The 288,358-nt window shown below is 39.0% G+C and overlaps 1 protein-coding gene across 1 annotated transcript; it reads left to right on the top strand.

Moving 5' to 3' along the window:
- Positions 1-50,587: 50,587 nt before the first annotated feature.
- Positions 50,588-284,340, top strand: FBN1 (fibrillin 1; the record flags this gene model as incomplete). Its single annotated transcript, XM_084240531.1, has 65 exons — positions 50,588-50,751; positions 82,918-83,000; positions 84,862-84,960; positions 93,083-93,178; positions 96,555-96,650; positions 163,825-164,022; positions 167,401-167,526; positions 175,851-175,976; positions 181,712-181,870; positions 187,182-187,361; positions 187,938-188,084; positions 189,670-189,789; positions 192,886-193,011; positions 194,671-194,793; positions 197,126-197,248; positions 198,327-198,479; positions 202,301-202,354; positions 203,909-204,034; positions 205,381-205,506; positions 206,065-206,184; positions 206,426-206,563; positions 207,402-207,452; positions 208,782-208,907; positions 210,801-211,028; positions 212,639-212,764; positions 212,877-213,005; positions 213,836-213,961; positions 214,061-214,186; positions 215,344-215,466; positions 216,563-216,688; positions 218,668-218,793; positions 226,080-226,202; positions 226,351-226,473; positions 227,923-228,048; positions 229,631-229,753; positions 231,541-231,663; positions 231,969-232,133; positions 233,243-233,311; positions 233,405-233,530; positions 234,692-234,814; positions 235,475-235,633; positions 238,068-238,139; positions 242,174-242,299; positions 245,168-245,290; positions 249,512-249,637; positions 251,582-251,698; positions 252,537-252,665; positions 253,339-253,458; positions 255,902-256,027; positions 260,104-260,253; positions 260,625-260,690; positions 261,090-261,206; positions 263,145-263,264; positions 264,751-264,873; positions 266,254-266,385; positions 266,884-267,009; positions 267,567-267,773; positions 270,003-270,128; positions 270,375-270,497; positions 272,929-273,045; positions 273,283-273,411; positions 274,593-274,712; positions 279,358-279,589; positions 282,282-282,456; positions 283,637-284,340. 65 exons carry the CDS (start codon positions 50,588-50,590, stop codon positions 284,024-284,026), a joined length of 8,622 nt encoding a protein of 2,873 aa, XP_084096657.1. The 3' UTR covers positions 284,027-284,340.
- Positions 284,341-288,358: the final 4,018 nt, after the last annotated feature.

Here is a 288,358-nt window from a genome sequence, read left to right as displayed (position 1 = left end):
ACTATTCATGGGTGAGGAAAATCACTGCTTCTACTTTTCAGTAAGAATTAGATGTCATCATGAAGTGTTTTTTCTGAATTAGGGATTAGGGGATCTCTTTAGTCACCACAACTCAGATGAGAATGAAAAGAAAACTAGAAATGAAATGGATTTACTTGTTCCACTGCACTTGTTCCACTAGTGAGTAACCTTAAAGAGAACAAAGAGTTCCTAGCCCCAGGCTTGGGTTTTTATGCCACAGAAGATTTCCACATGGAAATGGTGATTCCTTCAATCTCTGTTTTTTTTAATTAAGTTGAAATGTTTGAAAACAATAAACATTAGCCAACAGTTGCAAATGTAATTTATACAGGATACCCAAGTTGAGATGTGGTATGCTCTCATCTAATGTTTTACTCCCCTCTAGTGGATTTTTATATAGTACATGATATCCTGAGTATGGTATAGGATAGCAGAATGTAAGGGGGAAAAGAATTTTAAAAGATATTTAAAGCATATTCATGTTCTGTAGAATTTCTTTGCAAATCTACAAAATTTCAAGGGTAAAAATAAAATTCTGTTAGTTTACTTTCCTCATTTTGCAGGTGAAGAAACTAAGACCCAGAAAGGTGAAATGACTTACTCAAGATCACACAGTTGGTTTCTAATAGATCTTCTTATCACTGCTGGCAATATCGACTATATAAACCTGTGATTTCCATGGAAATAGAAAACCTGTCCACTCAGATGCTCATCAACTGAGGAAAGACTTAAGCCTTGGAAAAAATCAAATTTGGTAAGTATATTTATATGCTGCTGTGACCTCACCGCTTGCATTCCTGATACTTTTTTTTTGAGTGAGTTTTCCCTTTTTTTCTTAGTAAACCTACCTAAGAGTTTATTCATTTGGTTTATCCTTTCAAAGAACCGTGTCTTTATTTCTCTGATATTTTGTATTGTTATTTTGGTTCTATTTAATTTATTTTTGCTATAATTTTTATATCCTTTATACTCACTTTTGGTTTGTTTGTTTTTCTAGTTCCTTCAGATATAAACTTCGATTGTTTATCTGAGACTTTTCTTATTTATTGATGTGGGCCTCTAGTTCTATGAAATTCCCTCCTCATACTACTTTTGCTGCGTTTATAGGATGTAATAACTTAGCTTTTCATTTTTTTTGATCTCTAGATAATTTTTAAGTCTTTTTTATTTATTTGTTGATCCAAGAAATATTCAGAAGCATTCTGTTTTGTCTATATATGTTTGAATTTCTTCCATTTTTCCTTTTGTGGCTGACTTCTAGCTCGTAATATTGTGATCAGAAAAGATACTTGATAAGATTTCAATCTTTACTTATTTAATGAAGCTTGTGTTGTGTTCCAGCATCTGATCTATACTTCAGAATGTTCATATGCATTTGAGAAGAATGTGTATTCATTTCTTTTGAAATGGAGATATTGATAAAGATCTCTATTAAGCCCTTCTAATCAATTAGTTTATTTATTGAAGGCATTTTTTCCTTGTTTGTTTTCTGTCTGGATGATCTATCCATTGAAGTAAATAGTGTGTTGTCATCCCCTATTATTATTGTGTTTTCTCAATGTCTTGCTTTAGATCTGCTAATAATTATTTTGTGCATTTATGTACACCTGTCTGGATGTATAAATGTTAGTGAAAATTAATCTTCTTGATGGATTATTCCCTTGTTCATTATGTAGTGTCCATCTTTGTCACTTATTACCTTTTTGACTGAGCTTTTTCTCTTATGTCACCACAGATTGAGAGATGTTTTTTGTGTAATCTTTGGCTTCAGTTCTGGTCCATTCTGTTCAGTTCATGCTTTCTTTGTAGTTTTGGGCCTCTAAGGATTTTTCTAGTTTTCTTGCCATATTAATTATTCATTTAGTGACTTGAGTGTTAAAGAATATTGTACCAGGAGAAAATTTCTGCTGTTTAATTCAGTGTATTGAAGGAAGTGATTTTTAAAAAATTTCTCTCTCCTCTTTCTTCCTTGTAACCTTTCTTGTTTTTTTTTTAAATTCCTTTTTTATTCTATTTGTCAGTCTATTTTTCTCTTCACATGTCCTTAATATTTTTTTTCTTATTTTTCTTTCCCATCTATTCCCACCCTTCTTTTTTTTTTTTTTTTTTTTTTTATAAATTTTATTGTTATATTCCCCATACAATTGCAGCCCCCCATTCTGACCCCAATCCCTCCCCTCCCGCCCCCGCCCCCCTAAAAGTGTCTCTGGTTCATAGTTTTTTGTTGATTTTGATTTTCACTTTCTTATAGTTATTCATTTTCCTGGTCCCTTATTTAAGTTTTCTAGATTCCTGCTATGAGTGAGACCATCCGGTATTTTTCTTTTTCTTTTTGGCTTATTTCGCTGAGCATGATCCCTTCCAGCGCCATCCATGTTGCAGCAAATTGCATGTGTTTATCTTTTTTGAATGCTGAGTAATATTCCATGGTATATATGTACCACATCTTCTTGATCCAGTCATCTATTTTTGGGCATTTGGGTTGTTTCCAAAGCTTAGCTATTGTAAACAGTGCTGCTATAAACATAGGGGTGCAGGTGTTCTTTGGAATTGATGTTTCTGTGTCCTTTGGGTAAATACCTAGGAGTGGAATTGCTGGGTCATATGGAAGCTCTATGTTTAGTAGGTCCAGAAATCTCCACACAGCTTTCCACAGTGGTTGGACCAGTTTGCACTCCCACCAACAGTGCAGAAGAGTTCCTTTTTCTCCACACCCTCGCCAACATTTGTTGTTGCTAGTTTTTTTAATATGTGCCATTCTCACTGGTGTAAGATGGTATCTCATGGTAGTTTTGATTTGCATTTCCCTGATGACAAGTGATGTTGAACATTTTTTCATATGCCTGTTGGCCATTTGCATTTCCTCTTCAGAGAAGTTTCTTTTAAGCTCTTCTGCCCATTTTTTGACTGGATTATTTTCTTTGTTGTTGTTGAGACTCATCAGCTCTTTGCAGATTTTTGTGATCAGTCCTTTATCATTAGTGTTGGGTGCAAAAATGTTCTCCCAGTTGCCCACCCTTCTTTTTTTTTTTTTTTTTTTTCATTTGTTTTTTCTTTCTAACATAGAACAACAGTTTAAGAATCCATTTTTAGGAAATCATTTTAACCATCCTTAATTAGAACAGTGAGATTCATGTCATTGGAATGAGGCCAAATTTATATTGCCTTTCACATCAAAAGTGCTCAATAAGTGTTTTTTGTTTTTGAATGCAGCACCATTAAGGGTTCTAACTGTACTATGGTGAGGCACACTGTGAGATCAAAATATTGCTAGTAGACTGTACCTGTGACTCAGTCAGGCCTAACCTAAAGTGACAGAGAAGTTGATGGAATGTTAATTGATAACAGCTGGATGACTGGCATGTGTGCAGCCATAGGAAGGGGCCAAGGATCCCTCAGAGAGTATAAAACTTACATTTATCAAAGACCCCAGAGACTTTTTAATGAGAATGACCTATGGTTAAAGTAGAGTGAAGGGAAAATCAAGATAGTAATTTGGGGACTTTGGGCCTCAGTGTATTTTCCAGTTAATAGCCACTGACTTAGGAAATAAAACTCATAGTACTCATAATAGTAATGCCTTGGCCTTAATAATCTCAAAACCCCATTAGCTGGTTTTAGAAGTTGTTTGTTATCATCATTGGAAACTATTCTAAGAGAAAAATACAGGGTTAAGTCCCAGGTTTCAAAATACCCTTATCAGTGTTTTGGCTGATAGAAATGAGGCTGTGGGATTGCCTCAGATGGGATTTGTCTCTTAGAGTAGGCTGAGAGGGATTGCTTATTCATTTGGAATTGAAAGACACTCTAGATAGGTTTAAAGGGAATAAGATTAGAGTTTTGTGGATCACTAGCTGGCTTTAAATCTGTAACTACCTCTTACTATATGAAAAGTCCTGAGTTATACTGGAATAAAGTGACAAAGCTGAAACCCTACTACAGATATTTCGATGTCTTTTGGTGGTGGCCCCAGACAATCTTATTTTGGAACTTAGTATTACTCTGAGAGAAGTTAATAATAACCCTGTTCACTAAATGAGGCCTCTCTTCTATGAAAAGGCTGATGTAACTAGTTTGTCTTTGGGTATACGAAATGTTAAAGTATAAATAGTATTTAACTATATACTTTTTTTAAATGTCTTTTCCATCCTCATTATTTTCTTGAGTATTTTAAAACAAATTCCTGACATCATAGCATTTCACTTGTACTTTAGAATCCTGAGTATTTCTAAGAAGGGTTAAGGTTATATCCAATAGATAGAGGAGTCTACAAGGCATGAAGAACCTGGTCCATGATACTTTCTTCTCACCAGCTGATACAAATATTTATATAGCAATTTCTATCTATATGTCAGGAATATTTTAAGTGAATCATATTTTTTAACCCATTTAACACCCTTAACAAACTTGGAGGGAATCATTTTCCTTTGGGAGCCATGGACCAGCAGACCAATTCATCACCATATCTTCCGGCCATCACAGCCCACTCTGCAAGAAGTGGTGGGAAATGTGATCTTTGGATTTATATAGTGTTATTTAGACAGTGTTTCTATTTAGCTAGGCTTTACTTTTAGATAGGGTTTCTCTTTTTTTCTTCCCCAGTGAGCCTCAAAAGGATGGCGGTGAATTTACTGCTTGCTTTTGCTTTATCTATGCATGAAACTCTGTTTCTCTGAATAAAAGACCATTCATTCAGGAGACAAAGAACTATTTTCATTCTTGGGCCCTGAAAGGTATTCCTTCATCAAACTGATAGTCAAACTCATCTTTACATTTTTACCATTAAATAGTATCTATGAAGCAATGGAGGAAGGTATATTGCACAGACTTACTTTCTTTGGAATTACCCAGGTGCTGTCCCTCAGAAGGTACAAGGACAGGAAGTAAATTCAAGAAGTGTATTATTACATCCATCTGTTATAAGTTATTACCTACTATGGTAATATTCAGGTGAAGAAAAGGAATCTCCTCCAACACTGGAATCACTTGCATTCTGACTCAAAAATAAATCTTGAAAGTTACTTGGATAGTTTGAAGGAAACAGTTGAAGAAATTATATAATATTTTAAATATGCTATTTCATAGTTTTAAAATTATGAATGTAAATCTTTTCTCTGAGAATTAAGGTGTACAGAGGAAGAATTTTCATTAGCAAGAGGCTGTGAGTAGGGATCTTTCTCCAAGATTATGTAACTATTTTTGTATGTCACTGTGTGTATGTGTGTGTACTATTAGCGCTTTGAAGTGTTTTTTTTTTTTAATTTCATTAAAAACATATTTTTGGTCAATATAATATATTTCCAAAGGGTCAGGCAATGGTACCAATGCTTTATATTGTGTTACACATCCTTTGTCTAACAGTATAAAATCTGTTTGCTTCCAGAGTAGTTTCTTAAAAGTAAGTGTTTCCGAACATTGTATTTTGTTCCATTAGAGTTCATAGTTCAGTTACAGTATTATAATTCAGATAGTATTAAAATAAACTTTAAAGTCTGGTAGGGGAATTCTTCTGTATTAGAATTATTTTGTGTCAGAATTACCTAGAAAGTTTCAGAAAAAATTTAATTCCCAGGTACATTTCAGATTTACCAAATCAAACGTTCAGTGGATAAAGAACAAGAATATATATATTCTGATGCTGATCAGTTAATATAGAGCCATATCATGACATTTAATGACTGTATAATATCTTACTATATGTGCATGTATTTTATTGCTACTATAAACAATATTATGAAAAGCATTCTTGATCTATGGACATTTGCCCAACTATTTCTAGGAATAAATTTCTAGAAATATTGAGTCAAAAGGAGTACATTTTTTAAGAGTTATTTTATTCATTAATGCATTCAAGAGTTGGGGTATAGGCTTGGAGGAGTGGGGGTGGAGTATGAGAAGATTCACCAGTGGCAAAATGGGGAGCAGAACAGGTGGATTGACTGAAATACACTGCTGAAGGGAGCAATGAGCCAGACAGGAGAGGTCTCCTGTGTCATGTGGGTTAGCTCCCTGGCCTGGGATTGTACTTAGGCTGCAGTGGCTGGGGATAGCTTGCTAGTGCTGAGATTTAACTCCTTGCACCACCAGAGAGGCCCAAGGGAGTGCATATTTTTATGTATTTTGATACCTATGGTCTTTTAACCCTCTAGAATAGAACTACTTGATACTCCCCCTATTGTATGAGAGGCCCCATACTTCACATCCTTCTTAAGTATGGACATTAGATTTAACCTTTGCCAATTGTATAAGTAGTTTTTTGCATTTTTGTTATTATATATACTTATATAGATATGGACACCAAAAATAGTGTCCATGTAAGAGTCCAAAGAGATTGGACTCTGAAAATTATTTTTCCTTGGGAGAACAGTATTTGTGTATGAGTTGAAACAGCTAACACTGGTGTATAAATGCTGGAGGAGATAGGAATTAGAGCAGCATTTTCCTGAATCCTTCTGTACAGGGATCAGGTACTTTCGGAAATTATTAAGGCCTAGAGGTTATTATTCTGGGGTGGCTGGGGCTGAGGAAGGATTTCCTGTGTATATGAAGTGGAATTTTCTGTAATTATGTGAACATCAGACAGTTATACTGGAGAGAGGCCATCTAGAAAAGAGTAAGTATTTGGAGTGGAGTCAACAAGACCACACAAATAAATAAATCTTTTCTAAAAATTGCAAGAGATATTAAGTAGGAGACACGATTTCTTCCAACTGCTTATAGTTTCTTATAATTATGGAGGTTTAAATTATTTTGTTCATATTTTTAATATCTCACATATTATCCCATATATATATTATCCCATATATATATATCCCATATATATTATCCCATCTCTCTCTCTCTATATATATATATATATATACACATATCTATCTATCTATCTATCTATATATATATATATATACACACACACACACATATATATCAAATATTTTTCTCAATTTGTTTTGTACCTTTTTAATGTTTAGGGGTGATTTTTTTTTTTTTACATAAAGACTTTTTTTTTCTTTTATGATTTCTACTTTCAGTGCCTGACTATATTCTTTCATGCTTTTCTAGTGAAATTTTTAACCATTTGATTAATTTTTTAATGTCATAAAATTCTGTTGCATGTATTATTCTGTGGCATATGATTAATTTTGGTAAAATTGCCATTTTTGTATCTTGAATGTTTCCCATTTCCTTTTTCAATGATACATAATACCTATTCTTTTATTTGTTTTTTGCTTTGCATTAAGATATTTATTAATAGGCTTCTATGACTCAATGTACAGATTGACAAAGTTTTAAAAAATACACTGTTACATACTCCTTCCTATACATGTGCCCCAATTCTATTATTTTTACAATATAGAATGAATTAACACAATTGAGAATGATTTCCTTTAAAATGTTCCCATTTACTGATTTTTTAATTTTCAAAATTTTAGAGAATGCACATAATGTACAGGATCTAGTTAGGTTCCTGCCACTTAGAGTTTTAATAAGTTACTGTGCTCTAAAATAGAATATTATAATATTTAGAAAAAAATTGAAATACCCACATGAAATAATCCAAACCAATAATCTCTAATAAAATTTATCTTATTTGATATATAACTTACTCCATATTAGGAAAATTCATGATCACTAAATATTTAATTTCATGATTCCATTTAGTATCTTTCATTGCTCATGGAGTTAACATATACACCAAGGTTATGTAAGTGTGGCATTTTACTAGGTGTATTTTTAAAGACTATTATTTTATGAAAAGCATACTACTGTCATATATATATATTTTTTTTTAAAGATTCATCCATTTATGCATACAAGAGCTGGGGTACAGGCCAGAGATGCAGGGGGTGAGAGGATTCACCAGAGACAGAGCGGGGAACAGAACAGCAGACTAACTGAAATACACTGCTGAGGGGAGCAGCTGGCGAGACAGGAGAGGTTTGCCTCACCATGTGGGTTGCTCCCTGGCTGGTGGGGGATCGAATTCGTGCTGCAGAGGCTGCGGATTGCGGATTGCTTCATAGTACGGTGCTTAACCCCTTGTGCCACCAGTATCTATGGATTCTTTTCCCTTTCTGCTTATCCTGGAAATTCTACCAATACTTCTTAGGTTCATTTCCCATTACCTCTTTCTGATTTTATAGTTCTTCTTTGTAATATTAACTACTCAAAGTATTATCAAATACCCAACTTATAACAAGTCTCACATTTTACTAATCCAAAAGTAAATCAGGATGTTTAGTTGGGTTGAAAAACAAGGGGATAATTTTCAGAAATAATACTATCCCAAGCCACACACACACACACACACACACACACAATATCTCAAGTTCTCAAAATTTTAAAGACTGCATTCTCTGATCATAGTGTCATATGATCTAAAGTTTATAACTAAAGGATAAGTAGAAAAAGTCAAAAACACTTAAAAGCTTAAAGTTCATTTTGTATATAATTTTTGATGGAACAAGAAAATTACGAATTTATATATAATAAGAAGTGACTGGGATGACAATATCAGACCTTAAAACATGATATTCTACCAATGCTGAACTGAGAGGAAATTCATAATCTTGATGTATTTCTTATTAAATAAAAAATAAAATGAAATAATTATTTAACCTAAAATCTAAGAAAAAATAGCAAGAAAATTAATTCCAGAAAAATAGGAAGAAGAAAATATAAGAAGAGAGAATGGAATTAAGTACTAAGACAGCATTAAGGTTAAGTATATTTTGGAGAGGATTATTTGAAAAGACTGATAAAATAGATAAAACTTTGGCAAAACTAAGCACTCACATGTTTTGTTGCTTTTTTCTGAGTAGGCTTTTATGCAAAGAGCAAACACTCATAAGGAGTGTGTAAATCAAAGGCTTTGAATTTTGTCCCACCTGACTTTATGCTGTCATCCACCTCCACTCATTCCTACTCCATGGGAAAATAAGGAATATAATTTTTTTTGAAGATTTATTTATTTTTATACAAGAATGGGGTACAGGCCAGATGCGTGGGAGGGTGAAAGGATTTACCAGAGACAGGGCGGGGAACAGAACAGGCAGACTGATGAAATACACTGCTGAGGGGAGCAGCGGGCGCGACAGGAGAGGTCTGCTGCGCCATGTGGGACCCTCACCAGCTGGCCAGGATTGAACCAGCACTGCAGAGGTTGTGGACAGTTTCACAGCGCGGTGCTCAACTGCCTGCGCCACCAGGGGAGGCCCAGGAATATAAATTTTTATCACTTAGGGGGAGAGGGCAATTTTGCCAGGAGAGAATAGTATGTATAATAGTTTTGGAATGAACATATCTGTGACCTGGGCTACCCTGGGGAGAGAACTCTGAAGTTTTCCTAGGTAACAACTTACATCATGGTTTACAATGAGAACAGCCACGCAGTAACAATTTAAGATGCCTCAACACAAGTAACCTGCTAACATTTTCTAATGATTTTACTAATAAATATAATAGAGATATCCATGCCTAAATTCAAACAACTGCATTATATTCAAGTTACAGTCTTCACATATGCTATTAAGATCCCTGTTGATATTTTGGGCACTACTTACATGTTTTTAAGTAAAACAGTAGATAAGAATTTTCATCAGAAAATAAAAGAGGATTCGAGTTTTTGTTTTTTTTTTTTGAAGATTGATTTTTTTATGCATAGAAGAACTGGGGTACAGGCCAGAGTTATGGAAGGTGAGAGGACTCACCAGAGACAGAACGGGGAGCCGAACAGGCAGACTGACTGAAAACACTGCTTAGGGGAGCAGCAGGTGAGGCAGGCAAGGTCTGGGGCACCATGTGGGTATCTTCCTGGCCTGCAGGGGATTGGGGATTGAACTCGCACTGCAGAAGCTGCGATAGCTTAACAGCACTGCGCTTAACCCCTTGTGCCACCAGGGAGGGCCTCAAGTTTTTTTTTCATGATCAATAATACAATTATTTCTCTTTATCTCTGATATTTTTTGAATAAACCTTCTATCTAGTTTTGCTAGTTTTTAAAATTAAAGATTAGGAGAAGCAAATTAGTAATGGCTTGTTAGTCAGCTGAGGCAAATTATGCTTGTCTATTTGAAGATTTGAAGATGGTATAGTATTTTGTGAGAAATAAGTAATTGTACAACAGTGAACCTTCACCAGACTGAAATAGGTAGACAGAACGTAAAATTATTCATAAATTTTTTGGGGGAGAAATTCTTCTTGTACATTCACAAGGAAACCACCAGGGTTGTTAATGGTGTAAAGATGTGGTAAATTGGAGTTTGAGGTTAATATGGCTCTTAGTTATTCAGATTCCTTCATAACTGCAGATGTTAGATTTTTATTATTTTTTTCTTCCTAGATGTCTATGAATATGGGGGGCAGGGAAGTATATACATTCAACAAAATCCTGTATCTGAAGTAGAAAATTTGAAGTCCAAAGGGTTAAATCTAGGTACAAACCTATTTTGGTTGTGGGTTCAACTTCAGTAGCATTTTAAGACAACTAATATTAGTGTGCAACCAGTAACTTGTAAACTTTTTGCTGATAGTATCTATAAGGGTTTGGTACTGTAACCAAAATCATACTCTTCTCCACATTCCTTCTAGGTTCCCATGGATCCCTTTTAATGTTTCTATATGCCCTTTTCCCTATTCTGTAGGCCTTTGTTTTTTAACTACCCACACCTCTCCAGAGAACTATCCTTAGATTCCTGGGGCCACTTTGTCTATATGTCCAGGGCATACCTGTGCCCTTATCTGTGGTCCATAACCAGTGACAGTTGGTGTGAGAGTTTGAAAGTTCAGATGTCTTGCCTCAGCCTCTGAGGTATATATTATCCCTCAGAACACTTCTTATGGATCTAAAATTACATCCTCACTTGACTTCTCCCTTTATCAGTCCCATTTTTCCCACTCCCTTCATGGTTTTTCCTGGAAACATTCCTTAATAAGTCACTTGCATAGAGAGCCTGCTTCCAGGAAACCTGATCCAAGATCACAGCGTAAGTATTTTAAGAAGAAAGGAATTTAATACAGGGAACTAGGTGCTTATAGTCTGAAAGAGAGCGTGAATCAGAGGCCACCATTAAATTTAGGTATTGGGCCTCCCTGGTGGTGCAGTGGTTAAAGACAGTGCTATCAAGCTATTGACAGCCACTGTAGCACGAGTTCGCTCCCCAGCAGGCCAGGGAGCTACCCATATGTTGCAGCAGAACTCTCCTGTCTCCCTGCTGCTCCCCTCAGCAATGTATTTCAGTCAGTTTGCTTGTTCTGCTCCCCACTCTGTCTCTGGTGAATCCTCTCACCCCCACACCTCTGGCCTATACCGCAGTTCTTGTATGCATAAATAAATAAATCTTAAAAAAATTAAGAATTACTGCAATAGTCAAAATCTGAAAATCAGGAAGTTTCTGCCACTGTGGATGCAACTACTCAGCAGCCAAAGCTTGTGACTGGACTGTAAAACACTGTGCTAGGGCACTATTTTGTAGGCCATGTTTTTAAACCTTGTTTCCAGCTGGAACAATCTAAAATCTAGAACAAGTTGGGTCTGACTCAGTTACAACATCCTAATCATACTATTGCTAACTTGCAGAATCTATTTTAAATGTAGAACCTAGCTGCAAGGGAGTCTAGGAAATGTAGTTTTTATTTCCCAGCCATGGGAGATCAGGAAGGCTCTCTAGAAGGAAGTGGAAATGGCAGTTGGTTATCAATTGATCAAAAGCTCAATACCAAAGGTGAGAGGAAATAAATGAACATGCATTTTCTTCCAGGATCCTGTATGACACATAGTTTGCCTGGAACATGTGGCTGCTGCTCTTAATTTGTACTGTCCCCCATGGTTGGCTAATTGACACCCAATTCAATTTAGTATTCAATTTAGTTCAGTGTATTTAAAACTACAAGCTATTATTAATTAAGGGGTCCAAAACCAATGTATTTACTGGCAAGGGAGGCAAGAATAAAGTGAAATAGAATAGAAAAATTAAGTGTTGTTTCATGAAATGTCTATTTTGCTTTGTGTGAGTATATGTGTGTGTTGTGTTATGCTTTAAATTGTGTTTCTTAATAGATGTCAAGGTCAAAAGGCTTGAAAAACATTGCTTAAATGCAATTCCCTCAATTCCCTGGTATTTTAAGTCTAGGTATGGATTCTTCTCCTGTGTATTGTAGAGAATTCTCTAATTTGCTCATTATAGTACTTATCACACACACACACACACACACACACACACACACACATTTAGTGTCCATGCTCCTCATTAGACTCCAGCTCCCAGAAAGGAGGTCAAGTACTGTGGTTGTCTTATTTTCTGTTGCCATGACATGGTAACTTTTTATATATATATCTGTTAAATGAATAAAGGAAAAAGGACTGTTAGTAACCTTTTGTGTCACTTAGCTACTTCTTTTTATTTTTTTTTAAAGATTTATTTATTTATTTATTTTATACAAGCACTGGGTACAGTCAGAAGTGCAGGAGGGTGAGAGAATTCACCAGAGCCAGAGCAGGGAGCAAAGCAGGCATAAGGACCGAAGTACACTGCTGAGGGGAGCAGCGGGCGGCAGGAGAGGTCTGCGCGCCACATGGGTCCCTCCTCCAGTGGCCGGGGAGCAGCCGGGGATTGAACCGGCTCTGCAGAGGCTGCGGGCAGCTTGGCAACCCAGCGCTCAACCGCTGTGCCACCGGGGAGGCCCTTAGCTACTTCTGAGATAATAAATAACTCAAGATTTAGAGAAGACTTTGAGATGTCTAAGTTAGAAATCAGACCAGTAATAAGAACACTGAAGCAAAGTAAAAGATATCTAGCACAGAGTAAATATAGAACAAAGGCATCATAAATCCAGAGAGGAGATCTCTGACCAGATCCACATAATCTCCTCCCCTTACTGCAAAGGCTCCTCAGTGCAGAGGAATAGGAAGAGTGTATGAAACACAACCCAACGTGGATGTATACATATCATTGAATTGAGGTCTCAACTGTATGTGGGTTCACTTATTCTCAAGTCTTTTTGTGCTCCTCCCTATGTCCTTAATAGTACTATATATAGATATCTGTGCTGGGTGTACTACCTAACCCACAGTGTAAAGAATCTTGTGAGTAAAGCCCTTTGAGAATTCTCCTGAAGGATATATGTGTGTGTGTGTACAACTGTATTGTAGTGGTGGTAAATTGAGTTGTATTATAATAATATATTAAACCTAATACATTATAGTCAGCATTTGTTAAATGCTTGCTATGTGCCAGGGACTATGCTTAGAATATTATGTCATGTACTTCTTACACAAATTCTGGAAGGATTTAGCCACATTTACAAGTCAGAAAAGTCAGGCTCAGAGAGAAAGTAACTTGTTCAAGGTGATGAAACTGGTGCAAGGCAGTGAGGACTCAAATCTATTCTCACTTATCAGTGCTTGCTCTCAACCACTATGGCGAAGCAAGTGGTGACTAATTATCTAATCCTTCTTCGAGCCCTTAATTATTGCTTTCTGCTTCTTTGTGGCCTCAGATTTATTTAAAATTTTTCCTGTGGTTGATGGGCCATGACATAAAATTCCACAGTCATATGCTATAATTGCAAAAAGCTTTTGTGGATGGCCAAGAAAAACTTCCCCTTCAGATCATAATCATTTGGAAGCGTTTGCCTTTAATCTCTAAGCTTGCATTTATGGTTGGAATTTATAAGTAGTCCTACATATTCTACCCGATCATTTGTTTCAAAAAATTGTTGAATACTTATTTATGTGTTAGAGTTCTAGACATTGGGAATACTAAGAAAGTTCTCTGACAGTTTTAATTCTCTTTGGAGAAGATAAGCAATATGAACTCAACACATAATATGAAAAGTGGCAATAAGTGCAATATTAAAGCAATATAGTAGATTGTAGCAGCATAATATGAGTGTATAATATATATTTTGCAGTGTATCAAGTATTTTATAATAAAATGACATTTGATTAAGGGAATTAAAAAAAAAAACACTGAGGGAGAGATTCTTATAGGTCTGTGGGGTAGCACTTTCCAGGAAAAGGCCCTGGGGTAGGAGTGTGCTTGGCTTATTTGAGAAACAGCAAGAAGGCTGGTGTGAATGCAGTAAGTTGAGTGATGGAGAAATGGTAACAATAAGGGCCTTGGTAGCCAGGCAGTACAAGAAACTTTTTCTAGGTAGAAAATTTACAGAGAAGGGGAAAGGAGTTGGGGTGAATGTAAGGGAGTATTTATAATGACTCTTTATGGTCTGTAAGCTGGGCAAGAAGGGAATTAAGAGTCAACAGGACTGATGGACAGTATAAGGTGACAGGTGAAGGTCTTGATGAGGTTGATGAACTGACAGTTTTGTAGGCCCTGGTGAGGACTCTGGCTTTATTCAAAGTAAGACATTTTACAGCATTTATTGGAAGAGTAACATGATCTCAGTTACTTTTCAGAAGAATCACTGCAGTCCCTGGCCATAATAAATGGAGGTAAAAGTGGAAGTCAGAAGCCAAAACAAACAGGAGGTTATGACAGTACCCTAGGTATGACGGACTGGATTCAGATAGTAGTGGCGAAGCTGGAGAAAAGAGGTGGGGTCTGGATACAGTCTAAAGATATAGCTCAAAGAATATAATTCAGATGAGTGGATAGGGCTGGAGATATTTCAGAGGAATTGTCAGCATGGGACTAATGGAAAAGGAATTTGGATAGAAAAAAGATTTTCTATGATTGAACTCTGGGACACCATAGTTCCTGGAGATCATAAAATTAGAATAGGCAGTCCAAATGACTTAGGAGTTGACAGTGATGGACAACGGAACCCAAAAAGTGTGACACCCTGGCCAGAGCCAAATGAAAACAATATTTCATGAATGTCAAATGCTGCTGAGAGATTGATGGGTTAGGTGGTGGAGGATTGCCATTGGATTTGAAATATTGAAATTTTGACAATTTTTATACGTATAGCTTAGGAGAACAGTGGCATTGAATGCCTCAGAGAAGAGGGCATGGAGATAGCAGCTAGGCACAGCCCCTTTTGGGACATTTGCTGAGAAATAGGCATTAGAGTATTTGATGAAGACACATTTTTGATTCTTTAAAATGGAAGCAATGACAGCATGTTTGTTAATGAGAGTGAATCAGTAAAGAGAAAAATTAGATAAGAATGTGGATTGTTCACCATTTAAATGGTTGTGAAGGCATGGTCAGGAACATAGGGGCTGTCAGATGATAGAGTTACTGGAGGGTGGTGCATGTAGATTTAACCTCCTGATTTATTTTCTCAGTAAATAATGGCCAAGGTTAGCAACTAAAATTAAGGAAGAGGGCAGTTGTGGAGGTCTGAGAAGGGAAGAGAAAGGATGAAATTGAATTGAGCATGACAATGTAGGCATTCCAGGCAATATTGAGGGCCCACACAAGGTTTGCAACCATTAGTTTAAACTAAGACAAGTTTATGTGGTGGTGAGATTTTCTCCAGCCACACTCAGTTACACAGATGCAGGCCTAGGATTGGGGGTGTGGGGGTGTGGGAGGAGAACTGGATTTGCTAGAGTTGTGGTTAGCCAGCCAGCACAAGATCTTTCGTGGTAAGCTGGGTAAGAAGGAAAATAAGTCAACAGGGATTATGGATGGATAAAAGGTGAATGTTCGGGCCTCCCTTTGGGGCACAGGCTGTTGAGCACAGCACTGTGAAGCTGTCCGCAGCCTCTGCAGCGCCGTTCAATCCTGGCCAGCTGGTAAGGGTCCCACATGGCGAGGTAGACCTCTCCTGTCTCACCCGCTGCTCCCCTCAGCAGTGTATTTCGTCAGTCTGCCTGTTCTATTCCCCGCCCTGTCTCTGGTGAATCCTCTCACCCTGCCACGCATCTGGCCTGTACCCCGGTTCTTGTGTAAATAAAAAAAAAAGAGTTTAAAAAATAAATTAAAAAAAGGTGAAAGGTCAATAGTTTGGAGGACTTGATGGGGTCAAAGAACTGACAATTAAAATATTTCAAGAAAGGCAGCTGTGGATATGGGAATGTGGTCATCAGAGTTGAATACTGGAGACTGTAATTATAAAGGACTTATTGATAATGATCCACATTTGTGTAAATTGCAACCTAGTGATTTTTGAACAATAACCCTATAATGTAGTCTGATGTTACATGGTTGCAGATAATCTACCATTTGGTTATTAAAAAGTATTATTTTATAAAACATATTATTAAAAATAATGTTAAAAGAATATACATTTAATATTGTTTTACTTTTTTCCTGAGTATTTTTTATTTTATATTATTTTTAAAAATTTTTAATTTTTTTTGTGGGACCCTCGCTGCCGGCCAGGGAATGAACAGGTGCTGCAGAGGCAGCGCTCAACCGCTGCGCTACCGGGGGAGGCCCTCCTGAGTATTTTTTAATACTTTGAAAAGAAAACTGAAAACTTCCTTTCATTTCAGGAATTCTACTTCTAGCAGATAATTAGTGATGTGCACTAAGAGGTCTGGTCACACTTTACCACAAAATTATTTATAATAGTAACATTTTGGGACAAGTCTCTGGCATATATTGATTAAATATGACATGGGTTACTCATACAATGAAATACTATATAGACATTGAAATATGACATGAAAAATATTCTTTGGCATGGAAATATATTTACTACACATTACTATTAGGTATATTATGAGACTTTGTGGGTAAACAATATAGGTCTATTTACATAAAACATACTGGCTAGAAGAATAGCAGCAGTTAGCATTGGTTGATGGCATTTACATGTTATCTTTTTTCTCTTGAGAAAGAAGTTTTTTATGGTTTTTAAACAGAGCATGTACTGTTTTTGAAATTAGGAAATAAACAATAGTGGCTATTTCAAAAATTTTACCACTTCAAAGAAAAAGTGAGAAAACACAAATAAATAGAAACAAAAGGGATGCAGAGAACCACAAAAGATGACTATGAACATTTGCATGCTCATAAGTTAAATAACCTTGAGAGTTCAAACAAATTTTAAAGGTGTATGTAAAGTAAGAAATCATTTTTCTTCTTTTCTAGTCATAAAAGATGCTCTTCTTTCTTAAACATTTTTACTTTTCCTTTTTATCAGATCATCAGCTGATCAGTGTTCACTGATTAATTTCCAGATTGCCAATACAACTGGCATCTTTCCTAGTGGTGATTGCAAACTTCCAAAATGATCATTTCCAAATCAGACTATTTTAAGAGATCTGTCTCATTTTCTTTGCTGGAAACAAACGTTAAAAAATCATATGTGACAGAACAACTGTTAGTTTTATTTATTTTTTTTAAACAAAAATCTAACAATGTCTTCATAGTCTAGTTGGGTTGTCATAGGACCCACTGTTTTTCCTTAATGGCCTGGTTTGTTTCTGATTTCTCTGTTGCATAATCTCCTGGGTCAAACAGCCAAGTGGATGTTTTCAACATTCAGCTATTTTCTCTCCACCACAGGAAATGTGAAATGTATGTCAAATGCATTGAAAGATTGTGCCTCCACCAATAGTTTTCTTTATTTGAGCATCTGATTTTTGTTTATCAGTGTTAAAATCCTATCTGTCTACTTGCACAATTTAAGGCAGAGTAAGTAGTTTGTCTGAGAGTCTTAATGCTATATCGGACTTCCCAACTGAAATTCCTCTGAGCAGCGTACATTTTTAGATTAAATATGTCAAACTGTTATTGCCTGAGATTTGCTTTGAAATTTTTCCTATATTGAAAACAATGAAAAATGGATATATAGATAATGAATTTACTTCACATCAATGGCTCTCTTAGGGATAAAGTTACAGAGTCTTAGCCTACTTGGATGAAGGGCATTTCTCTGTCTTTGCTGTTTCCCTTAAGGGAGACTAAGGGAGATGGGGGAGGTAGGAAATACTGTGAAGGTTCTAGCCCAGGGACACAGGCCCACTAAAAGTCATATTTAATGATCTGGCTACCAGACCAGTGGGATTTTAATGGATTGTGGCTGGAAGAACTATAGATTTAGACTCTGAGTATGAGTTCTTAGGGAAACTCAAGCACATTGGGCAACTATTAACAAGGACTCCAGAGGAATTTGAAGACAATGGCACCTATAATTACCTCCAACATTAAACACAGCTCAAGTCCTAGCCAGATAAATATGTACCTCACATTAAGGTCCTATTTACTGCAGCTCCTATTACTCAGCAGTGTATGCTTTCAACAAAAAATTACAACATGTGGTAAAAGGCAAAAACCAAACAACACACTGAAAGGAGCCAGACTCAGATATGACATTGATTTAAAATAATCAATTAGGGTATTTAAAATAAGTATGAGTAGTATGTTAAGGACTCCAATGGTAAAAGTAAATAATGTGCAACAACTGATAGATAATGTAGAGACTTTAATAAAAATCAATTTAAATGTTATTTTTCCTGTTCTTAATTGTTCCAGAAGGTAGCTGTTTCTTTAAGTTAATTATAATGACAATGTACTGAGTGATTATATTATATGGATGAATGAAGTGAAGGACAATGATGTTATAATGGATGGTAGGAGAAGGTGGGATACTCTAGAAGGTACCTGTGCCACATGTGAAGTAGAATAGTGTTATTTGAAGGTGGACTTAGATTAATTATTTGGGTATTGCAAACTCTAGGCCAACCATTAAAATTTCTTTTAAAAGAAGTGTATATTTATATATTATATATTAATTTGTATATTAATAGAAATTATAAAATTGACTTACATAACATGTTAATTGCTACCAGAGAAGGCAAAAGAAAGGGGGAGAATGAAATAAAGAACAAATACAACAGCTAGAAAACAGTTTTAAACATGGAAATAAGTTTGATTCTTTGGTTAAAGTACAATGTTAGGACTTGTGCATACAGTTGTCTGTTTTAATAGACCTTTTCATTACCATCCAGCTCTCTCAGTTCCAAACAGGTCAGGTGTGAGGGTACTGCTGTGTTTGTGGGACATGGAAAAAAATAGTGCCCTCAGTTTGGGTTCTTTTGCCCACTCCTGGGCTTCTTTCTCCTTTGCGCAATTGACTTGAAAGGAGACCTTGGAACATTATTAGCAGAGGAAAATTCTGGGCCAATTTTGGGGAAGTTTTCCTGCCAGATGAAACCTGTGCTGACAGTTCTGCTCATTTCTCTACCCCATGGAGCCCTCAGGAAAGAGATATCACTAGAATTTTCTGAGGAGCTAATGTAGATAACAATGATAGTAAACCCTTGGGGGAAAAATCATATGATTTATACCCTGGAATTCCATGACACCATCAACTCATGAGAATAAGGAGCAAGCTATTCTGACTTCCCACCTACCCCAATAGAATAGTCTGATTTCCAGGTGCAGTTATCAAATGTTAGTTTTGCTATAGGGAATATACCATAAAGCTTCAAGTATTGACTATTGATCTAGTAAGCAGCCATTGGATGAATACCATCAGTTGACATAATGGTAAAATTTGGGATCTATATAACATATTTAAAAGGGCTTTCACTGACCCATTAACTTTAGAAAGATCTCCATGCTTTTTCTCTTTGAACATTTTTCCCATGATGCCTTTTCACTCATCTCCTTCTATTAAACTTCCATTTTAATGTTTATTTTTTACTCTTACATTAACATAAGCTCATTTTGTCACAATGAAAAATGTGTGAACTATTCACTCATATTTATTTGTCACTGAGTTGGTTCTATTTGCATGTCTTAAAAAGAATTAGCAGTTAACTTGATCACAACAAATGTGCTTTCTAGTACTGAAAAATTATTGCCTAGGGTTACAACATTCCTCAGTGACAAAATATCTGCTTCTTACCCTTCAGTTTTTCCTAAGGATTCTATGAATGTCTTCAGGCAAAAGATGGAGTCTGCCTATATTTTTCATACTGAACAAATACTGGTCAATTTATTTGCCTTTATATGGCCATCCAATATTTATCATTGTAGATTATCATTGTAAATCACAACTTTTAATTTCCCAAAAGGACATTTAAAATATTTTTCACATTTTAATACACTTAGATGTCTTCATATACTTAGACTAATATAAATCATATATGATTATTTCCCCCGGGGCTTATTGTCATTGTTACCTACATTAGCATATCAGAAAATTCTAGTAAGGTATATTTCCTGAGGACCCTATGGGGTAGAAAAAAAGGCAGAACTAACATATTCTATGGATGCTAATAGCTTGTTCTTGCTGAAATATTTTTGAGAAATTGTGTTAAAATGACTTTAAATCATTTTTAATATACTAATATGCACAATAAATTCTTAGAAAAGGTATATTGCTAAATACTTGGGCAGTGTTTAATAAAATACTTTTTAGAAGTCCCTGCATGATAAATTTAGCAGAAAACAGGCAATTTTATTAACTTTCAAGGGAAGCCATGATAATATATTAAAACCCAACACTGTACACACACAAAACAAACTACCTTAGTTACCTTGTTTGCATTGTGTTTGTTTTTATACATGGAGCAATCACTAATCATGTAGGGACTAAGCTTGAAGATAAGATAATAAGGTTTATGCTACAACCAATATTCTGACTTATTAGAAGAGATAAAGAGATTATTAGGAAAGATCAAATACTTAGAGAGGGAAGCCCTGGGGTTGGGAGGTTGGAATTCCTGATAAAGAAGTTGGAAATTGGAACCATCTCAAGGGATTGATAAAAGAAAGAAAAGAAATGGCATCCATGAAGCTATACAGAAGATCACAGAAACCAGATCTGTAGAGAGAAAATCAAGAAATGAAACAGTAACATCTACCCCTTGCTCTAAAATATTTTTTTTTTTTATAAATTTTATTGTTATATTCCCCATACAATTGCAGCCCCCCATTCTGACCCCAATCCCTCCCCTCCCGCCCCCGCCCCCCTAAAAGTGTCTCTGGTTCATAGTTTTTTGTTGATTTTGATTTTCACTTTCTTATAGTTATTCATTTTCCTGGTCCCTTATTTAAGTTTTCTAGATTCCTGCTATGAGTGAGACCATCCGGTATTTTTCTTTTTCTTTTTGGCTTATTTCGCTGAGCATGATCCCTTCCCCTTGCTCTAAAATATTAAGGAGCCTTCCCAGGTGATGGCAGTTTCAGGAATCCTATTCTCCCAGCTGAAGAAGGAAGAGACAGTTGGTGCAGACTCCTTGCTGAGAAGACTGGAGGCAGCCAGAGAGAGCCCACACACAGTGAATAGGGAAGAATGCATTTCTCTGCGACTATGTTTCTAAAGCAAGATGGCCAATCCTACCGCATGTTGCTCCTGTGCCCATCTTCAGATTCACGTGGAACAAATTACATTGCCTCAGGAGACAAGGACTGTTGATTCATTGAATGCAGTCCTGAAAGGAAGCTAAAGGACATGCAGCACAAAATATTTGCTTTAAGTAAAATATCTGGGTCTCAATTGTGACTGGTGCTCCTAAGTACAGAGTAATTGGGACAAATCACTTAGCCTTCCTAAACTTTAGTTCTGCATTTCTAAACAGGATAAATTCTGCTCCTTCAAAAGTTATTAAGCTATCTGGAATAGAAATTCACAGGTAGAAGTTACTTATAGAAATAATTTTTTAAATCTGCAAATATCTTTTATGCAGCATTGATTAAAATTTAAACAAGAGGCTCCTAAGTTATTTTATTTTATTTTTTTAAAGATTTATTTATATTTATTTATTTATTTATACAAGCACTGGGTACAGTCAGAAGCGCAGGAGGGTAAGAGAATTCACCAGAGCCAGAGCTGGGACCAGAGCAGGCAGAAGGACCGAAGTACACTGCTGAGGGGAGCAGCTGGCAGCAGGAGAGGTCTGCGCGCCATGTGGGACCCTCCTCTGGTGGCCGGGGAGCAGCGGGGGATTGAACCAGCACTGCAGAGGCTGCGGGCAGCTTGGCAACCCAGCGCTCAACCGCTGCACCACCGGGGAGGCCCTCCTAAGTTATTTTTAAATAAGACATTTTAGAGGGTAAGAAGCACATTTTTTTTTTTTTAATCAAAGCAATACCTTCTGGAAAAAAAGAAAACCAAAACTCGATACAGGTTTAAAAAAAGATCATTGAAATAAGCCAGAAAGAAAAAGAAAAATACCGGATGGTCTCACTCATAGCAGGAATCTAGAAAACCTAAATAAGGGACCAGGAAAAAGAATAGCTATAAGAAAGAAAAAATCAAAATCAACAAACAACTATGAACCAGAGACACACTGTGGGGGGGGGGGGGCGGGGAAAGGAGTGATTGGGATCAAAATAAGGGGGTTGCAATTGGGGTCAAAATAAGGGGGTTGCAATTGTATGGGGAATATAAAAATAAAATTAAAAAAAATTAAAAAAGATCATTGGTTGCCAGGGGTTAGGGTATGGGGATAAATAGGCAGAGCACAGAGGATATTTAAGTTAATGAAAATACTCTGTGTGGTACCATAATGATGACTACATGCCTTTATATATTTGTCCAAACTCCCAGAATGCACAGCCCCAAGAGTGAACTGTAATATAACCTATGAACCTGGGGTGATTATGATGTGTCAGTGTAGGTCTCTAATTGTAACAAACATACCACTGAAGTGGGATGGTGATCGTGCGGCCAGGCATACATGGATGGGGTAGGAGGGCTATGAGAAATCTGGCTTCCCTTCAGTTTGGCTCTGAACCTAAAAGTACTTTAAAAAAATGAGTCAATAGGGCCTCCCCCGTGGTGCAGTGGTTGAGCGCTGGGCTGTGAAGCTGCCTGCAGCCTTTCCAGTGCCAGTTGGATCCCTGGCCGCAGGTGAGGGTCCCACATGGCGCACAGACCTCTCCTGTCATACCCGCTGCTCCCCTCAGCAGTGTACTTCGTCAGTCTGCCTGTTCTGCTCCCCGCTCTGGCTCTGGTGAATTCTCTCACCCTCCTGTGCTTCTGACTGTACCCAGTGCTTGTATAAATAAATAAATAAACCTTTAAAAAAAAATGAGTCAATAAAAATATCAAAGCACTAGGTAAGTCATTAGACTTTGTTTAGATAGAGAAAAGATAGCAAATACTTCTATGCCAGTTATCTTACAGTTTAATTTATAACTTACCACCATAAAGTTGTTTTTATTTAAATTCACTTGCATAAATATTTTGTTTTTATACTTCAAGGATGACTGCATTGCAATGATAAGTATTTATTATAGGAAACTGCATTTGTTACAAAGTGTAGAGAACAACTCACTTAAAATGATAAACTTTGTCTTAAGAGGTTTATTTCACCCATCATCCATGTGAAAGTTAACTCACTGATTGTGCTTGATTGGTTTATTGTGTGAATTAACTCGAAAAAGACAGTACAAACTCTTTTAGAGTTATAAATAGATCTAAAGGAATTTCCTTCCTGAAAAATTTATCTTACATATAAAATAGAAGTGACCAAAATACATTAACTCTAAAAATACAATGTAGAAATTAAATTTTTCTTGACACATTTAAATATTTGTCATAATCAGTCTAGTCTGCCATCTCTTATTGCTTGAAAGCTCATATTCCACATAGTTCATGGTCTGGCCAAACCTCAAAAATTCCAAATTAAATATTTTAAATTTGAGATAGAGAAGGATAATCCTACCTCTCCTCATAATGTCCTTGCTTCCAAGGGGCTGCTGTCTACCTGGTGGATATGTTTGCTGATCTTTCAGTATCAGCATTGGTTAGTTCTGTGAAATCAGTTAGGGGTTTTGCCCTGTTTGGTCTTTTGTTTTTATTTTGGGCCACCTAAGAGGGCTATACTGATAGGTAAGGTTTCCCTTTCCCTTGTGGTGTCTGGCTCCAATCCTCTTGTGATACCTCGGGGTATATTCCCCTTAAATTTGTTCTGACCACCTAACTACCAGCTGGAGCCAAGACTTAGATATCCTGGGTGGCAAGATTTAATGGGTAGATTTTATTAATTCCTAGATAATAAAATTTAAAAATAAGTCTTAGGATGCATTTAAAAATGTGTCATGTATTATTTTAGGCATGTGAGCTATGAAATAATGGCAATAATGATGTGTTTAAACCCATTAAATCATGTAGCTGGCTGAAAGTGTTCCATAAAATAGAGTGGGAGTAATAACCGTAGGTCAAATTGAATTCTGAGAGATGACCACACAGGGACCAGGCAGAACACGAATAGATTCTGAGGCAGAAATCATTTTAATGGAATTTCCTGAGGTTCGTAGAGAACATATGTAGTATATAAGAAAAAGATAGTATGAGAGTCCAGGTATTCAATAATTGATGCAAAAGTCAAATAGGATGGCCTGCTGGGATAGGCCTTCCATAAGTCAAGCAGTGTTTGACAAGGTCTATGTGTAAAGGAATCTGATTCATTCAATGCACATCTTACTGGTCTTTATCTTTTGACAGCTGGCATGGAACTATGGAGAGGAATGGCTTTTGTTTTTTGAAATGGATACTTTGGGTTAAGAAGAGGTTGGATTTCCTCATAATTTTGACAATAGAATGGGTTTCCCTGATGGAGTGAGTGCCCTAATGCCACGGGTTCTTGAATTGGGTGGGCAACTGGAATAACTTAGGGATTCTCAACTTGTGTTTTACAGAGTTACTTCTGAGGTGACCTGACATAGGGTGGAGAAGAGGCCTATGGGCATGCTCTTGCTCCTCCATTTTTATCAGAGTAGCACTGTTTTATCTGATTTATATATTGGGGTTCTATGTAAATTTATGTTTGAGTAAAGGTCTCTGCTATGTGCTATCACACGTTCAGTCTTCAGATCAGTTGCTTTCTAAGACCTTGTCTAAAGTTCCCATTGTAAAAGGCGAAAGATTTATACGATCTGAAGAGAAACCAGAGTATAAAGTTCCCATTGTATAATTTGACTAAGGACTCTTGCCAGTGAGCGGCAGAACATGGTACCCCCTTCCTCTGACAACTCACTGACAAAGTTCCTGCTCTGAGGCCCAGTAGTTTAGGGAAGATAAGTGAAAGTTGACTTACATAGTACAAAGCCTGACTCTTCCACAAATTAGCTACAGAATCTTGATAATTATTTCTCCATCAAATAGTTATAGCCCGTTGTGAATGGGCTATACTGTTGAGCACTGGGAATATGATGGTGAAGGCAGATCTGCTATCATCAAAATCATATTTAAAGGGACTGATACAGAGAAAAAATAGTAGATAATTTCCTCTAATAAAGACTACCATATATACATACAAGAAAATGAAGAAAGGAGGTAGTAGTAACTGGTGGTTTAATAAGCCACTGGAGATAGGCAATCACCTGACTTTGGGAAGGAGACAGGAAAGATACTCAAAGTGTCTATCATGACCCGGGATGAATTTGATTTGTTTGAGAGATAGGATATTCCTGTCTAGCTGTGAAACTGTTTAAAAGGAGAGTTGTACTAAATAAGAGTGGGCAGGTAGGTGGGGGCCAGATTCTTAGGCAAAAACAAATACTGGCTTCACTGAGAGTAGCAACATACTCATGCGCACGTGCCTGCCTGATCCCTGTGTGAAGGGTAAGACCAGACAGTGGAAGGGAAAATCCTGCAGCAGAGACTCATGAATAACTCTTTAATTCCCACCCTCCAACAGGAGGAAAAATTCTCTCTCTTTAAAAAAAAAAAAAGAGCCAAATATAAAGCAAAACAGGGAGATCCACATCTCCTCTAAGTTGGCTCCACCCTTTTGGTATTGGTTCACCCATTCTCCTTGGTAAAAAGCAGACTTGCAGGGCCTCCCCTGGTGGTACAGCAGTTGAGCGTTGGGTTGCGAGGCTGCCCTCAGCCTCTGCAGTGCCAGTTTGATCCCCGGCCACCGGCGAGGGTCCCACAAAAAAAAAAAAAAAACAAAAAAACAGCCATGCTTGCAATGATCTGCAATCCCATCTTCAGAAGGCCCTGAGATGTTTGGTGTTCAAGGTGTTCAATATATGCTTGAGTGGGAATAACAAAGTGCCACATAGGGCTCCGAGGTGTTTCTCCCCCTCAATTTCACAGCATGCCCGAGCTGTGAGAAAATATCCTAGAAGTGAACATTGACTTGCAGGTATTTTTGCTGTTTTTGTCCTTCTGCTTCTATTTGGTCAGCAGTTCACTTGAATGAAAAGAACATTGCACCATGCGACCTGAGCTCCAGGTAGAGATCTCTCACTAGTTGGGTGATCTCTGAAAAGCCTAGAACTTTACATCAAAGAAAGATCTTAAGAAAATTCTTCATTTTACAGACATGGAAGTGAATTTCCAAGAAGTTGACTTTAACTGAAGGCCATCTGGTGTGTGCCAAGTCCGGTCTAGAGAGCCCCAGGTCTTAATATTTTCCAAGCAGTGTTCTTTGTATTGCAAAAGGCTCTCACTCCTCTGAGCTTCAGGTTCCTCATCTGTAAAATGAAGGGGTTGGCTTGGCTCAGGAGCCTCATCAGTATACAGATGTGCTTTGCCTGGCCAGCGCAAGGTTGTAAAGTCTCTCAATGTTTGAGTCCTGGTTTGTGTGTGTGTGTGTGTTTGTGTGTGTGTGTGTGATCATCAACTCTTTAGTTTAACAAAGACCCAGTCACTCTCATTCACCATCTGTGTCAACAGCCCTGTCCCCATGAGTGTAGCACCCTGAGCCCCAGGATCTCTAAGATTCTTTCTAACCTTGAAAGTAATCACGAGTCTTTTCCCTTCTGATTTTTAGACAGCAGACAGGATTTCTAATGGGAAAAGAGAATCCTTTGGACTGACTTTGTCCCTTTCTGGCAGAAACACTGCCCATCAAGTCAGAAGGGAGTAAGAAATCACAAAAGTTTAGTCATCTCAACCCAGAGAGGCCAAAATCTGACTAAAGACAGCCTCAGCTTATTAAATTTAACTCATAGAAAACCACCCGGCGAGATCAAGAGTGTGAACCCCTTTAGACTTAGGAATAAAGCATGCCTTGTAGCTAAAACTCCACCCTTTCAGGGAGTCTCCAGCATCACATATGCAGAAAGTATGTGGGGCTAGAACACCGTGTTTTCTGGGATGGTGGATTCCCAGTGGATCCAATCTGAAGCTCACTGCTGGGAGGAGCGATGTTGGCTGCAGATATTGGCCTGGAAAGAAACAATGACTATGCATGCTTCAGGGAATTTTACTGAGTATGAGCTCACCCCGGCTGTGCTAGGCTTTCTTCACATAGCTGCTATCTATAACAGGGGAGTTGGTAAAGGCAATGACTTTAAACACCCCAGAGAGCCTTTCCTCTACCCACATGCAAAGCTCCTTCTCCAGCTTTGCTGTACATCCTGCTCACAGAACCAGGGGGTGATTTTATGTTGTATCTGTCTGCAGTAGAAATGCAGTTTGCTGCATGGTTTGCTTTGCCAAAGACCTGTGTAGCAAAACATTGATTTCATTACCTCTCATCTTCATGGTCTCTTCATTTACTTATATATTCAGAAAGTATTTACTGAGTACTTACTATGTGCTAGACATGATTCTAGGACTTGAGATTCTAGTGCTTTCTCTACATGACTCTGCTCTTGTCTAGTGGGTCTCTTTAGGCCTCTCAAGCACACCATACTCATTATTCTAGTTCTTGATGAATGGCTGAATTAAGAAAAAAAAATTTCTCATTGAGCTTACATGATATTTATGTAAAATAGGTGATTATCTGGTAATGATCCTGGAAAGGCCTAAGTTTCATGAGTATCTTCTTAGCCTACTGTCACTCTCTTCAATGATATTTTAAGGGATATTAAGGTTCTAATGCTCTTTGCCTTCACTCACTTTTCTCCTCACATCCACAATGACTGTGAGGAGCAAAACTATGATTTTCCAGATTTTATGCCTCTTTTCTGTCTCCAATCCTACATCCATTAGACAGTCTCACGGCTTAGTTATCATAGTTTTCAGCTCTCACTCTTGGCTTTGAATGCCAAAAATGAGCTTTTTATAGGCCCCTTATTTATACTTAGGGTTTAAAAACACTTCTTGGTTGTCCACATGAAAAACTCAAGCTATCTATAAATGAACTTTTCATTCAACCAGTTATCCATCTTACTTTTAATATCTCTGTCATCAATACCATTTTTTTCCCTTCTCATTTTCCAGGTTTGAATCTTAGTCTCAAATCACTTCTGGAATTATTGATACTCAGTCCTTCTACTGGCTTCTTCCATGTCCTTCTCTTACCTCTTCCTTTCTCTTGTTACTGCCACACTCTGCCTATCTAGCTCATTCATGTGGCAGCACATCAGCCTCCCCCTCATCCAATCTATCCCAAATATGGACACCGATGAATGCTCCTTTCATCTCACATTGCTTTCATCTCACCACTGCTTACATCTAGCCTACATCAAATACCTTGCCAGGTGCTTTATGGTCTAAACCCCCAGTTCTGCTCCAACAGCATTTTCCATTTTCCTCTACACACACTCTCTGCTCTTACTCAGGTGGGTCCCTTGATGTCTTCCAAAAACACAAGGCTCATTTCATTTATGTTCACAATTTTTCTCCTCAGCCTTCTCTTATTCCCTTATCCTAAATAAATCATACATCTACCATTTGGAGTATAACTCAAGTATCATCTCCTTCACAGAACCTTCATTAACCAGCTTTGACCTTCAAAACCTCCCCCTCTGGTGAGCTTTCACAGGCCTACACCTTGCCCATAGTGCTTTTTGATCAACCCTTAATTGTCTTTAATGAAGGACATTAGTACTGAATGGTTTGTTCATTGTTTTACTTAATCGCATCTCCCATAAGCTTGTTGGGTCAGAAACTAAGGACTATATTGTAACATGCACACTCTTTTGTACTACACTTACCACACCACACTGCATTATACCACACTATACTATACTACATATGAATTTTGCACCTAAATTTTTTTTTTAATAGAGGCATGTTTTATTTATTTATTTATTTATTTATTTATTTATTTATTTATTTATTTATTTGCTTGTTTGTTTTGTTTATACATGCACTGGGTACAGTCAGAAGCGCGGGAGGGTGAGAGAATTCACCAGAGCCAGAGCGGGGAACAGAGCAGGCAGAAGGACCGAAGTTCACTGCTGAGGGGAGCAGTGGGCGGCAGGAGAGGTCTAAATTTTTGAGCCTAAGCTTTTTGGGGATTGTATTTAAGTGGACTCTACCTTGTACCACAATTCCCCATGAAACAGGATGTTATTGTACTTCATTGTCCTCTCATAACTCCATGTTTCAAACATTAAGTAGATTTTTATTAATATATACATATATATTCATGTTTATCCTATCTTTGAGAATCTTTATGCACATAGATACATTATACATTTTTAGGCACAATGTTTCATCTGGCATTCTTGGTCACATCATTTGCAGACATGTGAATATTAATTAAATAAAAACCTAACTCTTTTCTGAAATCCTATAGTCATGTGATTTCAAAGGAGAAAAATAATTCAAATAGACTCTTGGGGAGGTTCATTCATCGGCACAAAAGGTATTTTTCTGTCAATGAGCAAAGGCTTTATAATCACTTATATAGACAAAAAGTCATTTTATGCCTGTCAACATGAAAAATAATTTGCCTAGAAGAAATGGGAATATGGTTGTTTATACTTTGGCAATATATAAAACTTCAAACTCAATGAGCTAAAAATCTGTTCCTTTCAGAATATAAATTGACTGTCAAAAATCTGTGTACCAAATGATTATGTGCTGCATATTTCTCTCTTAATTCATGCACACCATGTATTGTATGACATTACCTCATATGCCGTAATCATCATATGTCACATGCAAGATGCATAAAATACATCATGAGTGTCCCTCTAGATATCAAAGCCATCCAAGGCTAATTAACCTATATTATAGAATGTTTCTAGTTCTTGTCCCAAAACATACAAACATCAGAAATCAGAAGTCAGTCTAAATGTTTGAATCCCCTATTGTAATAAATCATAATTTCTTAGTTTGCTTTCTCTATCTGTACATTTAGTCTGGATTTCTTTCAACTTACTTTGTGCTTCTTAACATCACTTTGGGGCAATTAGAGAAAGGATACAAGGCAGAACTCCTTTTTGTGTTTAATAGGTATATGAACGGTGAATTACTACATTTGGGCCTGTCACCATTTTAATCCATTCTAGGCTTTTGCAGAGTCAAAAGACTATCTTGCCTCACTGAGGAGCCATACTCATCTTACTACAGGAGAGTCCATAGATGATAGAAATATCTGCAATGAGATCTGAGCTGATTTCCTACACAAATATCATGACCATGTTGAAGATTCTAGCCATTTGGCATCAGCAGTACCTCAGAGACACATAAGACCCATAGCTGGCGGACACAGTGGGAACATGCAGGGTACAGCTTGGCTTCCATTGTCTCTTTAGTGCAGGGTGATTGTATCCATAGAACTCAGGTGGAAGAGACTATGAGCTGGGCCCAGGCTTTGTCTCTTACTCACCAAGGGAACAAACCTTATAGATACAGTCCTCCACCCTACATCCACTCACATTCCAGCTAACAGACGTTAGCTAATCTTCTGACACATGTCTATGTCCTCTACTTTCCCATATGCGTCAGGACCCACACAGGAGTAGTGTGGGTCAGGGAGGCTGGGGAGACTCTGTGTCAAGAACAACCATGTGCCCCTTACTAGCCTTAGAAGAAATAGATGACAGTGGGCCTCTCAAAAAAACTTGCCACATTAAAAAAAAATAAGATGTACTCCTTACTCCTTAAAGGCCCTCACCCATTCATATTTTAAAAATCAGGATCTTGAAACTTTAAAACCCTTTGCTTCTTGAAACAAAACCCTCAGGTGAAGAGTTAAAATCTATGGGTCCAAGAAGAATGAAGCTCAGGAGTTCACTCAGATACTTCTCACCTTCCAGCCAGTGGCTGAGTATTTGGGCTCATCAATTATCTTGCCCAAAGTAACCGGCTGCGTCCATATTCTTCCTGGTCAGCCCAGCTAGAAAGATCCTCACTCTTCGGGTGGAGGAAGCCCTGAGCCTGCATAAGAAAAGAAAGGAAAATCTGAGAAATCTTGCCAACTTGGATTGTAATTTCATCACTTTTATGACAAATTCTTGTGATGTTTATTCATTTTCCCTAATTTTTTCCCAGAAAAGGGCCTATCGCTACCTCCCAGGGTTTTGCAAGTAATACTGACACATTTTTTCAGCAACTGTCATGAGTGATGCTTACTTTTCTCCTAGTTTTCATCATGAAGTTAGAATTCATGGAAATGGGACATAGAAAGTTTTGTTCTGTGGTTTTGAGACTATTTTGAGGCAACAGCAATAAAGGAAATGGGTGGGGAATTGTTATTAACTTCATTGAACTTGTGCTTTCCTGAATTGAACATATTATCTCTCTAGAAAGTTATCCTGAACTCTCTTAACTTTGAAATTCCTTTTTTTGGTGATTTCTCCAACTTTATCTTCTCTCTTTTTAACTAATATGAAGTGTGAATTATTTTCTTCTAGTAAATAACATAGAATAGCTATGAAATAATGTTTTGTAAACCTAAGTAGTCAATAATGATTCTAGAATGAAACAAATTCAATTGTGGTTTTGTCATGTTGTCAGTTATATCACATTTATATGCTATATTATAAACACATATACTAAAATTCTTATAACATGTAATTAATATATAATAAATATAAAATAAATATTATATATTAATACTATATTAAAGCAATGTTTTGTAACATAACAATATATATACACATAAATCACAATATAATGGAAAGTTCAAAAAATAGGAAGCAAATCATGCATGTGTGCATACATACAAATATATATCATATAATATTATAGTATATAAAATATATAATAGATAATGTACCATTATAATATATAAATATAAAATATATCTGCATGTATATGGCTTGTTTCCTATGTTAATTTTCTGTTGTGAACATTTTCCCAAATCATTAATGTGATCTATAATAGTAATAGCACATAAAATCATAATAAATAATGAATATGTGCCAATATATTTAATTGTTGCTCTTTTGTAAGTCAACAAGATTATTTCTAAAATTTCAGCATTACAGAGAACACTGATGTGGCCATCCTCAGATAAAAATCTGTAATTTTGATTGTTTCTAGAATTGAAATTACTAGCTGAAGATGGATTCGCATCTTAGGACATTTTGATTTGAATAAAAAAACATATTGAAAAGTGACATGTACCCATGTACCTGTTATTCAGCTTCGACAAATGTGTTCTCCTGTGCAGTCTTGCTTCTTCTCCACCACCCATTCATGTTCCCATTCATGCTCTGATAGTATTTTGAAGCAGAGACCAGGTGTGTGACCAGTGCATCCTGGATCTCACCCTTGGTGTCTTCTCTAGCCCCGCAGAGCCAATCCATCAGCATAGACCACTGGTTTTTCCTTCAAAATATACCTTGACCATGTCCACTCCTCCCCATCTCCATTGAAGTCCCTCTAGTCCAGGCCATTATCATCTCTTGTCTGAGCCACTATGAGCATTTCTGCCTGATTTTCCTGCTTCTACTCTTGCTCACTTATCTGGAGGCTCTAATACTTCTAACAACTACTCTTAAGTCTATTTCCTGTAATGACTCATAATGCATTAATCTTACTTAATTCTTTAAGTTTTTCTGTTGTGTACATTCTTTTCTAAAAATTGTCCAACCTATTTCAAAGCGATGCTTCTAGTACAACACCAACAGGTAATGCTCTCTCTTTTCCCACCTCCATGTAGGCACAGATGTATATATATATAAAATGAAAAAGGAGCTATATTATTAAAATCAGTCACTAACTGGTATCTAAAATTAGTATATCTGAAGTTCTAGAATGATGGGTAAAATTATATATAGCATATATACTTATGGATATAGTTATCTATAGTTTAATATATAGATCTAGAATATGAAAACATATATATTGCTAAAATCAGTGATATCTAAAATTGGTAGATTTGGAAATATTTATGAGGTTTGGAAGGTTGGAGAGTTCTGCCTGAAGAGGGGAGATATATGGATTGACTCACTAAATTTTCTTCTATTATATTCTTAGAGTCTATGACATTTCTTGATGTAGTATAAATGTCCATATACAAATTGAGCAGAAAGAAACATACCGCTTTGAAGACAGGCTAAAGATGAGCTATCAGGTTAAAGTCAAGAAAAGTTTAAGTAAATGGTGGTGATGCTTACCTAGTTACTAATAAAATGTATAAATGTATAGATTTACATCTTGCTCATCTTGTGGTTATTGAAGGCACTGTTGTCATGGAAAATATGGAGAGACCAGGATGTGATTGTGGAACAAGGCATAAGTATTCTTAGCCATTGCTTTGTCATTTTGTGTGTAACTGCCATTTTAGAATTTTAAGTTTTGCTGTCCCAGGAATGATGACTGCATTCCAGAGATAGTTTCGACCCTCACTCTACCTTGCCCTCAGGTCACCAATGAGGGAAAACTTGCCGTAATTGGAGCTGCATCTCGACTGGGCCAGTCAGCTTAGAATAAACACATATACTAGCCAGGCAAAGTTGAAGAACGCATCCGTGTAGCCAATGAGTAACTGCCAGCATGATTTAACCCTGTTAAAAAACCCCTGCTTCCTTTGTTCGGGACTCTTGATATCTGCCGCTGTGTTGGTAGGTGCCGTGAGCCCGGACTCGAGTCTGTAATAAGCCCCCTTTTGTGTTTGCATCGGCTGTCTTTGGGTTCTCGGAGGCTATGCTCGCCGAGTCTGCTGATCTTGGGCACAATAGTGATCATTTTTAACAGTCTTAGGAAGTTTGATTGTGCTGACTCTTCAAATTAGAAGCCTTAGTTTCTAGCACCTCAATATTTAAAGTTCAGACAACATAAGTCATACAGCCCTTAAATATCACTTCTGATCTCTCCTTTTGGTCAATCTGAGTGAGATCTCTTACCTCCTTACAGAGACTGCCCAGGGAAGTCTGGGAAGCCTGAAATAATGAAAGAATTAAAGCCTGTGGGACAAAATGTTAATCAATGGAGTCTTCTTTCTTTTCCTGGATACAGTTCTGTGAAGCATTTCACAGTGCTTTTCAACCACTAGCTAAAACATCTTGTACAGAGCCCCCTTCTTTGCCCCAGGTTGTGTTTCCATCCCTCCTGCAGTAGGCAGACTCTAAATGGCCCTCACGGTATTCAAGCTCTTGGGTAATCCTATCTCCTTTTGTGTGCACGTGAAGAAGAACTTGTGTGTAGAGTGTGGATTGGAGCCAGTGATTCTTCGAAGGAGAATGCCACTTCTGAGACTATGTTATAAAATGGCTCCAACTTCCATCTTGTCTGCCCTTTCTTATACCCCCTCTGCCTTGGAGAGCTCTGGTTCTGGGGAAGGCAACCTGTTATGTTGTGAGCAGTCCTGTGGAGAGATGTCACTGACCAAAAGCCAGTGAAAGTGTAAACCACCGACAACCTTGTGAGTAAAGTTGCTTCTCCCACAGTCCAGCCTGAGGGGACTGCAGTGATGTGAGCGAATCTGGTAGCACTCAGCTAAGAGGCTCCTGGATTCCTGAGCCACGAAAACCATGAGATAACAAGTGCATTGTTTTGCACATTTAAGTTTTGGGATGCAGTGTGGTATTTGTCACACCAATAGATATCCTGTACCCTACCTCAGCACTGTCCTTCACCCTTATACTCTAGAACACTCTCCCCAATAAAGGGCTCACATGGATCATTTTGTCTCCTACTGTGCTTGCTGGGGAATCTCAGCTGACACAATTTCTTTATATTTTCTTTATTTATTTACTAGCACATTTTTTTATGGTATACACAAGCCTCCATTCATTCATTCATTCAGCCTAGAATAAAGTAAATCCTTCGGATCATCTCACTCCCTTTTCCTCAGCCCAGGGTAGTTTTCCTGAGTGGTATTTTTGACTGAACTCTCTGTATCAGCTTTTCTCAATTCTCTCTCAGGAATGTTTACAAATTTTGGCATGCATGTTCTTTCTCTTTCTCCTGTTTGTTATCTTCTCTGTTCCTGTCTGTCTGTCTCCATTCTCTTCCTCTCTCTCTATTTTTCCTGTGCACTCCGTCAGTTTTGCACACTTCTGATTCAGTCTTCAACTAAGTTATTTCCATTATCAGCTCTAAAGATGAATGACTTTAAGAGTTGTTAAAGATATGCTTTTTTAAAAAAAAACTATTAGATATTTCTAATTCAGTTTTACGTTGTTTTAGTTTAGTTGATAAATATTTGTTTTTTTTGAGGTAACACTGGCTTACAACATTGTATGTGATGATTCAGAAGCACAAGATCATACTTCCTCGGATGCGGGTCACCACACCACACCAACCACCAAGGCACTCACTCCCCTCCATCATAGTCCATCGTGCCCCTTCTCCTCTGCATTTCCCCCACTCCCTCAATGTGTAGCTTCAATGCCACAGCCAGATATCTAGGGTTTGTTGTTGGTTTGGTTTTGTCTGACCCTTTGTCTTATTTTTCTGCATTTCACATACAAGTGAAACCATTTAGTATCTTTCTTCTTTTCTAACTTTTTTTCTGAGCATTATAGCCTTGTTTCATCCATTTGGTTGCAAATGGCAAGCATTCATAGACATAGATATAGATATAGTTGAGTGGTATTCCATTGTGTATATGTACTACATCTTCTCAATCTATTCATTTGTCCTTGGGCACTTAGGTTATTTTCGTAACTTGACTATTATAAATAGCACTACAGTAAACATAGGAGTAAATATATCTCTTTTAATTAGTATTTTTGCATTCTCTAGATAGATACCTTGGAGTGTAATTGCTGCATCAGATGGTGCCTGTAATTTTAATATTTTGAGAAAACTCCATGCTGTTTTCCATAGGGGCTGGACCAGTCTATATTCCCAACTGTGTAGGAGGGTTTCTTTTTCTTCACATCCTCTCTAATACTTGTTTTTGGTCTTTTTGATATGAACCATTCTCACAAGTGTGAGGTGGTATCTCACTGTGGTTCTGATTTGCATTTCCCTGATGATCAGTGATGATGAGTAGTTTTTCATATGCCTGTTAGCCATCTGCATGTCTTCTTTGAATAAGTGTCTATTTTAACTCTTCTGCCTATTTTGTGATTGGGTCATTTTTTTTTTTTCTGTTGAGTTGTATGAGTTCTTTACTTATCTTAGATATCAGTCTTGTCAGCTAAATGATGTGCAAATATTTTCTCTCATTCAGTTGAGTATACTTTTGTTTTACTGGTAGCTTCATTCCACTGTGAAGCTTTTTAATTTGATGTAGTCCCATTTGTTTATATATATATATATATTTTTTTTTTTTTCTCTTGCTGTTGGAGACAAGTCCACAAGACATCACTGAAGCCAATGTTGTGGAATGTTTTTCCTATGTTTTCTTTCATGTGTTTGATGGTTTTGGGTCTTACATCCATGTCTTTAATTCATTTTGAGTTAATTTTTATATAGGGTATACATTAGTGATCTAGTTTCATTCTTTTGCATGTGGATCTACAGTTTTTACAGCAGCATTTGTTGAAGAGACTATCCTGTTCCTAGTTCATACTCTTGGTTCATTTTTCATAGATTAACCATCCATAGGTGTGCAGGCTTATTTCTGGGCTCTCAATTCAATTTCAATTCCATTGACCAGTGTGTGTGTTTTTGTTTCAGTTCCAAACTGTTTTGATGATGGTAGCTTTGTAGTATAGTTTGACATCTGGGAATATGATATCACTACTCCTTTTTGTTAGGATTATTTTGAGGTCTTTATGATTCCCTGTGAATTTCGGTAGATAAATCTATTTTTGAGATATGGAAGATTATGGTAAAAGCCTAATGCCCTGGGGAACTCAAAGAGGGACAAACCAATTCAGAAACAGAGTATGGGGATGATTTGAAGACAATGTAGAAAGAGTGAAGGACATGCTATTAGCTTACTTTAATAACAAGCATAGCTCTATTCTGATCAGCCTACATGGTCCCATGAGATATGTCCATGAGAATTGCCAGCTGGACAGCACCATCGTCTTATGTGTGCCCCTGAGGATGCAGGTTGCCTATCTGTGGTTTCCTGTTTCTTCCAAAGCTACAGTGGATATTAATTTGAATTTGCTTCATTTGTGTCAGAATATTAGGGTGGGGCCAGAGTTCTAAATTCATTCCAGATTCTACCCTTCCCTAGGAATGACCTTGGCATTAAAGAACCATTATTTTTATTTCACAGTGGGAAAAACTGGTTCACAGAGAAGTAATTTATCCAATATCAGAAATTTGGGTAATATGCAGTAAACTTTACAAGATTCTCCTATTTGGAGAAAATGTTCACTTTAACAATTACATTATTTTTGAAATCAGGTATTTATGAAATATTTTAAAATTTGGGGTTGGCTTTTGTGAAGTCTCACAACTTATCTTCAGTATTTTCAGTCTTCCATTTCTGTGGTCTTTCCCTCTTTTCCCATCTCTGTCTCTCTGTACTGTTTCAGTCAAGGATCCCGTATCACAAGTTGTTCACAGCAAGAAGCTGAATCTGTATCCTCAGACAAAGGTATTTATTGGGCCTCCCCAGTGGTGCAAGGGGTTAAGACGCAACCTATGAAGCTGTCTGCAGCCACTGCTGCACGAGTTTGATCCCCGGCGAGGAAGCAACCCACATGGCGCAGCAGACCTCCTCTGCCTCGCCTGCTGTTCCCCTCAGCAGTGTATTTCAGTCAGTCTGCCTGTTATGGTCTCCACTCTGTCTCTGGTTGATCCTCCCACCCCCCATGCCTTTGGCCTGTACCAGTTCTTGTATGCATAAAGAAATAAATCTTTAAGAAAGTATTTATTAATGTTTAAGATATTGCTTATTCTTAAGAATTACAAATAAATGAATCTTTAATTGTGGAATTTGAGGGCTCCAAAAGCTAGGTAGCCATGAAATATTTTAGTGCTGAATAATATTCCATTGTCAGTAGGTTATCTGTTAACCTACTGAAGGATATTTGACTGCTTCCAAGTTTGGGCAAATTACAAATAAAGTTGTTGTCAACATCATGTGAGGGTTTTTGTATTATATAAGCTTTTGAGTAGAGTGTGATGCTAGATTATACAAAACGTATATTTTCATTTGATGTTGTCAGTATTTTAGTTTTGGCCATTCTGACAGATGTGTAGTGGTAACTCATTTTGTTTTAACTCCCTCTATGCTTATGGTATATCATTTTAGCATCATTTCATATGCTTATTTGCCATCTGTATATCTTCTTTCATTAGATGTCTGTTCAGAGCTTCTGCCCATTTTTTATTTGGCCGTTTTTTTTCTTATTGTTGCATTTTAAGAAGTTCTTTGTAGATTTTGGATAACAATATTTTATCTGCTAAGTCTTCTGCAAGTGTTTTCTCCTGGTCTGTGACTTGTCTTCCCAGTCTTTTGTCTCAGACTTTTTTTTATATATGAAAAGTAGTTTCTTTTTCATGTCCATTTACTTTCTTCTTCCCGAGAAGGGGCTAAGAGAGCTGAGGTGATCCAAAAAGTATTTGTGTTTTTGTGTCCATGGGGCAGAGAGATCTGAAAATGCAGAGTTTATTTTTTGTCTGTTTTCAGCTGCTAGATTCCATACATCTCATCACTAGCAGCTTATACAGAGGAACCAAGGATGGAGTATGTGGCATCTCAGGAAGACATTATCCCTAGGGATTTCTGCTCTATTCCTTGAAACTTCAGGTTTCAAGGGTTGCTCTTGGAAGTTTCACATCCTCTTGGCTGCTGCTAGACCAGCCCTGTCTCTTGGGGCTAGTTATCAATACAATGCATTAATTCCTCTAGCATAGTATGTTCTGGTTGTGGTTTTAATTTGCATTTCCCCAATAACTAATAATGTTGGGCATCATTTCATGTGCAGTTTGTATGTCTTCTTTTGTGAAAATTAAGTATTCTGTACAGTAAAAAATGTTAATTACATATTCTGATATAGGTGCTGTGGCAGTCATATATGTTATGTGTGTGTACATAAGTAAATAGAGACATAGAATATATAGCTCTATATATCATTTCTCCTTTTGCCTTTGCATTTTCTTAACTGTGTCTTTGATAAGAGTTTTTAATGTTGATGACATTATGAATTTATGAATATTTTCTTTTCTTTATCTTTTCTTTTATATATCTTTTACATCATTCTTCATTTTTGTACAATGTATGCTTTCTCATTTCAGTCCCCATGAAATTCCCACCACCAATTCACCCGTGTACCATCACCATAGTCCCTTGTGCTCTTCCCTCCTCCCTGTTTTGATCCTATTCCCCATTCCCCCCACCCCTGTAGAATGTCTCTGGTTTATAGTTGCCTGTTAAATTTTGATATTTACTTTACTGTAATTACTATTTATTTTTTTGTTTGTTTATTTCCCTGATCCCTTATTTGGATCCTAAGCCAGAAAGAAAAGAAAAATACCAGATGGTCTCACTTTTAGGAGGAATGTAGAAGATCCAAATATTTTCTTTTAATGGTGAGTCTTTTGCTTCAAGACCCCCCTTGGGTGATACCAGGGCCAAGCGGGAAGCTCATCTTCCATTTCCTGCCCGAGGGAATCAAACAGAACTCTGATTTCCAAGCAGAGTTCAGTGGTGAGTAGAGACTTTGCACCTGCCTAGAAGCAAGAAGAAGCAAAAAGAACTAAGGAGGTAGTATGAGGCAGTCACTACTAGGTTGAAAGGAGAGAGACAAATTCATAGTGATAGCCAGGAACTTTAATTCCCCACTCTCAGCAATTGATGGAATTACTACGCGGGAAATTGTTTTTGGCTATTGTAGGTCTTTGGTATTTTTCCCTACAAATTTTAAGTTAGTCTTTTAATTTCTGCATAAAAGCCGACTGTACTGAGAATTTGGGGGGATTATATTTCCCTATAGGCTGCAGATCTGTAGGTCAGTTTAGAAGGAACTCGCTTGATATTCAAATTCTCAGACTCTCTTCTCTGTCATCTCAATTCTACTGCACTCATTCAGTGCATTTTTAATGTCAGATATTACATCTATCAGTTCTAGAATTTTCCTTTTTTTATATATTTCCTATTTCTCTGACTTTTCATTCATTATGGGTGGGCATATTTTCCTTTACTTCATTGATCAAAATTATAATACCTATTTTGAAAAATTTTTTTTTTCTGGTAGTTCCAATGTCTGGAATTCATCATCTCAGGAATTGTATCTATTAATTGTCTTTTCTTCTGAGTATTGCTTGCACTTTTCTGTTTCTTTTTATGTTGTGCATCTTGGATTGTATCCTGGACAATATGAATGTCAAGTTAAGAATAATTCTGATCTTGTTGTATTATTCAAAGAAAGTGTGGTTTTGTTTTAATTGCTTTGTTGGACTCAAACTATGAACTCTTTTGTACAGTTCAAGTCACTATTCATTTCTTACATTTTTAACTGGGTAGTTGCAGTCTGTTTACTTATGCAAATTCAAGGGTTAAGCAGATATTTGGGATGAGTATACAACAGGTCCTTGAATAATTGAATACCATTGATGCATTCAATAGCTTTTTTTTTTTAAACATTTATTTATTTATATATACAAGCACTGGGCACAGTCAGAAGTGTGGGAGGGTGAGAGAATTCACCAGAGCCAGAGCGGGGAACAGAACAGGCAGACCGGCGAAATACACTGCTGAGGGGAGCAGCGGGCAGGAGAGGTCCGCCGCGCCATGTGGGACCCTCGCCGGTGGCTGGGAATCAAACTGGTGCTGCAGAGGCCACGGGCAGCAGCCCAGCGCTCAACTGCTGTGCCACCAGGGGAGGCCCTCATTCAATAGTTTTTGTTGTAACATTGACACGAAGGAAAAAAATGGCCAATGTTAAAAAAGGATGTTATTGGAGAACCTGCTTTCGTTATATGTTGTTTCGCTTAAAATTTCAGATTCCAAGAATATATTAAGTAAGGACTTATTGGGAGCACAAAATCTGTGACTTGCGGGCTCTGTTGCTCTTCTATTTAGGATTTTATTAAAATTTTAAATGAGAGGTATTTCCTGAATAGCCCTCGACCTTCTGACCCCCACCCACTTTCTAATCTGCTCTCTCTTCCTTCCCTTTATGCAGTCTACCTGCTTTGTCCACCTTCAGTATAGGTTATATACTTCCCTGTCTTTCACCTTTCCCTGTCCAAGAGTTCTTTCTTCTTTTAAAAGGAAGGCTCACTGTTCACCCACAAAAAATTGTCCTGAGCTTTCAATCCTGGACTTTCGTGCCCCTCTTCACCCAATTCCAATAGATCTATCATGGATTCCAGTGAGTGTCCCAGGGAGGAGCCTGTGTCCCAGTGACCATGCATGGAATCCTCTAGGGTTTGGGAAGAAAGTGAAAAATATACATATACACACACAGAAAATCATTTTTTTAAGTTTTGATTTTTTTCCATGTTTTACAATGTACATGCAAACTAGAATTGGCATATAATAGAAACTGGTTGGCAATTACAGCATTAGGGTTATAAATATCTTTTGAGAGGATCTAGTTTAGGATTTCCATACCTGGATATACTTCAGGGAGCTGGTTACTTTAGAAATAGAGATTTCTAGGTTCCATGTCAGACCTACTGAATCGATACAAAGAACAGGAATCCAAAGTTTTACAAACTCTTAGTTCACCCAGAAGCAACCCACCAATGGATCAGCTTTCCACTGAAATCTAACTCCTTCGTTTTCTTGAAGAGGAAACTGAGGCCCCTGAAAGTAAAGTGACATGCTAAGGACATGGTAAGTTACGGCCAGGTCTTCTGTCTTCCCAGTCCAAGCTCCATCCATCTCTTATTTAATATGTGGCTGAATTTTATTCTTCAGGCATCATTTCAAGAGCTTTCCAAATCTCCCTACCTCCATTCTATCACTCTGAACCCTTCCTAAGGATTTATTATCTGTGGAAAGATATCCAGTATGAAGTCATTAATATTGTTGCTAGCAGAATCAAACAGAGATTGAGAAAGTTCAAGCTGTGGCATGCTATGTTGCAAAATGTCTCGATTTCCAGAGAGAACTCACAGGGCCCAAAATTTAAGCCGACTAAATCATGTCAATTGTGATTGGAAGATACAGAAGCATTTGAGCTTTTGCAGCTTCAAGACACACAAATGAAGCACCTCTAACAAGCATATTGTCAGCCTGGGTGATTGGATGCATGGTGACCCTAGCCACAGAGACAGAAAATTTAGGGGAAGGAACAGGTATAGGAGCTTGCTGATGTAATATTTATCTATTTTTGTGGAACAGATTAGCTCAACAACAAGTTGTTTTGATCACCATGCATTTCCCATCTCAATTTCTTTCTTTTTTTTTTTTTTTAAGATTTATTGGGGCCTCCCGGTTGGCACAGCGGTTGAGCGCTGGGTTGCGAAGCTGCCCGCAGCCTCTGCAGCGCCGGTTCGATCCCCGGCTGCTCCCCGGCCACCTGAGGAGGGTCCCACATGGCGAGCAGACCTCTCCTGCCGCCCGCTGCTCCCCTCAGCAGTGTACTTCGGTTCTTCTGCCTATTCTGCTCCCTGCTCTGGCTCTGGTGAATTCTCTCACCCTCCCGTGCTTCTGACTGTACCCAGTGCTTGCATAAATAAATAAATAAATAAATAAATAAATCTTAAAAAAAAAAAGATTTATTAATTTATTTATACAAGCACTGGGTACAGTCAGAAGCGCGGGAGGGTGAGAGAATTCACCAGAGCCAGAGCGGGGAGCAGAGCAGGCAGAAGGACCAAAGTACACTGCTGAGGGGAGCAGCGGGCGGCAGGAGAGGTCTGCGCGCCATGTGGGACCCTCCTCTGGTGGCCGGGGAGCAGCCGGGGATCAAACCGGCGCTGCAGAGGCTGCAGGCAGCTTCGCAACCCAGCGCTCAACCGCTGCGCCACTGGGGAGGCCCCCATCTCAATTTCTATGAGTCACTAATCAGGCACTACTTAGCTAGGGGCCTTGGGTCAGGGTCTCTGCCAGCTACAATCAAGCTGTTGGCTAGGGTGGTGGTCTCCATTAAAGCCAAAGCTCACTCAATGTTAGCTGAATTGAGTTCATCAAGGACTATTGGACTGAGTGTCTTAGGTCCTCATCAGCTATTGGTGGAGCTCTCACTCAGGTCCGTGCCTTGAGGCGTCTTCACAGAGCAGCTGAGTCCCAGGCCTCCAGCAGAGCGAACAAGTAGGAGAGCAGGGCAAGTAAGCTGGAATCCAGAGTCTCCTTGTAACTTTTCGTAAACGCTGACCCATCACCTCTGCCACAGCCTATCTACTAGAAGTGAGTCACTTGCTGTAGCCTGCACTCCAGGGGAGGGGATGACCCAAGGGTGTGGGTATCAAGAGGTAGGGATCCTCAGAGGCCATCCTGGAGGCTGCTGACCGCGCCTGTGGGAGACCAAGGAGGAGACACCAGCAGGGACTTGGATATCTGCATTTGAAGCTTGATTTTTTCTTTTTAATTTGAGTTGGAGATACAGATCTGGGATTTAGTAGTTTTATGAGCAGGAGGTGAAATCATGGGAATAGATAAAGTCAGCCAGGAAGAACATTTTTTGAAGGTATCCAAAATGACTTGTAGCCACTAGTTACTAAGAGAAAACGCAGATTGAAAGTTAAAAACAAAAACAGATGTAGGAAAAGATAAAGGTCACTGACCGACGGTGCTTGTCACTCCTAACTTGAATGAGACTTTCAGATTGCTCAGAAAATTTGGGTTAGGGCATGTGGCATTTCCTGGTAGAATTAGTATGTTACCAAGATGCTGAGAAAAACTCTTTTTCCATCAAAAATTCCTTAGAATAAAATGACCAATTGAAATTTGAAAAGTCTCCTGGTGAAGAAAAATAAAACCCAGTCTGTCCTTCATCCATTTTAAACTATACATCACATGAATCTCAGTGTTTCCAAGTTTTGGGTGATGAACATTATAAATATTCATATAATATGATTAATCATAGTCACTTAAAGGCCTACTCCCTTAGACTTACAATAGCCCCCTCTCCTCCCACCCCTTCCCCAACTTTACAAGCACCCAGCCCAGGGCGTGTCACAGAAACTGAGGAAAGCTTAAAGTGTGTCACAGTGAAGAATGGGAAACACCTCATATGTCTCCTTTGGCCCGCGATCTTTCCTCCCTCTGTGCCTTTGCCTCATGCTCACTGCTTCTGCCTGGAATGTTCTTCCCAGAATGTTCTGGGCAGCCAAATCCTACCCTCCCTTCATGCTTTACTGAAATCCCATCTCTTCTATTAAGTCTTCCTGACTGGACCAGCCCAGCCCACCCCGCCTCTCTCCTCCCTGGCCTCCTATCTTGGTACCGCCCATTTTTGGGACTAATCCCCAACCATTTTCTGTGCTTGTCTTTTTCTTACATGCTATGGATGGCAAACTGTAGCCTGAGGGGCTAATCTGATCCCACTGCCTGTTTTCATAAGGGTTGGAGGCTAAGAGTAGTTATTGCATTTTAAAATTGTTGAACCCCCCCAAACGAATAATATTTTGTTACATATGAAGGTTATATAAATGCAAATTCAATGTCCATAAATAAAGTTTTATTTTTGTCAAAAAAAAATGCTAGTGGAAATTCATCTCGGCCCCACAAAGCCTAATATACTTACTGTCTGCCATGATATCTCTGGTATATGCGCTGCTTTTCTCCCACCTGAAAGAGGGTGTGACCCTTCTGGGCAGGACACAGGACTGGCGCTTTCTGGTAGTTTCTGCAGGGCCTACTATAGTATGTAACACAGAACTGGTGTTTGGTCAATACTGTTGAATGGAGCTGCGAGAGAATGTGTTTCTAATTTGTGAGGGATACAATGCGATGTCCTTTCTTGCTGTCCAGGCCTTTTCTTTATTTCCTTCTGTTGTTGGGCTGGTATCTGTTATGTCTGGTAGAAAAAATGACAGGGAATACCAGGGTGGGTCACAGAACTCATGGAAAACACAAATGAAATGAAGCCTGGGAACCACGGCTTTTGTTTTGGGTGGAGAGGAACTGTTTGCTTTGGGGGATTGAGGTAATGAAAGTTATTTCAATAACCTAATTTAATAGTTATATGTGCGTTCTGCCAGAAGTACAGCTAGGCAAACCTCACCCAGAGACCCCATCTGCAAAATGTACAGGTTAAACATTGAAATGTTTAACCCCTCCTTAGTAGAACACTGAGCTATACACACTTTGGTTAATTTGCTTACACAGCCACATATCATCAGACTGGAGGGGAAGAGAAGGAAGTAAAAGAATTGTGTTGTAGTGGTAAGATTTGGGGAAATACTTTCTATGAAATTTTAAAGAGCTAAAATATTTGTATCATAAATAAAACTTTTGAAAAATGTTGAAAGTGAAAAAACTTTTATTCCTTTCTAACTTGGATTTTTTTTAAAAGATTTATTTATTTATGCATACAACAACCTGGGGTACAGGCCAGAGATGTGAGGGGTGAGAGGATTCACCAGAGAGACAGAGGAGGGAACGGAACAGGCAGACTGACTGAAAAACACTACTGAAGGGAGCAGTGGGCGAGACAGGAGAGGTCTGCTGCGCCATGTGGGTAGCTCCCTGGCAGGCCTGGGATCGAACTCATACTGCAGAGGCTGCAGACAGCCTCACAGTGCTGTGCTTAACCCCTTCTGCCACCAGGGAGGCTCTTGGATATGTTTCTCTCTCTCTCTCTCTCTCTCTCTTTTTTGTTTTCTTTTTTATCTTCCCCTCACAAAACCAGAATTTTACTTCAGGTGGGAATTGCTTAAGATCCTGAGTATAAATATAGACACAAAAACATAGAATTTTTCCCTAAAAGAAACAACATTTTTTTTTCATTTAAAACTATTCTTTCTTAAACCTTAACCTCTCTAAAACTGTAAAATGGGAAGATTACTAACTTCCTACTTTATACAGCATCTGCACAGCCATGGCTTGATAAATGGTAGTTGTCACTGGAAGGCCCTCTTCCAGTGTCCTTGACCTTATGACTATTAAAGGCAGAAGTGGGATCTCCTTCACAGCTGAAGCCTCATTCTCTGGCACAATGTCTAGTACATAGTACCTGGCTTTCAGTTAAACTTAATTAAGTGAAATAAACAACAACTAAAATAAATGGGACATACATACACAGAGACACTCCACTAGCAAGTAGGCAACTTAATTCTACCTCTAGTTCTTTTATTTTTTAACATTTATTTATTTATGCATATAAGAGCTTGGGTACAGGCCAGAGGTGCGGGGGGTGAGAGGATCCACCAGAGACAGAGTGGGGAACAGAACAGGCAGACTGACTGAAATACACTGCTGAGGGGAGCAGCGGGCGAGATAGGAGAGATCTACTGCGCCATGTGGGTAGCTCCCTGGCTGGCCGGGGATCGAACTCGTGCTGCAGAGGCTGTAGATTGCTTCATAGTGCGGTGATTAACCCCTTGCGCCACCTGGGAGGCCCCTACCTCTAGTTCTTTTTCAAAGTCAAGACATACTCATTTATCACCTCCCAAGAGGGAGTGATGCAACTGAGGCACGGCCAGACAACATGACATAGCATGGCTGAGAGTTAGGCCTTTCCTTAACACAGAGAATAAGAAGGAAGACTGAGTGAGGTTTTCAAGCTGCCATTATATCACCATCTTGAACGGAAGTTAATTCATGCATCTATTCATTCAACAAATATTTACGAAGCATACAAAGAATTGTCTTATGTGATTGAGATAAGACTGTGAATAGGGAAGGGAAGCAGAGAGGCAGGGGAGTTGACTACATACAGCAGCTGTTACTATCCCTTCATTTCTCAGGAGCATCTTATTGACTGTGGCATGGAAAAAATGAAGCTCTCAAATAGTATGCAGTGTAAATTCAGATTGCAATGAAGCTTGAGGATAAAATCTTAGCTTCCCAGAGGATACCAGAGAAGTAAAACTTTTCTGTTGAATAAGAATACTATCCACATTTCCTTGAATGAGGAATGCAACTTTGATCCATAAGCCAGCTAGAGAGATTAAGTGCTATGACTATAGAAAAAAGACATAGTTACTTATAACAATATAATAAATATTCTGATTGTCAGTGCGCAACATAATGCTTGGCACACAATAGGCATGCTATAATTATATATTACAAATAATATATATATATTATCAAATGGATGATTCAGTTAATTAGAACATTGAAGTTTGAACAAGAGATACCAGGAGCTCAAAATCCTCATGAACAAGGAGTAGGAATTTGAGTAGATGCTCAAAGGATGGAAAAAATTTTTTCAAATAAAGAGGGGGAATAAGGGAATTCTAGCCCATGGAATTATGTTGCAAATAGTGTTAAAAATCTATAAGTTGAAGGAGAGGTGGCTCTTGGATCCTGAATTTTGTTGCTGGTACCATGCTGCTGTACTCTGTGTTGATTGCCAAGATAATGGGAATATTTCTTATACATTTAAAATGTATTTTTCTTTATCATTCTTTTTTTCCTCTTTAGATCGTCCATCATTATGAGTAAGCCATGGACTTAATGGCCAAAGAGGGAGTGTATCACTTTGAACTCCCACCCAATATAAAAAGGAGGGAGGTTTTCCTTTACTGGGGGTCTTGAACTAAGTTAGGGAGGGATAATCATGGAAGGCTTCCCCGAGGAAGTGATGTTTAACATAAGTCCAACTACATGACTAGACTTTACTGAGTGTAGTGGTCCAAAGGAAAAAAAAAAAAAGAAGAAAGAGCAAAGTCCAGAAACTAGCATGTAAGTTAATCATCTCCCTTAGAGGTAAAACTCTGGAAAGAAGTTTAGGGTTGAGTTAAGAGTGAACCCAATCTGAACAGCCCACTTACCTTTCTCTGCTGGGAGCTTTCAAAATTGGCCACCCCAAAACTCCACCCAAGGGTATTTAAATCGGAACCTCTATGGGAGATTGTTTTTTTTTTTTTTTTGAAAACTCCCATGTCATTCTACTGTACAGCCAAGGTTGAGACCACTTACCCTCAGCAGAGTCTAGTCATATTTGGACTTACATTAAAAATGACTTCCTCAGGCCTCCCCTGGTGGCGCAGGGGTTGGGCGCTGGGTTGCGAGGCTGCAGCGCAAGTTCAATCCCCGGCCACCGGCGAGGGTCCCACGGAAAAAAAAAAAAAAAAAAAAGACTTCCTCAGGGATGCCTTCCATGATGAACCCTAACCCAGTTCAAGAGCCCCCGTTATGTAGCAAGAATGCAGTATTTCTCCCTCTTGGCATTGAACTGGGTCATTATATTTCAGGTCTGTCTGTCCCTATAGACTCCCTGGTGTGGGAGGGGAGAAACATCTTGCCTAGCTCACCAATCTGGCTCAATTGTGCACCAACTCTCCATGGCTGATGTTCAGTAAATGCATCAGAAGATCTTAACGCAACCAAGGGTGTGTGATCAAGGCTTCAGTTTCTGGAAAACAAATTTTGTAGATGAGACATTAAACTAGAACACATACTTAGTAGGTCAGTGACTCAATCAGCTCATGTATTTGACAACTTCAGTTTTCATCTTCAAGTTCATGTGTTGAGAGTGGATCATTAGACTCACTGTCATCAGTATAACCCTGTGTGGTCAACATTATTATTCCCATCTTGCAATCAGAAAGAAATAACTTATCCAGCTCCCCATATCCAATTATTAATAGCTGGGCTCCAACAGTTGCAAATAAGGAAAACCCCTTTACCCAGCGGGATGCTAGGGTTCCTGTTTGGAGTTTTTATTTTTGTGGCTGCTGCGTGGGAATTTCCCGGAGCAGGGGATGCCCCTATTCCAGCGTCCAGTGTCCAGGGTGCTTCTTCCTGCTCTCCTAAACCATCAGCACAGGGTCTTACCCAGATAAAGAGGCCATGAAAATTACACTGTCTGAAATCACTGTGCCTTGCTTCTCCTGGAAACCGTGTGTGCATGTGTGTGTGCGTGTGTGCATGTGTGCGTGCGCGCGCGCGTGTGTTTGGGGAGGTGAAATAGGGGTGTCCAGGAGAAGCCCAGTCTTAACAGTGGCTTGGGCAACAGGACCATTCCTTCACGCCCCATCCCAAATCACAGGATCCAACATCTACAGGCCTCTGGGTTGGACTCTTGGCACCCTGGATTCAGTCCGGTGACTTGAGCCAAGCCTTGGAAGAGTAGCGTCTCCAGTGGGCTCTAGACGCCCGGGCTGCAAGTGGCAACAGTGGAGCCCACTTTCCCAGCTCACCCACCAGCCCCGCCTCGAACGCGGCCCGCTGCGCAACCTGCCCAGCCTCCGGGCTCCAAGCCTCGGTGGAGAGCCCTGCCTGACAGGCGCAGGAGGCAGGCGCCGAGGAGGCGCGGGGCTCTTCCAGGGCTGGGGGCCTCCCGGGCTTTCGGGCCGCCGTCTCCAGCGCGCGTTCTTGGTGCAGGTGGCACAGCTTTCCGCTCCGGCCGGGCTCCCCAGATCACCCGAGCGGCTTATCTCGGGTGTAGACCGCCCAGCCGCAGAGTGACCTAAACCGCTACTCCCCTTGTTCCCATTCCCTCAACTCCCCACCCCAAAACGCAAACTCCCAGGCCAGCAGGCAGGACCCGATCACCTTTGCCTCCTCCCACCGCGCGAATCCTGCGAGCGAGCAGGGAGGCCCCCGCGCCGAGGCGGCCGCTGGCAAAGGGGAGTGGAAACGCAGGATGGATGGGGCCGAGGGGTGGGGTGGGGATGAGGGGGGTGTAGGAGGGGGTGTCATTTTCTTTTTCTTTCTTTTTTTAAAAAAGTATTTCTCTCGCGAGAAACCGCTGCGCAGACGATACTTGAAGAGGTGGGGAAAGGCGGGGGCCGGGGAGCCGCGGCAGAGACTGTGGGTGCCCCAGGCGGACAGGCGGCCACAGCTGGACAGCTGCGGGCGGAGCGGGGCAGCGGCCGGCGCGGCCAGGACCGAGGACCAGCTGCCGCCGCCCGAGGAGCCGGAGCCGCCGCGCCTCCCGTGGGTGCAGCCGGGTCCCCACCGGGGTCGGGCGGCCCCGGGGCTGGAGCTCCCGCCGCCGAGGCTTTCGCGTTTGCGCCGCGCTGCGGGCAGGGACAGGGACTGGGGTGAGGGGCCGAGCCGGAACGTCCACAGCTGGCGCTGGCCCTCCCCGGCCTGACAGCTTCCTGGCCCCGCGCTCCGGGTGCGGGGCCCCCCCGTCGGATGCTCGGGGGCGCTGGCAGCGCGCGGAGCCGGTCGGGGACGGCGCGGCGGGTTTGCAGCCCGGCCGCGGGGCGGCGAGGACCGGCCGGGGAGCCGGGGCGGCCGGAGCGCGCGTGGCGCGCCAGCCGTGCCATTAAAAAGGAACCCCGGCGAGCTCGCGCCGGGGCGTGGGACCATCGGGGGACAGGGGACTTGGCGCTGTGCTCTGGAGACGGCTCCCCGAGGCCGAGGGGCTGGCTGGAGCCGCCGGCCCCCGGGCCCTGGGCTTCTCGCTCCGCTGTGACCCCACCGGGCTTCACGTACCCAAATGAACTGCGCCACGCGCAGGCAGCGCGCGGGGCGGGCTGAGGATCGCGGACCGTGAGCGCGAGGATGCAGCATCCCGGTGCCCTAATGTCCCCCCACCGCCTCGGCGGTTTGTCTTTTGCAGCTGGCAGGGGCCGCCTGAAGCGGGAGCAGCGCCTGGAGAAGGCGGGAGGAGCGCGGCCCGGGGACCGGCGGCGCGGGAGCGGGACCCCGGCGGCGCGGGGCGCTTCAGGGCGCAGCGGCGGCCGCGGACAGACCCCGGGCTTGGCGACAGGCGCTGGGAGCCGGCGGCCGCGCGGCATCATGCGGTGCAGGGGGCTGCTGGAGGTCGCCCTGGGATTTATCGTGCTCTTAGCGTCCTACACGAGCTATGGGGCCGACGCCAGTCTGGAGGCTGGGAACGTGAAGGAAACCAGAGCTAGCCGGGCCAAAAGAAGAGGCGGCGGGGGACACGACGCGCTTAAAGGGTAATGGAACGGGCCCTCTCTGTGGGTGTGGGTCCCCCCCCCCACCCCCTTCCCCGAGTATCACACCCAGAGGAGCTGACAGCAGGAGGATCCTGGACGGGACCTCCAAGGGGGCACCTTAGAAGGGCGGGAGTTACCCAGTCCCCTCTGCTTTCGAGGCTCAACTTCCTCGCGCCCACTCTTTAAGAATTTCTGCCCCAGAGGAGAGGTCATGCTTGAAAGGAATTCTGGGTCACTGTTGAGACAGATTTTGGAAGGCAAGACGAGTTCTTTGAGGAAGAGGGCATGGTGGGGGCAGCTGCTTCCCGGGGAGGGGAAGCCCCTTCCTTTGCCTTCATACCGATTCCGGTTATGTTGAGGAGAAAGTGCTTTCTTTGTGGGCATCTTTGCAGAAGTTCCGTTCATCTGGGAACTGGGGAAGGAGGAGGTTGCAGTGACCCCGAAGTCTCCCAGTTAATGGTTCACTCTCCTGGAAGTCGGGCAGGTTCAAATTAGGGACTGAGTGTCCTGGGATGTGGACATCGTTTCTGTTGTCTGTGCTAGAAGCCAAGCAGGGCAAGTATTTCTGAGAACTTGTTTTTGGGTTGTAAGGAGCTCTTCCCTGCTGGGGCAGTAATGCTGCGGTGCTGAAGTGGGTATTTTTAACCAGCCGTCTAGGTGTTACTTACCTGCAGTTGGCCATTTCACTGGCTTATCATGCCCCTGTTGCAGGAAGACTTCCAGCTGGATTTTTTTTCAAAAAAGATTTATCTATTCATGCATACAAGAACGGGGGCACAGGCCAGAGGCAGAGGTGCGGTGTGTGTGTGTGTGTGTGTGTGTGTGTGTGTGTGTGTGTGAGAGAGAGAGAGAGAGAGAGAGGATTCATCAGAGACAGAGTGGGGAGCAGAACAGGCAGATCTACTGAAATCCACTGCTGAGGGGAGCAGTGAGCGAGACAGGTGAGGCCTGCTATGCCATGTGGGTTGCTCCCTGGCTGGCCTAGGGATTCAACTTGTGCAGCAGTGGCTGTGGACAGCTTGCTAGCACTGTCTTTAACCCCTGTGCCACCAGGGAGGCCCTCAGTTGGAAATATTTAAGCACAGTTGGTCGTGTAGAGATTGTCAGTTCCCCACACTGCGGACAGTGGGCATACACTCCCTTTAAAATTTTTCACGTGGAAGGAGAAATCTCTTTCTGTGATTGTCTCAATTCAAGTTTCCAAAGAAGCAGCAGAGTGAACTGTAAATGACCCATTTGATCTCCACAGAGGAACCTGTTCAATGAACCCAGATAGTAAATACACACAAGTTTTCCATTTAAGTTTTATAATTCTGATGGTTGCTCTTTCTTGAGTAGTTGTAACTTGATTACATGGCCCTGAGTGGCCAATTGATAATGCTCACTTAATATGTGGCTGAACATTTCACTTATTCTTTCTTGTTATGGGCTCTTTATAATAGACATAGGGAGTGAAGTTTGTGTTTTTGAAGTCCAGGTGTGGGAAGAAAAAGTGCAGCAAGTTGAACTGATCAGTTTTGGAGTCTTGGTCTAGACTGGGAACAGATGAGTCTTGCACTTAAGCGGTGGAAAAATATGCACGGTTTTCTGACCCCGGAAAATAGTTCTGATGAGTTTACTTCCATTGGCCTTTGTGGAAAATAAATGCAGGATCCCAACTGTGTTGGAAAGGAAATTTGCTTATGGTGAGCCTGATCTTGATCAGGAAGCTGCCATTTATTGACCTGTATGCAAGGCACGTGCTATGTTCAGTAGTTGCACTGAAGCTCTGATTTTCTTCACTTCTCAAAAGGACCTAATTTAGATTTAATGAGCACTATTCCTTCACGAAATATATTTCTAAGCTTGATGGTATTGCTTCTATAGAGAAAGAGGAAGTGGGAGTTAACTCTGTGGATGAAAGTCTGCAGGGAGAGTTTAGGTGTGGCCAGACACTTGTCTCATCTCTAGATGCTGTCACAGGAGGTGCAGACTCAGTATCAAAGCAGAGTCTGAGTTTTACTTCATTGCTTATCACAGTGTTCATGTTTTTATTCACCAGCATTTATATGTTGAGTTTTACATTTTTTTTTATCATCAGAGAGAGAAAACTCTCTGTGTTCCTCATCATGTTTGGTCATTAACATAAACTTTACCCTATTGCAAGGTATTCCTGAAACCTTTCTAATCTCCTGGTATTAATAGAATAGTAATTATGAATACTCTTAATTCTCATGTTGTCTATAAAATTTTACATATATTAAGGTTTTAAAAGTAATTATAATTAACCTTTTAAATATAATATATACAATATTAATATAATAATGAAGCTTTATAATACATGCATTTTTACTTCTGTAGTTCTCATGCTATTTAGGAAGATAAAATGTAATTTAAAAAGATAAGCAATGAAAATGAAAATCATTTTCCTCTTGCCTCTCAGAGACCATTTTCTTTTTTTTTTTTTTAAGATTTATTTATTCATGCATACAAGAACTGGGGTATAGGCCAGATGTGCGGGAGGGTGAGAGCATTTACCAGAGACAGAGCGAGAGCAGAACAGGCAGACTGACTGAAATACACTGCTGAGGGGAGTGGCGGGAGAGACAGGGGAGGTCTGCTGTGCCATGTGGGTATCTCCCTGGCCTGCAAGGATCGAACCCACGCTGCAGAGGCTGTGACAGCTTCACAGTGCTGCGCTCAACCACCTGCACTACCAGGGAGGCCCCAAGGACCATTTTCTTGTGTATTTTTCTACAAATATTATAGGTAACTATATAGATATTTATATATACACACACATAAATATACTTACATATACAAGTATATACCTAATATATACACATAAATATATACGTGTGTATATGTACGTATACTCCCCCATATGTGTGTATCCTTTTCAATATATGCAATATGCTTGGAGTACATACTGTTCTGAACCTTGCTAACATTCATATATCTTTAAGTACATCCATCTGTTAGCTCATACGGACCTGCCTCATATATTCTCTTGACATATAGAGTCTCCTACTGTGGCTGCGGCAGCTTTATAATGATGACTGCTTTTGGATTATATTTTTTTTTTCTATTTCCAACAGTTTTCTACATACCTATGTGTACATGTGTTGATTTATATATCGTCTTAATTAATACAAGTAGCATTGCTGAATCAAAGGTTTTCCCATCAATTTTAAACAAACACCAATTCTAATGTTAAATTTGAATAACATTTAAAGTATATTCTCTCTACTCATTGCTATTACATTCTCACATGAATAAGTCTTTTAACCATGCCCTGCTGTATAAATCATCAGGAAAAGCAGTTGTGTGTTACATTTTTCCAGTTAGTGTTTAACATTTCTATTTTTGCTAGTTAAAATATTACCAGCTTCAAAACTACCTCTTTGGCTACCATAAAACCTGTTTACCATTTTCATGGAAATGCACAGTTTATGAAGTGAAATTGATTTGTAACCCCTAAATCTGCCTGATGCCCAGTTGGTGGCAGCAACTTTCAACACCTCACTAATATTTCTAGTTAAAAGGTGTTTTAAGTCATCAATATCTGCTGTGGTCTAGTCTCTCCCACAAATAGTACCTTCTTGTCTTTCTCTGATGTGACCGGTGACTATGGAATTTCCTTGGTAATTCTTCTGGGAATATGGATTCCTTTTCTGCCCCATCCCTCGCTTTGGTGCCTAGTTTTTCCTCTCAGGGTATATAGTCCTGACTTGTCTTCTCCTCCTATCCTGTTGCAGGTGTGTTTTTTTTTTTTCCTTCCTACTGGGCAGCAGAAGTTGTTCCACAGTGGAAATTTAAGCATCCTCAAGTTTCTTCCCAGCTTTAACTGTTTTCTTAGAGTAAATCGCCAATTTCTGTTTTTACAGGAAATCCCTTTTTTATGGAATGAGTGTGGTCCCCATTCACTCTGCAAAAATTGCATTTTTCTCTATTTTGAAATGAGAATTTTGCAAGTTTCAAAATGATTTCAAGTAATAAATGTATAGTACTTTCCTTTGCCTGGCATTGCTTAACATGTGTGAAATAGCTTTATGAGAAATAAAATCCTAGCTTTATTGTTTAAATTTCAGTTCACAAAGAATTTTCTAAGCTAAATTCTTTACTGTGATTAGGCAAAAAAATAAATGAATGAATGAATGAATGAATAAAAAACTTGGAGTACAATATAATTTTTTTTAAAAAAGCAACTTAAGTTGAATAACACTAATTAGGTATCATTTATTTATGCTTGATTACCTTTTTGCCGTAGCTCCTAAGCAAGAAATATTAGCAGTTTCCTGTAAAATGAGAAAGTTCTTTCGAGTGAATCCCTTTTTCCCAAATCCCTAATAAGATGGATTGAGAACTTCTGTCCTTGTTGCCTGATTTATAAGTATATGAGACCAGTTGTGTTTCATACAATTTGTGCCCTTGTACACGATTCCTTTTAGTCTTTATTTATTTGTTTATTTTTTCCAGAGGTCTTGTTACCAGAAAAATACACATGGAACAGTTCATACACAGGATAGATTATGTGATGGCAAACTCCAAGGGATTAATTACACAGAAATCTGTTATTAAAATAAAGAACTTTAACAGGGAACACAGAAAAAGTTCTGTAGACTTCATACAGTCCATTTTACTTTATAAAGAGGACTTTAAGACTTCATCTGAAGTCAGACATGCTGATAATTTAATATGGTGAAAAAATTACTACAATGGTATGGTTTGTCCTGGCATTTTTGGAAGAGATTTAAATTAAAATATTGAGATAATATTTTTAAAAAAGATATCATTGAATAGAAGATTTTGGTGCTATCACATATGAAATGAGAAGAGGGAACAAAAATATTTATGGGATTCATTTTGTAACATCTAAGGTATAAAGTGTTTACAGAAATGCATCCGTTATTGGTATCGTGAATTAGCTAAAGCATACTTCAACCTGCAGTGAGATGAGCTGGGGGCTGGGGGCATTACAGACATCCTTCCAAGCTTACTGGAATTTTAATATAGAATATAGAGATGTTTGGTTTCTTGTGGTCTTGTGTAGCAGATACTTCAAAAGATTATAGTATTATATTTGTAATTCTAATCAAGCAAAATACTGAAGAAGTTATTAGGCATTAATGCACTAGTTTGCTTTTTCCTAAAATAAGCCAAACAACTCCTCCATCAATTTGGGAATGTTAGCCTTAATTTTCGGTGTGAAATTAAGGTTTTCAGTGTTTTCTTGAAACAGATATAAACTGTACTAATGATTTCATGGTTTTAAAAACTGACTCAACAAATGGGTCCATTCAAACAACTTAGAATTTTTTCCCATGAGCTTTTTGGAGATAGCTGAAATCAATAACCTATTAGGCCTGAATCTTATGACAGGCATGTGAGAGATTAATATTTCAAGATTGTTAACCTTGATTTTCCCATTAGATTATGATATCATCACAGGCAAGAATTTTATCATAAGCATTTTAACACTGACTTATCATTAAAATGGATTTCAAAGAGTCCATTAATTCAGGAAGGCTTGATTGAATGCCACTTTGAATTTTGCTCTGTGAATGCCGGAGACATATAGTCCATAGCCTGGGGTGGGGCTTAATATTGGGTAGAACTGGATGCTTTGCAAGAATGGAGTCAACAGAAAAGTAACAAAGGACATAGGGTCTAGGATTAAGTAAAAACAAATAGTAACAAGAGCGGTAGCAGTGGTTGGTGCCAGACATGGCGTTCAGTGTCTTGCGTATGCTAACTCATTTGACACAGCATCTCTGTGAGATGGGTCCTTTTATTAGCTTCCTTTGCAACTGTGAGAACTAGGTACACAGAGGTTAAGTTTTAAAAACAAACTCTAAATATTAAATTTTCTTTCTCCTTTAGTTTTAGTTATGGTTTTGGTTTTTCATTTTATTGGACAAAAATGCAGGACTAAGGCATTGGTAAATTTCCACTTAAAATTCCTAATATTCCTTCAAGCTAGTTCACAAGTCCCAGGTTAGTTAATAACATGGTAATATTTTTTCGAATAAGAAACTTTCTCTAATATTTCTGCAAAGATGTTATTAAAACACAGAAAGAATTATAGAATGTCAGAAGTGGTTGAGTCTTAAAAGGCACTTATATTTTCTTATTACACCTTGAATATTTATTGAGGCTGGTAGGTAACCACTTCCTTCTGCATTGCCCATAGTTCTGAGCTGGAGACATTGCTCCTTATGTCATTCAGAATCACTTGCCCTTGAGTCCCATATGAGAAATTTCTCTCCAAATGATGTTTCTCTTTCCAGGGGAAAATAATGTATGACTTAAGTTTAACTAACATGATGACTTATTTAATTTTTTCTGTTTCATTTTTTAAACTTGATTGCCTATAAGCTCAAAACCATTAATAGAATGTAATTTGTACATTAAATTATAACAGTAATGGTAAAGAATAGTAGGCTCTGATAAAGCATATATTAATTCATTTAACACATAAATCCTTGATGAGCGAAATTATACCTACTTGCCCATTTAACAAATGAGAAGACTGAAGGCTGCAGAGTTTCAATAATTATTTCCAGGAGAGCGCCTCCCTGGTGGTGCAAGGGGTTAAGACGAAACCTATGAAGCTATCCGCAGCCACTACAGCACGAGTTCAATCCCCAGCCAGGGAGCTACCCACATCGTGCAGCAGACCTCTCCTGACTCACCTGCTGCTCCCCTCAGCAATGTATTTCAGTCAGTCTGCCTGTTCTGCTCCCCACTGTCTCTGGTGAATCCTCTCACCCACCCTGCACTTCTGGCCTGTACCCCAGTTCTTGTATGCATAAATAAATAAATCTTTAAAAAAATTATTCCAGGATATAATAAGAGGTAGGTAGTGTTGGGAAATCTGGCTTCATAGTTGATGCTCTTACCCAATATATTTTAATGCTTCTCAATTATAATAAATCTTATACTTGGTAATCGTTTTTCTTTTTTCTTTTTCCTACATTCTTGATACCATCATTTCCCAGAATCTCCTCCTACTGTCATTGTATGGAAAGACTCAACATTTATTGAAGGCAGGTACAGTCACATGACAAGGGAAGCATCATTGTGGGCATAGCATCAGTCAGAAAAAACTTCATAGAGAAAGTCAATTAGGGGTTGGCAAACAGTAGACTAAGCTGCCTGACTGTTGTAAATAAAGTTTTATTGAGACAAAGCCATGCCCATTTGTTTACATATGATCTATGTCTGCTTTTGTACTATTAGTGGCAGAGTGAGTAGTTGTGACAAAGATAGTTTCCCCCACAGAACCCAGTTGTTTGCTACTTGGTTCTTTATTGAAAAAAAATATGCTGACCTCTGGACTATGGGATAATTAAGTGACTATTTACTAAAATTGAGGATTTGTTGAAGCCAATGTTCTTATTTGTTTATCACTAGGGATACTTAGGAGCTGGGTACATGGTAGATATTCAACAGAGAATTTTTGAATGTCTGGCTAATTTTGATTTATTGATGGATAGGGATGGTTAATTATATAAATTGGAGCTTGGAGGAAGAATAGGGGAGAAATAAAGGAAAAATTGTGGGAAAATGGGCTTGTAGTGAAAAGAATATGAAGGGTTTGGGGTGGAGGGACACTGAGTATGGGCAGGGTTTGTGTTGTATGACTCCAAAGGGCACAATTCATAATGTAGCCAATGAAAGTAGTGTCCCCTGGAGTTGTATAGTAGGAAGCCTTGTGTGTGCCTGTGTATATAGTCTGTACACTGTCAGTGGGGGTGAGGCAGAGTGACTAAAGACACAACAATATCTGATTGTCGTAAAAGGTAAGGGTGGTGAACTGTTAAAAGATCCTAATGTGGGTGTCTCCCCTGGTGGCTCAAGCGGTTGAGCGCAATGCTGTGAAGCTGTCCGCAGCCTCTGCAGCATGGATTTGATCCCAGCCAACAGGTGAGAATCCCCATGGTGAAGCAGACCTCTCCTGTCTCATCTGCTGCTCCCCTCAGCAGTATATTTCATCAGTCTGCCTGTTCTGTTCCCCACTCTGTCTCTGGTGAATTCTCTCACCCTTCGGCACTGGCACATCTGAACTGTACCCAGGTTCTTGTGTGCATAAATAAATAAATCTTAAAAAACTAAACTAAACAAAACAAAACAAACAAACAAAAAAGATCCTAAAGATCCTAATATGGGAACACAATCAGATGAGTGTGGAGGAGCTGTAAAGGCATGGCTTAGAGGGTAGGGAGACTAGAGGCAGGGAGATTTGGGAGGCTATAGGAGTTAGGGTGAGAGTGTATAAAGGCCTGAGCGATGACTATAAGGGGGTTGGGGGAGCCTGGTGGTGAAGGAGAGGCTCAAGTCGTGTCCCAGAAGTAACATGGTACTTGACCACTTGGTTGTAAGAGATAAAATGGAGGCAACTAGGATGTTCCCACCTCCAATGGTTATTAAAAATTATAGGTAAAAACATGCTAGCACCAATAATGAGAAACTAAAAAAGACCAAATTCTTTCCTAGTCCCTCTACTATAATGAAACAAACTATTTTCATTTGTGTGTGTTTTGATTATTTTATTGCTATGTAACCAATTATCCAAACTTAGTGGCTTAAAACAACAATTTTATTATCTTTTATGATTCCGCAGGCCAGGAATTTGGGCACAGTGGGAAATTTTGCCTCTGCTCCATACCCCATTTTTGGGGGTTTGATTGAGCAAGATGACTTCTTCACGTGTGTTTCTGGTTCTATGATCTTGGACTGGTGCCTGCAGCCCTGTTTATTTTGGTGTGGTTTATTGAAATGGATGGACCAAGGAACAAAGGTCACAAAGAGCCATTTATCTGACTCTGCTGGGGGCCCTCCAGGTTTTAAACTTTCCTCATATGTGGTCTCCTGCTGGATCTGCTTCTGAGGATGAAGCCAATGGGTATTTTTTTCCAAATGGGGAAACTGAGCTCCAGATGTAGGGACCAGGCCTTGTTCAGGATGGAGTGTGTGGTGGGACTGGTTCTTGACCAGTAGCCTCTTGGCCCTTAGTCATACGCTTTATCCATATGTTGACCACTGAGCTCACTTGAATGGCCAGGGCAGGCTGGCAGGGCTCAAATGAGTTCTGTGTTATCCATGTTGGCTGAGCACATTGGCTTTCCTCCATATGAGCTCAGATTGTCTCCCTTTCCACATGAACTTTTTCATCAGCTCTCCTGTCACATAGCCAAACTTTTTACATGGCAACTTAGGATCCCAAGAACACAAAGTGGAAGCTACCAGATTTTCTTTAAATTGGTCTGGAATTGCATGGCTTGGAAATCCATACAAGTCACAGGTGTCATCCAGATTTAAAAGTGTGGGCTAATGAGGCTTACCTTGTGATGTGGGGAGTAGCATGTGTCTGGAGGGAGGGAGAAATTTGGGGGAGCATCTTTGGAGACTAACTACTGCAATGAAGCAGTGGGTTTTGAGAAGGATAATCAGATGCTTTGAGTTTTAGGTCTAACTTGATGACGTCCAGTTGGCTTCATTTCCCACTGAAGATGCTTCATTGTATATCGCCACTATGATCTCAGAATGAAAAATGGTGCCTGAAGAATGCACCTCCATGTTTTGTTAAATTAATGTTAAGGGTATTGTCCAGAGCTGGTCCACAGTGCCTCTTTTAAAGAACTCACAGCCTCCAGGAATAAGATTATAGTTTCTAATAAAGTGGTGGATTTTATTTTATTTTAATATGAGAATCATAAACCTTTTTTACTTTCACCCCCTTTTTTAAACTTCTAAGAAACTCAGGGACAAATTTAATGCACACTGTCATTTTTATCTTAGGCATTTGGTGTGTTTCTTCTATATGGAATTTTGCTTTCAATTGCTGTTAATAGCCTCATTTTTGTAAATCCACTGGTGTAGTATACCTCAAAAAATCTTGGGAGGAGTCAGGGATCAAAATTAACAATAAAAATATGTTGACACCTAAAAATAAAAGTGAATAAATCAAAGATTCCCAGGAGAATCGGAGTTGTAGTAAGCTTAACTCTATTGTTTTTGCATAAATGGAATAGCTACATTGTTAATAGAATAAAATTGGGTTAGTTCTGCAGTCGGTTTTGGATTGTGGATCCAAACCTATACTAGATCAAATTCTAGTTTTAAGTTCTTGTGATTTTACTACCTTCTCAACTAAGTGGCTTTTTTTTTGGGTTGAAGTTATCACTGAGTCTATTTATTCAGCCCCCTGAGAGAGGAAGGGAGAGAGGAAAATTCCCTATCTCCACCATTCCCAGCCGAACATGTATTCCAGACAGCAAGCAGGCTTGGAATGGGAGAACTGCCCCATTAGACAAGTGATTTCGTTCAGTGTTTTGAAGGGTTGTGAATTCCTAGACCATCAGTCATACTTACATTCAAATATAAGTATCCAAACACATCTAAGTCCAAATATAGTACAACCATTTTATGATGTTGGTGTTGGGAGACAGGATTTATGTCGGCCCTATGGACACATTATGTCTGCTGCTAAATTTGTGGTTTTGAACTCAAGTATAGTAAGAGTTCTATTATGTATGTATTCCAGACACAGGTTTTTTGTTTTCTTTTAAAGATTTATTTATTTATTTATACAAACACTGGGTACAGTCAGAAGCGCTGGAGGGTGAGAGAATTCACCAGAGCCAGAGCGGGGAACAGAACAGGCAGACCAATGAAATACACTGCTGAGGGGAGCAGCGGGCAGCAGGAGAGGTCTGCGCGCCATGTGGGACCCTCGCCTGGTGGCCCGGGATGGAACCGGCGCTGCAGAGGCTGCGGGCAGCTTCCCAACCCAGCGCTCAACCACTGCGCCACCGGGGAAGCCCAAGACACAGGTTTTTGTTTTATTTTGTTGTGTTTTTCTGACCCTCCTTCCTCTTTTTTGTCTTACCCCAATCTCCTCCTCCTCCTTTTTCTTATCTTCTTCATCGTTGACATCTCCTCTTTTCTTCTTCTTGTAAGTAACTTGATAAGCTGAGCTACAAAGATAGTCAGGAGAATAGGAACATCAAACAAAGGTTAAAACATTAAGAAAAATAAATAAATTCTAAGGAAGATGTTTAATTTTTACCTGGGGACCTAGAGGTATTAAAAGCAAAAGAAAAATGCTAAGATTTTTCATAGGAGAATGGGGGAGAAAGATTGAAGAGATTGAAGGAGACAGGAAGAGAGAGTTAGGAGAAAATCCTGTAGAGGTGTCCTGTCAGCGAGTGGGCCAGCGAGTGGGCTCAGCTGGACAGAGCAGGCGCAAGTCCCAACAAACGCAAATGACAACTCCCTCCCTCTTGGTGGCATGGATAGCAGGAGACCTGTGACCTTAAGCAGTGTCCCCATGGGCAGCAGTCTTTGGAGAAGAGTCAGGATATGAAAGAAAGACAGGTGCTTGGATGCTATAAAAAATTCCTGAAAAGCTTTTAGAAGAATCCTTTGGAAAGGCAGCTTAACCCATTATTTACTTGGCACCCATGCAGATGATGTTCCTTGCAGTTTGATGCATAGTCCTCTTTTCATGGATAATATTTACTGCCTACAACTTCCTTGACTCGCTTCTTGCTAATTTAGAAGATTGTGTAATCAGACCCTAATAGATATGTGCCCTTGATGAATGAATTTTAAAGGCTCTTATTATTTTTAAAGTTGTTTTATATGAAATCATGACTCAGATCTTCCATCATGGCAGGACATTCGTCCTTACAAAAATATTACCAATTAGAGTTTTAGTGGTATGGACTTAAAAATTTAAAGATGTGAAAACCAAAACCTAGAGAAAGTTCATCTTAAAGTGCTCAAGGTACTTATTTCTCTGTGTTAGAGGTGTGGAAATTGAACCATACAGTGGAAAGAGCCAATTAAAGTAGACATGCATTACTGAGTAGGAGATCGCACCTCTCTGTGTTCATACCCTGAAGAGGATGATTGGTATCTGCCAGTCCTCAATGGTGCTATAAGTAAGCAAACTCCTGCATGATGTGGCCATGGTCATGATCATCTTTCTGGATCTTGTTTATTTGCCCAAGACACTGTGATCATCCTCTGAGTGGTCAAGCCTGATGGTAGGCCAGGCACAGAGTTATAGCTCCCTAATTTCGCCTTGCTGTCAGTGGAAGCCTCCAGATTAGGTGGGGTTGAGTGAGATGGGGCTTGTAGAGGAAGGTAGTTATTGAGGGTAGAAGTAAGGGAGTGGGAAATAGAGAAATGGGAGTCTTCTACTTATCAGTGAGAGTATCAAATGTCCTTGGATGGGCCATGGCAATTCTGGGTCTTTAAATTTGAACTCTTGGCTTAGAACTTGCTCACTTAATTATCTAGGCTCTTAATTCATATATTTAGATCCCGTGTGATAAGCATGCCAATGAAGAAAAAAATATAAGATTCTTGCCTTTGCTATCATCTCTCCCAGTAATTTTATTGAGCATTTGTATAATCCAGGTGATGATTAGCTGTGTTTGAATTGGACCTGATGCTTACTTCTCAGAATGAACACTCTGTCTCAAACCATTGATATTATTCTTTCTTTCCAATGATTTCAGGCAATGCTACATTTAGAATGTCTTCCTGTCCCTTTACTGATGGGGTTAATGTTCCAGGTGAGGTGGACCAGTGTTTGCAAGAAAGGATTTGATAGGTAACCTTCAAGTAGACCACTAGTTTTTAATCTTTCATGGACATGTGCTGCTTCACACCCTAGAGTTTAGGCCACTGACCTCAAGTTTGCAAATTTTATATCCCATTACCACCCTGTGAGCTCTGTATTCCCCAGGGCCACATAGTCGATGTTTTAGATGGAATCTGAGAAAGTGTTTGAACATTTCCTAAAGTGTTGGCTAGGAGCGATTTGGCAGTTCAGTCATAAAAACCCAGAGCTAGTGGCTGGGGTATACGTTAGGATGACCTCACACTGCTTCCTGTTTGAGCCTGATTGTGGGTAGCTGCGTGGAGTGGTATTGCTTATGGGATTATGTTTTAAGGGACTAAGGAGTTGTTTTCAATGAATGCTAACAACACTGGTCATGTTTTCAGAGAGGTTGGGAAGTGTGCACATGAGCAGGCTGGGGTCAAATCCTAGTTCTACCACCTGCTAGGAAGGAGCTTCAGACAAGTGGTTGACCTTTCCAAAACTCAGTTTCCTCACTTTTAAAAAGAGGTTATAATATTCATCTTTCTGGCTTAAATCTGTCCTAATGTTATAGGACAGGGAGAGGGGCAGCCCAAACCCCGCAAACCTGCCTATTCTAAATGGGTTCTGCCATCCGCCGCATCAACACAAAACATACGAGACTTTAATGGGAAGGAACTTTAATAAAACTAGCAAACAATACAGGTAAGGCAAAGAGTCTAGTTTCTAAATGAAGCACCCAAAGTTACCCATCCCCTCGTGGGTAAAAGTCCATCCATATGGGATCGGCCCAGAACAAGGCCCCAAAGCCTGCTACAAGTCTAAAGCATCTTCCAGTGGGGACCCACAGCAAAGGGTCACAAACAACTGGACAAGCCCGGAAGGAAAAGAGCAAAATCAACATCAAGATAAAAGCTGCCATGGTCACCTCCCCACAGGTCTCACCCACATCTGTGTCACCCAGTCCACGACCAAAAGACAAGCGCAGTTTTTTTTACGTGTCTCTAGGCTCCATGTGTCTCCTCCAGGTCTCCTGGCTCCATCCTGCTTCCTTCCTTAGTCTCTTCTCCAGCTTCCTCTCCTCCTGTTCAGCTCCACCCTCCCTTGGGTGGGGCAGGGAAGCTGGAACCTCCCCCTTTCCTGGGGACCACCCTGTTACACTAAGATTTAATGAGATTTACATTTCAAGTTCCTATTGATATATTCAGTTATGGTGGTGAGGATGATTATAATTCTGTTATAGACAAACAAAATGAAGGAGTCATACAAAGAGGTTAGATTTTTTTATAGATTTATTTTTTATTTATACAATAGGGGTACAGGCCAGAGGCGCGGGAGGGTGAGAGAATTCACCAGAGACAGAGTGGGGAGCAGCACAGGCAGATTAACCGAAGTATGCTGCTGAGGGAAGCAGCGGGCGCGACAGGAGAGGTCTGCTTTGCCATGTGGGTTGCTCCGTGGCGGCCTGGGAATTGAACCGGTGCTGCATAGGCTGCGGATAGCTTCACAGTGCGGCGCTCAACCCGCTGTGCCACCAGAGAGGCCCAGAGGTTAGATTTTTATGGCCAGTGCAAAAAGTTAATCAGTCACCTCGCTGGATACCACAGCCTCTTCTTTGTCATCTTGGAGAAGTGATTTTTTCACAAATATAGAAAGCAGATTTGACCTTTGAAAATTTTTAAAATATAATTTTAACAGAAACTTCCTTTACCTATGAAGATCTAGATCTAGTTATATCTTTAAGCAATGGATACACAAGTTTTTATTTTTAAATACCCCTTCCTCCAAATAGTGTTGCCTTTATTGGGAAATGAACTGACTAAATGTTATTCTTTATTAATATGCCCCTCTCGACTCTTCCAAAGAAGCTTGCAATTTTTTTTTTATTGGCAGATCTGGTAAATAGTCCTTGTCTCCTTCTGAATAAACACTTACCCATCCCCTTCCCACCTCCCCAAAGAACCTTTGTGAAAAGCATTTCCATTTTAAGAAAAAGAAGGACTGATGTCAAAACCACTTTCTTTGGCATCAGTGTGAAGAGATACCCTGGGAGTTATACTGTTTTGTGGTGAGGTGGTTGGCCATTATTGAAATGTGCTGTAATTGCCTCTCTCCAAGTAAGGATTTGGTTATGCTTGGGTAGACTAGATGACCGCTGTTAATAGCCATACTGTCATTCAACTCCTGATCTCAGAGCTAAAATGATAAACTGTTTACCGGCTCCCATGCATCAGACCACATGAACTTTGGCACTGCTTGGTCAAATGCGCATCACTGTGGCCAAAGAAATGGGTCCCTGAGGCTGGCCAGGCCTGAACCCTGTGCAGAGGGATCCTCTTAAGAAAGAGGACTTTGACTAGCAGAGAAGAGGACTGCGTGCTGGGTAGGTAAACAACCCATCTGTGTCCAAACCAAGAAAGCTCCCTTTCCCATAGACCCAGTAGACCTTCGGCTCACTCTGTCATGACTGTTATCTCTGGGACTGTGGTGAGCAGGCCTTCTTGTGTGTTCTGGGCCTAGGCTGACTCAGATTTGCCACCCAGGAGAAGAGCCAGGGCCTTCACTTTCCAACTGAGCATTCCTCTCCTGACTCCCATGCCATGCAGCAACATAATGTTCTTTTCATGCAAAGGGATGCTTATTTGTTGTTGTTCTGTGGCATATTTCTCTTGAGAATTGAGATTCTTTTTATTCTTTTTATTTTTTCATTTTCTCTTGATGATTCACATGAACTTTCAAGAGATCTTAAACAATTGAACATCCAGATAAGGGGAACAAAACTTACATTATCTTCATTTAGGTAAAGCTTCTGTATCCTGTATCTTTATATACCAACCTCTGGTTAGCTGATTAGCAATAAAATCTAAGAAGTTGTGCTTGTTTCATATTTATTCACAGCCTATAGCAATAAGGAATGCTTTAAACAGATAATAGTTATTTTTCTAGACGTCATTAAAATGTTCAAACTACCTAATGTTTCTCATTCCCTTGAGGGCAAATCACACCAATGCAATAAAAGCTTATAAATACAAAAATATGAAAACAAGCTAATACCAGGTACTTTCTCTGTTCCACTAACTTCCCAGGAAATAAAGATAACAAAATATACTTTTCTCTTTAAAATTTTGAAAGCCTTTCAGGCATTTTACAAGAAATATGCGAGCTGTTTTTTTCTTCACCTTTTATTAGCATTTAAGATTTAATATATTGTTAAACATTTGACAGTATTCTAGATAAGAGAGTCTAATTTGGCCTTGGGCTACTCATCTTATCATTTGCATTTGGGCCCTCCTTGAACTAGATTATCCACTACAACTTCTCATTCATTGAAGAATCAGAAAACATAGCAGGATTCCTTACTAATTGATTTCCTTTCATTTCATGTTTCCCACAACTGTAAGAATTCTTCCATATGTGAGTGAAAAAGCCAAAATTCGGGCCTCCCCGGGGGTGCAGCTATTGAGCACTGGGCTGCGAAGCTGCCCACAGCCTCTGTAGCACTGGTTCGAACCCCGGCCACCGGCGAGGGTCCCACATGGTGCAGCAGACCTCTCCTGCCGCCCGCTGCTCCCCTCAGCAGTGTACTTCGGTCCTTCTGCCTGCTCTGCTCCCCGCTCTGGCTCTGGTGAATTCTCTCACCCTCCTGCGCTTCTGACTGTACCCAGTGCTTGTATAAATTAAAAATAAATAAATCTTTAAAAAAAAAAAGCCAAAATTCAACCTTTTTAATGAATCTGCTATAAATCAGTCTCTTTCCTTTCACTCATCTTTTGTTAACTGATAGGTTTTTATTTGTCACAAAACATAGTAACTTGTCATTACCATGTCAACAAGTGATTGTAATGCTGAGGGTACTCATCCCCTGGGCTGATATTTAACTATTTGCACAAGTGTGGTTAAATCATTCATTTGTTCTTGGATTCCTCCTCCAGTGAGTATTTACCTTATTTAGTAGCCACGTAGCTGAGATTCATGGAAACTGTTTAACTCCTGCCTCTTTAAGATGGTAAATGTGTTAGGTTGGACCATTATTGTCTCTAAATGGAGGTCCCCATTTCTCTCAAGAATTTGAGTTGCATAACAGATAAAAGTTGCTCTTCAAGTGAATGAAAACAGAAAGCAAAAGTGAGGTGTCACGATGGTATGTCAGAGAGTGACTATCAGGGTGAAGGAGGCCAGATGCTGCAGCAAAGTTAGGGAGAATTTCTAACATATACAAAACCAGAGAGAATAATACAATGAAGCACTGGCTTTAGCAGATACCCATTAATCATTGTCAGTCTCGTTTTGCCCACTTCTTTCCCCCTCCACAGATTATTTTGAAGTAAATCCCCGAAACATTTAAGTTGTCATACACATTTCAATATGCATTTCTAAAGAGAAGGATTCTTTAAGAAACATAAACACAATGCCACGATCACATTTAAAATTAGCATCAATCTTTCAATATCATCAAATAGCCAGTGAGCATTTACATTTACATTTCCCTGATTAGGTTATACATTTTACTTATTTTTTTATAGTTTGCTTAAATAAGTATTCAAATAAAGTCCATGCTTTTGTAATTGGTTAATCTACATGTCTTTTAAATATTTTTATATACAGATTGTCTGTCTGATATTTTTTCCCTTGAAATTTATCTATTGAAGAAATTTGTTCAGGTCCTGTAGAGTGGTGTTACTTAAAATGCCCGTTCATGAGCTAGTTGTTGCCATTCCATGATGAGAAGCATGTGACAAAATACTATCCAGTATACCAAGAAACACACTGTATAACTCAGCTGATTTTTTCACAGTCAAATTTTCTTGATGGACTTACATTCCGGCTTAAGTTTATCTCATTATAGGTCAGTAATACTAGGTGTGTGGGCCAGCACTGGCCAGTCCTTGTACCACACTGGAGCATAGTGGTGTAGAGTTTCAGTCTAGTAGTAACCTCTGAGTTTCAGTGGTGGTGATGTTTGCCATGTTTCTCTCTTCCTGTACTTGCTGTGACTTGATGGAGAAGAGGCTTGATTCAATTTAGAGTCAACCTTTCAGCCTGAAGACTTTGAGTGTCACATGTACTTCCACTAGGAGGCACATCACAGCTGCTGGTCTCTTGTTGTGTGGTGCTAGCAGCCAGTAATGATTAGTCTAGATCCATTAATTTATTAGAGTAGTAGAGTGGGACTATTTGAATTGTGTCATTATCTGTTAATGTTGTAAAACTTTACACCTTGTTTTGAACTTACTCTCAGATCAACGCAGCCAGAGATGTCTACGATATTGCCAGGTCTGCTTTGTCCCCAGTTGTCTAAATCCACCCACTTTGAGGTTTGTGGAAAATTACACAATATCTACACCAAATATTGGCAACTGTGAGGTGTAAAATTGTACTACAAAATTAACCCAGAAGGAGTCTGGTGCTTGAGGGATCAAAAAAAGGAAGGATACAAGCCTGATGCATCTATTCTTCTCCCCTCATTTCATGGTCTTTCATGAGAGTCAAGATGGAGAAACATTTTATAGTAAGGAGATTCAGGCAAGGGTCTTAGGAAAAATTAGTAAGATTTTGGGCTATGAGTGGAAAGAAGACCTTTGCAGATATTTAAACATTCAAAATGGATATTCATACTCTCATTTCAGCATTGCTTTCTCTGGAATGCTCTTTTAATTAAAGAAAGACTTTTTAACAAACGTTCACAATGTATGTAAGTCAACCATTGTGTTGCACGCCTTGAACGTATATAGTACCGTGTGTCAAGGATATCTCACTAAAACTGGAAAAAGCAAGTGACCCTAAAGAAATAGCACAGCTTTAGTGATTCAATTGAAAGATTCTGGAAAACACTGGCATATACAGAATCCCCTTGGGGAAGGAATACAATGAAAGAACTTCCCAGAAGCTTCACGCTGAGTATATGCATTCTGTGTGTGCATATTTGCAAGTTGCATTTTCTATGTGTGTTTCATGTCAGCGAAAGATGCATACTATTTATTGAGGCCTGCCTTATTTCTACTACTGATGTCAAACTTCCAGGTAAACCTACAGGTGTTTTAGAGCAGAGGCTTTGTCTTTGGGAGCTGCTACAGAGATCTGGAGCCCTCTTAGGGATGTGTGGAGGTGGAATGGGTGGACATGTTTCATTGTTTGATGTCATCTCCTTCACGAGGTTGTCACTGTGTTGAGAATATGCACTTGTATTTAGCACCCACTTGACTTAATTCCCACTTGCAACATGAATGCAGTCACACCTTCTCCAGAGCTCAAAAGGTGTTGAGAGGACAGAGCTGGCATCACTCAGGCTGAGAGGGAAGTCTTTCACATTGGATTTCGGGGAAGAGCTGTGCTGTGCTGGCAGTTGGAATGAGTTGTCACTTTCTCCATGTAATGGACAGTCTGCTGGCAGCCTCTAAATGAAGTCATAGACATGTGAAATTGGAGGGTTTTTAAGAACATCATCTGGGTCACTATGGCCTTCCTAAAACTCACTGCCTTCCTGAGCCAGGTTAACTAATTGCCTGCATGACCTGATGGTTTTGCTTGAGGCTGCTTTTCCGAAGACTAGGAACACTCATATTCAAGTGTGTGTACAGAATACACTCTGGTGATAGCTGTGAGTAGGTTTTGACTAATCCATATTTTGAACCTCCATATTGTTCTCCACCCACCATTCCCCCAAACACTAAGCATGTTAAGAGCTGACTGATAATGTAACCAGAGCGAACATAAATACTGTGAAATACATACTGTGAAGAAGCTATTTCAGAAACAGAAGCATCAGTTATTAGGAGTGATTCCTAAATGTATTCTTTTTGTCACTGCTTTCTTTTTCCAATATACTTTGTAAAATATCTCCAAAAATTTTTGTTTTGGCAAACCTATGAAAACCAGAACACAAAAGGTGATGCACACATTAGTTAATATAAAGGACCATATTCTGTTTGGGGTATTTATGGAAACATCTTTCTACCCTCTAAACATCTTTAGTATTAACTTTCGCATTTTTATTAATGAATTCTTTTGGTTTCTAATTAGTGATTTAAGACATCCTTCCATTTTGTAGCATTTGAACAATTATGTCCCTGAATTTCAGTTTCCTCATCTGAAAATGATGGGACTTTAGGAGTCACATGATCATTGTGTAAATTATAATACTCTTTAAAATTGGTAATTATTAGTTTTATTCTACAGTGTCACTTCACATGGACTTGAGAGACTCCTGATTTAGTCAAATTCCTTCAAATTCAGACTACTTATTAAAAGTTTCCCAGATATCAAAATGTTCAGAAATAATTGTTTGCTTCATTTGCAAAATTAAAAAAAGACAACTTGTTGAGTCCTTGATCCCTAATAATGTGAATTGTTAATTTCAATGAAATAATCTGAACAACTTCATACTTTTACTTCCTCTGATTTTTCAGAAACGTAAACTCTATCAGTGATTTATTTTCTATTTTTTTTTGTTCCTTAGCAACAATGTCCCTGTTCTCATGAAAGGTTTAATAGAGAAATATTTTAAAATACCCACTGCCTGTTGACTCCTATGAAATAGTTTGAGATACAGTATCTCAGAAGCTAATAGCTATGAAATGTTTCTAAAATGATGCATCTGGAACATGGAAAAATTTTACTCTCAGGCTCCATGTATTCCAATTTTTTGTTATATATTTGCTTTTTTTTCATTAAAAAATTTTTAAAAGTAGATGACTTGCTATTAATTTAGCATTACTTAGTAGTTCTTATTCATTTGTTTGCTTATTTTTTTATAAATATATTTACCTTTCCAATATATTGAATACTACTCTAACAGCATTCTCCCTAACAACTAAGACACTTACGTTGTCTTAGTTGGAAGTATACTTGAAACCCTAAATCTTTGCATACCATTTAAAATTCAGGTGTTATGCTAAATTCTGGGCTTTGAAAGATACATCTGAACTTTCTATCTTTAAGGAGCTCACATTGCAAAAGGAAAGGTAATCATTCAATTCCAGAGGTTCTGAGATGCTGGAATAACTTGAATATGAGATTAGAGTCACCAGAGCTTAAAACTGACCTGCTTCTTTACTTCATCTGGAAATCACTCTTTCTGCAAATGACTCACTGAACCCTTGGCTGAGAACTGGTCCTGGACCCTGACTTTATATCATTGTTGCAAGGATCTTCCCACCTTTAAAGGAAGTCAGGTATTTTGAGGGTTAGAATATCCAGCTACTTCCTAGTTTTTAAGTTTCTAGTTTATGAATTTATGGATATTCCACATTGGCCCTTGTGTTCTCATGCTGGGGGCTGGGATGGCACTGGGCCCGGGGCTGGGCAAGCTCTGATTCTGGCTGTCCTCACAGGACTGTGTGTAGTGGCCTGAGTTTAAGGAGTTCAGTTCTCACAGCTCAGTGGGCAACTTACTGTAGCTGCAGGGACCATGGGTTTGAATGGCCAAGTTTCCCTCTGGTTGTCTGCCGTGGAATGTGTTTTCCCATAGAAACAACATTTTAAGTTGTGGTCAGGTTCCCAGACCAGCCCACAAGAGCCTATTTAGCTGATAGAGATTGCTATTTGACTAGCCTGGGGACCAAACCACCACCAATTAACGTTGTTTCTATTGGAAAAGCCATTCCCAGTTCTAAATACAAATATAAAAATGACATTTTGGAGCCCTACCTGTTTGTCGATTGGGAGCTGCCAGTATTTAGAACTAGAGCATTGAATCACTCTATTCCCAGTTCCTGAAGGACCCCATTCTTTCCCCTCAGTCTGACCCCATGGGTTGGCTTTCCTGTCTTTCATGGGGTTGCCAGTACATTCAGAAGATATTATCTCCCTGGACAGAGCTCCTGGTTTGAGAATTTCTGGGAAGTGGTGAGAATCATGGTTTCAAACCCCTGTCTCTACAGAAGGGGGAAGGGAAGAGGTGGAGCTGATGGGAGTAGTGAGTTCAGAGACACCGCTTGGGCCCGGCTTTCACTGCATCATCTCCATACCTGCATCACACCTAGGCACCCCTGCATCATACCATACCTAGGCAAACCTAGGCCGCTGTTGACCTGATTACATGACTACCTCCATGGTGGCCTCCGGATAACTCTGCCTGTGATAATATCAAATACTTTGCTGATGCAAATGGCTCTTGACATATAGTCACGATGTCCCCTTCTCTGTTCCTGTAAAACTTTGTCGCCCATTCCTATCTCACCCTCCAGCCTTTATTCCTCATACCATTGTCGCATGATCAGCTTTTACTAGCCTGTATGCTTTCAATAAATGGCACAAGAACTTCTGCTCAAGTAGCAGAGTCTTACCTTGCAAACCTGCTCCATGTTCCCGCTGCAAAGCGGCAAGAAAGTTCTTGTCACAACAGTGTACCAGCCACAGACACAGATTCCCTGGGAGAGAAGTTAGTCCAATGCAAACTGACTGAAACACTGTCAGTCATGGTCTTTTGAAGTTGAGGGGGGCCATTAGGGTAGATTAGTAGTGCATGCAGCATGCTGTGTGCTCAGTAGTGCATGCAGCATGCTGTGTGCTCAGTAATCCGGGCACCAGAGACAGAGTGTTGTTGCTTAGCAGTGTAAGGACTTCATGTATGCAGCCATGTGGTTGGGTACTCATGGGTCACTGTCCAGTTTCCTGTTACAACGCACTCTATCTCTATACATTCTTCCTTTTAAAAAAAGACTAGCACACACGTGCATAGATTTCCAACAGGATTGAAATGGGCCGCCAGTCTAAAATGACCTCCCACATTTGAGGACCTGCCTTGGCAACTTTCTGCTTCCTCAGCTTTCTTAGACTGTGTATGTGTGTTGCTGGTAGGGTGACCTAAATTTTTGGCTCTTAAGTTTTTGAGATGTTGCTTTTAATCAACACAACACCCCCATGAAAACAGAGTTTAGGGTACCTCAGATGAACTTGCTGATGCAACAACCTCTCTGTGCCGCCTGTGCTGAGTTACCTCACTCAGCAGTGGGAAAGACTTCAGCCTAGTGGTACATCCAGAGAGAGCTTTCAAAGCCCTGGGAACTATGTAAAGTTTTTCTCTAGGAATTGGTCACATATGGTTGACTTCATTTTGGATCTTGAACAGTTGCAACAACCTGCCATAATAAAATAGGCACCATTTTGTGAGTGGAAATGGTGATTTTTAACTGCTTTTGGGATTTTTGTTTTGCTAAAGAAATAGAATACTTGAGTGTGTTTTCTACATTGATTTCATATTTTCCAGAAGGAAATGAATTGATCCCTCAGTTAAAAACAGTGATAACTTCACTGATCAGAATAAACTAATGATAGGCATGTCAACAAAATAATCAAGCCTTGAAACCATTAGACATTATTGTTTAACTGCCTACAGTTTTTTTTTAAATAGGCCTGAAATATTCTTCCGTAAATAGATTAAATCTATAATAAATAATTCTCACTATTCAACATTTTTTTCCACGTTGGTGGCATTTATAACTGGCCTACTTTTTATACCAAAGAGATGGCCTTAATCTTTGTTAATTGTACTTCATACTTGTTGAGGCACTTAATCTTATCTTGTGTGCTTCTTAATAGACCCCAGAATATTTTAGGCATAATAGACATTGTTTCTCTACTTGAAGAACTATGTAAGGGAACAGAGGGCATAAAGTTTCAGGCATAAGGTCTCAATATGTTCTCATTTAAAATATATAATTAAAATATACTGTAAGCAACACTTTTGAGAGGCATATCTGAAACTGGCCAGTAGGTTGAAAGGTGGGTGGGATTAATCAGGGGGGAAGGATTAACATCAAGGGGCAGAGAGAGAGATTTGTACATTTAATTATACATTAAAGTTAGTATAAAGATGGATGAAGATGAGGCTAAACACACTTGTTCTGAACTCCTTTAGCTCCCAGGCAGACTTTGATGTCCATGTTTTACCTCTTGTATGATCCTCTTTGCTTTCCTGCCTCTCTCCTAGGCTGTGAGGTCCTTGTGTGTGTGTCTGTGTGTGTGTGCATGTGTGGTATAAAGGTGGAAGAAGTCTAGTATGTGTGTCTATGTGGGGGGGAGTGTTGGGAAGAGGGTGTGTGCCTGAGTAAGGGCTGAGACAGTGAAGAGCAAGAGCAGAACAAGAGGGTGGAAGTTGAAAGTAAGGATGAAAATCAGAGAGTACATTTAGGGTGGGCCTGCCTGATCAAGAGGTGAAGTTGCTAGAGAGCTGTTTGCCATTTTATGGGAGGTAAAGGTCAATCTGTGGATGGTTGGAAGCAGAATAAGCATGGTCAATCTGAAAAGATATCTAGCTATACTGTTCTAGTGGAATAAAGAGGAAATAGGGGCCTCCCTGATGGTGCAAGGGGTTAAGCACAGCACTGTGAAGCTAGCCACAGCCTCTGCAGAACGAGTTCAATTCCCAGCCATCCAGGGAGCTACCCACATGGCACAGCAGACCTCTCCTGTCTCACCTGCTGCTCCCCTCAGCAGTGTATTTCGGTCAGTCTGCCTGTTCTGTTCTCCGCTCTGTCTCTGGTGAATTCTCTCACCCCCACACCTCTGGCCTGTACCCCAGTTCTTGTATGCATAAATAAATCTTTTTTTTTTTTTAAACAGAGGAAATAGGAAGCCAGCAAAAGAAGAAAGTGATATTAGCCCATCAATGGAATATCAGGATTTGGACAAGGTGTTTAATGTAGAGAATTGAAGAGGAATTTCAGGAGTGGGATAAAATAAGACTAGTGACTCCTCTTAGCAACTGGGAAACATCAATTTGTAGCTCAGATAGTCCCCTCTGAGCCTCCCCTGGATGATGAAGCTAAACACACTTGTTCTGAACTCCTTTAGCTCCCAGGCAGACTTTAATGTCCCATGTTTCACCTCTTGTATGATCCTCTTTGCTTTCCTGCCTCTCTTCTTAGACTGTGAGATCCTTGAGAGCAAAGACTGTGTCTTAGTCACAGTTTTTGGAATGTAAGTTTCTCATTGCATGTTTGTAGTATTATTACTGTTACAACTATTATTTTATTGTTTAAAGATTTATTTTTTATTTATTTATGCATATTTATGGGGTGTAGGTGCAGGGGCTGTATGTGTGAGAGGGTTCACCAGAGACAGAGTGGGGAGAAGAACAGGTGGATCTACTGAACTACACGGCTGAGGGGAGGGGCAGGCATGGCAGGAGAGGTCTGCTGCACCATGTGGGTCAGCTCCCTGGCTGGGGATCAAACTCATGTCATAGTGGCTGGTGGTAGCTTGATAGTGCTGAGACTTTAATCCCTGTACCACCAGGGAGGCCCCATATTATTTTATTTTTAAATAAACTTTTCATTTTAAGGCAATTTTACATTTACAGAAAAAACAAGAATAATACAGAGTTCCCATATTCTAGACACAGCATCCTCTATTGTTAACATTTTATATTAGTCTAATGTATTTATTATAATTACCAAACCAATACAGCTACATTATTATTAACTAGTTAAGTTCATTCTTTATTCAGATTTCCCTAGTTTTCAACTTAATGTCCTTTTCTTTAAAAAAAAAATTGAGGTGACGTTGACTTACAACATTGCCTATAATTCAGAGTTAATGTCCTTTTTAATGTTCAGGATCCCACATTACATGTAGGTGTCATGCCTTCCACTAGACAGTTTCTCAGACCATTTGCTTTTTATGTCCTTGTCAGCTTTGAGCGAAAATTGGTCAAGATTTTGTAGATTGTCCCCAAATTGAGACATCTGGAAGACAGTCATTATGCACAGCTCACACTTAAGGAGTGAGGAGTTCTTCTCCATCTTCTTGAAGACATGACATCCGCATCAGTTATTCAGAATTCTCTAGCATAGGAGATGTTGCTCCTCTTCCAGTTATTTATGTATTCAATTGTCTGCTTACCACTATGTGTTCATAGATTTACATTGTATACTTCGGATTATAATCCAGTACTACTTTGTTGCTTAGATGGTTCTAACTTTGGGCTCTGGGAGCTCTTTAATTGTTACTTGACTTGCCCTCCTTTTTGTCTTGGTTTGTCTGTGTAGAACTTCCCATCACCAAAAGATACTCAGGTTCATCTTGGGTATTTCTTGCCTAGTTCGTGCATCAGCCACTTGTCCCAGAATTCCTGCTGCCTTTTATTAGAAAATGGAATCAGATCCCAAGACCTGGGTGTGAAATATGCTTATCTTTGTCACTTTCAAGAAAGAAGGGGTTAAAACTCTTGCAAATCAGAATACCAATTCTTCTTTCTTTTCCTTTTGAAGTTATTTTTATTAAGAAAAACTGCACAAAGTAGGTCAGAGAGTCTGGCTGGCCTGAAACTTCGAAGGAGGAAACTAGGATTGTCCAGATTCCAGCCAGTATTGACCCAGACAATCCAGAAACGAGTCCCTGGATCTGGACAACCCAGCTGAAGCTCCAGGAGGCCATGGAAGCTGTTTCCATGACCAGGGTTTGAAGTTTCATTAGTGGAGTTGTTGTGACTAGCAGATGGGCTGGAATAGTCACATGTGGTATTCAAATCACTGCTGGGAGGAGGGTGACCTCTGCCTTCGGTGGAGAGGACCAAAAGAGAAGCACTAAAATGCCAGGGGGGCAGATTGCAAAGTTGGTTGAAGTAGTAGTGGATCCCTTCATTAGATAGTCCTCATGGTTTTTCTTTTTATCTTGATTAAAATTTGTGAAAGTACTAATGAATTTATGAGGTATATATAGCTCAATTGTGTATTATAGTTTTTTCAGTATCGGTCACATTTTTGGCAGTGAAAACTGTTATTTTCTAAACCTCTGCTACAGTGGGCTGTTACTTTGAGGTGTGTCCTATGGACAGTTGGATATCCTTCATTATGTGGGGGCATATACCTTTTGATATGTATCCACATTTATTCTCAAGGGGATTAAATCATAATTTCCCCCCCCAAGGGTCAAAAAAGAGTCAACTCATGGAGCAGGGCCAGCCTCATTAACCTTTACCTAATGTTTAGGATCCTCCTTGCCCAAGAATTTAATCACTTCACAGGCTAAGAAACACATGCATATGAAATAGGAGACCCTGATCTTGTTTTTATTATACCAGTCTTGTCTGAAAAAGGAGTTTACACTTGGGATAGGAAGCAGAAAGGCTATTCTGCTGCAGGAGAGGCCAGATTTGCAGAAGTAGGTTCTGGCTAAGGAATGTGGACACACTGCAGACATCTTGCACAGAGGCCAATTCTTGCAATGATGTGGTCAGACGTGGTAAAGCCCAGCTGTTTGCTCCATTGAGAGGGGCTTTAGCTAGCCCACACAATCTCAGAGTGCTGCGTCTGAACTGGATCCAAATATCCAGGCTGCCGAGGCTCACCCATCCCCCAGAGTGAGTGGAGTTGGGTTGTTGCAGAGCATGACATTGAAAGCAACTGGCAAGAGAAGCTACACATAAAGACTTTGAAATTTAAAAAAAAAAAATGTAACAAATAGAGTGGTGAAGTGGAATATAAATGTATTTACCATGTCCCCCCATGAACTATTATAGTACAGGTAAAAGCAATGTGTGCTTTATCTGTGGCCTCTTGGTAGGCCTTCTATGACTCGCTATGCATGCTATCATGAATGTCACTGGGTGAAAGTCATCTTGTCCCCTCTGCCTTTAACATGAGGCACATGCATTATGGAGTCAGGATTCCTGAGTTTAATCCTCATTTTCTACTTCCAAGGTGCGAGATCCTTCTTAAGCCAGTTTTAGATAATAATAGAGCTTACCTGAAAGGATTGCTTATCTGAAAGGGTTCTGAAGATGAGATAAAACAGTGTGTCTTTAGTACTTAGCATAAGTTCTTTTCCTTTTGAGTTTTACCTTGAATTTGCTAACACACTGCCACGTACTTAAAGTCTTACTTTTTTTTTTTTTCCACTGGTGGGCTAGTAGATATGACTGATGAAATGAAAAGGAAGAGAAAATGATATGAACACAGCACTTTCATTTTCACAAAAAAGTAACCCTACTAATGATTTGTCTTCTTTATAAATGTTTTTCTGTGCAGAAACCTTAGAATAAAATCTTTTGTAATGGAAATAATCCAACATGTCTACTTTAGACTTTACATGCCTTAGTGCTTTCCAACTTAAATAAGACATTCTTTGTTTCTAGAATTAGAGCTGTTTTTTTCTCTGCATGTAAGTAGAACAAATGCCACCCAGCTTGTTTGAATGAGTTCTGTTAACTTGTAGTTCTCAAGACCAAAGTCAGCAGCAGAGGAGAAAACTTACTTCACATGAAGCCATGTAACATAGCACTATTCTAATGTGGTTAAAGTGAATGGCAATGAGATTTGAGGATGGTGGTTGAAATAACTGAAATTTAATGGCATATTACTTATTATAAGATTTAAAGTTATTAAAGCCAAAAAAGCCAGAGCATGCAAACAAAATCAATCATATTTCAACATTATATAGAATTTTAAAAAATGCGGTGGAATTGTTATAGGACAGGGAGAGGGGCAGCCCAAACCCCGCAAACCTGCCTATTCTAAATGGGTTCTGCCATCCGCCACATCAACACAAAACATAGGAGACTTTAATGGGAAGGAACTTTAATAAAACTAGGAAACAATACAGGTAAGGCAAAGAGTCTAGTTTTTAAATGAAGCACCCAAAGTTACCCGTCCCCTCGTGGGTAAAAGTCCATCCATATGGGAATGGCCCAGAGCAAGGCCCCAAAGCCTGCCACAAGTCTAAAGCATCTTCCAGTGGGGACCCACAGAAAAGGGTCAGAAACAACCAGACAAGCCCGAAAAAAAAAGAGCAAAATCAACATCAAGATAAAAACTGCCATTGTCACCTCCCCACGGGTCTCACCCAATCTGTGTCACCCAGTCCATGACCAAAAGACAAGAGCAGTTTCTTTACATGTCTCTAGGCTCCACGCGCCTCCTCCAGGTCTCCTGGCTCCATCCTGCTTCCTTCCTCAGTCTCTTCTGCAGCTTCTCTTCTTCCTGCTCAGCTCCACCCTCCCTTGGGTGGGGCAGGGAACCTCCCCCTTTCCTGGGGACCACCCTGTTACAGAATGAAAGTGGATAACTAAAGAAGTGAACTGTGAATGAATGAAACAATTTTGTTATAATGAAGCAGAATGTACCTTGTTTAAGAGATAAGATGTTCATACTTGTAATGTTGTTTCTTTAAATAAAAGGTAATGATCAAAATATAAAAACACATATTTAAAAACAAACATGTATGGATAGACATTAAATGAGCGAGTAAGAGAAACTCTGTCCACTTTCCTAGATTCCCATCTCTTATGGAAACCAGAGAAACTTTAACTGTTTCTATTTTTAATACTTCTATTTATCTTCATGACACCATTTACTATGTTCATCCTCTATGTCTAGATTTAAACAGTATCTTTGAATCCTCACCATGAAAAGGAGTACATAACTTACTGAAGTATCTATACTCAATTTAAAAAGTAATAATAACTTTAGTTCATCTATTGGTTATTTTGAGCATTTTTTTCATCTGTGCATTGTGATAAAATGCACTGCATTTTATAATCTCTGGTTTTAATTTTCCTCATGTGCTGCATATATGGTGATATTTAATATAAAGATAATATTTTTTATTGAGTTGATATTGGTTTACATCATTGTCCACATTTTAGAGGTGTAAGATCCCCCCTCGGGTGTTGTTGCCAGAATGCACACATCAGCAAAGCACCTATAGTTCATGTGTAGATGGCATTAAGAGATATATTTATTGGTGCCATTGAATAAACCTTGATTTCTTCTATGAACTACATTATTGCTTTCCACGTCTTTCCCTTCAACTTATTTCCCTACTTATGGCTTCTATACCATTATTTTTATATGAGAATATTTTAACTATTTATATTTTGTTTTGTAACCATTGTAAATTGTCTCCTCTTTCATGTTTGTCTATAGGCTGATTCTAAACACAGAAAAAACAATAAGGAATGTCTTACTATGCCTTTTCAAATACCATGGAAACTTTCTTGACTGTCTTATTTTGTAGGACTGAAGTTATTGATTCTGGACTCTCTTTTTTTTCTTAGCTTTTTCGCCCTGTTGTATGTGTTGTTACTCCATAAAAATACTCATTCTTGTCAGGCGACATGTCCTGATTTTTGTTTGAAAAACATAGTTACTCTAACCACAGGACACCCTGCAAAGGCTCAGACAGAGGTCCTCTGAAGCTATTCCAGAATTTGGTTTGGGGTTGGACTGGATCCAGTGGTGTTGTAATAGGCTGAGGTGGTTGACTTTGGCCTGGGTTGTCATTTTAGATTGAGAGAACTTTCATGAAGTTTGGAAGGTTTGAGTGTCCCCCAACCCAGGCCCTATCCTATCTCCTCATTCTCCCCTTTCCAAGATTCTGAGTTGCCCTAGGAAATTCTGTGCACTCTGAATTATGTTTGGGATATTGTTTTGCTAAAGGGGGGAAAAAGGATTGAGAAACATTGGCTTAGAATTCTTAATAAAGACTTTCTTTTATCTCTTAGGTTCTTTTGGCTGAGCAGATAATTTAGGTCAGGAGATGATTTCATCATTATAACACTGCACTGCGTTTTCATTGTCCTTTTCTTATATGAAACTTCATATGTCTGTTATTTCATGTGATGCATATACAAACTCATGATGTAGACAAGGCAGTCCTATTATTACCCCAATATATAGAAAAATAAAATTAAGGCTCAGGGAGGCCCTAAAGTCATGTATATATTAAGTCTCTACCCCATCATTTTCTGTCTAGCCTTGGAGAAGCCCTGGACAATCGGGTATGGATTTAAAGCCTTTTCCCTATCTCCTCCACCCTTCCTTCTACTTCTCTATCTGACATCAGCATCAGTCAGTCTGAAGTATGCATTTTGCCCTGCAGAGTGTTCCAGGTTCTCTGGGATCATGAAAGGAATACAGGACAGAGCAATGAGTTCAGAGGAATGTAGCAGGGTTTCCTCTATTCAGTGTGGTCAGTGTTTATAGAGACCTTGTGAATGCACCACTTCCAAAAATATATGTTATATATGCAATGTTTTTTGCAGACTTATGCAAAACTTATGCAAAACTCACAGGACTACAATATTTCTATCAGCAAGCCTTGGGGTATCTCCTCTTTGTGAAATTGATTGTAAAATGCTTGACCTTCCTTAACACCCCTGAACTCAAAGTTCTAACTAACATCAATGCCAAGGTTAAGATGTGGCAAAGTAAAATGAATGGTTTCTTTTGGGTCTCTGTCTGTTCTAGACTCCTGTGTTGTTTGGTTATGTGTTACTTTTTAGTTTTTGATCATTTATAATCATATCCTCCACCTAAGTTTCCAGGTTGAATTAGCAAGGTCATTACCTGCTTGCTCCTTTAACTTGTGAAATATGGGTCATCTGGATCCCGAACAAAGGCTTTGCTCTAAGATGTGTGGTGATGAACTGTGTGTAAATAAGAAATCTATATTGACATTGACTTTATTTTCCTTTAATTGCTGGTATCAACTGTGTTTTCAAACTTTGGCTAAAGAAATATTTATGTTTTGGTCTTTATTTTTTCTGACTTATGTCAGAGTTTGCATTTTTATAATTCTGGTGAAAGGAAGTCTTGCTCACATTGTAGAGGTGAGCTCGGCTGTAGAAAAAAACATACATGACTTCAATGAGTAGGAATTAAAAACCTTACTTGTAGTAGATTTTTCTTTTTTAAAGGTTTATTTATTTATGTGTACAAGAGCTGGGGTGCAGGCCAGAGGTGTGGGGGGTAAGAGGATTCACCAGAGACAGACTGGGGAGCAGAACAGGCAGATCTACTGAAATACACTGCTAAGGGGAGCAGCAGGAGAGACAGGAGAGGTCTTCTGTGCCATGTGGGTCACCTCCCTGGCCAGAGATCAAACTCATGGCTGTGGATAGCTTCATAGTGCTGGTACTTAACCCCTTGTGCCACCAGGGATGCTCTCTTGTAGTAGCTTTTATGATGACTTTTCTTAACTAGATTGGTAGGATATTCATTGTTAAACTCATGTGGCTTCATAAAATTTTATATCTGTGTGTTGTAGTAGAATGCATTGCATTTTGCATCTCTGGTATGTTCCAAAGGTGATATTAACAGCTATCCTTATTGGTATCACTAGGTCTCAAGCTAATAAGCCAGCACTGTGTCCCTTGAGACTGCAAAGAATAATCCTGTCCCTATAACTCAGAAATTTCTCTCTCTCTCTCTCTCTCTCTCTTTTTTTTTTTTTGGTAATATATTCTTTTAAAAAAAATACGGTGTTGGGCCTCCCTGGTGGCGCAGCGGTTGAGCGCTGGGTTGCGAGGCTGCCCGCAGCCTCTGCGGCGCCAGTTCGATCCCGGCTGCTCCCCGGCCACCGGAGGAGGGTCCCACATGGCGTGCAGACCTCTCCTGCCGCCCGCTGCTCCCCTCAGCAGTGTAGTTCGGTCCTACTGCCTGCTCTGCTCCCCGCTCTGGCTCTGGTGAATTCTCTCACCCTCCCGCGCTTCTGACTGTACCCAGTGCATGTATAAACAAAACAAACAAACAAACAAACCAGCAAACAAATAAATAAAGCATGCCTCTATAAAAAAAAAAAAAATACGGTGTTCTTGTGATTGAATTTTTTTTTTTTTAATATTTCAGACCCAATGTCTGTGGATCACGTTATAATGCTTACTGTTGTCCTGGATGGAAAACCTTACCTGGTGGAAATCAGTGTATTGTCCGTAAGTAGTCAATCAGTCATTCTTAATGTTTTGGTTGCATCATAATTCTTAGGTTTTGGTCCTTTATGACTACTTATCATTACTATGCTTGTAGCATGGTCTTCTAGCTCTAAGATTTTCCTGTTTCCTTTTAATCCACATTAGAAAATACATGAATGTGGTCAAACCACTGTTATACTTTAATTTAGTTCCTTTCTTTAGGATATTTCTGAGATACAGGGAGTAGGACCACAGGGATACTTTGGTTCATGTCATTACATGTGTTGTGTGTACTTGTGTAGACTAGGTAATGGGATTTTGAGAAAAGAATATCATTGTTGCTGTCCTTTTTGTAATTTCCAATTTTGTTGCCTTCCCCCTCCTCCTGCCCAATCTACCCAAACCTTGTATATTGAATTTGGCATGTTGAGGCCAAAGGCAAACCTAATTCTTAGACAAAGTGGAAAGGAAGCAGCTAGATAATCAGATTAAGATCCATGGAAAGATTAGGGAAGAACAGAAATGCTACCAGATTCCTCTGTTGACTCTACTGCTATGGTAAGTCTCCAGATACTCTACAAATGTTGAGTGATATTATATTCAAACAGCTTGTTATTTAATGGATATACTGAGTTAAAAGAGTTATGATATTTTTCCTGCCTACACTCATCATACCTACAAAGTAATTTTCAGTTTTCAGAAAACTCCCATTTGTATAATGGGGAAATTTAGAGCTGAAAGTGATTTAGGAATCACTTAACCCACCTTCTCACTTAGCCAAGAATAGTCTATGGCGATGAATAGAATATTCCAAACAATATTTTCTGGGTAGCCTAAGAAAATCTCTCTCTTTCCCAATTTGGAGATTGATTAAAAGCAACTTACTTCTTTGGCACATTGAGTTTATTTTAAGATCAAAACCGAATCACTAAAAGAGGGCTCTAAAGAGGAGTTTTCTGAATGAACTTGACCACAGAGCTCTTTCCTTGCTGTTCTGTTGAATCTCTAAGAAATGCTGTCTCAGGTATTTAAATAAATGCTCATAGGATTCTTTGACAGCTTATTTCTTAACAGTTTCAATCCCTATTCCAAGTTCTTTTGATGTTTCAGTGAACTTTCTGTCAAGTGTATTATTTTTAGCTTATACATCTCATTTATCTCTTGCAAGGTTGTGTAGGTGTTTGAGAACAAGACCATGCCTCTGTGTGTCATCAGTAGTGACCATATCTTAGTCTGCTGATAAATATAATTCATCTTGATCTCAAGCAGAGTGTTTGATGACAGTATGGTATTAGTCTCTGGGTGGCTTGAAAATGTTAACAGGTTTTTTTTTTTTTATAAAGTCCTAGATCACCAATGTAATTCACAACAGGACTAAATGCAGGATAAAAGCTGTTCCATGGGTTATATATTCTGAACTGGCAAGATCTGAATCTTAGCAGGGTATTGTATTTTTTATAAAAATTATTAGCAATTAAGCACTTATAATAGGCTCCCAATTGCTGTAATTTTTGTCATTAAATCTTAAAGTTAATAAACAAATGGAGGCATGTAAGTATGTTTAGATGCAGGATTTTTGCTTGGTTTGTTTTCCTTTCATAAGGCATCCAGCACTTTTGATAAACTAAGTACTGGGGAAGAAGCAAAGTGAGGCTGAGAGCCAGTGATATGGATAAAGGAGTTACTGAATTTTATAGCCAAAGTTTATTTAGCCTAACAGATTTGTTTTGTAAATGAGTAATCGTGAAATCTAGGGTCATGTAAGTCATAATGGCAATAATGAGGAGCTTGAGAACCTGGGTTTCCCTATTTGAGCATTGGGTCCCCGTAAATCACCATACTCTGAATCCATGTGCTAACAGACCTCTGGTTTTATTCACAGCCATTTGCCGGCATTCCTGTGGGGATGGATTTTGTTCTAGGCCAAATATGTGCACTTGCCCATCTGGTCAGATATCTCCTTCCTGTGGCTCCAGATCCAGTGAGTGTAACATGTCATTATATATAATATCATTTAATGTGGTTACGCCCTATTTTCTCCTAAATTTGCTTTTGGCTTTTCTCTTTCCTGCAATACATTTTTTTTTTTCTCACTAGAACATCTGCCTTCTCTGTTCTGCCCAAAATTCTTGGAATGACTTTCCACATTCTGGTCTCTTGTTTCCCTTCTTCACTCTTTTTTTTTTTAAAAAGATTTATTTATTAATTTATTTATACAAGAACCAGGGTACAGGCCAGATTCGTGGGAGGGTGAGAGGATTCACCAGAGACAGAGTGGGGAATAGAACAGGCAGACTGATGAAATACACTGCTGAGGGGAGCAACAGGCGCTACAGGAGAGGTCTGCCGCGCCGTGTGGGACCCTCACTGGCCGGCCGGGATCGAACCAGCGCTGCAGAGGCTGCGGACAGCTTCACAGCGCAGCGCTCAACCACCTCACCACCAGGGGAGGCCCCCTTCTTCACTCTTCATAGGGAAATTACCTGTGGGACATAGTTACTATGAATAATATAAATATTTTGACATCTTTCTGGGTAGGTCTCACCTTTTCATCTTCTCATTTCTAATGTAAACACCATAAAAGATGTTCAATGAAATGATTGTTTAATGAACACTTTTAAGCGCAGGGAAACTGGGCATTCTTCCTTGTGGTACTGAAATGTGAATCTGATTAAACACTTCACAAATTCAAGACCTCTGTCTTAGCAAGAAGAAAATGTGTAAGTTCACCATGGCAGTTTCAGGGGGGTGATTTGTCAAATTATTTTCCCTTTCAGAATTTTACCACTTTATTCATTCTGTGATACCAAATAAATATTCCAAGTTCATTCTTCAGAGCTTTTGCTTGCTTGGTCTATTGTTTTTTTTCCCTTAAATGTGGAGTTTTCAGGAGTGAATTAGGGGAAATGTGGGATGGAGGTGAGTCATTATTGCTTGTAAAAAAGTGGAAATTCATATGTATAAAAGCAACCCGTCAACACCTTGACCATCACCAAGAAAATGATCTTAGCTGCTGTTTCTTTTTCTAAATTCCAGTCAGAGAACACAGTGTATTAAGTGTTCTGTGTTTGACGTGACTTTGAAGAAAAGTATTGTGGAATAAGTGTATTCTCTTTTGTCTATTGCAATTAAAGATTTCAATGTGGTCAGGGTTCATTACATGTTAAGAGTCTTAACTTTTAACTATGACTCTCGTAAGCCAATTAACAGGGTAGGGCAAGTAGTTCTGGGTAGCAGACTGTCTTGGTGCCCACATCTCTTGGCAGTCATGGATGAACACAGTGACTCTGCCTGAGAGCTTTATAAAATTTCTGTGGCCAAGGAGTATGCCAGGTCTGTGTGCAGGGCAAGCTGGAAATGCTGGAGGCTTAATGGACCTCGAAGCAAATTTTAACCAATGACAGTTGGACGGTGTTGGATAAGTGCCCCCACTCCCTTGCTCTCCAGTTTTCCTAAGTATGAGGTGGGTTCTATTCTGTCCTCAGAAGTTCCTTGATGGATTGAACCCTAGATCAGTAGGTTTAAATGTGTACTTTACTAGCTTCCTTCTTTATCCTGACTTCCTCATTCTTCTATTGTGTTTCTTGAAAGGACTGCTAAAATAAACTACTTGAATTTAAATTATTGTTTCAGAATCTGCTTCTGGTGGAACCGAACAAAAGACAACCTAGTACTAAATACAGCCAGTTGTAGAATTAGGATCGACACTCCCTCAAGTGCTGGGACTCATTTCCTTATCTCACTGAGTGTAGCAGATTCTTAACTTTTGCTTGGTTTTGATTGTGCATCCTCCAAGCAACAGCAGTTTCACTCTACATATCAGAACACGTGAGCCAATGGAACAGAAAGAGACAGAGTGGTCAGCTGGTGGCATTTCCCAGGAATATGTCAGACATCTCTACCCCCATCAGGGTAACCTGTAGGCTACCAGTGTGGAGCCAGAGCCTCTGGAATGGGGGAAGAATGACGATATTAAGTTGGGAATAGACCCAGCTCTCACGTTGTTCCTTGAATCAAGCAACAACACTGCACTCCTCTGGTGGAAGAAATATAGCCAGGTGACAGAGCTGGACATCCAGTTGGAAAGGTCTTTGATGGCCTTCATATGAACTGCTAGTGATTTCTCTGTCAAGTAAAAATCATAAGATGTGGGGACAGGAAATTAACAAGACCAGAGGGAAAATCTGTGGTCCTAGCAGACTTTCAAACTAGCAATGAGGTGGGAGGAATATAGTGGTAAGGTCCTGTGAGACACATTTAAGCTAGAGATTGAAGTCCAAGACTTCACAGTGGTGCCCTCTGAGGCAGTTTAGGTTCATCTGTTGTACGTGGACATTGGACACCCCCCACCCCCCGCCTCCCATGTAGCTGGTGGATGAGTCTGGTGTAAGGTGGAAGATCTAGTTTCAATAAGATCTTTGAGGTGTTTGGAGTCTTAAAAATCATTGACTTGTATTCTACCTGAACTAATGCTGTCTAAAGGGCTGACAAAATTAAAGATGGCACAATGTTTTAAATTTAGGTAACTGGGCATGTTCAGAACTCATTTCTGATCCTTTGAAGTGATGTTCTAGAGAATAGCTATGCCACCCTCTAGAACTTCCTGGCCATGGTACAGTAGTCAATAAATGTGTATCTCTCACTTTGCTAATACTTCTGCTAGTAGACTGACCCAATTCAGTGAAATTTTTTATTCATACCCTGTAGTTGTACTAAGCAGAACTGAATTTCATTCATTGCACTAACATTTCCAGTGAGAAATTTTGTTCTCATGTGATAGGGATCAAGGAAGCTTAGGCAAGTTGTAGGAACTTGGTTTTCTCGCTTGGGAATGAAAATGAAGAAGCGAGGATTGTTTTGTCAGGTTGTTTTAAACTTGCACGTCCTGTGACTCTGAGAGTAGGAAATGATCTCCTAGTGATCTGATTGAGAGATTGCATTTCCAGAAGGTCAAAATGACCAAACAGCAATTCCTTTGGACACTAAACGCTTGCCTCAACCTGACTGTAGCTATCACATGATCTTTCTGGGATTTTGTTAGGAATTGAGTTAAACCTATTTATCAGTCTGGGCTGTGTTGGCATCTTCACTATCCAAAAGTACTTGCACTTTGATAAAATTTTACCACTTTCAACTTATTTCATCTCAGTAAAAACATGGGGTGCTTGTATTTCCAGCACAAATCTAAGCTCTGTGGGTGTGAGAAGGCCAAGGGGACATTTTCGAGTGGGTTTGAGTTAGTGTGTTGCACCCACATGCTGAAAGTGTGAGGACACACAGAGGACAGGAAGGTGCTGCTGCCACTCATCTGGAATAAGGGATCCTGGAAAAGATTTTACAGGAAAGGTTATATTATATGGGCAAGGAAAAGAGGAGCAGATGGAATCTGCTCAGACTTGTCCTTAGAGATAAGCCATTCTAGTCTGTCCTCACTGGAAGTATGTTTATCATTGAACTTTTCTTTCTATGAAGCTTTTACTCTCTTAGTTTTTTTTTTTTTTTTTTCCTCAGATACTTTTGTGATGTGGCTCTTCCAAGCAGTATGCCTTTGCAACACAGGGCAGTAAGATGCTTAAGGGAAACATGGTTGCTCTTATCTCTCTGAAAAAAATCCTTTGCCCTGCAGTGGCCATGGCTGTCCCTGTGCACTATTCTCGGGAGTAGAGTGTGGGGGTTCAGTTTATTTTATTTTGTTTTTTTTAAAAGATTTATTTATTTATACAAGAGCTGGGGTACAGGCCAGATGTGCAGGAGGGTGAGAGGATTCACCAGAGACAGAGCAGGGAACAGAACAGGCAGACGGACTGCTGAGGGGAGACAGGAGAGGTCTGCTGTGCCATGTGGGTTTCTCCCTGGCTGGCCGGGAATCGAACACATGCTGCAGAGGCTGCAGTCAGCTTTACAGCACTGCGCTCAACCTGCTGCGCCACCGAGGAGGCCCAGGGGGGTTAAGTTTAGCTATTTAATTTGTCTGTGCTTTTCCTAGTGCCTAAACTAAAACCACACACTTCCCATACACAAGCTTATTTCCAATTTGCTCCCCATGTTATTTCTTCCCAAGATAATGGCAGGTCTTTAGAACAATTCCCAACCTTATCAGGTAAGGAAGATTATTACCAGAGGTACTTAGAACCCTATGCTAGTCTTGAGTCTCTCTTTCGTGGAGTGTGCTCATATTGTTCTCTTCAGGGGGGTCCTTTTAAGAATTAATTTGTATTGAACTATAATTTACACAAATTTCTTCTATTCCTCCTGATCCTGGCAAATGGAAGACATTCAGTCTTTGTTGAATGACCAAAATGACTGACTGCCACCCTCTAGAACAAACATAAAAATTCGTTTGGGGCCCATTATGGTTTGGGTTAATGGAAACATTTTATGTTATTTCTAGAATGTTGAGTCTTGCATGAAATCCTTTGAGACTGTCTGTCCGTCTTCAAGGGGAGTCCACTGAGACCTTAGAGCTCTCCTGTGGCAGTGTGGACCTGTACACTGACACTTGGACCCCCGAATAGTTTCAGTTCTGGGTAAAATCCTAATACAGATTGAGTTTGGGAATATGTTCTGCCTTGAGAGATTTAGAGCATTCAATAAATTCAGAGTAGCTTTATGGGTTTAAGCAGAGCCCTTATTTTTCAGTTGACTTTTTCTAGAGACATAGAACTTGCCAGACTAATTGCCAGACATCTGTAATTCTTGTTAAATCAGAGTAAATTTAGGATATGCCCCAATAGCAGGACTCAATAAGAAATAAATCCAATTTGTGGATATATAGTCTCTAAAGTCTTCCTGCTTAATTAGTGAGGCTGTATATCTAGTTTCTTCATTTTTCCACAGAAATCCTAAATGAAATACTTAAAAGAAATACTTTCCTCCCCTGAAGGCCCAAGACTCACAAAGAATGCCAAGTTTCTTATGGTTAACATGTTTATGGCAGAGCAGGTGATGACGATTCTATTATCTGTTGATGAACTTCTCCCCAGACAAGGATTCACGGTTCATTGGTATACTTGGGTTACCATGCCTGATTATTTCAAGATTCTGACCAGGTGTTGTTATTTTTTAAAGGAAAAATAATATTTTATGCTGGAAAAAGTTCACGTGAAAGGACAGAAATAAAGTAAAAGCACATCACAGAGGGTTTTTTTTTAATTATATTGCATTTAAATGTAAAGTTACCATTCATCCAGGAAAGGAAAAATTGTTCTTTTTCAATTTGAATAATGTAAAGTCACTGTTTTTCAATTTGAACAAATAATGCAAGTCAAGCTGTTAGTTTTTTTTTTTTTTAATCTCAAAGTAACTAAATGGCTTTGTTGCTCATGTGGGAATGGAAATTAGTTCTTGGCATGAACTGCTTTAATTGAAATCAGTTTGTGGGTTGAGTCCCATGCTGCCTGACAGATGACATCATTTCCTGTGCTTTCCCCAATCCTCACTGTTGTTCTAAGATAGCATGAAGCTAAGTTTAACTTCAAATTTTAAAGCCACTATACCCCTTTTCCTGACCTACTTAGAATATTATCCAAGTCTTTCACCAAGTCATTTCTTTTGTGTACTTGTGGATAGTTTTTTGGTTCAAAAGCATTGTGCTGAGATGTTTTAATAGAATCATAGGAGCCTAAAATAACTGTGTTAATCAGTTTCCTGGGTTGTTTGACTTCTATAACAATGCTCCAAGAAAGGAATTATTTCTGCTTTTGTTCACTGGGAAACAATGATTAAAAATATTTTTAATAGCAACTTAGTTATAAGTGTCGAAGACACAATAGGTAACTTTTAGTCTCAGCTTTTGATGTAACTTTTGATGTCATCATCAGGTAGTTTGATTCAGTAAATTGATGTTAATTTAGCAAAGTTTTGTATACCATCTACAAGTCACCAAAGTGCTACACTAGGCTCTTTGGAGATGTCATTAATAATCACAATGCTCTACACTCTCAATAAATCTTAGACAAATGGGCCTGGGTAGGAGAAATAAAAAAATATTTTAGGGTCTCCCTGGTGGCACAGGTGGTTGAGCACAGCACTGTGAAGCTGTCTGCAGCTTCTGCAGTGCAGGTTTGATCCTGGCTGTCTGGCAAGATACCCACATGGCGTGGCAGACCTCTCCTGTCTCGCCCACTGCTCCCCTCAGCAGTGTATTTCAGTCAGTCTGCTGTTCTGTTCCCCACTCTGTCTCTGGTGAATCCTCTCATCCCTTGCATGTCTGGCCTGTACCCCAGCTTTTGTATGCATAAGTAAATAAATCTTTAAAAAATATTTTAGATTAAAGATGTATATTTCAAAAGAGAAGCATAAAGTACTGTGGAGTCAGGGGAAGAAAACTTACATCTAGTACAGCAGGAAGGAGAGACTAGAAATCAGAAAAGAGCCAAGGAAAGAAGAGACATTTGAAGTGGGTCTTGGAGATAGATATGATTTTTGGAGAGAACTGTGTGTGAAGTGGTGGGGGCAACAAGACAGGTTAAAGAGGAGCTCCCATGATGGCACTAGTAAAACAAAGTACCTGCCATTTTGTGTGGTGCAAGGTAAACACTCAGAACGATTTGTTGAGAGAGTGAATGATTGATAAGAGGATTGGGACTGTATCACAGAATGAATGAGGAGCTTGTCCAGGAGCCCTGGACCACCCTAGGCCCGTGCTGAAGAGGGCTTTGGATGCTGAGTGATGGAGGTAGTTCTTAACATAGTACAATCAGGGAGTCTTTGATGGTGTTTCAGGAAGTGTGTGACACGTTCTTGAAAGGGAGCATCACTGTCAATTTGTGTTAACTTTTCGGTACCCTGTAAGGATATAGTTTATGTTGTGTTCTGGCACTTTCCTTTTCCAGTTGGCATGCTGAGATTTATGTAGCTTCTTTTGAAAAATGGCCTGTTCTCCTAATGTCAGCAGCCACTATTGGATACTCTACTGAATAAACATCCTGACAAGAAGTACTGAAGCTGGGAGGAGTCTGCTTTCTGCTCCTGGGAGTAGATTTGACCCCTGTGCTCAAGGAAAACTGAGAATAAGGGCCACCATCAGCAACTGATTTCAGCCTTTGTACAAAATGAAGTGATTTTCAAATTGTTGAGCCTATTTCTCTAGGAATTTACTCCCATTGCTTGGAAGACATGCCATTGTAAGCCAAACTTCTAATGCCCATTCTTCTTTCTTGTATCGGGAGGTGTCAACAAGAATTAATGATTAATTCAGTCAAGTCTTTTGTCTTCTCCAAGTCAGGTAGTTATGCTTCTAGAGGACTAAAGAACTTGAGACTAAAGAACACCAACAAGTCACACACATTTCTCTCCAAATATTGAAATCATCTCTACCTCCAAGACCCACCTCAAATGTCTCTTCTTTCCCTGGAAAGCATCATCAGCATGCCCAAATTACAGGGTTAGAGACAGCTTCCACACCAGAGAAATGGGAACACATACGCACGCCGGCACTTCTATCATAACTATGAGCCTGCAGGTGTCTTTTACTACATCTTCTTACAAGTCTCTTCTACTCAAGTCTAAGTGTTTCTGCTCTAGCCTTCGAGGTTCACACTTCTTTAGGTGACAATGTGACAATGCATGGGTTTCAAACATTGATGGTCTTAACAGGTTTAAGGTTATAGTTTTATTAAACCAGCAGCTCTTTCTGAGCCAACTGCAGCCATCTCCATTTTTATGCAGTTGTAAATTTTGTGATATTTTTTCTTTTTGCTGCCTATAAAATCTCTTTTAACAAGTTTCATTGGAATTTGTTTCTCCTTCCTGCTGGCTACCTACTTGGTTGTTCTAAACCTTTTAAGTGGAAAATTATTGCTGTCCTAATCTTGTCTCCTATGGTTACTCAAGGTACCATTTTCTTGTTACTTTAGTAATGACGTTGAGTCTTAAGTTCTGCTAAATTAGAGAAATCATTAAGCACTATCAAAGTCAATATCAAGGAAACAACTACATTGCATTGAAATGATTTTATATACAAGTGATGCATATTTAGCATATCAGTTAGATATGAATCCTGATAAAATATTTTCTTTTCAAATCACTGCAGATCAACTCCTGTCAACTGTTGTGCTCTATTTACTTACAAAAATAATCATTCTTTTGTTTTTCTTTTCAAGTCCAACACTGTAATATTCGCTGTATGAATGGAGGTAGCTGCAGCGATGACCACTGTCTATGCCAGAAAGGATACATAGGGACTCATTGTGGACAACGTAAGTAAACCATGATTATAAGAATTAATTATGTATTATTAGCATTAAGATGTTAAGCTATATAGAATGAATAAGTACACAAATATGTGGACAAGAAAAATAAGACATAAGTACTGACAGATTTTCTTTGATCACCCAACACATGGCATTTTTATACATGTCCAATGTGTATTACACACAAACAGATCACTTACCCAACACTCTTCATATCAGATTTCCAACTGGAACCTTGGAAATGGGTTGCGTGATGCATTTTCCTCTCGTTTACCTTCACTGCCCTCTTTAGCTTATTTCTTTCGTTTAAAATCACCCAACCTGCAGAATTCTTGTTCATTCAATTTCTGTACTTTCCATTTGATTGCTAAATATCTCACCCATATTTTTTCAAGAAACATCTCAAAGTATTTCAAAACTCAATCTCATCTTTCCCCCCAAACATGTACTCTTGATTAGTGGTTTCTGTATCTCTCTAGTTTCCCAATCTAGAATCTGATTCTAAAGGACATGTCACGCGGTGCTCAGTTTGTTGGTTCATTCAGGAGCACCATTTATTGTGTGTCTACTCTTTATCAGTCCCTGTGCTTCCAAGAAGATGAAATTTCCTTTTGAAAAGTTTGTCTGTGATTACATTGAAAAATATACACACACACTCCATCAGAAAAATTTGAAAATAAATATAAAAGTAAAATTATCCATACTCCGATGATTTTAGCTATTACCTTCTAATATTTTAATGCTTATTTGGTACATGAGAGCTTATTGTATGTACAATTTTTTATACTACTTCTTCACTTAATCTTTTATTAGAAATTTGTTTCCTGTTATTAAACATTTTAAAATACATGCTAATGATTGCACTATTCTTCATTATATGGATGTCTTCTTGTTTATTTATTGAATCATTAATGAGGAGCCTCTATTAATGTTTCTAAGTTTTACCATTGTGTATATAGATATGTGACTTGTGTGTACAGAAATAAAGTTATTGTAAATAAACCAAAGTTTATATAATGCCATTGTAACTGTCCACACACTGCAGTGTGATAAGAATAATGATAGTTTTGTACAGCCCAGAGAAGGAGCATGGAGAGAGAAGGGACAGGACACCCTCCCCAGTGTGGAGAGTCTTGAGCTGAGTCTTGAGGGATGGAGAGGAGTTCCTTTGCAATGACAAATGGGCCTTTATGGGAGATGGCTCAAAATGGGCCAAAGTACCAGAATGTCAAAGGTAATGTAGGACATAGCAGGTACTCTGGTGTGGCTTGAGCTAAATCCTGAGGGACATGATGGGAAGGAAGATTAGGTCAGAATGAAAGTCAAGGACCAGGGTTTGAATCCCTTTATCCATGCCTAATAGGATCTAGGGAGGGAGTGAGATAACAACATTCATCTGTTGAGAGACTTATTCCATGTTTGCTATGTGGTAGGCACATTTAAAAACCTTTTACATGTATTAACTTATTTAATATGATAACAGTTCTTTGAGTTAGAAGTCTTTGTTACCGTAACAGATGAGGAGACTGGGGCACAGTCCTTCAGTAACTTGTCTAAATATTGGGCAGTTGGAAATGTCATGACTTATTTTTTTATGCTTTCTATGCAAAAATGTGTCATGACTTTTCTGACAGCCCAACAATTAGTAGTAATAGGCAGAGTTGAAACTTGAAGCCAAGAAGTCTGATGTCACAGCTCATGCATTTAATGCTATTAAATACAAGATATATTTTATTACAAAGGTTTGTAAAGAGAAGCATCACTGTGGAGACTGTGTGGAGGTTGACCTGAAGGAGAAAATCGAAGAAAGTAGGAAGACTACTACTAAAGTTATGGGGACAGAGATGATGGGTGGTGATAGAGTCAAAGGCATTTTTGGAAGGAGAATCAGCAGTATTGCTCCTGCTCCTTTTGGTGCTCCCTGGGATTTTAACTCAAGTCCCTGCCATGACAGGTGCCAGTTAATACTTGCAGAATAAAAAAAGCTTTCCTAAACTTCAAATCTAATCTGTCAGAAGAGCTAACATACAAACCACTTTCATTTTGTCATGAGAAATGGGCTCCTGTCAAAATTTTTGCTTATAAGGGTTTGTCTCAGTTAAGGTCATCTGATGCCCAAAAGATGCCAAGAAGGAATAAGACACACAAGATCTTTATTGGGGGAAAGGCCTATGAAGAATAGAGGGGAGAGGAAGCAGAAGTAGGAAGGGAAGGGAGAGTCTTCAGACCATTATGTGGGGCTGATCCCTGTGCAAGGGGAGAGGGAAGGAAGGATAGTTATGTAGGAGCCTCAACCATAGTGTAACTCCAAGAGAGGTTTGGCTAGGCAGATGAGGAACCAAGAGCAAAAGATTTCCCATCAGAGAGTGTCACGATAGTCAGAAGTGTCCACTCTGAATTACCTGGCTTATTGGGTGCTAGCATTTGGGAGAGTATGTCCTTGCTGAGACTATTGCTGTAGATCTGAAGGTGAAGCAACTGGAGGCTGTTGACTAAGTTCTTCGCTGTGGTTTCACATGGAGGAAGATCTGAGTGGCTCAACAGCCTGACTGCTACAGCTGTCATTAAAAATGCATGGGGACTATATAAGGGAGGAATTACTTTAAATTAAGGGGGCCACATGGAGGATTGAGGTCTGAGGAGGGCTTCAGAAAGTAGGTGGAACTGGTAAATTGGACAGGGAAGAGCCTACCATCTATGGATAAAATTGCTTACAAAGAGGCCACGTGTGAAAAAGTAATAGGATATTATACATAGAAGTGTTGTTTAGGACATAAGACTTCAGTTCTTATTTTATGCCTTTTATAGCAAGTTAAATATCCTTTCCTCAAACATCTCTGAATTTATCTCACCAATAGTTTCCACAGATTCTTTAACTACACGCAGTTGGGTCTTCATCATGGTACATAAATTACTGAATGTCAGTATTTAATGTTTTGTTATTTGCAGTGAGCTGTGTGATTGAACATATCTGTAAAGTGTCAGTAGCAGGGTCAATATGTCCTCTTGTGGAGCCTTCTGGAAATTAAATGTAAATCATAACCTGAAGAGTCAGCTGGCCATAATGCGGTCCCCATCCAGCAAAGTATCTTATAAACTACCATTTTAGATGCAGAACTGAGATTGTCACTCAGAGTCTTCATGGAAAGTAGACTGTTAGCTTTAATACAGTTACAAACTCACCTGTTGCAGGTAGCTTTATCCTAAGAGCTGCCTGAGATGTATCTGAGGAGCTGGAAATGTGCAGTCGCTGTTTAAAACAAACAGCGGGGTCATTATTTAGATTTTTATTTTTGTCCTTTCAGAGACTTGATAGGAGTTACTTTATTATGGCATCGACTCCCAGGTAAAGTCTCTCAATTTTCCTCTCCTTATTTTACAGCTGTCTGTGAAAGTGGCTGTCTCAACGGAGGCAGGTGTGTGGCCCCAAATCGATGTGCGTGCACTTATGGCTTTACTGGACCCCAGTGTGAAAGAGGTAATTTAAAAAAAATAACGAGTATAATGTTGCCCTGGAGGCAAAAGCTATTATTGATTTAAACACAAATTGGGTTTGTGCAGCTACTTCCTGAGTTTTGCTGAACAACTTTGAGGGAGTTTCCGAATTGTCGCTGGGAAGGTTCCTGGGATGACAAGATAATGACCCCAAGTCTCTGCATGTTGTACAGTAATTCTTGCCAGTGAACTGCAGGATTCAATAGTGAGCTTATCTAAGTACCACTTGGCATCAAGATAAAAAGAGAATTTTCCATTAGGGTAAGGTTTGAGCTCACTATTATCCTGTAAATTAGAGAACTGGATCCAAACAAAACATCTGTATGGAAAGGGAATATTTTAGAAAGAAGAAAAACACACCTAAATGCCTACTTGAAACTGTTAGGCATTGTAGTGACATATGAATTCAGCAATAAAAATTCCTGTGGAAATATTGAGAGTTTGCTAATACGAGAAATGGTACTTCCATGTATGCAGTTTGTTGAGTACTCACTGCAGCCCACCAAAGAGTCCATGTCGTCCTCACTTCCGCTTTCAGGAAGACCAAGGCTCAGTGAGGTCAAGGGACCTGCTGAAGGTTGTGTACATAATAATGAGCATTGATTTACACATGGATTTTCTGTTTTCAAATCTAAACCTTACTGCTGCTCCTAATTAAAATAAATGTTCTACTTGATTTGCCTGTCTACTAATGCAAATATGGTACTGAGATATATGTGAATGTGTCAATTCTTAAGCACACCACCCCCTAGCTTTGTCTTCACTGATCATCTTGTCCAATGTCCATAGCTGTTTTCTCCTCTTTCTTAGCTTTATAGTGATGATTTAGGAGGATCATTTCTTTAAAAAATAATTTATTTATATAATTTTATATCATTATTCATTTTTTTTATAAATTTTATTGTTATATTCCCCATACATTTTGTACAATGTTTGCTTTCTTTTCTCAGGTGTAGTCCCCATTAAATCCCCACCACCAGTTCAGCTGTGCACACTCACCCTGTGTTCTTCCCACTCTTTTTTTGATCCCTCCACCTCGCCTCCCCTCCCCTTCAGAGTGTCTCTGATTTATAGTTGCCTGTTTATTTTTGTTTTGTTTTGTTTTTTATTGTTATTTTTCCCCTGATCCCATATTTGATTGCCTGTTTTCCTCCTCTAAGTGAAATCACCCTCATTTCTAATTGGAAGATGCTCCTGAATTGTTTAAAGTATGATTATTACTTTTACCCAAAATCATGAAAAATCTATTTGTACTAAGATGGAAAGGGAAGATTCAGTAGCAGATGTTGAATATATGTCATGTGAAAAAATGAAGAGCAGAGAATGGTATGTGAGCGATTGTTTTTCTGTTTCATCTTAATTCAGTTATTTGCTTAAAGCAACAATACCTATTTTTAGCAAATAACTCTATTATTGCTGGGTTAATTATGTTAATTATTTTAAAAGAACACTGCACTGCTGGGTCATGTATCATATAGATATTTGGCCTTTGCATTGCATTTGGCATCACTTGGGGGGGGGTCCCTCCTTAAAACTGTTTTTCTATAACTTGTACAGATGTATTTTATTAACTTAAAGCAAACATATATCTAATGGTATCCAGAGTAATGAAGACATATTTTGATTATGTAGTATCATTCTGTGGCCTTAGTATGTACTCTCTGAAGATATTGTAGGAGATGAAAACCATTGATATGTAACTTGAGAAGTTGTGTATGAAAATAACTTCTCAGATGATAATACTGGGTTCAATTTGTTTTAGAAAAATCACTATAAGATGAGCTAATACAGAATTTTACCTCTAAGAAAGCAATAAATAATTTGTCTAAAAAATATTGATCCACAGTTCAGGTATTGATGATAGCAAATAAAAAAAGAGGGCATGCTATTTGACCATTCAGTTATTTCTTCAAAGATGTTATTATCTTTGACCAAGATTAAGAAATTAAAACTGGTACATTTTTTAGGGACTCCTCCAAGTTTTGGTATCTTTAACTGCCCCCATCCAGGATAAGGCTGTCCTGAAATTTGCACTCAGATTTGAATATATGTTGGTTCCACAGAATTGTTATAGTGGTGATTACCTAAATAAAATTAATACCTAAATAGCATGTTTTCAGTTGTAGAGATTGGGGAGCAGGAAACTGCTTCTCTTTAATCATCACCCTTTGTCTGATCCACCCATGAATATAGCCCTAGTCTTCATTGGGAGAAAGGAATCATTAGTATAATTTTCCTTACCACATAGGAAAGCAAGGCATCTTTTTAATTCCAGAATATATTTCTACTTATAGAATCTACACTGTTTTCTGTTCTTATGGAGTAAGAATGGAAATTTAAAGATAGAGGCAGTGGATCCTTTTTCTCAAATGAATGCTTGTGATTTCAAGAGCAATTAATATAAATGGGGGAATGAATCATAAAATAATTAACATAATCCTGAAGGGTTGAGAAGTATTCAGGGTTACTTCTCCTAATGGTTAGTATACTTAAATTGTTTATCCCCTAGGCTACATTATTCAAGTTGTTTAATTATCTATGTAAGTGAACTTCCAGGAAATCTTTATTAATTTCCTTTCTTTTTCCAGGAGACTGGACCCAGTGAGCCTTCTCATTATTCCTTAGCACTGTGTCCACAATCTCTTTTAGTTTTTTAAGATTTATTTATTTATTTATTTATTTATTTATTTATTTATACAAGCACTGGGTACAGTCAGAAGCACAGGAGGGTGAGAGAATTCACCAGAGTCAGAGCCGAGAGCAGAGCAGGCAGACTGACTAAGTACACCGCTGAGGGGAGCAGCGGGCGGCAGGAGAGATCTGCGCGCCGTCTGCAACCCTCGCTAGCAGCTGGGGATCAAACCAGTGCTGCAGAGGCTGCAGGCAGCTTTGCAGCCCAGCACTCAAACGCTGCGCCACCGGGGAGGCCCTGTCCAGAAACTTTTGATAGCACTGACCACATTACATTGAGCCCACAGGTTTCCACGTCCAATTTCCCTACTAGAGTGTAAGCACTGTAGCAGTAACTATGATTTCATCATCTTTTTAATCCCTACGCGGAGCATAGGGCATGGCCAATCAATGTTGGATTGGAATTATTTTAAAGCACCAGAAAATCTGGAGATATGATTATCAGATATGAACAAGTATCTCCTGAAATAATTGCTGTTTGCCTACTCATGACAATCCTGGATATTTTTCACTGGTTTCATTGTAGCGGAGCTTACAGGGCTGATGCCTCACTGCATTCAATGACTTTATTCAAAAGTATGATCTTTCAGTGCCACAAATCTACCAAAGCTCAGTTGCAATGAGGCAGAAAAGATGGTGGCAATAGAGAAGCCAACAAACAGCTTCCTATCTGGTGTAATAAAGATGGAATGTCAATTACTCCTACTTCTCAGGATAAGCAGCGTTGACTCAGACAATTTGTAACTACCTGAGAGGGCCAGAACAAGTGTGGAATACCCATTGGGTGTGATATTGGCAGGACTTGGATTACTTTAAGCCAATCGGTGAATTTTACTAATCCAGGAGCATAGTGTTTTGGTTTTGTGATGGAGACAATCAGTGCATCCATGCTTGAATTATGAATCATAACACTCATTCAACAAATGCAACCAGATTATGAAGCAAATTTGTTTCACTTGCAGTTATTCACCAGTAAAATAAATAGGTTAAAGAAATTTCTTGGCTGGTAAGCCTCATGTGGCAGGTAGCATTGATGCTACTGCCCCGCTGTGCCCAGAGGAAGGAAAGTTGAGAACTGTGACTTGTTTGGACTGCAGTATTTACTTTTAAAAATTGAGTGTGAATACCTTTGGTTACTTTCTCCCACTTGCCACAGCTCCAGTAGTTCCTATTTTCATGTGTCCTGCTTACTTCATTCATCTCCTTGTTGAGTTTGCTACCTCCTTCCCTGTCAAATTCACATCTCTGTGTTTTTTTTTACACCCCACATTTCTTTCATTGTCTTTCCTCTTATGGTTTTTGTTTTTATGTAAATCTACATTTATGGTATTCCTAATTGTCCTTTTCCTCTGTCCCATGTTTACCTCTCTCTTCTTAGGTCTTGAGCAACCAGTAAAATTTATCTTGTTCAAGCTCAGTGGGACAATATGTTAGCATTTGTTTTTAGAATATTGAAATGCCTGTTTTGGCAGTGACAATATAAGCTAGTTGTGTTACCATAGTTACTGGTAATGCGACTATGTGGAATTGTGCTTTATCTTGCCACCTTGCCTCAATGAAGACCATTTGAAATCTTGTTACATGCTGTTATTTTAAACACAAAGAATCTCGTGAGTAGATGGCACTTCTCAAGGTAATGAAAAATGAGAGAAGGATGATGAGGTTAGACCTGAAATTGGAGTTGGGTGGGGGTGAGGGGGGTAATGATGAATGGCCTTGAAGAAGAAAGGAGCAAAGGGAAGACACTGAGAAAACATGAAGAGAAGCAAGAGAGCTAGGAGAGAACTAAGCCAGAGAAAATAAAGTCAAGAAGGAGTTGAGGAAGCAACTTAGCAATTGTTAGACTCTTTATTTATTTATTTATTTATTTATTTATTTATTTATTTATTTATTTATTTTTAAAGATTTATTTATTTATTTATTTATACAAGCACTAGGTACAGCCAGAGGCGCTGGAGGGTGAGAGAATTCACCAGAGCTAGAGCCGGGAACAGAACAGGCAGACTGTTGAAGTACACTGCTGAGGGGAGCAGCGGGCGAGGCAGGAGAGGTCTGCGCGCCATGTGGGACCCTTGCCTGGCGGCGGGGGATTGAACTGGATCGAACTGGTGCTGCAGAGGCTGCGGGCAGCTTTGCAACCCAATGCTCAACCACTGCGCCACCGGGGAGGCCCAGTTGTTAGACTCTAAAGGACCAAAAAAGAATGAGAAACCCAAAGACCGTATGAGGAAATAACGGGGGATATGTAATGGGTGCGTCGGATATACCAGGTGGTGAACACTGCAACAACCTTGTAGGAAAGTTCTATAATGAGTCCCATTTTATAGATAGTTAGACAGAAACAAAGGCCAAATAACTTGCCCAAAGTCAGACAGCTTGTAAGAGATAGAATCAAAAACTGAACCCAGCCAACCTGGCTCCTATGCCTATGCATATAACCACTGTGGGATTTCACTGGGAGGTGGTCACTAGTAACCATGGAGAATTTTCTGAGCAATGACAAGAAAAAAAATAGCACTATATATTTTAGAGTGCAAATGGTAGATTTTCAAAAAAGCTCTTGAATTATTTAGGCTAGGTAGATAGTTTTCCTCGCTGGCAGAATGGAGATAAGTTGCTTCTAAATAATTTTAAAGCCAAAGGAAAGCAGTCTTGAGTTGTTTGGGTGTATCTAATGCAGGACTTTGAATATTTCTTTTTGATTGATTTTGATATTTTAAAGATAACCTTCCATTTGAAGATACAATGATTCCTGTTTGTTTGTAGTATACACACGTGGACTCCAAAGGGCCATATCAATATCCTTAAACATAGACATTCAGAATTAATATTGCCAGTTATTGCAATTAAAATGGAAGGTTATAGAGTCTTCCTAAAAGTTTACTTTCTTTGAACCATATCTGGAGCCTGTTTTTGGAATTATTTTCATATGGTCAGCAATACATTTGAAAGAATATGTGATCATTTTTTTCTCTCTCTGGGATAATTTTGAATTTTCAGAAATAGTCTAAAATAATTTAGTGTCAATTCTAATGACTATGGTGGATAGTCAAACACTAGCAGTTTGTATGAAAAATTGGCTAAGATTAAAAAAACAATGAAAATAACTGTCTTCCATATCTCTTAAGGCACATGGATTTGAATTAACTTTCGTATCAAACTTTATGTGAATTTAAGTAAGCATAAATGCTAATAACTCCATCTGGGGATCTTCATCATGTGCCATATGAATGTAACCAGAGATGTGGGTTTTTCTAAATCCTAACTCTTTGGTTTGATGGTAAATTCCAACCCAAGTCTAAACCATGAAGACAATACTTGGATTGTTGCCAAATCAAGAAAGTATTTGCTGTGTTGCTGTCAATTAGTTGATAAAATATAGGCGGATGTATAATTGAACCAATAGCTTTGGGAAAAAAGGAAAAATGAGGAAATGTGGAATAGAATAAAAATGAAAGTAAGGCAATAATTCATAGTCCATCAGAGAAGCAGAACAACGGTGATGAGTGAAAATAAATTTTACTCTTTGTTCCTCATACTTACCTCCTTTGGGGAATCCCAGTACTTCATCAAGCTGGAAAAGCTGTAATTTTAATTTGTTTTTCACAATATTCTACAAATGAATAGAATAGAGGACAGATAGATTGGTTGTAATTCCACTGCACTTGCATATGTGCAGTTAGTGTTTGAGAAATGGTTGTCCTTATAACATCATTCCTCTGATGATACAAAACTGATTTTACAGAGATCTTTGGAAATGAACCATTGAACACTTTTCAGAATACTGTCCTGAAAACAGTGGTTGAGCATCTATTTTGTAAATCCAGAAAAGAGTGCCCACAGTGTATCTAATGAATGGAAAGGGCTTAAAATGTAATGATCCAAACAAATAATAACCAGGTAGTACATTTTAGATACACTTACCTCATAAAAAGAAAATGTAAACGACCTTTCAGAGGCCTCTAGAGTACTGCAGGGAATCAAGAGCTGATTTTCTTAATGCCTTTCCTTTTTTTTTTTTTCTAAAAAAAGATTTATTTATTTATGCAAACAAGAACTGGGGTACAGGCCAGAGGTGTGGGGGATGAGAGGATTCACCAGAGACAGAATGGGGAGCAGATAGGCAAATTGACTGACATACACTGCTGAGGGGAGCAGCGGGCCAGACAGGAGAGGTCTACTGCGCCATGTGGGTAGCTCCCTGGCCGGGGATCAAACTTGTGCTACAGGGGCTGTGGCTAGCTTCATAGGTTGCTTCTTAACCCCTTGCACCCCCAGGGAGGCCCTTTTCTAAGGCATTGATGAAACATGGGCTCCCTCCCCCTCTTATTTCCTTTGGAAATAAATTTTACAGAGTTGCAATTTTTGACACTATTTGTACATATTTTTAAATTCTAGGTGGATGCTATTTAAGTTCCCAGAGTAAAAGCCTACTGCCATTCTCAAAGTGTAGAACTCTGTGAAACGTGCATATTTTCTTTTCTCTAAATGGTAACAAGCAATAAACTGTTGTTACTAAAATATGTTGAAGCCCTCTATGAGCCTCACTTTTGGTATTTGGTCTATGCAGAAAGTAAGTAACAATGTGTAGATAGCATGAATGCCCTAAATGTTACCATGCATCTAAAGTGGTATTGCAACATTTGGCAGTTTGTGTATCACTGAATAAACTTAATTTTCCTAGAATAGTTCCAGGAAATACATCTGTTGACACAGACATTCAGCTTTTGTGGTTGAGTAACTGTATGCACGTAGGGAACATATGTTACGGTGCCTCTGGACCTTGCATATGCCTGGTATGAACAATCAGAACTGGTGAGTGCAAACATAAAGCAGTTTTATATCTGTCTCCCACTCACTGTTCCTCTCAGTCCACTCAGAGACTAGTTTTTCCTCAACTGGTGGATGAACTTTTCTGGGCTTTTTCAGAATTTCTCTACCTCAGTTGCTTAATATGAGAAAAGATGTCTAATGTTCTTATTTGTTGCTTCCCCAAGCCCTGGGGATTCCCTTGGTCTCGCCAGTCATTTGAGCCCCCTTTGCAGTTCTAGGGAGCCCTCTGAGAAAGGATCTAAGCCCACTCCTTCCATATCAGCTTTCCCTTGCCCACAACTAGTTGGTAGAAAATCGTCAAGCTTTTTTTTTTTTTTTTTTTTTTTTTTTGCCATGATAAGCTGCAGTAGCAAACTCTCCTTTGATTGTGGCAGAACCTCTGGTCAGCCAGTTTCCATACATTGGATAGTCACCCATCTACAGTGTCCTTCCAACTTCCAATGTCCTTTCCGTGGACACATATCAAGCAGACTCTTTGAAGCCTCTCTAAGAACTTGCATAATATGGTCTACACCAGTTTCCTAGAGAGAGCTAGTAAAGGGGAGCCTTTTCCCAAGTAACCCACCCTTTTCATATTTATTAGACACTTTGATGCTCTTGCTCTGTGTGTGGGTTTAAGAGTTCTATTCCTAGAATGTCATCACCTCCTTTCAAGTACTGCACCATAGTGTTGCAGTAGGTGGTAAGATGTTGACTTGACTTAGGTGGTAAGATGTTGTTTTGCTGCTTCAGTTGAAATGTCTATGTTAACATCTTTCAAAATGGAGCAATATAGCATTACATTTTTGATGTAAAATTTGGCATCATGGTTTCATCTTCAAAGACAGTTTGTTTTCAACTTCACTTTTTCTTTTTAGTTCTTATTAATATTTAAAAAGATGAAACTAGGTTAAATATCAGTAGTCACTTTTAATATTGGACCCTTTTTTAATATTAGGTTCGCAAACCTTTAAGGGTACCACTGACCAAGAGCAAAACAGTATGATCCACATATATATAAATTGAACTTTTTGAGTAGCCACAAGAAAAAGTAAAAAGAAACAAATTATTTTAACAAAATATTTTATTTAGCTCAACAAATCCCAAAGTTTTAATTTAGTTCATGTAAGTATAAAATTATTATAGATATTTTGCATTTTTTTCCATACAAAGTCTTTGACCTGTGATGGTTATGGTATACTACATCTCATTGTGGGTAAGCTAATAGTCAATGTGGTTAGTGGCCCCATATTGGCTACACTTCTTTAGAACTTTGTGTCTAGTAATAAATCTATGCTTTACCTAAGTTTTCTAGTAGGTCTCTGTTATTTCTTCTTCCTGCTGCTGCTGCTTCAACTTTTAAGAAGGCAGCATCTTTCAAAGAATCAAAGTCTGTATTGATATTTAAAAGTTAATCAATTAAGAAGAAGCAGAACCAGTGGCCATAAATTAGAGTATAATTTCTCAGAATATCTGCCTAAGTGGAATTTTTTCCAAATATATGTGATAAACAAAATCTCTTATAATTAAGTCAGTTAGATAGACCAGCCATGGCAGATAGCTCACAAAGGCTTGACTCTGAGCTACATACTGTGGTAGAATCAGAAAGAAGTATATGGTTCTTGTCATTGGGGTCTTAAAATAATTTTTTGGAAAAAAGTACCACATGTATGAAAGAGTGAAGTGACCAATCAGGATAAAAATTTAGGTAGGCAGAGTAGAAGAGGGAAAATAGCACAGGTGAAGGGAAGAGAGAATACAAAGATGCAGAGCCTGGAACTGACTGAAGAAAAAGACACAATCACCCTTAGGAGCCCCTGCAAAGAAAGTTGGATGTTTTTCAAGTTTCTTTGTGGTGACTTCTAGTCTACTGGACTATATTTCTGCACAATATCTGTATGAGGCAAGTTTTGTGATTTTAGAAATGACTCCTATATATATATAAATTATTGGATGGAATGATCCATTTCTGAAACTGTTTTTAGTTAAGTCCAATGAATAGCAGTCTGGAGACCCTTACCCATTTTATATGCTCAGTTGAGAGTCCTTTTGGATGTGCAGTGTTTAAGTTCCCTAGTAGTCATGGTCTCAGAGAGTCTGTGCTGTTTTTGGTTTATGAATGTATATTGGACAAAAATATATGGGACTTCATGGTCCAGATTATATGCCAAAGTACTTTTTGGTAGAACATTAGTCCCATGAGGGTTCCATGAAATGCAGTTTCCACGGTCGATAGAATTTTGGAAACTCTATACCATGTCCTCTTCTTGGAGAGGCACTGGTGTTTTAACATATTGACTCTTGGGAGTCCTGCAGAAAGGTAACTGTTTTTACTTAATTTAAGCCAGCACTTCCAAATCCATTAATTTTAGAATCACTCCACCCCTTCTCCCTTGACAATTTAAGCATACTTTATTCCTAAAGATCTGAATTAGTATTTTTTTGACATCATTTTAGAAAGTCACTTGACACTTCTATGACACCTTCAGAGTCTAGAACTATATTTTAAATTCATATATGATCCTCATGCAAAGATGAGGATTTGTCTATATGTCCAGAAGATGTAGGAAGATCTTCATCATGCAGTAACTCATGTTTTGTGCCCCTAAGAGAACTCATCGAACCATAAATACATGGAGTAAGAAGCAACTATTCCCTGAAGTTTGGTTCTCAAATATTCTAAGTTATCACTGAGGCAAGCTGGAGTACCCATTTACTCATGATAAATTCTTCATTCTGTGCTTGATTCTTGATTCTTTGCTATGGTTGGCATTCATGCTATTCTGTTCTTATCAGCCTGCTGGTGCACTACTTACCAGAACCAAAGATATTTTTGGACCAAGAGCTTCCTTTTCTAGAATGGTTTAATTCTTTTATTTCAAGGTCAACCTTAAGGCTTGTTTCTTCTCCAGTCCTTTCCCTTGGAAGCCCCCCACCTAAACATCAGTTTCCATGCAGCTTTGCTTATATTACCATCTCTGGCTATCTGGACCCCATTCCACATTTCTATCTGATAACCAATGCATATATTGATTTGTTTAATTTAAATGTGGGAGCTTGATAAGGAATAGCATTTAAATGTTAAATGTATTTATAACATGCAACAATTTCCAAAAGGTACTCTGAGCAGCAGTGCCTATGAATACATTTGTTTCCTATGGAAATATGAATATAGGCACTGATAAGTCAAATGTGTGGGATGTGAATTCTGTGGAACACATGAAAAGAAATGTTCTCCAACTTTCCTACTGTACTCCCTCAACACCAATCCCTCTTCTCTGAACTGTTTCAGAAGAACTTTATGAGTAAACAGTAGAGTCGGATATTTATTTTCTCTGGAAGTAAAGAATGTTTTGTGCTGCAATTTTACAATAGGCCCATTTCTGTCTCTGGCTCAGGAGAGCTCTTATCCCCTTGACTGCGTTCTCACAGAGGACAGGTGAGCTGCACTGTTGTAGGACATTCGGGCAAGCAAAAGGAGAAGATGTGCAGGGTTGGAAGCATATTTTACCCAAATTGAAAATGCTTTTATAAGCATGCATTAGCTCTTAGGAATCACTTATTCTCTAAAGTGTTCATGGAAAAGCTTATATTCTATTAGGAGTTCCCGTGATATATTCTTCAGATGAAAACTAATGAACTTGAAAAGACAAAAAGCAAAGAATTGCCCTGCAAAAGTAAATTTTGATTCAATTTTGTTTAATGATTTGTAAACTTCACTTGCAGAGTGGGGTCTACTTGATTACTTTCTTGTACTAGGAGGAAAATTAAAAAAGCAGAGGCATATGTACATCTTAATGATTTAAAAGTGACTTTGGAAATCAGTGGGTAATAGAAGCTTGAATTGCCTTCTTTGAGGAAAACAGCCCTTAAACACCATAGAAAATTCTCTGATTTTTTTAAAAGATAGCATAATTTAGAGTTGGATAGAGCTATTTCTTTTCAGACCTTATTTAGGCTTCATTTCTTTCTACAATGTTTTTCCACACTGCCAAGCAGAACAAGTTATCACAAACCAAACAAAAGGCAGCGACTCTGCAAAGTCATTACAGCCTTTTACTGAGCCAACCTGGAGAGAGCACAGGGCCCCCCTGTTATCGTGATTCTTTATTTTTTATGAATGAGAGGAAGCGATAGGGAAATTAGTTTCAAAACTAAATTTTTTTATGCCAAAGGAGTCCTCGTTAGAACTTGCCAATCGTAACATTTGTTGGCTGTGTGGCCTTCAGAAATTGAAGCATTTCTCTCCATCAATTTCCCAATCTGTACAATGGGGATATTCATAGTACTCAGCTGGTGAGATCGTGGGGAGATTGGATGAGATAATACACAGGGCCTGGCACATACATGACAGATTAATAAGTCTTTTCTATTAATATGCGTAATCTCCTGAGAGTCAGTAAACTGGGTTGAAATGTGTTGTTCTATAGACAGTTTATGAAGCTTTTGACTATCCTCAAAGTCAGATCTAAATTTGGAAGGCCCTAGCGGGACTGTGTGTCCCACTTAAAGGTTTTGTTGTTTTAATGGGACAGTATATTTTGGGAGACTTTCTCTACAGATGAAGCCCAACATCCTAATTCATAGCACATCAGGTACATGCTTTTCTTTTTCACTTGCCATAGTTTTTGTAATTGTAATCCAGGCTAAAATCCCATTGCTGCAAACAGTAATAAAGGAGGAGAAAGTAGAAGGTAACAACTGTTTCCATAGTATGGACTGATGACTATAGTCCTGAAAACATTTATTTTCATGACAATCCAACCAAAGGTTATAAAAGGTCTTGTGTACTTACACTGACTCATATACAGGTACAGAAGGGGAATTAACTTGACTCTTCATAAAAGGCCAACAGTGAAATCTAAGAGCCAGTTAGCTATTTTAGAAATGTGGCATTTTCATAAAATCAGTGAGAGGTAATAAAAAACCATCATCAAAACTAACAAACAAAAATCTGAACACCTATCTAAAGTATATGTGCAGCTTTCCAGATGGACATGAGAATGTGAATATATAAATATGACATAATAAGTATAGATTGTGTGTAGGAGATGATTTTACTAGTAGGATCCACATCATTCTTGTTTAGCTGCAAAAGACTAAAAGTGTTATTCCCAGAGGAAAACCAAAGCAGTAGGGTAGTCTAAAGCCACACATTTCAAACCTCAGTCATCAGAGCTCAGCTTTCTTAAATGCATGCATAAAAAGTACAATATTAAGTTGGAAAGAAATCTCTCTAAGAAGAAGAGATATGAGTTTATCTTTCACACATCATTGATTTCCCAGGCACTGCATGAATGACTTAAGATACATAATAATACATAGAACACATGTCCCTCTGCCTTCTGGAGTTATGCTATTAAGGGGGAAGCAGAGATTAAACAAGTATACACAAACCCTGAATTGTCCATGTGACAAAGACCTTGAAGGAAAATAGAGGGTGTTAGAGCACAGGATGATAATGTGTGTGGACTAATGGTCAGGGACAGCCTCCTTTAACATGAGAGAACACCAGCTGTGTGATGAGTGAGGGGAAACTTTCCAGGTAGAAGGAGGAATATGTGTAAAGATCCTAAGGTGACAAATATCCACATACATGAGGACATGAAAACCTTTATGGCAGAGTTGAGACAGTAAGAGAGTGTGATGGGAGATGAGGTGGGAGCAGTGGTCAGAATGTGGGTGGGGATCTTGGCATGCAGCATGTTAAGACCATTCAGTTGTGCCATGAAACCCACAAGGGAATAATAAAACACTAGATTTTTCTATGGCACATCAGAAGCCTGATAGCTTAGGTTGTCCAGGAGAATCTGCCCCAAAGAGCTCCCAGGTACTGCCTTCTTTCAGGTCTGCAGTACCCTTCAAAACCAGAGGGATCTTGAGTTTTACACTACGTTATTGCTTTTTAATTAATACTTTTTTCTCCTTTAGGTATTCTGACCCCCAGCTTTCCCTCCCAGAAATGTAAGCTGGAACTGAGATGCACTTAAAATATGTAAAACAGGAACATCATGAAAATGATTTGTTCAGGCATCAAACATTTTGAGATCATGTGTGCTTTTGAGTGGACACATGCCAACTTGTCCCTGGGGAATGCCTTTGCATGTCATCATAGTGAATATCAATATATCACTTACTATTTGGACATGTCATGGTTCCTACCACAATCAGAGGATACACCTGTAGTGGTGTATGTGAACAGTAAAAACTATCTAACATCATCTTGTATAGTCACATCACTTTTATAATACCACATGTGGTGTGGTGGCCCATGGAAGGATAAGTTCTTACTGTGTCTAACATACCTTGAAAACTAAACAGCAAATATTAATGGTCACCCACTGTACATAATGCTGGAGACCAGCTGAATGGTATGTGGATTTATACAATAATGACACATTGATAGGTTTTTTTGCTAGTTTTTTAGTGCTTTCCTGCTCCATGAGGGAAGGGAGTATATCTGTCCTTCTCAATATTTTACCTCCAGTGTTGGACTTCTAATAGCTCAGTAATTATGAGTTAACTAGATGAATGAATCAGTGAAAAGTTTTTAGGCACAGTTTATTTCTTGAATCTCTTGTAAGTCAAATAAGAAATGCAATCTGCAATCTGCCATCTCTACTTTAATGAATACCCTCCCCCCCCCACTTGACCTTTATAAACCATGAAAGGTGTCAAATATAGCCAGGTGAATTCAAAGTGTGCAATATGTGGTTCAGGTCTCAATGTGCTGGATGGAGAGGTTTCAATTAGAACTCAAGCCAATCATGTATCAATACAGTAAATTTATTAGGGAAGATCCACATTACAATAATAAAAACAGACATTTCAGTTGGTAGAAAGAGCAGGAGGTTAGATATCATGAAGAGGAGATTTGGGAGACCAGCATACAACGAGCAGCTGCCTTCCTTTTCAGCATAACTCGTTGGAGTGATGCGCAGCTTCTCCCAGCAGAGCCTCAGGTGGCAGATGCCAGAATTCTGAAGAAGGCTTCAAGGCCCCCATGGGCATGGAGTCCAAAGCTTCTCAGATTGTCTTAATTCAGTTCCTGTATATATATTATTCTATTGTTAATTGTTTGGGTTTAGCCTCTAGACATAGCCAGGCTTCTATCATCTTTGCTTCTTGTGTCTGTTTATCAACATCCTTATAAATAAGTGATTGCTTTTACTTAAATTGCTAGCATCACTTCATTTCAGTTGCATCCACTTCCCGTTCATCAGGATCACTATACCATCAATACATATAACGAAGTGTTTGTGCCTCAGAGAAGTCAGTTACATTTCCCATCAATCTATGCAGTGCTTTATACACATACACACTGCCTCGGTAGATACTTGGAGCAATCTTATGAGAATACTCTTATTTTATATCCAAGGAAACTGAGGAACCTTCATGTCTCTTCTAAAGAGACTAGTCAGATTAGACTAGTCAGATTAGAACTGGGAATGAGGGCTGTGTTTTCTAACTTAGTCTAGACTGTGGTACCTCCATATTCTCCAAGAAATAGTTGCCTGGATTTTAGAGTTACAGTCATCTCTAGTGTCACCTTAGCTATTATTGTCTTTTTATTTTAGCTCTATCTCCATCTCTTGGATTCTCAGTTGGACACTTACATTTGACTATTTCATTCTCTGTGTCTGCCAGTGTCTAGATCAAGTGTTAAAATTATAAATTTTAGGTGACTAGACAAATCTTTGGCATTGAATTGGTCAAAGGAGACCTTGTCTTTAATTGTATGTTGTGTGATGAAAACACCTTTGCCTAGGTTGTGATAAAGATAGTGGTGGGTATGGGATCCTGGTTGAAATTGAGCTGGGAGTAGAATAGGAAGAGAATGTGGTCCCAGCGGAATCTGAGAACACACAGGCATCAAGATTCTGGATGTATGAATGAATGTATCTCTGCTGTGGTGCTCTGTGCTGGAGTAATTTCTGTAAGTGTGAGTTTGATCAGAAAAGGGTTAAGCCATGGCCTTCTTTGATGATCAGTTTTTCTTGAGGTGCGTGTCAGAGGATATGAAGTTTCTTATAGCAATGAATGGGAATTTAGAGTAGAATAGTCTCAAGAGCAGAGATTTTTACTTGTCTTGTCATAGTTTCTAGAATAATGACTGAAACATAGTATATGTTTAATAAACATTTGTTGAAGAAAAGAATGGCTCTGGCATATATCCAGCCTATAACTTTCAATAACAAGACTGGGTTCAGAGTATACTGACTGATTTGTGGGTACATTTCTGTAATCATGTCTAAGCTAACTCTGCCTTAGTGATTCAATCAAAACTACCCTCAGCCAAGTTGAAGTTGGTGTTTGATTCTTTTCTTCCCACCCCCGTACCTGTGCATGTAATTCTATTAATTGTTTGAGTGAGTAGCTTCTGACCCCTCTGCCTTACTATTTTTGATTATGAAATTATAATTAGCTCTAGTTTCACTTTATAGGATGGAATAGTAACTGTAGCTAATCTGTGGCTGAAAATAGGGGAGAAAGAATGAAAAGAATTGAAATGAATTGCTTTGGGTAGCCTGAAGTGACATGGATTAATATGCTATCAATTTTCTTTCTCTGAGAAACATTTGGTCACAAGGAGATCTGGCTTTTAGAAGAAATTCAAATTTGGGTGTGTGGGTTTTGGCATAGTCTAGCATCTTTGGAATGGTTTAAGTAGATTTTCTTTCTTTTTTCCCATGCTTTACTATGGTTGCTCAAAAAGACCCAATCCGATCTCTTGACTATAGGGTTATCTGTCATCCGTAGGCTGAGTGTTATTTTGCCAAGTCTCGTGGAAGAGCCAGTTTGCGGAGTGAACTCGCGGTGGTATATAACATCACGTAAGCTGTCTCAGAAAGCCTGAATAGTTAATGTTAGAGAGGATCTAATGTAGAGTGTCCAAGGGAAAGTTGAGAGACTAACTGATAGATGGATTTTCAAAGCACAGAGGGTATGTTTTTGGTGTGCTAGTGAACTACACACTTTTAACCGCTGCCTCTCAATGGCCCCAAGAAATGTAAATGTCACATTTGCTAGATTTTCAGGAACTAATGGTCCAAGAGGCTTTGTGTTTTCTTTTAGCCATGGTGCGTGTATAGTGGCTGTACATTCCTTTTCTTTTTTAATTGGAGTAACATTGCATTATAACATTATATGAGTTTCAGGTGTGCATCAATGAAAATCAGCATGTGTATATGCTATATTAAGTTCACCACTATTTAATAGCATCACAGCATGGATAGATATGAGGATCTGTTGGCTGAAAAGTGACTGGGAAAACTGGATGAGGAAGAAAAAGAAAATTAAAATAAGATGTTGGATTGAGAAATAACAAGTAGGGTAGATATTTCAGTCCTTTTTAACTTCAATAACTGCAAAAAGGAGGAAGAAACAAAATGTCATTATTTATCTCTTTAATTTCAGAATTTACATTTCATTGCTATCTACAGACTTACTTCTTCTTTAAACCCAAATTATTCATCATTAAACATACTCAGAAACATCCTCTTTGCTAAATAAGTGTGAAATGTTAACGAGATGATAAAATCACATTAAGTGTTCTTACCCAAAATATTTCAAAGACATTACAGACTAGGCCAATTACTGTCTTGAGAAACAAGGAGGAAGTTGTTCCTTTGTCCGTCTCCAGTTTATCTTTAGATTTATTATTTGGGTTATTTTTGGTTATTTCATTAACCTACTCCATCTTAGAATAACTTTTGTCTTAAAGTAGAACTAATTGATTTTAGAATAAACAAAGTATCTATTTAATGGATTCCTCTTTTAATTTTGGGACATGGATACAATGATAATCTTCTTAGCCCCAGTGTTTGCTAACACGATATGCACCCTACCTTTCTTAGGACGATTTGGAGAGGTTGAATCTAAGTATGCATATGTTCGATTAAAGTATGGAAGAGATATTCATTGATTAAGAGCCTGAAAAAGTCTGATTTATAATTTAATTTTTCTCTCCTTAACACTTTATAAAAAGATAGGACCTAGAGTGGTCTTTTCTTATTTAATTTTCTAGATGTGAACTAAGATTTATAGGTTACTTAAAAGAGGTCTGTATGTAAGGCAGAAGATTGCTGTAAGTATTCTCATTATTTTTCAGTCCTGAGATGTTCCAAATAGCTATAGGTTTCATAAAGCTAGCTTCTGGAAAATGAGACTTTACAGAATGAATATAAAAAATGAAAATACCAATTCTTTTCCTTACCTACAGTTTTTGTTTTCAGTTTTTATTGAAATGTATCTAATATGTAACAGTGTATAAATTTAAGGTGTACAACATGTTATGCTGATACTTTTATATAATAAGATGATTGCCAGTGTGGTGCTAAGTAGTCCCTCAATCATGTTACATAATTCTCTTTTTAGTGGTTGGAATAAGCTCTAGTCTTTTAGCAAGTTTGATTATTATAATAGAATATTGTTATCTAAAGTCACTATACAATGCATTGGTTCTCCAGAGCTTATTTACCCCTTATTTTAAGTTTGTATCCTCAAGCCCCAACCCCTATTCCTCATAATCACCACTTTACTCTTTGTTTTGGAGTTTGAAATTTTAGATTCCACATGCAACTGATATTATGCAGTTGTGTTTCTCTGTCTGACTCACCTCACTGAACACAATGCCCTCAAGTTAGATCCAGGTTTACACAAATGCTTCCCTGTCTTTTTCAGAGGGTAGTAGAACTCTATGTTGTATTGGTTGAAACCACACTATAAAAAGAAGGACCATTATTAAAATTAAGTAATAGACCTAGTAGTTATTATATAACTGTTTTGCTTCATAAATAGAATTATTACTAAATTCAACAAATACGGCATTTTTTTAGAATTTATTTCTTTCGGCAAATTATTCATTCCAAGCATGCAAAGAATAGCTTGTCATTCTCTCCTATAATTGCTGCACTCAGAGATTTCATCGCAGAACCCAAGACTTCTCAGTGCTGCTGGTGAAATCTCTGGTTTTCAAATTGCATTTGCCCCAGTTCCTCTTCTATGAAAGCCGTGTTCACCACTCAGGTCACTGAAAGTGTCTATAGGCTGTAACAAGGTGGAGAAGCATTTTTGCAGCTGACAATTTTCACTTAAAAGTAATTCACAAGATGCACTTAGGAAAGCATGGTTGTAAGAATGGAATATGAACAAAGGATGTGTCAAGTTACATTCTAGTTGATCCAATTCATGGTCTCTTTTCCACAAAGTCTGTTAAAAAAAATTCTTACCTTATTACCAGTGAAAGCATTGTCTTTTCTATAATCCTTCAGTCATTAACCCTACAAACACACTTTTTTAAAAAAGATTTATTTATTTATTTATACAAGCCCTGGGTACAGTCAGAAGCATGGGAGGGTGAGAGAATCCACCAGAGCCAGAGCGGGGAGCAGAACAGGCAGACTGACAAAATCCACTGCTGAGGCGAGCAGCGGGCGGCAGGAGAGGTCTGCGCGCTGTGCGGGACCCTCCTCCAGTGGCCGGGGAGCAGCCGGGGATTGAACCAGCGCTGCAGAGGCCACAGGCAGCTTCGCAACCCAGTGCTCAACCGCTGCGCCACCGGGGAGGCCCCAAACACACTTTTTGGTATGCATGTGGAGCTAAGTACTTGGTGTTTGTTTCTTTCGAGATTTAAATTTCCTTATTTTTCTTTTGAATGAATGAACTAACATGAATTTGAAACATTTGTCCATCTTAGAAGGATTGATTTTATAATAATTTCTCAAATACTTGAGCCAATAGAATCACTTTGGACTCCCTACATCCACCCCTGGTCAAAAATACACATTCTAATATTCAAGTGAACTCCAAGATTGTTGTTGTAAAGAACAATATGCTTTAGTAATAGGGTGGGATAATAGCTTAATTTCTCTCTCTCTTTTTAAAGATTTATTTATTCATGCATACAAGAGCTGGGGTATAGGCCAGAGGTGTGGGGGTGGTGAGAGGATTCACCAGAGACAGAGCAGGGAGCAGAACAGGCAGACTGATTGAAATACACTATTGAGGGGAGCAGTGAGCAAGTCAGGAGAGGTCTTCTGCACCATGTGGGCTGCTCCCTGGCTGGCCAGGGATCGAACTTGTGCTATGGTGGCTGTGGACAGCTTCATAGGTTGCGTCTTAACCCCTTGCGCCACCAAGGAGGCCTTTAATTTCTCTTTGAATTGAATTGTTGAACTGCACAAATCACTCATTTGGTGCCAAGTGAAGACTGCTGTTACAATAAAAAGTATGTTGTAAATATAAATATGTTATAAATATACTAATCTTAATGATGTATGCCAATTTAGAACTTGATTGAAGGGTTACAGACAGACAGGTTGATCACAGTGTATTAGCTAGTTCATTTCCTAGCTTTCATTAATTCTCATATTATGGAGAGTCACCCACACATAACATATAAAAGTAGAAATGACATTGTTGCATAATCACAAGATGTTGATTATAGAATCTGCAGGGAAGGACGAGCAATGAACGTTCTTATATCAAGAAAGAACAGACTTGTTTTTAAGAGGCTAGTTCATCTGTTTCCTCACTGCAGTCTTATTGTGAAAATGCCAGAGTGAATTACAATAGAGAGAATGGAGAAAAAAATTAAGTATATTTTAAGTGGGCTGGGAAAGATTGGTGGTAGACATTTCAAAGTTCCCTTGGAATTAATCGGTGGTTCATAAACCTAAAATACTTTTTTATCTTGAGAACTGAGTTTCTGACTCAAATTACACAGGAGAAAAATAATAGTTGGCTTGAGAAAGGAGAAACATTGGTTCACATAAATTTGTACACAGATTCCTTCATCCTGGGAGGATTGTAATTAGAGATTCAGAATCTTGAGAACATGATTGTGACCTAGTTATTCCTATACTGCAAGTCTTCCTAGGAGGTACTGACTAGACCTGAAAATAATGAGTTAAGAGATTCCAGCTGGGATATGATGAAAGCATTTTTGGGAATCTCTATCTTGGCTGGACCACATGGGTTATAACTTGGAGAGGTCTCAGCTAGTAGTAGTATATGACAGATTTATAGCCTAATTGATGTTGGGCATCAGAAAAAAAGACTGAGGTTAAAAAAATGACGTTCAAATAAAGAACTTGAAAAGAATTGCCCTTGGAAGGGATGCTGAAGAAGGAAAGCATGGATTCCTTATAACAGGGGAAATAAAAATACTAAAGACTGATGGTGAGACATTGAATGCAAAGCACAATAATTTGTTTTTCTAGGAATCCCTCTCCACAAAGATGTTGTGTCCACCTTCTCTGTTTTCCTGACTCTCCATGTCATTAGTTCCACCTAACACACTGAATTGCTTTTTTATAATCTAGTTCTTTATATTATTAAGCTTTGTGAGAGCAGGATTATGTTTTTGTCACCCCCTTAGCTACTTCATCATGTCCTCAGGCACCAGAGTGGTCTCTTCTATATAGTAAGTGCTTGATAAAAATTTGTTGAATGCATCAATTCCAAAGAACACCTGCACCCCTATGTTTATAGCAGCACTATTTACAATAGCTAAGCTTTGGAAACAGCCCAAATGCCCAAAAATAGATGACTGGATCAAGAAGATGTGGTACATATATACCATGGAATATTACTCAGCATTCAAAAAAGATAAACACATGCAATTTGCAGCAACATGGATGGTGCTGGAAGGGATCATGCTCAGCGAAATAAGCCAGAAAGAAAAAGAAAAATACCGGATGGTCTCACTCATAGCAGGAATCTAGAAAACTTAAATAAGGGACCAGGAAAATGAATAACTATAAGAAAGTGAAAATCAAAATCAACAAAAATCTATGAACCAGAGACACTTTTGGGGGGGGTGGGTGGAGGGAGGGGAGGGATTGGGGTCAAAATGGGGGGGTTGAAATTGTATGGGGAATATAAAAATAAAATTTATTATAAAAAAAATTTGTTGAATGAATGAATGAATTTTAGCAAAAATTCTTTTAGATCCTGGCTTTTCTTCCTCCCTTCTTTTTTCTAGCAAGCAATTATTAGGATGTACCAAGGTACAAAGACCAATAGAAGATTCCTACACTCCTGGAGCTTATAGTTTATTGGGACAAATCCAATCATGTAAATGAGGGAGTTAATGAGGGTCCAACACAGGGTGGTAGTGCTGTGACAGACATGTGCACTATGTATGATAAGAACACAGTGGGGGAAAAAGAGCATTTAAATCACAATTAGCGATCAAGGAGTTTTTGGAAGAATGGACAGTTGAGGATTTATAGAGCCTAGAAGAATTTATATGAGTTGATGAAGAAAAAGACTTGGAAGAACTACAAGGCCTAGAAGAACAAGACTATTTTTAGAGAAATGATAGCTTGATGTAAATGGAGAGGTGAGACCACAGCAAATGGAGTTTGGAGCTAAACAATATGGAGTAATTTAAAAATCATTGGCATTGCAAGGTATTTTGGTGGTTTTTTTGGATGAGTGAGCTATACTGAGAGTTCACAATCCTCACAATAGGTGAGATCACTCAGTTTGGCTATCTTACCTTCTCATTTCCCAGCTTCTTATTTGCTTCCTATCAGTTGATATGTATCCCTGGCTAAAAATTCAGTAGAGCATGAAAGCAGGGTTACCATTTTTCTGCTATCCCATTATTTGACGTTACCATTTCTCTGCTAGCCCATTATTTCGTTTTAGCTAATAGTAACTGATGGCAAGGCTGTGAAGTCTATGTTAGCATAATGGCCTCACAGTTAATTGTGTTATCTGTGACTGTGGGTGGGGATTATCTCTGAGAGCTGCCCGTGCTACTCTTGCCTTCTATGTTATTTGTATATGCATTGTTTCTGATCTCTAATCTGCAAATATTCTTCTCTGAAACCTGTTTCTTTATTTGACCTCAAAGAATACTTAGCTGTTGTTGAGTAAGATGGTAGTCCCATGTTAATTTGATGTGATAGAACCTCTTAGTACTTTTAGTATTACTATCTTCATATGTTATAGATTTTCCACCCATATTTTAATTGACATTAAAAATTAAATGAGCAAGGCAGTAGTGATTTCCGTAAAACTGGATGCTGTTTTGTGTCTTACATGAATTTCCAAATGAGAAACACCTCATGAATCCCAGTCTGGTGTTACATGGAAGTCACTGCATACTCGTTCTCATATTCTTACTCATTTCATTAGCATTTCTGGAATATTTTCCAGTTCATTGCATTTATATTGGTCTTGTTTTATAAGAAGAAGAATGGGAAATGTTCAGGGTGTCAAAGTGTTTGTATTTGGTACCTGCACAAAGTAGATGCTTAATACATATTTGTTGAATGGCAATGAGAGATATTTTTACAACATACATTGTTCATTAGCAGCTACCCACTGTCTTTAAGGAAAAGCTTATACTCTTATCTATAAGCTGCCAGGCCATTTACAATCTGGAACTGATAGACCTTTCTGGTCTTATTTCTTGCTGTCACAACCTACAATTCACATCCTGCAATATACACTCACACGACATATACGTGCCTTTATTCATTCTGTCCTTTCTGTCTGAAAAGTTCTTACAGATTAGCCAGATGGGAATGCTTGCCCTGACTCTACCTCAGAAGAATGGATTCTTTACTATCTCCAACTCATCTTGTATGTACTTCCATAACCCCACTGTGTTATTTCACTTTGCCTACTTACCTCCTCATCTAAGCTGCCCACTCATGACAGACTCTTTCTAATTTACCTTTGAGTCTCTAGGGTGTAATATTATTTCTCTGACCACACCAAGGATTCAGTAATATGTTCTAAATGAATACATGGATCATAGACCAGTGCCAGTACTTGAGGGTCACCCAGTTCTATTGCCCCTGCTCCACATATGAGGATAGGAGCCCTGAATAGGGACAAGGTGGATGGGTTGAGCAGACTGAAGAGGTCAACCTAGGGCCAGGGCATCTGTAGGGAGACATCATCATCTACAAATTCAAGAAAGCCATGGGGTGCTGGCCTCTCTGCCCAGCTGGCTCTCTTCAGATAAGAAGCCTTACACAGTGCTGACCTTGGTTCCTCACCGGCAGAGCCTTTCCCAAGAGATCCAGATCAGTCAGAAGCCTGAAGTCTAGTTCTCAGGGTTTCTTTAGTTGTTTGCCAGGCATCTGGTTAAAGGAAGTATGACAGACTCAGGGTCTGAAGAGAGTCCAAGATCTCCTCGCTGGGCCACACAAAGAATTGAGAGTCATGTCTTAAGAGCAAAATGTGATTTTTTTTCTTTTAGAACTATGATTTTAGGTTTGCCAACAATTATTTAATACTTAACTGGCCATCCACTTAGCCTTGTAAAAGTTTCCTGTTTTATAACTTTTATTTATTTACTTGATTTTATTAAAGTTTCAATTTTTTTAAAGTTTTAAAATTTTAATACATGATAAGCCACATTGTTTATGATTTATTAGAGTATGTTAAGATATAATAAATAGTGGTGGTATTTAGTACAGAAATATGATTAGATGTCATTCATTGTGTCATAGGAGATAAATGTGCTTCATCACATGAGCTACAGATAGGCAATTCCAAAATGTAATTTGAATTATGTTGTTTATTCTTGGCCATAATTTTCACATAGCTCAGACTATGTAGATATAAATATATATGAAGAAATACCAACTTTCAAATATCATTTGAGACAAACCCTAAAGATAGATCTCAAAGAAAGATTCATTTCTTAGTTGAAATGCTTCACTAACTTCTTTGGGCTTGGGATAATGTTCATACTCCCCAGTTTGGCAGATAAGGCCTCTCTTGATCTGGTCCTTATTTACCATCCCAACTTCCTCTGCTGCTTCCTGCTGGCACATACCTTTCTTTTGTTTAAGAAACCAAACCCATTTCTCTCTTTGTCCTGCTCTTTCACACTTACAGATTGTCCTGATACTGGTAGGTTTTGTCTACTTTCAGTGCCCTTTGCATATTGTTTTTAAAATTTTTGAAATGTAGAAAAGTACAGAGAATGATATGACAACCATATATAAATTCTCCACTTGGGATTAACAAATGTTAGCATTTTATGAGTTTTGCCTCTATGTAAAATAAGCTATAACATCTCAGATAAAGCTTATGTGTCTCTCTTTTTCCTTCTTGGTTTCTTTCCCATTCTTCTCTCTAGAGGCAATTGTCATCATGATTTGTTCTTTAGTTTTTCATCTCAACACCTTACAATATAGAAGAGCCCATGGGCATGTGAAGATTTTATTCTAATCTCTCTCCCAGATTTTGAAAAGAATACTAATTAAGACCATCTCAATGCTACCCCTTGGGAACTCTGCTTCCTGTGGTTTGAGGTTATTTGATTTTTTTTTTAAACAAATAAATCCAATAGTTACTTTTATTTATTTAATTTTTTAGTATTTTTATAACTTTTTTTATTTTATACATTTTTACATCATTTTTCATTTTTGTACAATGTATGCATTTTCATCTTGCTGATAGTCCCCATACAATTCCCACTCCCCTTGTTTTGATCCGACTCCCTTCTCCCCTGTCCCCCCACCCCAGTGTGTCTCTGGTTTATAGTTGCTTGTTGATTTTGATTTTTACTTTATTATCATTAGTCTCCTGCAATTTGAAGCAACATGGATGGAGCTGGAAGGCATCAAGTTCAATAAAATAAGCCAGAAAGAAAAAGAAAAATACCTGATTGTCTCACTCATAGCAGGAACTTAGAAAACCTAAATAAGGGACCAGGAAAAAGACTAATTATTTAAATTTTTTAATTGAGATAATATTGGGATAACCCCATCAGGTATCACCACCATAGTGCACCAGTACCAACTCATCTGTACTCCACCAACATAGACCATTGTGCTTCCTTCTCTTCTTTGTTCTTACCCCTCCCCCAATCTACCTTGCTTTGGTGCTCAGTTCTCTAGTCAGCTATCAAGGGTTTTTTCAGCTTGTCTTTATATGACTATGTTTATTTACTTTGTATTCCACATTAATGACACCATCTGGTATTTCTCTCTCTCCTGATGTACTACTACACTTAGCATTATCCCATCCATATTGCTGCAAATGGATGAGTTTATCTTTTTGATTGCCAAGTAGTATTCCATTGCATGTATATACACACATCTTGATACATTCATCCGTTCTGGGGCTTTTCAGTTGTTTCCATGATTTAGCTATAATAAATAGCACTGCAAAAAACATGGGAGTGTGAGTTTCCTTTGGAATTCATGTTTTTGAATTTTTTGGGAAGATGCCTAGGAGTGGAATTACTGGGTCAAACAGTGGATCCATTTTTAATGTTTTGAGACACCTCCATACTGCTTTTCATAATGGGTGGACCAGTTTGCATTCCCACCAGTGGTGTAGGAAGGTTCTCTTTTCTCTACAACCTTGCCAGCACTTGTTATTTCTGGTCCTTTTGCTATGGGCCATTCTCATAGGTGTGAGATGCAATTTCATTGTGCTCTTGATCTGTATTCCTCTAATAATAAGTGATTGTAAACATTTTTATCATGTACTGCTTTGCCATTTGAATGTATTCTTTGGAGAAATGTCTGCTTAGTTCTTTTGCCCATCTTTTAATTGGGTTACTTTATTTTGTTTTTATCGAGTTTTATGAGCTTTTTGTATATCTTTGATATCAGATCTTTGTCAGATGTATGGAGTGCATATATTTCCTCCCATTCATTGGGTGTCTTTATGTTTTAGCTGTGGTTTCTTTCACTGTACAAAAGTTTTTTGGTTTGATGTAGTCCCAACTGTTTATGTTCTCTTTTGTTTTCCTTGCTGTTGGGGATGAATCCTTAAAGGCACCATTAACTAAAGCTTATGTCATGAAATGTTTTGCCTCTGTTTTATTCTATGTATTTTATGGTTTCAGGTCTTATATTCAGGTCTTTTACCCATTTTGAGTTAATTTTTGTGTATGGTGTGAGATAGTAGTCTGGTTTCATCCTTTTGCATGTAGCTGTCCATTTATTGAAGAGGCTATCCTTGTTCCAGGGTATGTTTTTCACTCCTTTTTCAGATTAACTATCCATCTATATGTAGGTTTTATTTCTGGGCTCTCAGTTCTGTCACATTGATCTATGTGTCTGTTTTTGTTTTGGTACCAGGCTGTTTTAATTATTATGGCTTTGTAATATAACTTAAACTCTGAAAGTGTGATACCTCCATTCTCTTTCTTCTTTGTCAAGATTGCTTTAGCTATTTGGGGTGTTTTATGATTCCATATGAATTGCCATTGCTTATATTTTAAAAAGTTTTCTGAAATTTCTGGTCTGAAGCTTCTTGAGAGATTTTATGAAAGTTGTAAATCTTAAGACTAATTCTTTATGTTTTTGAAAGTTTGATTGAATTTTCCTTCTTCCAGCTGCCTTCCCTCACAAATATAGAGATTAATTGTATGCAATTTCTTTTTATTAACTTGGTAACTTTAGCAGTGAGAATATTTCAAATACAATGTTCAAAATTCTTCTTGAAGAACTTTTACAATTTCAGTTCTTTACTTACAATATGCCCTGACATCACAGTAGTACATGTTCATAATAGACAATGTGAAATATGTTTTTTTCAAACTCAGAAAAGCGTAGTTGGAAAAAAGAGTAATAATCCCCTTAGCTCTTGCTATTAATATTTAATGTATTCATTTGAGATAATTTGGAAGGTGAAGGGAAGTAGGGGAAAAAACTATCCATCATTCTCATATAATTACAGTTAATTTTTTACTTGACTTTATTGCCTTCTAGGAGGTTTTTTTTTTTCCCATGTAGTGATTTACTTTGCAATCAGAACATAAATGCAGTCTGTATTATGTGTTTACTCACACATAAACATGAACAAAATATTGCATAACCTATGTAGTCATGTGTGCTTCTGAGTGTTTGGCTTCTTCTCATTCTTGCCAATATGTGGGTTTTTAAATAATAAAAGAAATAAATCTTTGCTCATCCATATCAATAGGCATCTTTTTTTGTAGAATTAAGTGCTTAACTCTTTATTATTTTATTTACTTTAAATATTTTTGCAAATATTTTTATTTTTGTTAGGGTATAGATATTTTATTTAATGTTATATGTGGATCTTTTTCTTGTGAATTTTGTTTGTGACTCTTGGGATTAAATTCATTCTACTTCCAAAGATTTGATGATAGATATTTTGATGTATTTCCTAGGTTTTTTTTTAATAGTTTGATTTTTAAATATATATTTGATGATTTAACCCATTTTGGATGTGTTGTGTGCTTAAGACAGATGTTACTAAAGTGTCATGTTCAACCATCCTTAGTTTAACCAGTGATAAATGTAGTGGTGGGTTGATAAATTCCAGCTTTCTCTCACATTTTTGGTACCTGACTCTTTATCAGAAATGTCATTTAAATCAAATTGATGGATGATACTAAAATGTTGGGCCCATCCTGGACTTCCTATATCCATGCTACCCTTCTGTGACTCAGTGGAAATCTGGCATTTGTCCCTGAATGATGCTTTACCCTTGTTTCTGATTGTTCTTTAGCTAGCTCATACTAGGTCTTTGGCCTTTCTCTTAGAATTGTGATTTCTGCCTCCAACAGATAATTCACACTCAGCATTAGTCAACAAACCCATTTTCCTTAGATTCTCAAACGTCTAAAACACAGGGTCATTCATCTGCAGGCAGGATCCCTTCCAATCACCCTTTCTCTGGGACTGCTCACCATCTCCTGCAGCCTGGCCGGCAGAGGCCAGTTGGCCTGGCCAGACCAACACATTCAGGCCAGCTCTCCTTCCTTAGCTAACTGAAAGACTTTCTTTTCTAACTCCATGGCTCCAGAATAAACAAAAATTCTGTTTATAGCAACAGCATTGTTTTTTTTTGTTGTTGTTGTTTAAAGGAATGAGTATGGAGCAAGTGATTCAATAACTGATCAAGAATGGACTTGAAAATAAGCAAGACTTTATGCCTTTGTGGGTAATACAGCTTTTAGAACTACCCAGTCTAAATGTAGTAATCTCCCCATCACTCAAAACATTCAACACATATGGGAAAACTTTTTAATCAATGGTATACAGAGGAGCTAAGCAATCAATGAGGATAACCTTTTTACCTAAAGTTTCTAAAATTATATGAGCATCTGTTTTCTTACCTACTTTGTTTTTTTCTCAATATTCTGTTGCCTCAATATACCATGTTATTCATCCACTCAGCAGCTGATGGACATTTGAATTGTTTCCAGTTTAGGGTTATTTTAATAATTCTGTTATGAAGATTCATGTACAGGCAGAGGGCCCATTCAAAATGTTTAGTTCTGGATTGGTTTGGAAAAAGTGAATTCTAAAATGTATAGGAAAAATATGCTTGGAAACTGGGTTATTTGACTCAGGTGATTAGAAACATTATGCTTACTTATGCAAGGAGTAAAAGAAAAAAAAGGAAACAATAGCAAACCCATGCAGCCAAGATAAAAGTTGGACATCTGACTGCTGGCTTGTCAGGTATATATAGTATGTGATATGTCAATTGACAATATGTGCATCTCTTAGGAAAATATAAAAATAGATGAACAATTAGTTTTTCAAAACATCTTTATGGAGGTATATAATCTATGTAAACTATAAAATTTACCCTTCCTAATGTGCAATTCAATACATTTTCGTAAGTTTGAGGTTATATAACCATTACCACGATCCAGTTTTAGAACATTTTCATTGCCTCCAAAAGATCCCTTGTACTTATTTATACCCAATTCTTGCCCCTACTCCAGCTTCACCCCAGGAAACACTACATTATGTCTGTATAGATTTGCTTTCTGGATCATTCATGTAAGTTGGATCTTACAAAATAGTCTTTTATATCTGGCTTCTTTACTTTTATTAAATTGTAGTATGTATCAGTAATTTTCTCCTTTTTATTGTTCAGCAATATTGCTGAACAATATTGTGGTATATTGCCTCAGTATACCACTGTATTCATTCACTTACCAATTGATGGACATTTGAAATATTTTCAGTTTGGGGTTATTGTAATAATTCTGCTGTGAAGATTCATGTGCAAGTCTTTGTGTGGCCACGTGTATTCGTTTCTCTTGGGTAGATATTCAGGTATGGAATTGCTGGACCATGTGCTAAGTTTATGTTTATATTTTTAGAAACTGCTAAATTGTTTTCTAAAGTGATTGTTCAGGCTTACACTCCGGATAGCCATGTATATGGATTCTAGTTTTCTGTATTCTTACCACCATTTGTTAATGTTTTTTACATTAGAGTCATTTTGGTAGGTCTGAAATAACATCGCACTGTAGTTTTAATTTATAATTTCCTAGTGACTAAAGATAAGCATCTTAAGATGTTCCTATTTATGTAAGTTGGTAAAATGCCTATTCAGATCTTTTGCCAACTTAAAAATTGGATTATTTTTCTTATTGTTATAGAGTTTTAAGATTTCATTATAGGTTTTAATGCAAGTCTTTATCAGATATTACAAATATATTTTCCCAGTCTATGACTTACCTTTATTTTCTTAAGGGTGTCTTTTGGAGTTTAATACTTTTGAATTTTGATGCTGTCCAATTGATCAGTCTCTTTTCTTTTAGGAATTGTGCTTTTGGAATTATATCTAAGAACTCTTTACCCAACCCAAGATAGTAACTTTTTTTCTTTCATATTTTCTTCTAGCAGCTGTGTAGTTTCAGTTTTTACATTTTAGTTTGTGATTTATTAGAATTGATTTTCCTGAATGGCATGAAATAAGAATCAGTTGTTTTACCTGTGGATATCCAATTTTCTTAGTGCTATTTGGGAAAAGCTGTCCTTTTCTTATTGAATTTCCTTGGCACTTTTGTCAAAAATCAAAGTTAACCATAATTGGAAAGGTTTATTTTTGACCTCTCTGTTCTGTTTCTTTCTTCTATATTTCTATCCTTACTTTAGTACCACAATCTACTGTTTGTTGTTGATTAATAAGAAAGTTTTGAACTCCTTCAACTTTGTCATCTTTTCCAAACTATTTTGATGATTCTGGCTCCTTTGCATTTCCATTAACATTTTAGCTTCCACTTGTCAATTTCTGTGGATTTTGATAGAGGGTGCATTGAATATAAAGATCAATTAGAGAAGAAATGCCATATTAACAGCATTGAGTTTTCCATTCCATCAATGTGGAATATCTCTCAACTAAAATGTTCTTCAATCTTTTTTTTTTTAAAAGATTTATTTTTATTTATTTATACAAGCACTGGGTACAGTCAGAAGCGGGGAGGGTGAGAGAATTCACCAGAGCCAGAGCGGGGAGCAGAGCAGGCAGAAGGACCGAAATACACTGCTGAGGGGAGCAGCGGGCGGACAGGAGAGGTCTGTGCGCCATGTGGGCCTCTCGCCGGTGGCCGGGGATCGAACCGGTGCTGCAGAGGCTGCGGGCAGCTTTGCAACCCAGCGCTTAACAGCTGCGCCACCGGGGAGGCCCAATGTTCTTCAATCTTTCTCAATAATGTTTTATAGTTTTCAGTGTGAAAATCTACACTTACATTATAAATTTATTCCTATAAATTTTATTCTTTCATAATGTAATTTTGAATAGAATTGTTTTTTAAATTTTATTTTAAAGTTATTGTTAGTAGGTAGAAAAATAATTGTTCTTTGTATACTGATTCAGTGTACAAAGTATACTGAATGACCTGTCTGAACTTATTAGTGCTAGTGATTTTTCTTGTAGTTTTCTTGGGAGTTTCTACAATCAAGATTATGTTGTCTGCAAATATAGTTTTACTTCTTTCTTTCCAAAGTCTATGTTTTTAATTCCTTTGCTTTACTTAGTTGTTTAGGCTAGAACTCTCAATATAGTATTCAACAGAAGTGGAAAGAGCAGTTTCCACTTCTTGTTCTTGTCTTAGAAAGAAAATAGTATTTCAACATTATTTATGATGTTAACTGTAGGTTGAGGAAGTCCATGTCTATTTCTGTTTCTATTTAGGTGATTATTTTATCATGGGCAGATACTGGATTTTGTCAGATTCTCTTCCTGCACTTAATGAGATGAACAGGTGGTTTTTGTCATTCAATCTTATTAATATGATATATTATATTAACTGATTTTCATATGTTAAGCCAACCTTGAATTCCTGGGATAATCCCACTTGGTCATTTTGGCTAATTTTTTATATGTTGTAATCAGTTTGCTAGTACTATGTTCAAGATTTTTGTGTCTTATTCATAGGAGACATTGGTCGGTAATTTTCTTTTCTCATCATATCTTTTTCTGTGTTTGAACATCCTTTTTTTTTTTTTTTTTAAGATTTATTTATTTATTTATACAGTACTGGGTACAGTCAGAAGCGCAGGAGGGTGAGAGAATTCACCAGAGCCGGAGGGGAGAGCAGAGCAGGGAGACTGACGAAGTACACTGCTGAGGGGAGCAGCGGGCAGCAGGGGAGGTCTGTGCACCATGTGGGACCCTCACCCGGTGGCCAGGGATTGACCTGGCACTGCAGAGGCTGTGGGCAGCTTCGCAACCCAGCACTCAACCACTGCACCACCAGGGAGGCCCTCTTTTTCTGGCTTTGATATCAGGCTAATACTGGTTCATAGAAGAAGTTAGAAGTAAACCAATTGATGTTTCTTTTTTCTGCTAATTTCTGGTGGAGATATGTGTGGTATAGAACAGTGTATCTTTATCTGTGATGAAATTCCATTGCATTTCAAAATAATTTCTAATCTGTTGTGAACTGATATTTTTATAAAATAAAAAAATCTAGAAAAATTATGTAAATATATACAAATACAAGCTCCAAAATCATTAAGCTTATATAAAATTGCTACCAAATGGATATGAAAGATTTATTCCTCTAAATGTTTGTACTTGCTTCATTACAGACTGGACCAAACAGTTCTTACAAATCTGTGAACCAACTTTGAGTACTAATCTCGCTCCTTAAACTTTAATGTGCATAGAAATCATTAGGGAATTGTGCTAAAATGCAGACTCTGATCCATTAGGTCTGGGGCATAGCCTAAGGTCCTGCATTTTTCTCAAACTCCCAGGTAATGCTATCATTGCCAATCCACAGACCACACTATGAGTGCTAAGGAGATAAAATATAGTGTAGGTGGTAAAATAAATGTGATATTTTAATAACCCTGTCATAAATTTATTTGGGAAATATTTTGGTTTTTCAAAGATTACTGGATTATTGCTCAATGGTCACAAAGTTTTAGATATCAGTTGCTTTTCTTGGCCTCAACTGTGCATCTATAAATCGAGGAGGTTGAATTAGAAGATAGCTGACATCCCTTCCAGATCTCATAGTCTGTGATTTTAATCACCCCTATCAAGGAAGAATTATAGCTGCATTTCTATTTTCTTTTTATATAAACCTAATAAAACATGAACCATGTCTTATGTTACAGCGGTTCTTAACATGATGTTAAAAAATAACAGTAAGCATTCTTTACTAAAATTTTGATTATACAGAAAGATTGTATCAACATTCAAAGATTTTTTTCAAGTTGAAGTCTTAAAAAAAATAGGTGGAGGTCTTGTTAACCTTATAGTTGGAAATCCAATTAAAAAATAATTTGACTTGCCTAAACTGTGTAGAGACAAGTAAAATAGGTGTTTATATTATGAAATTCAAATTGACCCAAAATAGCTGAAAGATTTTAGAGTCAGACAAGTTGAAATGATCTCACCTTCCTTTATATTTTATTTTATTTACTGGGATATTCAAAACATTTCCCCCTATTACTTAAAAGTAAATAAAAAGGATGGTAAATCAGTGGTAAAAATGTATTGTCAAAACTTTCAGGGACCAGGTCCTCAATCTTCAGTACATATTAGCTTGGTTCAGATATTCTTACAACAAATGATTACAGCAAACTCTGCAATGAAGGGTGGAGGCACTTGGTCAGTCTCCAAAGAAAGTGACTAATAATTGACCTAATGTACAGAGCACATGAATAACATATTCTTTGGGTTAAAAAAAAAAGTTCTACTGGGTGTGCAAGAGTTCACATCCCTCTTTCAGTTCTTCCAGAAGACTTAAGACACTCCATTAAATTTCCAATTCCTTAGTTTCAGATGCAGATCTTGTATTAGATGCCACTCAGAATTTTCTTAAAATAGTTGTATATAATTTTGAAGAGAAATGGTATCAATTTTGTTATATTTCTGTTTGTGGTGGCCTCCATGTAAAATAACTTACTGTATTTTAGTTTTATATATGGTTGAGTAATTTTTTTTCCTTGGTGAAGAGATTTAAAAGTCTCAAAAATATATAGGAGTTTTCCTTTGATGAGATTAGCAAAAGTTAGAATTTTCATTTTCTTTTTACATTTAACACATTGACCATCACTTGACATAATATACTTACTGTATTTCTGTTATTCTTGGCTTCTCTGGTAGACATTTTATTTGGTGGATTTCCTTTTATTCATTTAGTAATAATGGGGTCAATTCAGCAGACCTTTTTGTTTTTAATTTTATTTTAATTGACTTTTACTGTGTTGTGCGCTTAGACACATCCATTAATATTAGGAAGGACATGGATCAAAATATTTTATGGTGGTTCTTCTGGGTGACTGATTATAGTTGAATTTGTTTGCTTTCTAATTTTTTAGCATTTTTTGAATGTTTTACAAAGGTCATAGTTTTTTAAAAAAATAGGTAAGACCACCAGTATAAAAATTAGCAAAAGTCTAGGAATTTCAAGCCTTATTTTTCTCTAGGGAAAGGAAAATTTTCAGTTTTTATTTAATGTATACAGTACACCTACTTTAAGATACTTTGCTGAGTCCAGAGCCAAAGGACAGGTGAGACTTAACTTCTTTTCCTGGATGATCTTATCAGAGTAAGATCTATCAAATCATCATCCATGGAGACCAATACATAGTACCCCCCAAAAAAATTATTATCACTGGTAAAGTGGTTGTATTCCATTCCTTTTCCCACCCCCCATACCCGTGCTTAATGAGGATTAATTGGGATTATGTGTATAAAGTGCTTATTCTAATAGTTGGCACACAGGAAGCTTTTGTCATGATTGTTATGCTTTGTCCATCCATGATGGTGGGGCATTATCACCTCTGAACGCAGCCCCATCTCTGCTGGGACAGCTCAGGGAGGAAGGGACACCATACACCCAGCTAAAATTTGTCTCTGAGTGGCCTCCCCAATTCCTCTGGTTGCTTTTCCACATGGCAGCCCTTTAAATACTAACTGACGAGTAGTTTGGGCTATTATTGCCTTTGTTCCTTCTAAGCCAAGTTGGGATTTTTCTGAGATTTCATATTTGTATCCTGAGGGATAGTGAGAAATTTGGACTTATTTTATAATTGTGCATCTCTAGATAGATATATACTTTATAGATCTATGAGAGCCCCTGGAGTTTTTGCCTTTTAGTTAACTAAATTAGTTCTATAATTATTGAGAGAAAAAATACTTGAGAAGACAAAGATATAACTAGAAAAAAATATGTGCTGGATCATTTAGAGCAATTCAGATGAAGATGTTGAGCCCAGAAACTTTAACTCAGTTCCCTCCAAAATGTCTTTTCTCTGACCTCACAACCAAGCAAACAAAAAACCCCATTGGCGTTGTATCACAGAAATGGTTCCTGTCACAGCAGATGATTTTAACAATACATTTGCTTTATTGATCTGGTTGCAAAGGGCGCTGTCCAACAAAGGATCCTATACAGTAAAAAGTCTTCTGGGGGGGTCACTTAATAGTTGGGGTGGTGTTGGTGTCTGTGTGATGACGAGGATGATGGATGAGCAAAGTTCAACTAATCACAGTTTATCGTGCTGCAGTCTAGTAGCCACATCACTCTTGAGCTTTCCCTGAATGTCTGCCTCCCATACCAAATGTTACAGCCGTCCGCTAAAATTTTCAGACCACCCACTGTAACAATATAGTCTATAAAAGGATCCAGATGCTGGGAAAAGGATGGGTGAAGTGTGGAGCATGCACGGTACCTTCTTGCTTGCCCTCTGGATTTTGAGCACTGTTTTTGCATAACTGGCTCACTTAGAGAGATCAAACTTCATCTCCAAGTCTCCTTTTCAGAGCATTTTTGGAACTACATCAGCATTAAATTTATCAAAAAAAAAAAAAACCACCACATTTTTCAGACTGTTCTTGATTCAAGGGTCTCTGTGCCTTTCTAGCTTTACACTTCTCAGTAGTTCCTAGAGAACAGGAGAGAAACAAACTGTAGGCTGTGCACACACATTAGCACCAAAAAGTAGATAGGAAATGGAGAATATCACATGAGAGGGATAACCTAAGGAAAGAATACAGTGGAGTGTCTGTTTGCAAAAGAGAAGAAGGGAACTGACTAAACACAGATAACATTATAGCTTAAGATCTAATTATCTGGAAATTTTAAAAATGCATCTTTTTGCATTTATTTTTGAAAATACATACTTGGAACTCAGGTCATTTGGCAACTCTGCAGTGGTCTGGCTGATGGTCTGGCTTTGCAATGGCTTGCTCAAAGGAGATTTAGTAGATACGACTCCGTTCCTGACTCCCTGTCCCTATTCTTCCCAGCAGTTAATTTACAAGAAGGAATCTTCATATGAGACTTGTTAATTTATTTATCCTAACCCATTTATTTTCCCTCACCATCCTGTCTACTCACATGACAAAAATTCCCTAATGTTGTTTCTCCTCTATTGCCTTGTTCTATTTTTAAAAATCTTGAAAATACTGTATATCCCTCTAGAATTTTAGCTTCAAGAAACTTTTTCTCTTTTCTCCTGTAACTTCAGTGCCTAAAATGGTGCCCCGCATACAGTAAGTGCTCAATGAATGTTGATGATAAAAGTGGGTCTATCAAAGAATGCTAGACTGCAAAGTGAGGAAGAGTTCTTCTTGGTTCATTTATTTGTTTTGTTCCTTCATTCATTCTTCAAACATTTATTGAGGTCCTAGTCTGTGCCAAAGACAGTAGAGCTAACTACAGGATGAATTCTGCCCTAAAGGAATCTACAAATAGATAAAAACACATCTAACTATAATGCAGTATAGCCTCTTCATTAAAGAAAAACAAATTCATGAATGTTGGATCTTAGAAGTTTCATTAAAAATTTTAGTCTTTCAAAATACTGGTTAAAAAATTAAAAATGTCCCTTCTAACGTAAAGAGATAGAGAGATTATGAGCACAAGGCTTGTATGGGCTGCTATTAAATTGGGGACCCCTGAGTTAAATGGGGGACCCCCACTCTCAGGGAAGATGCTTCCCTAAATCATGGGAAAGGTTTCTCTGCCTCTTTGCAAGCTGGCATGCAAATTTTTGAGTGGTGATCTACCAGTGGGCCATCACCAACCAAGTGCCATCTCTAAAAATAGCAAAACTTTATCCTTGAAAATGAAAATGCTTTGGTTTTAAAAATATGTTTCTGTTTCTAATGAATCCAAGACTTGGATCTGTTTAAAGGCACGCACATTTCCCTTTGCTGATGGCAAGAAACAAAGCTTTCATGCCCACGCATGAAGTGTTGTTCCATTTAGAGCCTCCTGATGTTGAGTCAATTCCCCATTGGTCATATACAACTTGTCAATAAATACATTTATTAAAGCAAAGAAAAACCACCAATTACTGTATCACAGACTCTGTCAGAATACGTAAAGTTGCTCATAAGTAGACACATTATAACCCACTCTTTACAGCCTGCTGTCCAGCAAAGTCGCCTAAGCTGTCACAGCAGACTGCTCTGGAGGGGTGCCATCTTAAGACCTCTGGCCCAGTCTCAGACCTCTGGCTTATTGTAAAGGATGCTAAGTCAATCTGATGATGTTAAGTTACTAACCAGGGGTTGAGTAGCTAATTGAGGTGTTCAGATTTGAGTTCATTCTTCTAATTTCCAATCCAATACCTCCCAAATTGTGGTCTGCTGAACACTTGCATCATAATTTCTGTAAAAAATGTGATTCCTGGTCCCCAACAGAAAAAGAATTGTTGGGGGTTCAGTTCAGAAATTTGCATTTGCATCAACCTCTCAGTTATTCTTATAGATATTAAAATTTGGATTTATACCAAGCAGCCTGCATGCCTTCATATTTTGCTCTGCTGAGTAGGTTGACTGTATAAACCATTTAAAGATGAACTTCAGTGTCCTAACAGCATTACTGTAGGTTAAGAGGTAAAGTTCCTGAGTTAGAGGTTATTTGTCCATAGTATAGCAAAATTTCCTTTTGAAGGCTATTCATTTAGTGGGTCAATAGGAAATCTTGATAAAGTTCAAAAGGATACATGTGATTATTTAAAAATTTTAATTGAGTCTTATGAAACTTGGGTTGAGCATTTCATATATTCACATTTGATTGTATTTTCATAAAAACCTGTCTGCATGAATGATGATGACACTAATACAGTGGTTTCCTGTTCGATGGAAGAGACTGGACAGAGGGGAATAGGGAAATCAGGTGGGTAAGAAATTTCAGTGAATACTTTCTATGCTTCTCAAGTCTTTAATCCCGTGAATGTACTGCCTATTCTGAATTTTAAAATAATATAAAAGTTTAAAGCATTGACATTCACTGCAGGAACTTAGCAGGTGGTTGCCCTGACTCTGGCCCGGCTACATAAACACATGCTCTGGAATCTAGATCCCCCTGTAGCAGAACGTAATGAACATTTCTAAAGGGCAAGGCCAGGAAGGGAAAGACTGCAGATTCAGCTAGTTTTAAGGAAATCACTAATTGGCTTGAAAAGATAAGCCATTGCGATTAAGCACGTACAACCATGATCTTAAAGCTACTCCCTGGCAGACAGCTCATCGCTGGAAATTTGGGTGACCTTGAGCAAATCACTCAACTCTCCTGAGACATAGTTTTATAGTCTCTAATAATAATGATGAAAACTTGTTGCTTCCAACTTGCTGACCGTTTCTCAACACAGTATTTCAGTTAGTCTCACAACAGCCCTGGGTGACGGTAATAGGGTATCATCTCTATTGTTCAGATGAGGAAATTATGACCCAAAGAGGTTAAGTGGTTTAGGAAGAGTTATATAGGGGTGGGGCATCTAACTTTTACTACTGGATATTTTTCACTATGACAATGAAGTGTTGTGCATTAGACAATTTCCAAGACCCCTTCCAGCATTAAAGTGATTGAATATATGAGCCATTCAGGGTTCAGTCAACTTTTTTTCTTTGTAAAATAATTTATTAATAATGAATTCTCAACTACAGAAATGACTTAAAATCTAACACTATTCCTTGATAAAATTCAACTGTTTGCTTTAGGACAAATATTAAATTTATTTGATATTAATACCAAATATTAATATTTATTCATTTATTTATTTGCATTTTCATCTTCAGTCAACTTTTGTTGAAGTCTTTTGGAGAAATCCAAAAGAAATTGAAGCTAAGAGTCAATGTTAGGAACTCACATTGTTACTAGAGTATCAGAACGTGCTCATATGCAGATGACCAAGGAAAACCTACAAATCCAGTAGTGACCAAATGCAAGTTATAAATAGGCTAGAAGGAAGGATTCATAGCACACAGTACAAATGCTGCATCTGACCAGATGGGGAATTCCAATTCCCAAGCAATAACATTTGAGTCTCTCATCCCATCCATAAATAATCCTAACAGTGACAACTCTTTGAGCACTCCCTTGGATAAACGTTTATTATATATTATCTCACTTAGTCCTTGCCACAACCCTCTGAGAGAAATATTATTATTATGTGCTTTTAAAACTAAGGAAACTGACACTTAAAGATCAAGTGATTTGAGCAACTGTTTGTCAGAGCCAGGACCTTGCACTTGGCGTAGGTCTGTGAGCTTCATGCCTGTCTGGTATTCATGTTTGAGAATGCTTGTAGGATGGTTTCAAGTAAGGGGATGTTGAGGTAACTCACCTCCTGCTGACACCCAGGACAAGATTGGTTTCATGTGTTGGCAGCTCAAGTCAAAGGACTTTAATGTCTGTCAGTCAAGAAGAACCCACAAGTTCTGCATTTTCACCTCAAAATTCTTTGTTATATGAGCCTGGCTTCTCCTGTGTAGCACCTGTTACTTTATTTTGCTTCGCACATATACAAATTAGAAATAGATAATTTGTTCTTACAGATTATAGTGGCTGAAAGCAAATGATGAGCCCGCTAAACATTTTGACAGACTTTGTCTCTGTAAAAGAAGGGTTTTGTGGGTAATGCAATTTTAGTGTTTCTCTTCAATCTATTTTGTTCCCTGTTTTCCTCTACTAGATGTGAAAACTTTTCCTTATCATCCTCACTTTCCTATAGGGCCATCATCTCTTTCAGCTTCTTCCCCACTGCCAGACTGAATCCACTCTGCAGCGAGTGCCACAGAAACCTCAGGGCAGTTCCAAGGTTTAATTTTTACCTGTCATACTGGGAAACGAGGGGTAGTTTATGTTTCCTTAGTTTACATGGACAAGATTCATAGCTTGCTTGGGTTGGCAGCTGGTTTTTGAGGATTATGAAAACTGGGCTTTGCTCAGGGACCCGTCTCCTCGCAGAGGCCTGTCTGCCTGTCCTTGGTCTGTGTCCTCGGCAGGCCTTTTACTCCAGTCAGACTCTTCTAATGAGAGAGGTCTTGGGTTTCAGTCTGGGGAGCCCAGCCTCCACCACCAGACTTCCTGGAGAGCTCTCTGCTGATGCTGAGAGTGGCTGGAACCTTGAGGATTGGATCAAGCTTGCTTTCGAAGGGGTCTCAAAATTCCTTAGACATAATATATTTGTGGCTATAATTTGTTAGGAAAGGAACCAGGCTGTTCCAGCCAATAAATTGTCAAAGGAACACATACCTAAGATAGAGAAAATGGTTTGCAGTACACAATCCTTTAACTCCCTTTTCTAGTGCTGTGCGTTCAGCATTCCCAATAACTAAGTGAAGCTTATTTCCAAGCAGACCCCTGATTTCTGCTGTTTGTGTTTACCAAAACCTTCGGGGGCATATGTTGAGTGAATGCAGGCCTTTTTACTCACCTTCTTCTTAGTCTGGACTTCAGATAATCGGTACTTCTTGGCCCCAGTATAAATACAGGGAGCTCTGAAATAGCTTGCTTTTTGGAAATCAGGCGAATGGGGTTTCTTGACAAGGACGGATGTGTGAATGTATTTGGGGTGCTCCGTAGCTCCTGAGCATGCTCTTACGTGAGCATCACAGCTGTATCGCCCTGTGGCTGCTCCCACTTTGGATGGAACAAGAGAATTCAAACTGGGAGGTGGAAAATGGGGTTGGAGGTGAACTGAGAGGATGGAGGTGCTAATTATTATCTATGCCCTGCCTGTTTAAAAGTTTTTATTTTATAAGAGAACATTTGAATGGGCAGAAAACAAAACCCCACCCAAAGAACTCCCGGAAAACAAAACCCATTGTCATTTTTGATATGGCTGTTAAAAGGGAAACCTAGTTATTAGGTCTCAAAGCCTCATCCTGGCAAATTTGTCTTCTGGTGGTGGCCTAATTATATTTTAGGTGTAGTGTTTAAAGGTGAGAGTTAAGTTTTTTGAGTGAAAATCTTGCAAATGCAAACAGACCAAGTGCACTTATAGCAGCCCCCGTGGCAGAAAGATGCTGTAGAGGAAAACTCAGTGAGCTAATTACTACCTTTCCTTCAACCTTCTGATCCTTTTCCTTTCCCTTCCCTAACCTGGACCCATCCTGCCCAACCTTCTCAATGAACACTTGGCTTGAATTCAACTCACTCAACTTTGTCACTGACACACCCGTTGTGCTGACGGAATTCTGGCTTGAATGGAGCTTGCTCAGCTGTGCGCTAGACAAACCCTTCTGGCTGACCTGGTTTAAACCTGGTTTTCTTGACGCCATCTCTGGCATGTTCCAAGGTGAAAAAGGACCTGCTGCCCCTACCATTGCTTCTTTGGAGGGAAAATCAATTGCCCTTGGCACCAGAGTCGATCAGGCCTGCTTCCAGAGTAGTAACATGATTTAGTGAGAATAGCACTGGACTGGGAGGCAGGAAACTTGAGTGCTAGTGCCCACTGTGCTGTTCAAAAACCGTGTGACCTTGGGCTAATCATTTCCCTGCCCTAGCCTCATTTTTTTTTCATAGGTAGAGAAGTTAGGGCAGTTCTGATCCTAAAAGTTAGGTATTCATGCAACATTAATAAATTCTAGAGTAAATGGAGATTTTGGTTGTACATGCTTTCTTTGCACACACCACACTGCCTCTTTCTGCAAAACAAAGACCTTCTTTACTGTAGTTTTTTTTTTTTAATACATGGGAGTATAATTGATGGATTGCATTATATTAATTTCCATTATAGTTTTGGGGTGTGCACTTAGCCTACCTTTTAGTCTTGACGTTAGGAACCTCAGAGCTACGGTCTGCTACCAAGATGCACATTCTAAAAGTCTGTAAGTCGGGGCAGGTGATTCTGCTTAGTCATTTGTCTCTTGGATGTTTTCCATTCTTTTTAGATGTTTTTCCTTAAGTTAAATCTCTCTGTTATCCCCTTTCTGAGTGATGATTTTAAAAATATCACTGGCGAAAACTATATATTTGCAACACTTGTAAGCATTTTACATATATTATTTCACCTAAATCTTAACAACCCTCTAGGGAACTTTTATTATATTTCTTCTTGACACGTGAAGAAATTGAGGCTCTATGAGGCTATACAGCAGCACAGTGCTGATCATGGGTGGGGCTGGAATTTGGATCAGACTCATCTATGTACACAGCCTGAGCTGAACCAATATCTTTGCTGTTAGAAATACCTGCCAGTGCCATAAGCAGTACCTGGCGTTTTGGGCAAGAGATCTCTTGTTAAGGTCTCAAAGAAAATGATCTCTAACTGCATTTCAGATGCTTGGAATTTATGCTTTGCCAAGCACTTTTCCACTTAATTTTAAATCCATGGGTATTTCAAGGGGAATTTAACCCATATGTTTCTGATTCACTTGTACTTAACTCATCAAAGAGGATTGTTTTGTAAACCTTAGCTTCTTCTTATGAGCACTTTTGAGCTCATATTTGGCTGGCAATGGCTGGATTTTTGAATCTGCCATGGTTGAAGCTTGATTTTAAATCCCTTCTTTCCAACCACTATTTCATGGTGGTTTCATCCAGTGAGTGGATGGAAATTGAAGGTGAGTCATAAAGACTCTTCCAAAATTGGACCAAGATTCCACTGATATAAAAAGGTTTGTTGTACTCACCTACAACCCTATTAAGGTTTTTTATACTCACCCTTATCCTGTAAAGCTATTGAGTGATGTGTGGATATGTCCATGTGGGTAAAAAGTGAAATTCTTAGATGCTGCTTTTTTTCTTGGTCTAGTGTAGAGTAAAATTACCTTTGAAAGATAAGGTAAAATATATTACTACCTTGGAAAAACCTAGCTTAGAATCTTCTCTTTGAGAGATGCTTGAGTTGTATAGCTAGTGGAAACTTTCTTTCACAGTCCCGTATTAAAAATTTAGAAGGCAAAAGCCTGTTTATTATCTTTGCATGTAAATGAGTTAGTACATTCAGTTCTGATAACCTGCTGAGTTGGAGAATTAATTAACTTCACATGAGTTCCTCTAAGGAATGTGTATAATTGTTGGTAGTTGTACATGACCCAGAGGGAAACAAGAACAATTTTTAGACCTGGCTAAGAGTTGTGTTTAGCAGAGCTACATATTGAGTGTTTTCTGGTCCTGGCATTTGAAGATAGAGGATGATTGTTGAGCAACAAACAAGAGACAGTCCTTCCTCCTGGGGAACTTACCACCCAGGAGGCTATAACTTGTGTGCTTCTGTGTGTACCAGGGGGTCACGTGGTGTGAGTACCAAATAGGTGATGTAAAGGCAATGCACCAAAGGTGCCCAGGAAATGAAGATATTCATTTTGATTGATGAAGTTGACTCCCTCCAAAATGAGTGTTTAAATTTGGACTTGAAGGGTGAAAAGGCCTTTGCAGGGGGAGGAACATTCAGAGATGAGACAACCAGACGTGTTCTTGGGTAATACAGACAATGCCAAATAGTTTTCCTGGATCTCTGCCCTGTGTGTAGATGCCGGATTGGGCCAATCTGCGTAAGTGGATCGGAGCTCTCGAAGCTCATGTGGGACTAATGGGGGTTGTGCATGCTCCCCATAAATGAGCAGCTGGGAGGAGCATGACAGCCTTTAACTGGGCACAGATGTTCAGTGCTGGGTGCATATCAAAGAGAGATCACAAGAAAGAGGCAAGGCAGGGAACAAGATATGCAGGAACAAGGTGTGAAATCTAAATAAAAATAACATGGACATCATGTATCTCTAGGTGAAACTGGCATAACACACTATATTTGACCTTCTATGTGAATAGTGCTTAACTGAGTGTCAATCCTACCTAATGTAAAAGAAACCAGTCAAAGGATGCATCTTACATAGAAATTTCTATTTATAGTATACCGTCATAAACTAAGGGCTGCCATTAGTCACAAGATTAAATATTTTACATACTTTATCTCATATTTTTTTCACAAACACCGTGTGTGTTATCCTTATTTATAATCAAGAAACTGAAGATCAGAGGATGATTTGCTCATGGTCTCCCAGGTGCATAAGGTGCTGACATCTCAGTTTGCAGATACAATGTATGAATAATTATGTGACTAGACCTTTTAGTTTATTATACTTTTTCAGTGCAACATATGACACATTTAAAGAATAAATGTCCTAAGTATGTTAGTTCCAAAGTTATTGAAAGAATGCGTACCATCCAACATAAGTATTAGAACAAAGCCAGTACCTGTTAGTAGTTCCCCATCACATCTCCTATTTCACAGCACAGAAGTAATTGCCTCTGTCATGAATTTTAACATATTGCTTATGTGTTACCACGGTTTAGGGTGAATATATTTATAAAAACATAATTGAAATACTTTGCATTTTATGCCAACGCTTCAACACTGAACTAAAGGCTTACATATGGCTCAAAATTTAGGAGTATGAAAAATAAAACATTGATGCTGATGTATTACTTTTTTTTATTAAATTAGTTTTTATTGATGTAAAGCTGGTTTATAACACTGTCTGTGTTTTAGGGGTATAAGTTCACACCTCAAATATTTCTTTAATCTTAAGGGTTGTGATTTAATGCTGAGGTGTAACAAAACAAAAAAAAAATGAGATCTAAGAGGAAGTATGAAGTAACAGATACAGTCTGATCCAAGATTTGAGAATCCAAGTTCTAGTTCCATCTGCCATTAATTTGTCTTATGACACTGAGAAAATTACTTCACCTCTCTGAGTTTTAATTTACCCCTGTATACACTGAATGATCTCTCTGTGAAAGGCAAAGCAGTTATAGGATGAAAATCACACATGTTAGAGTCAGAAAAAACAAAATTAGAATTTTCATTCAGACAACCTTTGTATAACCTTAGGCAAGTTTTTTAACTTTACTCTGAGGCTCAGTTTCTCTTCTATAAAATGGTGGAGGTGGGTGGGCAATCCCCCTCAGAGAATTGCTGTAAGAAATAAATGAGATAGCATGTGAAAATAGCCAGCACAGTGCTCCATAAGTGTGTTTCTTGTCCTCCATCTATATGTTTCTTTCCAATTCTAAAATGAAAGATTCCAACACTCATCTTATACATAAACTTTTGAAGCACAACCAGCTCATAATTATGGAATTTCCTGTATTAAAGGGCTAAGCATTTCTCTCAAATCAGATTTGTCATCAGAAGACGTTCCAAGGTCTGGATGAATCTTTGCAAATTAACAACAACATCTGGGATTTAAAACAAAAGCAAACAGTTCCTCTCACACTTGCAAGAGTGAGGAGAAGGGAGTGAGAAAATAAGTGTGATAAAAAGTTTATTTGTTACTCTTCCTTTTCCATTCCCTCAACCCAAGCCCAAACAACAGATTATAAAGATTTTGTTTTCATTGGTTGTATAGGTCATCTGTGTGGGCATAAGGCATTGACACTGTTACCCTAACTGAAGACTGAATAATTCCCATTGGTGATGTGAATACAGTAATTACTTTTTGTGCCCTTTCAACCTCTCCCTACCCATCCACCTCCTTGGCATTTTCATAGTTGCGTTTGCTCAGTATGTTCTTATTGACATATAGTTTGAAATTGCCACTGTTTGGGAATAGATCCAGAATTCCATTAGTTCCAGATGTCCACTATATTTGTTTATATTTTTATGATTGTTATGGTTACAAATCAAATACATATAACATTTGGAAATCTGAGGGAAGGGGACAGTGGTCTTTATTTTCGGTTGAGGACAGTATATGGGCACATCACATTAAAAATATCTAAGCTATTTAGAAAATAGAAGAAAAACATGATCTTCAAGCAAAGGCATTAAGAAACTTATTTTTAAAAAATGGAGTACATTTTACAAATGAGAGCAGCAGTAACTCTTATGATAGTGATGATATGTATGACTATTTCCGTGTTGATTAATTTAAAAAATATGTGTACATCAGAGAGCAGAGTATTAATGTATGTTATCAGAGTCTAGTCATGTCTCAATTAGATACCTTATCCAGTTGCCAGGAAGGAAAATTAAGTTGATTTTTAGCATATGACTTCATGAAGGAATAATATATGGAATTCTCTATTGAATTTTGGTGAAATTTATTTATGTGCTTGATCTTCTTTGCTCAATCTTTTTGCTCTCAATCTTTAAAATACATGCTATGTAAAAATCCAGAAATACAATCTTGGCTTTTGCAGAATTGCAGAACTCTTGGATCATTTACTTAGATATATGTCAAAAGACAAGACGATTCATGCACCCAGTTAGGAATGTAATGTAACTTCAGTGGCTTAAAAGGGGTTAATTTTTCTAATGTCATAAAGGAATTTAGCTATCAAAAACATCAAGAACAAAGGCTCTTTCTTTATGCTTTACCATCCTAATTGCATGGACTGATGTCCTCATGACTGCAAGTTGGTGATAACCTTCTGGGCATGACATCTTTCTAGAAGGGTATAAGAGATAAAGGACAAGGAGGTAATCCAGATGAGTATATCTCATTTTATAAAAGAGTGAAAAGCTTTCCCTAACTCTTCTCCCTGTATGCCTCCATTTACATTGATGACACCTAAACACGTGGTCACTTCTAGCAGGAAGGGAGCAGAGGAGAAAGTGATTATGGAATGGGGTGGGGGGGTGTCAATCAGTTGTTCACTGCTGCCTTTCAACTTGCTCAGAGCAAAGACTTCATGAATCCAGCCTTGAACAACTGCATGTTGGCCTTTTCCTTTGTCCCGTTTTGAGAAACCAAAGTACTGCTCATAAGAGGGGGCCAAGCTAGCTAGAGAGTAGGGATGCTTAGAACCAATCTATCTACTCTGCAGAACAGATTAAAAGTTATGTGTCCATAGGCTATGGGTCAATGCCGCCATCATTTTTTTTTTTTTTTTTTTTTTAGGAATTGAAGAATACATCTGTAATCTGTAGCCTTGGTATGTGGGGGGGGGGGAAGAGAAAACAGAATTAGGAACGCTGGTAGGTATTTTGTGTATATGGTTTCATTTACTATTATGAAACCTCAGGATGTAGGAGAAATTGACTCAAAGGGTTAGTGTTCATTGCCTCATTAGTGATCAGTTTTAAGATTCAAATAAGTGTGATTAGATTCAAGGAATCCCAGGTAGTCAATTATGACTTTGGCAGGGGAATTAAGAGGGTAAAATATTATGATTTAGATTAAATTGAAAAGATGTAACTTTCATCTTCATCCATTTGTCTTGAGTCTTACATTGAATCCAAAAACTATTCTAGACCCTGGGGATACAAAGTTTTGTGAGATGAGATATCCTTAAGCCTGACAGGATGATGAAAGATGGTAACATTTGCGGTTCTGTAGCAGTTAATTAGTGCCACAGAAGAAGGAAGGGGAAAGTGATCAGGAAAAACTGGGGTTACATGTCTGGTAACCCGCCTCTACCCTTGCTTTGAGTTACAAGTGAAGTAAGAGGATAGTTGCTGAAGTGGTTTTGTTTGGGCTCGTGTTTCTAACTGGAAGGGATTTTACATTTTCACATCTCCTTAAGAATTAGATGAACATCAGACTCTTTCAGTTAAATCTGGACATGTTACCTAAGTAGTGCCACGTTCTTACTGATTTCTAATTAAATAGTGCAATTTATTACCTTATATGAAATGGTCCTTATAAGACTGACTGTAAGTTGTGGTCTGTTTTTCCTCTTTAAAAAAGAAAGGTACAAATGCATACATTGCCTTGGTTCAAATCCAGTTTGTTGCAGTTAATGAAACTAGCTTTAGTAGAAAGGTAGTTATAGCAGGTAAAAGGAACCTGGTGTCCCAGGAATTCAGTCGGTGGTACAGCAGGCACCAAATGCTCTCAGCATTTTGCTGAAGCCACATGCTCTCTGCCCTTGCTTTCCCCTGCAGACCCTCCTCTATGCAAATAGCCCACTTTTTTGAATGAATACATAATGGCCCACTGTTCCACTGGTAGAATCACCTGAGGTTCCAGCCACCTGCAAAGAGGAAGACCAGTGCTTCTCAATCCCAATCCCACATTTCTGGAAGAGAATATGCTATTACCCTGTTTGGGTCTGGCATTCAGATGCCAGGCCCACTTTCCTGTGCCCAGATTTACCATACACCTATGAGTGATTTATGTACAATCTCAGGGCACCTTTTGACCTCCTGAGTTCCAATTGTGATCTTTAAGTTCATAACCCCAAACTAGAGAAATGTGAATGCTGAAAGACTAGCAGTATTATCTTTTAGGCATAAAACTACAGAAGGAACCAGAATGTATATTTGATTACAAGGTATTTGCATGAGCATAGAATCTATGAGTAGCTGCTCCTGTAGAAGTTGTGAATTTTGATTATCATTAGTTCAATCCCAGGATGGTGAAATGATGATTGTTGAACTATAATGCTCTCCAAGGTCGTTGATATTATATTGCTAACTTTTACCCTTCAAGGTTTGGAAAATTCAATTTTAATTATCGTTAACATGCTTCGTAAATATCCAAGGGAATACAATATAGATCTATTCATACATCCAGAGAACCAAAAATCTGGCTCAAGTTGTTTTTTCTTCCACAGTTGGAGAAAATTGTGGTGTATGGCTTGCCTCTTGGGGCATGTTAAACCACTTTTAATGCTGTCTCATTATTTTCTAACCATATGCACTTTCTGAACATATCTGACTAGCTGCCTCAGATGAAACCCCAATGTCTGGCCAAACTGATGTAAATCTTCAGTAATGGTAAGAGAAAACAGAAAAGCACAGTGCCCCTATAGTGCTCAGATAGTACAGTTTAATAGTTGCAGATCTCAGAGTTTTAGCTGCAACTTTAGATTTTTTTCTAGTTCTATAGGAAATTTCTGAGCCATACACCATTTCCCCACTAATTTCCCCTAGGCAAAACTAAGCTAAAAACAGATTGGGCTATATAGCATAGTATTAATACTTAGCTCTTCAGATCATTTACCTGGGATGTCAGGGACATAATTATTTCCCAAAGCTCTGGTGCATATTTCTGTAATTGTTATTCTAATGCTGTAAAACAGTTTTCACTTTCGAAACATATAAATGTCCCAGAACATTAAAACCTGTATGTTACCAGTGAAGTTGCCCAGAAGCAGCATGGTTGCCCAGCTAGTGATACATTGCCAGCCCATGTGGAAGGTTTTTAAACTGGATGACCATTAAATAACAGCAGAAAAATCAGTTCTGGGGTTCTAATGCTTATAGTCTTTGGTTTCTTGTAAAATCAATCTTCTGCCATATTTTGATATCTGAACATGCACAGGTTTTTGTCAGGAATCTTCTTGTGTTAATGATTCAGTCCTCATGATTGCATCTTGGTACTGTTGCCTCTCCCATCCCTTGGCCTCCAGGCCCCTCCCTGCACAATTCTCTCACGTGTTCTGAGTAATGCTAGTGCTGTCTTCCAACTTGTCTTTCTTCAGTTGAGTTCAGTGCCAGACCCTGAGCTGGAAACAGTCTCAGGAATTTTTCATTCATCAGACACTTTCTTCCAAAGAAAAATTCTGAGACTACGAGGGTCACCTTGAGAACTACTTGCAGTACATTAGCATCGTTTGGTGGTTTGTGTGCATTGTTAGGGAGCAGGGACAGAGAGGGAGAGACATGAACTACCTATGTGTCACATGCCTGTGAGTAAATGAATATTTGGTAAAATGCCAATTCTAGAAATAACATTTCCCAACCAATTTATCTAAACTGTTTCACTGGCATTGATCTAGCTTGATAGTATAGAAAACCCATATTTATATGAGACATTTGTTAGTTGTGGTTAAATGGCTGAACTTTTGTCCTTGCTATAGTTTTTCACCAGATCTCTGAGAACTGATAATATCACTGGAATGTGGTGTGTATCTGTTTCCTGTAGAACGAACTCAGGGCTGGCAGCTGGATGCTAGTGGTGTTGGATCCCCAGGCCCTGTCATTTCATGGAAGCAGCAGTGAAGTTCCTTTGGAGGAAATCCCACCCACCACACAGGATTCTGTCACATACTGTTGGTTGGGACTCTGTGTACTTAACACTCAGGTTTCTGTAAGAATTGGCCAAACATGTTTGAAGTAGGAGTTTCAACCATAAAGTTTATATAGAAAAATCGGAATATGATATGGGTAAGTGCCTGACTGCAAAGAGGAAGGGATAGACAAGAAATTTCGAGATAAAACTAAAGTACACAGACTAACATAAAATGTCTCTATACATAGTTTTTCTTTTGATAGCATCGAGATTTACAGGGAAATTTTGTTTTATACAGGACCAATCTCATCAAATCACCTGTCCTACAATTGGCACTTGATACTAAAAATGTGAAGAATGTTTATACTGACTGTTTGTAGTTAGAGCTTAGGTGTTCTCATATTCTCCATTTCAGTAAATGCCTGGCCAAATATTAAGCTATGGAAGCCAGAAGCTCAGGTGTCATCCTTGTCCTTTCATTTTCCCTTAGCCTTCACATTTAATTCATCTTTAGGTACCGTTGGTTTTACTACTCAAGTACCTCCCCCACCTGCCAGCTTCTCTCCATTTCTGTGCCATCACCTCTGTCAAGCCACTTCCATAGGTCACCTCAATTCCTTTAAAGCCTCCTTGCAAACATTTCCTTTCCACTCTTGCACCCTCTAAGCAGCACTCTTTTAAAACAATACATGGTGTTATGTTTTCAAAAATTACTGAACGTAGAGCCAGTTCCAAACTCTTTACTGTGGACTGGAATGGGCTATGTGATCTGGCCCCTGACCACTTTCTGACTGCATGTTCTCTCTAAGCTCTGCTGCCTTCTTTCTATCCCAGAGAAGCCAGGCATCTCCCAGGTCACAGCCACAGTTCTTGCTGTCTCTCATGCCTGGAAATCACGTACACTTTGCACTGCTGGCTTGCTGTTATCCTTTAGTCTTTTAGTTTATTTATTTATTTTTTAAAGATTGATTTATTTATGCATACAAGAATGAGGTTACAGGCCAGAGGTGTGGGGCTGAGGGGTGGGGGGGCAGTGAGAAGATTCACCAGAGACAGAGCGGGGAACAGAACAGGCAGATTGACTGAAATACACTGCTGACGGGAGCAGCAGGCGAGTCAGGAGAGGCCTGCTGCGCCATGTGGGTAGCTCCCTGGCCGGGGATCGAACTCGTGGTAGTGGCTGCGGTTAGCTTCATAGGTTGTGTGTTAACCCCTTGTGCCACGAGGGATGCCTAGACTTTTAGTTTAAAAGTCACCTCCTCAAAAAAGTCTTTTCTACTAACTCTTAACCAATGTGCATATACTCAGTTAGCCTCCATTACAATAGCATGCTGATTTCATTTGTAGACTAAATCACTGCCTCAAATCTAAAATGTTTTGTTTTGTTTTTTTTTTAAGATTTATTTATTTATTTATTATTTATACAAGCACCGGGTACAGTCCAAAGCCTGGGAGGGTGAGAGAATTCACCAGAGCCAGAGCGGGGAGCAGAGCAGGCAGAAGGACCGAAGTACACTGCTGAGGGGAGCAGCGGGCGGCAGGAGAGGTCTGCGCGCCATGTGGGACCCTCCTCCGGTGGCCGGGGGGCAGCTGGGGATCGAACCGGCGCTGCAGAGGCTGCGGGCAGCTTTGCAACCCAGCACTCAACTGCTGCGCCACCAGGGAGGCCCTAAAATGGTTTTTTATGTGCTGAACAATTAACTCTCTCTTCCATCAAATGATAAACTCCATGTGGGCAGGGACTGTTTCCCATACTGCTCACTGATAAAGCACAGTGGCTCAATAAATATTTGTTACGTGAACAATGAAACCCTTGATTAGATTTTACCATGGTAAAGTTGAGCTTGATCAAGTCAAATGTCTTATTTTATGCAATAAGCTTTTTTAAATTTTGGCATAACACACATAACATGAATTTCACACTTTAGTCATTTTTAGTGTATGGTTCAGGGGCACTAAGCACGTTCACACTGTCATGCAGCCGTCACCACTGTCCACCTCCAGAACTTGCACATCTTCCCAAGTGAAACTCTGTGCTTGCTAAGCCCTAGCTCCCCATCCTCCCTCCCAAGCCCCTGGCAGCCACAATCTGCTTTGTGTTTCCACGAATTTGACTGCTCTGGGTACCTCGTGTTAGTGGAACCTGCAGTGGAAACATTTTTAATCGATTTATCTGTTACCCCTCTAATAACTTTGGCCTTTGCCTTCTCTATGTGAAAATCTCATTTCTAATAATAATTTTCCAAATTTCACTCTAAAAATTCTATTAAGGTCCTTTAGAAATTTAATCCACTTTTTGTAGAACTTATATCTGGAAATTAAACTATATTATATAGCACTTTTAAGATACACAGTTTGATCTAAGAATATGGTGGTTCTGGACACTTAAGGATTTAATATCACTGATCACAGCGCCCTTTATGCTTACCTTTTCAATCTTGCTTGTGGATTGTAGAGAATATTTTATACTTGGTGCTTTTGAAAGAATATAAAAATGCAAATAAATCAAATTGTTATATAATACTATTGTTTTTGTCTTGCTGTTCAATATTTGATGCTCTGTGGTAAAACGGCAGTTTGGTTTAACATGGCACTCGTACAAACCATTTTAAAAGTGTATAAATCAGAACCAGCTGCAAAGTGGAATTTGCAGACCACTGAAAATGAAGATACTCTTTACGATTTTATTGTCTTGATGGCAAATATATATCACCTAAACTAGAATTTGATTTTGTTCTACTTTGCCCATTTTTTTTTTTTCCACTAAGGTAATGCAGAGATAACTGAGGGCGGTTGGGGGGCGGGGGTAATAATCAGTAATGACTTATGGCACATGGAGGGAGCAAATAATGTCAGGTAAATTATTATTTAGAAATGAGATATTCTCTTCCCTGAACAAGATTTCTTGCTGTTTTCTTCATCATGGAACAGAATAAAATGTGGTAACAATTTTCTGTAGTTGAATGGCTGCTATACATAATTGGGTCCCGTACAGCTAAGACCTGGATTTTGTTGAATTGCTTAGTCTGCACCTTAGATTAGAAACTATCCAATAAATCACCTTGCTTCTGCTGTCTTAAAGGATGTTTGTATTGTAATTTTTAATAGTAATACTTTAAGTATTTAAAAGTTGGGGAAAACATTAACATGGAAATAGCTTTGTGTTTATCCCTATGCTTTATTTCTACAATGCTTAAAAAATACTGTTGGTTGTAATTAATTTGTACTCAAGTACAGTTGCTAGAAGATAAAAATTTTATATAATGTGGTTTAATAAAATTTGCCCAAAGTTCAGAGTCTTTAATAACATTATGTAAACCATGTTTAATAGGTAATCTTACACATAATATTTTATAGAAAGGTATGGAATGGAAAATATTTTTGAAAATACCTGCTTGAACGAAATGGGAGGGGTGATATTCCATAATAAAAGTAACTGTAAAGATAACACTAGTGAGAGGGGGCGGAGCAACATGGCGGCGAGGAGACGCTGCGAGTAAGATCTCCCATTAAAAAAAGTTAATAGGGAGGAAAAGCGGCAGGTCCCAGTGAGAACTGGGACACGGAAGATAAACGGAGGACTCCAGCAAACTGCCCGAAGAAGAAAGTTGCCATAAAAGAGGACGAGAAGGGAGGGAAGCGCAGAACCCTGCTCCCCTCCCCCGCCCACAAAGTCGGCACTCTCCGACCGGCAGAGAGGAGGGAAACAACAAACCAAAACGGCCAACAAGAAAAACGGACGCAGCAAGTGGGACTGTGAGTGGAAAGGAACTATTGCAGCCACCACACCCCGTGAACAGGAGCTGAGGCGAACTCCAGGCGCTATTAAAGAGAGCCCCGCCCCCCAGGAGGAGACCAGCACCAGCACACAGCCCCGGCCGCCCGGTAAGGTTGCGCGCGGAAAGCGGCGCGGATCCGGACCTGATCGCAGCTGCCCAGGTCCCCGCGCCTGCGACCTAGGCTTGCGGGGAGACGGCGGAGGCCCTCCCTGAGTGAGCAGGAACAAGGCGCCCAGGCAGGGGAGCGGGATTCAAAAGGCGCCATTCCCGCGCCACTGATCTGGGCTACAGCCCGCGTCCTGGAACTGAGGGCTTTGGAACTGAGTCCTGGGGCACGAAATTAGGGGGAGACTGCGGAGGCCCTCCCTGAGTGAGCAGGAACAAGGCGCCCAGGCAGGGGAGCGGGATTCAAAAGGCGCCATTCCCGCGCCACTGATCTGGGCTACAGCCCGCGTCCTGGAACTGAGGGCTTTGGAACTGAGACCCGGGGCACGAAATTAGGGGGAGACTGCGGAGGCCCTCCCTGAGTGAGCAGGAACAAGGCGCCCAGGCAAGGGAGCTGGATTCAAAAGGCGCCATTCCCGCGCCACTGATCTGGGCTACAGCCCGCGTCCTGGAACTGAGGGCTTTGGAACTGAGACCCTGGGCACAAAATTAGGGGGAGACGGCGGAGGCCCATCCTGAGTGAGCAGGAACAAGGCGCCCAGGCAGGGGAGCGGGATTCAAAAGGCGCCATTCCCGCGCCACGGATCTGGGCTACAGCCCGCGTCCTGGAACTGAGGGCTTTGGAACTGAGACCCGGGGCACGAAATTAGGGGCGTGGGTTCCCCACGACGGTGGGGCACAAGGCAGACACAGCACCCCAAAGCCGTTGAGGTGTACCCTACCATCCCCGCTCTGCTCCCTGTCCCACGGGGTGGAAAATCAGCTCCCCAAGGGCTCTAGGAGAGATCTCTGGCGCCACCTAGCGACTTGAAGCCAGCAGAGGCTCCTGAAGGAGATAGTGGCCAGCTGGGGAGTTAGCCCACGCCGGGCCCCTTCCGAACAAGTAGTCTGAGCCCACAGGGAGAGCGAGCACCCACAGAGGGGGCAGACCAGGTGCGCAGAAGAGTGTGCCTGAGACCAGACACGCAGGGAGTGTGTCCCACATCACCATTTTAGAACAGGGACATTTCTTCAGTAAAGACTACCTGCAGAAGGCTTCCTCAGGAGCCAGAGGTGAGCGGGGGAAGTTCGCCCACGCCAGACCCCCTCTGGCCTGCAGTCCAAGCCCAGAGGGGAGCAGGAACCCACCGCCGGGGCAGACCAGGCGCACAGGGGAGTGTGTCCCTACATCGGCATTTTAGAACAGGGACCTTTCTCCAGTAAAGACTGCTTGAAACTGACAGATGACTCCTGGAAGAACCAGAGGGGAACAGAGAAGCCCACCCAAGATGCCGGCCAGTCCCAACAACACAGTGTCCCAACGCATACGGCAAATTAGAAAACAGACAGTAGGGAGGAGAAGAACCACACGCAACCTAGCAACTCTCCAGAGAAAAAGCACACCACAAAAAGAAAGCCAGCCCCCAGATTGCAAAGACAATAACTTGGAAGAATTTCTGAGCCTTCCAGAAAGAGAATTTAAAATTGCCGTGATTAAAAAACTAACAGAAGTCATAAAGGAAAACAATGATAAGGGAAAAATAATCAACGATCAGAAGAACGCAATTGAGTCCCTAGAGAGGGAAAACAATGGTCAGAAGAAAGAAATTGAGTCCCTAAAGAGGGAAGTAAAAGAAATGCAGGAGATCAAAGAATTAATGGAAGAACTAAAGAATTCTGGGAAAAGCAATGAAAGCAGAATAGATGAAATGGAAGAATGAATAAGTAATCTTGAAGACACAGAAATAAAAAGAACCAAAACAGAAAAGGAAAGAGAAGTACGAAGGAAAAAGAACGAAGAAAGACTTCGGGAACTATCTGACTCCATGAGGAAAGGAAATATAAGAGTTATAGGAATACCAGAAGGAGAGGAGAGAGATGTAGGAACAGAGAAAATATTCAAAGAGATAATTGAAGAGAACTTCCCAAATGTGAAGAAGGAGCTGAAAATTGATATACAAGAAGCAAGAAGAACACCAAACTTCCACGACGAAAGGAAAAATACAGCAAGACACATAATAGTAAAGCTCCCAAGAATCCAGGACAAGGAAAAAATAATGAAGCTGGCAAGAGGGAAGAAACAGATAACATTCAAAGGAAAACCAATCAGGCTGACATCAGACTTCTCCGAAGAAACACTACGGGCAAGGAGAGAGTGGAGGGACATAGTCAACAGACTCCAAGAAAACAGATGCCAACCAAGAATACTCTATCCCGCAAAGCTCTCCTTCCTCTTTGAAGAAAGAATATGGACCTTCCCAGACAAACAGAAACTCCAGAATTTCATTGCAACTAAACCCCCACTCCAAAAAATACTACAAGGAGTCCTAAAGCCAGAACCTCAGAGGGACGAATAACAATGAAAGAAGGCCAAAAAAAAAAAAGTTATTAAAAGAATAAATAAATAAAATCAAAGGAAAGACAAACACAATGGCAAATACAGATGTTAACATATCAATATTAACTCTAAATGTAAATGGACTAAACTCTTCAATAAAAAGACACAGAGTTGCAGCCTGGATTAAGAAACAAAACCCAACCTTTTGCTGTCTCCAGGAAACACATTTAGCTACAAAAGATAAAAATAGGCTCAAAGTTAAAGGATGGAAAACAATCCTACAAGCAAATGGACCAAAAAAGAAAGCAGGAACAGCTATACTTATATCAGATAAAACAGATTTCAAACTCAAAAAGATAAAAAGAGACCCCAATGGTCACTACATTATGATCAAGGGGACAATACTTCAAGAAGAAATAACACTCATTAACATATACTCACCAAACGAAGGAGCACCAAAATATATCAGACAACTGTTGTCCTCTCTGAAAACAGACATCAGAGAAAACACATACGTAGTGGGAGACTTCAACACACCACTATCAACAATGGATAGATCAACAAGACAAAAAATAAGTAAAGAAACCAAAGCTCTAAATAAAGACCTAGAGCAATTGGGCTTAACAGACATCTATAGAACACTAAACCCCAAAAAAACGGAGTACACATTTTTCTCAAGCGCACACGGATCATTCTCCAGGATCGATCACATACTGGGGCACAAGACAAACATCAACAGATACACCAAGATTGAAATCATATCAACCATCTTTTCTGACCATGAAGGCATCAAACTAGAAATAAACCATAAAAAGAAGGCAAGGAACTTTCCTACCTCATGGAGATTAAAAACCACACTACTGGAAGACCATTGGACTAATGAGGAGATCAAAGAAGAAATTAAAAAATTCTTTGAATTGAACGACAAGGAGGACACCAATATCCTAAATGTATGGGATGCAGCAAAAGCAGTAATAAGAGGAAAATATATAGCAATAGAAGCTCACATCAAGAAACAAGAAAGAACGCAAAGAAACAACCTAATCTCGAAGCTCAAAGATCTAGAAAAAGAACAACAAAAAAACCCCAAAACCAGTAGAAGAAAAGAAATAATAAAAACCAAAGCAGAAATAAATGAAATTGAAACTAAAAAAACAATCCAAAAGATCAATGAAACCAAGAGCTGGTTCTTTGAAAAAATCAATAAAATAGACAAACCCCTAGCCAGGCTCACAAAGGAAAAAAGGGAGAAAGCACAAATAAACAGGATCATCAATGAAAGAGGAGAAATCACAACGGACACAGCAGAAATCAAAAGAATAATCAGTAACTACTATGAACAGTTATATGGAAACAAGTTCAACAATCTAGAGGAGATGGACAAATTCCTACAACTCTACAATCACCCAAAGCTAGATAAAGAAGAAATAGAACACCTAAACAGACCAATTACAATTAGCGAAATTGAAATGGTAATAAAAAACCTCCCCAAAAACAAAAGCCCAGGACCTGATGGATTTACAAATGAATTCTACCAAACATTCAGAGACGAATTAGTGCCTATCCTTCACAAACTCTTCCAAAAAATTGAGAAGGAAGGGACAATACCAAACACGTTCTATGAAGCCAACATTACACTAATACCAAAACCGAACAAGGACAACACAAAAAAGGAAAACTACAGGCCAATCTCCCTAATGAACACTGATGCAAAAATCCTCAATAAAATTTTAGCTATCAGAATCCAACAATGTATCCATAAGATAATTCACCACGACCAAGTTGGATTCATTCCAGGGGCACAAGGATGGTTTAACATCCGAAAATCAATCAACGTTATCCAACACATCAACAAAAAGAAATATAAAAACCATATGATAATATCAATAGATGCTGAGAAAGCTTTCGACAAAGTGCAACACCCATTCATGATAAAAGCCCTTGAAATTCTTGGGATACAAGGAACATACCTCAACATCATAAAGGCCATCTATGACAAGCCAACAGCCAGTATCATTCTCAATGGTGAAAAGCTGAAAGCAATTCCATTAAGATCTGGAACAAGACAAGGATGTCCACTCTCACCATTGCTTTTCAATATAATACTGGAAGTCCTAGCCAGGGCAATAAGACAAGAGAAAGACATCCAAGGAATCCAAATAGGAAAAGAAGAAGTCAAACTATCACTATTTGCAGACGATATGATATTATACATAGAGAACCCCAAAAACTCCACAGAAAAGCTAATTCAACTCATCAATCAGTTCAGTAAAGTGGCAGGATACAAAATCAACACGCAAAAGTCAGTAGCCTTTCTATACACAAACAATAAATCTGAAGAAGAAGAAATCAAAAAGACCATCCCTTTTGTTATTGAAACAAAAAAAATCAAATATTTGGGAATAAATCTAACAAAAGAGGTAAAGGACCTATACAAAGAAAACTATAAAACACTGTTAAAAGAAATAGAAGAAGACACAAAGAAATGGAGAGACATCCCCTGCTCATGGATTGGAAGAATAAACATTATTAAAATGGCCATCCTTCCAAAAGCAATATACAGATTCAATGCTATTCCAATCAAAATTTCAATGTCATTCTTCAAAGAAATAGAACAATTATTGATGAAATTCATATGGAATCACAAAAAACCCCGAATAGCCAAAGCTCTCCTGAAAAAAAAAGAAGGGAATGGAGGCATCACACTCCCAGACTTCAAACTATACTACAAAGCCATAATCATCAAAACTGCATGGTATTGGAACAAGAACAGACATACAGACCAATGGAATCGAATAGAAAATCCAGAAATAAACCCACAGATTTATGGTCAACTAATCTTTGACAAAGGAGCAAAGAATATGCATTGGAGCAAAGAAAGTTTGTTCAATAAATGGTGCTGGGAAAACTGGGTCGCTACATGCAAAAGAATGAAGCTTGACCACCACCTCACACCATACACAAAAATCAACTCAAAATGGATTAAAGAACTAGACATAAGACCTGAAACCATAAAATATATAGAAGGAAATATAGGCGAAACACTACGTGATTTGCACATCAAGGACATCTTTACAGACACATCACCCAAAGCAGTGATAGTGAAGGCAAAGATAAACAGCTGGGACTACATCAAATTAAAGAGCTTTTGCACAGCAAAAGAGACAATAACAAAAACAAAGAGAAACCCCACCAACTGGGAGAACATTTTTGCACCCAACACTAATGATAAAGGACTGATCACAAAAATCTGCAAAGAGCTGATGAGACTCAACAACAACAAAGAAAATAATCCAGTCAAAAAATGGGCAGAAGAGCTTAAAAGAAACTTCTCTGAAGAGGAAATGCAAATGGCCAACAGGCATATGAAAAAATGTTCAACATCACTTGTCATCAGGGAAATGCAAATCAAAACTACCATGAGATACCATCTTACACCAGTGAGAATGGCACATATTAAAAAAACTAGCAACAACAAATGTTGGCGAGGGTGTGGAGAAAAAGGAACTCTTCTGCACTGTTGGTGGGAGTGCAAACTGGTCCAACCACTGTGGAAAGCTGTGTGGAGATTTCTGGACCTACTAAACATAGAGCTTCCATATGATCCAGCAATTCCACTCCTAGGTATTTACCCAAAGGACACAGAAACATCAATTCCAAAGAACACCTGCACCCCTATGTTTATAGCAGCACTGTTTACAATAGCTAAGCTTTGGAAACAACCCAAATGCCCAAAAATAGATGACTGGATCAAGAAGATGTGGTACATATATACCATGGAATATTACTCAGCATTCAAAAAAGATAAACACATGCAATTTGCAGCAACATGGATGGCGCTGGAAGGGATCATGCTCAGCGAAATAAGCCAAAAAGAAAAAGAAAAATACCGGATGGTCTCACTCATAGCAGGAATCTAGAAAACTTAAATAAGGGACCAGGAAAATGAATAACTATAAGATAGTGAAAATCAAAATCAACAAAAAACTATGAACCAGAGACACTTTTAGGGGGGCGGGAGGGGAGGGATTGGGGTCAGAATGGGGGGGCTGCAATTGTATGGGGAATATAACAATAAAATTTATTTAAAAAAAAAAATAAATAAAATAAAACTTAAAAAAAAAAAAAAAAAAAAAGATAACACTAGTGAAATAAGTCAGAAGGAGAAAAGCAAATACTGATGTTTGTGGAATATAGAGAAACAAAACAATGTCGGATAGAACCAAACCATAAACAAACCCTAGAAATCTGCCTGCAGACTTGTGGTTACTGGAGGTGCTGGGGGGAAATACAGTATGGAGGGGACCCAGTGGACTAAGGTGGAGAGCTGTGGGTGCCTTGATGGTGGGTGTGGTGTGGGGACTTGCATCTGAGAACGTGCAATCTTATTTTGAGTCATATACAGTTTGTAAACCTAAATTTCCTCATTAACGAAAAAAAATTAGCCCTAAAAGGAATTTTCATTCCTCTCAAATTTTTATTATGAAAAATTTCAAACTTACATTAAAGTTGAAATAATAATATAAAATGTAGTGGTATAACTTTCACCTACATTAAATATTTAACATTTCTGCACTTTTATATGTGTGTCTTTGTCTTTCTATGTATATATGTATTATGTAAATATATGTATATAAATATATTTTTGGTCTGTTTTGCCAAATCATTTGAAAATTGTATCTCATGCATCATTTTACTTCACTTCTAAATAATAAGAACATTCTCACATACATACTACAATACGCTTATATCTAACAGAACAATAATTCTACAATATCATGAAATATCCAATCCATACAAAATTTCCCCAATTGTCTATTTTTGAGGCAGTATTAAGATTTGGTTATTACATCTTTTTATCTAAAATCTAAAATAATTCCTCCACCTACTTTTTTTTGAAAGGGGTTATTTACTTTTGAAAAAAATCAGGATAATTGCTTTGGGGGAAAAAAAATCACACATTTTGGATTTTCTGATTTTTTCCCTTGTAGTGTCACTTATCTATCCCTGGCTGTCCCAAAAGTTGGCAGTTAGGTCTGACTACTTGATTAGATTAAGGTTTGACTACTTTTGGCATAAATTCAGAGGCGATGTTAATACTTTATCTTTCTTCAAATCAGGAGTCATAGAAGTATTTCAAAATGATCTGTGATAGTACCGTTCTGGGGGAAATGATGACTTAACTCAGGATCAGCTTTCATCATTGATAGTAAATATGATCAGTGTCCCAGCTGGAGAATCCCCCTGCAGCTTCACTCAGGTCCCAGCTCCAGCAGTGGACATGGAGCTGCAAGTGAGAGTTCTCAGGAGTGGCGTGATGTATTGTACATAAGTGGGCTTTGTAACAACGGGGTGGGGGTGAGGAAGAGTTTAGAAATGTGAATTTGGTTTCTAGGACAGTGGGGTGCAATTAACAAAAAACATAGTAAAGTGCCTCATAATCAATCAATACTATGGAAATGAATATTATTTTGCTTTGATTAGAGTTTCAGTCCTGGTTGATAGATCTTGGGTTGTGTTTGGTGTCAGTGATCCTAGTTTATGGAGTTCTCATGTTTCTAGAGTTAGTCTTTCGAGTAAGCAGTCAACCATCTTACAAACACCTCCAATTAATGAAGAAACATAGGCATTCTTCAATAAAGAGGAGGGGGAAAGAAAGGAGGGAAAGAAATAAAGGGGGGCAGAGAGAGAGAGAGAGAGAGAGAGAGAGAGAGAGAGAGAGAGAATTAATTGAGAGATCTAGAAGGCAAAACTACTCTGGGGCAATTTTACAAAAGATAGATGCCCAGGCTCTACACCACAGCTACTGTGTTGAATTCTAGGGGTGACCTGTGGATTACCTGGGTTGAGGCCCAGGCATCAGTGTTATGCACAAAGCTCCCCAGGAGAGTTGGTTATGTCCCAAGGTTAGGAATGATTACATGAGAAGTAGCAGAGATGAGGAGCCTGATTATGTTCATAGAATTTCTTTGCTTTAATTTTCTTCAGACTGAAAGGTCTCTGAACACTTTTCTCAGAAGATGGTGTTGAATTTCCATATAGTAGGACTCGAATGTTGTCCCGAGCCAGCCTACCTGGAAGGAAGATGTGTGCTGTGACCCACTCTGTGTTGGATAAATTGATATCTCCTTCTTTTTAATGTAATTTTTATGAAAAGAAGGTTTTAAAATAATTGGAGCCTAGTGCTCCAAATTATATCTTTGTGCCTTCCCTGCAGTTTGGGGTTTAGTGACTGGGCAGGAGTGACAAGAATCCATTGTACCACAAAATTTTCTTTCTCTGTGAATGATGCATTTGTTTTAGGGTGAAGACTGATTAAAAATGAAAGTGAAATAACACTGCAGGCCACTACATTCTAAATTGGTAGTGCTCGGAAGGAGCTAAGGGTTAGACACATTGGTCCAATCCCAAACTTTGGGGCCAAAATCTTTTGGGACCGAGGAATGGTCCTGGAGCCTAACCACTCAAAATGGGAAAATGTAGATGCAGAATTTCCCATGAAACTGGCCATGCTAGACTAAGCCAATTAAAAACAATTAAAATTGCATTTTAATTTTGGAAAAGGTTGCCCTGTCTCCCTAGTTCATGAAGGTCTTATAAAGAGGTGATTGTAGAGCAATTTGCAAACAAATTATTTTTAATACTATATTTTAGTTACATTAGGGATAATGATTTATGTTGAGGCATTGATTCAGACATTACCCAAGCAATGAAATAGGCACATTCCCTATCTTTTTTTTTTTAAAGTATTTAAATTTCGCTTAGTATCATGTAAGTGCTATGGGAATAACTGTAAATAATTGGATTATTAGTAAGGAATTGCAAGTGTGTGCAGATTTTTTTCTGTGGTTGGAGTATTGGACTAAAAACAGCATAATTTTGGCAATTTAAATGAAGCACAGGACAAAAAACATATGTCACCAAATCAGAATGACATTTGAAAACCACGTTAATACAGCATTCACCTGCCAAGGGATTTTTAGAGTCAGTTCTTTCCATCCAGATCATGCCTGTCCCTCTGCAATCAGCAATTTTTGTTGACAACAGGGTTATACAAATACATTTAAGTCCACTTACTCGTCAGCACTGTCAAATGAGTGGGCTCTTCTCTTCGACTGTAGTGATAAGGATCTAGTGTGGAAAGAAATTAAGTCTACAGGTTCTGTTATCTCTTTAATAAAGATGGGTCCCTGTGGGTTCCGGAGATGCCTAATGAATACTGTCAGAATTAACAAATGCCATTTCTATTTCACATGTTTCAAATTGAAATGAGGGCAAGAAGTTGTTGACTCTGGGACAGTCCTTCTTTTTAGTGTGTATTGAGATAATGTTGGTTTCCAACACTGTCATTGTTTTAAGGGTATAGGTTAACACCTCTTCAGATATATGTTATTACACCATGCCCCACCACCAAAACACCCATAACCCGCCACCATAGTCCATAGGGCCCCCACCCCGCTTTGCTCCCATCCCCTAACTCTCTCTGGTGGTCTCAATTCTGCTGTCAGAGTTCAAGGGTATGTTTTGGCTTGTTTTTGTTTGTTTCTTTATATTCCACATATGAATGAAATCATATAGTATTTGTCTTTCTCCTTCTGACTTCACTAAGCATAATCCCCTGTCCCTGGAAAGATCTTAAGGATTACTGTCTTTCTATGAAGACCTTCTAATGAGGAATACATGTCTGAAGTAGTGTCAGACAGGACTAACTTGGGTTTTCCAAGGGTAGCATGCCTTGATTTTGCTGATGTTACTCACCATATTCTCACCTATCCTGAATCTTTGTAATTTTCACATAAAAGGGAATTCCATAAGCTATCTTGGCCAAATGAAGAGGGAATTCAAATACAAGCAGTAATGAAGAGAGAATTTTCAGCTAAAATTCATGTTCCATTATGTTTTTTTAAGTATGAAAATGGCATGCTAATGTGAATCTGCTTGATTATAGCATTTGCATTTTCTCTGGAAATTAAGAAGAAAAAAATCTAATTTTCTTCCTTACACCTGAATGGGGAGGTTTATTTACTTTTTAAATACAGATTTTGTTGCTGTCATTTTTCTTGCCTCAGATGTGAAACATGTATAGTCATAAGAATCTTGATTACTCTTCTATGAGACTAAACATTTTTCATCCTAAAAAGAATCATTGGTAATGTATGGTGAATAGTGTATGTAGTAATGAAGAATTAGAAGCAATGTAAAAGAAACACAGCAAGGAAATTATTGGTTAAATTATGCTATAACTTCAATCAAAATTAAAATCATTTCAGAATAGTATTAATTACATGGGAAAATTCTTTTGGCAATGTTGAGAAAAAACAGCAGAATTCAAAATTGTTTATTTTTGTAATCCCTGTTTTGTGATTAAAAATAGACATGCACACATGCAAAATGATTTAAGACAATATAACCAATATGTTATTAAAGTTTTCTTTAGATGCATTGTCGTGTGATTTTATTTTCTTGTTTAGATGTTACTGAATATTCCCATTTATCTGAAATGATTATTTTTGAATTGGAAAAAAATGCATGATAAAATATTAAAATAGAAAAGAATGCCATATATCAGAGAAGGAAGAACTGAGCCAAAGAATATGACTTCAGTATTTCACTTTGTCCATGTGGTTATTGCATCTAAAAGCAATTTTGTGCAAACTACTATGGTGAAACCTAAATAAGGGACGAGGAAAACACCTAATTATAATAAAGTAAAAATCAAAATCAACAAGCAACTGTAAACCAGAGATACACTATGGGGGGTAGGATCAAAACAAGGAGGGTGGGAATTATATGGGGATGAAAACGCTTACATTGTGCCAAAATGAAAAATAATGTAAAAAAATGTATAAAATTAAAAAAGTTCAACAAAAAATAAATAAATACCTTAATGTTTTTTGTATTCATGTTTGAATTTAGTATCTATGGGAGAAGATAGCAGAACTTTAGTAGATCTGGCATATTATGAAGTATATTAAAATATACCTAGAATTTGACTACATAAAAGTCCAAAACAATTATCACAGTAAAAAAAAGCATGAACAAATTAAAATAAAGAAATATATTGAAGAAGTGTCAGGAGATAGTGCTGGAGAGATGGGTGGGGTCAGAGCAAGTAGACTTGAGGGGAGCAGCCACCTAAGGTTAGTTTTTGGGAAGAAAGTACTGGCTAGAGGTGTTTAGGGTTGCCTACACAGGTTTTGGCTGGTTTGCATATCACCTGTACTAGTGCATATTAATACTGTTCTCTAAATCAAATTATATGTTTTCTTTTAATTCATCCTCATTATAGCAGACATACCTAGGAAATCATGTGTCTGGTACATTTATCATTTTTAATAAAAAATTCACATTAATGCATGAATACTATAACATTTAAACTCATTTTGCAACCCATTCATCATACACATTATATACTTTGTTAAGTATATGGGGGGCGTGGTAAGAAGATGGGGACTCTTGAGTTTGGATTGTCTCTCATGCTACTGCAACTTGAGCCTAGTCTTTTTAATGCACTTCACTGGGTGATATTTTGTTTCTGGAATCCTTTAGAAGACTTGAGTTCCAGCATGAGCATTAGGGCAGTGCCATTAAGACAGATGGCTCATCCCAGTAAGATAGAAAGGAGAATGAGGAAGAGCAATTAGTGATGGGGAGCAGAAGGGTTATAACTGAAGGAAGTAGATAGAGTGGGCTACAACAGTGAGAAATCAGGAGAGAATACACAGGGTAGAGACATGGCAGGTAAGAGTCAGGTATTACCCAAAGTTGTCCTGCTCCAGTCTGTTCATTCTTTCTAGTACCCTCATGAAGAGTTGTCCTCAGTCAATTGTAAGTCTCTGACCATTGGGCAACAAGAAGAAAATAAAAATTAAACCATAACCCAGTGATTTCATTGATACCCAGTGATTTTCATAAAACTATGGAATTCGGTGATGAGAGGAACTTACTGGGATCATTTTATGCATCCCTACACTGACAGGAAGCACTCTGTGCACTTCCAAAAATGACTTGAGGAAGCATGGGATGTTGGGTAGTGGCAGAGTGCCCAAGAGTCTTGCCACAATCCTGCCTCCCTTATCTGTCAAAGCTACTGTAGAACAGAAAGGGCTATTATGGCTCCGATTTCTCTCACGGGATGCTGAGCACAGCTTGGCTTTGGTCCTCTGGGCTTACTCCATCCTAATCTTTATAGATTGTTTACTACTTAATTCATAGTGACCTTGGTCCTTTTACCAAGAAAAGAAAAATACATGGAGACTCCACCTGGCAGGCTGGGGAAGCAAATATTGTTTAAAAATGAACAATGACAAAATTTAAAAAAAAAAGAAAAATATAATGCTTATGTCAGGTAAGACTACGTGAATCTTTAGCTAATCCTTGTTTCTTTTCTGATGGTCCTTTTGTACAGAGGTTACAATGATTTTAGACTAGTATCCTCACTCTTTATATTAAGGACCTAATGTCTTTTGCATTGGCCAATTTATCATTTATTGTTTTTCAAATAAGATGGACTTAATCCATAAGAAACAGGTAATCATTTCTTTTGTTCAAGAAATTCCCAAGAAGAAGGCACTAGGATTTGATCTTTGCAAACTTTGGAATTCTTTGCTTTCTCCAATCTGAACAATAATAGAGCGTAAGCTCTCTGCATCTGGCATAGAAATTCATTTGTAGGAGGCACTGATGCATTTTCTCGAGTGAAGGAAAGTGTAGTAATAATATAATTATGCTATATTTGTCTGGTACATCATAGTTGTGACATATTTTCATTTAGCTCATCTGAGTTGCACAATAGCATCTTCAATGTGGACAAGAACTGGTGTTTTTAATCCCCATTTTGCAGATGAGGAAAATGGGGGTCAGAGGCAGAATGAGTCTGCCCCAGGCATCACACAGTCAGTCATGTGTGGTTCTATCCCTGCAACCGAATGCCATTTGGAGTTGAGCAAGATGGGGTACAGCTGTTCCTCTGTCGGCTGGTTCCTGCTCTTCTGGACTTTCATGGAGTTCTCATTTTTTGTTTTCAGATTACCGGACGGGCCCGTGTTTTACTGTGGTCAGCAACCAGATGTGCCAGGGACAGCTCAGCGGAATTGTCTGCACCAAAACGCTCTGCTGTGCCACCGTCGGCCGAGCCTGGGGCCACCCCTGTGAGATGTGCCCTGCCCAGCCCCACCCCTGTCGCCGAGGCTTCATTCCTAACATCCGCACAGGCGCTTGTCAAGGTAAAGCCCGGATGATGGAGTTATTGATGGCCTTGTCTTTTTTGTCCTGGGGAGCCATTCTCAAGTGAAGTTGGAGAGAATGGAAAAGCAGTGTCAGAGACATAACTTCACAATTTCGCTGACAGCACCATCTCCAACCTAGACTTTAGGAGTGTGGCTCACCAGAGAGCAGCTGGTCGCCCTGGATTTTTCCTTGCCAGCAGCAGTTTCCCCCTCTGATCCTGGCGGTGTTTGCAGGGGGTGGGAAGGTTCTGTTTACAGCAGCACAGTGCATAAACACAAAGCAGAACTGGTGAACAAGGTACTTTCTTTTTCTTAATCTCTTTTTCCTTCATTTGAAATAGTTGGAGTTCTGTATCTCGTAGGTTGTACTTAGTTGACCTAAAGCAAATTGTTCCTCTCTCCATTTTACATGCCACATTATATTTTTTTTTACAAGTCAGAAATAAATTAGGATTTGTTTCACAGTTTTAAATATCCCCAGATGTCGCCTACTTGCCTCTTCTGCCTCCCATAGAATCACTTACTCTGTTCTTGGCTTTTACTCCTGTTCTTCCAGCTGTACAAATTCTTTTATTGTCTGGATGTCTGGCAGGAAACAGGAGGAAGTGAACAGAGGCAGCTCTGCGCTAAACTGATGGGATTGAAAACTCCCAGGCTGAATCTGTTTCCTTTAGACATCTTCGATGCTTTTTTAGCAAGTTACGGTATTTTTGGAAAATTCAGGGTATGCTTTTCCGAGGCAAATCGATCCTAGTATGAATTTGTTCTAGGTGTTAACTCTAAGGCTAATATGCCATAAAGCAGAATTCAAGCTTAGTCACACAGTTCAGTGGGTCTCCATTAAGCTATCCTTCAATGAATTACACTTTTGATACACACTGTCCTAGCCTCTGGTTTCTATGTATAACATACAGCTCCTTCCCATGCCCTGGAACATTTCCTTCTGACTGTCAGGAGCAGGGAGCAGTTACTTTGAAATCCTACAATTACAAAGGGGGAGCTTGTAGGATTTTATAAGATAAAGAGTAACTTTACTTCCCCCTTTTGTTGGCACCTTTTTATTTGTCTCATCCTTAGAAAGTCCCAGTTAAGTTTGGAAGAAATTCTCGGTCTTGCTTTCTGAAGTCAGCAAATACCCATGAACTCATTGACAGTGACCGGGAAGCCAGATTCTGAGTGCCCAGCTGCCTGTCCATGAGTCATGACCAGTGGCTGAGGTGCTGAGAGAACTGGAGGCAGGAAAATGAGGAGAGAGAAGGGAGAGCTGCAGATTTTTAGCTTTGCTCTTCATTTCATACAATTTAGACTTTTCCAGCATTTTCCTTTTTGTCCCTTCCTGAATTCTGTTATTTGACACCCAAGAAAAAAATTTCTTTTATAAAAAAAAATTGTGAAAACCCATGGAATCAAAATGGCAGTTATAGTGCCACTTGGAGAATGACACAGTCTTCATGTTTGATTGTTTTTTTTTTTTTTTTTTTGAGAGATTCTGCTCTCAGTTTGGGGCTCTCTCTCCTCACTTGCGTTTTTAGTCCTTGGGCCAGATATGAGGGGTTGTGGACAAATGGGTTCATAAAGGAGCTTATTCTGTCTTAAGTCCTAAAATGTATATAGAGAAGTACTTTCATATATCTTTCCTCTTGGCCAAAAATTATGACCAAGAAGGCCATCTAGTTCGGTGATATGGACAATCGTCATTTGAAATAACACTCCAATAAACATATTCGACATATTAAGAAAATGAAAAATTGTAGTTTAAGACAGCATTGAGCTCAGCTATAAAATATAATTAATTTTCACATATAGTAATTCATTTGTGGGACAGAGCATTCCATTTAAAATAGCAGCTGACCCTTTTATGCAGAAATAAATTGTTGTTCCTTTAGTATGAATTTTCTCAAGCATACAGCTTATGGAGTTCTTGTAACCAGCAGTAACTCTCCTGCCTCACACAATAAAGAGTAGAACTAAAGATTACAGTAGGCTTCCAGATTTCTAAGATTTCTATTATACCCAAAATAGAAAGAGAAAAACTTGACTGCTTCCCTGGGGGTTCCTCATTAAATGAGACTTTTACATGGTAAGGATGAAGAGATGGAGAGAATGTGCATATATTTTCACAATCTCTCTAATGAAAGGTAATGAGCTTGGGATGATTAATTTTGTTCTTGGAAGGTTAATATGTGGGCTCACGTGTAGGACCACAGATCATTCCTTAGGTGCTGGGCTATATCACTGAACAAAATTGACAAAGAACATGCTCCCTGGAAGCTTGTATGGAAGATAATCTGCTTATAAAACAAAGCAAACAGTTAATAGGTCAGTTGGTGCTTTGTCTTATATAGAAAAAAACATTAAGTGTTGTGAATAACAGTAGGGCAGAGGGGAGGGCCAGATATTGCTATTAGGGAAGGTTTCCTGCTGTAGTGTGGCTGGGGGCAAAGCCTGATGGGTGGGGCCTCAGGGACCAAGTGGCTGTACCGAGGGAGAGGCTGGCCCCCAGGCAGAGGGGCCAGAACTACAAAGTCCCTTGAGAGGTGCATCTTGGTGTATTTGAGGATCAGCAAGGAAACTGGTGTGGTTAGAGAAGAGTGAGAGAGTGGGCAGTTAGGGGCTGAAGTCAGGGGTAGAGGAGCAGATAGAATCTTCCAGGACTTAGTACAGAGTGGAGTTGTAAGCTGTGGAGGGAGATGATCTGGTTTACTTTTACAAAGAGTCCCTCTGGTGGCTGCCCTGCCAGCAAGGTGAGTATACAGGTGGGACTGCACAGTCATCCTCTCACCCCCTGGCTTAATTTCCTGTGTTACTTAATTTTTACTGTGCAGGACAACTCTATAGATTGTAAGGTGAACAATTTGCAATTAATTTGCAAATAAGTATAGGCTGTCTCCATGTCTGGGTGAGCTTAATTAATTCTGTTTCAATATGACTTCTAAAGACAGCTTTATTAGAAATGTGTGTTGCATTTTGATTCTAAGGATTACTCGAATAACTAATTCTTACTATCAACCTTTTTATCATTGTGTCTTTGTACTTTGCATCATACATAATAAAACCCACAAAAGTTAGTCTAGTCTTCTCTCCCTAAGGGAAGATGGGTAAGTGGGAAAATAAATAATACTATGACTACATGTTGAACATTATTGACCAAGTTATATAAATCAAATAATTTTTTCACATAATGTAATCATTTCTCTCATCATATTTCAAATATTTTGTATGATAATACACAAATAATTCATTGACCTAAATGTGGTAGAAAAAGTATTACATTTTCTTCTCTGATGAATTTTATGTGAATTTTAACCAATCTCCCTTTTTCTCTTTCCCTGTTCTTCCTTCCCTGCCACCCCGCCCCTTTCTAAAATTTGACAGATGTGGATGAATGCCAGGCCATCCCTGGGCTCTGTCAAGGAGGAAATTGCATTAATACTGTTGGATCTTTTGAGTGCAAATGCCCAGCTGGACACAAATTTAATGAAGTGTCACAAAAATGTGAAGGTAAGAAATATCATGCTTTGCAGTTAATGGCTGGAGGGACAGGCAAAATCCAAGTCAGTGACAAGTTTTCTTTGCAAATTGTTCCTAAATCCTTCTGTCTTTGTCATTCCTGTGAATGTGTAAATATAATATCCTTACCAGAAATAATATGCCTTTTTGCTATTGAACCAAAAAAACGCTGCAGCTTTTTCCACTTTTATAGACCCAAAATAAGAGACCCATCTGAATCAAATTAAATATTAAAACATGAAATATTTTTGAACCAATATTTGGGTTAAAATGTTCAAGACACATGTTTTTGCATAGTCCTAGGGACATGCATTTAAATTCGATCATTACATATCATTCAAAATGACGTACCTTCTGATGTTTTTCTGGTTAAGATTTTGGAGCCATCTGGGAACTCCCCCTTTATGCTCCTACTATGGGATTAGGATTTTCTATTCTGCCTGTCAAATGGTAATTTGTTAGTTTATTAAACAAACAAACAAAAAATAACTTGAGGTAAATTTAGATACTTGCATTTAGTTTATAGACCGAGCTTCTAAAAATGTGGGAGAATAGAGAATGTGTCCATATTTGCCATAACTTCTTTTTTAAAAAAGATTTTATTATTTATGCATATAAGAACTAGGGTACAGGGCAGAGGTGCAGGGAATGGGGGTGAGAGGATTCACCAGAGACAGAGTGGGGAGCAGAACAGGCAGATCTACTGAAATACACTGCTGAGGGGAGCAGTGGGCAAGACAGGAGAGGTCTGCTGTGCCATGTGGGTAACTCCCAGGCCAGCTGGCGATTGGTTGCTGCAGAGGCTGAGGACAGCTTCACAGCTGTGCTTAACCCCTTGTACCACCAGGAAGGCCCCATATTTGCCATAACTTCCACTTGTGTGGAAGAGCCTGACTTCCAAGTATAGTAAGTACTTTTTGATGAGAGGGAAACATCCAGGAAATAAGTAGGCAGCATAGAACTCTCTTTCCTTTGATGAGGGCAGGTACCTTATATATGTGGTTTCTAAGCACGGCAGTTTTCTCGAACCCATATTTCTCTTGAGCCCATATTGCAACTCTCTTTATCGGGTGTCATTTAGATGCAGGTATATTGTGAGAAGCAATTGTTGTGTTTTATACTCCTCAGCTGTACTGATGAGGAGTAGACCATTTATCTTTCTTTTTTTTTTTTTTTTAAAGATTTATTTATTTATTTATACAAGCACTGGGTACAGTCAGAAGCGCGGGAGGGTGAGAGAATTCACCAGAGCCAGAGCGGAGAGCAGAGCAGGCAGAACGATGAAATACACTGCTGAGGGGAGCAGCAGGCAGCAGGAGAGGTCCGCGCACCATGTGGGACCCTCACCCGGTGGCCGGGGATCAAACCGGTGCTGCAGAGGCTGCGGGCAGCTTTGCAACCCAGCGCTCAACTGCTGCGCCACCGGGGAGGCCCAGAGCATTTATCTTTCTTTGTTGATTGCCATGGTATATCCTACACAAGAAAGGCAGCTCTAAAGTTGAGGTACAATTCAAAAATGATCTATCAGAAGTTTAATATCTACTTGCCCTGAAATTGAGCAGTCTAACTCTGATAGAATTCTCGTTATGGGTCAGAGTTATTTTAAGTTATTAAATTGCCATAGAGTTTATAATGCTGTCTTCTTAAACATGCTATATAAACAGTTACTGAAGCAACTGTAAGTTCTTTCTAATGAAGTAGAGCTTCTTATAGACATTGGAAGTTTCAAAGAACAAATGTGACTCTCTGTAGACCAATGTATTTCAGAAATTGAATTGTACATCTAAGAAGCAGCGAATGTTGACACTGAAAGGAACATAAAAATTACCTACTCCTGCTCTTTCACAATGTAAATTAAGGAACTATGTCTTACTATGTTAAGCACACCTTCTGAGGTCATTCAGATAGTTCCTAGATGTACTACTTTTGATTTATATCCTAGTGATTGCTGTACATTTACATTGTCTTCTTTCCTAGAACTAAACTATTACCTCTACTTTAACAACTATTTTTCCTAATATTTTGACATATTTAAAATATTATGGTATAGAATTTCAAATATTACCATATACCTCTTTTTATGACATTAGTAAGCTATTAGGTTTATCGTATGGAAATAATGGATTGTGTCTTATTATTTTTTTGCTTTCTCAGCTTAATCCTATTCAGCTTCAAGAGAGTCAGCTTCAAGATTTAGAGCAAATATAGTCCCTATGATGTCCAGCTGGTATTTTGTTTTCTGGGATTATGATGGCTTCCAGCCTGGTCTAGAATTCTTTCCTTCATCCCTTGTCTTTCTCTCAGACCAGCTAGTTGACATCAGTCAGGATAGATCACCTTCTATGGATGATTAGACAGAAGATGTGAAGACTTGCATCTCAGACTGAAAGAAAAATGATGCAGGGGTCTGCCTGATGGCCTAGGGATTAAATCTCAGTGCTATCACCACTAGGGGCCTGAATTCGATCAGACCAGGGAGCTAACCTAGCACAGGGAGCTTACCCACATGGCTCAGCAGACCTCTCTTGTCTCGCCCCCTGCTCCCCTCAGCAGTGTATTTCAGTACACCCACCTGTTCTGCTCCCCACTCTGTCTCTGGTGAATCCTCTCACCCCCTACACCTCTGGCCTACATCCCATTTCTATGCCAAAAAAAAAAAAAAAAAAGAAAAATGATGCAAAATTAATGCTACCAAACCTATTATGATAGCATATCTGATGGACCAAAATTCAGTTGGAGAATTACTTAATCCTTTTCAAAATTATTTTTTTCCCAGCTGCATACTAAAGTCAGTAGCAAGATAAAAACAGAGTATTTTTGGCAAGGCCTTTGTGGGATTTTTTTGCCAACTACTGTTACATTAAATTCAGATGATGTTTCTTTCCCATCTATATTATTTTTCTATGCAAAACTGATACTGGAAGTGAATGTCCTGTTAGTATTACATGTTCCCTGGCCTGAGGCTGGTGTGGGCATCCTTGCCTTGCCTAACTCTGGTCAGAAAGTAATCAGAGAGTCCCCTGAGAATGCTCAGTGAGCTGCGCCCCCTCCTTCAACTCCCTTGCCCTTCCTAAATCCAGAGCTGGCCTGTGGGAGTGACATAACTCTGGGCACAGGATGCTCTGCAGAGGGTGAATGGAGGGGAATTCCAGAAGATCTGGCTAGAATGGTCAGGCCTAAATGGAGAAAATGTTCTGGAACCTCTGTATAACTTCTAGCAGCATTTTGAATGTATCTTCCTCTTGACTTGGAGAGGAAGGAACTGTGTACCCAGAAGCCCACAGTAATTTTTTTTTTTAATAAAAAAACCCAGCTGGATAAAAAAAATTGGTTTTGGCAAGTTTCAAAGATAGTAACCTTCACTCCCTCAGTGAGGGTGAAGACATCTTCCCACAAGATCTTCCTTTAGAAGAATTCTTTCTTGCTTATTAAAATGTCCCTCTTTCCTCAAAACTTAAAAAAAATCATGTACCAGATTTTTTATCAATGCACACAATTTAAGAACATTTGAAGTGTAAATTAACAAGCTGAAGTGATTAGCACTGATTACATCTTCATACATTTAAGAAGAAAGAGATTGAGATTTATAGCTGTGATTTGAGAAAAAGGGAAACAGAGTTCACAAGCTCACCTCGTTGTTGATTTTTCCAGTGATTCTAGAGTGTGCACACTGAAAGAACACATAAGCCTTTTCTTTCTGGAAACCAAGTCCATATTTGCATAGGTTACTGTGGGAGGAAATTAAGAAATGAAAAGTATAATTATAGGATTAAGTTTTATTTCTGGACGAAGTCCCTTGCATTCCTAATTAACCACTATTATTTTGGGGATTTAGATTATTGCCAGCCCAGCCTTTCGCAATTATAATAACACTGCATGATGCAAAGGACTTTTTTTAAAAATGTTGCTACAAAGTCCATGTATTCCCTAATAAGTGAGCCAAAAACCTTAAGATTCCTCCTTTCTAAGAATAATGGCACATTTATCTGATGGCTACTTCCTATTCATCACTCTAATTCTCTTAGGTACTATGGAGAATTCTTGGGGCCACTTAGCTTATCAGAGATGTGGCTCTGACCTCGCTAGCTGATTGCAGCCCTTAACTCTCACTGTTCAAGGTCACTGGCATCCTGTCCAGTTGCTGACAAAACCTCTGTGGTATAGGCATAAAAGCCTTGGGAATATGATCCACCTGGCCTTAGTCCTGGTAATGTGCCTCATCCTCTTTGTGATCTTGGACAAGTTGTTTGCCAGCTCCAGGTTATTTCAGCTTTCAAATGAGGAGACTGAACAAGATACCTAATGGTTCTTTCCCAGACTTTCTCTTTACCCTTTTTACTTCCAGTTGTGATCAGTTTGACAAAGAAACCATGCAAGCTGGCATAGCTGGTGTGAATATAAAATAGTATGATCAACATTTTTAAAAGATTTATTTATTTATTTATTTATTTATACAAGCACTAGGTACAGTCACAAGTGCAGGAGGGTGAGAGAACTCACCAGAGCCAGAGTGGGGAACAGAACAGGTAGACCAACGAAATACACTGCTGAGGGGAGCAGCAGGCGGCAGGAGAGGTCTGTGTGCCATGTGGGACCCTTGCCGGTGGCCAGGGATCGAACTGGCATTGCAGAGGCTGCGGGCAGCTTCACAGACCAGCACTCAACCGCTGCGCCACCAGGGGAGACCCTGATCAATTTTTTTTATATACGTAATTTAAGAATCAATGTGTTTTGTCACACATTTAACACTGGATTTCAATCTAAAGCAAAGCTCATCTCGCAGCCTCGGTGGTGTTCATAATTATTCTGTCACATAATCTTTTTAAATAGCTGCCACAATTTTTAACTTCTTTCTTTACTTTTTCAATAATCTAAATAGTCAGGATCAGGCTTACGGTTACTCGTCACTCATTCATAGATGTCCCCGATCTTGGGTGGAAATTCTGGGACAGCTGCATGTCCCAGAGATTCCTGGCTCAGAACTGAGACAAGCATCCTCCAATCATGTCCTCTATAGTCCTTCTCCTGCTGGAGGAGCCCTGGGCTAGGAAAGTGACTGAGGGTCATGAAGAATGCCCAGGGAGAGCAGATGAGCTGGAGGGAGTGAGGAAGAAGAACAAGGGACAGGGACTCCAGAGGGGAGGCACCTGCCACCAGTGGACCTGCCTTTCTGAGGCTCTCAGCAAGAAGCCAGCAAGGCCTGGGAAGCTATCAAGGGATTGTTGCTTCCCTGCACCTTCAACCTCTCCGTCCTGCCCCAAGGAAACAGGGAGAAGTGTCCCAAGATCAGAAGTAGCTCTTCACAGCCAGGCCACACTTCCCACCATGCCCCCCAAACTGATTTACTTTTACAGCTGGTATTTGATACAGACCAACTTAAAGAAATGCTGAGAAAGCCATGTGCTCAAATTCTTTTGATTTGGAATCCCTGAAATTCTATTAGAGGAAATAAACACAGTGTGGTCAGAGTCCAGAGAAATAATAAAATAGTATGGATGAGCTTGAGAACATAAGAGATTCCCATTCGCATGCTTTACTGCTGTCTCTTACCTCAGGGACACCACCACAGCCCGGGCATGAAGGCCCCCACACAGCCGGGGGACCCAGCAGCACTGGTTCAGAGAGTAGAAAGGCCCCACAGCCAGGAAAGAAAAAGTGTGCATCCCTGAAAAGTTGACATCGAAGGGAATTCAGAACCATTTAAGCTCCTGCAACTGAACACTTTGCCCTGGTCTAGTTTTATTTTTATCTGTGTGAAAATTAGAGAGGTTTTCCCTGCGGTGTATGTCTTGACCTGTTGACAGTTGAGGGCATGCACTCTTGTGGAAATCCTGCCCCCTGGCCCCTGCCCAACTCCTGTCAGTTGGAGACTTGGGCTTAACATCATAGCATGAAGGAAGCTTTTTGCTCTTATTTTGGGTTTTACTCATGCCAGTCTTCTGAAGATCTCCTATATTCTAAAAGCTATGCCTGGGCACCAGAATTATAGGAATTAGGGCTTAAAATCGTGGCTATATGGTGAGGATTAAATGAGCTGGCACACATAAACTATTTAGAAAATGCCTGCCACTTACTACATGTTATTATTATTACACTTTTCAACAAAGGGTACAAATGTAACCTAGCCAGCATGTGAAAAAACATTTCCTCCAGGTGCCAAAATGAATTTTTTAAAGATTTATTTATTTATACAAAAACTGGGGTACAGTCAGAGGTGTGGGAGGGTGAGAGAATTCACCAGAGCAGAGCAGGCAGAAGGACAGAAGTACACTGCTGAGCGGAGCAGCGGGCGGCTGGAGAGGTCTGCAGCACAATGCGGGTTTCTCCCTGGCCGTCTGGGAATTGAACCTGCAGCTGCAGAGGCTACGGACAGCTTCACAGTGCTGCGCTCAACCCACTGCGCCACCAGGGAGGCCTGAATTTTGTTTTTTAAGTAACATTTTCTGATCTATGATGTCATGCAAATAACTGCCTTTGTATTTTGATTATGTGCCCTTAATAAGGATGGTAGCAGTCATTTTCACTACAGGAGGAAAAAAATCGTCTTTTAATAGACACTGGTACCTGTCCTTTGATTGGGGTTATGTGACTCAGATACTGAATTTTAGGGACTTGTTGCAAAAGGAACATTCTTTTCAATACCTTGGTGTTGTAGTTATGTCCTGCTCTATCCTTAAACGAGGTTATTGAATTCTGTAGAATATTTGAATATGCTTGTTTGCTACTTTTTTATTGGTTCCAATTAGGAATATGGATGGTAAATACAGGAGGATTGATGTCAAAGAGCTGTCTTGAAATATGACTTGAGGTGTGCCATTTCTTAGAATCTCAGGCTTTATTCTTGCCTGACTTTCACTGGTTCCTGTGAAATTGACATCCGTTGGCAAAGAACACGCACCTTCACCATTACACAACTTCGCCATGACGGCGCTGTTTACGTTAGCATTGACTGTAATGTAAGCAGTGGGATACTGTTTGGTTTAGCCTCTAGTCTAGTGCAGAAGGATGGGGATTTTGCTTTTAAAAAGGTTAAACTGCATGTAAACAGTGTCACCGCAGTCTTTTTGACTAGCAGGGTGTACTTGAATCAGGAGACACTTGAGTTTGGTCCACTTTGAACTCTATTTTGTTTTATAAGTGAAGAACGGTACTTAAACTGGAAAAGACATGCTTTTATTTTTAATCTTGAAGCCTTCCTGAGTTCCAGCGGTATTAGCCTGGGCATTGCAGTAGTCCCAGGGAGCTTGGGGGAAACATACTCTCTCTTGGTTGATGCGGAAAGCCCCCCCTCATTGTAGAGATAGGGCCATGCAGCTACCCTGTGCCCTGAGCTCATTTTTAGCCAAAGCAATAAGTTCTCAGTTTCTTCTCTTCCCTCACTGGGGCCAATCTCTTGACAGCTGTCAGTATGTGATTTTGGTTCTTGAAAAGTTCCCCTTGATTGAAAAGGTCATGTTTATCCTAGGGGGTATTTACCGCATAAGTGAAGAAAACCAGTTCCCTCAGGATCTGAGGGATAACCCATCTATGGCACTAGCTGACCCCATGGGGATGGGGGAGTTGAAATGGTCTTCAGAATTATCTCTGTTGGGGCACATTGACCATTTTTCCTGCTTCTCTGTCAGTCATGGGGTCTGGACTCCTGGGAAGCTGTAATCTGGGGGAGACTGCTCTCTGAGCTAAGGCAGTCCACGAGGAAGCTGGAAGCTGGAGGCTGTCTGCTGACAGAATCCCCAGTGCTCAGGAAAGTCCTCCCTTAAGGGGGGAATCCAGGTGGAGAATTCCAGTGTCCACCCCTGAACCCATAAAAACCATCAAATGGCAGTTCAGGTGCCCCTGAGAACTCCACATCCACCAGGTCTTCATCAATACTCAGACCATATGGTGTTCTCTATAGCACTTGAGTATCTTCTTTGTAGAAAATAAAGTTGGAAAAAATGCAGGATGTGATGCAGAGTAAATAAAAGGGGGGCTAAACTCAGTGCAAAACATGGAGAGAACAGGAAAAACAAAATTTTAAAATAAATGAAATTTGTAATATAGGCATTCTGTAATTCTTTGGTGAAACTACAGTTGTAGATTTTGAATTTTTTTCTTTTATTTTGCTCTAATCGCTTGTATTTGGTAAATTCTTTGGGTAAGCCTGTGTTGACAGAAGAAGCACCTACTCCCTGAATCGACTATTTTATAGACAGCTTTTATTCCGCAGAGATGACTGTTCCTGGGGATGGGATGGGATTTGTGATACCTATGAATCATTGTCATGATAAGCAGTTTTATGCTATGTTCTGAACTCACTCTTCTTCATGTTCCAGATATCGACGAATGCAGCACTATTCCTGGAATTTGTGAGGGAGGAGAATGTACAAACACAGTCAGCAGTTACTTCTGCAAATGTCCCCCTGGTTTTTATACGTCTTCTGATGGAACCAGATGCATAGGTGGGTGCAGTTATAAACAGCGTGCATCGTTTCTGTAAATCACTACCCTAATGAACATCTTTCTGAACAAGTTTATCAAGGGGTTCTAATCATTTCTCACTTGAGATAAAACATACGTCTGTGGGGAAATCTATTAATCAGTTGAGCACCTCATAAGAAACAGAGGCAGCTTTTGGTCTTGTCTTGGGCTTTCTACCTCTCTTAAAACAGGGATGATTTGGAGATGCTCCAGACGTCCTTGGTGTAAATTAATTTTACAGGTAAGTGGGTATCAAATCTTGAAGCCATTCCTGATTATTCTCCCTTTTGACCCTATCTCCAGTCATTTCCCAGAACCTGTGTTCGTTTAGGTCTGAACTTTTGTAATAGTTTCTTAATTGGTCTCTTTTCCTGGCTTCTTTGCAATCTACCCCATCAGACTTATCATCCTAAAATAGGGCTTTGATTAAGAAACTCTTTTGCTCAAAAATCTCTGACAGTTTTCCACTAGGACTTGGAAGTTAGTAGTTTTCATCTGGGTTCCATGGATCCCTCAGGTACTGCAAAGCCCTCCAGGGCTGCTGGGGTTGAAGCGGTGACAAGGAAAAGGGGGAGGCTGAATGGAAAGGGCTCCTGGCTCCCACCCAGACCCCCCTTATACACACTCCGGGAAACTGCCTTTGGCTGGGTGGCTGTTAGGTGTCCATGTAAAATAGCAGTTAAATAAGGATTCTGTTGTTTTAAAAAATACATTTGACAACTATTGCATTTAATGACAGCTAAAACTTTCCTCAAAGTCCCATATTCTAGAATAAACTTCAAGTTCCAAAGTGCACAGCTTAAGGAGCCTCTCTCCCTGATTCCTTCCAGCCTTGTTGGCATAGTCCTATTCTCTCCCCCAATGGGCCACTGGTTCTGACTCCTCCCTGCCTTTCCTTGTACATGTTGCCTGCTCAGGAAGCTCTTCCCAACTGACACCCCCTTTCAAGCTTCTCCTCATGCAAATGTCCCAGACAACTTACCTGAAAGCAGTTTCCCCCTTAGCTGAGGATACACTTTTCATAAGGGCCTTACAGGGCAATTCTTACAGTGTGTCTGTATATGAATTTGTTCACTGTCCCTAAAGACGAGAAACTGCTGTCTTTATTCCCCCATAGTTGTCAGCATCATTCCTTGCATGTGCTAAGGGCTCAATCAGTATTTGTTGACTATCAGAATGAGTCATTCCTTATTGGAGAGCTGCATTAGGATGTCTGTGGCGTGTGGCCTTGGAGAGAGACCAGTGCTGTCTTTTGATGTTTGTTTCTGGCCCATATTTTCAAAGACACTCAGCTTCACATCCTCACCACAGGCCATGAATTTCAGACCCAAACTGAATTGCACTTGAAATTCTGAATTCCTTTTCACTTAGTCACGTATAACAAAAGCTGAGAGAAGTCTCTTACAGTTGACTTTTGAGCATCTACAATTAGTGGGAGAAGCAAATCTGAACTTTTCCTTAGAAAAAAATGGTGGTAACCCAATTACCTGACTTTCTGAGATCTATCTGTAGATGATGGCGTAGCAGTGAAAAAAATGACATGTACAATTCATGTCCTTTTTCTCCCCAAACTGTCCTGATGAGCACATGCTTTCTGGTAGGTATCTTCAGCAGAGAGGTTGATCAGAAATTATTTCCTAGACTGATAATTTTTATTTAACCCTCAGAGAAAGCCCCCGACTATACTCACCTACATGTGATTAAAACAAAATCACATGTCAGATGGCTTGTATCTTAAAAATTCTTTTCTTTTTCACCAAATATATCCATACTAACTTTTTACCAAGCAAGAAAGCAGGGAGGGGACTGAGATTAATAGGCCCCTCCAAGCTAAGTGTTTTATGAAATTATTTGACTTCATGTTCACAACAGTATGGTAGTGGGAATAGGCTGAGGTTTAAAAAGTTCAGAAAAAATAATTTGGTCCAGTTGTTTAAGCAGCTAATAAGTGAGGGCGTTTCAGTTCCAACTTGGGCCGGAGTCCACAGCCCAAACTTTTCCCAGTGCTTCTTCCTGAATGGACACAAGATGCAGCACACTTTTGCTTGTTGTACCCCTACGCAAGCAGTGTTTCTTCTTTCTTGGAACTTTTTTGTATCCATAATTAGCAATTTGCTATAAAAAATGATCCATTGACCCTTCTGCCTTCCCTAATGCTCATATTTCTTGTCATGGTAAAACCACAGAAGCTCCTAAGTTTTCCCTAGTGGTGAGAAAACACATGCAGTCTCTAACTTATAAATAAACCCAACATTTGTTGGGAAGTTGACTTAGAATTTGTACCTCTAATCAACAGAAAAATCCATGTGTCCATATTGATAAGCAGTATCTTCCTTATACATCTCTTCTAATATCTTCAACCTCCTCAGCCTCAACACTCCCTTTGTCCTATAAGTTTTTGCAGTATTATTTTATATTTTGTCCAGTGATCTTTTTTTGGAACTTTTTTTAGGACTTTGGGTAGAGCTGTCTGTTCATTTTAGTGTGTTTTATCTCTTCGATTCTGGGGAGTTCTAAAGATGTCCTGTATCCAACCTGGGTCTTATAGTATCTAGCTCCTGGCTGGACATAACAGTCTTAGTGATTGATTAGGAGAGGCCTATTGATAGGCTGGGATGACCAGTAAATAACTATTTATTTCATAATATATTTATTTTGATGTATTATGGTTTCTGTGTTCTGAGAATAAGGGTTAGGTGATTCAGAAAGGTAGAGAAGAAGCAAGTTTTCTATTCCTTTTCTGCCAGATGTTTTGACCAGAGCAGGACAAGGTACATATGCTTTCTCTGCCTCCCTTTATTTCCTCCAGATCTTAGCATTCTTCTTTGTAGGCTTTCATAGATCTTCAGATTATGCTAAAGCCATCCTTTTCTCTCTATATAAATAGACCCAGCCCCAGAATGATTTCCTTCCCGCTTCCTATGGCACTGCTGTCTGATGAAAACTTGTGTGGTTGGAGTTAGTTACTCCAAATGGTTCTTGGTTCCCACAGCTTTTCCCTTCCTTTACTCATTAGCCCATAGGTTTTCTTTAAAATTACAAGTTGTTTGATGTGTGTATTGTTAACAAATAAGGCTAATTAAAATTAAACCTTTCCCTTCTGCAAAAAAAAGAATAACAAAATGCAAAATAATTGTATGTAGGGGTGCCATTTGTCAATCACAGACTGTGTGACTGGCAATTTTTTAATCTCCAACACTCACCATTTTAATTGTGTCTCTCACTTATCAATTTAACATATAAATCAGACAGCTAGGAAGTAAAATAGTATCATAGTTAATTTGCAAATTTGACATTAGCCAAAGGCAAACTGTAAGTCCCAATTTTGCTCTGAGAGATAGCCTACACTGAAACTTACATATACAAATTTTGGTGAAATGTTTCCACTGGATTTTGACCATGAAATTCATTAGAAGCTGGGATAGAAGCCAGTTTTGAACATCTTATCTCTTCCCATTCTTAACAGCCTTGGTTTCCATGTCCAAAACATTTACAAATCCCCACGTATATAAAGTACTAGTAATTTTAAGGAAATACAAATTAGAATGTTAGAAGTGCCATTTCTCCCCCTTTTTAAGGTAGTGGGCGGGGAGTACCACCAGTTTTCACAGGGCACACCTTGTCTGCAATCCCCTCTCCAGCAATTTATCCTGGACTGGGATGGAATAAAACTTGTTCTGCCTCTTTGCTCAGACTATTAGCCTGTCCAGAGGTGCAGGAACTGAGACCACAAAAAATTTCTGGAAAGCACATTTATGCTTGCTAGTGGTTTTAAGTACTTTTCAGAAATAATCTTGTATCCTTTAAAGCTGAGCCATAATTTTCTTTTATGGTTTTTCTAGGTTTATCTTGATGTGAACAATTTAAATGCCTCTTAGCCTTATTTTTATTTAATTTTATTTATGTGTTACAACTCTCAAGATTTGAAGACTGTAAAGTCTTAAGAACAATGTAAATGAAAATAATTATAGTTATAACCCTATCTGGGTAAACTTAATGTTTACTATTTAGACTTATATAAAACATAGAGGTGGATTTTTTTACTATAAAAGATCTTCACTTTTCATAATTCAGAAGGAAAAAGACAAATACTGGATCATTTCACTTCTTTGTGAAATATAGAGAAACATAACAAAGGAACCAACAAAAATAAAACCAAAACCTAGAGTTACGACTGCAAGAATTGAGGCTACTAGTTGGGGTGTGAGGGTGGGGTGGGAACAAAGGTGTTGGGGGCCCAGAGTTTGCTGGGGTGAAGGACTGTGGGTACTTTGGTGGTGGGTGTGGTGACATGCATCTAAGGAGACATGAACCTATTAAATCACACACAATGTTGTAAACCAATGTTACCTCAATAAAAAAAAATTAAAAATCTGAATATTCCAGTTGTCTATTATAAAATTTACCTGGTTTACAAGTCATTTATTTAAAGAGAAAAAATACATCATGTAACACTAAGGTCAAAAGTTGAAATATAATATTTATATTCCTATCTTGAGTTGAAAGTTGACATAGAAACTGTGGGGTGAGAATTGTATAGGGACCATAACCATGATGAAAATGCATACATTGTCCAAAAATGAAAAATGATGTAAAAAAATATATAAAATTAAAGAAATAATAATAAAAAACTTTACTTTTCAATAGGATTTGCCACTTCCCTTCCTTTAAATGATGCAATTTAAATATTATGTTTCAAAACTTTATTTTCTCTGGACTGTACCGAGATATGTTTTACTTGAAGAGAGGTCCACTGTCAACCTATGTCAGGTAGATCAGGTGTTCTGCACTTGGCTACCTCCCTCCTTTTTTCCTGGTATGTCTCCAAGACCCCAAAGGAGCTGGGTCCCTCTTACATGAGGGACCAGAACTGTCACTCAGTGTGTCAGCATTGACCTGATTGATAGACATGAAGTGACCCAATAAAAGTGATAAATAGAAATATGTCTTCCCATGTTGCTTTAAGAAGACAACTTTCATCTAAAAAAAAAAAAAAAAAGACGATAACTTTCTGCCAAAAAAAAAAAAAATCAGTCAAAAACTGTTTTATCCTGTTGGTCTGAGAACTTGGAATCATGTATGTTTAGAACTTGTAAATAATCAGTGCCTCTAAAATCTGTTAAGGCCCCAGAACAAAAGGAAGTCTTGATTAACAAGCCTTGGATATGACTGCAAAAGAGTTCCTTCCTTTAAAAAAAAAAAGCAAAAACCTCACAAGCCTGACGCACGGTTTCAGACTGAAAAATAAAAGAGATCTTCTGGAAATATAGATTATAGTGCAGACTTAATGTTGTTTTAAAATAGATTTATATCAATATTTGCCTAACGTAGCTCAAATTAAGGAGTTTGAAACCAAGGACAACAGTCTCCCTTCAGTAAAGAGACGTGTCTTTATAACTAATTAACTGTCATCGCCAGTGATTTCCTTAATCTCTTTTTTCCTATGGCACATATGGTTGTAATCATTTGTTCCCACCTTGGGGATGGAATGTGGGACTTTGGCCAAGTGCCCCAGCTCCAGGGGCAAAAGGTGTGAGAGAAGGGGATTTCTGACGGGGTACTGTTCCTGAGGGGGGCATGCCACTACCCTTCTAGGTGGCTGGGATATAGGTTCATCTCTCAGAGCCCACATGTATGAAGTGAGGAGGTCCTGGGGCAAGAGAGTGTTGTTACCAATTTGATCTCAGGGATGTGCGTGTGTTCTCTGTTCTCTCAGATGTTCGCCCAGGATACTGTTACACAGCTCTGACCAACGGGCGCTGTTCTAACCAGCTGCCACAATCCATCACCAAGATGCAGTGCTGCTGTGACATGGGCAGATGCTGGTCTCCAGGCGTCACAGTTGCCCCAGAGATGTGCCCCATCAGAGCCACAGGTAAGATGACTTCCGGCCATCTTTAGGGTATCCAAACTCAACCCCACAAGCCCATGACCAATGTGCATAGTGCAGCTCTAGTGAGAACCCAGGTAAGTAAGATCCCAGGGACTCTCCCAGATAGTAAACAGGGAAGAAACGAGGTCCATAGAGTTACCATTATTTTCAGGTACTGCTTCTTACTTATTACCACAGAATTACCTTTTCAGGAAGTACTTGCTCTCTTTTATTCTCATGTGTTTCTCTGGGCTTGCCAGTCATCCTCAAAAGCTCAGATGCATAAAATTCAACTCTCTCACAGCCTTTCTGGTGAGATATTTTGAAGATTTATTTATTTATGCATACAAGAGCTGGGGTACAGGCCAGAGATGCGAGGGGTGAGAGGATTCACCAGACAGAGTGGGGAACAGAACAGGTAGACGGAATGAAATACACTGCTGAGGGGAGCAGCGGGCGAGACCGGAGAGGTCTGCCTTACCATGTGGGTTGCTCACTGGCCAGCCGGGGATCGAACTCATGCTGCAGAGGCTGTGGATTGCTTCATAGTGTGGTACTTAACCACTTGCGCCACCAGGGAGGCCCCATGGTGAGATATTTTGGATACACATTTCCTCCTTCCCTAATATTTAACATGCTGCTCTTCCTTGTTGCCAAGTCCTGTTGGTATTTTTTCTTCACGGCGTCTCTTTAATCTGCCATATTCCTTTTGTTTCCATGGGAAGATCATTTTCTGTAGTTCTGGACTTTGCAGTAGCCTCCTAACCAGTCCCCGTGACATCCACAGTGGCCACAAACATTTCCCAAAGTAAACTCATCTGAAGTTCAATTATAAAAAGTATGTCTGGGGAAAATGTTGAAAAAAAAGTCGAAAAAATTTTTCCAGGATAAAGTCAGCTCAGTATCCATTGGCTCATGCCACTCTATTTCTTGAAAATAAAATTTTACTACTTAACATAGTCCCCAAATCTGATCCTGGTTCATCTCTTTATAGTAGCTTTATTTTCTAGTTAAATTATACCCTGAATTTTCCTTGCACCCAGGCTGAACAGTGTTAAACTCAAATGTTCTTTTTTTTGGATGTAAAATCTTTTAATTTTTTTCAATTTTAAGATAACAAACAACCTAGTGGTTGCTATTTATTGTTTATATTTATTACACCATCCTTCATTTTTATACAATGAATGATTTCTCATGGAATGAAATTCCCACCACCAGTTCACTTGTGCACCATCACCATAGTCCCTTGTGCTCTTCCCTGTCCTGATCCTTCTCCCTTCTCCTTCCCTACAGAACGTCACTGGTCTGTGATTCCCTGTTGATTTTGATTTTTACTTTATTATAGTTATTTTTTTCAAATGTTCTTTTTTCCTAAAACTTCTCCCCTGTCAGTTCCTCACTCTACGCTCCCCATCACTCCCTTTTGCCTGCTATGTACCCTCTTCTCTGCTGAGGATCTGCTCAAATAGGACCTAATGTCCTCAGATACCTCACCTGGATATGCTGTTCTTCCTCAGCGCTCCAGTTCTGTACTATGGCTGTGGCACAAACCCCACCTGCTCTGCTCTGTGCCTGTGTGTATTCATGTATTGCGTTTTCACTAATTGAAACATATTATTAATAGATCTCATTCATCATTATAGTCCCATACTCCTTATGGCTTTGTTTTTTGTACACTCTCACAGCACTTATCAAAATCTTGCCCCTCAGAGGCATTCAGGTATCACGAGCAATTTATCAAGTGACACCTTTCCTACTGGCTCTAAGTAAAATCAAGGGTGGTAACTCCACCTCAATCTGATTCCCGGGAAGTATTTCAATCAGAGAACTTTAGATGAGAAAATCAAGACGAGAGTAGATAAATGCAGAGTTAATGAAATGCTTCGGAGGGTGCTGGTCACAGAATGTTAATTCCCACTATCATGGGTTAGAGACCTACTCACAGATGTTACTATGAGATGTTTGCTCATTGCTGAGAATCATATGTGTAGGTTAAAGAAGCAATAACATTTTTCAATATAGTTTACATATCACAATTCATATATTATGTTTGATTTACTTCTTGTCTGTAGCCTAAAAATATATCACTCTTCTTTCGCTCACTTAGGGGACTGTGTGGAAGCACATGAACTTCTACTAAGACATGGGGCATAGTAGAATGCCTGTGTTAATTCAGGAATATGCCTATGTTAATTTAGGGATAGCAGCAATAATGTGGGTTCCTTCCTGTGTGGAGGCTTGCACAGAGGATAGAGGACTAGTACAAGTTTAGGTACCAACAGGCCTACTTTGGGACACATGGAATAGCAGATTCGGTTACCCTGCACGGCTTTGCAGGAAACTGCTCTCCCAGGTATGCCACTGAAAGACGCATGACTCTGAAATAGACCCAGGGCAGAGCAGAATGCTAGAGCAAACTAGTTTGCAGGTAGGTATGTTTGTTTGCTTCCACGTTCCAATACCAGTGCTACAGAACTCTGACCTCTTAACTTATGGAGAGTGATTACATAGGAAGGATGATTTTTCAGATTAGTCAGCTTTTCACACTTTCAAAATGAATCTGTATCATCGCCAGGGAAAGTTGAGACAGGTAAAAGAGAGAGACATCACTTGAATAAAATTAGCCCCAAGTTGCTGATCCTGAATATTGAAGAGGCCACAGTAGTTATGAAGCTAAAGAAAGTAAGAGCACCCAGTGCCTCATCTGATACACTTTCCTAGGTAGGTTAAGACAAGTTTAATGGAGCATTTAAAGTAATGTAACCACCTAATTAGCAGAAATCCTGATAAGCTATTTCAGGATTTTATACAAATCCTGAAAGACCGAAAAAAGAAAGACTAATTTAGTGCTTGGAAGCAAAATGAGTCCCTTAATATAATTGCCATTCAATTAAATCCAACCCTGTTAATGAATTCCTCTTATATTCAATTTGCGGGACAGGCTTCAGAGTGGGAATTAGCCATGAGTTAGAGATGATCTTAGATTTCAAATACTGCACAGTCATAGTGGTAGAAATTTGGTGGGAAGAAAGGAAATACTGGATATGGCACATCCAGTTAGTAATTCTATAAGAAGGATCAGTGGTTTGACAAAAGGGATTGTAGTATCCCAATTCAGGAAAGTATGTAAAAAAGCATAAATCCTTTCCAGATGCCATCAAGTACTACAAAACCTCTGTGGGTTGAAATTCCAGATAAATCATAATTAAAATTCAGCAACAGAATTCTCTGAAAACATAAACTTAACCTGAGCTAGAAATGCAAATATGACTAAAGAAGTTGTGGTACTGGACCAGCAAATAACAACAAGGAACCTGATAGTTAGGTATCTTGAGTGACATGTAAATTGCCAGAATGCCCCTTGAGATGGAGATACATTACCTTATCTTATGTATCTATAAGATATTACTGTGTCTTAAAATAAGACAAGCTGTAGTTCACAAGGAAAAGAAATATATTAACCTAATTTCCATTCCTAAATGAAACTAATATAAGAAGTAGCTATGAAAGAATCCTTAGTATCAGTGATAATAAAATTATCAACATTCTGGCAAGAGAGAAAAAAAGAAGCTTAAAAATCACCTTTTACTTACAGATGGAAGTGATGACAAAATATGGTCATTTGTAGCAAACATGAAAATGAGTACTTAAGTAAATGTATCCCCGGAGACCTGGATACTATTTAAAGCCTTTTTGGAGGTCCAGAAAGAAAAGTGTCACTAATTTGACAATTTATTTCTGGATTTGTGAAAAGTAGAAATGAATTTGTGTAATCCTAAGGAAAGATTTCAGGCACTCAAGCCACAGCCCCAGGTATTCCTGTCTCCCCAAGGCTGTTTCCTCCTCACTTTGTTGTCTTTTATGAATACCCCTCAACGCTCTGTCTCTGTACTCCTTTTTCTTCACTTTCCACACTTTCCTTGGCTGAGTTTATTCTTCGCTGTGGCTTTTAATATCTCCTGCCTATCAGTAACCTTAAAACTTACATCTCCACCTCTCTTTTTATTTTTAGCTTTTTTTCTTTTTCTTTATATATTTTTTATATCATTGTTCATTTTTAAACAATGTTTGCTCCCCCCACTCCTGCACCAGGTGCAGTCTCCATAGAATTTCCTTCACCAATGCAGCAGTGCACCATCACCACAGTCTCCTGTGCACCTCCCCTCCTCCCTCTGATGACTCTCCCTCCTCCTCTCCTGTAGGATGTTTATTGAAACCCTATTTACAATAGGTAAAACCTGGAAACAACCCACATACCCAAAAATAGATGACTGGATCAAGAAGATGTGGTATATATACACAACGGAATACTATGCAGCAATCAAAAATGATAAACTCATGCCATTCACAGCAACATGGATGGAGCTAGAAGGATTCATGCTCAGTGAAATAAGTCAGAATGAAAAAGAAAAATATCAGATGGTTTCACTTATAGGAGGAATATATGGGAACCAAACAGACATCGGGGGAAAAAATAATAATAATACAAAATACAACAGAACAGAAACAGACAGTTATAAACCAATCTTCAAATTCTCTTAAACAACTTCTCTGTGACACCTCCAATTGGATGTCTGATGTCTCAAAACTCATATCTTCAAGATGGGCCTTGGCTTCTACCCACCTGACCTGCCTCTACTGCAGTGCTTCCCTCCTCAGTAAACAGCACCAACAACTACCCAGTCATTCTTCATATCCTGTTTCCTCCACTCTGACATTTACTCCTTCTCTACGGACTGGCCATTTATCTCTGAAATATGCTTTGAGTTTTTCCACTTCCAATCCCATCACTGTGCCCCTGTCCAACCATCATTCTTTGGCCCTTACCTTCTATATCAACTTTGCCTCCCTCCTGTGCATTCATCATAGTCAGCAAGGATGATCCAAAAATGTTCATCCACTCACAACCCAGCCGTGCTGAAATCCTTCAGTGGCTTCTCTTTGCATATAAAATAAAATCCAAGCTTTTTACTAAGCTCTTTAGAACCCTGTGGGATGGATCAGTAGGTGGGACTGGATGGAGAAAGTGGCATTTATTCTTCCTAGAAGTGAATTGTGTTGTGGGTAAAGACTCCCAGGTTGGGAGGGCAGGCGTTACACATTCTATGGAATTGATTTTGGGTCTTGAAAATGATTATTCCAAGCGTGGCTGCTGCTGTCGGTGTTAGGAATGGATATGATGTCAGTTGGCTTATTTCCTTTTCTCTGATTCACATATGTGCTTTGAAGATTAATTTTATTCAAGGATTTTTTTCAAATGTAAGGGTGACTTCCACGGACTTATGACACGTGTTATGTTGTGTTGTTTTTCCAGAGGATTTCAACAAGCTGTGCTCTGTCCCTATGGTAATTCCTGAGAGACCAGGATATCCTCCTCCACCCCTTGGGCCCATTCCTCCAGTTCACCCTGTTCCTCCCGGCTTTCCTCCCGGACCTCAAATTCCAGTCCCTCGACCACCAGTGGAGTATCTGTATCCATCTCGGGAACCACCAAGTAAGCATCCAGAGGTCATCTGTTTATTTTTTCGTTAAATGCTTACCAATTCGTCGCTTTTCAGTTTATGTAGTGTTGTGTACAAAGTTTCTCAATTTGCCTATTGTATAGAGAAAAAAGGGAATGTTCAGTCTCCAGAGATTAATGTTTTGTTATCAACCTTCTCAGCCAGTTGTGAAAAAGTTAAGGGAGAGATTTAAATCTGATTGGGGGGGGGGGGTGGGCATGAAATTATACTTTGGGTTGTATGCTATGCAAAGCAGTTTTTGCAAATAGTTAAATAACAATTACTCAGTGCCTTTGTTATTTTCCCAAACTGGAGGCGCGAGAGTGAAGCAGAAAGTGGTAAGGAAAAGCAGGCAGAGGAGCAGGCTCAGTGGGGCTGCAGCACACAGTGCAGGTGTGACCTCTATAGGCAGGAGTGGAAATACACTCTTGGTGACAGGCAACATTTGCTGCAAGAGCATACTCCTCTCTTTGTGATTCAGCATCTTGCCCCTAATTACCAGGCTGAGTGCCAATGAAAGAAGCCCTCATTATGAATAATTTTAATGAGGATTAATGTCATTCTTTTAGGGGTGCTGCCGGTCAACATTACTGGCACCGATTACTGCCAGTTGTTTCGCTATCTCTGTCAAAATGGACGCTGCATTCCAACTCCTGGGAGCTACCGGTGTGAGTGCAACCAGGGGTTCCAGCTGGACCTCCGTGGGGAGTGCATTGGTAAGTGATAGGTTTGATGAGCATCCAGAGACTATTGCATTTCTGTTCCATAACTATACTGGGTTACCAATGCTGCTCTAACAAAGCATCTCAAACTAAGCGAAACTAAGCGGCTTAGAATGACACAAATTTATTATCTTTTAGTTCTGTAGCTACAGTGAGAAATCCAACACATGTCTTACTGGACTAAAAATCAAAGTGTCAGCAGGGCTGTAATCCTTTTGGGGGCTCTCTGGAGGATCTACTTCTTTACTTTTTCCAGATTCTAGAGACTGACTGTGTTCCTTAGCTGAGGACCTCTTCCTCCATCCTCAAAGCTAACCGTGTGGTGTCCACTTCTCTCCCTCACTCTTCGGTCCTCTCTTCCAAGTGGGAGCACTTCTAAGGACCTCTATTATACTTTTGGGCCCACTGTACGATCCAGGAGACTCTCCTCCTTCTCAAAGTCCACATATTAGCAATCTTAATTCCATCTGCAGTCTTAGTTTTCCCCTTGTCATGTAGCATAGCCACAGGTTCTGGGGATTAGGACATGGCCACATGGAGCTCAGTCATTATTCTGCCTATGTAATTCTGCCTGTTATGACTTCAGAAAACCTAAATAAGGGTCCAGGAAAAAGACTAATTATAATAAAGTAAAAATCAAAACCAACAAGCAACTATAAACCAGAGATACACTATGGGGGTGGGGGTGGGGTAGAGAGAGGAGGGATTAGGGTCAAAATAAAAGGGGTGGGAATTGTATGGGGACTATAACCAAGATGAAAATGCATACATTGTGCAAAAATGAAAAATGATGTAAAAATATATAAAATAAAATACATTCATGTTATTGCTAGTAAATCCAACTTAATTCATTTAAACAGAAGCTTGTCCTTTAAGATAAAGCATTCAAAGTAACCCAGTTCTTCACATTTTGCTAATTAAAATGGATCAGCTACCAACTCTCTCTAGTGAGTCCTTAAAAACGAAAAGAGAAACTATGAGTTGTTGACAAGGCACTGAAGTCAGTGAAGAGAGGAACTATAACATGAGAGCAATCAGTGTGTTAGATTCTACAGAAACACCCACTGGCCATCTACTTAAAAAAAAAAAAAGTCCCCTTTTAGTTCTGTTACAAATTCCAATTCTGAATTCTGATTCAAACAGGTATCAGTAGTCCTTGATTTCTTGTGCTATTTATATTTAGTTCCTTGGTGGTATGCAAGTCCCTCCTAGCAGCACCTTAGGAAAGCAGCATTCAATCCTTCGAGATCAGCTAGAGCTGGGGAGAGAAGGGAGCATCCCACTTGGCCACACATAAGGAATAGAAAATGTTTATTAACTTTGGCTGTTGAGTTGCTGCATGTTCAGCAATTTTCTCTGAAAGCGAACACAGGAAGATAATATACTTTAACTGCTCGACCTGTCTTCAAAGTGGCTGGTGACATGGTGTATTGCAGTGGAAGGAAAAAAGATCCTTTCTTTATGCTACTTATTTCTTAAGCGGAAACTGCTTTAACATGTAAAGGAAACCAATAAAATGGCCTCTGAGTTATGAGTTATGGCTATCTGATTTCTTACTAAAATATACTCTATTTTGCAGATGTTGATGAATGTGAGAAAAACCCTTGTGTTGGTGGAGACTGTGTTAATAACCAGGGCTCATACATCTGTCAGTGCCGGACTGGCTACCAGAGCACCCTCACCCGCACCGAGTGTAGAGGTATGGTCCAGTTTGGAATGGGGGAGCTGGTAGGCTTTGCGAGGGGTTTCCTTCAAAGCAGTTCAATGGAGCTTAAATAGCCATTGCTAGTAGAGGCTAATACAATCCTGTTGCTTTTTGGATTTAGTTCCTGGTACTGTCACTCTGAAGAACAGTGTCATAAAATCTGTGAAATATTCAAACTATTTTAAAAGATACTTCTGTGCCTGTGGGAATCTTATTTTCACAATGCTTTGTCCTGTTAATATTTCATGGGAGAGCTCGGGAATGGGGTTGTCCTTGGTTGACACAACCTGAGGCAAGTTTCAATTAGAATTGTATGCAATTAGTTTCTTAATGAAAAAGACTAAAGGATAAGGAAGTGGCCTGTAAGTCCTGCTACCTGTTAGAAGGTCAGCAGCAACATCACTTGGGAGCTGTTTGGGAATGCAAAATCTCAGCTCCCACCTCAGACCTACTGAATTTGAATCAGTATCTTAACAAGATCCCTGCTGACCCCTATGCACTTTAAAGTTTGAGAAACACTGCTCTACGTGCATGTGTGTGTGCAAAAATATCCCTTCAGTTTTATTAATTAATGTATTCTGCAACCTGAAATGCCTGTTTTTGAATAATTAAGTTTCTGGGAATGAAATAAGTAAGATGTACTGGTTCACTCTTATTATAGGTAAATAAATAAAATAGAGGTACCCAAGGGCCTCCCTGCTGGCAGAGGGTTAAAGTCTCAGAGCTATCAAGCTGTTGTCAGCTACTGCAGCATGAATTTGATCCCTGGGCAGGGAGCTACCCACATGGCACAGCAGACCTCTCCAGTCTCGTCCTGTGCTCCCCTCAGCGGTGTATTTCGGTAGATCCATCTGTTCTGTTCCCCACTCTGTCTCTGGTGAATCCTCTCACTCTCACACCTCTGGCCTATACCCCAGTTCTTGTATACATAAATAAATAAAAATAAATCTTAAAATAAATAGATGTACTCAAATATCCATGTCTGTCTCTACAGAAGCAAGTGACCCTGTTCAAATTAAATACAAGAAAAGAGAGGAAGGTTTATATCACTTAAAAAGTTAGCAGCCACTAGTCAGTTAATGTTACATGCCTCCTTTGACAAAAGCTCTGCTAATTGAAGACATACAGAAGCTTTTGTTTTTATTAGTGACTAGTTTTAAAATCTTTACAAACTTCTTGCTATCAGTGTGTTTTAGCATACTACTTACAAAGGACAATTCTGAGCAGAAACACAGAGCACAGAATTTCAGCCAGCTAATATTTCTGTTAGCAGTCCAGTTATGGAATTATAAATATGGATAGTTTGAATATTTAACTGAGTTTAGAACTTTATATTATAACTGTTATTTCAAATAATTAGCATGTACCGGCAGCGGGCATCTTGCAATGGTAGAAAATAAAGTCAAACCAATGTCTAGAAGACTGCATTATTTAATAAGTGAATAAAAAAAGCATTGAGAGCACACAGCTGAGCAAGGACCAGCCAGTGGAGATGCATGTTGCTGTCAGCAGGCTGAGAATTTACTAGAGAATGAGGATTACCTAAAACCTTAAATACTGTCTTCTTTAAGAGCCAGTGCTAAGCTTATCCCAAGCATAAGAAGTTGATGACGTGTTCACATTTGGGGGCAGATGATTACAAAATGGCTGTGTACTTACTGAGGAGAAGTACATGAGGGACTGAAGAGAAAGGGACAAAACAGACAGACAGAAACACAGGAGAACGCTGCATGACAAGCTTTTAATTTATCTTGCAAGGTACTGGGCATCCTGGCAATGTTTAGAAATGAGTGGGGAGAGAAAATACCGAACTCTTATCCTGTTTGTTTTATCCTGGGGTCCCAAAGTTTATAGACATTAAAAAAAAAGGTCTGCAGAAGAATGTGCAGCTTTTACCATATTTTGCAATGTGGAACAAGGCAGATTTTAGTGAGTATTAAGAAATAAATGAGAGAAAAATATTGTGGCTTGTTGGCAAAAAGATCAGACAAGAGAAAAGCCCACACTGCCTCAGCTAGTCCAGTGACTTGTGTGCAAACCACTGGATCTGCCCAGAAAGAAAGTGCAGCTGACGGCCAACCGCAAGACACCGTGCAGTCACGGGGCAGGCAGAGAAGCTCATCTGCCAGGAGTTCACATTCTTGTTGTCCAGAGGATGTTTGGGGCACTGATCCTCAGGCAAATAGGGCCTCAACTCTGCATAGACAGCCTGCTCTGCTCCAACACTACACAGTTCCCCAGACTCCATATTCTGGGGAATAAGTCCTGGCAAAGTTTGCATGCTGTGTAGACAACACAGTTTGTGTTCATCCTCTTTGATGTTCATCCAGTTATATAGCCTAGGACAGAGAATCCAGGGTACCACGTGGTCTACTTTGGAGTAATTATCTTTCACTGAGAGATCAAATATAGGTTATTAAATTGTTGTTATTTTTAATGACAACTAAAAAAATCAAACTCTGTGTTGACTTTGGCATTAAAGTAAACACAATTGAAAAAAGGAAACATGTCCCACAGTACCAAGATTTTGTTTGGTAGAATTCTCATAAAGTTATAAAATAGACTAAGAATGTATAAACAAAACTACACTTGGACCAGAACCACCATAAGAAGGTAGACATTTCAAAGTCTCATGATTGATGATTTTCAGATCATAGTAAGTTATTTGTTTAAAATAGGTTTCTCTTGTGTTCTGATAGAGGTATAAGATCAGCCTTTCTTTTCATATGGTAAAAGATGCCAATTAAAATTCAATACATGTATAGATATACACTGACTCATTAAATTATTAGGAAAATGGTGAAAAAGAATCAGTTTTATTTACAGGGTTGAGAGTTAAAGAGCCTTAATAGAAATTAGAGTTAGACTGAATGCTATTAGGTTGATACTTTTTTCCTGCCAGTTCCTTCAAACTCTGTATCAGTTATCTAAACTAACACAATATTTGTTACCAAGTTTATGTTGAAGAATACTGTGTAGTAATTAAAACCCTAGACTAAAGGTCATGAATTTGGTGATGGGGGAAAGAGAAATAAAATAATTTAAAATCTCCTAAATAAAGTTATTTTTCCATTCTAACTTTGATTTTAGACATCGATGAATGTTTGCAGAATGGCCGGATCTGCAACAACGGACGTTGCATCAACACAGATGGCAGTTTTCATTGTGTGTGCAATGCAGGCTTTCATGTTACACGAGACGGGAAGAACTGTGAAGGTAGGAGCAGTATAATCAGAAGGACAGCACAGAGATGTTTCCCTCCTTCCGCTGCAGTTTCAATACGAGAAGTCTTCAATAAGACTAAGCCAAACATTGAGGGAGAGGTCAAATTATCACACATACTTCATGTATTATCATCTGGGGGGCAAGCCTAATTTTCAAAAATATTTATGCTTTTAATTCACACTTGTGTGAGTCAAATAATATTTAAAATATCTGAAGGGAGTTTGCCATTTAAAGATCCCTTGTGATGGTGAACTTTTGTAGTATAAGTTATCACTTCCTAATTTTATACAATCAGAATTTGCATATTTACTTTCACAGGACACACCTAATCCCATATAATCTTCAGTCATTTATAATCTTTTTGTTTAAAGTGCCTACCCAGTGATAAATACTACTGAGTACCTTATAATGTAAAATTGGTTTGAAAGAAGCATTGGCTATGGAAAGCCAGCCTTTTTCATGGCCTTTTGAATTAATTGCCACATTTTGAATTGGATTGTTTCATTTTGTCTTTTTTTCCTGCCATTTTTTTCCTGAGTAGAAATTATGACAATTATTGATGAGTTTCCACCTCTTTAGAATGTTAGCAAAAAAAAATGAAGAATGCTTCTTATCATCTTTCCCAACATCTTTGGGAAAGCTCCCAAGAATCTATTCATACATTAAAAGAATTTCAAAATTGTTCTTAGAAACAATTTTGGCAGAATATTATCTCTGTGATTCAATTTAAAGACATAATGCCAAAATTCTCAGTTGGGACAGAATCCTATTTAAAAAAAAAAGAAAAAGAAAAAGATCACAAATTACTTTGGTCTGACTGAAACCTGTAAGTGAAAACACACCATGTCTAGAAGAGCAGGGCCTCTCAAGAGAGTTGTAATATTAAATGAAAAAGCATATTGATGAATTTAAAGAAATATCCCCATGAGCAAGAGATCTTAAAGTCTAGTGGGCATGAATATAATCCATAGCAGAATCTTGCATTTTAAAAAACCCTATTTTTCATATCCTTTTTTAAACTTGTTTCAAACCACAAGTTTTCCTCTGATTTTCATGTTTTAAAGACTTAGGAAGTAGCCTAACTACATTTCAGATTTCCCCATTTTTAATTTTTATTTTGTTTTCATTTTCAGAGTATTGGAAGTAATATAGATCTGTGAACTAAATATAATCATTACACACTTACGCATACTTTTTAGTGTGTAATTGCTCTTCCTAAAAGAGGTCAGGGTAGCTTCTATTGAGTCAAATTTCAATTTACATGCATATGTATGGATTTTATATACATATAATTATATATATGAATTTCATGTATGGTCATATATACATATATATCTGCACACACATGCACACACATATATATGTTTGTGTATACACATATTTGTCATCTATGTCATATACACAATGTATGTCATCAAATAAATTTAGCTCGGAGTTTGCATGCACATGTCAAAAATGGAAAACTCGAGATACATATTTCATAAGGCCCCACTTCTCTTTGAAGGCTCTAACTTGGTTGAAAATTAGCCTTATGCTATAAAAACATAAATGAAAGAAATGTGAAAAAATTGAACTATTTCCATTGAGTCTGGCTTCCCTTATAGATTATTCTTCTGGCCGTAAGAAAAATGTGTCTTTTGTATTTTTCAGATATGGATGAATGCAGCATAAGGAACATGTGCCTTAATGGAATGTGTATCAATGAAGATGGCAGTTTTAAATGCATTTGCAAACCTGGATTCCAGCTGGCATCAGATGGGCGTTATTGCAAAGGTTTGTGCTGTAAACTCTAAATCCTATTTTTCATCTTCCTTTTCTCCTCTTACCACTGCTCAGAAGTACCACCTTTCCTTGTTGATCCCTATTGGAAGAACCCCTGATTCTGGCTTAGGAAACCTAACTAAAACTTAAGTCATCCAGAGAGCTATAGTTTGTGCCAAGAAGGCTGTTATTATTTCAGAAAAGGTGTTTGGGGTCTTTTCAAAGGAACCCAAAAGGCTACATAGCAAGTGAATGAGAAGTTGAACTGCATCTTTTTAAATAAGCTTAACTCACAACTGTACAGCTTTTACTTGCTGTACAAGTAAAAAAGAAAGGGGAAGGGCATGATTGCTGAATATTTGGAATTAGGCTTCCAAACAAAATAACAGAAGAAAGTCTGAAAGACCCTCTGTGAGCAGACCTTTGGAGAGAACACTGGTGACTCTCACCTATCCACAGAGCATGCTAAGATTCACTGTGGGGCCCAAAGGCTTCTGTTAACCCAGGCTGCAGCCCCCTAGCATTAAGTATGGCCAACAGGTTGATGGAAACATCTCAGAAGACATTATGAGCTCATCAATGAAACTAGAGTTTGCTAACCATTTACAACCAGTGAATTTCTCATCAATAGATGAACTGTTGTTCCATTTGTTCAAAAGTGCTTACTGATTAGAAGGATTTGTTTAGACTTTAGCATTCTGGCTTAAGAATCAGAGCTAGAGGAAAGAGAGAATGTTCCATATTTTTACCTGAGTCTTCTTTTCCCTGGTGTGTCAGGAGCATGGAATACACACACTGTAATAAGAATAAAGGAAGGAGAAAAGAAGAAAAGCAATCCCATGAATGAATTTCTTCTTTTCCATGAATTGCCTCTTAACATCACGGGGCAAGATTTTCTCTTAGCACTGAGGACTTAGTTCTGAGCCCACAAAGATGTCACTGTTCAATACTGAATAAACAATGCCAACTTGACCTCTCCAGTTAACTAATCTGGACAGTATTGCCTCCCTGATCACTCCCTGAAAGTCGAAGCTGCTCCCTGAGCAGTGCCCTCTGAATCTGTTACATCTCCGTCCCCAATTCCAAATAGCTTTAATGTTCCTCTTCAGGCTGTAGTCACCACTATTTTACTGTAGATCTCAACTTGAACAGAAAGATGACCTGAATAACTGAATCAATTTGAGTTCACATATTTAAATATAACTGCTGTTTTAAAATACAATCTGTACACGGAATCTTGGACCATCTCAACAAATTTTGTGCCAAACAACACAGGCTAAGTAAAACGCAGAGGTGTTTCGGTTTCAATTTGCCTTTTTAAGGTCAGGAAAAAAAGGAAATAGTCATATACACTGGTTCTGTATTATAAAAGGAGTTAAAAATGTCTTCCTTCAGGTGTTAACACATTTTCTAAAACATAACTTTGGTACCTTTTCTTCTTCCCCTGAGAAGGTAGGGCAAAAATCGCTGCTATTATTAGTATGTGTCCAATAAAGTCTTTTACCTGACTTCCCTAAGTCTACATATATGATACTGTACAATATTTGTTATGCTTAAGAAGGATTTTTTCATTGCTGGAGCCCTTTGGCCGCAGTGTTCTTGTTGATTAGGCATTAAAATCATCTATATTCGTTTGCAATTCCTTTTCTATGTTGTTCCATTAAGGCGTTAGCTTTATGCTGATTGTTTCAGTGAGTTAAGGCAAGGGTGATGCATGGAGAGCCCCAGTTAAAAGAAAGAAGTCAAAAGAAAAGGTTCCCTGGCTTATTTCACTGAGACAGAAAGAAAAAGAAAAATGCCGGATGGTCTCACTCATAGCAGGAATCTAGAAAACCTAAATAAGGGACCAGGAGAAAGAATAACTATAAGAAAGAATAAATCAAAATCAACAAACAACTATGAACCAGAGACACACTATGGGGAAAAACAAAGGGGGTTGCAATTGTATGGGGAATATAAAAATAAAATATAAAATAAAATAAAATAAAATAGAAAAGGTTCCCTGCTCAAGTAAAGGATGTAGGTCATTTTCCTGCTAGATTTTTTCCACGTGAAACATTACACAAGATCCTTCCTCTTTAGCCTTCACTTTATTTCTTCCTCCAGTTCTATTCTTGCCTTTGTGATTCTTATTTTTTGATAAAAACATAGCTTGGGAGATTATTATTGACATGGATATCTATGAAAAGGAAATAAACTCAGATATTTATCTCAACTTTAGTTACTCTTCTCTCAAAGGAAAATGGCAATACATTCCATTGAGTTGTAGCAAGTTTATACAAGTGTTGTATCAGAATTGTAAGCATATTATGGCTTTAGATAAAAGTGCTTTTCCTTACCACAGATATTAATGAGTGTGAAACCCCTGGGATCTGCATGAATGGGCGCTGCGTCAACACTGATGGCTCCTACCGATGCGAATGCTTTCCCGGACTGGCCGTGGGGCTGGACGGACGCGTGTGTGTTGGTAAGTTAAGACCACAGCTGGATGTGTGCAAGAGGCCCACTCTCTGTCAATCAGAAAAGCCCACCAATATCAAATTCTCCCACTGTGGAGGTGTAATGTCATTAATATCTGCTGAACAACAAAACCAACTGAGTCAGTTCTCTTCTCTTCCTTCATAGATTGGATATTCATTTTAAGGAATGGAAAAATGAGCAGCGAGAAATGAAAAATAAGGGGATTCCTACCCCTCCTTCCCCCCTTCTCTGTAATTATGTAGTTGTCCTTCATTTTCTCCAACCTTCTTCTGTTAGTTGTTTTTGAAATTGGCCAGTATAGGCTCCTTATCACATGGTGAATTTTTATAAGGAATTAAATATCCAAAGGAAAGTATAGAAAATAAAGATGGATGTGGATAATCAAGCAACTTCGGCAATAGTCGTTTGATGTGGCTTTATAGGAAGTTTGAGGTTTGTTGTGAAATAGACACAAATTTTATCCAAGTTATTTTTAAGAAAAGTAATCCATAAACCCTTTGAATTAGAAAAGGATTGGGCACAGCTGGAAACACCCTCCCTGGTGGTAAAATACTGCCTAGTTGACCAGCATCTACAGATTTACATAATGAACCTTTTACAGATTAAATTTGGGCCTTTTTGAAAGTATATCTAATTCAGACATTCAATAATTGCATGTTTATGTTGAGGTAGGTCACATTTCTAATAAAGACCTTATTTATCAGGGTGTCAGAGTCAACAGTCATCCATCATTCATTCAGCATTTATTAAGTGCCTGCTCTGTCCAGGCCTGGGGAAGACAAAGATAAATGATACATAATCCCGGCACTTAAGGGCCTCACAGTTGACCATTATAGTTTCTAGGAAACTAGAAGAGCCAGGCAGGCTGTTGGTTTCCAGTGTTTGGAAGGTGAAGGTGACTTGTTGTGTTTTTAACTTGTTTCTATTGAGCCCTCCAAGCAGAGGCATTCTCTGTGACTTATAGAAAGAGGGACGTGGATAAATAAAGCTAGTCTCAACTTTGACCTGGAGGGTTCTATCTGTTTGAAGTGACAGTGTGATGACACATGCCTCTTTCTGTTTAGACACACACATGCGGAGCACATGCTATGGTGGATACAAGAGAGGCCAGTGTGTGAAACCCTTGTTTGGTGCTGTGACTAAATCTGAATGCTGTTGCGCCAGCACTGAGTATGCGTTTGGGGAACCTTGCCAGCCGTGTCCTGCACAGAACTCAGGTATGTGGCTCATGGAGATACCCTTGTAATGCCCGGCTTCTGCGGCCATCTGCAGTCTTTGCATTTGTGGAAGTCACAGGGAAGGATTACGTTATGTTCTCCAGGTACATCATGTACCTTCCCAGGGTTTTGGCAGGGGCTAGGCAGGGTCTGATTACACATTACTCACCCCATCCTAACAATCATTTGGAAGAGGCACCAAATCCATGCCTCCCATCTAAACTCCTCCTGCTCGGTAATATTCATGCTCTTTGGAAGACATGCAACTTGCCTTGTTTGCTAAAGTAGTTCCACAGTGTTTGCATTTTGCAGGAACTATTATAAAAGCATACTTTTACATGGTGTAAAAGTAAATAATTTTCAGATTACCCGAATATTTACAACTTGTTTCCAAAAGGCCATTTGGAATTTTGTTCACATCCCTCATGTTGATTTAGGTGTGCTTTTCCTAAATGATTTTATTCAACCCTAGGGAAAAAGCATTTTTCTCAATTTGAAGTGACAGGGCATGGTGAAAAGAAAGCTGGTCAGTGAGTCAGAATTCTGCTCTCTAACCACAGGCAGGCAAATTACTTAATTGGGGGATTTAGTTCTTTGTGGATTTTTATTTAGGAATTTTCTCACCTATTTTCAAAAGAATTTGAGATGGCTTACATTAGTAAACATATTTGTAATGTAGAATAATATGGGAAAGGGATCCTTAGTTTTCTCATCTACAAAGTAAGTTGTCTTGGGTCATCCAGAAGATCCTCTCTAGTTGTAAATTATTTCTATTTGTGAAGCAAAAATAATTTATTGAAATTAAAGCAATAGGCTGAAAACATTTGCCCATAATTTTACAGCAGCCTGACAGTTGATTTCTAATGTCTTAAAATAGAGTTAGACCTAATATTGAAAGCATGTAGCTCTGCTTGGTTATACATCTAAGATCCAATTAGTTCATTTCTGGCCCAGATGTACTTAATTAAAGATTAACTCACAGTTTTTTTAACATTTGTCATTTTTAAAATGGTAACATTTGAAATGATAGAGTTAGAAATTAAAACATGTTATGAAATGTTAGAAAAAGTTAAATGGAAGAATTGAAAAGAAATGGAGGAAGGCCAGTTAAGAAAGATAACTGATTCTGTGGTACTCAGCTATTAAGAAAGATGAAGTAGTGCCTTCTGGGAAAATATGGATGAAACTTGAGGTGATTGTTCTGAGTGAAAGAAGCCAAAAAGTAAGAGACAGTTGTACCCATGCTGGCCCTTTGATGCAGGAGGAGTGAAACGTGCACATGTTGAGTATAAAGGCGTACTCTCACAATTATATAGTCTTGTAAAAGAAAGACAAGTCAGTAAAATTTGCTTTAAAAAAAGAAAGCTTTATTCTGGCTGCTTATGTTACCCATTGGATAATATACAAATTATTATTTTATATGTTATTACCAATCAGTTAAATACATATTTATATACTTTAATTACATAGTGTACAAGTATAATTTTATCCAACAAAGATACTGGCTTCTAACTTTATTGTTCTCTATTATTAATATCATCCTTTTGTATGTTACTTTGACATTTCAATATACTTTTCTTATATATAAGTACTTGGAATTTACATGATAGATGAATATCATGAAAACCCAGTATGTAAGAGGATACAGGTGATTCTTAGCATAGTGAATGAATGAAAGACTCAAAACTTAGAATCCAGGGGCCTGGATGCATATAGTTCTTTGTTTTCACATGTCCTCTGGACTAAATACATCTTCAAAGAATTCTTATGATACATCAAAAAATGAATAGGTTTCTCAAAAGATGACCAAAAGGGACTAGGTTTCTTGAAGAGAATTAAAGTTTCTGTTTCATGTTTGAATGAATTTATACAAAAGTGGCCCACATGTGGAAGTGATTTCATTCTCTTTGGTTTCTGCACCTCTTTGGTTTTTGAAATTTCCAAATCATGAAAGATCTGAATGTAGGGTATCCCCCGTTTCAGGAGAGAGGGTGAGATTTTTAAAGGTACTGAGAATATCCAGAAGGAAGATCCTTAGTTAATTGAACAAGAAACTTCAACCGTGCAACATCTAAATTTCACCTTTGTGCTATGGCAATGAAGCAAGATATATGTGAAATTATTTCTCACTGACTGCTGAGCAGTTTCTTCTCGCAGAAACTGGTCAGTTAAACCAACAGGAGTGTAATTCTTGGCAATTTCCTCATCTGTAACCATACCCGTGTCTCCATGGCACAACATTGAGTTAGCTGAGTAACATCATTAATTAAGTGCTTGAGCTCAGGCGTGGTGCTGAGTAATTTACATGTTCTCTCATAATCCACAGAACTACTATGTGAGTTGGTATCATTATCTCTAATTTATAGAAAAGGAAATTAACAGAGAGAAAGAACTCGTTCCCAAGACCCCCAGCAATAAACACTGTCATCAGCTTTCAATCCCATGCTGATGAATTCACTGGAGAAAATAGTCCAGTACCAGATCTTGTCCAAATGGGAAAAGAACAATGACATAATTTGCCTGCATTTAGACCAAGCATCATCTAATTTGACCGTAACTGTAAAAGTGCTTTTTACAAAACTGGCATGATTTTGTTTTCCTGATTTATTACTTACAGTATTTTATGAGTGTTTTAATTCATTGCTGACATGAGGGAAGAAGGAGGATGTATTTTTTTTTTGTTCCTAGTCCTTGGTTTTCAAATACACAATGGCAGACACCTTCCTATTTGTTCCTTTGTTGACCCCTTTTAGCAGGAATTAAAAATTAAGGGATTGCTTCACTTTTCTCAAATTTACATTTGCTAGAAGGCATAGGCGCTGATGGATTCGACCTCAGTTTTTTTTGTCTGCATAACTCATTGCTTTCACTGTCATCAGGCATGCAGTTTTCCAGCCTCAGAAGTCTAAGAACTCTGCTTCAGTAGAGAGGTGTTAAGAACCTCTTTGCAAAGGGTCATCCTTAATCTCCAGATCTCCTGCGACTAGCATAAGTGATTTGTATTTGACGTTGAATCTCTGCAATTACCAGAAACCATGGATAACTGAAAGGACCCCTTGGGTTTTTTTCTTTGGATAAAGTATGATTCCAGTTAACTCTTCACTCTCCACCATTCACTCTTATGGTGTTCTAAATACTACTGGAATTGTATGTAAAATATTATATCAATATTCAGAGATAGAAATCTGAAAACATATTTCAAATTTGAAAACATATTCTGTATACTTCAATTTCTTCAATAAGATCTCAAAGTGTTTGCATTTTGCAATACTCTCCTATGGGTTTATCACATAGGATGAATCTAGTGTTCTGGTGAATATTAACATTAAAAAATACCCTTAAACCCAAGTTGTTCTTTTGAGTGGGGGCTGGATAATTTACAGAGAAAAATGAGAAGCTGGGAAGAGCTTGATTGTATTGACAAAACAGCTCAAACTGAGAAACAAAATTATTTCCAAGACAGTGGGAGAAATGTTTTATTAACAGTCAAGAAACCACATTTTAGCAGACACATTTCACTTTAAGTGTAAAGTGTTCCCTGGTGAACAAAATCAAGTTATAGGAAAAACACCTTTTCCTACAGTGCTTTGCACAGAATTGCTGGACTTGCCTGTGTGCTTAAAAGCTCTTTTCCTAGGTGATACGGGGCCTTTAAAATGGGAGCCTGGCATAAAGGTGACTCCCCAGGAGATGCCTCCTTTTCCATTATCACTTTATTTCAGCTCCACTCACTTTGGAGGAAATGATGTGTGCAAAGCCAAGGCAGGATCGTGCTGTGCCACAAACAAGGCAATCATTTACTATCTGTTAATTTATTGCAGCGGAATATCAGGCACTCTGCAGCAGTGGGCCAGGAATGACGTCAGCAGGCAGTGGTAAGGACCTGTTTTGAAATTTACTACCTTAAGCATGTGCCGAGGAGCATTCCTGTGGCCATTCCTGTGGCCTTCCTCTGGATTTCCAGCTGGCCGCTCCACACCGTGCTGCTACCCACCCCTCTGGCCATGTTGCATGTTCTACCTGGTCACCTAGAAGCCCCCAATGGCATGGCAGCTGTGGTACAGTGGGCTTAGTACTGAAGGGTGGGTGCTCTGCGTGGGTGACTGATGGAGGACTAGGGATGTGATACAGTGACTGTGGCCACTCATTCACATGAAGGGGCAGCCTGGCCTTCCTCTGAGTCTTCCACTGCCAAGTACAATTTAGAGATATGGGCTCAAGTGAGCTGTTACCCATCCCCATTTTGAATGATTTATTAACTGTCAAGTAGAATCCTTATGAGATAGCAAGAGGGAGCCATATTGTGTTTTTTACCAGTGACAACAATTGGTTGATAACTGGAATTGGAAGAGAATGAAGTGATTCAGTGTAGGAGTTGGAACCACGGATATGTGAGTTCCATAAAAGAAACTAAACAGTTGGATTGGAGCAAGTGAAAAAGTGGGTGGCAAGAAAGAGGAAGGGATTCTTTTATTAGTAAAAAAACTAAATGAATTGTTTCAGCAGAGATCTGAGGAAAAGCAAACTGGCTGAATGGATGGTCAGTTCATTCAGTTTGATTGAGTTCATCGTTATGTGTGGATGGAGGTGGTGAGGGGATCCTTGAAGGAGAAAAGAGAACTAAGAAAATCTATAATGAAGGAGTTACAGAGGAATACATAGTGATAGGGACCTGGAGAAGGAAAAAAGTTACCCTGCTTTATGGAAGAGTTGAGCCCCAAGATTTGAGATTGGCCATTCATTGGTTGTCCTTCTGCAACATCCTTGACAATTATTCCATGAGAGAAAGCACTAGGGGGACTCACTCTGCAGAGTAGCAGAAGCTTTCCCAGAGCGGGTGGTGTTTTAGTGGGTATTGTACCGATGAGGGCTGCTCCAGATAATCCCGACATAGGTGAAAAAGGAATTGTATGTTCTCATCGAAGAGAGAAGTTTTAAATAAATAGACAAAGAGTTCATAATTGATTTTAACTCTGAGGATATTATTGAACTCACAAAAGCATAACCACGACACAGTCACCTTGTTTTGAGACTGTGATGTCCGGTGACAGGTGGAAGTTAGATTGAAGAGGGACTGGCTAGTGGCAGAAAGATCAGTTGTAGGGACTTGGGCTGTGCAGTTGATTCATTTTTCCATCGGGGTATTAGGATGAGAAGGAGTCCAAGAGCTCTCCTTCAGCTTGATTAAGGATTGGTAACCCTGTAGTTCCAGCTCAAATGCCAAGTTCCTCTCAAGAACTAGTGAAAGGAAGATTTGACTCAAAATATCTTGTAGTGAGGAAAAGGACACAAGCTTTCTTATCAAAATGAAACCTTCCTTAACATGAGCTCTAAGGTCATTGATTGCATTTATTGTAATGTTATTTTTTTTGACAGCACATTTGAAGTTTACTTTAGAATGTTACTGATTTTAAACTTTTGTGGTGCAGATATAAATGAATGTGCATTAGATCCGGACATTTGCCCAAATGGAATTTGTGAAAATCTCCGTGGGACCTACAAATGTATATGCAACTCGGGATATGAGGTGGATTCATCTGGGAAAAATTGTGTTGGTAAGAAGTTCCACCTATTTCTAAGATGTGAATGCATCACGCATTCTTTTGTTGCTTGGGGGGAACTATCCTTGAATAGATATGTCTTTGTATCCAAATTTAGACCCATTATCATCAGGTCAGTTATGTGTTCGTATTTCAGATTATGTTCAGAGGTATGAAGTTAGGAATCAAAGACTCACTCCAGCCATTTCTCACACAGTTTTCTAGGCACTAGTGTCCCCTCCTCCCAACTTGGTGAGGTTATTTTTTTGTTTGTTTAATTTTTAAACTTTTTTATTTTCTTACATTGTTGTTCATTTCTCTACAATATTTTATCTTAACCCTCACTTTCTTAATTTAATTTTTCTGACATCATTAAAGTTTAAGATTTTCCAATATGGCCCTTTGAAAAGATTTTCCAATATGGCCCTAGATTTCCTTATGTTATTTTGACTGAATTCTTAGCTGGCTGTTTTCTCAGGCAATAACATTACTTCATACTCAATTTTCCCAAACTTTAAGTACTTTACAAATATGTTATTGATTTATGTGTATTTATTGCTGTGAACCCATGCAGCTCTCCAGTGCCAAATTTGTATGTTCTTTATGTTAGGGCTATCAGCTTATCAAAATGATGGTCTAATCTGAATCTTGCAATGTATAAAAAATTGCTTGTGAATTTATAACCTATTTTATGGACTCATTTCTACACTGTCACTGTCATTTCTACACTTTCTAAATTATATAAATAACTGTCATTTCTACACTTTCTAAATTATGTAAGTAATATCTGAAAGTTAGATTTTGTATCAGATGGACCTGTTTGGCTAGAAGCAAGTTTTCCTCTGCTTTCTGAATTTTGAGTGTAAATTTCTCTTCACAATATAAACTTTATAGATTGTTTCATATTTTATATGAATATATAACATAATTAGAGACCATTTAAGTTATTCTAAGGAAGAAACACTTATCCTGGAACTAACACATATCAAAGATAGATCACTTTCTAGATATTTATTTGGTTCATTTAATCAATAAGATTAGTCCTTTTAATTCTTGCATAATGAAGCAATTATATAAAGTGAAGATTAATGATTTCCAGAAAATCCAGATTATCTTCCTGTTGAAGAATGAAGTGAGTTGAACAGTGTCTGGCGACTTTAGATTTTGTAGATACTTAATACAGAAAATCAGGCCAAGGTCCTATTTTCCTAATATGTAAGCAAAATTCAGTGGTACAGGAGTTTTACCTCTTTACTTGAATTGATTATATCATCATGATCTTTAAAATCTAATGTAAAGGAGCAAAGAAATTTCATGCAAGGGATCTCTCTTTTAATAGCTCATTTTCATTGGTTTTCCAGATATTAATGAATGTGCATTGAACAGTCTGCTTTGTGACAATGGACAATGTAGAAACACTCCTGGAAGTTTTGTCTGTACCTGCCCCAAGGGATTTATATACAAACCCGAACTAAAAACTTGTGAAGGTAAACTACCTTTTTGTTCTTAGACCATGTACTTTGCTGTCTTTTGGAATTCCATTAGAAAACCATGAAATGAATTAGTGCCACTTCTATTTGAGACTCTTTTGTCACTTTAGTTGAGATTCTGTGTTCTAAATGTCATTTGCACCCACTTGGTTATCCACCAACAGTACTTACCTGCAATTGTTATTTTGCTTGCCATTATTTTGTGTTTAAATGTCATTTGAAAGTATTCTTTTTGCATTTGTTGCAAATGGAATTTTATTTGTAATCATTTAATAGATGAAGAAAACATTGCCTACTTGCTTTTTTGATTAATAACTCAGAAATCCCACATTTACTCCAGATTTTCTGATAGATTTAGCCGTGTGCCAGATTCTGTATTATAGTGATGTACTTAGTTACTATTTTTGGCATTTCATCTAGTCCAGAAAAAGAAATATTTAGGCTAACTGCACTATGTAATGTAGAATATGTGCTAGCAATGAGGCCAAAGTTTTAAGTATTCGTTTGTGCACAATTCTAGCTTTAAGCAGTAACGTAGACTTGTTTTTGTTTTAGACATCGATGAATGTGAATCGAGCCCTTGCATTAATGGCGTCTGCAAGAACAGTGCAGGATCTTTTATTTGTGAATGTTCTCCTGAAAGTACTTTGGATGCAACAAAAACCATCTGCATAGGTATTTATCTCTCTGGAAATGATTTTCCTATGTTTATCAATGCTGCTGTATTTAATGTCTACTTTTATTGTAAAAGAACTTAAGTATGAATGAGTGAGATTAAAAATGATCCTATCCCTTTTTTCCTGATTTTATTATTGCTAAAATTCAGTAATGTCCAATAATAGACATGTTTGGATTTTTGATGAAGATTCTGTTAAACACCTATTAAATATCATCCCTTCCCCCTTCACCCCTGCAGAAACCATCAAGGGCACTTGCTGGCAGACTGTCATCGATGGGCGATGTGAGATCAACATCAATGGAGCCACCTTAAAGTCTGAGTGCTGTTCCTCCCTTGGTGCTGCCTGGGGGAGCCCATGTACCCTCTGCCAAGTCGGTGAGAGAAATGTGGTCATTTCACTTGTCACTTTTTTTTTTTAAATAAAGGAGGAGCCCAATATTTTATTCACTTAAGTTCGCATTAGAATTTTAGAAGATTTAATTCTGATGACCTCAATGAAACATATTGCTGAATAAGATACTAAGAGACGTGTCAGGGACAATAATTTTATATATTTACATGGTTTATTATTTTCTATCACCACATTGTAATGTGGTTAGCTAGTGTTACTTTCCTGGATCAGCAATTCTAATTGCCTATCTTTGGAATCTCATGATTAGGGATTCTGAGCTTTTCAGAGGCACAGATTTTCTTTCAAAAAACTGATTGATGGAAAGGAACTAGTATTCATCACTAAACCTTTACATCTGATGCAAAGCTGAACTTTGAGAGGCTTGCTGATGATTATGTTGATTCCATTTTTAGATCTATAAATGTATGAATTTATATAGTCTGAGTGCTGCAGGGCATGGGGATCTTGAATTTCTAAACATTATTTTCCTTATTCTTGTTATAATTATTCTGTAGTGTGATTCTAATTTTAGGACTAAGAGCAAGTCAATTTCCTTCTTAGTCTTTTGACCCTCTTTTGGGTGCTTTGGGATTTTAAGAATGTCTCAGAGGAATTGAGCCTTATTGAGGAAGATAATTCCTTCTTCTTCACGTATGTAATCTCAGGAACACTTTGTTACCTCAAACTTATTCATAGCAACAAAACCAATTTCATGTTCCAGGTCCTCTTGCGTGTTTCTTACACTATGTTATAACTATGTCCGTGCAAAGTCTGGAGTTTGTTATCTCAAATTTGTTTTTTGTTTGTTTGTTTGTTTTACAGATCCCATCTGTGGTAAAGGCTATTCGAGGATTAAGGGAACACAATGTGAAGGTATTTTTGATTATATATAAACCATAAATGTATGTGTGCATGAAGAATGCTTGTGCTCACTTGGCTGGATGAAGCTGTCATGTATCTTCACAGTGAGAAATATTCAGCAGAGAAAGAAATGAGAGCAGCAGAACATGACAAATACTCATTTCACAAACATATACATGCTATTGCCAGTGTCAGATCACCATGACCAAAAAGCAGGTGGCTAAAACCTTTCAGGCTGAACACAGTTTAGAGTGACTGCATTTTCAAATTGCTACCTATCAAAAAGAGAAAAAAGGAAGTTTTTGTTGAGGCTGCAAAATTTACATTTTTGTTGGTTTGTCCTAGTTTTGTTTGTTTGTTTGATGGTCATGAACATATTCTATTGCCTCATTTTTGAAAGTCTATGTGGATTCTCTCCAGTTTACTGGATTCTTTCTCATGGAGTCCCAGATAGACGTAGGTCAGGGTGACTAATACAACCTGACATGACACAGCAGCTGAAAAATTTTAAAAGCAGCAATTAGTCCCATATGTGGAATGAAATGAACTTTTTTTTCCTGCTAAAATAAAGAGGAACACAAAAACCCCCACCCAAGATGTTCCTTTCCAAATGATGACTGAATTCTTTGGCCTATCTCTGCTTCAGATCCACTGTTAATAACTTATCTGACCTCAGCTCCACATTTTGGTGTAAAAGTGATCTGAAGAACAATATTAAAAAAAAAACAAACAAGGTAAATTTCCCCTCTCCATTTATCTCTCTTACAAGGAAGTTTTAGAATACTCTTTTCAACAGCCTTGGCTTAGAAAGTTATTTCTTCTAAAAAGAGACACAGTGTGTGAATTTCTTAGTTAACACTCCCTTTTTCTGGCACTGGCAAGTAAATGCCTTTCTTTGGATTAACCTGATGGTGAATATTTTTCCAAATTAAGTGCAGAGAACATACTGCTGTCATTAAACAAACTGGGAAGAACTGGTTCATTTAAGAGAGATTGGGTGAATGATGAGAGAATGAACATGAGCATCTTGCAACTTTCCCCAATTTAAGCTGGGACCACAAGACTTTGACAGAACAGTTTGAGACATTGCTAGTATGTACTAGTTATACACTTTTGGGGGACTGCTTAGCCTTTCTCTAAAGAAAACTCTTGTGTGTTTAATAGTAAGTGAACTCAATCTGATTGATATTCAGACATATTAGAAATTCTACACAAACTATTGGGAGTCAAGCTCGTTTTGTGAACTTGTTATGTTTGTTGTAAGAATAATTGTGAATCCATGACTGCAATAAAATAGTGATATTATACAGATATATTAACTTCATTTTTTTTCCTTCATAGATATAAATGAATGTGAAGTGTTCCCAGGAGTATGCAAAAATGGCATATGTGTTAATTCTAGGGGTTCATTTAAGTGTCAGTGTCCCAATGGGATGACTTTGGATGCCACCGGGAGGATCTGCCTAGGTAAATCATCAGCTTATTACTTTTATAATGATCATTTCTTAAAGAGTATTCAGAACTCAGTGAACAAGATAGAGCTGAATACTTAATAGCAAGTACAGATACACCCCAAATCCAATATTGCCACTGGAATCCATGATGGGTTCCTGGACAAATAGCCTTTCTGACTCAAGGTTTTTGTTTATTTTTATAAAAAGAGTAAAGAACGTGCTAATGAAGAAAAACTCTTGACCTTTATTGATACATAATTAGTTCACAAATCACTACCCTCACAGTTCTTATTCCAGAGCTCTTGTTTCCTCTCTGTATACCATGGACTATAGGCTTCAAGTCAGTGGTGAAAGAATACTTTCGCTTTGTTGGATACTGTAGCTCATGTCTGATAGGAATGCCCTGCCACTGGCCAGAAGGTCAGGTCCTTGTAGGAAACCCTGTGTGTATCAGTAGAGTGCCAGTCTTGAAAAGTGAACACCAAGGATTGTTACTCCTACTTATGATGGGATTCTCCATGCCAATTACTAGAACCCAAGTGACAATGATGTGGAAGAGACTGGATATATTCAGTCTGAATTCTCCAAAAACCACCCTGTGGACTCACAGTGGCAGCAAATCTGAGACCCCAAAGTCATTTTGTGGTGTCTAGTAGATTTATCCTGACATTACTTCTATGGCTTCTGACTGCCAGTGATATGACCCTTGCATCACTGGTTTCTGAGTCCATGACACTACAAATGACCTTCAGTCACATCATGTATCTGAAAGCATATTACTCTGCAGAGTGTCTGTTGAAGGACCATTGTAGGTGGTTAAGAGAGTAGTAAATGGTTAGGGGATTTGGATCATTTACAAATTAGAACTAACAAACCTTTAAATACAGAACTTATGGTTTGTTATGTAAGCAATATGGACTAAAAAAGCTGGAATTCAGGGGCTTGCATTTTTATTTATTTTTTTTTGGTAATTGTGGATGTCAATTAATCTAATTCTGTCTTAGCTTCTTTGTTTAAGAGCAATCTGCATTTAATGAGAATCCTCTTCCGGGTTATTCAATTGTTGAATGATGCTTCAGTGTTCACTTTAAGGTTTATTTTAAAATGATCCATCTTAATAGAGGCAAGTTAAATAAAAGTTTCAGAAGCTTTCTGTAACATTAAAGGAAGCTTGGGCACTTAGGTGAATGGTTAGTGACCACATTGTAAAGGAGAAAGAGAGAGAAAATAATGTCTTATATTTTAATTATGCTTTGCAATTTTCAGATGATCATGTTCTTTGATCCTCACAGTGTTCCCATGAGAGCTGAATACCACATTATTTTATAGATGTGGAAATTCTGGCTGAGGGTTAAATAATTTAAGACAAGTGACTTCTTAGTGCCAGAATGTACCAAATTCCAGGTCTTCTGACCTTTGGTGTGTTTCTCTGGTCTGATTCATGATCACATGAATTTGGGTTGGGACTAGATGTATCCCATGTGTGAAGAATGTGCACTTAAGCACATGTGGAAGTTAAAGAAATGTAGTTTTCTTTTAGCTAGAGGGCTATGCCAGGACTTCATGGACTGCATGCATTGGTTATGGGCACGTCTGTCCAGGGAGAAGAGCATTGTGGGATTTCTCCACATGCTGCTCCTTATGTAGAATGAGCCCCAAAAAAGCCTCAAGGAAACTTTCTACAAATCAGAGCTACAAATAAATATGAGTTGCCAAAGAGATGAGTCTATTAAGGCAGGGATACCCACCCCAAAACTTGCATTACTTTTGAGGAAAAGAATTAATTTCAGTCACTAAGATTACAGCCAAGTGTTATGTATACTGTACTTTGCCTGGCTCAGTGCTGGCAGGTTGGGGCAGTGAAAACAGACTAGCTCTCCTGAGCCTCCTCTGTTCCCTCTGGCAGACATCCGCATGGAAACCTGTTACTTGATCTACGACGATGAGGAGTGTACTCTGCCTATTGCTGGCCGCCACCGCATGGACGCCTGCTGCTGTTCTGTGGGTGCAGCCTGGGGTACCAAGGAATGCGAGGAGTGTCCTATGAGGAACACACCTGAGTATGAGGAGCTCTGTCCCAGAGGACCTGGCTTCGCCACAAAAGAAATAACAAATGGAAAACCTTTCTTCAAAGGTACTACGGCTGTACTGATAAATTGCTTTTCTTTTTACAGTCACAGGAAGTTCTGGGAACAGGACGATTATTGTACTTTGGCTATGTCCCTGTGGTCAATGCCTTGATCATCTCAGCACATATTTTGTGCCTTCTGAGTAATAGAGAGCAAATTGCTCACTCCATAGTGGATTTTCTTTTTCTACATCTCAGGACTTAATGAGACATCCCAGTCATATTTAAGTGTTAAAGTGGATTTCGATACTATCCCAATCTGCTAAAGCCATGTTATGACCTTTTATCTGATAATTTGAAGCACCCATATCACCTGAATATAGATAATGGAGGCTGAGTAATGTGGAAACCCAGTGACAGGTCTTCTTTGTCCAAATATGGCGAAATTCATTCTTGTGGCAAACACAGTTCTATGATGTTTCAAATGTTATTTCGGTTTATTATGCTAGAATCTACAATCCATGTGCAAAATATGGACTTTCACATTTAATTTAGTTCCTAAATTGGTATAGCTTCTTATGCACAATGATATAGAACATGTCTACTTCAGTGTATGGAAAAACCACATTGGTTACACAGAAATTCAGTTTTTCAAAGAGCCCCAGTTATGTTCTGAGTATAAGAATTTTGTACTGGTTTCCCATTGTGTCTCCTGTTAAGTTTTGAGAGTCTGGAGCTAGTTATTAGATTACATAAATAAGTCAACTTATAAAAACAGGGAATATAAATATCCCTCAATTATCCTTATATAAAAAGCGTAGACTTTTTTTTTCTACCAAATGTGTGGTCCTAGAATTCCTAGGAGTTAAAATCATTGTTTAAAGAGACAGTTTTTAGACAGTTTTTAAATGTCTCTTAAGTAAATTCAAAGAAACTTGAGTGATTTGCCTCCAAAGACAGTGGCACAATTAATTTCCATGGAATAACTTGATGTTGTTGAGGTTTAATCTGCATTCTGTCTCTTACAAAATTTTGTAGAAATGAATTTGTATTTATTGAGCTTTCAGTCTTGCACTGGAAAGGCTCTTATAAGGAGAAACCCGTACAGTACATATACTGTCTCCTACTGCGTAATGAAATCTTTTAATTATATTAATGAAAGCTTAATGGTATATAATAGTGAGAAAATGTTTTTAATGCCATACATTATTTGAAAATAATTTGAATTACAAATGACATCTTCTTTGAAATTCTTGTAATTTAGGCATATCCAAAAAAGCATCAAAAAGCACCAATGAATATCTCATTCCACTACACTTTCTATTGGTTGCTGTGGGGCAATATATTCCAATAACCTACATGCTTTAAGTATAGACACGATTTAGATTTAGAACATTTATGCATTCGTTCAACATATGGTTATTAAGTGTTCAGTATGTGTTAGGCAATGTACTGGCTCTAAGAGTCCAAATAAACACACTCTTTGCTTCCTTAACAATGCTTTCTAAAATGTAGACATTTAAAAGACTAGAAATGCATGCAAAGTCCTATTTTCTTGGATTACCACAGTCTTTAAAACGAGTATTGCCAATATCTTAAGTCAAGGCCCTCCTACCTCCTGAGTTTAAAACAGTTGCTTGTTCATGAACTTATCCCACATTTTCTCTTTCTTGAAGATATCAATGAGTGTAAGATGATTCCCAGCCTTTGCACACACGGGAAGTGCAGAAATACCATCGGCAGCTTTAAGTGCAAGTGTGACAGTGGCTTTGCACTGGATTCCGAGGAAAGAAACTGTACAGGTTGGTGGTGGGGCTCAGGTGGGAGGGATGCCCTTTAGAATGCTTCACCTTTAACATGTCGTTACAAGAATTTACTGGCACTTACTTGCTGCCACTTGCCGTTTTTTGTCAGATATTGATGAATGCCGCATATCGCCTGATCTCTGTGGCCGAGGACAGTGTGTCAACACCCCCGGGGACTTTGAATGCAAGTGTGATGAAGGCTATGAAAGTGGATTCATGATGATGAAGAACTGCATGGGTAAGTGTGTCACCATTTGATCAGTGCAAGGAAAAAAAAAGAGAGCAGCCTTAAAGCTTTGATGACTCATAGCCTAATTCCTGTGTGCTTCCTGCTCTCCCAGTACGCTGGTTTCTTGGCCAGTGACTCAGGACTCAGCCTGTGGTGATGGGAGACTGACACGCAGAAGGAATGAAGGATTCATACTGTGAGGTGGGGGGTGGCCTCTAGTTTTGGGTCCCTGAGAAGTGAGTTTAATGCCTGGAATAGACACCTCAGGGAAGAGAACTATTGAAGCATATACTATATTAGGGATCACATCAAGGAAAGGGATAACATTTCTCAAAAGGAGATTGATTAAACTGCTTGTATTTGATCAGATTCCTTTGGAACCAGGCTGAGATGGAGATTTTTTGAAGGAAGCTCTCTCAGGGGACACCTGTAAGGAAGTGAGGGAAGCAGGTTAGGGCAGGGGGAAGGGAGAGAAGAAAAAAGAGTTGAGCAGCATTTTGACTTTAGCCACATCCCACAGGGGAGCTCTGGAAGGTGGATGGTACCAGAAGGTTGTCCCACTTTGAAGCAAGGAAAAGTTTACATGCACGCATGTCAGATCAGTCAGTCATTGGCCATGGGTGGGCCTTAGCACTGGGTGCAGGGGTGGTGGCAATGGGGGTTGGATATATAGTCTTTCTCCTCTCAGGCATTTTTGAGTGAGATGCACAGGGAGAAAGCCTGTGAGCCATTAATAGCTAGGAGTCCCAACAGCTGTTTCAGGGGTGCACTGGGAAGGTCAGGAGGACCTGGGCAAGGCACCACCAGCATCCTGAACATGGGTCATTTCCATTTTGCAGACATCGATGAGTGTCAGAGAGACCCTCTCCTATGCCGTGGAGGTACCTGCCTAAACACAGACGGAAGTTATCGCTGTGAATGCCCTCCAGGTCATCAACTATCCCCCAACATCTCAGCTTGTATAGGTAAGGATGAAGACCACTTACTGTGTGGTAAGACATTCGATTTATACCTCTGCCGGAGTCAAAAGCTTATGGACGAATTTACTCTCATTTTCTACACAGATATCAACGAGTGTGAGCTGAGTGCCAACCTCTGTCCTCATGGCCGCTGTGTGAACCTCATAGGGAAATACCAGTGTGCCTGCAACCCTGGCTATCACTCAACTCCTGATAGGCTGTTTTGTGTTGGTAAGTTCCATGTTTTATATTATCTAGTCCCTTTCTAAAACCCTCAAGCAATTTCCTCTGATTTCTGTTTCTATCACTAGTTACTTTAACTACGTCTTTCTTATTTCCCTGTAAGTAAAATTCTTCTCATCATGGCTCATGCTCATTGTATCTCACCTCCTTTGTCTGCTTAAAGAATCAGTTAAAAGGAGCATAAAAAAAGGTTTCTGCTCTAACAGGTATCTTGTGAGCCATGCTGTGGTACACAGGGTAGTGCACCTTTGGTCACACACTTGCAGACCAGGACCAATCAGCAAGTGAATGCTCACGAGCTGAAATAAATGGAGCATGTTGAAAAAGACACCAAACACAGGGTGCAGTCTCTACCGTTGAGTGGTTTAAATCAGCTAAAAGATTTCAACTATTATTGGAAAGAAGACCATAGTATTGTCATGTCTTTGATTGAGATAGAGGCCAGGCCTGTCATCCTTAAAGATGGGGTTTCATGGGACAAGTGTTTTGGTTTGTAGCTGGCCCTCTGAAGGTTTAGTGTGCTGGCAAGAATGGTATAGAAATCCCTGTGGCTTTATTGTGCCCAAAGTCAAAGTGAGACTTTGAAGGAACTTCTAGTTTTTGCCTGACTTGGGTTGTACATCATGTAGAACTGCCAAGTCTCACATGGTTTCCACCCAAAGCCATAAGTCAGACCAAATTCTTCTGAAACATGGCTGAGGATGACTCAGAACCCCTACTTAGATCTTGAAAAGGATTGCAACCTCAGCCAGTTAAACTGGATGTCAAGTTTGCGACTGAATCCCTGACCCTGAGGATTTCATCCATGTTCCCATTGTCATGGGTGGGATGTGTTCTCTTAGCACCCAGCACTTCTCCTTGACAGCATGTGACACACCATGGAGTATGTAATTAATTCTTCATCTAGCTCCCAGCTGCAAGTAAGCATAGTGAAGCAGGGATAGTGTCTTGTCTCTTCACTATTAGCGTCTCATCTCTAGGTGGGCAGTTAATAATTTTTAAGGAAATTAGCAATGCAGTGGCTTCCAGTTGCTCTCAGATGCTCTTTGTTTGTTTATTTGATCCGTGCCTGGAAACTTTAAAAACATTCCATGATAATAAATACAGAAAATGGTGGTAATATTTTCAATTTTCATTTTTCTTAGACATTGATGAATGCAGCATAATGAATGGTGGCTGTGAGACCTTCTGCACAAACTCTGAGGGCAGCTATGAATGTAGTTGTCAGCCAGGATTTGCATTAATGCCCGACCAGAGGTCATGTACTGGTGAGTAGGTTTTACCCACTTTCTGAAATCTCTCAATAAAAGGTCCCTATGTAAAGTGATTCAGGGCCCATGCTTTGGAGTCTAACAGTCCTGAGTTTGTATCTTTGTTTTGTTACTTATTTTAGCTGTGTCTGTCTTTGATTAAGATTTCAGCATCAGATCCCTCACCTATAAGATAGTTCAAACTGGCTGCATATAACAACATGTCCAGCACTTAGCATGCACCTGGCACATACTCAATAAATGGAGTTAAGGTATATTTCTTCATTGATCAGAATTTTGGGGAATCTGAACTTTAAAACCAATTCAGTGCTACTCAGGTGCGTTCTTGAGTCAACGGCATCAGTATCACCTAATACTGTTTTGGAATGCAAAATCTTGGGCCCTACCCCAGATCTACTGAATCAGAAACTTCTGGGGGTAAATGCCAGTAATCTGTTTTCACAAGTTCTCCAAGCAATTTGGACACCCCATAAATTTGAGAATTGCTGATCTAATTTATGCTTTCTGTCATATCAGTCTGGACGAAGAGTCTTTAACTCGCTAGAGATAAGAAATGAAGTGGATGATACTGCTTTTGATTTTGCTTTTGATTTAAGAGAACTTGGTTGTAGAAGCCAAAATTATTTTATTGGCTCTAGAAAAATCTCCCTAAATCCCTATATATAAATTTGGCTACATTAATTAAATGTTGAAAATAAATATTTTTATGAGTCTTAAGTAGCTATGTTTATTTTAAGCAATATTCACCTTAAAATAGCTTTAAAACAGAAGATGACAGACCTTGGGTATTTAAATTTGACAAGTAGAAAAATAAGATTCATAATCATTTTGAATGATAAATTTATATCAGATATAAAATTGCTAATTAAATTGGACTTCTAAGTCAGCGTGGACAGTGAACATTATGTATTGAATCTTGAAACCGGATCTCTCCATTTTAATCCAAGATAATCTGATGGGATCATTTATATAAAGCTGCATTTGAATTTGAGAACTAATTGTCTTGTATGTTTGACTTGGGTCAGTTAACTTTTTCATCACTGCATAACAGAACCAAAATCAACAGCATGCATTGTTGATTTTATCTCTGCAGACATTGATGAGTGTGAAGATAACCCCAATATCTGTGATGGTGGCCAGTGTACAAACATCCCAGGAGAGTACAGGTGCTTGTGTTATGATGGGTTCATGGCATCTGAAGACATGAAGACTTGTGTAGGTAAGCACAGAAGACAATTTAGCATGGCTGATACTTCACAATCACTCTTCTATTAAATAAAGATTATTTGAGGGGGTTGATAGAACTTCTAGGAAAAGTAAGATTATTTAGGCCCTTGGTACTACCATCCCCAAGCCAGCGTTCCACAGAGCAACTTTCTTGTGACTGTGATATGATGCTCTTATCAGGTATGGTACATGGTTACATGGACTGAACTAACCACTGATCAGTTCCAGATGATACTTCTTTCATGTCCATACATTACTTCTGCCCACTTAGCCCTTCTTATCCTGTGACCAGAGTTCGGGTTTTTAAGACATTTTACTAAAAGGCAAGCAAGATTCATTTTCTGACAAGAATTCAATAAGCTCTAGAATCAATTGTACTTGTTTTGGAGAGTTTCTATTGCTGTCTTCAAATTTGTTCAACTTTTCTTCTGCCTCTAATCCTATTCAGTGTATTTTTAATCTCAGACTTTGTAGTTTTCTTTTCTGAAAGTTTGATTTGGTTCTTTTTTTTTTTTTCCATATCTTCTGTGTCTGTGCTTAATAAATCTGGGTTTTTAGACATATGGAATAAAGTTCTCCTAACTGTTTTCATGTCTTTATCTACTGATTCTGTCATCTGTGTCAGTTCTGGATCATTTCAATAAACTGACTTTCCTCTTCATTATGAGTCATATTTTCCTGTTTCACTGAATTCCTGGTAATTTTTTATTACATGCCAGACTATAAATTTTGCCTTACTAGGTGCTGAATATTTTTGTATTCCTAGAAATATCCTTGAGCTTTATCCTGAAACACAGTTAAATTATTTGGAAAGAAATTGATCCTTTCAAAATCCTGCTTTTATGCTTTTAGCAAAAATTAGTCTAGGGCTAATTTTGCTCCATTACTAAGGCAAGACCCTTTGGATAATCTACCCAAGTCCTTGTGAATTATGAGGTTTTCCAGTCTGGCTAACAGGAACAGGCACAATTCCAGGTATTTTGTGAACTCTGATGATTGTTCCCTCTAATTCTTCTGGGTAGTACTTCTGCCAGTTTCGAGTAGTTTCCTTATATGAATGTGCTGATCCACTCACTAAAATACTTGACTGAGACCCTCTGCTGTTCTCTGGAGCTCTCTTTATGTTCAGCTCTCTTCTGGTCTTTGCTGTATTCTATGAAATCTAGCTACTTTGGCCTTCCAGCAGTTCCAGCTTCATCTCCTCAGGGATGATGTCTGATTCTATTTGCAATCTCTCTCTCTCTGTCATGGCCGTAAAACTCTCCCAAACAGTAATCTGGAGCATTTGTGGAGCTCACCTAGTTTGCCTCAGAAATAATCACTGTCTTTTATTGCATATATTGTCCTTTTTGTTGTAATTGTTTCAGGTAGGGAAGTAAATTTGGTCTCTGTTACTTACTCTCTCTTGGCCAGAAGAGAGAGCCTAGAATTGAAAATATTTAAATTGTATCACATTTATATTTTTAGAAAATCCTTACTGAACATTTGTGAAATCCTAGAAATTTAAGTGCATGTCATAAAAAAATCATAATTTTTAATGTAGGGAAGAAGTGAAGTTTGTAACTATCTGCGTTAGATCTACTAGTTCATCTGTCGTTTCTTTAAAAAGCTGGAAACTGAATTGGCATCATGCAGGCTGAATTAAACTTTCATCTTGCAACAGAATATGCTATTTTAAAAAGTTTTCTGGACTGTCCCATAAACAGTCTCTATACTTAGCCCAGAGTTAACCAGTTTATTTGATTACTTGGCCTCCTGCTTGCCGCCCAAATAAAAAGCCAGTCTGCATGATTAGCCTGCAATATAGAAAACAAATGTGGAGTAAGCTTCATAAGTATAATAAATTTTTTTTTCAGTGAAAGAATTCCACCTTTTCTAATTTATTTGTCACAGTTGTTTTATCTCAGGGAAAAAGTATTCAATGATATGAAACAAATGGGGATATGTTTTAATAATATCGATGTTTTACAGATGTCAATGAATGTGACCTGAATCCAAATATCTGCCTAAGTGGGAGCTGTGAAAACACTAAAGGCTCATTCATCTGCCACTGTGATATGGGCTATTCAGGCAAAAAGGGAAAAACTGGCTGCACAGGTATGTTTTTTAAAATCAAACAATAAAATAGATGATTAAGAGGCCACTACCATTAATTGTACATTAATATAAATTTTAAATTTTTAACATTTTAATTGTATTATAAAGTGCTTTATATAACATTTTCATTAACATAGTCTCTATATGTTTGAAATTTGTTGTACTTTAGAATGGATGCTCGCCAAGGTTGTTTTTTTTCTTTATCTATGGAAAAAGCATATTGGATAAATTACCACTACAAATAACACATTTTTTTGAGTTTAAAATCCCATTTTTATAGCAAAGTAGTTAAGTTGCTAATTAGCAAATATTCATGTTCCCTCATTAAAAGCAAGACTTTCCCAATAGCTTCCACTGCTAACACTTGGTTATGATTTTATAACTGAAATAACTTAAAAATAAAAGCACATTCTACTATTCATATACTTCATTAATCTTCATTTTTCTTCTTCCCATTCCTTAAATTAATCTACTTTGTTGATCTATTAAATTGTTTTAGCCCAAATAAGTCTTTATTCCTGGGGCTTAGCAAACTTATTAAGGATAATAATTTAATCATTTGTAATTCTGTAATACCAATAGCACATAAGGAAATCCTTTCACAAGATTTGCAGGAGATTTTTCTATTAAATGTTAAATGGAAGAAATTACCTAGGTGAATGATACTATTTTTAAGTGTTTAGTTGGTATTTTCAAACTTGAGAAATGATGTTAAGTAAAATAATTAATAAATTTTTACTATAGTTAGTTATGATAATACAACAGATTATGGCAGATAGCATAATTTTAAACATAATGTTGACCACAGTGAACTTGAACTAGATAACCGACAAATGGGACTTTAATTCCAAAAGCCTGTTCTCTGAGCTCTTGTTACTTCAAACATTAAAATATTTGCAGATTGGTATAGTTGATAAATTTTTAGAACCTTTTATTAATTATATCAACATTTTTCAAGAAAGCCTCCTAATAGAGGCTAATATCATTGTTTAGTTTAATTGAACTCACTGAAATTCAATCCAGAGAATCATCCTGCTTATGAAGGGAGAAGTTAATCTAAGGGGACAGTCTTCATTTCCTATGCGAAATGGTCTCTTGAATTCCATGCTCCAAATTCCAGCTAACAGAGGCATGTGCAGAGTCTGATTATTTTAGTCCTCTTACCTTGAAACAAAACTTAAATTTTAATGCAATATTAAAACCCTGTTAGGTAAATGAGATATAATGTATACAGTGTCCTTTATACAGTGCTTGGCATATAGTAGTAAGTCAATAAATAATAGCTCTTGTCATAGAATGAGGCCTATAGACAGTATCAAGAAGCCACTTTTAAAACACAACTTCTAGTCTAACAAAAGTCTATGTTACTATTTACTTATACATGAGCAAAATCAGTTTAAAGGAGGAAAATCTTACTCTCTACATTTACAGGCTAACTTCTCATAATTGAGTATACACTGATACTAAGACTGGTGAAGAGAGCTGTGGACTCCACATTAGATAAGATAACACCACTTTTACATTATGCACAGCAGTCTTTTGGTAAATTGTGTACACATAGTCAGAGATTTGCAAGTCCAAGAAGTATGATATCCTCTTTCAAGGGCCAATGTGCCCCCTCTCACTCCCTTTACTCACTTTTAAATTGTACCCTAATGATTTTTCACTTTCATAAACCAGCTACAATGTACAGAGAAGACTTGCATTTCACAACCCCTTTAGTATTATAGTAGCACAGGTATGTGAAATTTTTGTGTGAAGGAGAGGAACTCCGAATTCTGTTTTTCCGTTGGTCCATGAGCTGGAAGAAATCACCAGAGTCCTCTGCAGTTATACAAGTATTCCTTTGGTGAATCACCCCTTCTGGGAAGTATTGAAGAAGTGGGTGTGCTAGAGAAGGAAGAAAAAGAGGTCCTCTGTAAATATTGTTATTAACAACCAAGGGCATCACATTTTATTGGAAATGACTTATACAAACAGAAATTGGCAGCAAGTTTGGTATATTTAAAAACAAGTTTGAAAAATTCTAAGCCCAAATATTTTTTTTTTTAAATCCCATGTAACTGGGGCTCTTTTAGTTTAAAAGTAGTGTCCATCACAATTTAGAATACCATCAAATTACCTCGGTGATAGTCATGTGAAGGACAAGTATTCGTCGTGCCCCAGGCAAGTAATGTAAATAGAGATATGTATCTTGCCTAATGGGATAAGCAACCCACCCAACACATAACACACAGAACAGACCTGAAACTATGTTTTGATGACAGACAAAATAAATATATGTAGATCCACATCTATCTGTAAACACACACACACACACACATGCATATGTATACATATGTTTGTATGTATTTTTTAATGAGTGTTCTATAAAGGAATTGTACAAATATGTGTGCTATTTCATAGGGAGGAACTTTGTTTCATGAGTACTAAAAGAAATGTCCTCTGGGTTCCATTACAACTTTGTCTAAATATTTCAGCTCCCTGTCATTACGGATTGTTTCCATTGTAACAAATAAACATGTTTTCCCCCCAATCACTTTAGCAGTGCTCAAAATCCACCCACTGACTTACATTCCCAGCCCACATGGGTTTCTTTTTTCTCCTTAAGCTCTGTCCAAATCATGGGCATTGCTGAGGGGAAGGTTCAGTTTAGTGGAGGAAGAATGTACATTTGCTTGAAACTTGGGACATAATTTTTCTATCCTTGGAATCAGGGTGTTGGATTACAATTTTTCTGTGGCCGCATCAAGGCTTCTGCTGCTCATGCTACGAAAGTGTAATTAGACAACAAATTAGGAAGGCAAAACCCGGCTGCTGGTAGGTGCCATCCGTCGGGAGTTCTGGCTTTCACAGCTAATTTGTAGGCTCAGTTAGTGATTCATATACACCATTAAAGTAGAAATTGTTCTCAGTTAAAATAACAGGGTTTCTGGGCAATTTCATTTCTTCAACTATCCATTTCTTTTCTCACGAGGAAGATGGTTGATGGAGCTTAGTCCATAAGACAGAATCATATACTTCAAAACTGTTAGAACTCAGTGAGAATTTGTGCCTATTTCTCTCCAGCTTCTTATCACTGCTAATTGTCCCCCACTGGCCGTCAGCCTGTGAAAACTCTGTGGGTGTTCAGTTAAAAAGTTTTGGCTTAAATATGGACCCAAATTAAGAATCCAAGAGCCTTCATGTTTGGCCTCCCCATTCACTCTGACGCCCTCTTCCCCCACGCCTGATCCAGGAGCTTCCACAGCAGCCAGCTCTGGCAGTTCATGGCCCATGTGACTGAGACCCAGAGGGCACAGGTATTTGTGTGGTACACCCTCACCCTCTCCCTGAGATGATCAGAGGAGACCAGAGCAGCCCAGAACACACTCAAATGTGTGGGAACACACCCACGACTTGTGTCTGGGGTCTGCTTGACCACGCCCTTGCCCATCAAGAGAGCCCCACAAGTACGATCTTTGAGCCTTTGTGAGAGAGCTTTGGTGAGGAGGTTGCAGTGTCAGCCCTAAATTTGAATTTCTTTGCTTTTCTTGGCTTCTGCTTATTCTTAATCTTAAAAGGAATTTTCTGTCTGGAGCAAACTTGTAGGGAAAGAGAACATTTGTACAGAAAGAGATGTTCTTGGCAGACATGTGCTCTGTTTCCTTCACATCATTGAAGAATAGAGCGTTTGAATGCAGCATTTTTGTTTATTTGTTTTCCTTATGGCTCAGTTTCCCCTCTGTTTGCTTTTATTAATAAATATGGTCTTGGGCCCAAGTATGCCATGGAAATGATTAATGAATAATACTTGGCATGTGCACACACAATCATGCTTGCTGTCATGCACAGACACACACACACACCCTCAGAGATGCTTCAATACTTTATAACCAAGTCTCTTGTCACTTACTGAGAATGTAAGCCATTGAGTTAATGACTTACAGAACTATTTACAAAACACATAGTGGTTTTGAATAGTGGTCTCTGAGTTTCTCCTAGTATCCCAAAGCCCATGATACACAGCCTCTTGCAATATATTTCTTTTCCCCTTAAAAACATTGCCATTAAATTATAGTTATTTTCCTAAATCAGAAACTTATACTAGCATAAAAGGAGGCATTCCTTTTACAAAATGAAGAATTTCTTAATTATAAGATTAAATATGGAAGGTTCAAGGTTCCACATGAAAATAAGGGTAAACTTTGGTCATTAGAAAGTTGGAAAGAAAAAAATCACAGCATTGCAATGTAAGCAGGCTATGATCTCTGGAAAATTGTGCTTGGTAGAAAAGATGAGTAAATATTTCTATAAATCTGTTAATACTCAGCAAGATTTTGAAATTTTCATTAAGCAGGATCTAGGATAAAGTCCCGATGTAACTATAGAAATGAGCTTGATTAGGCAGCTGTGAACTAAGCATAAGCGTCCAAACAACTGGCAGGGCAGCTGAGTTCCAGGAGGCCCTGGCTCTGACCCTCACTGACCTTGGGACCCTTGCAAGTCCCCTTCTCTGAGAAACTCAGGATTAGCAAAGTAGAATTCTTCCACTTAGAAAATTTCTTGCTTCTGTAACATCTGGAGGCTTTAATGCTTTTGCAATTGAAGTTCATTGTTTCTAGCTAACTCTGAGATAATGATAAATAAAGGGGAAAAATTAAGACAGGATTCTGCCAAAGTGGTGGTTTGTGTCATTAACTCTGGGAGGGGAATGATGATCTGAGAAAGAAAGAAGTGTTGATTGCCCTGCTGGGGAGCCTGGTAGGTCAGACAGCCTTTCTTGAATTCCCCTGCCTGCTTACCTCTGTTATCCCTGGCCTGGCCTTCCTCCTCATTTCCTTGGAATGTGCCGTGCTCAATTATTCAGTTGGTTAAGGCTCCCAGTCCCAAGTCTCAAGCTGCCTGGTATGTGCCTCCCTTGACCTGCTGTAATAACTCAACAGGTTCATGTGACTGCCAAGGTTACATTAAAATTCATCTATACAATACACTGTAGTTTGAAGAATATTCTTCCAGGCATGTTTCCATTTTTATGATTATTAGTGATATTACAGAATTTTTTGTAGGGAAAATGTCATTATTTTTATTTGCTCTGGAAGTTATGAAAAAGCCACTTCAGATGAGCTTCAAGTGGAGCTTTTAATAAACAGCATATTTCCAAACACTTTCAAATCACTTAATTGGGCTTCTTAAGTAAGCAAAAGGCTGAATAGAAGTTTCATGCCCAGTTTCTTTTTCATGACACTATTCAGTGGTCACTGAAGAGTCTTGCAATGTTTCATGTGCCAAAATTATTCCTCTTGACCTAAGTTTTGTGTTAGACATCGGCCTCCATGTGGAACCATAATATCCATACTTGAGTTCTTGTGCTTAGCTGGTGAAAAAGTTATGATGTTTAGTGTCTGTCTTTCCTCATATAATGGATTAATTTGGGGAAATAAGATGCTGGTACCAATTTCAATTCTGATCACCAACTGGGTGTCTTACAATTCAAGTTAATTCTAATACTATTTACCCAGAGGTAGCATCAGACTCCATAGGATAAGGGCTCAGTCCCATAAGATGGCCCCCAATTCAGATGCCAATCGCAAGTCCAGATTGCTACCTATACTTCTGACTGACTTGTTATAAATTCCATAAATCAGAGGTTCTCATCATCCTCTTTTGGGGTTCAATTAGTTTGCTAGAGTGATTCACAGAACTCATGAAGCCAGAAATTACCTGTTTATTACAAAAGGATAGAACTCAAGAAGGGTAGATGAAGGACATGCATAGAGAAACATATGGGGAAAGGTATGGAACCTCCATGCTCTCTCCTAGGAAACAGTCTCCCTGAACCTCCCTGACAGGGAGAGCATTCACCAAGCTAGAAACTCTCTGAATATCATCCCTTTGGATTTTATGTAGGCTGACTGATCAAATCATTGCCATTCATTCACCCTTCAACAACTCTTCCCTCCCTGGAGGCTCAGGAGAATGGGACTTGAAAGTTCCAAACTTCTGATCACAGGTTTAGTTCTCCCTTATCCTTCCTTACTTTGCAAGTCACCTTATCAACATAACAAAAGACACCTTTATCGTTCTCATCACTTATGAAATCCCAAGGATTTTAGGAGCTTTTTGCCAGAAACTCGGATGAAGACTAAATACATGTTTCTTAGTAAAAATCACAATATCACAGGGGAAAAAAACATAATTCACTATATACTTTATATTCTTTTCTATAATACTTCATAGTATAGAATCTATCTTGGCTAAATTTGGAAGTGGAGTTTTGAAAAATGGAGAGATTTTGAGAATTTGGAGACTTTTAGTACTGTCATCTTATTGTGGTATTACTTTCACTAAAAATTCCCATTGGATTGATTTGAGTTTTACATGAAATATGGAAGAAGGTTTGGGCCTCCAGTGTGTTTTCTAAGAAGCTAGGAAAAAGGACAGTTCACACATTGCTTGAGAAAATTCTCTGTAAATCCTTGAATTAGCTATATTTAAAGTTCAGTTTTTATAGAAGTAAAGCATAATTGCCTATAGTATTTTACATTTAAGAGTAAAACATTTAATCTATAAATATGATGGAAAATTTTTCTAATATGCCAATAGCTCTATATGCCTTTATATGCGATAAAGAGAACAATGTTCACCATTCCTGTATAGTTGACTTAATAAAAATAATGGGAATAGAGACATGATTGGGGGTGTCAATGGTGCTGATCTTTAGGTGGCTCACTTTTTAGGGTCTTCAGCTGGAAAGAAGTTCCTTTTGTTTTGCAGTGACTGGACACTTACATTAAATTAATGGAAAATAAGTAGAGTTAATAATGGCAACTAGCGCCTCCCTGGTGGCGCAAGGGGTTAAGCACCGCACTATGAAGCCATCTGCAGCATGAGTTCGATCCCCGGCCGGCCAGGGAGAAACCCACATGACGCAGCAGACTTCTCCTGTCTCACCTGCTGTTCCCCTCAGCAGTGTATTTCAGTAGATCTGCCTGTTCTGTTCCCCACTCTGTCTCTGGTGGATCCTCTCACCCCCCACATCTCTGGCCTGTACCCTGCTCTTATATGCATAAATAAATAAATCATTCAAAAAAATAATGGCAACTAGCATCCTATTGTTCTATCTTTATGAATTGAACTGTAAAGCTACTAATAGATGTAGAGTCTATGTGTGGGCACTAAACTGATCGTTATTTTACTGTTTGCAACTGAAAGAGAGTCAACTGTTGAATATTGCTAAGCTATTTAAAAGACCAAAAAGGCATCTGCACTACACTTCTTTTTAAAACCACTGGTTATTTTTCCAGACATCAATGAATGTGAAATTGGAGCACACAATTGTGACAGACATGCTGTATGTACCAACACAGCAGGAAGCTTCAAATGTAGCTGCAGCCCTGGGTGGATTGGAGATGGCATTAAGTGCACGGGTAAGTTAGAAAATAGAAATTGCTTCTCGTGACTGCAAAGATTATAAATATGACAGTGTTCATTCTGTAAAGAAAAATTCAATGCATGCATAATTGATTTTTAAATGTCACATTTTCTGTTCATAATGATGTGACCTTTTTCCTCAAGATCTGGATGAATGCTCGAATGGAACCCATATGTGCAGCCAGCATGCAGACTGCAGAAACACCATGGGCTCTTACCGCTGCCTCTGCAAGGAAGGATACACGGGTGATGGCTTCACATGTACAGGTAGGTTCATGCTGAAAATCACTGTGCGAACAGCAGTCAGAGAAGCAAGGTGTTCCACATTTCTCAGATCATCCATCTCTTCCTGAAGACTGGGTCAGCTTTAGGCCATTTTTAACAGAAGATAAGTTGTTTAAAACTATGTTCTTGTGAAATGGAAATTTGAAGCCAGGTCACTTAGGAAGACCTCAGAAGCTAAACAAATAATTATATAGACAGAAGGTGGGTGAGTGAATGGATGGATAGATGGATATATAGATAGTTACATAATAAATACGTATATCATTGTCATTAGTTGAAAACAAATCACACCCCTATTTATAATGTTAGCCTTTATATTTTTGTGTCCACTTCTCACTGTTGACTCATTTTCCATACCAAAATCAAAAGAGTGAGCTTGCTGTAAGAAGCTATGTAAGGAAAAGGGAATCAGATATTCTACATCAGGTCAATTTCTGATTCAGCCATCATCACTATGATTTCACATAGGTATAAGTAAAATTTTGTACCTACTTTGTAAGGAATCCAATCATTTCCAGTTTTACAATATGTTATTGATATTTTCTTCTCAGCTCTAATGAGTTACCATGACATACATATGTCACTATGTATAATTAGAAACATGACTATAAATTTGATATACATGTTTATATGAATATGAATACACAGACAACACTTTTTTTTAACATCAGTGGTATTGAATAAGACATTAAAGTCCATTTCTCATTGGCCATTAGGAAACGTAACTGTCCAGATGGCTCAAACTTTCATTTATCCTGAACACTTTGCTTATAAGGAGTCATTCAGATTTACAAGTGGCTAAGGCCTAGTAAGTGATTTGCCTGGAATCTTTTTTAACTCACTGAATATTTTATATTTGAAATTGTTTTGGCCTAACCCAGTAATGTTGTATCATCTTTAGCCTCCCTTTACTTTTTAAAACCATTCCAGGTGTCATGTATTAGGCATGTATAGTTCACGTGTTTGATATTTAATGCCTGGGATTATTAACAAACCTCAGCAGAGATGAAGTGGGCTTGGATTTTTGGTCTCCTCTAGAGTTACTCTTCTAGTTCTTTGCTTCCCAGCTAAGCTGAGCCTGCCCTTGGGAAATAGACATAAACCATGGTGTGTTATTTTTCGCATAGGTGTGTCCTCATTTTGATGAGCCTGCTTGAAAAAGACCCTTAGTTTGAATGATTCATTGGACTGATCATTCATTTTACATCATTAAGGATAATTTAGCATTCAGGATTCTGCATCTGAACGTCCCCCATATTCATTAGCTATTAAATTAACATTCAAAGGAGAAGTATAAATGGTTTTAAGTGTCAAATAGAAATTAAGATGAGATGCCACTACATTCAAGAAGTTGAGAATTATGAAAACTGTTGGCCCTGGGGAATTGGAAAGCTCCTAACTATAAGTAACTTGTGTTTCTTTCCACTATAGACCTTGATGAGTGCTCTGAGAATGTGAATCTGTGTGGCAATGGTCAGTGCCTAAACGTCCCTGGAGGATACCGCTGTGAATGTGACATGGGCTTTGTGCCCAGTGCTGATGGCAAAGCCTGTGAAGGTAACTGATGGGGAAGCTGGTCTGCAAGAGTAAACCTATTGATCATAGGAGAGAGAGGGTAACCAAGTGCAGTTAACTCAATGCAACCTATTCATCCATTGCTAGAGGAAAAATCTCAAAGTGCCTGATAATGTCCCATGGAATGGTTTTCTTTAAATATGGTATCACAGTTTTTAATTTCTGTTCTACTTTGGTTTCTACAGAGCAGATAGTCTTTTCTCTATGTAGAATTCTAGATGTATCACTTGGTCTCTAAATATCTTATATGAACATGAAACTATCTTTTGCAGATCCATTTAGTAGGGGGCCCCTTAAGGCTAATGCCATGTGTCATGGTGTCTCTCAGGTCAAGGCTCTGTCTTTCTGAGACATATTGGTAAGACAAGATGAGAGTCTTGGGAGCCTGCTGGCTAAAGATGGATCCCATTAGGAAATATAAGATTCTTCTCTTTACCCACACTTGTCAAAATTAAGCACATTATTCTTTATTGAGAATTAGTGACTGTAGTAAACTAAAGATTTCAGTAGAAACAGACAAATAATGGCAGTGGACTAAAGTTTAAACAAGATCCTAATTAATGTCTTAACTAATAGTTATCGCTTATAAATAGCTCATTAACTCAGTGAGTCTTCTAGCCATGACATGTATACAGATTCCCTTATATGGTTCTATGTAAAGACTTTTCTTTGTTATGGAACCATTGGATATTCTTTATACAGTTTATATTAAATATGCAGAGTTTGATATAAAATTCCTCAGAGGCAAGAAACCAGATTGTACTTTTGATCATGTGCCTAATGCCTTGTTTACTTTTGTTACTCCAAACATCCAAGGAAAACAGGTACTGTGCCACCTCTGCTAACATAAATAGTCACAGAGAACCTTCGGCTACTCTTAATGCTATCAGGGGAGGTTTTGTTTGTTTGTTTGTTCTTAATATAAATCACTGCTAGCAGAGCAGTCATGGCTATTTAGAGCCAGTCTCAAGGCAGAAAATGTGTCCACATGTCAATACAAAAGCAGAATGTTCAAGTGAGGCAGGGACAGCAGTGTGGAAGAAGCATCTGCAGCTTTTAGACTCCATCAACAATAGCAAACACACACCATTGTTCCAGGGCTGCAGAGGATTATAAAACTGGTTGTAAAAGTTACCGCAAAGCCTTTGTGGTTCTTAACAGTTTTAACCCACAGCAGAAACAGTGAATGTATGTGAATGTACAGATTAAAAACAACCAAAGAATTTAGCCTAAGGTGGTCTATTTGCCTCTTATTTTACCAAAGTGATGTGGAACTGCATGAAACATCATAAATTATATATGTGTGTGTACATATATACATATATGTATATATGTATGTGTATGTGTGTTTATACTGCATAGCCCACTGCTTGGCATGTAATAGACTGAGAAAAAGCAAGTTCTTAATATGTAGTAAATCACCTAAAAAGTCCATTGGAGAAACCTCTAGATTGGTGTCAGTTTTCATTTCCTTAATAACATAATAATTACATAAATCAGTTTTCTTTAGCAAAAAATAAATTTAATTTTGTCCCCCTCCTCTTCTTTTTAATCTCTTCCCAAGATATCGATGAGTGTTCCCTTCCAAACATCTGTGTTTTCGGAACCTGCCACAACCTTCCAGGCCTGTTCAGCTGTCAGTGTGAGACAGGCTATGAATTGGACAGAAGCGGCGGGAACTGCACAGGTGAGGCATCCATTCGAATCAAAATCTGCTCCCGGTGGTCCCTGGGACAACATAAGGATATTTCAAGTCACAAAAGGAAAGCAGGGATGAAGCACTAGGAGTCACGGAATCCATTTCCTCAGAACTGGGCCTGGTTATATGTGAGAATACACAGAAAAGAGCTGAAAACAGTCAAAGGAGCAGCTTTGGAATCAAGCTCATTGATTGCAATGAGGAATGTTTTAGGGGTGCTCAGCTGTAAGGCTTCCCAGGCACTCCTTTCCTCCTTGAGTGCATTTCCAGAGTTTCCTTTCGAAGGTCATACCTGAAGGTCATAGGTTTTCTTCTGGCACTTCTTGCTTGCAACACCACTCCTTCAAACCCTATCCTGTCAGTTATCCCCAGAGTTATCATTCTCTTGTCCAGCAAGGGACTCTCTAAAACATAATAAGAAAAATTAGAAAAGCCTTATCACTCAGTGGAACATCACTCCATTAACCGCGGCACTCAAGTTAAGACTTCAAAAGCCATCTACAATTCTCTGCCCTAGCACATACGAGGATACTGAGGAACTGAGTTCCAATCTGTGCAGGCTCAGGATTTCAGGGACAAAGCAGAGTTTTCCTTTCAGCCACCTAAGCAAGCCAGGACTTGATTGTTTTTCAGGTCAGCACCACCAACCAGCACCAGCACGTCCTGAAATGGCTCTGAATTAGGATATTACTCCCCAGGCATATGTTCTTCTTTTGGTTTTCACATAAAGTATTGTGACACCTAGTTGGGTCTCTAGAATGCCTCAGGAAGTTGCCTCTCTGTGGTTTATATCCTCTCCTCCATGCCCCAAGTCACCCTCAGTATCATTCTACCTCACCTCCTTTCTGTCAGTTCGCCCTGCCCCTCCTTGTTCCCATGCAAATTGAGAAAAATTAATGGAAACTGCTGAAGGATTACCAGGTCCCAGGGGCAGGTCTCCAGCAGAGGAATCATCTTCATTTCCTGTCTCTACTCTCTCAATCCATTCATCTGTTCTTGAGAATTACTTGAGTATTCAAAACAGACACAAGGAATACTCAGGGTTAGAATTTGCCAAAACCCATGTCCTAAATATCTGGAATTCTGTACATATTTTTAAGATAGAAACTGAAAGGAGAATAGTCAACCCAGCATCAGTGACGGGGGAGAGAGAGAAAGAGAGAAAGAGAGAGAGAGAAAGAGAGAGAGAGAGAGATACTCTTAACAGGCTTGAAGAAACTCGCCAAGCCTGGGGCCTGTGTGCCTGCTTGCACCTGGCTATAGGGAGGTTCACACACCTGGGGGCGGGAGAAGGGGGAGCAACAGAAGTCCCCTGCTTCTGAGGGCTCCCTAGGACATCTTGCTCTAATTGTGCGAAATAACAAGCCGCACATATTAAATATATTTTCTTAAAACCTGTGTCTGAATTTTTGGTTGACCGAGGTCGCCCTAGTGTTTTGCTTTCAGTTACCTTGACTGGAATATTTTCCCTGCTTCCAAAATTATATTTTCTCCTCATGACAAATTTGAATGCTCAGTGTGTTCCAGGGGGGAAAAAAAAAAGACCCAAGACTATGACATACTTCCTTCCTGAGGGATTTTGTTTCAGAAGAGGAAGATTCTATTTCTAGCTGTAATTGTAACTAGTAATTCCTGAAACTTCTTACTGGGAGCTTGTGGGGTGCTACCATTTTACAGTGATGTCTGGCCCATGTTGGCACAGGTGATATTCCTGCGCCTTGATGTTTGATTTTAAACATCAGTGAATAATCCTGCCCCTTGCTCTTTGGTTTTAGACATAAATGAATGTCTGGATCCAACCACATGTATCAGTGGGAACTGTATCAACACCCCAGGCAGCTATACCTGTGACTGTCCACCCGACTTTGAGCTGAATCCAACTGGAGTGGGCTGTGTTGGTAAGATATTAAAATCTTTTCAGTGAATCATACTGTTTGTTATTTTTAAAGCAGTAGCAACATTCCATTCTCAAATGTTCCAAAGGAGCAATATGAAAACTTTAAACATTTCCTAAATCTGACTTCTACTTTTGGGTTTTCTTTCTATAGCTAGATTCTCAGTATATGTGTGTTGGGCTACTTTTTTAGTTTCTCCGTCAGATCAAAGTATGGTTTTTTAAGTAGTTTCTGAAGTGGGTTTGAATTTTCAACCCTCATTTCAAAAGAATCTGCCTGATGCCTTTTTGTTTGTATATGGTAAATAGATACCCGCTCTGGAAATTGCTATTTGGATATTCGACCTCGTGGAGACAATGGAGATACAGCCTGTAGCAATGAAATTGGAGTTGGTGTTTCCAAGGCTTCCTGCTGCTGTTCTCTGGGTAAAGCCTGGGGTACTCCTTGCGAGCTGTGCCCTGCTGTGAACACATGTAAGTGGACATCCTCCTATTTATTATTATTTTTTCAAGGCCAGTGCTCTTAGATCCACAGAATAAAAACTACACAGGGAGGGATCTGCCCCTACTCTCTGCTCTTCAGTCAGAAAAGGATCCAGCTCTGTCAAGGGACCCTGCTCCCAATGTGGGAATTGGCAAGCATCCTGTTGGCTTGCACTAAAAGGTCAGGTGGGGCAGGTAACATCTCACTGCTGAATGAAAAGCAGATAACATTATTTTAACGATTTTCTAAATTAGGTCACCTCTATCACATAGGACTGGGTGCGTGCATATATATGCTTCTGCATATATATGTTTGTTTTTAGAAAAGCTAGAAGAATCATCAGATTTGGAACGAGCATGATGATTATGAAGAACTGGTTCTTATAGAAGGTCACAAGGACGATACAGCAGAGCAAGGTCATCCTTATTCATGAGTTACTCTATGTGTCACTCTGCTGATAATATGGTACTAACATGAATGTTTTCGACTGAAACCTTGGATGACAGAATTAATAGGGGGAAACAAAAGACACTGTACAAAGTTGTTTTTGAAAGTCAGAGGAATCACTATTACCCTCTGAAAAACAGAGAGGCAAGAAAGACCTTTAGTCATTAAGAAGAGACATGGGAAGGGAAACAAGACAGAACAACTTTTCCTAAGGCTCTGTCTGGAAAGGGTTTTGGGTATAAGCTGATTAACATTATTAAGAAAAGCTGTAATTCCCAGGAAGTGAACGGAAATAAGACTGAACAAAACACAAAAATAGAGCAGCTTGTTAGAAAACAAAAAGAGAAAGAAAATCTTTAAGAGGAAACAGTGATGGAGATAGGGAATAGATTGGGTCACAGGAACATAAGACCAGAAGAGTAGGGAGAGGACTCAAATGAAGACAGCCGCTTTCCATGTGGCACAAGCCAAAACCTCCTGCAAATGACCAGTGTACACTGAGAAGTTAATGTGCCTCATAGGGTGGGGTAACTGCTACATTCCTGAAAATGAATATTTTCAGCTGGATATGTCAGCATTTCTCTCGAGGATACTCTGCTTCTAGAAATGTTACATTCGAAAGAACTCAATTTACTTTTTTCCCTTTCTATAGCTGAGTACAAAATTCTTTGTCCAGGAGGAGAAGGCTTTCGACCCAACCCCATCACCGTTATATTGGAAGGTAATTCTCTTTCTTCTATCATCAAAGGCACACATTTTGAACTTCCCTGGGTTTATTTACAAGGCTGAGAAAATGCCATTCTTGTTTTGATAGATATTGATGAGTGCCAGGAGCTTCCAGGACTGTGCCAAGGTGGAAAATGTATCAACACTTTTGGCAGCTTCCAGTGCCGCTGCCCAACAGGTTACTACCTGAATGAAGATACGCGTGTGTGTGATGGTAAATGACTCTTATATGATGATAAATTCTTTGAGCTATTCAGAACTAACCTTAAAGCCCAACATAGAGCTACCAGGCATATGCGGAGCTTCCCCATAGAGCACAGTGGCCTAAACATGGGCATGGCCAGGTAAACATGCCAAGCTTAGAGCAGCTTGCACCAATGTTACTGATACCACATCATCTCCAACATGTCCCAACTCTCCCTCTTTCTCCAAGAAAAGAGGAATTTGTCATCTTGGGCCATAGTCCCATCTACAGCTGCAAGGAGTTTTCCATGCTCTTCGGAGAAGCCATTTCAATTAGTGTAGCACAAGTTCAATTATCTATTCTGAGTAGTTCTGTCCTTCACCACTTATCCTCTGAACTAATGCACTTTGAACTCCTCCTACAAGACAATCCCTTTGGCTTTATGATATAAGTGGTTGCTCCTATTCATCCTGTGTCACTGGAAAGAGAATATTCAGAGCCCTTGGACCACAGACCAAGGAGGGAGATGTGGTTTTATCTACATATAGGATTCACACAGCTAGTCAGGGAAGAGACTTCCTTGAATCCTGAGGAGACATATACCTTTGGCTCTTCATAAAATTTATTTATAGGTGAACCTCACCATGAAGACCTCATTAAGTACTAGTTGAGCACTACTGTGCATGTGACACAGCTCTCAGAGCCATCGAATTAACAAAGATCAGGATCAACTGCTGGTTTTGAAAATGGGGAAGGAGGTGTGAAGCCCTTGCCTCCTTGTTACTTCCCATACTGACCCTTGATGCTGGTTGTTGATGGCTTTAGGACCTGTCATATCCTTCTTTCTATCCTTCCATAGATTGTGTGACTAAAGTATGCAGTGGTCTTTCTAAGGATATTTGAGAATTAGTTTCTCCAAATTTCTCTCCTCTGAGGATATTATGAACTCATTTGTTAGATACTCAGATCAGAAAGCAAGACTTCCTTTTCTAAAACCCTCTTTCTTGAGCACAAATTTCTTTAGCACAAATAAAGGACACTGATGACTGAAACATCTATTTCTCTTGTCTGGTTTTCAAAGTGCCCTGTGAAATTTTTCCTCCCTAACAACATTTATATTGACACTAGGTATCAGCCATGGCAAGGAGTAACATTTCCCTATTCACATACCACTTTCTCTTTGGATTCTAGATGTGAATGAATGTGAAACCCCTGGAATCTGCGGTCCAGGGACATGTTACAACACCGTTGGCAACTATACTTGCATTTGCCCTCCAGACTACATGCAAGTGAATGGGGGCAATAATTGCATGGGTATGTCTAAGATTTTCTCTGTAATCCACTTTTGGTCCTTGTCTGCAAAGAGAAAAGTAGCTTACGAGTCCAGCAATTAGTCCTGACTGTTATGTTACATACCAGACTTCGTGCTGCCATCCGTTACCCATTTTTCGGAGAGCCTCTACTCCTGCAAACCATAAGCTGGGCCTTTTTCTCACCATCTCCTGTGGGTGACTGGGAGTTTTCTTTAAAATGTAATGCTGGAAAATCCCAGACAACAGTTTAATAGTACTTCTTTTGTTTGACTTTGGGTGTATCTTTATGCAATTATATTTACAGCACTGACCTACAGTATTAAAACATCATGAGTTGGAAATGAGAAAATTTCTGCCAAATAGCAGTGGAGAATTGTTACTTGGAGACTGGGCACAGAGTCATGTAAAGTTTATTAATGCTACAACTACATAATGACTTGGTTCTGTGGCATAAAATACCAGGGAATACATTTCTCAAAGTCTGTTTCCTTGCAGCAGCATAGGTAGATGGAAAGTTGTATAAAGAGCAGACTTTTCCTGCTCATATTAAAGTCAAGTTACCATACAATGCAAAAGAATCTCATCCCTTGAATGTCCCCTTGGGAACCTGCTATGGTTCCCCCACAGCATCACCAATCCCTATATTCCTTCTTTCTTCTAGACATGAGAAGAAGTTTGTGCTACAGAAACTACTATGCTGACAACCAGACCTGTGATGGAGAGCTGCTGTTCAACATGACCAAGAAGATGTGCTGTTGTTCCTACAACATTGGCCGGGCCTGGAACAAACCTTGTGAACAGTGTCCCATTCCAAGCACAGGTGAGATATGAGTTGATAAATTACCCATGAATAGTTGGTGAAACGAATTTTAGCAAAGGAAGGAAAGGTGCATTGTTCATTTTCATAAGAAAAAATGAGCTCATAGATATTTAAATCCACAGTTGATTCTGATCCTGAAAATTGAATCAGAATTTAAGGCAGCCCACAGAGATGCAAATATAAAGTAAGAATGCCTAGGGCAAATAGCAAACAAGGGTAAGAAACTTAGAGCAAGGCATGAGGCTAATACACAAAATCCAAGCTGGGAATTCCTATGAAGTTGCCAAAATGAACACAAACTTTGGCTCCAAACTTTCTAGCAGTTCATATAAAAAGAAAAACATGATCACGTCTCAGAATCTCAGTGCAACCTCAATACTAAAGGAAAGCACAACTCTTCTTGGTATTGAGTTGAGAGAAATATCTTCTTATAGCCTCATGGAGAGAAATCTATATGCATACTATATATACATATTTTTAAGTCTGAAGTATCTTCTTGAGATAAATGAAGTGAGGACTTTTATGTGCTACTTTTCTATCACATGGAAGATGATATGTATCACATGTCACATATACTCAGAATATTAAAATATAGATCTATCATGTGATCCAGCAATTCTTCTCCTAGGTATCTATCTGAGGAATGCAAAAAAAAAACACGAATGCAAAGGGATAGATGCACGCGTATGTTCTTTGAAGCACTCTTTCCAATAGCTAATGTGCCATTGTGATCAATGGCATTGTTTACTAATGTTATGATTTAGATGGCATGAACCATCATGCAAGTTATTGATCAGAATATTCAGTAATACCTATTTTATCTCCCCTTCCCCCAGTAATGTATAAAATATTTAATATGTTGTCTGGTGTTAACGGACAATATGTATGAAACAGAAGAGTCTTCATTAGTAAAAATATACCATTTCATCCATTGTTTACTCCAGAAATAATATAATAACCACCACTTAGAATATTGAGTTACCTGAACTCAGCAAGATGTCTCTAGAACAAGGGTTGTTGCATTTTACAGTATCACACGCATATGCTATCATGGTTTAATTGAATCGTTTTGGCAGAAGGTACAGTCTGCAAAATTTAAAAATATTTACCCTTTAGCCCTTTAAGAAAAACATTGCTGACCCCTGATCTTGACTAATGGTCTTCAAATATTTTGATCTAACATACCAGTCAATAAAAAAAAATCTGGGTATACACACACTAGGCATGTGTATACATGTAAAAGTATATGAGTACATGTCTAAATATATTTGCTTTCAATTATATTAAAAATGCATTTATTTTCATGAACTGTTATAAAATATACACAAAATGAATTTTTCTAATTAGATTTTACAAAGCTAAATAGAAATCCTAGTTATTTATTTTGTCATCTCAGTACATCTTTCCAATTTCCTCTGGAGAAAACTTTGGAGACCCTTAATATAGATTGCCATTTACTTTTAGAAATGGTTGTCTGAGTTTTAAGAATCTACATACTTTTAATATAAAATGCAAGAGTTTTGTCTTCATGTTGAATATTGGCCAAATTCAGTCATGCTTTTCATTAACTCTGAAATCTGTACACACTTTAGGAGTCCCTGAAATTTCTCGGGATGACCAGTGTCAGCTGGCATGACATTTTTTTGGAAGTGGACATTCATAGATTAAGGAAATAAAATACTAGGAGAAGAACTTGTTAAATTTGTATTAAAATTCTTCCAGAAACCTTTTACTAATTTTCACTCAATTTGACTCATAAGGCGATGGCCTTGAGTTTGCCATATCAGTTACAATCCTCATCCGGAATTATAGAATCTCAGTGTCAGAAGGGACTTCAGATGGCATTTCAGTTCATCCTTTATTATCAACTTTGATTAATTCAGGCAGGAAAGAAAAAGACAGATTGTGGGGGGAGAGAGATAAAGATAGCAAGAGAACTGTACCAAAAGAAATCCCAGTCCAGAAAGTAAAGTGATGATGTAAATTGGTTATGTGACCTGAATTAGTCATTAATAGAGCCAATGTCAAGAACTTGGCTGGATTTGCCTTGGGCTCCTGCAGTCGACTGAGGAAATGACTTTTGTAAGCATTCCACATGTCCTAGAGCCCTTAATTCAGAGTAGAAAGAAGTACACTTGCCAGCCCCTGGGTTCATCCTCATACAAACCCCGGTCATACACACAAGTGCAAACAAATGAATGTCATGTGTTGTAAAAACCTCTGCTTCTCCCTCATGATCATGTCAACTTGAGAGTACTTTTCCTTCAGAGTTTCTCTTAAGGGCAAGGTTATAATGCTATTGGAATTTTCAGCTTTGTTTTTTATTTTAAGTTCTTCAAAATACAGGTAAATACATTTCAAGACTATTTGCACAGTAATTTTTTTATCCTAATCATTTCTCCTTGCTGACTGTCCCCCAATCTCCACCCTGCAGATGAATTTGCTACCCTCTGTGGAAGTCAAAGACCAGGCTTCGTCATTGATATTTACACTGGCCTACCTGTTGGTGAGTTATGACTCGATCATCAGAATTTTCTGTTATTGCCCTTGTTTTAAGAAAATGGAGTACTCAAAATATTAAAACATAGATCTACTGTGTGATCCAGCAATTCTACTGCTAGGTATCTATCTGAGGAATGCAAAAACACAAATGCAAAGGGATAGATGCACTCATATGTTCTTTGAAGCACTCTTTCCAATAGCCAAGTTATGGAAACAACCTAATTTCCGAAAGACAGATGTGTATCAGGAAGGTGTTTTCTATATATATAAATATATATATTTATATTTATATTATATATATTTATTTATTATATATCATATATAGTACATAATAGAATACTATTAACCTATAAAAAATAAACTCTTGTTTTTATGACAGCATGGATGGAACTGGAGAGGATAATACTAAGCAAAATAAGTCAGAAGGAGAAAGACAAATACTAGATGTTGTCACTTGTATGCTGAATGTAGAGAAACAGTACAAAGGGTTGGACATAGCCAAACCAATAACAAATCCTAGGAATCTGACTGCATAATCGAGGCTACCAGATGATAAAGGGGAGGGTGAAAAGCAAAATGTGGAGGGAGCATAAGGGACTATGGTGGAGGACTATGGGTGCCTTGGTAGTGGGTGTGGTGTGGTAACACACATCTGAAAGGTGTGATCCTATACCTATAAATCATAGACAGTGTTGTAAACCAATGTTGCCTCAATTTAAAAAAGAAAAAGAAAGAAAAGGAAGTATATATCATTATTTTCTCAGTTTGCTTCTTTTGCCATAGAAGGGAAAGTTACTAAACAATGCCACATAGCTTTATTGAAACACTGATTCTTACTTTGAAACAAACAGTGCAAACACCGTGTAGCTTCACCTAATTGCAGCAGCATTTTTGTTGCCCATTTTTAAGAGAACTGGAAAGTCTCTCACAAAATTACAATCAAGCTTAGTTAAACCAACCTTAGGCATCAACAAGGAGAGAGAGATTCTGGGAGTAGGGCCAGTTGACATTTGATTTGACTATAATTCCCACTCCTTCCTTCTGATTATCACACCAATCCTTATGTGCAGATTGCTCATATAAAGTCTTTTTTGTGGGTCAATTTTATCTCATATGTAATCTCCTCAGGTCATCTGCTTTGAGAATTTCAGATGTAAAACTTTAAAAAATTCTTTCTAATCTGAGGCCCATCTGGTAATTGGAGCAGAGACCACTACAGTACTAGAGATTCCTGTGCAAGATTCAGAAGCATTGTACAGTGCTCACCCAACAGAGGCCACGCCTCTCTGCTTTAAATCCAAGTGATATAGAAGTAGATGGGAGGCTGATGCACTCCCAGCTTGACTTATAGGCACCCTTAGATGCTCCTCCTGGGTTTGAGCAATTGTGTCTAGTAGCGAACATCACCAGTTGCTTCGTTCCACCTTTTTCCTAATAAATAAACTGAAATCCACATCAGCCTTTCCAGTGACCTTGTTTAAGAAAACAAGGGTCTGGTCCAGCAATCAACCCGGCTCCCTTAGTGCCAAATCCATATGGCTCCACAGCCTAGTCAACGTCCAAAGAAACTTCATGGTTTGGAAAGAAAAACTGCTAAATGACATTGGCATGAAACACCTGGCCCTGGTTGCTTTGTTTTCCTCTTCCCAAAACAAATCTTTTCATCTCCATAGAATCTCTGATCCGATGATAAGTGGTCCTTAATATAATTGTTCTCTATGTGTGGACCAGGCGGGTGCTCCAGCAAGACTACAGCAGACAAAGAAAAGACATAGAATTAGCATTGTCCACCAGTGGAGCTGGAAAGGCCTTCAATATCATCCAGTCCAAACACCTTACTTTACAGTTGAGGAAGGGACTCAGCCGAGGTCACCTAGCTAATTAATAACAGAGCTGGGCCCAGAATCCAGTCCTGACTCACAGCTTGCTTTGCCTCTAGGTCTTGAAAACTGGAAATGTGATAGTTAGCAATATACTTATTATTACCAAATTCCACCATGACAAAATATTTAGATGACTGAGAAACTTTGTTTTATTTAAGTTTTATACTCTCCTTCTAAAGGGTCTTAAGATTGTTGGCACATAGAGTTCATTTGTATGGGGTTAAAACTATAGCAAGTTTATTAATCTTGTCTTAAAATATAAACTTCTCCAAGTTGAAGTTCAAATGAAATCCAGACAGGAAAAGAAAATATAATTTTTAATATATTCTCTTGCTATTTTATGCCTAACAATGGCTAGAAATTTGTCCCAGCCTGTTATTGTTAAACTTGATAATATATCACCTATTTAAAACAAATGAATGTGAATATAGTATTTCATGTTTTAAATCATACTAGAAGAATATCACCTGAATTGTTTTTCTGTTTGCTGATGATACACAGATGTGATGTTACTTTGCACAACTTTTTAAAAACGTGGACGACAAATGTGTGAAAAATCTAAAAACATAAATTACCTATGTTTGAAATAGCAATATGCCCTTTGAGATTCTAAGCTATTTTTTCTCCATGATAAACATCAATTTGCTTTCAAACAAAATCAAACCCTTTAAAAAAAAAAGGTCTAAATAAAGCTATGGCCTGTCAAATTTCTCCTTTAAAACATGGATTTTAGTGTGTGATTCTTCTAAATCTGCAGCTCCACTTATAGGCTTCACTTGAGCCTTACAACTAATGGATGTAACACACATAGGCTCCTGACAATAAAGCATCTAAACAACGGTAACAGAAAACCTAGTGACTTGGAAAGACTTGTGGTGTAGACCTCCCAGCTGCCAAAGCATTTTGTGAAACTGCTAATGGGTTGTTGGAGGCATCCTCCAGGATAGCCATCATTTTGATAATGGTTCTGTAAAAGAGTATCTGAGTATTAAATGAGAAAACCTAAGGGAGGCAGGATAGCCTGTTAGCGAATTCCAGGTGTCAGATCCTGACTCTGTCTCGTATTTGACCGTGAGGCCTTTGGCAAGTTCTGTTCTCTGACTTGGCCTCAGATCCACCATCTGCATAGTGAGGACAGTCTTGGTGCTTAGAGACCATCTCATAGGGTAGCTGTGATAATTCAGTGAGTAAATCCATGTTGAATGCCTGAGAAACATACGAGGCATATAGCAAACGAGACACTCTTAATACTATTATTATTACCCTAAAGGATGCTGAATGAGGAGTTAAGAGTGGAGGGCTGAGGAGGAGGTGAGAGCTGTCCACCAGCTGGCCCTACCTGCTTAGCTGCTTGGGTCCTGTCTCTGCTCTCAGGCCTGCTTTGATCCTGTTTGAATGCTCACCAAAATTTAACAGACTTTGATTGACACTTAACATTTGTCCGATAGCGTTCAAGGGACCATTATGCATATTGGTCAATAGTGTATAAAATAATGGTATATTATAGATAGTGATGATATAATATATAATTACATATTATATATAATAATATTAACACAGTGGTGCATCAGCAAGGCCCAGCTCCTGACCTTAGGAAGCCATGATTGACTGCACGCGTCCTTCCTCAGTGCTGGCCCTGTATTCACAGCCCAGGCCCAGCTTGTACCCCAAGACTTGACTTACCTCCTTTCCAAAGCCCTTAAAGGAGGAAATGGCATTTGAAAGATCAGCCTTGGTTGTGTTCTTTATTAGCTGACCTTTCCCATTCTCACCAACCCCCACAATACGCTTTGGGTAGAGAGGCATTGACCCTCGGCCAACAGCCTCCTTTAGTCTCATCTGGCTCCTACACGACAGAGTTGATGCTCTGAAACAAAACCAAGAACAAGATACTAAATCCAGATACACACCTGAGCACCGGGAACGTGGGTTTGTTATCTGGGTTTGCTCTTCATCGATGTTCTGCACTTCCATCATCACCACTCCAAAACACACACCGCCCCAACATGCACACATGTGCACATGCACTTATGCTTCTTTGCTTTTGGACCTTCCATGGGATGTTGAATTAGAAGGAGCTGACTTTCATCCCAACTTGCCCTGCACAGAAATCGTGTTCCTTGCCATCACTCACACGTGGCTGCTCTCTTTCTAGACATTGATGAATGCCGGGAGATTCCAGGGGTCTGTGAAAATGGAGTGTGTATCAACATGGTTGGCAGCTTCCGATGTGAATGTCCAGTGGGCTTCTTCTATAATGACAAGTTGTTGGTTTGTGAAGGTAAGTGATGTCACATTATCATGCCCAGAAATGAGCCAACCGATGTGCCACTTTCCCACACACACTAGGCAGAATTCACAACATTATAATTTCGGAAATCCATCACATGCTGGCAATAGTGAAGGGCACAGCGTGGTGAACAACAAGAAATTACATGGAAAAAAAATTCAGTAACTCCCAGTGGGGGGAAAAAAGCAGGATGTACATTCCCCAGGCCTCTCTCCCCACACACAATGTATTAGATTTCCCAGTTGATATGAAAAAGCCTTGAGTTCCTGGGTGTGTCAGATACATGGCTTTTGTTTCACATTGCTGAAAGCGAGCATGAGGGGTGGGCAGTCATCTTGAGTTGAATCTTAAAATCAGTGTTTTTCTTCCAAATGGGGCCTTTGCTACTCCCAAGTGAAAACAAGGTTAATGCAAATATTCCAAATGCATGAGAGAATTCCAAATGGCAAGAACAGCAAATTCGATTTTATATGAAGAATGTTGGCATGCACGCAAATGGTACTTTTTTCATTTTCAAATTACCTCCCCTGCCATGTGTGTATACTGTGATTCTGCGCATTCCTTGCAGCACTTCATCTTTCCCCTACATCTGGGGAAGATAGCGTTCTTTCACATTTTAGTAAAAGAGACATTACTTGTTATTAAATACGCCATGTGCTCTAGCATAGCTGGAATAATTTTCGATTTAATATTTAAACTTGGGGCCTCTAGTGGAGTTTTTGCTCATGTCAAGAAGGGTTACTACCCCTCAGAGCATGTATTAGAGCACATATGTCAACATTTTAATGTTAAAAAAACTTTCCCTCCTAAACTAGAGACAACTTCTAGGCCATGAGTAAAGTTATGGTCCTAAAAGCACATGCTTGTTAAATTCTCCTCACCAGACCCTCGGTTACTGGGGCCAAGTCGGCACATGTCCCTTATTCTCTCTAGTGTGGGGGTTCAGGGAGCAGGAATGGGATGAGCACTCCATTTCAGAGTCATTTCAGGCCTTGGTCCTAGCCCCTGTGCTTTGAAAAGCCATCAAGGAAGAGACATATGGGGTGAGGGGGGTTGGAGATCGTGAGGGAGAGATTGTCTCACAGCCCTGTAGTTGGCCACCTTTTTCAGGGCACAGGTTGCCCTTTCATACATGCCTTGGGGTGCCTGCCACCTACATGTGGCCTCTCCCCTTCTCTTCCATTCAGAGATCACTTTGATGGTTACTTTGCCACATGCCTCTCTGGTTCCTTTACTTGCTGAAGCAGCAGCCCTTGGCCAGAACCATAGGTCAGGCCACCCCTGACCACCAAGTCCACCTAGACCTGGCTACACATATGAAATTGAAGACCTGCAGCTGCACCAGTGCAAGGTGCTTGCTGTCAGGCTAGCATTTGGTGGCCATTGAGATTATAAAATACTCCAGTTTTGGGTCTGTTCACAAGATATCCATCTTGTGGATGAATGTTTAATCCAGGGTCAGCTGCTTCCCAGCACACGCTCAGAATCAGAAAATGAAGGTTGATTTAATACATGCCTCAGTATACTGAAATTGGAATGGATTCCAGAAGTGATTTAGGGAGCATTGATGTGTCTGTTCTGCTCAAGTATGCATGTAGTCAGATGTTAGGCATCTGAAGCAGCACAAAAATGCTTCTCTGTGACACCCTTTGGCGTCTCCACGAACAAAAGCTGTGTTCTGGGTTTCTGTACATTCTTAATTAAGAGCAGGGGAGACATGGCAGGTCAGGCAGTGCTGGGTGCAGGAAGTCTGCCTGACACAGTGGTGCACGGCCCCCTGAGACAGACATACTTTGGCTCTGATGTCTGTTACACAAGGGGGCCCACCCACCCCACATTAGACAGAAAGTCCCACTGATTGACAGCTAATCCTGAGGGTTTTTTCCCACCACAGAAGCACACACCAAAGAGGCTTATGCTGATGTATGTGCCGCCCCCTTGTGGGAACTCTTTTGGCTGAGCCAACTTCCATGCAAACCCCAGTGCTGAGCAAAAGGCCGCCTCCCCACTGTGCTACAGGTTCTTCCCTTTACTGGTCTTAGACTGAACTAGATTGTTTGATTGCAGCAGAGACAGGGAACATATATTTGTCCCTTGATATAGCATGTGCTGGGCAGTAGCTTTTGCAATACCACATATTTGGACTATACTGGATACCTGTTTTTAAAAAAAAAAAAAAAAAAAAAGGAAGCAAACAGCCAGTCCTGTGAGCATAGTTAGAGCTTGGAGTACAAATATCCATTTTTTTTTTAATTTGATGAGGACAGTTGTGTTGTTTTCAGTCATTTTCTGTCCAGACTCTCATGTTGTATTTCCTTGATTTGACTGCCTTGTGACAATAATTTTAGCAGGAGCCTCCCCAGCCCTGCTGCCTGTGGACCAGGAGGTCAGCATCCCCTAGCAGCTAATTGGAAGTGCAGAATCTCAGGCTTCTCCCCAGACCTGCTGAGCCAGAATCTGCCTTTCAACAAGATCCTAAGTAATTTGTATGCACACTTAAGGTTTGAGGAGCTCTACTTTGCAGGTCTTGCAACCTCTCAGACAAAAGCAACCTAATAGAATCAGGAAACTGAGCTTTCAGCAAAGACTAAACTGCCTAGGATATTCATCTATACCCATGTGAAGTCCTGGAGTTTCATGACTTCTTTTATATATATGTTCACATATGTGTTCACAAATCAAGTCCTCACATTTGTGAAGTAGAAAAAGTAGGAAATGAGTTTTCAGTCTTCCAGTCTTCCATTGTCTGTTCCATAGAACTGATCAAAACAAGGAAATGTAAATCTATTTTATGTGAAAAGCTTCATCAAGTTGAGACCAGTTCTGTTCTCCTTCAAATTCATTCTCTTCTGCTTGTAGATATCGACGAGTGTCAGAATGGCCCCGTGTGCCAGCGTAATGCTGAGTGCATCAACACCGCGGGCAGCTACCGCTGTGACTGCAAACCCGGCTACCGCTTCACCTCCACCGGGCAGTGCAATGGTGAGTGAGTCCCCAGGGGGCAGTGCAATGGTGGGTGGGTCCCCAGGGGGCAGTGCAATGGTGGGTGGGTGCCCAGGGGGCAGTGCAATGGTGGGTGGGTGCCCAGGGGGCAGTGCAATGGTGGGTGGGTGCCCAGGGGGCAGTGCAATGGTGGTGGGTCCCCAGGGGGCAGTGCAATGGTGGGTGGATCCCCAGGGGGCAATGCAATGGTGAACAGTTCCCCTGAGGCTGAGGGTGCCCCCCACCTGGCTGTCTCTGTCAAGCTCCTGATGCCTAGATGTCTTTTGTGGTTAGGTTCAGGCACACCTGCGTTAAGATTTAGAGAGCTGAGTTTTAGTAACTAAACTGAAAACAAAGGAAAATTATTGAAGGAAAATCATTAAAATATCTCCACCCTGGGGCCTCCCCAGGTGGCACAGCGGTTGAGCCTGGGCTGTGAGGCTGCCCGCAGCCTCTGCAGCGCCAGTTTGTTCCCCGGCCCCCGGCGAGGGTCCCACAAAAAAAAAAAAAAAACTCCACCCTTGCTTCCCCCTCATAAGTGTGTTTTCAAAATATGAAATAAACCATGTCCTTACACAGATTTCATATTTACCTATCTGCTACCTGCTGCACTCACTTCCACAAATACACACGTACACCTAACAAAGATTCAGGACCAATTTTTTTTTTTCCTTTCAAATAGTTGCCTTTGACAGTTGAGATTGTCACCATCTGAGGCCCACACCCCAGAGCTAGACAGTGAAACTCTCTTGAACTGGGACAGATTCATACACTGGACAGAAAGAGCCAGCAATATCATTCTTCCTTGTGATCATCTTACAGATGGAAGACCACTCACTGAGGACAACAAATACTAACAATCTTATTGGCTATAAGTCACCTGTGGTAAAATGGAGAAACTGTCCCCTAGCAGTTAGCTATTTTTGTTGTTCATTTTTATCAGGTATAAAGGCAGAGGGCAAATTTCCTCTTGTCTCTCAAGTTCTTTTCCACCTGGTCAAGCAAACAAGTAACTATCAGATTATTAGGGGGAAAAAAAGAAATTTTAATTACATTTATAGAGAATTTTAATTACATTTATAGAGAATTTATAGACATGGCTATAAATCCTAGCGTGTATAGGAAAAACCTTTTCCTGAACAAATGGACCTGGGTCTTCAAAGAGTGAGAAGAGTGACCCATATAACTCTAAAACCCAGATGCTCTGTAATGAGATGTTTGCCTGCCATATAGATAGATTTCTCTGATAGAAAGTTTATTTTTGATCACAAACCTAGATCTAGGCATCACCTTAATCGTATTCTTCTAGGTAATTGAGAGATGGTAGTTTCTCTTAAAACCACGGGGCAGTGGGGGGTGGGGGGAGAGAGAGAGAGATCTCCCTCCATCATGCTTAGCTTGAAATGATCCACTTGCTAAGGTGGCACATCCACTTGCTAAGGTGGAAGGCATCTTGGGGAAGCCTATATGAACATTTTGGGGAGACCTAGACTTCCCATCCTATGGACATATCACCTCTCTATGTGGTAAAAATAAGAAGGCTGTTATCAACTTAAATTAATAGTAATAGTATTAATAGTAATAGTATTACTTGCTCTTAATTAATAGTATTAACAGTAATAGTATTAAGATTTGATGGTATCTTGTAGCCAGTGGTATCAAAACACTAGTTGGGGAGCTCAGAAAAAAATAATGCCTTAGAATTATTTTCATGTAAGTTTTTGGGTAACTATAAATCATGGTATATTTAGCAGAGATCAGGAAGAAGGTGTTGTTTTGCTTACAGTTTGTTTTCCAGGGAGTTTCCTGGATATTTTATGCATTTGTGAATAAAACAACACAAGAGAACGCGATCAAATTTTCCTTAGATTTCCTTGCTTAGCAATGATTAAGTGGTAGGAAGTGTGCAGCTCTCTGTAGGGTACTTTGCATTGTTTTATGAGACCTTGGTGGAAGAGGGTGTAATAACAGAACAAAAACTCACTTTCAGAATCAAGACTGTTTTGTTGAGTTTAAAGGAACATATGCAAGTGTTTAGCATTTTGTCAACAGAGCAGTTATTATCCACTCATTAAAAAAAAAAAAAAGGACAGGAAAAGTGAGGACGTCTCTGATATAAACCACAATACCCTAGTGAAACTTGGCATTGATACCACTTCCCTGCATTTTGCTCTTAATTTATATTTCTTTGAAACTGGGTGAAATAATTCCAATCAAAATAAAGAATTGTCGATAATGTGGAAAGTGTCATTTCACAATATTTCATGTTCAGGCAAAAAGTGGGATGAGCTATTTATACATCAAGGCAAGACATCCAGTCAGGGCCTGCTGGGGGTTAAGCCCTGCCATATTTTCTTGTAGAACATTAACATAAATAAGACTTACCCCATGATAAGTACTTTGCGTGAATGTTGTTTGCAGCCAAAATTCAATTTCCCTCATTCATTGAAAGCCTCAGAAGAAACAAAATAGATTTGAGTTTTGTAATTATCCAGTCACTAGAGTTGAAGACTTTACACTGGCAATGTCTTCATCATATCTTACTTTAAAAATCTTTTACAATATCATTAGTTGCTAAACTATACATCACACTTTTAGACATTATAGCATGAGAACTAAAATTTCATTTTCTTTCTATCACAAGATGCTTATTTCAATTCATAGGTATATCATTTCAAACCACAAGTCACAATTGACCATAATGCCCAGTGTTACTAAGAGACCAGAGACACACTTAGGTATCTGTGCCCAGGATCCTGATCTTTCCTCAGGAGCTATGCAGTCACAGCAGACGCAACCCCCTTCTGAAAAGTCTAAAGCTGGGGAATAAGAGACAGTTTCTTTCCAGCTACTTCATCATCTCCTCCCTCTTTGCTGTGTTGTTTTCCTGCCTGTCACCAATTTAAACCTCCTATTCCAACCTCAGACATAATCTTCTAGCTTGGAGCTTGTAGAACCCCATTTTATGGTCTCAAGACAAAGTGAGTTTCACAATTAAATTCTCCAGAATGGTAGCTTTCTGTTTCACCAATAGACTCTGAAAGTTCCCGTGCTTCATATTGAAAAAACATCATGAAATGGGCAATGGAGGAAAGAAAATTCCTAATTGGGAATCCCTTTGTAAGAAAAGCCTTAATTTTCTTCATTTCCTCTGGGCCCCAGAGAGAAGAAAGTGTTAGTCCCTAGCATCTTTCCAGGACTAACTGAGGAGGTCCAAGCTGCAGCAAAAAAGTACCCATTCCCAGTTGCTGTCTTCTGAGTAGATGGAGCAGGCAAACAGCAAGTCTGGAATATTCACCTGAGAGCAGGTGCTGCTATGCCCCACAGCATCCACACCTGAGGTGGCGTTCTGCTATTTGCTTTCTTTTGTGACAAGGAAAATCATGATACAGTACTCTTTCAATTACATTTGCCCTCGATATAGAATCTTGAAAGCTTTAGCAATTTAAATCAGAGACCTAAGTAGGCATGTAATTATGTCATTTGTGGATTCATGTAGTAAATTCTGCCCCTGAGTTAATCAGTTTTCAGGGGAGCTGCAAACACTCACTTGATAATAAATATAATTTAGAGTTTAACAACTGGCAGAAACAAGGTAAGAGGCCTTTCACTGGAGTGACTATGAATCAAAATAAACATCATTGGGACTGTCAAGGGCTAAAGGGAGCCATGTATATACCCAAAAACATGGCTAAGATGAAACAAAAGGTTTTGAGAACAAGGCAAGACAATGAGGTGAAATTTGAACAAGGGGCAATGTAGGCTGTCCATTAAGAAGAGCTGTCATAGCAATGGAATTTATATAACTTTGATATAAATTTCCAGAGGAAGTCTTGAAGGATCCATGATTCAAAACTCCAAAGCTTTACCAGACAAAATATTTCAATTAATTTCATAATCTGTGGTGATGCTTAGGCAGATGATCAAATGGATTATTTGTCTGCTTGGCTATTTCTTCCAAATTCTGTGTCTAAGTTTTCCCATGTCTCAGAAGATTTTTGGATACTTCCCCTGTTTTTCATTGCTTTGTATATTGTGAGTATACGCTGAATAGTAAATGAAGGCAAGTTTTAACTAACTTTGAGACAAAATATAATTTTACCCTTTGTTTCACCTGCTTAGGTTAGAGTGGGGATTAATCTTGAGAACAAAACCTAGGAGTAAGTTATTCATTCTGATTCTGTCTTTCTGAGTTTCCACTAAGATGCTTTTTATCTACAGATCGCAATGAATGTCAAGAAATCCCCAATATATGCAGCCATGGGCAGTGCATTGACACAGTTGGGAGCTTTTATTGCCTCTGCCACACTGGTTTTAAAACAAATGCTGATCAAACTATGTGTTTGGGTGAGTATGTGATTACCATTTCATGTTTTCTTCATATCCTATTGCAAAATTCATTTACATTGTGATATATATGAAAGTTCAACACAAGTTTTTGGTAGTAGTATTATGAAATAAAAACACAAGCAAACTAGTAAACATCATTTGGTATTTAATCTTTGGCAATCTGAACATAATAAATCTCTTCCTTGATACTAATTTGGCCATTAGGTCAGAAAAACTTTTGACTAAGGGATAAATTGAGAAATATATTAAGACAAAAAAAATTATTAATGGTGATAGTCTATTATTCTTTTATAATAGTATGTGAGTTTGTCTTATTGGAACAGAGTGCAGCCTTTGAGTTTAAGGATGAGGATTTTTTGAGAAGTGTCTATAGTTTCTACCAGAGCATCAAAGGGAAATTTACAAATCCTATAAAGGCAAAGAGAAAGCAAGACAGAAAGAAAAACACCACAAAAAACCCTAAGAAACGTTTTCCTAAGGGAAAAGAGCTCAAAATTTTAAATCTTACTTGGTTTTAGTTCTGAATCAGGCCGTTGACTTAGAATAAACTTCAAATATGTAATTAATCATTTTCTCTCTTTCCCTCCTTTCTTTTTCTACTTCAAAGCAATATCCATTAAGTCTTTGGGGGACTTCATGAATATGAATCAGTTTCACAGCTGGAAAAAGAACAATCAATTGAATAACGTTAAAGCACTTGCCTGTGGCTATAATTGGACTCCTCCATTAGAGAACATTCCCATAAAGTTTTGTCTTCTTCAGAGCAGATAACAAGTTTTAAATTAAAAGAGGGTAACCATCCTTCCTCTTCACTGGGTGCTATCCACTGCACAACCAATGAGACTTTCTTTCTTCTCTCCTATCTGAATAATCTGGACCTCCCTATCAAAGAACTTGCCCTCCCGAAGAACTTCACTAGTTTGGCTATAAGCAAATCAAGGCACAAGGTCTTGTTTGCAGTTGTATATATTTTTCAACCAAAGATACAAATATTGGAGTCCCTTTGGAGTCAGACTTAGCTTCCTGATTTAGGATCACAGATGATTTATCTTCATGTCAAAATTTGAAAGCAAAGAAAATCCTAACACTAAGTGCAACATTTTGCTAAGCTGAGGTGTTACCTTCCCCTCCCCCTCCCTTTGGCCTGGCCCTCCTCCTCCTGCCTTATGCTCACAAACGAGCACTTCCATTTTTGTTTCCTTCTTTATACAATGTACACCTGCTCTTTATAAGAAAGATATTGACTGCTAAACCAAAGTGCAAAGACATATAAGACACCAAAATAGCTTTACAGAGGTCAAAGAGAATGGATCAATAAAAAAAACAAATAGTAATGCAAGAGTGAGTATATGAGAAGAGTCAGACTAAGTGCCTTCCTATTTGGATAGCTTAGAAGAGTGACACCAGTTCACCGCTAGGATTGGCCATGGCTTTTAGGGATAGACTGGGGAAAGGAGAAGATGTCAAACATGCTCCTGTGATTTAGAAACCTGATTTATTTTGTTGCTTATTTAGGGGTAATATGAAGTGAATAACTGCTTTTATGGTAAACTGGAGTGGGAATTTTCAAGGCTGAAGTATGCCAAGAGTGGCAGCAAATCAAGACCCAGATCCACATAGAATTTTCCAGCTGCAAGTGGAAATATCTGAGAAAAGCAGCAAGGGTGAAGAATTCTAGAAGTAAATAGAATGAAATAATTCACGTCCTTAGCTTTCTCCTTTCACAAACCAACCAAGGAAAAAAGTTTATTCCTGAGCTACAGAACCTCACCTCTTGCTGGTTCTGACCGGGAGCTGTCCCTGCTGGAGCTAATACCAACATTGACAAGTTCTCAGTCAGCCTATGACACATGTGAGGCCTAAAATGCCCTTTCACGTGGTAACCATGTGACCTCTTCTGCCATCAGTAATCCTGATTTTCTGTGACCTTTGTTCCTATAGACATAGATGAATGTGAAAGAGATGCCTGTGGGAATGGGACTTGCCGAAACACGATTGGCTCCTTCAACTGCCGCTGCAATCATGGTTTCATCCTTTCTCACAACAATGACTGTATAGGTACGTGTGGGCAATAGCAAGTCACCGAAGGAAGTCAGTTTTATAAGTGTTCTTTGCCATTATTAGCCTCATCTCCTGTGTGCCAGCTGGCTATCTGTTTTTATTATATGCCTCCCTGTGCATGGCAATCAGTTAAAAGACTTGTCAAATATACTGTGCTAGTTAAATGCCAAACATAATAATGCAGCCATTATTTTTATTAAAATGCTCATTAGCAGCTATAAGTTTTATGTCTACTATGCTGTGAATTAAATAAATGTCAAAATATATTAAAGTGATTAAGTTAAGACATGCACAAGCAATTCTTTATGAACAAATTACGGAACATGGGAATGTCTCGATGGTTCACTGTAACCTATCTCAAAAGAAGTAAATAATTGCATCTATAAAATCCTCCTTATGAAACAGGCAATATGAGTCATAAGCAAGGATAATGAACCAAATTTTGTATTGGACTAGAAGCTAAGTTTATATATTTCTAATGGCAAGAATACTTACTAACCTCAGCTCTTTTGCGTATTGTGTTAGTGTTAGTCTTTAAAAAATAAAATCTAAAGGAAGATCAGAATTAAACTGATAAAATTTTAATATAAATGATCAATCTGTAAGAACAGAATTGTGTAATCTTGTTAGATTATGACAGGTTGTTTAAACCCAAGTCTATTGAAAACTAGAATTTCATTGAAATGTAAGTTTGACTGAGCCACAAAGGCCACCAAAATTCACAATAAATATTTCCCCCCTTAAAAGGTCTTGATCATTGCTGGAATTATGACATTTTCTTTGGACTATAGCAAAGGTTTTTTTGTTTTTGTTTTTGTTTCTGTTTTTTTGGCAGATGTTGATGAATGTGCAACTGGAAATGGGAACCTTTGCAGAAATGGTCAGTGCATCAATACAGTGGGGTCCTTCCAGTGTCAGTGCAATGAAGGCTATGAGGTGGCTCCAGATGGAAGAACCTGTGTGGGTGAGTTCTGCCTCCAGAGAGTGCAGAGACAGATCACTCAAAGAGTCAGGTAGTCTCTATCATCAGCTGTCCTTCTGGAGGAAATCAGAGTAAAATCATACCAATCGCGCATGTAGACTACACACACACACACACACATACACACATGATATTTAGTATGGTACATATATACATCTATATATACACACCAGTTGATTATAATATTTACTTCATATTAATATATGTGTATGTATATATCTACATGCACATACATACACTTTTCCCTCTTAAAATTATGTTATTGTACTCAAGGAGAACAGTTAAACTGTTACATTTAACAGTAAAATTGTTCAGTATACAATTGTAATTTCTTATATATTTCCTTCAAAATAGTTTTGTAGTAGACATTTACAAAAATTTTTGGGTGCCTTAAAACTCTTCATACCCATTAACTTTTTACATGCCATATTTTTCTTGAAGTATATAATTTGTGGTAGGTCAAATAAACTATGATTGTTATATTACACACTTCTAAAAGCTCAATAAAGCTTATTTTTATTGAGTTGTTAATTTTTCTCCAAGGTAAAGTTTTGTGGACTTTAGTTTCATGTATTTCTTTGATTCCAGTTTCTTTAAATGTTCATTGCCTGATGTAAGTGGGAACCTTTTCTTTCCTTTTCCCTTTTCTTTTCAGATATCAATGAATGTGTTCTGGAACCTGGAAAATGTGCACCAGGCACCTGTCAAAACTTGGATGGATCCTACCGATGCATTTGTCCACCTGGATACAGTCTACAGAATGACAAGTGTGAAGGTAGGAGCACTATCAATTTTTGGAAGTGAGCACTTGGTTAATCTGAGTAAAAGTTTTTGTGAAAGTGTGATGGTATTTTCATTTTGGAACACTTCATATTAGAAACAATCCAAGAACAGAAGTGTGACTTGCGATTTTATACTTAGGTGGTGAAATCAGAACCTCTAATTCCCATGTTAATCTCTAATGAAGTAATTTTACTCTGTGCATGTGGGTGGCCATGACTCTGACTGTTTTCCGTTCTGCTTTCATGCAGCTTGTAAAAAATCCTGAATTACATATTTTTAAATGCAGATAGGTTACAACTAAAAATATCTCCCTGATTCCAGTTAGAACCTTTAGTGATCACATTCAAGGCTGGATGAATGTAGCTATCTCTGTCTATGTTGCTTTGACCTATAGAACAATGGAAATGCTGCTATAAATAAATTCTCAGCGAAATTTAGAGTATTGCATTCCTCACTACACATTTCATTGCATTAAATGAAGGACATTAATTGCTAGAATTTCATAAATAATTAGGGTTGAAAGGATTTTTAAGAAATTATCTAGTGTCTATTCCCACTTTAAAATAGATCTACATCTCATTCATAACTAGTAAAAATTTTCTCTACTTTTACCATCATCAGGAAATTTTATTATGGGCCTCCCTGGTGGTACAAGGGATTAGTCTCAGCACTATAAAGCAATCCCCAGCCACTGCAGCATGAGTTCAATCCTCAGACAGGGAGCTGACCCACATGGTGCAGCAGACCTTTCCTATCTCACTCTCTGCTCCCCTCAGCAGTGGATTTCAGTAGATCTGACCATTCCACTCCCCAGTCTCTCTCTGGTGAATCCTCTCACCCCCTGCAACTCTGGCCTACACCCCAGCTCTTATATGCATAAATAAATAAATCTTTTTTAAAAAATAAAGAAATTTTATTGTATATCCAGTTGAAATCATAGTAAAGTGTTAATATTCCAAAGGAAAACATTTAATCAAAATTAGGCCTAAATGTAATTAAGAGGATTACTTTAGTAAATATTGACTTTCCCTATTCCATGACTAATGCAATATTCCCCTAAAATGAACAGAATGGGAATGTAAGGGGAAAAAATTTACTTCCTAAATAATCAATATGTCCATTCTACAGTCTCCCCACTTATGAAGTCATCACCTATGAATTAATTTCTACCATAAGAGAGAGAATCATAACAATGACAAAGACAACCGAAAAGAAATATTTGAGGATTTTTACAAAAATTGGCTCTTTTTTAAAGAAGAGTTTGCATGTGGGAGTAGAGGGAATATGAAAATAGACTAATTTAATCTTCATCAACAATTCAGATTTATTAACAAGCCACAGGAAACATGGTGCAGTTTAAATTCAACAATAACATGGAGTGATAAAGAGGCTGGTTTCACATTATACAGAAAGATAATCACTTTGCATCGCACATTTCTAGAATATCTATTGTGTGGTGTTTATGATACTATGTCAGATAATGGAGTTCATTTCCTAAATTCCCCTTAGTTGGGCTTCATGGAAATAAACTTGAATAAAATGAATGCATTTTGGTATGGGTAGAACTCTTTGCATAAACATGGGACAATAAGAGCCCTAAAATATGAGATATTATATGTTTTGTTGAAAAAGGTGGTTTCATAAAAAGCTATCTCTTTTTCACGGAAATTCCTGCTGAAAGTCGGGGCAAGATGGGTGGTTGTTTGGAAAGAGTCTCCATACTTTCTCCATCAGCAGGAAATGGCCAGTGCCATGTAATTTATTAGTGAAATAAGGACAGTTTTGAGGATGGCACTGTTAAAAATGGACCAGATCAACAGGCACAAGCTAGAACTCTCCCAGGCAAACTAAGCCTATGGTTACATAATTTTAAGAGTGTCAGCTTCCTAATGTCTGTCATCAAGATTAGTAAGCTGCAAATGAGTTAGGAGCTTCATCTTCTGCAATATCTGTAGTTCTGCAGCATAGGATTTTTAGTGTCCTTATAAAATTCATGATTTTAATGCTTTGGCATTGGTGGAAAATAACAGATTGGGTTCAAAGTCTTAGATCTCTCACTGAGTAACTCATTGTCTATACACTTGAAGTTTCAAACTTCTGCTTACTCTTCAATGGGGGAAGTCAGATTCTACAGTCTCTTGCTTCTCTCCTAGCTTAGGGTGATATGAAATGACTCCAATATTTCTAAATAGCCAGGCAATTCAGTCTGGGTAAGGAGTGTTTTCATTGACCCCTTAGAAGTTGTCACTTGCAGATTCCACAACTAACTTTTAAAAAGTCATCAGAGTCTAGAAGTTCACTCATAACATTATGTTATAAGAAACACTCTCCATTATTGGAAGAGGTATGAAACTTTGTTCTTCCACATTTTGGGTTTGGTAATCGATGCTGGTGTCTCCATTGTGTTTTGACTTTGACACATGTAATTCTTTTAGATATTGATGAGTGTGTTGAAGAGCCAGAAATCTGTGCTTTGGGCACCTGTAGTAACACTGAAGGCAGCTTCAAATGTCTGTGTCCAGATGGGTTCTCATTGTCCTCCACTGGAAGAAGGTGCCAAGGTAAGTGCCTTTGAAGGCTTTCCACTTTCATTACCTTTATTTGTTGTGGTTTCATTTTTAAAACATAGCAAAACTTTGATTCTTAGTATAAGAGAAGATGGAGAGTTTTCATTCATCCAGAGGCCTAATGATTACCATATGTCAGAAAGTTCATTTTTTATTTTAAAGTTAAAAACTCATCCATCAAGTTATGGTTGCTTATACAACTGTCACAGCAGTTCAACCTTGCTCTCCCCCTAAGAACACAAATGCTCCTAAGTCTCAGTAAGGGATCAACCAGGAGCCACTGAATACAGCAAAGCCTAAGAGAATGTCAGTTCTACATTCTCTGCCTCTGAAGATGTACCCAAACCTTTCATCACAAGTTTTCTAAATAAATTTGGACTCTGCAGGATGCTTGCTGGGCACTAGTCAATTTTTATGAATACTCGAGAAATTAAAAAAGGGAGGGTAAACTTAAGCATAATACAACATATTATGTCCCAGAAAACTGTTTAGTTTTTCCTAAACAATGCATTTATATGTCTCTCTGTTTGTACGAGCCAGTTTAATGAATTGAAAAAAACACAGAAGCACAAATATTTCTCCTCTCCCTCACCCCACATATTTGTTGTTGTTGTTTTATTGTTCTAGTTCCCCCCCCCACCCCCGCTCCCTTGGTTATTATTTTTGTTTTGTTTTGCTGCCATATTACCAAATAAGGGGAAATGTATATCATTTAAGATTCCAAAAATTAGATTCGGATCCTCAGGCCTGCTATTTTTACTCTAGAATAAGTCATTTAGTCTTTTGGAAGCTCAATTACCTCATTTGAAACAACAATAATAACAATTTGCCAAGCAATCTGAATATGTGACAAAGTTAGTTTCTGAATTTTCACAGAATCTAGTTATTGTTTTCTTGATTAACTTTTTACTTTTCAACTAGTTGTTTTATTATCCAATCTTTAGAAATGTGAAGGAAAATAGTTGAGACTTATCTTTTGGTTAGATCTTGTAGGTAACTATCAGAGGCCCACATGGATTTGGCGGTTGTGGATGGAGTGGTGCTTGATTCAAACAAGCACAATATTCTATTTGTATGGTACAGACTGGCCAGATAAATTCTGACTCCTATTCCTTTGTTTTTGTGTGCCTTTGGCTTGGCCTGACTTTGGAAAGAAAGCAGTGAGAAACCAGGTGTGAATCTGCCTATGTGGCCAGCCAGAGGAAACTCATAGGCTATTAATTCAATTTGCACTGGCCTGTCAAAGAGCAAGCTAACACTGCAGGAAGAATTAGCCCAGCTGTGAGCGGCTCTGCCACATGCTCAGCTCCAGGAGACAGAGCCAGAATCGAGGAATGCAAGCAGGGAAAGTGACTTTTGCAGTTCTGATGAAATTTCAGAGGTCATTAAGGGCTCCTTGCAGGTGGACGGGTAAACAGGCACCCTGGCGCGCCCTAGTTGAAGTATGTAGGTGATCTGGGCTCTCTCAGTGAAAGGCCCTTGATTAATAAACCAATTGGAGAGACTCACCACAAGCAAATGTAAATCTCCCACAGGGTACAGATTTTGTTGGAGCCAGGGAATTAAGAGCTGTGTTTTTCTCATAAGATAACAAATTAGGAGTCAGACTTATTGTCCATGAAATGAGAAAATTCCGTGGAACCACAAATACTATTTTTGAAAGAACAAGTTTCTTAGACTCAGGTCAGCAGATCCTAGCTCAGGTCACAGATATAAATGAGCCTCTTGACTTACAGAGTTCAGCGTAGGGCATTTGTGCATTTGTCACTTAGGCTCACCCTAAACTTCATGTATTTGAGCCTTTGTGTAATGCCTTGATTTTTTTTTTTCAGGGGTTGGGATAGTGGAGTATTGTTGGGGCCTAAGGTATGGAACAGGTTAGTGATAAAATGAAAGGAGAACGAGAATTTTTGTGCACCAAAATTACAATATGCATGGATCTAAATTTAAAAGAAACATTACAACTAGAAGATAAAGGAGAGAATTAAGTTTAATCTATTTGTTGAGACATTTTTGTGAGAAGTCCCTAAATTATATCTTAAGAGACTTGTAGGCATAAATATAAAAACAGGACCAATAAACACAAACATTACTTGTGATGATGAACTTGAAGAATTAAGCAAATCAAAAGGTGTCCTCCAAGATTAAAATTGTTAAATCTTGAAGCTATTCAGCAAATATTTGGATGGCAGACATGCAGTAGGATACAAACTGGCTGGATTTTATTGCTTCTGACCTTCATTGTAGTTCACTGAGGGTACCTGTTAGGTCCTAACCATAACAGATGTGGAGATGGAATAGAAATTAGGGAGACAATTTATTTGGGATTGGTGACCATAAAGAGTCCATTGGGGGGATGTGAACTGAATTTGACTTGCCAGGACCTTGTAAATAATATTGATAGAGGAATGGATGAATAAATAGATGATAGATACATACATAGACACATAGATAAATACATAGACAGATAGATTTTACTTTAATTCTTTGGCAATTCAATTATTCTTACATTGTCTTCTTTGTCCACTGCCTCCTTTGTCATGAAATAAAAGCTGGTGAGGTGGTCTTAACAGAAATACCTGTGACCAACCATTGGGTTTTATTTTTACCAGTCCACATAATAATTTGCTACTTGACAGGACAGGGTGGTCTTGGTTAGATATATTTAAAAAAAAAAAAAAAGGTAACCTTGTAAAATGCATCTGAAAGCATTTCCTTAAAACCTGCACGTTTTAGCCTCTGTGTAACTTGAGCAGAGTTTGCAAACTTTGGAAGACAAAATTGAGGGAAAACATACTCCAAGTTATTGAATGAGCTCACTTTTTAAAGTCACTCAATTTGCTTTATAAGAAATGGAAAAGTCACTTTCCAAAATTATGTCAAGCAATGTTGAAGAATTTCATAAGAACTAGATTCCATCTTCTATTTTGAAATCACCAGGAAACAATTGATATTAAAGACATATACTCTTTGGAAGAAAGATCAGTCTCCCATCCACCCATCTCCCTGTCCTCTCTCTACCTCCCCTCTCTCAGTTGAGCCAAACAAGCTTCTCTGTGTGTAGATGTGTGTCTCTGTGTGTAAAATCTTCAGAAATTCCACTTGCAATATGTAGACAACTCCATGAGGAGCTGCTTCAGTGACCAACCACTCTTTTATATTTTTACCAATAGAAAAATTACCAATTCTTTATTTGCTCTATGCCTATTTCCAGGGCTGAGAGACAAAGAATAACGAGCACACCATGATAACCCAAGCACTAGAATTGGGAGGTCTGCCTTAACTTTTGTGCTTGCTAAGTGTTATCCAGCACAAGTACAAGCTGAGCTGTCAATGAAGGGATCTTGTGAATGATCTCTAAGTGTTCCTGTTCAGAAGTCACTGATGATGTCAATTTTGAAATGTGGCAGTGTTACATTGCATTATTCATATCAGGGTATTTTGGAAATTTGATTAGAGTGAGAAATATTAATGTGAAAGTCAGCAGATGTGTGCACCAGCTTTCATTGCAGAAGTCACCTAGGACTAAAGATCTCAGCTCAGCTACTATTTTTTTCTTTATTTTTTTATTTTGTATATTTTTTACATCATTTTTCATTTTTGTACAATGTATACATTTTCATCTTGGTTATAGTCCCCATAAAATTCCCACCACCCTTGTTTTAATCCTACTCCTCTCCCTCTACCCTCACATCCCCTCCTCTTAGTGTGTCTCTGGTTTATAATTGCTTGTTGATTTTGATTTTTACTTTATTATAATTAGTCTTTTTCCTGATCCCTTATTCGGGTTTTCTAAATTCCTGCTATGAGTGAGACCATCCAGTATTTCTCTTTTCCTTCTGGTTTAATTTCACTGAGCATGATCCCTTCCAACTCCATCCAGGTTGCTGCAAATGGCATGAGTTTATCTTTTTTGATTTCAGCTCAGCTACTATTATAATGACTTAGGACTACTACTATTAGTGATGAGAAGAGAGCACCCTAAATGGAATAGATTGCTTTTATTTACTATTATACTATAATGATTTAGTAGGATTGCAACTAAAGCGCCTCTTGAATTTATGCTACAGATTTGCGAATGAGCTACTGTTATGCGAAGTTTGAAGGAGGAAAGTGTTCATCACCCAAATCCAGAAATCACTCCAAACAGGAATGCTGCTGTGCCTTGAAAGGAGAAGGCTGGGGTGATCCCTGTGAACTGTGTCCCACTGAACCGGATGGTATGTCAATCATCTCTCTTTCTGGGTCATTCAAAGTGAAGACTGGCCACAAAATAAGCAAGATTGTACACCTTCGAGAAAGGAAGACAATTTAATTAATTGGAACCCTAACTAAAATGTTCATCATAGTTATTTTACTTTAGGAACTAAACAGTTAATTTTTTCTGAACTACATTATCCATCAGACCTGCCCCAGTAAAAGGCATGGCAGCTCTGGGAGCCTGTTAACAGTCTCTGTTTCGGGGGCAGGGCTTGTTCATTGGTCCCAAAACCCACAGCATGTGGTGATCTGGCCACCACAGCGTGCCTGGGGAGGAGCTGTAGCTAGTAGCCATGGTCGGCCTGCTCATGAGTGTTCATCTCCCCTGCAGAGGCCTTCCGCCAGATCTGTCCCTATGGAAGCGGGATCATTGTGGGGCCTGATGACTCAGCAGTTGGTGAGTAGCCTGTGCTGGATTCTCAGCATTTTTTTTTCTTTTTTGCATTTTATTTAATTTGTTTTAATGAAATACCATTGTTTTACATCCTTGTTAATTTTTTGACCGTATGGGATTTCTCCCACCAGATGTGGTCACCATAGAAGCCCCTCCTAACACCCATAGTCCACTACCATCATCTGCATTTTTTAATGTTCTCCGTCATTCTTTTGCTTACCCATTCTCCAGATACTCTTATTTCTCCATTTCATCTTGAAATATTTCATTCTCTTTTTTTTCATGTAGATACTGATTGTATTCTTGTAATAGTAGATAGTTCATTGATTAGACACTTCCATAATATACTTTTGTGTTAAAAAAAATTCCTTGTTCTTCTCTATTTTTCCTCCCTTGCTCCAGATATGGATGAGTGCAAAGAACCTGATGTCTGTAAACATGGGCAGTGCATCAACACAGATGGCTCCTATCGGTGCGAGTGTCCCTTTGGTTACATTTTGGAAGGGAATGAATGTGTGGGTGAGTAATAAAGTGGTTTTTCCCACTGGGGATTTTCCACATTAGAAACTAATTTGTAGTTAATTTATATTAATTAATGCTCTCCAGCATTTGCACTAGAGAATGAAGTATCAAGTTGGGACAAAAAGAAGTTTGTTTGTTCATTAATATATCATTCACTTAGCAATACTTGCCAAGTCCCCACTGCTTACGTGGCACTGTGCCAGGCTCTGTGGCTATAGTATGAACCCAGCCAACATTAGCCTTCCTTGCATGGACCTTACAGTCTAATGAGGTAGACAGATACTGGATTGGTTTGAAGAGATGGTAGGAAGGACAACATTGTAATGAAAGACTTGTGAAAGTTATATATGTATATATACACACATATATATTTATATAATAGTTAATATATAATATGTAATAATATATAATATATAAATAGTTAATATATAATATTTAATTATATAATATATAGTTAATGGCTCAATATTATTCTTTCAATTTGTGAAAAAAAAGTATCTGAATTTTATGACATTTAGTAATAGGAAAGGCAAATGTATGTGGTGCAAATTCCTCTTTAACCCTCTTATTAAAATTTCAAAGAATGGCTTTTATGGCTGACCTGTGAACTCCTAATCCACACTAATTTCTAATTGAATCCAAGTATTACATCTCTTTTTCTAAGATATCCAAAGTAATTCATGTAATCTGAATTAATAATGGCACAAATGCTAGGGTATGTCTGTGTGTGTACTAGAAAGTAGTCTTACTATAAGGAATCAGAGCATGAAGATTTCAAGCGCAGCTGTGGGTGTGGGCACATGAGCGAATTCTTGTAGCCTTGCTAGGTCTTAGAATGTAATATTATGCAGGTGAACTAAATTATTTCTAATTATCCTTGAAACTCTAAATCAGTGATATTTTGATTTTTCATCACCTTCAAGGAGATAATAGTATTCTTAACAGTGAAATGCAATTTTATAGCAGAATAAAAGGAAAGTTGTCAATATGCTGTCTTTGGAATCTTTCATTAGTGGTACTATAGACATAAGAGATGAATACGCCCCAGAACCTCTCTACCATACCATGTTGCCTTCACTTTCTGACTTCAGAGCACAGCATAAGACATGGCCCTTGATGATAGCCCATTACTCTTCTGTGCCCTAGATAGCTAAAACAACAATGCTATTTCTCAAAGAGTTACCTTTCCCAAAGGAAGACATTCTCCTCAAGAGATGTGTCAGGACAAGACAGTCAGTATTCTAGATTGGATGGGTTAGGAGGTATATATGTTTCATAGACCTCCTTGGTAAGACTTGTTCTCTCTCCACAGTTGTTTAGAGAGATCGTACCCTAAACCTATTTCTTTATAGCCTTTCTCTGGCATAATGTAAACCATCTGGTTTCAACAGAATCAACAAAATCTACTTGAATCTCAATTTTATCCAGTATATTAATTTTGCTTAACCTCCGGTCTCTGATTTTACGTAAGTTTAGCCTTCTATTTTATATCTGGCAAAAATCCATCATAGTTAAGGCTTCCTGGAGAATGATGCAATGTAAGGCCAAACTGGAGATGTATTTCTAGCTTAAAATTAGTGAAAACTTGTGACTTGTGAGAAAAACCTGGTGTTAACCCTTTGAATGCTATTCCCACTTCAAGATTTATTCCTTCTTAACATGGAAAACTGGAGAAACTCATGGAGAAGAGCACTTTAAGGGCTAGAAACCCAGGTGCTATCATCATTACTGCCATAGCCACTTAGTAAGACCAACGTCACAGCTATAAATCTGAGGTAATAAGAAATATCCAGTCCTTTCTTGCAAGGACAGAATGAGACTAGAACTAGACATTATAGATCAAAGTATTCTGATAGAATAAAAGGTATTATCTGAATACAACCTTACTCTTTTCTCAAGTCATCATGTTTTAAATACCCTCCTGGTCATTTTTAGATACTGATGAATGTTCTGTGGGCAATCCTTGTGGAAATGGAACATGCAAAAACGTGATTGGAGGTTTTGAATGCACTTGTGAGGAGGGATTTGAACCTGGTCCAATGATGACTTGTGAAGGTAAGCCTCCTAAACATACAGCCATTGTTTACATGTTCAGGTTGTGAGGACATCAATTGGTTGATTACAGTTCTTAAGAGGAAATACTACTCAGGGTGTGTAGAACTGAGACCATCTGGGTACAGTGGGCTATTCCATCATTTCTTCTCTCTGTGCCCTTCTCTCTGCAAGGATGTGAACAAAGATGTAGGTAACTCATGGCACTAAGAAAGCTGCATATCTTGAAGCATTCTTGTTGGTCTTTACCTACTGTTGGTATTTGGATACAACTTTCATCTTGTTTACTACCTTTTTTCTTATTTTCCATTTTCTTTTTTTTAATCTCCCATTTTCCATCTCTTTTTCTTCCTTCTTGTCTACTCTTAGATACATCTGCACATTGAGACAACCAGTAGCACCCTGTAGCCATCCTGGGGCAATCATAGCAAAAGGGGTTGGCCCTACTCTATAAGTGTCTGTCAGTGTGCCTGGTAGGATGTTTGGAAACAAGGAAGTGGAGCAGGACAGGCAATGTCTAGAACTGTGCTTCTCCAAGGGCAGGCTCTGGGCCAGTCACATCAGCATCATTTGGGTAACATGTCAGCAATGCAAATTTTCAGGCTTCCTTCTAGACCTTTTAATGACAAACTTTTATAAGAATGGGGCCCAGCAGCCCTGGGGATGATTCTAAACCACTTGTCAAGAAAAGGATAAGCACAGGAGAATTATGAAGTTGGTATTACAGTCCAGCTCTTCTTTAGAGATAAGACCCACTAATACCCAGTGTCAAAGTTATTGCTGAATCTTTAAAAACTGTGATTAAATCATTTCCTGGGATTTCACTGATGTTCTCTGTGGTCATCACTGGCCTTGAGGAAAACACCATCATCAAGCTGGTCTGTTTTAATCATGCTTTTCAAAAATACATTCTGATGATTCCAAACTATGAGATCTACAGGAATTTAAAATCTACTTTTATCCATTAATAGTAAAGCCAGTCCCACCTATTTAAAGCTATAATGTGGGCACTGGTGTAAACAAAGTATCTCTAAAGTGTAAGGTGATTGAGAACAATTTCTTGGGTGTGAAAATCACTGTTACTTCACAGGAATCTCTTTTATATGGGGAAGGTGGTCAATGATATTGGCAGGGTCTGCTTCTGTTCTGACAATAGACTTGAGAGTAGTTTTAGCTGAATGGAGCGCAATTGATACCCACTTCATGAGACTTCAGTGAGTAATAAGTGGTTGACTTGAGGCTTCAAAGCCAGAATTTCCCAGAAGCTCCCTGTATCTAGGGTGACCTATAATTTCTCATCCACCTAAATTACCACTGGATGAGGATGCATGGTCACCCTGCTAGTGCCCGTGATAAAATAACCAGCTCATTTTATAGTCCCCTGAAATCAGAGGCTGGCCCATGATGCATTTCAACTTTTCATCAAAGTCAATTCCTTTTTTTGGTTAGTGTTCCTGATCCATTATTTTTTTAATTCCTTGTGTCGCAGATATCAATGAGTGTGCCCAGAATCCTCTGCTCTGTGCTTTCCGATGTGTAAACACTTACGGGTCATATGAATGCAAATGTCCTGCTGGATACGTTCTGAGAGAAGACAGGAGGATGTGCAAAGGTGAGACCTCCCTCTCCAACATCATCTAAGATAGGGAGCTCTAGTTCTGTCTAGATGGGAGATGTCCCTCCAAAATTTCCATTAGTAAAGAAGGAAATTGGTGACCATGGCTATCTACACAGTGAAAGGGTTGTCATTGCTGCTTTTGCTCCTAAATTGTAGCCTGAAGCACCATCAAGATGGGTGAAAAGCTGCACCACAGATCTTTTTTAGCTCACTCTACAGTGTATGCCAACAGATGTCAGCCACACTGCAAGACTGAAGATACGAAGAAACAAAGTCATTTCCCCACATTCAGAAAGTCATTATGAAGAGGTAGAGACAGAGATAATAAATGATCATATTATGGTATAACTGAGACTGAGAATTGAGAACACAAAGGAGGGAATAAAAATATTTTTAAAATTCTTCCTCACTAAGGATAGTATATTCCAACAGTGGCGTAATACATGGAGGCTGCTTTAGCTAAACAGTTTCCATTTAAAATGCTTCCTGCTCACCTGTGATTTTGAAAGCGCTGGGCTAGAGTCTATTATGCAATGTTGGGTAACTCTTGGGGCTCACCCTTGGACTCCCCTCAAGGTCTTACAGGAGCAGACCCCCTGATCACTTCAGACAGCTTAGGGCTTAAGTAGAATTTTTCTCAAAGAAGAAAAGAACTAAGTGAGAACTTCCTATCACATGCAGGATAAAGTCCCATATTCTCAGCATGAAGAAAGGGAAAGATGAAGAAAGAGGGAAATGCAATAGGACAGAGAGTAAAGAATGACCCCAGAATCAAGGTAGTAAAGGAGCGAAGAACCAATAGAGAAAAAGAATTTTGTGGATGCTTGTTTTTTCCTAAAAAGCTAACAGCTTCATAATTAAATAATCATTACAATATTAGATTTTATGATATTAAATATAGTATGTATTATATTGCTATAATTATTATCTGGTAGAAGTTTTAGTTTCTTATTATAATATAGTATGATTATAATGTTACAATTTTCATTACATTTTAAAAGCTTTATATAAACCCTTTGTAGTTTAAATCATGAAAAAAAATAGGAATCATGCTTCCTGCATTTGAAGAGGCTATCACTTAGTTAAGGAATTATTTCTTTTCTCCCCAACTTAATTTTTTATTGTGGTGAAACACAAAGCATAGAGCCTCTTAGCCATTTTTAAGTTTACAGTGTGGCTAACCATAGGCACATCGGTGTGCAATAGAATTTTTTCATCCAAAGAGCAATTTCTTCATGAAGTCAAGGGGCCCACGATGCAAAAGGAAATAGGTTAACACTGAAATAGCATAAATGCAAATTGGTTGCTATAAAACCACTTGATGTTTCAAAGTCGTTTTCTTGATGTAAACATGTGGCTGTACCTTCTTGGCAGATGAGGATGAGTGTGAAACGGGAAAACACGACTGTGCTGAAAAGCAAATGGAGTGCAAGAACCTCATCGGCTTGTACATGTGCATCTGCGGGCCCGGCTACCAGCGCACCCCCGATGGAGAAAGCTGTGTTGGTAGGAGACCCGTCATGATGGGATTAGAAGGGACAGAAGGGGCTTGAGTCCAGGGGCGTGGTGCTGCTCTCGGCCACACCCAAGCCCCTCACCGCATGTCAGGGCCTTGTGTGAGGTCCCCCAACCTCTGGAATACCAACCAGAGGCCTTCCCTGGCCTTCCCTCCCTCTGCCTTGAGCCCCTTGTGCTTGCTTTCTCGGCCCACTTTGCTGCCAGTTCTGGAACACCAGGTGTATTTGCTAGGATGGCGTCAGCCACTTCTGGAAGGACACATCAGCAATGAGCAGTGGCATTGCCCCCCAGGAGGGGCCTCTGTGGGGGGACAGGGAAGGAAGGGGCACTTCTGCTGAAAACTCTTACACCCCTTTTGAATTCAAGACCACAGTGAAGAGATTCCACGTCACAAACTACACTTGAAAAATAAAAAGGAAGAATCCATCCCTGCACCATGTGGTCAGATAACTCCTCTGTCTCTGGTCCTTCAATTCCCTCCCACAGATGAGAATGAGTGCCAGACCAAGCCCGGGATCTGTGAGAACGGGCGCTGCCTCAACACCTTGGGGAGCTACACCTGTGAGTGCAACGATGGCTTCACGCCCAGCCCAGCGCAGGACGAGTGCCTTGGTGAGTCCGCCCTTGCACCCCCAACCTCCACAGGGGGCGCCTGAAACCAGATCTCTTATTTGAATAATAGCGACTGATTTGAGGAAGTTTTACAAATGCTCAGTTTGGAACTGACTCAGTGACTGTGCTTGTCCACTGGGCTTAGCACCACCCTGCAGCTAAATCCTTCCCTTATAATTGTATCACTGAATCACTTGTTTGGAATTTCTTTCTTGGCTGCTTTTTTAAGCCCTCAGTGATCAGGATCAGTTTCCCTATGCTTCTCTGGCCCTCTGTCTGCAGCATGACCAGTGGCCCATATTGCCCGGAGCAGAGGTGTGACTGTGGCTAGGCCAATGCCTTCCTGCCTAACCTACTGAATTTCTTGTCTTATTTGTTTCCCTCAGATGTCAGCCTTTCTCTCTTACTGCTGTTTCCAGCTTTTCCTTCTCGCTCCTTCTCACGCAGGGTAAAGTGTTACATCCTTTTTTGGTTTTTATATCTGACCAAATTCTTCATACCTTCCTATGCTCATAAAATTCCCTAAAACCCTATTTTTAATGTGATGTCCCTTCCAGACAATCGGGAAGGATACTGCTTCACAGAGGTGCTCCAGAACATGTGCCAGATCGGCTCGAGCAACCGGAACCCCGTCACCAAGTCTGAGTGCTGCTGTGATGGGGGCAGAGGTTGGGGCCCCCACTGTGAGATCTGCCCCTTCCAGGGCACTGTGGCTTTCAAGAAACTCTGCCCCCATGGCCGAGGGTTTATGACAAATGGAGCAGGTACTTCCCAAACTAGAAGTCTTGTTTGTTTAATTTGTTTTGTTTGTCTTGTTTTATTGACTCCTTTATTCTGTTGTATGAAAACATGAGAATATGGGCTTACAATAGATTGAGTTAGTGTAGAGGCTGACAAAAATCCTTCATTATGGTATTTTAAGACAGTTTGGACATTACCAGTGTCCTTGGCCCACCTGATGAAGTAGTAGGTGCCTGGCCTTTGTGTTATAGAGAACCCTCTACCTTCTTTGTTTAATTTTTTTTATTTATGCATACAAGAGCTGGGGTGTAGGCCAGAGGTGTGGGGAGTGAGAGATTCACCAGAGACAGAATGGGGAGCAGAACAGGCAGATCTACTGAAATACACTGCTAAGGGGAACAACAGGAGAGACAGGAGAGGTCTGCTGTGCTATGTGGGTTGCTCCCATGCTGCAGGTAGCTTAATAGTGCTGAGACTTAACCCCTTGTGCCACTAGGGAGACCAAAAGCACTTTACCTTCTAACAAAAGTTTGTTGTAAATCAGTTTTTGATTACTCAGCATATAACTTTTTAGCTAGACATTGGAAGGATTGCCACATACCTAAACTAGTCCACCATAAAATATAGACTTTAACTCAGAAAATTGGCTGAAATGTACTGCATGAGGAAGTGTAAACCATGCTGTGACCCTGGCATGGTTAAGACACATTTGTATCTGGAAAAGAACAATCTGCTTTAACTTAACAGCAATGAGGAGGCCATCAGGGTATCTGAGGCAACTTTGAAGAAGTCTGCCAGGCCTGTGTTTATCAACAATAACTGCAGTTGTTCTTAGTTTCATAAAGGGAAAGAAGAGAGACTTTTTGAGCTCCGGGTGGAAATTAGAAGTGAGGGGAGAAAAAAAGGAAATTAAGTAGGATTTGCGTTCATGTTGGAAGGAAGGATGTGGCTGAATGTGGGATAACAGAACTGGATATGGTAAAACACAGAACCGATTAGATTAGATGGAGTGACCAAAAGCAATTTATGATATCGTTGGATGATGTGAAAATGAGATTTCAGAAAAGACACGTTTCTTAACAACAGCAGGTCTGTGCTAAACTACATTTTAGAGTAAACATGAAAAAAAATCAAGAAAATAACAGCTGCTATTATGAAATGGTTAGTTGGCAAGCTCAGGCTAAGAACTCACCTAGAAAAGCACCCACCAAGCTGTAGTGAGATGGGTGGGTCAAGATACAAGAGATAGTGGCCTTAATGTCAGACAGTGCACAATGACCAAGTCTCTCCGTGAGATGCAGCCCTCACTCAGGGTCTCTCTTCCTTAGCAGGGCGCAAAAGCCCAGCCTAGTCACCCACCCCGAGCTCAGGTGCCTCCCTCACCAAAGGCAGTAAGTTGGTCCCTTTTCCCCAGTGCTATGTAGTTTGCCATTTTTCAGGAATTTCTTTAAACATAACAAAAAAATAGGGGGGAAAACTCCTTCTTATTTTGGACATGCAATATTAAAAAAAAAAAAAAAATGGAGTTTCCTTGTCAAAAGGATCCACTGCTGTGATTTGTTTATAAGTTGCCAGCAGGAGATAAGCCTGATGGCCTGAGAAGGAGAAAGTGCTAGATCTGTCTGTATGAGTTGGTTGTTCTATGGACCGGAGGAGAAAAATAATGTAAATTTAGAAGACCAATTTTTTTTACAGTACTGATATAATTAATTTTAGTGCATCTCGCTCTATTGCATATCAAAGATATTACATTTTTTAAATTTTTATTTATATTTTACATCATTGTTCATTTTTAAAAATGTTTGCTTTTATTTTTTCTCAAGGGTAGTTCCCACAGAATTTCCTCCACCAAGGCACCTGTGCACCATCACCACAGTCCCCTGTGCACCTCCCTCCCTCCCTCTGATCCCTCTCCCTCCTGCTCCCCTGCAGGATGTCTCTGGTTTATAATTATCTGTTTGTTTTTGTTGTGTTGTGTTTTGTATTGTTATTATTTCCCCCCCTGATTAGACCAAGTATTTTTAACGTTTTCTTCTAGCCTGATTACTTACCACTGTAGGGTAAAAATGTTATTCATTTGCCCTACAATACTTACCATCACAAAAGAAATCATGCTACCATCTTTGATTTAATTTCATACATCCCTCATATAATAACACAATTAGTCATTTATACTGATGTGAGCCCTCCATATTAATGTTGTTCATTTAATAATGCCTCTCTTATTTTAATTTCTATGTATTAAATTACAGATATTGATGAGTGCAAGGTTATTCATGATGTTTGCAAAAATGGGGAATGTGTCAATGACAGAGGATCATATCATTGCATCTGTAAAACTGGCTATACTCCAGATATAACTGGAACTGCCTGTGTGGGTAAGTACTCTATTTCTGATATTTAGCCCCCAGTAGAAACTGTAGATGATGGCAAAAAAAAAATAAAATTATCAGACTAAAAGTTCAAAAACCTGTATAATTGCATAGGAAAACATAACAGTGAACAAAGACTATAGAATTTGCTTTTTCTTTCTTTAGAACTAAAATTCTTTGGTAGACCCTACAGGTATTGAACAATAAGTCTTCATTTTTAGAAGAGCTGTCACACTATCTCTTTTATCATAGATCTGAACGAGTGCAACCAGGCCCCCAAACCCTGCAATTTTATCTGCAAAAACACAGAAGGAAGTTACCAGTGCTCCTGTCCAAAAGGTTACATTTTGCAGGAGGATGGAAGGAGCTGCAAAGGTAAAAGTAGAATTTGCTCTCACCCATCTCCTAGGGACTTCACTGCATGTAGTATACCTTTAAGAAATCAGTAAGTGGGCCTCCCCTGGTAGTGCAGCAGTTGAGCATTGGGCTGCGAAGCTGCCTAGCTGCCACAGCCTCTGCAGCACCGGTTGGATCCCCAGGCCCTGGTGAGGGTCCCACATGGCACGACAGAACTCGTCTGCCGCCCACTGCTCCCCTCAGCAGTGTGTTTCATCAGTCTGCCTGTTCTGTTCCCCGCTCTGGCTCTAAATTCTCTCACCCTCCCATGCTTCTGACTGTACCCAATGCTTGTATAAATAAATAAATCTTAAAAAAAAAAAAAATCAGTAAGTGAGGTGAAATAGCTTCTCTCCAAGAAAGAGGTGCTTCCTTGGGGTGACTGCCACCCAGAGGCCTCCCTGTAACCCACCTCTTATGCTGCTTGGAGGGAGGCTGAGGCCAGAAGTTCACAGAGGGCCAGTTACAGCAGCAATCCTGACTGCTTGACACGCCATGGGCATCCATGAGAGTCTAAGAGACAGCAGGGCTTGTCTGCCAGCCTCGGGCGGGAATGATCCCTAAGTAGTTACCTCCTTTCTGTGTTCTGGTTTTTGCATTTATACAGTCAATGTATTCAACTGTATATTCCAGTAGAGTCCTTTCTCAGACTGATCAGTGCCATGATCCCAGAGGAAGTTGTGCCTAGTTAAGTAAACACTTTGTCTAGGCTTTTGGCCTACACCCTGAGACCATTCCTGCCCTCCGGGAGCTTATATCAGAAACATAACTATCAGAGAGAATTAAGGAACAGCAAAACACCATGCAGAAAAATCTCGTACCACTAGAAGTGAATATTTGCAAAATTCTTTTGATGTAAATGTACTCCTATAAACATCTTCCTCAATAATAAAAACTTAACATATTGAGTGCATAGAACAAATGAGTCATATTTAAGGATCATTTGGAAAATGAGGAACTTGAAAGTAAGGTAGACTAGGTGGCAGAACAAGAGTTAGCACATGAAGGCTTGAAGGAGTTAAAGGAAAGTAAAGGGAGTTAGGTGGTGGGGTGCAATGGAAGTGGAGAGCAGAGAGGCAGGGCTATCTATTCCTTTCCTGTGGCTGCTGGAAGGGAGAGACGGAGAAGGTGTGCAGTACAGACAACCTCACAGATAATGGCCTGAGTTTTATTGTGCAGCTCAAATCCTGTAAGTCTGTAATTTGGAAAGACACGATCCAGATAAGGGGAAAGAAGGTGAGGAAAGGCGCTCTTGGCGGTGATTGTTCTCTAGCAAGCGATGATAATGTCTTGACACAGGATGGGGAGTCCTTCTTGCTGGCAGGAAGCCCACAGTTGTCAATAATGCAGAAACCAGGAAAGCAGATACAGTTATCCCCCCGCAGTGGAAAGAGCACAAGATTGGCTCCATTTTGAGAGGAGTGCAGCACTAGGGGAAATATAGGGAGTTCTTTCAGTTGAGATCCACTCCAGATGTTACTCTAGTCAGAAACTGACTTTGGTCCACAGCTCTGAGTATAGCTGTGCAGCGAGAAAAGTCACAGGAAAGGGAGGGACTTGGGAGAGAGGTTGTGGGGAAGAAAGAAGGAACATACATGCTTTGCTGGAGCATACTTTGCATCTTTTGAATGCTTTTTTCCTCGATACTTTTAAATAGCAATGGGGTTGATAATAAGCCTAGAAGTTCTAGCAGTGAAGAACAGGTCTGGCCCAAGTGAAGGAGTCCATTTTGATGTAGGAAGCAATGTTGGATAAATACCATAGGCAGTTTTTAAAAGTGCTATACTTTACCAGAATGAGTTTTTTCTATTTTGTTTTATCCAAAAGAGACTCCCTCAACAAAGAAGTCAGTTTGGGGTTGTATGGTTTGAGCTGACCACCTCATCCGAGTAAATGTAAAAGAGGAAACAGAAAAGACTGAGTGACCAAATGAATTTTCAGTCTCAATATTTTTTTTTTATATTCCCACTTGAATAGATCTTGTCAATGCACTGAAAATTTTGAGAATCCAATATCTTTTTTTATTTTATATTTATAAAACTTAGATTATATTTAATTTATTATTTAATTTATAAATTTTAAATTGTATTTAATATTTATTTAAAAATTATTTTATAATTTAGTAAAAATTATATCATTTATTTGAAATTCCTTTGTTGAGGAATTCCTCATTCCTCTACCTAGAAGAATTGAGTTTTCCTTGAATCGCTCAAAGAGCTACGTGATCTAAACTGAGACCACATTTAATCTTTAAACCTTTGTCTCTGCGGTTCCTCCAACCATTTGCTGTGGCTCTGATCTGGTCAGGGTTGTTTGAGATGTACAAATCGAAACTTCTTTCTAGGGTGGTTTCCTTATTATGCCTATGCTGTCACCTCAGCCTGAACACCCATCTTGTATTTTCTTATAGATCTTGATGAGTGTGCAACTAAGCAGCACAACTGCCAGTTTCTGTGCGTTAACACCATTGGCGGCTTCACCTGTAAATGTCCTCCTGGATTTACCCAACACCACACTGCCTGCATCGGTGAGTGGGAAGAAGCCAAGCATGGAATGTAGCTATCCTGTGAGGGATTGTTTTCTAGTTTCTCTTTTGTTAAAATAAGACAAAAACTCACAAGCGTGCATGAGTGCCCTGGCATGTCTGTGGAAAGTACTAGCCTTATTTGCCTTTTCTAAGGGAATCATTCTTCTCTCTTTTAAACAACACGAAGAGAGCTTCCGGCAATTTTAACCCCTGTTTGTGCCCCACTGCTTCTTGTAGACAACAATGAATGCACCTCTGACATCAACCTCTGTGGGTCTAAGGGCATTTGCCAGAACACTCCTGGAAGCTTCACCTGTGAATGCCAGCGAGGATTCTCCCTGGATCAGAGTGGTGCCAGCTGTGAAGGTGGGTAGCGCACTCAGCTTAATCCACCTGGTGAGTCCTTGGGTGGCTATTGACACCTTCACCATTGTCCTCTGTGAGCATCCTCTGTGAGAAGACAGGAAATATTTTGCCTGGTTTGCACAGTCTCGATGTTTTAGAGAACTACTGTTTTTAGAGAACTATTGCTTCTATCATGTGCTGTCTATAACATAGCTTTTCTAGGTATAGCAAGACTTCTTCTGCTCAACTATTAATTTAATCTAATAGGTAATGACCCTGTCAGGGTGCCCACGATATCACCCTGTACCTCTCTGGGTGCTTCTGTGCTAGCAAGTAAACAAACATCAAACATATTGGTAAAGGAAAAGCCAAAAAGAGGTGTAATAATAACATGTATACCCCCGATACTGTGACTGGGTAACTACCCCTATGGCTTCAGACTCCATCTTAAATAGTGTAGCTAAGACAAAAGGACTTTGGGGGTGGGGAGGAAGCAAAGGTCAATTAGGGAGATTACTGGGAAGGCAAAGTAGACAAAAGTGTGCAGATTTAAACTGTGTTTCCTAGAAAAGACATAAAGAGATTAGGTCTTTCTGGTACACATCTTCCAGAAGTTTACCTGTAAGTATCTCTTCAAAGGCAACCTTCACCCAGCCTTCAAAACCCTCCATATAATCAAGCTTTTGCCAAGAAAACATAATTTGTAGTGGCAGATTTTTCTCCCCTACAACCCAGTCAAAATTAGGTAGATTGTTAAACACGATTCATTAATTTTCTGGTCATTAAATCGAGAGGATTCCCCAAGGTATATAAAGTATGTGAGGAATAGCTTCTGATAATATGTAATTTAACATTTAAATTATGTTTTTAGGATTTTATTTTTATACTGGCACCTTTTGGTTTCTAATTCTGGTACCAATAGGCAATATAAATAATCCACACAGCTATCCCAGAGAGCCTTCATGTGCCCTGCCTTAATTTCTTCATCATTTTTATTTGTATTACTAGGGACATCTGAATGTCTCCCTCCTTGGATTTATTTGAAAGCTCCAGAGTAGATATTTTTGAAGTTTTTAGACAATTTTGTAGATGTCAGATTTCTCTCTCATTAAAAGTGTCTTTCACATTAGCATGTAAATGTCACTTTGGAGAATGCCAAAATGTTGATGAGGCCTAAGGACATCTGTCCTCTACCTTCTCAGATGTGGACGAGTGCGAAGGAAACCATCGCTGCCAGCACGGCTGCCAGAACATCATTGGGGGCTACAGGTGCAGCTGCCCCCAGGGCTACCTCCAGCACTACCAGTGGAACCAGTGTGTGGGTAAGTAGCTGTTCTTTGTTGATAGCCGAGTTGCTGTTTGAGTCAAAACACTGCTTTGTTTCTGACAACTTTAAACTTGCCATTGAAGCAACAAATGCTCCTTTAAAATTGTCCTAGCCTGGTTGAAACCAGAGGGAAATTATAACCACTGCAAAATAGCAAACTATGGGGGAAAAAAATGATGAAAGGTACTCAGAGGGCATCTGAAATGAAATGCCTCAAGAATTCCTTTACTCCCAACATCCACCACACACACTCACACACACACACACACATACACACCCTTGGGTCTTTCCCTGCTGCCTTGCTAGTCATCAGCCCACACTGAGTTCTGTTTGCCTCAGGGGCTAACAAAATCCTACCTTGCTGACTAACAACGTCAGCCAGTCCAGGCTATTTTGAGTGACTCTACTCCTGGATTCACAGAAGTGGTTCCATTCAGCGCCACCATCTTGGGGGCAGAGTACAAGCGGCAGATACAGCGAGTTTTTGCAGGATTGCTAAATTCTTTTAAAAATGAAAGGAGACCCACAGACTCTCTCATTAAGTTGAAATTACCATTTTTGATTCCACAATGTCGTGGGAAAAATAACTCCATCCACAACAGAGTCTGAACATTGTGAGTTTGGCGGAAGCCCAGGTCCATCAAGCCAAAACCCCTTGTTGTACTGATGAAGACCCAGAGGCCCGGGAGGGAAAGCCACCTGTCCTTAGCCAGTTATATCCTGTCTGGAACCAAAACCCAAGGCTTTGAATGTCCTGATTTAGAGCTGCCTTTCCCAAGTCACGTTCTCTCATTGTTTCATTCGGTAAGCATCTTCAGGGCACAACTGCATGTTTGGGGCTCAGTGCCCTATGCAGCTGCTGCAGCTTGGGGTACAGTACCTTTCTTAATTAGGAGGCAAAAAAGAAATATTCTGCATCGCAATGCTTCACTTCACTCCAAAGACACATTTGGTGTGTTTTCATTTATTGAAATTGTGTCTCTCATCTGGTTTGATTCTTTACAAGGCACAGATTTGCACAGCTGAGCAGGGCTGGCTAACATGACCCCAGAGCTAGAGAAGTTTAGACTACATAATTTGCTGACCAGCTGTCTGGTTTTAATGGAAATGCCTTAGTTCATTATCAGTTCAGGGAGGTCTTGGATTTAATCACCAGCGTCTAACACTAATCACAGAACTTCCACAGTGAACTTCATTGTTCAATATCTAGAATATGAGCTTGTCTGCCCCTGTTATGTGGTGCCTTTAATGAAATTGGAGCTATTGAGAAAGACATAAAAGAGGTTAGGTCTACCGCTCCTGGACCTACCCCTCTGCCTCCTGCCTTCAATCCTCCTACCATCAATCAATCCTTCAATCCTCCTACCTTCAATCGTCCTACCTTCAGTCCAGGGTTAGCAGAGATGACCAGGTCATGCTCCATTTACCTGGAGATTCTATTCTGACCCCTTGAAGGTCATCTGCTGGCTGTGAGTTCTAGAAGAACACGTTGAGGAAGAGGTTTGGGAGTTTTTGATGCCCAAGAGATACCAATCCCAACTGGCCTTTGTATTCTTAAGAATTATAGTTATCCAGAAGTGTTGCTTGGGCCAGAATGGCTTCCCCATGGCTGATCTCCTGGGCAAGTCCTCCCTGGATCCTCAGTCCTGGGCAGCCAGAAGTTCAGTGTTAGAAGATAGATTGAAGAGTAAGGGCCTACAGATTTCATTGTGTTTTAGAAAATATTAAACTCCAGGCTTGCAGTTGGAGTTGACCCATTTTCACCTGGAGAAAGAAAGTCTATGCTATATTTTGGGGCACTTGGAGCCACAGCTAACACATACTATGCAAACCTAGTGCTGGAACCTTTGATTTTGGAGGAAGTGTGGGTAGGTTTCAATTTGCTTTTAAGGAACGTCTTCCAGAGATGAATGCCATCTTAATAAAATTAGAATTATCTCCTTTTATAAAAAGAACAAAACCTTCACCAATTTAAGTACCAATTGAAAGGGTTAAAATATATATATATATACGGGAGTGTGGAAAGATCCTTTGTGGAGCCATTTGCTCCAGGGCTAATGGGATGAGAAAGTTCAGGAAAAGTGCAAAACATGTTAAACAAATTGTGGTGTTTGTATATTGATAAAAAAGGGGGAGTGCACAAACAGGCCATTTTCAAGCTGTAAACACTGAGCCTTAGCCAGTTTCTTATCTTAATCCATGCTCCACTCCATTCCACCTCTCCAATGCAAATAAGCAAGTTTAATTGAAACTTTATTAGGTTCTCAGGGAGGAAAAAAAATAGAAAAGAACGTAAAAGAGGAAGGGAGAGTTCTGGACTGAAGTAGATATTTATAATAACACAGATCGTCAAACCTAAAAAGAACCTTAGAGATGATCTAGTTAGATTTTTTCCCTAACATATAGATCCCTCTCCAGCCTTCCTGGTCATCCGGGTTTGATTTGAATACCCCCTAGAAGGGCACTGGCGTTCTCCTACAATAGACCTCTCTGTGTATAGATAACTTGAACCCTTAGAAATGCCCCTTCATAAAGAATGAGCTTTTTCTCCCTCTGTTCTTCCTATTTCTGCTCCTTGGAAGAAAACAATAAATCTAAGCTTTCTGTTGGCAGGTCTTCTTGGCATACACCCATATACATGTATACATATACCTGTGCCTTAAAGGTTTTATGAGAGTCCCGACAGGAAACAGATGGCTGAACCCAACCAAAAGCACAGACAAGGGAGAAGAGCCTATTGGGGCTCTGTGTAGATTGGCACCCTGGAGTCAAGAGCAGGTACAAAGTCCCAAGGTGAACGTGGGCAAGGAGAAGACATCCAGCTCAGGGACAGTCTCCCTGCTGAAGGAAATAGCCTCAATTGTTCATTCATTCTGTGGTGCAATTGGTCTTTTTCACCTTTAAATTAAAATAATGCCTCATCTTGAACTTAAAGTAAGGAGAAAATAACAGGACAATGGCATGTTTAATTATTTCTACTCTTGGAACCCTGGAGCTGAAGTGACCTTGGGTGGATACTTTAGAGTCCTTGGATAAAAAAGGGTCCCAGTAGATCCATCTGTAGGTAGGCATGGAGCCATAGCAGGCAGCTCCTTGAATGATTTGCACATAGGAAAGAAGGAGGGAAAAATGGCAGGGAGCAAAGCAGGCAATATGAATCTATTATTATATTATATTATATTATATTATATCATATCATATCATATCATATCATATCATATCATATCATATCATATTATATTATATATGCAAGCAGCCTGCCCCTGCCATATTTACTCATCTATTTTTCTAATTAAACAAAAAGAATTTAAAAGTAGCTATTTTCTTAGGGAAAAAAAATTTCTTTATAAATGTATCTACCTGAGCAAATAAGGTAAATTGAATTAAAGTCCCAGTTTACGTGCAGGTGGGGCTCCTGAGAGATTCTGTGTCACAAGCTCATTGGAATGCACCTATACACGGGCCTTCTCTTCACACAGCAAATAAAAGGACTCACAGAGGTTTCACAGTTGGATGGACCTGGGTGTGTCTCTGTCCTGCTGCTGCTGCGGCTGCTGCTGCTGCTGAGAGATCTCAGAGGATTTTTCTGAGCCTCCCTTTCATCATCTGTAAAACAGGGATTACATTCAATAATATCTACCTCCTGTGATTGTTAGGAAGGTTAAGTAAGTAAGGTAAAGCACTTAGTTTCCTGTCATGCAGTAGGTGTCTAATAAGTGTGAATTACTTTCCCCTCCTTCCTTCTGTTGGAATTATTTGCTAAATTTGCTGAGTGAGGAGGCCAAGCTACTTGCATTCAAATGAGGATATGCCTGTAAATGGGCTGCAGTAAATAAGAAATAACTAAGCCAGCTTCCAACTTGCCCTGCAAACGTGGGTCTCTAAAATTAGATTGGAGATTTTTAAAAAGTATAAATTAGAAAAAACGAGAAACTCAGGTTTTCTCCCTTCGAGTTGATTTTTTAAAGTTAGATTTTTTTTTCCCCTGCCCGTTACCACCAGATTTGGCAGTTCCCTGTGGGTAGCTGGTCCGGCAGCATCTGTCTCTCTTGTGGGCTTTTCCCAAGTATTGCTAGTGAAGTCTGCGCTAAGTCTCTTCCTCCCATTCGTTTTAGACACTGGGCAGAGCCTCTGGGCAGGAGCCTGCTTTGGATCAGAGGGGACCATTTAGAGATGGGAGCAGACATACCAGAAGGCACTATTCATCCCCAGGACAAGCACCTGGGGGCTTTTGCAACTTTTGGAAAAGGAAGTCGGAGTGAGGGGGAGGCTTCCTGTAGGATGTCCATCCTTGCCAGCCCTCCACTTACTCTACAAGGAGGCCTGGGAAAGCAGCCACCCCCAGGAATGTGGTTGATCTCTGCTTTGGAGTTGTTCCATTTCTGGGCACTTGCAAAGCAAAAATGCAGAGATCTGCAGGATCCTTCGCCTCCTACCAGCCAGTCTCCATGATCTTCAGGGAATGCTGATGTGGAGTAAAACATTCTAGCACTGTTTTCAGATGAGAAGAGGAGTCCTCTGGCCCTCAGAACACCCTGCTCTGTTGTATTCCACCTGGCACCTTGAACAACACCTTTGCAGCACAGCAAGAGGCCACATCCTTACTTTCTCTCCTGTTTCTTCCCAACCCCTCTCTGCAGATGAGAATGAATGCCTGAGCGCCCACATCTGCGGAGGGGCCTCCTGCCACAACACGCTGGGGAGCTACAAGTGCATGTGTCCCGCCGGCTTCCAGTTCGAACAGTTCAGCGGCGGATGCCAAGACATCAATGAATGTGGCTCTTCACAGGCCCCCTGCAGTTATGGCTGTTCCAACACTGAGGGCGGCTACCTGTGCGGCTGTCCCCCGGGCTACTTCCGAATAGGCCAAGGGTAAGCTCTGCTGCACCTGGTCGTGGCTGGTGGTGACGTCATTCAGAATATAATTAAGTATCTCTAACTCAAAGTGACCTGTCCTGGTAGAGGGGAAAAAATCATGCTGTTTAAAATACTCTTTATAATTCCAGTTTGCTCCTTAGGGCATTTCATTTAAAGGGACATCTAGATTTCTGGAAATTCATAGCCTATCAAACAAAATAACATTACCTCATAAATACCTCTCTCTGGCTTCTCTAGCTCATTTGCTCACTTTAAAAAAAAAAATTATTTATTTGTGCATACAAGAGCTGGGGTACAGGCCAGAGATGCGGGGGTGAGAGGATTCACCAGCAACAGAGTGGGGAACCGAACAGGCAGACTGACGAAATACACTGCTGAGGGGAGCAGCAGGAGAGACAGGAGAGGTCTGCCACGCCATGTGGGATGCTCCTGGGCCGGCCGGGGATTGAACTCGTACTGCAGAGGCTGTGGATTGCTTCATAGTGCGGTGCTTAATCCCTTGTGCCACCAGGGAGACCCCTCATTCTCTCACCTTTCACATCTGGTGGGAAAGAGATTCCTCACTCAGGAAATTGGGGGCTGATACATAACAGAAGGGCTCACACTGCACTTTGCTGGTCCACCTTCTGGAACAAACAGGATTCTGTCTGATTTAATCTCATCTAACTCCTTTCAGGATAAATGAAAAGGATGTCTTTTTCTCACAGGTTTTTCATGATCTGAAAGTATGTTTTACATTTCAAACTTAAATCTATACTAAAAATTACCAAGAAAATACTAAATATGAGAGTTGAAATAGTAGTTGTATTTTCCAGGTAGATTGCTTCATTACATTGTATGTGTGAGACTTGGGGCAGGGAAGACTTTATTTTACTTAGTGGTTGAAAGTTTAGTGGTAAGTTTTCAAAGTTTGGGTCTTTTTTCTTGCTGAATTAATCTGGACTTGGACTATCAAATCATTTTTGGCTATCCTGTAAAGCGTCTCAAAATTTAACTTTTTAGTTAGGAACACACATATTTAAATACATGTATACACACATACTCCCACAGTCCCCACATGCAAAATTACATGTTCACACATATACACATTTCCTGACACGAATGTCAGGTCTGTGTAGATTTGAAAGTAAAAGAATGTTTATGGGAAGCACAAAGAATCCCAGTCATAGAATACAAATCCCAGATATTTGTGTCTAGCTCTCTGTAGACTCATACTTCATAAATTTAATGCCAGAATCAATTTCCCAGAAAAAAATGTGACACCCCTAACTGGCTTCAGGCCAGTGGGACTTTGTAGTCACATTTCTTTTAAGTGGTGTTGCAGGGATATGAAAATATTGGAACAGAGTTCTGAGAAAGGAACCAAAGTCTACAAATTCGAGATTTGTCTTCTAATAATTTAATCATTGTGTGAATATCTGTGTGAATGTGTCTCTATACACACACACACACCCATACACACACTTGCCATGTCATCTCTTTTTTCCCACACATTTTGCATTGCAAGATAAAAGAGGAAAGGAAATATACTGGGCTCTGGCAGGATAGCAGAAAATAGTAGGAACCTGTAAATTGCTGCAAAAAAAAAAAAAATTCTGTTCATTGGCATTGCATTTTGAATCTCAAGGCGACAAAGTAAAATGGGTTAGCAAGAGTAGGCCAACTACAATATTACAGAAAAGAGGTAAATCATTTGGCCTAGTTGTGCTCCATTTAGTTGAAATCGGCCTGCTTTTAACAGTGTTAGCCTCTCTGTGAAAAACCATGGCGGACCCTGCCCCAAATAAAGATTCTTTTAGGAGCAGTTAGATGTTTCAACACATTTTGAAAGAGGAGCCTGGTAAATGCATTCCAAATGGTCTCTGAAAGAGTAAGCAGAGTAACAAACCAAGGCACTTGTGAAACAGACAGGGCTCCCTCCGTAACTTGGCTTTAATAGCTGAAAGGCAAAGAAAAACAGCTGAACGAGGCCTCTCTTGGGCACGAGTTTATTTATCCAGCCTCATATGAGTCAGAGACAGTGGTCCTCGTGGTTTTGAATGAGTTGAAACAATTTCCCACAGTTGGGCAAGCCCTTATACGTGTCTTTTATACATCTCATAGCTTCACAATTTATTACTAAACCAAGCTCAGTTATCACCTACAGTGTTCTTCCTAGTCTCAGCAGATTCAGCCAAACAATAGGAAAGATTACTCAGTGCTGGACTTACGAAGGGTGGTGACAGTGGTGACGACAGTGGTGCTGGCGTTTAAATGGAAAAAAGACAACTGGAAAGTGTGTCTCATACCTTTTCACTCCTGCGGAGTCTGTTTCATAAGAAGGAGGCCATTGGATTTAATCTCCCAAGTCACACGGTCTCCCTCATCCCCTGTCTTTCTCTTATTTCCATTCCCCATCCCCCCCAGTATCAGCATAGCAAAATGCCTGCTACATTAGTTTCGGGAAATGAAGGGGCAAATAAATATGCAAAGCAGAGTGTTGAGAGGTAGAAGGAAATCGGTGACCTCAGGGCCCTGGGAAGTCAAGACAAACGCAGAGGACTTCAGTGTGGCTGTCAGACCAGCAGTCATCCAATGGACAAATCACCAGAGGCAGAATGGCACCAGGCAGGGCCCAGGCGTCCTCACACTGTCCTGTCTCATCTCCAGGTTCTAATGAACAACCTCTGCTCCCCTTCCGCCACAGGCACTGTGTTTCTGGAATGGGCATGGGCCGAGGAGGTCCAGAGCCACCTGCCAGCAGTGAAATGGATGACAACTCACTCTCCCCAGAGGCATGTTATGAGTGTAAGATCAATGGCTACCCCAAACGGGGCAGACGGAGGAGAAGCACAAATGAATCAGATGCTTCCGACCTCGAGGTAGGTCAGAAGGTGGTTTTTCTCGGTGTCCCTATTGCAGAAGGGCCTTCCAGATTCCTGTGGTTTCCTCTGAGGATGCTCCAAAGTGTGAAAAAGCTCCCTGGGGAGAAAATCCAGACATTCCCTGAGCTCTAGGCCGCATTTTATGAGAGTCTGTGGGACTTTCTGGAGTTTCTTGCCACTTTCAGGGAGTGGCCATTCAAAGGGTTTCACATACTTGCTCATTTCCTCTGTCTCGCCAGAAAGTCAAACACCCACCCAAAGTCTGCTGAAAGGAGCAGGTCTGAGATCCAGGACAGCAAGTGGGCAGCATAGAGAGGTGACATAGTGCTCCCTGCACGGGACGCCAAGTTCCGAAGCTAGAGGCTCCTCTACTGAAAAGAGCCATGTGGAGTGTGAGCGAACTTGGATTCTAGACAAAAACAACATGGAGCTCAAGCAGCCTGGTTTTCTTTGCTTTAGTCAACTCAGAAACGCAGATACTCACCCAGACCTCTGGCTCAGGGCCCGGAGAGTCCAGCACATGTGGTCACAGAGAGGCAAGCAAGAAGCCAGGTGCAAAGCATTGAATATTAGCAGATCATCAGAGTCAGGAAATAGGTTCATAGGTGTGTCCTTCCGAGGGGATGGTTTCGCATCAAAGAAGAAAATTGAAATAGACTGGTTCTTTCTTAGCATCCGTGCTGCAACCCATCCCCTGTGGTTTGGGAAATGAGATAAGTCTTTGGAAAGAAAATAATCTATCAAAACAGTGTTTCTCAAACTTGAGTGTGCATCTGAATCATCCAGAAAGCTTGTAAAAGTGAATTGCTGGAAAACACCCCCAGGGTTTCTATTCAGTAGAAGTTTCTAACAGGTTCCCAGGTGATGCTGATATTGCCGGTCCAGGGACCACAAATCCAGATCCACTTCCCTAGAAGACCTCCCAATACAAGTGATTTCAACTCAACTTTCTTCTTGACATCAGCTTAATATTTTTAGTATTCTAAATGTGTGCTACTTCAACATGCTTGTGGTTAAACAAAGGGTTTTATGAGTATGCGCTTTCAACATAGTGTTTACAATATGAGCGGTGAGGTGTGTTAGCATGAGATTGAAGTGACTTTTTCTGTAATATAGGAAGTAAATGAATGGCTTTATTTACACGCTATTTAACACATTGCCATGTGTCTTTTCCCAGGATCAGCCTGAAATAGAAGCCAATGTGAGTCTCGCAAGTTGGGATGTGGAGAAGACAGCCATGTTCGCTTTCAATATTTCCCACATCAGTAACAAGGTTCGAATCCTAGAACTCCTTCCGGCCCTGACAACTCTGACGAATCACAACAGATACTTGATTGAATCTGGGAATGAAAATGGCTTCTTTAAAATCAACCAAAGAGAAGGGATCAGCTACCTGCACTTCACAAAGAAGAAGCCAGTGGCTGGAACCTATTCATTACAAATCAGTAGTACTCCACTTTATAAAAAGAAAGAACTTAATCAGCTAGAAGACAAATATGACAAAGACTACCTCAGTGGTGAACTGGGTGATAATCTGAAGATGAAAATTCAGATCTTGCTTCATTAATTCACCATCCGGAGACCAAATAATTAAAAAAAAAAAAAACCAAAAAAAACACAGATAGATAGGTAGAACTGAATTTTTCCCCTGTCTGAATCTTCATATCATGGGTGCAATCTTTCACCAGGTAAATTTCTATAAAGAAGCACTATTCTTGTATTACAAAAGCAAGGTACAGGTGACTGGCCTAGTTCAAAACAACCACTTTCTGAGGCTTCCCATGTGTATAGCTAAGCTACCTTTAAGCTACCTTGTCATAGGTGTTGACTCTTGAAAACTGGGATGTGTAATTTCCATTGGGGGTTGGCCGTTCATACTGAGGTGCCGTGCTACTAGGAGACATACAGGAATGTGCTTTCAATTGATGGACTGTTCTATTTTTTTTTTCAAATTTTAAACTTTACTTCTCCAAATACAAGTACTAGGTTGGTCATTTATAATATCTATTTGGTGCTAGAATATTCTCAAACTAGATTTATAAATGCACTGTAATATTTACACAATTTAGAAACCAAATGACAAGTATCCAGTTCAAATACTTCACTAATTTCAATCAACCAAAGTTAGTTCAGTAGCTTATCTCAGTTATGAGTATAATACATTACATGTAAATTAAGTGTGTGTATACTGTAATCGTGCTATTTTTTATCATTGAAACATTTATAAACTAGAATAATAATGCCCTTAATGTGAGGGTTTGTAATGGTGCTTATTAAGACCAAAGACTTGTTCAATGTATACACCAAGAGGTAATGAAATTTCTGTGACTGGCCCACACACACGAAGGTCTGGGAGGACCAGGAAACAGCCTCAGCCGCCAGAGGACCAGCAGTGCCTCCTTCATCACGCCTGTGCAATATGCAAGATTACCCTCGGTCATTCCTGTCAACAAGGGGTCCATGTCATAAATGTCACAATAAAACAGTCTTCTTCTTTTTTTAGTTTATCCCCTTGTGACTTTGTGTTCTTGCATGGAGATGGGATTGCAGGGGCCATTCTGGAGGCTGAATGAGTTCTCCTGAATGTAAGTGACCCCGGGTCTGGTAGATAGGGCTTCGAAAGGTGCCAAGTGTAAAATCACTCGGAGAAAATTGACCCTATTTGACTCAGTTCCTTGTTTTATTCATTAATGATTGCAGGGTCATTTCTTACCAATAGAATATTTAGCTTGTAGCAACATTTCTAAAATATGACCTAATTAATCCTGTGACTTTTAAACTACTAGATTTAAGTACCATAAAATATCAAGTTCAGTCATTGTGTTAGCGCACATGCATTTCATTAGCAAAGATTTATCATGCCCCTCCCCTCCAATATACACACGGTGTTGGCAAGCTGTAGGTGCTCCATCCTTTCTCCCCCTGGACATCTGTTGTTAGTCAGGCCTAGTCTAATTACAAAGGGATAATTCCAAATTGAATCCAATAGAATGCAATAACTCTTGTTTTCTGAATGTCATAATTTAAAAATGCTGTTTTAAGTACGATATTGAATATTCAGCAGTTAAGCTCATTCAATGGATAGGAAATATTTTTTAAAATCCCTAAGAGAAGTTAAATAAAGATTAGTAAAGTGAAGGTGAAATAAGATTGCTATGTGAAATGAGAAGAAACCATACAGAACACACTGGAAAGTCTTCCCTCGGTGTCTCTAAAAAGTTAGGCTAGAGAAGATGGGGCGGGTATGTTCCATGTTGTTCCAGAAGGCAAAACAGCTGGCATAAAGCTCACTTTAACATACACCTTCCTAATCACTGAGCTTCCTGTGGGTTTCCTGGCAACATGGTGGGCTCCCTGTCTCTGAGCATAAAGGCAGCCAGCAGGTTAGAATGGTTTCCTCCACCTAACAGGCTATGTAAGTCTTGAGATATTTTGTTTATCTCTTACTTTGACATCCAAAAAAATCTTGCTCTTCATAGGCACTCCATAGAGATGAGTTCAATGACTATTTTGTACATTGGTTAGGAAATTAAAACATGACTCAAAATTTCTGTCCAACTCCACACCTGATACACAGCGATTGTTAGAGAAGGATCTATAGCATATGGTAAGGAGTTTGCAAATGGAAAGTGTCTTTGATAATTTCAGCAGAACTGCATTATATTCAATAATGGATTTTCTTTATAACAAACAACAGAAGAAAATAGAGTTGGCACATAAGTAGATCACTTTGATATTTTTAATAGTCTCAATCTGGATTTTATTTATTTCAGAGCCAACAATTTTCAACAGCATATTTTCCATGTTTCTGACTGTAACAGAACATTTTCCTCATTGTTCCACTGTAAATATTCCTCTTGCCGGGACCCTTTTTAATCCTGAGATTTAAACCTGTACCTTTTAATTGTCTGTGACCTTTCAATGGCTGAAGAACTGGTTTGTAAATCTCTCAGAAGCTTGAAAATGTCTTGTCTCTACACCCCCAGACCATTTCATTGGCCAATAATTATTTTGTAAGTAGGGTTGAAATGAACTCAGCTGGCCTTGTGAAATGTTTAAACTTGCACAAACAACTACATTTTTGTTCGACAAATAGCACTTTATTCAGCCAAAATTGCTTTGGACACTGCCATTACAAATACTGTTAAATTTCACAAATCATGTTTGTAAATTAGATGAGCCAAAATAAAGGACAATTAGGTTAATGCTCTCCTAGTACACTTAAAAGTTACCTACCTACAAACTGAGATTCTAATATCACAGTCAATTTTGTCCACAGAATGTTCTGATTTGAACTGTCATTCTTAGAGATACATTATTAATGTAATTAGTAAATGGTTAAGGACATTGTTTTTAGCACAATTCATAGAAAAAAAGGACATTGTTTTTATATGCTAGAAAATTATTACTAGGAGAAAGATTAGTTTTCACATACATATTTTAAAGTGGAGTTTTTGCCAATTTTAAATAATGCTCTTTAAAAAAATTAAAGGATACCAATATACTTCATTAAACGTTTTTAAAACCTGATGTGAGCCTAGCATGCCTTGTTAAGAAAAGATTCTCATAATTATCCTGAGTTTAGGTTGGAGAGAAACAAGGAAGCTGTGAATTTGATTTTGCAAGTTCCCATGTATGTTCACGACTGGGTTCACTTACAAGATTGGGTCTCAATGAAAGGTTCTGACATCCCTCCAATGTCTGTGTAAACATGAGGGTCTTGTACATTTGACACCTGACGTACATTTGGCAAGAGATGGCAATATCATAAAATCTGTTATTTCAACTAACTGCTAATGAATCCAAAATGGGTTTTTTTGGCAAACAGAGTCATAAACCTCTTTTTAGGACATAGGCTGTTTTACCTCCTTGATCCAAACTTTTACATTGGACAGTGGAAGGGGCAGTCTTGTAAATGGCACTAAGTCAAAGCAGGTAAGTGGGTGCACTTCTCCACTCCCTCCACTCTGCTCTCTAAGTGTTGTTCATTTTATTCTACACAAAATCACATTCATTGTTACTTTTGATCCCTGCAACTATTCCCATTTCATACATAAATGCGGCTTTACTCCTGTTGCCCTTCTTGGGTTCGTTATAATGTCAGCCAGGAGGGATCACACTCAATATGTCTAGAAGCCTTAGCTGAGGCAGTTCAGCACCACAGAGGTATTGACCTGAGCAGAAAGCAGCCACGCCATTCAGCAGTTGCTACACAGCCTCTGTACCTGACCCAATGTGTTCTTTGCAGCTGTGCTGGGAGCTGTGAAGATCAGAAGAGGTCTGTTTCCTTTTAACGTAAAATTCTCTCTGGGGGGAAATTTAATCAATCCTACGTGATTCAGCATTTTCTTCTGAAAAACATCCTGATGGTAATCACACATCTTATGCATCCCACCAGTCAGTCACAGGAGGAGGTCATCGCCCCTGTAGATGTGTCTGCCTGGTGAGTGCTGGGTGTCCTCAGTGACTCTGCTGTGTGAAAGGCCAGACCTGTTGGGGAAGATTAGGGGACCTAAATAGATCAGAATTTCAAACACTTGACAGGCAGGTTGGATTTGTGTCTCTATTTTTGTTACAACATGAGATCGGCATGATGTGCCATCTGCCTGTCTTCAGTCACACCAGCTTAGCCCCTCTCCCCCACCCATGTTCTCCACACCTCTCAGCAGCTTGGTGACCCAGCTCTGGTGATGCTGTGCCTCCGGTGGGGATGCAAGCTCCCCCAAGGCCTGCCGCTTCCTACATGTTTGTCGGTTGACAAGGACAAGCTCATTCACAGGAAGCTGTGGAACCAGCTTCTGGGAATAAATGGCTCCTGATCATACCCACCCCATCCACCCACCCTCACGCCCACTGGAAGAAGACCTGGCAGCAGGGTCACCCTTCTCTTGATTGAAGC

Source organism: Talpa europaea, assembly GCF_964194135.1.
Source record: "Talpa europaea genome assembly, chromosome: 8".
NCBI classification, from domain to species: Eukaryota; Metazoa; Chordata; class Mammalia; order Eulipotyphla; family Talpidae; genus Talpa; species Talpa europaea.
This window is presented reverse-complemented; position numbering and strand designations above follow the sequence as displayed.